We start from the raw sequence: 288358 nt of genomic DNA, 5'->3' as shown, positions 1-288358 counted from the left end.
CTGAAAGTTGGGAAAAGGAAAGTGCCTCAGTCGACGCTGTGACATTATATTGTCATCCTCTAAATGTCTCTATGGGGAGGTAACTCCTGGACATGCGAGACACCAGGCCTTCCTCCTCATGATGTCAAAAAACCCTCTGGGTTTCTGGCAGGCTGGCCCATGTCATCCTCGTTGCCTGAAGAGATGAGAGAATGTATTTGTAAAACAGACTGGCAAGGCACCATGAGTAAGGACACTCTGGTGTCTTCTCACCATAGCAGGACTTTGTCCTTGGCTATGAATGACAAGCACTGGCTGGGGGTGCTTTTCTGGAGAAGGAGCTGCTTCTAAATGTGTGTATGTACTTTTTCAGTGATGGATATTCCACCAAGAGTAACTGTCACCCGTTCCCATGGCGCCCGTTACAGCATGTGTTCACGTTCTTTTCATCTTGCCCTTTGGAGTGGCTCATTTTCTCCCTTCACAGGGAGCTCTCCTTGGGGGATCTACCCTCTCCCCTAGCACAGTGTGCATCTCCGCTACTTATTCTCTTCAATATCTTCCTTTGTAATGGGCTTACTTTGTTCCCGGATGTCCTTACCTCTCTGTGTGCTGGAACAAACCTCTCTCTCTCTCTCTCTCTCTCTCTCTCTCTCTCTCTCTCTCTCTCTCTCTCTCTGTGTGTGTGTGTGTGTGTGTGTGTGTTGCACTTCTCTGCCTCAAAGTCTGCAATAAGCCTGATACCTCCTCAGTGTGGAATATTTTCAGAATCACTGCATGATAGGGTCACATTGCTTTTCTTCCCCCTAACTGCCCAAAGAAGGTTCAAGAATAATCCATCAGAATGAAATAGTCAATGGTCCTTTCCAGGAGAAATCACAAAAAGATGAATCAGGAAAAACTGTGTCCAGGCAGAAAATGTCCCTCAGCCCCATCTCTGTCCTCCAAAGAACTGTACCATAGATGGGGATGTTATCAGGGCTCTCTGTCAAGTGGATCAGGGTTAGAGCATTTGCCTGCCATGCCTGGTTACCACCTGGTACCAAACAAAAGGAAAAATGACTTGAGGAAGGGTTATTGGCACTGGAGACGGCCAAAAGACCCCAGGTTGGAGGAGATGCATGGGGCCATGGCCAGAAGTCTGTGGGAGTTTTATCGAGCTAGACTAGAAAGGCCAGGATGCCAAGGCTTTGGGGTAAAGGTGACCACTGTGGAGTGTGTTAGTGACCCCTCAGGGTCAGCAACTTTATTAAAACCTTACCTGGTATCTCAGGGGACAGTGAGGTTTTGTGGTTCCAACAGAGGCACCCTAAGGAATTGATGTCTGAAAGTCAGGACAACCATGAGTCTTGGTCCTTACTTGCCACCTTGTTTGAAACAGGATCACTTGGCTGTCTACTGAGCACAGGCTACCTGGCCCACAGGCTCTTTTGTCTCTGCCTCCCTTCTTATCATGGGCATACTGGACTAAAGGCACATACTACTGCTTCATATAGGTTCTGGGGATCTGACCTGAGGTCCCCCCACTTGTATTGTGAGCTCTTTACCAACCGAGCCATCTCTGCAACACACTCTGGCTCTTCTTCGTCACCCTCAACTTTTCCGGGAGTCTTTTCTAATTGACTTGGGCACTCTCCAGAGAGTGGTCTCCTCTGGAGGGAGCTGGTCACAGTATGTCACCACAGTACCTAACTATGTATGTCAAAGAATGAACTGTGGGCCCCAGCATCCTCAGGGAAGTGTGCTCTCAAAAGGAAGAAAAGGCCTGAACTGGTCCTGAGCCAAGCTTCTTTGCAAAGGAGAGCTGCCCTCAGCGCCTTGTGTAATGCCCTGGTCTCTTCCACACCAAACCTTTCTAAAATGAAACTCTGTTGTTCGTTGGAGCTTTCCTGCATTATTTTGATACCAGCGATATTCTATCTGCAAGGAGACTTAATGAGAGTCCCAAGGGAACTCTGCCACAGCCCTGCTCGTCAGTCTCAACTTATCTTTCCCATCCGGCAGAGCCAAACTCGACTTCATTTGCTTATTTGTGGTTTGACTTATACTCCAGTTAACCTAAGAGTGAGCGATGGGGGAGGGGGCAGAGGGATGGTGTCATCAGCTTGGCCGCATGAACCTTCTGGACCCAGAAATGTTACCAAACTAAGTCATGATGTGGCGGTTTCTCTGCCATATTTAGGGAGATGTAGCTGCTTGTGTCAGCCTGGCCAGCTGATTGAAATCCAACAAGAACGTCATCCTGCAACTGTCTCATGGGGAGGTACGCCTGGGCATGCTGGACAGTAGGCTTGCTTCTTCGCTCAGTCATAAAACCTTCGAGGTTTCTGGCAGGCCTGTCCTTGTCTTCAATGCTTCAAGAGATCAGAAAAATGCTCGTGTAAGAGAGAATGGTATGCTCTGTGTTGGGCAACTATATTAGTGTGTGTTCTGTTGCTATCACAAAATGTTTGAGGGTACATAGTACATAAAGAAAAGAGGTTTATTCGGCATATAGTTTAGAGCTTGTTCAGAGGAATGGTGTCAATATCGGTGTTACCCTGGTGCAGGCCTCGTGGCAAAAAGTATCACAGTGGCAAAAAGCACACAAGAGGAAGTAGTCACGTGGCAAGACAGGAAGCAAGACTGATTCTGGAGGCAAGCTTATTCTTTTGATGTCTCATTCTAGTGAGAACTAGCCAGGGTCTTTCAGGAGCTCCTTTCCTTCTGGTGGTGGCACCCCACCTTCCAGGAGGCCCCACTTGTGCAAGGCCCCTTACCTCCTAGCCACAGCTCACTGGAGCCACATTTGTAGCATATGACCCCTGGGGACTCGCTAACCCATATCCATAACCCCAGCTGCTGTAGGAAAGGGTTCCCAGTTCTCTGTAGCTCACATGGTGTCTCCATCCCAGTGAACACTCGGGAGCTCTAGGTTTTTCTCTCTCTCTGGGAATCAGGAGCGGGTACCACATGCAGCTCCTCCAGCTCTTGGTCATTGGAGAGAGGGGAGGGAAGTCATAAGGGATGAATAGTCAGTTCAACACCAGCGCCGCTTCTGTGTGCAACTTACTGCCAAGAATTAGTCACATGGGTACCAAGTGCCTGGACAGCTTCTCTAGACCACAGAAAGGGACCAGTACTCTGACTGACCACACCACACCCTTTGTAGCCCTGGAATTTATGAATAAATTTTCGTTCATTTTGCTTCTCAAAAGGCAAGAGCAAGCCCTGTATTTCTAAACCACCTCCATTTGCTTAGAACAGTGCCAGGGAAAGACAGTGGCTTGTTCTTCACAGGCATGAATGCCAATACCAACCTGATCTATGGTAGGACAGACCACATGTCCCCTGGACCCATGGAGCCAATAAGCACCATCATGTGTTCCATTATCCTCTTTGCATATACCAATAAAGACATGATATATGTCTTTGATATAAATTCTAGACCCTAAGACTTCATTTTCTACAGCATCACCTCTGGGGTGGTTTGGCTAAGAATGGCCTCAGTAGGTTCATAGTTTGCCTAGTTGGTCCCCAGTTGGTGGAACTGTTTGGGAAGGATTAGAAGGTGTGGCCTTGTTGGAAGAGGTGTGTCACTGGGGGTGGGCTTTGAGGTATAGAACATGCTTGCCATTCCCAGACTGTCTCCATCTGTCTCTCTGTCTCTGTCTGTCTCTCCTCTCCTCCCTCTCTCTCTCTCCCTCCCTTTACCTCTCTCTACCTCCTGCCTTTGGATCCAGATGGGAGCTCTCAGCTGTTCCTGCCATCACACCCTTACTCCACCTTTATGGGCTCTAACCCTCTGAAACCATAAGCCCAATTAAAATGATTTCTTTTATAGGTTGCCTTGGTCACAGTGTTTTATCACAGCAATAGAAAAGTAACTAATACAACCTCCCTGAAGAACTATTAATAGCACTGTGATATGACTACGTCCAAAGCTATTGCTAAGAAACAATCAGAAGATCCCTTCTCTTTTGACAAGGCCCTTCTTCCTTACCGTACGGGAATGAATGCCAGGACTGTCTTGACAGTGCCTCCTCTGACTGCGTTTAAGCAAACTCTGTTCATTGACATAGCTGTGAGCAGCTGTACATCACTACCAGAAGGCATCCTGAGCCAAAGCCCCTGAGGGCAAAGAAGGCCACTGGGGCCTGTGACTCACTGAGGCCTTTCCTTCCCAGGTTCCCGTTCCCCATGGTGTTCAGCAGCTGTAGCAGGAAGGACCTGGAGGCTAGCCTGGAGAAGGGGATGGGGATGTGCCTCTTCAACCTGCCAGAGGTCAAGCAGGCCTTTGGGGGCCGGAAGTGTGGAAATGGCTACGTGGAAGAGGGCGAAGAGTGTGACTGTGGGGAACCAGAGGTAAGGGGACCCTCTCTGTGGTGCCTACTGCTGCCTCTGCCGGGGAGGAGGGGGAGCTCGGGCGAGCTCAGGCCGCAAAATGAACATGCTGGAAATGGGCGAAAGACTAGAGAGATAGCTCACTTGGTAAAGGGCTTGCCGTGCAGCTGGGAAAACCTGAGCCCTAAAAGCCCGCGTGGAAAAGCTGGGTGGGGTGCTGTGTACCTGCAGTCCCAGCACTGGAGAGGCAGAGCTGTGCAGATCCCAGAAACATACCAGCCAGTCAGCCTCATCCAATGGCTGAACCCTAGAAGTCCCAGTGAGAGACCTTAGCCGCCACTCCCCCCCCCCAAAAAAAAAGTGGTGAATTGGAGCAAGGATACTTGATGTTGATCTCTGGCCTACACACGCTTGGGGGAGGAGAGGGAGATAATGAGTTGGTAGTGTGGATGCTGCTATAATAGAGATCCTCTGGAAAAGTCCCATATGGCTACCTTGGACAAGCTCCCCATTGTGGGTGGCTTTCTGGAGCGTTAGCCATGTACAGAGTTGGCTGTATCTCTAGGTTTTAACAAGGGAGTGCATTCTCCTCTGTTGAAGGGTGCTTCCATTCTTAGGGTGTTGAGGATGAGAACAATAAAAGGCAGTTAGCTCAGAGTTTCTTGGAAAGCAAAGCCCTGGGAGTCTAGCTTTTGAGGGTTCCTAAATCCCAGGCCTTTCTCTTTGCAAAGCCTGCCGTGTACAGGAAGTGTGGATAAGCAGCATTGAGCTGAGCACTTTCTGTCTAGCTGAGATTGTTCTTCAGCCTCCTCTGTGTGCACTGCTGAGGCTCCAGAGGATCCAGCCGTTCAGCTTGTTAGTTCTCGGAAGCAACAAGTAAAAGCAGCCAGCATTTGCAACCAGCAGTAAGCTTATTGAACCCTGCTTTCCCACCAATCTCTGGGAAGTTTCTCATTTGTATAGGCCCAAGATAAAGCTGGTAAACATAAAACATGTAAGTCATTTTCCCCTCCCTGAATAGTCTTGCTAAAGAAAACAAAGAGAACACTACTACCTAGCGTGCGAGTCTAGCTTCTAAGGGCTCCTAAGTCCCGCTAGGCCCTAGGCTTGCATGGCAAGTGCCCCACACACAACTTGGAGGAGATGGTATTTGGAGTAAATCAAAGCCAAGGGTTTGCAGAGCAACTAGGATGGGGCTCCTTCCATGAGGACATATGCAAGCCAGCGTGGGAGACAGGTCTGAGGCAAGTCCATAGGTGGGCTTAACAATGGCTCAAGAAACCAGCATCTCAGAGGGCTCCTTGGGAATGCCGTGCCCAGGAAACGAAGAAAGCCGGGACAGGAAGCTGAAGCAGCTCATATATTCCTGTGCTCATCCCAGGAATAATAGAATCTTTATCATAGCCTGTCTCCAAGTCCCCAAGGAGGCTCTGTGCCAGCGGGAATGCTCCCACTCTCACAGGTTCTGAGAGAAAATGCACAGCACTTGGGGGTAGGGGTAATCAGATGGAGTGAGGAGAGACAGAAATAGTTTTGTGTCCTTGACAAACTCAGAACTTATCCATGATAATGGCCTTGTCCACAGCGGTGGTTAATTTTGCTCACAGTGAGCAGGGAGCAGTTGCCGGCTAGGAACAAGTCCTAATTATAGTCTTACCGAATGGCTTCAGGATTAGCAAAGGGAAAAGTGAAGCCATCCTGGGATAGCGTGTACAAAGGAGAAAAGTCCCTTGGAGGCCTTGTTAATTGCTTAAAGAAACAACCCAATTAGTTTAAATTACCCACATGTCTCAGGAGAGGCCATGTTGACTTAAGATGGTTTGTCTTTGATCTGAATGCCTTATAATTATTTATTAATGCAAGTAAATCGGATGGTTCTTCCTGGAATCATGAACGCTGGGATTTGGAATGACTCCACTGGCAGTTATTCGCCCCATCTGCCTTCATTAGCATCCGCCACTGTCGCTGTGCCCACAAGTGCCATCGCTGCCATGTTCATCCTCTCCCCGCCACCATCCCTACACTGCCATTCCTACCTCCAACATACCTGTACCACCACCCCGCTCACCATCGCTGCCACACCAGTGTCCCTACCAGCAGCATCACCATTGCTATCACTACATCCTGACCATCACCCAACATCCTCAGCATCCTCACCACCAGCACTGCCCCAGCATCCTCACCACCAGCACTGGCGTAACAGGGGATCCCTGCCTTCCTATTGCCAGCTACTCGCGCCATGCTCCTCCATCTCCACAGAAGAATCCCACAGCCATGGACAGGTGCTTGATCTCTCTCCAGGGACCTCACTACACTGTGGGGCAATGTTGATTGTGACAAACTCCTCATTAAGATAAAGCCAAAATCTGCTTGCATGTAGTCCCCAGCTTGGTATTTCTATGGTTAGGTTTCTCCTTTTTTCATAAAGGGGTTTCTTGGTATTTTAAGAAAACTCCCTTCTCCTCATCTGAAGCTCTTCCTCCCTAGAAATCTTCTAACATCATAGTGAACCTTTTGCCTCACTTGTGAGTGTCATATTAACGTATTTTTTTTATGTTTTAAGTCTAGGTTCAGATGTCAATTGCACCTAGCCATGTGTCCTAGTTTCGATCTCTTCCTGTGCTAAAACATTCTGACCAAAACTAACTTGGGAGGAAAGGATTTCCTCCGCTTACATTTCCAGGTCACACTTCATCATTGAAGGGAATCAGGGTAGGAACTCAAGCAAGAGAAACAGAAGCAGAAACCAGGGAGGAGCACCCTGTGGGCTTACCCTCAGGCCCATGCTCAGACAGCTTCCCTTTCCAGCCCAGAACTACCTGGAATGGGCACTATCCACAGTGAGCTGGACCTTCCTAAATCAACTCACAGTCAAGACAACCCCCTACAGACATGCCCAGTCTGATCTTGGAAATCCCTTGACTGAGTCTCCCTCCTCAGACAACCCCAGGCTGTGTTAGGCTTACAAGGACACCAAGCTTCTTTGCCCAAGACTTCCATTCAAACCTATTACCTGGGCTCTTTTTTCTGGTCCCCCGTACCCAGGTCCTGCAGACACTCCTTCTGTTGCTAATCACACCAAACGCAGGGAATGGCAGATCAGTGTGACATACACCAGCATGCAGCTAGAACAAGCCTGTGCTCCCTCACTGCCAGAAGCCCCATCGTATCTAGGAGAGTGCACTGTAGCTCACACTGACCAAGAATCTCCATCTGCTTCCCACAGCCCAAGAAAGGCTGTTTGGTCCTTGTACACGGTCTTCAATAGCTTTGTTATTCTTTTTATTTGGAGACCTGACATTCATTGGTTCTGTTGCTTCTCTGCTGACTACTAAAATAGTAAATGCACCAATAGGCAAGAAATTTGTCTCTTCTGTGAAATCCGGTAATACAGAAATAGATTTTAGAGAGTTAGGAATTGGTCTCTTCTGTAAAATACGGTAGTACATAAATAGAATTGAGGTAGTTAAAAAATTGTTTTTACCTTCTGGTAGAAGGTATTAAGGATTCCCTGATGACCTGCTCACCCTTCCAACTCACAAGGCTGGGAACGCTGCCCCATCCCATTGAGAGTCAAGAGGATACCAGTCCCTCGCACTTCTTTTAAACGTCATTATCTTTCTCACGTGATGGATCCCCTTTGAAGTCCTTCCACTTGGCTACCTTCCCATTGGGGCTGCTGCTTACATTACAAGTGATTTGAGGGGTGTCAGGAGGAGCCCTCACAAGTGTGTTAGACCCACATATCAGATGACTGCTTTAACTCGGCATTGCAAGGAAGTCTCCAGTTCAGCTCCTATAACATTCCGGAAGTCACTGAGACCACAGCAAGCCAAGCGGTGCTGCTGCACACCCGGGGGCACTGGTCCAAGATGCAATTAATGGGATCCTTAAGGGGGAAAACATTTCTAAACTTGTATAGAGCTGTAAGCCCATAAGCTGAAAACCCTCCCTGTCATGAAAGCCGCCGCACTGACTTCTGGTTGGCAGCTTTATCTTACTGTGTACATTACATGTCCCGGATGTTTACAAAGTCCTCAAGCGGATTTAAAATTTAACAACTTTGGAAGTATGCATGGTAGGAGCAAACGTAAACACTGCGTGAGAGATCGGTCGGTGGGGCTCCACAGTGGATGCTGAGCAGGTGTCTAGGGGCGCCCTACATCTTCCCAATTACTGGCAGATTAATTAATTACATCTATAAGACTGAGAAGAAATTCATTCATGAGAGATATTTTTCAGGAGTAACCTACTATACCATTAGACATGGACACGATTAGCTTCATGCTGGCTGGCAAGGTGTAAGTTTATTAGAATACATCAAAAATTAAAGAATGTTGAGGTCTTGTGCGGCATTAAGCATTCTGTGACATTTTCTTCTAAATCGCACAAATTCCAAGCTTCCAGGAAGCTCTAAAGTTCATGGGCTTCGGGGATTGGCTACACAAGTGGGTGCAGGCCTTCCGCTAAGACAGGCAAAGGGTGTTGATCCCTGTCTCTGTTAGAAAGCTGTGAGCTCACATGGTGCACTGTCTCTAAAGGAGTTGAATTTCTTCTTCACTTCTATTTCAGAAGGGATAAAACAGCTCAATTTGTGTGTGTTTTGGTCCCCTGAAAATGGGCAAGCTCAGGCCGGTGTGGTAGCACAATCCTCCAGTCCTCAGTTACTGGAGGAACACCCACCAAGGGTTGGGGCCAGCCTGTCTAAAAAGCAAGTACCATGCCAGCCAGGCCCACAAAGAAAGACCTTAGCTCCTAAAACAAGAAAGAAGGCTGAGTGAAGGGGCGTGGTTGATCGGCAGTTATGATTAACCAGGCTAGCTTTAATATATATATAATATTCAGCTTTAATAAAGAAAAGGGAACTTACAAATCCAAGGTTCCAGCGAGGAGCACAGGAAAACAAAGAGCAGGTGGGCCGCAGGCCCGCAAGATTTTCTAAGTAAATATTAGCCTAAGGAGGACACGCCTTACAAACAAGGTGATTGGCTGGGCTTCCCCTTCAGCTGAGGATATGGCCCAGTTGGTAAAGTTCTTGCCTTGCATCCATGAGTTCTTGGGCTTGATTTAAAAAAAATAGTATAAGAGAAAAGGAAGAAGAGAGAAAGGAGAAAAGAAGGCAGGGAGGGGGAGAGTGGCCAAAAAGGAAAGGGAGGGAAGGAGGGAGGGAGGAAGAGAGGAAGGGAAGAAGGGAGGAGGGAGGGAGGGAGGAAGGGAGGGGGGAGGAAGGGGAGGGGAAGGGAGGAGAGGGGAAGGGAGGGGAGGGGAATGGGGAAAGGGGGAAAAAAGTAAATGAAATGAGAACTCCTACCCCAGCACCCTTCAGCCTCACTGTGATGCCCATTCCTCTCCTCAGAATATCCTAGGCCGAGGACTTACCTTTGCTAAACAAGGGTTTACTCCTCACCCACCTGGTACACCACAGGGAACTGGCCTGAATGCTTTTCCTCTCGGTGCATCTGCATACTCCAAATCAGAAGTAGACCCCCCATTTTTTTAAACAAATACACCAAACAGGTGCTGTACCACTGAGCTGCACTCCTATCTCTCAGAAGGGTTCATGCTTGAAGAATAAGGGTCACATCCATGCATTGTTTTTTTGTTTTGTTTTGTTTTGTTTGTTTTTAATTTTGTTTTGCTTGGATTTTGTTTTGTTTTGTTCTTGAGACGGCATTTCTCTGCGTAGCTGTGGCTGTCCTGGAACTCACTCCGTAGACCAGGCTAGTCTCTCACTAACAGAGATCCCCGTCTTTCTCTCTGCCTCCCAAGTGCTGGGATTAAAGGCCTGTGCCACCACCACCCTGCCCATGCATGTATTTTTAAATAAGCAATTTCCAAGCCCTTTGATGATTCTGACACAGCTTACTGCAACATGCCCTGCAGGAAGAATTCCCAGGGAGCTGCTGACCTGAAGCACTCCCGACTCCCCAACCCTCCCCCCATGAAGGACTCTTGAGGGCTCCTGAATTCTCTCAGCAACAGCAGATGCCTTGGTTCACAAACACTTACCACTTTGCTCTTGGGCCAAGGAAAACAGGTCTGGGCCAGTTTTCACGATCTGAGCACCTTAGCCTTTGCTGTCATTTAGGGTGTGACGTTGGCATTCTGAGAGTCACTATTCCACATGACCCTTCAAACGGATCCCATTCCCCTCCTCAGGAATGTACCAATCGCTGCTGTAACGCCAGCACCTGCACTCTGAAGCCGGACGCTGTCTGCGCACATGGGCAGTGCTGCGAGGACTGCCAGGTGAGTCCAGCTTGGCCGGAGGTTTCTGTCTGGTGTGGGTGGCTCCAGTCTGATGCAAGGGGAGTAGTATGGTGAGCTGCTTTCCCCCAGATCGTCCTGGGAGGGAAGCTGCCCTTTCACCAGTTGGTACCATCTAGTAGTTCTTAGAACTTTCTGGTCTGGTAAAATGCACAGTTTAATTGCTAACTCTTGTGATAAATGGCCCGCAGGCTAAAAACTAACAGGACTGAGAAAACCAAGCTCAACCCTAATATTCCATTTATGCTTGTGGGCGCCCTAGCTCCATGAGAAAAGCAATGACAGGAGAGCCTAGCCTTCCCCCTGCCACTCAGCCTCATGACAGGTCCACCTGCCTGATGCTAGTGTCTGGCAGGTAGCAGAGAAGCCATTCTGCTGGCTCCTGGAATGTCTGCACCAACAGAAAGTGTGGACCACCCTGAACTGCCAGAGTGGCAACTGCCTGACTTGCTGTTTGTGCTGCTCTGACTGCTTTTGCTTTGGTGTTTCTACCATTCATCCTGTTTATTCAGAATGCATGTCTAATGGGGGAGGCCTGAGCATTAGAAGATTCCTAAGATGGGCGTTTATGTCTTGATACTTAAGCAGTTGATCTTGGCACAAGGATTGCAGGAAGCTCCGTGATCCACCCCACCCAAGCACATCATTTAGAAGTGGGTTATAATGATGTATGTGTGTCTGTGTATGAGTGTGTATATGAGTGTTTGTGTGTGTGCATGTGTGAGTGTGTGTATGCGTGCATGCATGTGTGTGCATGTGTATGTTGTATAAATATATGAGTGTGTGTATGCATGTGTGTGCGCATGTGTGACTGTATAAGTATGTGTATGTGAGAGCATGCATGAGTGTGTGTGTGTGTGTGTGTGTGTATCCCCTCCTGATGCTTACTAAGTTCTGGAAAATATTGTGAGAAGTACCCAGTACCCAGGTACCCAGTTACTAGTGCTGGAGAGTGCCGGGAAGGGGATGAACCTACACGGAATAAGGCTCAAGGAGGGAGGGATATGTGTGTACAACTGTCATCCACTTCTGTAGCTTTCCAGTAATCCCTTCCAAACTTCAGACTTTCTAGGAGTTGGTAGGTGATTCACCTTGTTGCCTTCGGGTGTATGCACGCCAAACAAACCCCGGACTTGGTGGCCTTGACTATGGAGCTCAGACAAGCTCCCCTGAACCTTAATTTCTTCAGTCTAAAAGATGAGCTGCTTGTCAGACAGAGGTCTAACAGCCCTCACTGATAGCTTCTGCCGCCACCTCCTGGTCCTTCTCCCCATCCTCCCCCTATCCTCCTGCCACTCCCCTTCAGTTTTCCCCATAGAGTGATAAAGGGGCCCTGGTTCTTTAACCGGATGACAGTATAACACTGTTACTGAGAGTCTGATCTTGCTGATTTTGCTACCTTGCCTAAAAATGCCTGAAGATGAGGATAAGGCATGTGATGGTGTCAACAGCCTGAGAAAAGGCTCACCTCTTCAACAAGAGCCTGAACAAGAGCCAGGCTGTCTACTCCTTGGGGAACCTGGTGTTACCTGCAGATCCCACATGAGCTCTTCTTGGTTGCCCACCCAGCCTTATAGTGCAAATGTGACCTGTACAAAACCATTTAAGGAGAACTCTCTGCCATCAAAGGGGAGGATGCTTGAAATCCCCACCTGTTTACACAACCATAGTAGGCAGCCTATTGCATTCTGCCCCAGGAGAGCTACTGAGGGTCATTTCCTCCTACTTGGTACATATGTCATAAGCCACCTTGTCATTTCAGCTGAAGCCTCCAGGAACTGCATGCAGACCCTCCAGCAATTCCTGTGACCTCCCAGAATTCTGTACAGGGACTGCCCCGCACTGCCCAGCCAATGTGTACCTTCATGATGGGCACCCGTGTCAGGGAGTGGATGGTTACTGCTACAATGGCATCTGTCAGACCCACGAGCAACAGTGTGTCACACTCTGGGGACCAGGTACGTGGCCTCTTCCAGTTCTGTAAGGGACACTGAAGACGTATGCTCTATGCGCATGAATCTGTATTCCTCCATGTAGGCCCCATTCTGCTCTGCAATGAGGTTCAAACTCTGAGACAGGAAGTCTGCTTCTGCAGGAGGCGTGGCCACGGTGACCCATAACTCTCACAGTGCACAGGCACTCCTGTGAGCAGATGCGGCCTTGATCTAAAGACCCATTAAGGTTCTAAAAATGCAGATTAAATCTTAGGGCCCTGCCTGTATATCTCTTCTGGGCTCCTCTCTGAAGTCAGATTCAGGGTCTCCTCGGGCAGCCTAGACACTTTTACTCCTTGAAAGCCTCACTACCCCAGACCTCACTACCAGGGGTTCTCGGTACCTAGGGACCTCACCCTACCCTGCAGGCCTCACTGTCCTAGGGGTTTATCACTCTAACCCTTATTACTAGGAGATCTTGCCACTCCGGGGAGGGCCTCATTACCTAGAAACCATTCTGGATCTACTTCATTTACAGCTCCCGGGATCCTGGCTAGGAATCCCACTGGAGATGTTTTCTGAGTGTATTACACTTCTTTCTTTCCATTGAGTTTGGCTGAGTCCTCACTCACAGCTAAGAGATGACCTCAGACCTGGCCAGAGGCCCCAGCGCCAGCAAGGCCGCTATGGTCAGCCAGACTCAGACCTCGAGCTAAGCCAGCTCTGGGGGAAACCAGAGACTCTCTATAAGGCTCTGGTTTCCAGAGGGATAAGGGGAGTCAACCAGGGCATAAAATGATGACCAAACACTGAAACCTGCTTTTAACTGCTGTGGGTACAACTTCCAAGCCTGGAGAGTTCTCAGTGCCCAGCAAAGATGCCCTTTCACTTGGCGCTTTCTGGGGAAGAAGAAAGTGTGGGCTGGTGGCTCCCATAAGCGGATGTACCCTGGACGGGTAGAATAAAGAGTCCTGAAACTCCCAGTCCTTCACACTTCCTCTTTCAAGTCTCAGTGCTGGCTCCCCCACCTGATACCCATGAGATTCTTAAGACATAGGTAGGATACCACTGTTACAGCAACACACACCAAGAGACATTTGTTATACACATGTCAAATGGCCATAGGACTCTGAATGAGTTAGAGAGTTCAGATACCTTGTAGCCAACCAAGGTCACTTTAGGACAGGGGTTTAGTGCAGCAGGCCTCAGACATCTCTGGTGGCCCTTCCGCTCTCCCAGTCCTTCTACAGGCAGGAAGCTCCCATAAAGTTACAGTGGCTCTTCTGCTGCTCCCTTTATGGGTATTGGCCTTGGCCCATGGAGTTTTTCAGTGCCCAGCTGTGCTATGAGACCTGGCCCCAGCTCCGGCATGAGCTCAGATGGTACAGCACAGCATTCCCCAAACCATTGTGCTGTGTGGCTCTGCTGGCTGTCATGGTGACCAAAGCAGGTATTTATCGGGGGGGGGGGGGGGGGGGAGTGGGAAGGAGGGGGAGACAGACAAATAAAGATTGAGATCCGTGAGATCTGATGTCAGTAAAGTACTAATCATGGGTACTGATTAGGGAAGCATGAGGACAAAGTCCTGATCCATTTTTACATAAGTCTATGTAAACAGCCAAGCAGGGCAGCACAAGCTTGTAATCCCAGCTCCAAGGACATAGAGACAGCAACTTACCCAGTCACCAAGCCCCTATAGGACAGAGAACCTGTCTCAAAAATGAGGTGGAGAAGTGACAGAGGGAGACAGCCAACGTTGACCTCTGCCATGAAATGCATATTCAAGGGGCGGGGCCGGGGAATGGGGACAGAGATGTGTGCTCACTAGACATGCAGAAGCCACTGACTGACAGATGGGCTTCTCAGAAGCAAGAGCATCCACCTTCTTGAAGGCTCCCCATCTTGGTAGCTGAAACTGAAGTCTGATAGCATTATAATCTGCATACTGTCCTGAAGAGGGGGCATTTCCCCCAAGAGCCCCCACACACACACTTAGTTCTTCTCTCTCCTGCCCACCTCCTCCCTGGTGCCTTTGCATGGGTGGAGTGGTTCTTTGCACAAGATGCTAAAATAATCAGGGTGTCCAGGTCTGGGGAACCAGCTCAGGCAGTGACTTCGCGGGTTTCAATGTGCCTCCACCAGACCTTTCTCAACCCAGATCCTAAAGGAACATCCTCAGCAGAGAGGGGACCTTCAAGGCCTCCGGCTGACTGAGACCATGACTTCTTTGCCACCCCTCACGTTACGTCATGGCCCTTTCCCTCCATACCAGTGAGACTGTCTGGCTTTCCAGTTGAAGACACTTTGAGAGTTTCCTGTGGTCAGGGCCTTAGTAATTCGTGACAGGAAACGTCACAGCTTCTGTTTCTGGAGAGCAGAGTCCTCAGATCCAGGTGATAGAAGGACATAGTACATTCAGAAATTTGGGGGGAGAATGTGGTCTCGCTGGCTTTTCCAGCTTTCCGAGGTTACCAGTGTTCTTGACTCCCCGCCCCTCCTCCGTCAAGGCCAGCCGTGCAGCTGTCTGTCCAGCTCCTCTGACCTCAGCTTCTGTGGTCTTCTGACTCTACCCCTCCTGTTTCCCTTGCAAGTACCCACATGACTGTATCAGGCCCACCCAGGTCTCCATCTTGACCTCTTCCAATCTCAAGATCTCTAAATGAATGTCTGCAAAGTCCCTTTTGTCCCGTAAGGTAACACACTGCTGGGGTCCAGGCTGGAGAGAATGGGCTGGTGTTGAACACTGAGGCTGAACCACTCTCTATTCCTTCAGAAAATTTCTGAACCTTCTTGGAGCTCAGCTGTGAAGTGGAATTAGTATCCCAACCCATGCACGTAACATCCTCGACTGTAGTCCACGCTCTAATCTGTCTAGTAGAATGCACGTATGAACAGTCCTGGTGCTTGACACCTGGTAAATCTAAACTTTACTCAGTGCAATGTGTGTTCTCCAGAGATGCTCAAGACTTTGTAGAAAGGCCTCTGGGAGGACAGGACAGTGGGCATGATGCAGTGGAGACAGGAGAGACCGCCCGGATTGAGGGTAGCGAGCAGCCAGGTTGAAGGAGTCTGAGAGATACTGCCCTGCAGTCATCATGCGGAAGAGGTAGTGTTTCTAGCATCCAGGATTGGGCAGAGGGCACAACGGGGTGGCAGGGCCAAGGCAGGAAGTGCAGCTAGTTCTGTCTGTGTAGAGCTGTGACTTGGACGGCAGCAGAGACTCTCATCTGTCATTCATTCTCTCATTTGTTAAGTATTTGCTGACGTCCTGCTGGGTAGGAGATGCTGACTCAAGAGCCTGCTTGTGCCAGAGGAATGCACCGCCTGTTCCCTGCATGCTTTTCTCAGGATGTGACTCCCTCTGTCCCATCCTCCCTACAACTACCACTAAGCCCTTACCCTGCCCTGGGTGGATGTAGCCCCAGGGGCAGAGGTGACTTCCTGGGCTGGGGCCCTGGCCAGCCAGATGTGCTGGGCTGAGAGCACTGGAGTGCTGCAGCAGTTGGTTCAAATGAACTTTCCATGATTCAGGAAGGAAGCCCTTGTCCAGGATGTATTTGCGGTGCCTCATCTTCCCACTCAACAGCAGGAGCCCAGATCTAGACCATGTTGTGTAAGGGTCATAGAAGACCTCCAGGGAGTGGGGTCACTCAGAACTCTAGGGCTCCTTGAGTCATTGCTTGGATGGCTGTGCCATTCGTACCCAGTGACCTGGCCAAGTTGTTGAGTCACATCGAATTCTCCGGTTACATCCAGGATGTCTGTTACTCATGCCTCAGAGCTGGCTATCCAAAGCTGACCGGATAAAGCCCTTCCTTCCAGCTAGCTATTCCCTTCTGAGATGGGCCTTTCTCAGTCCAGCATTAGATTCCAATAAAATCCTCCTGCTTCCAAGTCTCCCTAGAAATAAAGCCAGAGAAGATTCAAAGCATGTGCCTGCACCTCCTAAGTGGCAGTGGGACAAACTTTCAGAAGACATCTGTGGGGTTTGTTCATTTACTTGTTTTTTTTTTAAATCTAATTATTAGTAGTAGTATTGTTGAAGCTCTCCCTGTTGGCTGGGGAAGTTTTCTTTCCCGACCTGATTTTCTACCACATCTCGCGGTTAGTGTGTGCAAGTTGGGGCCAGGACTTGACATCAAGTGTCGTCCTCAGTCACTCCCCACCTTATTGTCTGAGACAGAGTCGCTCAAGAACCTGAACGCTGGCTTGGCTGGACTGGCAGTCAGGGAGTTCCAGGGATCCTCCTGTCTCGACTTTCCATTGCTGGGATCATAGGCATGTTCCGCCAGGCCAAGTTTTTTTCCCTGGGTGCTGAGGATCTGAACTCAGGTCCTCACACCAGAATAGCCAACACTTCACCCATTCAGCTGTCTATCTCCCTAGCTTGCTGTCTCAGGATTTTAGATGTTGGCATCCTAGACAGAATATTATCTGCAGTTCAAATGGGTATTGAGCTTCTTGTTCCAGTTCAGTCTTAATACTCAGGAAGCTTTTCCGTTGCCATGGCATGACCTTTATTCCTGCTAAAATACAGCTGGGGTTTTTCCTCAGGCTGAAGATTTCCTTTCAGCAGTGCTGTCTGCCAGAGCCACTAGCCTAGTGATGGAGAACATTAGACTGTTAACATCATAGGTATGTTACATGATCACCACAGGCCAAAAGCCACTGATTTTCCCTCGGAGGGGCCCCCAGACTTGCTGTTAGTGTCCATCTTGTCAGTCACCAGAGTCTACGGTCATTGATGTATGCCACATCAGCTGACCAGATAAGTTTTATGGGATCGTAAATATCCAGTGTTTATCTACAAGGCTGGTTTAAATGAGCCCGATTAACTTGAAATCCACTCAGGGTCTTGTATGTACTGATGGCCTACTGTAACTGACGGTTGCCGAGGGGAAGAAAGGATATTTTGCCAAGAGGCCTATTGCCGGGGAACCAGGAAAGCCTTGTTCCATCGTGTGAGAAGGAAATGATAGCATTTGTTCATTTGGGCTTCATTCCCTGGTAAAGGCAAAGGTGACTTGGAAAGGCAGATGCCACCTGCTTATGTCAGTGCCTGTGTCTGTGGGTTTAAGTGGCAGGAGTTGACAAAGAGAGAGGAGTGGACCGGCCCGGACTAGAGCAGCGTGTTTGCAGATGGAGATCATCTCAAGGAGAGGCTCAGAATGAGTAAACCTGGGGCTTCATTCAAGGCGCTGTCATCTTCACTTCCTTTTCACGGGACACCATGACACTGAGAACTTCCAGACCCGGTTACAAGTGTGAGCCACCGTGCTCAAAGCCAGAACTGGCGATTAAAATGCAGAGCAGTGTCAAGACTCCCTCCGAAAGGCTCAGCTTTATCTCCTGCCAGTGGCCAAGCACTGAGCGTTCCCTTATTAAGAACTCAAAGGCTTTAATTGATGTAGCACTGGAGCGATAAGAAAACTGTTGCCATTCTGTCCGCGGGAGAGATGCGCGGTCTCTCACCTTCGTGAAAACACACAGTGCAGAATTTTTAAGCGCAGCAACTTCAAGCCAGCATCCCTGCCTTTGCCATGCCTGCATCTCTGCCTTTGCCATGCCTTACGTGCCAAGACTTTTCAAATTCTTCACCATTCTGCCTCAGAGACAAGCACCAGCTGGCAGCTGGCATACCAAAGCCATGCTCAACACTAGCGTGTCACTCTCCTTACGGACTCAGTGAGAGGCTGAGAGTGTCAGCTCAGAAGGTTGTCTGTGATTTGGTTTCCTTTTTATCCCTTTCTCTTGTTGATGGATCCTTTGAATGTCAAGATGCATCCCAGTTAGAATCCCTCTGCCCCGCTTCTGAGTTTTCGGACTTGAACTTCACCTCTGAGAGAACAGCAATTTATCTTTCCTAAAAGCAAAGCCTCTGTCTTCATGCATGCAGCTTTATGTGGAGCAACATGACAGCATTTCATTTGATGCCAGGGAGCAGGTGAAAATCCACAGCTGCAGAAGAGAACCCTGGGGAGATGTGTCCACGGCCCTGGGTGCTTCATTTGCTGAGCACAAATGGCTGCCTCTGGGAGTGTTGGAGATAGGAGGCTGGCCCAATGGCCTTACGCTCATTTCTTCATGAATATCCTGCTCTTTGCAGTCAGTAGGCAATATATATGGTAAATACAAGGAAGATTCATGAGAGAAAGAGGAAAATGAACAAGGATTATGCCCAACCAGCTCCATGAAAAGGGAGAAACAGAAGAAGGCCCTGAGGGACCCAGCAGCCTTAGATCCATTTAGGCCAGCATTGACCCTACCATGTGAAATAGATTGCTCTGGCCAGAAAGGAGTCTTAAAGTCCATCCCTCTGGCATTGCATGTAAAAGTCAGCACTTCCCTGACCATGTAAATGGTGCTCCTATAAGAAAAACATAATGTTCCTGGAAGTAGGAGTTTAGTAGATACACGAGGCACAACCATCAAACAATCTCATGTCTTCTACGCTGCGACTTATTATCAATAAAGCAGATTTCACTTCAGATCATGGGGGAAACCCCTCTGCACTGGCTCTCCTACAGAAATTACTCCATGGGAGGGTGTGGCTGGTGAGCTGCACTAGAGGGAGCAATGCTAAGAAGTGCCCATGAGCTCTATCTGGGAACATATTGGTCCCAGAAACAGTCTTGCAAGTTGGAGGTAGTCAGATGAGACATGAGAACTGGACTAAGTTTCAACCGTTTATATCATTGTAAGTTTGATTCAACTTAATCTTTAGCCTTGAAATACCTGTTTCTTACAAGGGGTATTCCTTCACACCCCAAAGACTCTGTAGTAGGAAACATTAGACAATTGGATGAGGACCAGCATTTCATTCCTTCCTGCCCCACCCCCATCATTCAGTTGAAAGAGCAGCTTCAGGGTGTTGATGGGAACTGCCAGTCTGGGACTGCTGGAGGATGGAGAAGGGAAAACACCATTCTGTGCTCTCCACAGACAGGAACACAGAATAGGTACCGGGTGTGCTAGAGACCTGGTCTGGGCCATGGTCAGGTGCCTCTTGTCTCCCAGCTTACAGTAGCAGAGGAAGGCATGGCCCTGCCCCCTTCCACGTGACCGTTTCCTTTGCCTCATCACAAGTCTCTGCTAAGGTCATTGACAGAGATACTTCCTGGTTACCCATGTGTCAGCAGCAACCTGTGACACAGAGTCCCCTGCTCCTTCAGCACTTCCTGGTAGAGACACAAAGTTAATCTCAGAGGCCTGTATTGTTCAGGCTGCTGGGGAGAAAACTGTCTTGGCCAGATTTCTTGAAACTTGTTATCTTAGAAACTGACATCTCTTTACAAGTCATTTGGGAGGGGGTGGCATGTTTGTGTGTTCATATGCATGTTTTTGTGCATAAGGGCAAGATATCTCATGTCATCCCCAGTCTTTATTTTCTGAGATAAACTCTTGCTAAACCTGGAATTCAGCAGCTCAGTTAGACTGACTGGCCAGCAGATTGTAGGCATCCTCCTGTCTCTACCTCCTCAGCAATAAAATCATAGGTGCATATCTGGCTTTGTACAGGGATGCTGGGGATCTGAACCCAGCTCCTGAAAAGCACTTTACCAATCCAGCCCATCTATCCAGTCCCTCTTTAAACGTCATCTTTGGGGATTTCTTTTTTGTTTCTTAGGAATAGAAGGGTCATCAAAAAGGCATAAAACTACCTAGTGCCTCTCTGTAGTGTCTTCCAGTTGGAGGAAAATCCCTCTAGGCACGCACAGACTCTATGCAGATGTTGCCCAGATGGTCAGTATCTAAGAGGGAAGCAGGGAGCAGCCAGCATCATAGGCAATCAAGCTATTCTTCAGGAAAGGGCTGGTGGACACAGACTCTGTGGGAGAAAAGGGAGGTGATGCTACAGAGATGCTGTCTTTTCCTGCAACACAGCATTAGTTCTGGTTGGGGCTGGTGTACCTTAGCCAAGAGCTCCAGGAGACCTGTCTAAAATGCTTATTAGGAATAAAGAAAGGAACGTGCCAGGTATGGTGGCGCACACCTTTCATCCCAGCACCTGGGAGGCAGGGGCAGGTAGATCTGAGTTCAAAGGTAACCCAGTCTACATGATGAGTTCCAGGATGACCTACATAGTGAAACCCTGTTTCAAAACAAACAAACAAGCAAACAAAGAGGAAACAGACCGTCTGGCATGGGATGACTAGTCCAGAGGTCTAGAGCAGGCACAGCCCCATCTCACATGGAAAGAGGGTGACAATGGCGAGCTGTGTGCTTTTGCTATTGAACAAGGCAGCCATTTCTGCTAGGAGCTGATAAGGGAGCAGCACAGGTTAAAGAACAATGAGTATCGTTGCAGAGGAGGGAGGAAGCCCTGGCCTAGGACCAAATCTGATTGGAATGTAGATTGCATTGTCACCTTAGAATGCCAACAGAGACTCCCTGGATCTGGGAGCAAAGAATAGGGCAGGTCGGGACTTTGGGAAGTCACCTCCTAGTCATTGAAAGTGCTGTAAAGGGAAATGTCCAAACCAGATGCTGGAAGGGGAGGCAGGCCGAGAGCACATGGCCAGGCTCGGTTTGGCCTGCCCGGTTCTTCTGACGCCCTCACTGTCACCAACAGATACCTTTATGGCTGCCATATAAGAGCGCACCAAAGCTTTCTCCTGTAGCCCTCAATTCCTTGTTCTCTTTCCCTGGCAAGAAGAGGTGGTCTTAAGAGCGGTCACTCCTGGGCTCTCTATGACCCACAACCATCAGGGCATATCCTGCTGTGTACCATGACTATTGGCTCTGAGAACAGAGAACAATCTCCACAGAAATGACCGTTCCCTGAAGACGGTGCTTACTCTTGGAGCTCTCTAGGATGAAAACAAAAGATTTCTGCATCCCTCTCACTCTCCTCCCACCTTCCCACCCCCCCCCAGCACACACACACACACACACACACACACACACACACACACACACACACACTAGCCATCACTACTCCTTGGAGCCTGCCTAGCTTGTCTTTTCTCACCAGAATTGTGTGGGATATTGCTACAGAGAGTAGTTTCCCCTTGTCTGCAGCCAGCCGGCAAGCCAACTCCTTCCTGCTCCTGACCGGATCCGATTACACAGTCCAGCCTAATCTCTTGAGAGTCTGTGCATGCCTTGGGTCCCAAATCGAAGCCTACAGCACAACACAGAAAAATGAGTGGGCTGGGCCAGGAAAGGATGCCAGCTGTAGGTCCTCCAAGTTGGCAGCAGCCCCCTCCTGAGCCATCTGGGTACTGCATGCCACTTCTCCAAACATGGAATACCCCTCCCCTTAACCCCAAAGCCCAGTGCTGCTCAGAGGAAATCAGAAGCAGTGACGAGGAAGGTGCCCTTGTTCTTCTGTTCCAGGTGCTAAACCAGCCCCTGGCATCTGCTTCGAGAGAGTCAACTCCGCAGGGGATCCTTATGGCAACTGTGGCAAAGACTCCAGGAGCGCCTTCGTCAAATGCGAGATGAGGTATGAGGCCACATTCCCTGCAGCCGTGGCCTGAGCCCATACACATGGCAGAGGCTCCTCCACACCGCCCCTTTTCTGAGCTTGTGTATTCTTACCCTTCCAGAGATGCCAAGTGTGGAAAAATCCAGTGTCAAGGTGGCGCCAGTCGACCAGTCATTGGTACCAATGCCGTTTCCATAGAAACAAATATCCCACAGCAGGAAGGAGGTCGGATTCTGTGCCGGGGGACCCATGTGTACTTGGGCGATGACATGCCAGACCCAGGGCTTGTGCTTTCAGGAACAAAGTGTGCAGAAGGAAAAGTAAGAACCCCGTTCTCACTTGCATCCTAATGTAAGTCTGGAACACAGCCACGGAAGAGCCTGCTTAGGAACTGGGGGAGGAGACCAGTTGATCTTCCTAAAGCTCCTCAGAATATGATCTCTGGAATCCAACTCTTTGTACCTAAAAGAAAAAGTCAGTCACGCTGAGGACCCAGTCTGACCTTTGAGACACGAATTAGGGGACGTGGGGTTTGTCTTCTCCCTTTAGCAGAAAGGATTTCTTCCCCTGAGCTTCAGGGGGGACCTCCTGCCAGGAAGTGACCTCAGAAAGAAACACAGCAGTGGCGCATCTTGCTTTGGGGAAGTGGCAGAGCTCTTGGGGGCCTGTTCTCGCCTGGGCAAAGTGGGAAGTCAGCTGCATCTTCAGAGACTCTGCATAGAAAGGAGGAGCACAGAACGGGGGTCAGCTGAGAGACCGAAGGGGGTCCTTTGGGAGAACAGGGAGGAGAAAGGCTGAGATGCTTTTGGAGTTAAAAGCAAAACCAAAAATTTTAAAGGAAGAAAGCAGAATTTTTGAGTTCTGCCACACGGGTTTATATATGGGCATGTGTGCAGATCTGAGCGTGGGTGGCTGAGCACTGCTGACAGAGGCAACCACTTCCAACTAGCCAAGGCCATGCAGCAAACAGGAGCCTCTACAGTGACCAGATAAACAGGGCCCTGGGGAGCATCCCTGTGGATGCTCTGTGCCACTAGTGACCCCCAAAGCCCTACACAAAACTCATAAGAAAATCAGTTATAAGTTCTCACTTCCACTGAAACTACCTTAAATGACATTCGATATAAAAGAGCTCAGTCAATACTGTTCACATTGGACAAGTGTTGAATCCTACCCCGATAACCATGTCTGCAGTAAACAATCCAAGTTATTGTGCTCCATCCATGCTCACTAAAATGAGAGCTTTCTCTTTCATGTTATGTATGGAGGGTGTGCAAGCATGTGTTCATGTTTGTCTGTGACCTGGGGAAGCCAGAGGTCAACCTCTGGTCTCTTGTCTAGTGACATCCACTTGTTTTTTTTTTATAACAGTCTCTCACTGGAACCCAGGGATGCTAGTTAGGATGTCCAGCAAGCTCCAGAGATCCACCTTTCTCCACCAGCACACACTCCCGTGCTCGGTTTTCTGTTTTCGTTTTTGTTTTTACATGGGCTCTGGGGATTGAACTCAGGTCCTTAGGTTTGCACAGTAAATACGTTGCCAACAGATCTGTCAAGGCCCCTGCTTTCTCTGTTTCGTGTGCCTGTGTAAGGGAGGGGAGCAGAGGTATTGAGGCATGTGCTGTGTCTCCCACAGATCTGCCTCAATCGTCGATGTCAGAATGTCAGCGTCTTTGGGGTTCACAAGTGTACAATGCAGTGCCATGGCCGAGGGGTAAGTAGGATTTGCCACCTCCACTCAGCCAGCCCACAGCCAACTAATAAGTTTTCAGCTTTTCTGATGGATTTATTTTATGTGCATGAATGTTTTGCCTGTGTGCGTGCGTGCCTACAGAGGCCAGAGAGAGGTTCAGATTCCCCAGAACTAGAGTTACAAATTGCGAGCCACCATGTGATGCTAGGACCAAACCCAGGACCTCTGCAAGAGCATCAGGTGCTCTTAACCACTGAGCCATCTCTCCAGCCCCTCCTACATCTCTCCTGTAGCTTTTTAAAAGTTACAGTAGACAGTGAGCACCTCTTCAACATTTTCTTCCAGAGGCGTTTAACTGTCTCTGACCTTTACATAGCAGGAGAAATGTCACTTTCATTTAACAAAGAAAATCAGATTGAGAGGTAATTATCTTTTGAATTAACATTCTGTGATATAAAGAAAGAATTTTGTCATCTTCAAAGTAATTTCGAAGCTAACCTTGCTTCATGAAGGGCTCGCATTAGCATTTCAAGCAGAGCTGTCCCTCTTGCTCCCAACAGCCCAAATATGTCTCAACCAAGATCCTTGCAAAAGGGATTAAAATGAGGACATCAGATCTACCGAGCACGTGTTCTTGAATGCCCTTGCCATGGGTTTTGACTACCACATGCCGCTGAGTTCTGAGAGGCTTTAGGGAAGAAAAGGACTCTAATTGTTTAAAACGCAATTTAGTTTTCCTGATGCAGTTCATTTTTTCCCAATGGGATTATATTAATCTTGATTAGTTGCGCCAGTGGCTCATTTGTCCTCCTGGAGCTTTTCTACAGAAACCAGGCTCTAAATTGTATTTTTAGACTATCTAGACACTTGGGATTATGGCGGTCTTTGCAAAATCACCACCATGCTGTAACCATGACAGATTGCCGGGGCGCCTCAGACAGGCATGTTGATGTTCTGTTCAGCTGACTCAGTATCAAACGGAATCTCTTCATGTCTTCATTGGATTATAGATTCCTCTCTAATGGCAATAGATGAACAAGCCTGGCCCTTTTGTTTTAGCGACGATGCCAAGGCCAGTGTGATAGTGAGGATGTGTCCATAGTTACCTTGCTGGCTCAGAGAAAGTAGGGCAGAGGCCTCTCTCTGTGATACCTGTGGGGAATAGCCAGCTACGACTCTGTGTGGTAGTTAATCTCAACTGTGAACTTGGTGAGATCTAGTGTCACCTGGAAGATGGACCTATGGGCATGCCTGTGGAAGATTCTCTTCCTAGGTTAACTGAGGTGGAAAACCACGCCCAGTATGGGTAGCATCATTCCCTGGGCTAGGACTCTAGACTATATAAAAAGGAGAAAGTGAGCTGAGCACAGAACTCATGGCTCTCCAATTCTTGACTGTGCATGTGATGTGAGCACCTGTTTCAAGCTACTGTCTCCATGACTCCCATCCGTGATGCACTGGGACTGTGAGCCAAAATTAACTCTTTCTTCTTTAAGTTTATTATTTCAGGGTATTTTATTACAGCATCCAAAAGAAACTAAGACATTTTGTTACAGGTAGCTGACCCAATCCCTCTATTATGAGACCAGGCACACCACTAGTACCTCCAAGTAGGAAATCTGGACTGCAAATTCCTGCCTCAAGCTAAGATCACCCACACTAGGCAGGGTGTGAGTCTCATGGGTGGGTTGCCAGCTGTAGCACCTTTGCCAGGTATCGAGGATGTACCACAGACACTAGAGAGCTTTCTGTCCCACTTGCTCTCGACCAACCCAGGTTATGGTGGATATACAACCCTGCCATGTGAGCCTTGCCTCATCACTAAAACAAAAGAATTACATAAATCCATCCCTTAACAACCATTAGAAAGAACTCTGCAACTTGGTGGCCACAGGTGCTCTGCAAAAGAAAGAACCCTGATTAACAGGAGTGTCCTAGAAAATATCCCGCTTCCCACGGGCTCCGTTGACTGTTTGCCTCCACAGAGGAAGCAACTGGACAAGTGCCTGGATCCTTCACAGAAGCCAGTTAGAGCAGGGAACCATTACAAGCAAGACACAGACTGCAAATGTTTTGTTTGCCTTCAAATACTCAGGCATATTTGACCCCAGTGTTTTTATGCAGGCCCTGGAGTTGTTTACCAGTTCCACTGACTTCCACACAACAAGCGAGCCACCCAGAAATTCACTGCCTATAATTGACAGTGTTTAGGTGGAAGGGAAGTACAGATGCCAGACAGTCATCCGGGCTTGCAGTCCTTGATCTGGGTGGCTCTCCCCAGTCATCCTACCACTCACTGTCCTGCCCCTCCCTAATCTGCCAGGGGGACTTCTGTTCAGTGCTCCCATAGGCTTAGCTTACTTTTCGGAAAACAAGCCATGCAGGCTCCTGCACCTGAGACTGTAGCTCAGTGGTGGAGTGTTTCCCGACCTCATAAAGTGGGAGTGGCGAGGCACACCTAGAATCTCTCAGCACTCAGAAGGTGGAGGCAGGAGACTCAGAGAAATTCGAAGCCACTCTAGCTAGTTCAAAGCCACTCTAGTTCAAAGACAGCCTGGAATGCATGAGACCCTGTCGCAAAAAATAAAAAAATAGAAAAAATAAAAAAAGAAAATCTTCTGGTTTTCACACTCAAAATCAATTGGTTCATATCCAGTTTGGTGAGCTATGTAAACAGCAGTGGATCCAAGCAGAGGAACCACTGTGGGTGACCCTTGGCGAATAGATGAAGACTTCTGGGTCCTCCCACTGGAGCTCTGGTCTCCCATCCGGGACCAACAAGGGCAAAAGCACCCTCTCCTGCCATCTTCTTTGCAAGGAAGAGTTCCGCTGTCTTTGCCTATCATATATTGTAACGGGGAGCCAGGTAATGGCCACAAGGGGCTGAGAGAAAGAACGGGCATTTGGGGACAACAGTAGGCTCCCAGGAACATTGCCAGACCCCTGCACACTTCCATGGGCATCGGAAATAAGAGGTCCAGCTGTAGACCTACTTCCCCACCCCAGACTGCTGGATCCTCCCTGAGCCTCCCGGAGAAGACAGATTTATGCATCTTCTGATTCTGTGTCCCTAAGTGGGTTTCCCTAACCACCAAGAAGGGCAGCTCCATAGCTTTCCTGGGGAGACCAGGAAAGGGGAGCCGGCTCTCAACAGCAGCTCATGAGCACAGGCAGGCTGTGCCGTTCTCCTCTCCTGGGGCTCCAGTCCACTGGTGTGGTGATGTCCAGGGCTGAGTCTCTCAGTCTCACATTTACTGAGTCTACATATGTTGCTGAGGGGATCTGGCAGAGTACCCTGGTCTTCTGTGTCCTGACCCCTCTGGATGTTTTTCTCCACTTCTGCCCCAAAGGTGTGTAACAACAGGAAGAATTGCCACTGTGAGGCCCACTGGGCCCCTCCCTTCTGTGACAAGTTTGGTTTTGGAGGAAGCACAGATAGTGGGCCCATCCGGCAAGCAGGTGAGTGGAGCTGCGGCATCACTGGGAGGGGATGCTGAGCTGCTTAAGGCCTTGGGTACTGGGCAGGTATCCCCACAATAGGGACTCTGAGTGCCTCTGTCCCAGCCTGAACCTTTCAGGTTCTAAATGCTTTGACTCTCCCTTGGCCTTTCCTTTGGCCCTGGCTCCCCCTCAGTGCAGCTAAGGCATTGTGTTGGCCATTTTCTCTCCCTGTGGCACTCCCAGCTAAGGCAATGTCCACAGTGCACTACCAGATGCGTGTGAATGTCACTGTCATAGCAAAGGACTTTGTAAAGGGTTACTTTTGTGTGCTACCACCCCAGTGCATTTCAAAACTCTGAACAGAGGAGTGATAGCAGAGAGAGGGAGAGAGAGAGAGAGAGAGAGAGAGAGAGAGAGAGAGAGAGAGAGAGAGAGAGAGAGAGAGAGGAGAACAAATAAGAACAGCAGTTACTTCTTAATAAAGAGAATGGTCACCACCAGAGAGGGCTCAGCTGCTAAAGTGCTGGCCACTGTACTTCAGTGTGGATCCACAGAACCCACAGGAGAAGTTGAGCGTGATAGTGCATGTTTGTAATCTCAGCAAAAAGCAGAGATAAGAAAATCCCTGAGAGGGCTAAGGTTGGAGCCTAGTCAATCGGGTGTTTATCTAGCGTGCATGAGCCCCTAGCTCAGTGGGTCACGACCCTTTGGGTTTGAATGACCCTTTCATGCAGCTCACCTAAGAACATCTGCAATTCCTAGTGCTTGAACTGGCTCTTTGGAGCTCATTCCCTATGGAGGGATACCTTCCTCAGCCTAGATACAGTGGGAAGAGCCTTGGTCCTGCCTCAAATGATGTGACAGACTTTGTTGATTCTCTCTAAGGAGTAGATGGGAGTGGGAGGAGCAGGAGGAAGGGAGGGAGAGGGAACTGGAATTGGTATGTAAAATAAGATTGTTTTAAAAATAAAAAAGAACATCTGTAGATCAGATATTTACATTATGATTCATAACAATAGCAAATTACAGTTATGAAGCAATGAAAATAATTTTATGGCTGGGGGTCACCACAATATGAGGAACTGTAGTAAGGAGGTGTAGCCTTGGGAAGGTTGAGAACCACTGCTCTAAATTTAATCCCCAGTATGACATACCTGTCATCCTAGCAGTGGGAATATAGAGGAGGATCAGGAGTTCAAGGCTATCCTAGGCTACATAGCAAATCCCAGGCCATCTTGGACTCTATGAGACCCTGTCTCAGAAAAGAGTCATCTATAGAGTAGAGAGATTGCAAATACAGAGAACTGGCTGTGCCAAGGCCTAGGGACAGGGTGGAGTAGGACAGGATAACAGTCACAACTCCCAGGATACAGATTGGAGCAGAGTCATGATACTTCCTGGAACACTGGCTGGACAGCTCAGCAGATGACACTGCTATCTATGGAAACAGGCAACCCTGATGCCACTTAGGGTCTGGCAGGACTTTGATTGGATCACTTTAAGATGTAAAGTTGATGCAAGGGACTGAAAATTCCCTTTTGAGATTCTTGCTGGTCATTTTTTACTTAGATGAGGCAACAGAGTTTAGCTGAAGCTCAGGGCTGCTACTAAGCCTAGGAGGAATGCCAGTTGACAAGAGCCCAGCAACGGTGCCCTTCCAGTCATGCAGATGGCTGGAGAAAGACAGCACTGGGAGCCCCCATAGCACTCATTGGCTGAGGACAAAGTACAGAACAGGGTGGGTGCCAAGACATTGTGCCCAGAGCTGGGGCAGCTGCTACTTGGATTAGCAGTAGCTGAGCGCTGAAGGGAGACAGGAAGAGGGTAAATCTGGCTCCCCAGAAGTCTACAGGGACTGTTGAACACCTAGGGTATGCAACTCGACCTGAACATCCCTGGTCAACGTACAGACTAGCTAAGGGGTCCCTGTTCTCCAGGACTTCACCATTCTGATGAGCTTCCAAAGAAGCCTCCTGTGATTCCTAGCACCTCCTGGATTACCTCTGGCTATCTCTGCAGTCAGGAGGTAGCCTGATGGGTTACATGTTCTCCTACCCACGTGTGCTAAATAAAATGGCATCAAATTACAAAAGGAAAAAAAATACTATTTATTTTAAATCACAAACTAGCTTGAAATTTGCTATGTAGCCAAGGATAGCCTGGAGCTTCTAATCCTCCTGCCTCTACCTCCCAAGTGCTAGGGTCACAGGTGTGTGCACCATCACATCTGGTTTGTGGGGTTCTGGGGGTCAAACTTAGAGCTTCCTAAATGTTAGCTATACACTCTATGAACCGAGCTACGGGCCCAGCCTCAGCCCCAGAGGTAAAATTTCATAAAGAATGCATGGGCATTCTCCCGACAATAAGGAGCTTGCCCCCAAAGGCATTAGTAAGTCCTTAACGGACAGAAACCAAATCCAGGGTAACTTCATTTAGGGTGCTGTTTTTTTCTTTTCTCGTTCTGCAATTTGAGATGCCCCAAGATGAAGTCTCAATCAAGAATAGATAAAGGGGTGACAGATAAAAGTAAACTCCAACTGGAATGTGAAAGGAGCCTAGAATCAAGGATATGTGGGGAGAGGTCAAAGATGACCTTTGGGGAGCCCCCAATCCTGATAAGATGGTCCCCTGGTACTTTGTGTAGCTCCAGGGTCCACTCTGCCTAGGGAAACCTGTGTGGTCCTGCCAGGGTCCCACCTACCAGACCATGTCTCGGCACTAGCAAGTTCCACAGCTGTCACAGATGAATAATGGTGGCATAGACCAGAACTCCAGCACGACCTTTGAAGAGAGACTAATTTATTAGGATGTCGTTCAGGGATTTACGTGCACTGGTTCTGTTTGTTCCTTTAGAGCTTGCTCTGCCATAAATGTCACAGTGCGATGTCTTCTGTATTTTATTGGAACGGCCTCCTCCCCTGAGCCAAATGTGTTTTGTTTCAGATAACCAGGGCTTGACTGTAGGGATCCTGGTGAGCATCCTGTGTCTGCTGGCCGCTGGATTTGTGGTGTATCTCAAAAGGAAGACCTTGATGCGGCTGCTGTTTACACATAAGAAAACCACCATAGAAAAGCTGAGGTATGTCCTCTCAAGAAATGACAGCTTCTCTCTGCATCACCCTCAGCCAGGGAGGGAGGCAGATTTTTCTGGATAGTAACACTGGGTCTTTAGGTTGATTTGGTTTGTTTGGCTTTTGTAAATGTCTGCCAGGCCAGCTGTCTCTTTGACTCTCCCTTCAAACTATGTGCCGTCCATTACATAAATAAGAGGGGTGCTGGTGAATTCCACGGATGGGTCTGCTCTCATCTCTGCATTAGCATTTTTTACAAGGCATGCGGACCATGGAATGTGTTCCTCAGATGGCAGGGCTTCGGGCCCCAGTGTGCTGGGAGACGCTATTGCTGAAAGGCCAGCTTCATGAGAAACAGCCCCTATGCGCCCAAAGCTAAGTCTCTATGATCTTTGGCTAGCTAGCTTGATAGACCAGTGGCCGGAAAGCAGAGGTTAGCATTCATGTTCAACTCATAGGCATGTTAGAGCTTTTTTCCTCCTGCATGATTGGCCATGGAGAGAGGGAGGGAGAGAAAAAGAGAGAGAGAGAGAGAGAGAGAGAGAGAGAGAGAGGAGATAGATAGATAGATAGATATAGATAGATAGATAGATAGATAGATAGATAGATAGATAGATAGATAGAGATACACACACACATATCAGCAGGAACAGGATATGAGGAATTATAGCAAGAAGGTGGACAAGTCCTTACTTAGCAAATGTGGGGTTGCCTTGCAGGTGTGTGCACCCTTCTCGGACACCCAGTGGTTCTCAACTTGGCCAGGGTCACCCCACCCTTGGAAAAGGCCTGCTGATGAGCCGGCCACCACATCCCAACACCCCCAAGGTAGGTCATACAAGGACATGGTGTGCTGTAAAGGCACGGAGTTTTACAGAACAAGGTTGCCTGGGAAACCTGTGAAATGCTTAGTCAGCACACTTGGTTCAGCCATACCCCACTGCCCCTGCAATGGTCAGGGCCCAGAGGCAGGCCCCAGAGTAATCACCTGAGGTCCCTAAAAGGTTCTCACAATGTAGTGAGGAGCTGTGGGCCGGATTCCCGCCGCCCTGCTCCCTCATGCTTAGCTTTACACGCAAAATAACATCACACAAATTGTATTCTTTTAAATACTGCCTGGCCCATTATTTTCTGCCTCTTACTCACATCTTGATTAACCCATATCTAATAATCTGTGTAGCACCACAAAGTGGTGCCTTACCAGGTAGATTCTAGCGTATGTCCATCTTGGGCTGGAGCTTCATCGCGTCTGGCTTCTCTCTCTGAGGAGAGGCGTGGCATCTTACTGATCCTTCTACCTCACTTCCTCTTCCTGTTCTGTCTACTCCACCCACCTAAGGGGCAGTCTATCAAATGGGCCAGGCAGTTTCTTTATTAGCCAATGAAATCAACTCAAGAAGAAGACTCTCCCACATCATTTCCCCTTTTTCTGTTTAAACAATAAAAAGAAGGCTTTAACTTTAACATAGCAAAATTACATATAACAAAACAGTTAAAAAGCAAGAATTATAGTTACAATATTTATATCTACTTTATCTTTTATCATAACTAAGGAAAACTATAACTATCTATCCATTCTTCAACTCCATCAAAGACTCCAGAAGGATATAATATTACCTAGGTGAACAAGAAGTAAGCTACTTCCAAAACTCTAGAAATCACAGAGACATCTCGCTGCCTGGACAGTCACCCAAAGTTCCTCTGTACCGTTGGGGCATCCATCTTTGGCCTTCAGGCCCATAGTTTCCAGCAGACATTTCCATGATGCAGGAAATTCCAAAGGCAGTTCAGTCAGTATCTGCTGTGTCCTGCACAATGTCTCACAGACTCTTTCATGTATGAGGAACCCTGAAAGATCATCTCACCTTTAGGCAAGTTCAGCAGTCCTCTTTCTGTGGGTTCTTTGTGTCCAGTTTATGCCAACAGTCCAGGAAAGAGCAGTTTCTTGCCCAAGTGGCTATCAAACTCCATAAGGATCCTTTTTGATGCCCATCTTCCTCTTGAAGTAGATTGGTGCTGCCAGGAGCTGACGTGTCTCATTGTCATGAAAAGTCCTAAGTTATTAAGACATTTAAAATGCCATATTCTGTAGTCTTTGGAAGATATGAAGTATGCCTATCTAACTGAAATATATCTCTATATATCTAGAAAATCTAATAACATGACTACAAGCTTAACTATTATCAATGATTATCCATTAACAACCTATATTTCCTAATTATACATTACATTTTTAAATGAACTACACAATTACAATACCTTAATCAAGATCAGAAATACATATACATATAACAAATTGACCTTAAAATCCATACCATTGCAAATCATTTATCTCTATATCATATCCCCCTTTAAATGTAAAAGAACATTTATAAACAATATTTGGGAAAATGGGCGCAGTAATTTCTCTCCAAACTGCTTCCTGCTGAATGGGGGCGCTGTTATTTAGGTCTTTCATGGTGTAACCTGTGTGCTAGGTTCCTCTCAGTTGGCAGTTGAGTGAAGTAAATTTTTGAAGATGTTCACAGCAACCTTCAGGAGGGCGTGGTCTATCATACCATATTGGGATAGAAGCAATCCACATGGTCTCATTTTCTGTAAAAACAAAAGAAACTCCTTTCCAAAGCATCATGTCCTTAGATCCAAATTGTAAAGTCAAGGTATATTCAAAATATCTATTCTGGAATAGTTTAGCAGTATTTGTAAACAAATATCTTTTAGCAGCTGTTGCTCCTTCCTCAGCATTCAAACAATCCAAAGAGAACATAATAGTATACAGCATCAAGATTCTTTGTGTATTTTCCATCTTTGTACGGCTTTATTTTAACCTCTATTTCATTTATTTTTACTTTTATTTTTTTATTTTTTGACAAGTTCTCTGTATATCTTTGTCCTGGAATAACTCTATAGACCAGGCTGTCCTTGAACTCTCAGAGATCCACTTGCCTCTGCTTCCCAAGTGCTGGGATTAAAGGCGTATGCTACCACACCTTGAACTCACAGAGATCTGTCTGTCTCTGCCTCCAAGGCATTGGGATTAAAGGTGTGTGCTGCCACACCTTGAAGTCACAGAGGTCAATCTACCTCTGCCTCCCAAGTGTTGGGATTAAAGGTGTGTACCACCACAACAAACTACTTCCTTTTTTTTTTTCTTTTTCTTTTTTTTTTACATTTAAGAACTTTAACCTTTAGCCTGCATATATTTTTAACACAGTGTAAACCACTTAGACATTTTCTTTGACTTTGAATTATTCTTTTACTGTATATCTCTCTTTCTGACTACATGAGTCTTTACTTTACCAAGCAATATCAGTAGGACTAAAGCCGTGACTTTGGCGGCTAGATCCAGCCCATTCCTTAGCTTTCCAGCCTAATGGCAGAGGTACTTGCTAGAGCCATTCTTATTACCACAACTCTGTGGCGTTTCAAGGTCCATGCCAGCAAGCAAGCTGCAACAGTGTTAAACAACAATCAAAAGCTCCATAGTCAGGACTGCCTGCTTGAAAGAGTCAGAGTTTGCCCTAGCCGAATGGCCCAGAAAGCCATGTTAAAACAGCACAACATTTTTCCTGCTGTGGCTGAAAACCGAAAAGCACACATTCAGCGTTTCATCAACACTCTTTAATTGTTTTGTGGCAGGAACTCTTAAAAGGGCTGCAGGGTTTTGCAGCTAAAGCTGAGTCAGGAAGCCTCTCTTAGATGAGAGTGCTTGCTTGTCTCTAGCAAACAAAGCCAAACCTGAGAAATTGCTGCTACCGAGAAAACATGCTTTACTCTAGTCTTTCCCAAGCTTTCTGTGGATTCAGTTATCCATGTTGGGCGCCATTCTGTAGTGAGCTGTGGGCTGCATTCCCGCCACCCTGCTTTCGGCCTCCTGACTAGCTTATACCCTGAAATATCAACACACAAATTGTATTCTTTTAAATACTGCCTGGCCCATTATTTTCTGCCTCTTACTCACATCTTTATTAACCCATATCTAATAATCTGTGTAGCACCACAAAGTGGTGCCTTACCAGGTAGATTCTAGCGTATGTCCATCTTGGGCTGGAGCTTCATCGCGTCTGGCTTCTCTCTCTGAGGAGAGGCGTGGCATCTTACTGATCCTTCTACCTCACTTCCTCTTCCTGTTCTGTCTACTCCACCCACCTAAGGGGCAGTCTATCAAATGGGCCAGGCAGTTTCTTTATTAGCCAATGAAATCAACTCAAGAAGAAGACTCTCCCACATCATCACAAGGCAATCAATGTCCCAATATTGTGTTGTGTTTGGATGCAAACCAAGTCAATCTCTACAGTGACCTAGACCTGCCAGGCTCTCGGCAGCCACACTGGGAATGCAGCCAGAGCAGACTCCTGTTTCCAGGGGTCACCAGCTGTGCCTAGGTGAGTTTTCTGGCCTGGGTCTAAGTTCTACTGACCTAAGTGTTGCCCAAGACTGTGGAATCCATGCCTACTCCATTCTTTTAAAAAGCTATGTCCTTGTCCTTGGGTATCCAGTGGTTCCCCAATGCTTCAATGTTTTGCTTATCCACAAGAATTCTTAAATATTGAACTCCATTATGGTTTGGATGTGAGTTCAACACTGGCCCATGTGTTGCATACTTGGCCTCTGGGTGGTGATGCCATTTGGTGTGATGTGGGGGAAACTTTAGGAAGTCGACCCTCCTGAAAGGAGGTCAATCCCAAGGCAGGAAGAAAGGATTTGAAGGCTGTACTGGTCCCCTGTCACTTCCTCCCTTCCTTTATCTGTCCATCCAATGGTTCTGCACACACTGCTATCCTGCTGTTCTACATAAGGGCGTGGGGCCAGGCAACTGTGGACTGAACCTCTGAAGCCATTAATTAGCCTTACTAACCCTTCCTTCCAAGCCGCTCACCCAGGCACTCTGTCATAGCAAAACAATGGCCAACTGAGGCAAACTCAGACAGATGGAAACGGAACAAGACAGGTGCCACGAAATGAGAAATAATGGAAAAGAATATTATCACCAGTGCAGCAGGCAATATATTGTTTTACTTCTCTTGGTCTAAAAAGTAGAGGTTGGGCTTCTAAAAGGGAAGCCATCGCTCCCAGTAAATGTGCCTCCCTTCGTCTCCAAACCTGGAACCGCCAGCTACAAAGGTGTGTTTTATGGGGGCCAAAAGCAAGATCTAAACACTGGAAATGACCCAAAGGTCTATCAACAGGTGAAAGGATTAATAGTGGCATGTTACACAGTGGTTGCTACTCAGCAAGAAGAGAGTTAGCCACCGACTCGCATGACCTCGGGGGTAAAGCTCAAAGTAGCCATTCCAAGCCAGAGAACCCAGGCAGAAAAGGAGCACACACTCTACAGTGCAATTTCTATGCAACTTTAAAACATAAAAATGTATTTAGAATGATACAAAGAGGATGCCAAGGTCTGGGGGGTAAAGGGGGTACGGAGGCAAAAGTGTCAAGGAAGCTCTTCTGGGTGATAGAGACCTTGTCATAATTGCTATAATAGCCCCATGGGTATGAACATCAGTCAAGCCAGGCATAGGGGCCCATGCCTATAATCCCAGTACATGAAAAGCATCTTCGGTTCAAATCACATAAACATGGATGGGTTAAAAAAAAAAAAAGCTGAGTAAAGAAAAAAATCACTTAATTCAATTAACAGGGTATCAGTCATACCTCAGTAAAGTTATTTATAAAAAGAAAGAATATGGGGTGCCAGGTCATGCTGTGCCTGCTCTGGTCCTCCTTCCGAACATGAGGAAGATTGTCCAGAGATGAGCACCTCGCCTCCAGGGCAGATAGTTCACGCATTACCCTTAGCGTGTGTACACTGAGCCCATGCCTTCTTCATAATGTTTTCGTGATCCAGTCTGTGTCTTCATACTTGGTACTTCAGGTTATTTCATCTATTTGTTACTTAAACCAGCTTGAAGATTGATTGATTGAGGTAGAATCTTCTATTTAACAAACACTAGCTTCAAATTCTCAGTCCTCCTACATCAGCCTTCCAAATGCTACTGTCACCAGTTTGGTTCTTAATGTTTGCTTGTTTGTTTGTTTTAATCTATATAAAAATCATCTCTCCATTTCAGATATAGGGAATGCTTCCTTTAGAATTTTGAGGTATAAATAAATAAATACAGTCCTTCATATGGACACCACGGACTTCCCCTCCCCACTGGTCATAAACTAGTTAATGCTGTTCTTTCCTCAGGGAGTAAACTCCATCAGAACTGACTCTCTGCTTTGACCGTGCAGGACAGGCCGTCACTGCAAAGCCAGAAGATTGACATCAGCAGGCCCCTCAACACTCGAGCCATCCCTCATCCCCAGTCACCTCGGCGAGTGCTCCCACCTCTCCACCAGGCCCCACGTGCACCTAGCGGCCCTGCCAGGCCCCTGCCTGCCAATCCTGCACTCAGGCAGGCCCAGGTATGCCTCCCGTGCTGACGGGGTGGGATGCAGTTCAAATCCAGGCTCTGCTAGTTGCTAACATGTAAACTTGGACAAATTGTTTAACATACTGATTTATGAAATGGAATTCAGTTAATCAGATGGTTAACAGAGATAATCCACATACAATGCCTACAGTAATTTTTAAAGTATTCAGAATTGTTCCCATGCCCATGTAATTTATCATGTAAGCCAGGATTTAAACTTTTTCTACCATGAAGGCTTTTTACCTGGAGGAATTTTCACAGGACTCTGGGTATATAGGTAAGAAATTATAGGAAAATGTTAAAAATCTGTATTTTCTGTAATTAAGTCTTTGTTCTGGGGGAGCAGAGAACCTTCTATGTACAATGGAAGCATGGCAATTCCTAGCAGTCTTAAATCTGAACCGAGGTGTTCTTGGCAGTGTTTGTCGGTGGTGTATGGTGTGGTCGTTCGCATGTTCAAAACTGAGGCTGCAGTGAAGTCATGGGATGCGACACAGGCCAGCACTGCCAGACCACCACAGGTTCAGTGCGCATTTGGCTTTGAAATAGCTTCTGGTTGCTACATGTTGAGTTAATGGCACACAACTGAAGAAACTGGGATTTCAAGTAAAATATTTTGAGACTAGTAATGGGTACTGTTGGCAACTCAAATAATGAAACAGAATCATTTTTAAATGCTATTGTTATAGTTTCTTGTGGGATTATTTTTATATATGTATAATTACGCCTTTTGCATCATTGAGGTTATTCTCTGTGCACATAGCTTTACAGCCTGTGATTCTGCTGTAAAGTTGTTTCTATATATACCTTGGCATTGCAGAGCCTATAAAATGTTCTTTAAGTGGCAGTGTGCCTCTTGGATGTGGATTAGCTTCTGAAGGACCTGTGAGTTAGTTTGATGTGTTTGATTGCTGTGACTTTTGCTTTATAAACAGCTCTCTTTTGGAAGATCTAGACAGATGCATTTGGAGTTCCTTTAGGGAAGATTCAAGTGAAATATCAGATTGAAAACACAAATCTTCAAGTGGCCGGACAAAGTTAAATGTTTGGTTAGAGTATTGCATGTATTTAGGTTCCCATATTGATACCAGCGAGGTCATAATGAGAAAGACAAAGGTTGGTGTTTCAAAGCTTTGCTTATTTGATCTGTAAACTGCAACATCTCCTTTTTCTGTCTGTCCAGCAGTTCAGTCATCTCCTGAGAGGGGTACTGAAGTGTGCCTGAGCCGGCAGTTTCTGTTTCAATTTAAACATTTCTTAGTATTTGAGGTTCATTTATCCAAAGTGTTGTCTCCTCGGCATTTTGAAATTTGGGGCTGGGTGTTGTGTGGGATTTCCTTGGGCTTTTGTGGGAGGCTCAGCAGCACTGACCTCTCTCTCGATCGACAATTACACTTGTAATCAAGTTTTCATTATTGCTGTCTCCTGAGGGTCAAAATTGGCCTTGATGGGAAAAAAAACAGCTCTCTGAAAATGAATCCATCTTTATCCCAGTATTTGATTGCTTCAGGAGAAATGCAGAATTCCCAGCCTTTAGGTCTCACTGACCTCATTTTTAAATAATGGATGACTTAAAACCATGCCTTTGAAGCTAGAAAAATGCCTCAGAGGTTAAGAACACGTACTGTTTTTGCAGAGGACCCACATGACTTCTGCAGGCTTGCACATGGCGCACATACACTTGGACACATGTGTACATGTAAAATATTTTAGGTGGCCTCTATGGGCATCAAGAGCCACTTGGAATGGAATTTTTGCTTTCAGTCAAACAGACGTTTGTAAACCAATGAGAAGTTGATTATATGTGCTCATATATTGATCCTTTTAGCTCTTCCCCCTTCCTGATGTTCTATATCCCATCATTTCTTTTCTGCCTGAAGGACTTCCATTCGCTGTGTATCTTTTAAGCAAGCTTACTATTGTTGGCATATTACTAGCACCCCTGTGTCTAAGGGTATCTTTTTCATCCATGAAAGATAGCTTTGCTGGATGTAGAATTTTAGGTTGACTTTGATGTTGGGGCGGGGGGTCCTTCCATTCCATTTCATCTAGACTCTGCAGTGGTAAGAAATCCACCAAGAGTGCACAGTCTCTGGTCCAGGAAAGAAATATCACCAATCATTTATGGGGGGGTGGGTGGGAGTAGAGGTGGGAATCCTTTGGACTAAGCAGGAATAAAACCATATATAGTCAAAATAATTGGTTTTTTTAGACATTCTTCTTCCCAGGCTTATCCCTACAGAGGAGAGACTTTCTTGAGTTTCTTTTTATTTCTTTGGTGCCGTTTAGTTATTTCCAGATTGTATATACTTATTTCTTGTTGCTCCTTTTATACGTCCTGGCTGGGGCTCTAGTGTGCACATATGTGCATACAGAAGGAACCACCACTGGGTAGTTCCTTGAGTCTAGAGTTTACCAGGTAGTCTTTTTCTCTAAGTTTCAATTTATATCAATTTCTTGATGATCTTTTATACAAGTACTAAAAGGAATAAGGTAAGCTATGCTTATTCCATTTTGCCACAACCTCATTTCCCTTTTATTGCTGATAACAAACTATTTTATATCTAGCGGCTCTTTATAGGGAAAAAAGCTTTGACTCGCGGTTAATTTCTCTGTTCTAAAAACCTGTATCCTTGTCAGTTTCGCGCTCTAAACGTGTTACTGCACAAGTCCAGAACTGCCATGGCGAGCTCCTATCAGTAAGCTCCATGGCCTGGCTTTAGCAGTGTGCTCTGTGAATTATCTGCTGCTGTCCCTGGCTCTTTTTTATTTTTTTAACTTCACTGTTGAGTCGTCTTTGCTAATGTAAATAGAAATTTTTTAATAGAATTTCCGTACTTTATTGTCGTTCTAGCTTGACTTCTGGCAGAGCAGGAACTCTGGTTTTGAATACTGAATCGATGTAGCTTTCCTTTTGTGAACCTCTCATTCCTTGCATGCTCACAATGCCCTCTCCCACGCACCACCAGTTAGGATCCTGGTCTGGTGTCTTCGGTTGGTTTTGTGGATGGTGGACGGTTTTCTCTTCCATCTGTTTTTCTAACCTATCTCAGTTTATCCTGCTGGAAGGCAACAGGCACGTCCCGAACATGTCTGGGCTGTGGCCTTACTTGAGAATCTGACGGGAGCCATGAAGCCCAGGATATGCAGCCGTGTTCAGTGCCTTGCACACATCCCTCGGGTACTCCCAGGGCCTGGAAACATCCACCCAATGGGTTCCCTCACACTGAGGCTTCTTATTCCTCTCTCAGCGATGCCACTGCTGTACAATGCCAAGTGGGAATTAATAGGCCATGTGATCCAAAGAGACAGTGATTTTTCTCCCACAGCTATCGGTGCCCACAGAAGTGGCTCCTCTAGAGCAGCCACCCCCAAAGCCTTCTCTGTACGAACCTAAGGAAATCTTCCCCTTAGGCCACAAGTCACGTGGAGCTCCATGGTCTCACTCTGAGCTGTGTCTGTCTGGAGTCTTTCAGAGACACATGTCACAGATCTCTGTGTGGTTCCCCTCTCCTCACACACAGGTATCTGGAATCCATTCCAGGCAGGTGTGGGCAGTATCCAGAGATGACTCTTGCTTGGCAGCAAGAATGGAATCCACTGGCACATTGCAGTTCCGTGGGTGCCATCCCCCATGATAGGACCCAGATGTGCCTGCATGGCTAACTGGGCTTATGCTTGTCCAGATTTATCACAGAAACACTCCAGGGATGGGGCTACATCACGAGAGCTGCATCGGTTAACTTTGCATTTGACGAGTAAGCGTTGTCTTTCCAGAAAACCTGCCATCCTCCACAAACTCATTGTCTTGTCCACAAATGTGCCTCTTGGAATGCGGGCTTCTCATCCCATGCTCAGGCCTGGTGTGGGACCTTCTTGTACATACTGTGTGCACACGTGTGGCACACAGAGGACAACTTTCAGGGGCTAGCACTCTTTCCATCTTGCGTGAGACATGTGATTTTGACAGTAGGGCAAGTCTCTGTCTCCATCTTTTCATAGGCGTGCTAGGATTACAGATGTGCACCACCTCATCAGGATTTTGTATGTGAGTCCTAGGGATTCGAACTCAGATCCTTACATTTGAGGAGCAAGCACTTTGCCCACTGAGTCATCTCTATAGCCTTACAGTTGTGCCTGGTGTTACTTCTGGAGGAAGGAGAACAGAGAGAGAAAAGGTCCACGGCAGGGAGAATCCCTGGTCTCCCAAGACACCCTGCCATTCTCCCAATAAGCAGAGCCTCACCTGGGTGCCACTGGCACAGCACTTAACCCAAATTTGCTTTGCTAAATACCTGTTCCCATAGAATGGCATTTGAATGATGCCTGCTGATGCTGATCTAAGAATCCATTTCTCATTACTTCCTACATGTTCCAGAAAATCAGGTTATTTAAAGTCTTCTGAGCGAATTGTAGACATAAACTCAGGGCTGAGATTATGGTCCCAGGTGCGTTAGAGAAACAGGGACTCTTAAAAACTCAACCCATCATTTGGGGACGACTGATGTTTACTGCATCACGTTCCTTTCTTGAAAATGCTGCCACGTCCTGGTTTGTGCACCATGTACCTGCTGCAGAAACTTCAGCCAAACAGCAATGATGGGATTCACTTACATTGTGTGTGTGTGTCTGTCTGTCTGTCTACTCAAGTGTGCACGTTGTTTTGGTACAAGGAGCCTGTGCTTGTGCTTTTAATGGTTATAAAATCATTCAAACATACACTTACTGAGCACTGAATATATGGCAGGTACCACAGAGCTGAGTGCTTGGCAGGTGTTTCTGCCCCTCTTCCCCCCCACTGGGAGCTGAGAGAAGTTGCCATCATAAGCTCCAGTTTATGGAGGTAACAGAGCACAGTAAGGCTGCTTATTCCATGAGCAAGGAGATAGTGGAAGTGTCTTAGTTCTGGTTTCTGTTGCTGAGAAGAGATACCATGACCATGGCATCTCTTATAAAGGAAAAACATTTAATCAAGGTGACTTACATTTTCAGAGGTCTAGTCCATTATCATCATGGTGTGACATGGTGGCAGACATGGTGCTGGAGAAGGAGCTGAAGTCCTGTATCTTGACTCACAAGCAACAGGAAGTGGTCTGAGTGTCACACTGAGTGAAGCTTGAGCAAAGAAGACCTCAAAGCCCACACCCACAATGACATACTTCCTCCAACAAGACTATACCTACTCCAACAAAGCCACACGTCCTAATAATGCCACTCTCCATAAGCTTATAGGGGCCAATTACATCCAAACTACCACAGACAGGAAAGTCAAGGGCTCAAAGCCACCCACTCCACCTGCAGCATTAAGATGCCATCCACTGTCAGTAGATAACAGTGCACATTTTTGTTTAGACAGTTCCTAACCTGATGCCTCTTTCTGCAGAGCACCAGAGCTTTGCTTCACAGAGGCTGGGGGGAAAATGTCATCCCACTAAACCATGGTCCCACCACCCATGAAGCCAGGGCATCTGGTTTCCACCCAAAGGTGCTGACTTGATTTCTGGGTTACTCACTGTAGACAGGAATCAAAGCAGGACTTGGGTTTCCATAACAAGACTTGGGTTTTCTTAAGGGGCCAGATGCCTCCAGCCTCAGTCTCCTCCTTCCTTCTCCTTGAACTGTGTTTTGATTCAATAATATCTTACTCTTTTAGCTATCTGGTTCCTTTAGATAAAATGAATACTTCCCACTCTCCCTAATCAGTGAAGAAAGGGAGGTCACAGTGGCCCTGCCTGCCATGGTTCTGGCTATGGAAGATCCACTGGTATATCAGCTTTGGTCAGTTCCATGATGCCCACATCACTGTGGTGGGCTACAATCTTATCTATGGTCATAATGTCCACAACATTTTTAGCCAGGGACAGACTCACTCATTACAGTGAGATGTGTTAATGTCACCCTAGGACCGCAGTTGCGGCTCTGGCTTTCTGGGGTGATGGGCTCCAGTCTCCCTGCACAGAACTCCCAGATAGCAGGACATATTTACTATTGTAGACTATGTGCAAGCTGATAATAGGATGATGGTCAAGGCAACAGGGTCACATTTTGATTTTGTCATGTTTGTTTTCAAAGTTAAGAGGGGAGGGGAGAGGAGGGAGAGAGAGAACATTGCCATTCTGCAGTGCATTGCTATGCTATTGCTAGAACACAGGTGGGAAGCAGAGACCCAGGACCCCATGTGACAGGCAGGGTGGGACTTTTCTCTGCAACCCGAGGGAAAAAGAATGATCTTTGAATTTTGTTGAAAATACAGACTAAAGAAAAACGTACCAGTAAGAGCATCCTGGAGTTCCTTCTAAGTTCCTGCAAAGGTGGCTGCATTATACAGAGGCCTGACACCTCATAAGCAACCATCTAGACTAGACCCTCTCCTGACCGTGGCAAGGCGGGACAGATGGGGACCTTTGCTGTCCCCGGGGCTCACCAACTTTCCATCAGCATCTTGACTGTTTGGAGTTTTATCACAGGGATGAACATACCATTTGTCCTCAAAGCTGAGAACCATCTGAGAGGATGTGATGGCTCACAAGGCTATGAGCATAAATTGAGACTATCGTGGGAAAGCCATATTTATCTCCTAAGCTTCCATGATAAATCCAAATGCGTTAGAGCAGACTATAACATACACTTTACCTTTCCTTCCACACACCAATAAAACCCTGGTGTTATCTTTACTGTAGAGACTACTTTGTCATATTTAGCAGAAAAATTAGTATTGCTTTGTAAGGAATGATTTTACAACCTGAGTCTCCTTATGGTGAATGTGTGCTTTCGTTTTTACATTGCACACAGACATTGTGTTCGGTTTTCTGTTCTGTGATGAGAACTGGAGCTTGGTTTGCGTGTGGCCTTCATTACCCAGGGCTTGTTGCTAGGGTGAAATTCCTGTCAATCACGGCTGTCAAATGGCAGCCGCTCTTACTCTGGGTGAACACATGCCAGGCCCTGCGCTAAGAGCTTTACTCTGTCAGTCCTCATTCCAACCCCCGGGGGGGGGGGCCTGTTATTATCTCTGCACTTGTCCAAAAGCTAGGGCACACTGGCGTGAGCACAGCCAATGTGGCCCTTACACCTATCTAGGGGGGTTGTCTATATTCTAGCGCCTTCTCCTATTTCCTCTGATAAGATCTGATAAGAGACGTTACCTGTATGTCTGGCCCCTGTTCCGTGCTCTCTCCGAGTCCAATCTGTCTGTTGTTCATTCTTGGCACATCTCCCACACAGCTGTGCTTTGCTGACTTCTGTAGGAGCCCCGTCATGTTGCAGGGAGCTGTTGAATCTGGTATTGTAGCCTCTGAATCTGGTATTGTAGCCTCTGAGCTGTTGTCTGTAGCTCAGGAGATGTGATTTTAGTTCAAGCACTGTGAAAACATCATATACATTTGAAGTAACTTTTTTGTTTTTTTTTTTATTTTTTGAGTTTTTTCTCCACTCCCCTCCCATCATCCCTTCTCCCCTCTCCCATGACCCCCACACTCCCAATTTACTCAGGAGATCTTGTCTTTTCCTATACCCATGTAGTTTAGATTCATATATCTCTTTCTCCTCTTTGTTGTCTAGTTTTTCTGGGGTTGTGGCCTGTAGACTGGTTTTTCTTTGCTTTATGTTTAAAAGTCACTTATGAGTGAGTACATATTAGTCTGTGTCTGGGTTACCTCTCTCAATATGGTTTTTTTTTTTCTAAATCCATTTGCCTGCACATTTCAAGATGCCATTATTTTTTAACACTGTGTGGTACTCCATTGTATAAATCTACCACATTTTTCTATCCATTCTTTGGTTGAGGGGCATCTAGGTTGCTTCCAGATTCTGGCTATTATGAATAATGCTGTTATGAACACAGCTGAGCACATATCCTTGTGGAATGACTGAGCTTCCTTTGGTTATATACCTAACAGCAGTACTGCTGAGTCTTGGGGTAGATTGTTTCCTAATTTTCTGAGAAATTGCCATACTGGTTTTCAAAGCAGCTATACAAGTTTGCCCTCCCACCAGCAATGGCAGAGCAGTCACCTTACCCCACATCCTCTCCAGCATAAGCTGTCATCAGTGGTTTTGATCTTGGCCATTCTGACAGTGTAAGATGGAATCTCAGAGTTGTTTTCTCTGATGGCTAAGGATGCTGAGCATTTCCGTGTCTTTTAGTCCTTTGAGAATTCTTCTTAGGTCTGTACCCCATTTTTTCATTGGATTATTTGTTCTTTTGATGTCAAGTTTCTTGAGTTCTTTGTATATTCTGGATAACAGTCCTCTGTCTGATGTGGAGTTGGCTAAAAAAAAAAAATCTTTTCCCATTCTGTAGGCTGCCATTTTGTTTTGTTGACCATGTTCTTTGCTTTACAGAAGCTTCTGTTTCAGGAGGCCACATTTATTAATTTTTGCTCTAAGTGCTTGTGCTACTAGGGTTATATTAAGGAAGTGGTCTCCTGTGCCAATGCATTCAAATGTACTTCCCACTTTCTCTTCTATGAAGTTCAGCGTGGTTGGTTTTATGCTGAGTTCTTTGATCCATTTGGACTTGAGTTTTGTGCATGGAGACAGATATAAATCTATTTTCATTTTTCTACATGTTGATATCCAGTTATGCCAGCACCATTTGTTGAATATGCTTTCTTCTTTCCATTTTATATTTTTAGCTTCTTTGTCAAAAATCAAGTGTTTGCAGGTGTGTGGATTGATATCCAGGTCTTTGATTTGATTACATTGGTCCTCCTGTCTGTTTTTCTGCCAACACCAGGCTGTTCTCAGTACTGTAGCTCTGTAGTAGAGTTTGAAGTCAGGGATTGTGATGCCTCCAGAAGTTCTTTCATTGTACAGAATTGCTTTGGCTATCCTGAATTTTTTTGTTTTTCTATATGAAGTTGATTATTATTCTTTCAAGGTCTGTGAAGAATTTTGCTGTGATTTTGCTGGGCATTACATTGAATCTGTAGATTGCTTTTGATATGATTACCATTTTTACTATGTTAATTCGACCTACCCAAGAGCATGGGAGATCTTTCCATTTTCTGGTGTTGATGTTTGGAACCTGATGGACACATGATCTACCAAGTCCCAAGACAGTGCAAGTTTTGTGTGACTTTTAAGGTGTGTTTTGCTGTGTAGCCTCAATGCCTGAGACCACACGTGTGCCCCACCATGCCTCATCATACAAGTATATCGGCTCATTTAATGACCAGGACATCCTTTAAGGGATTCTAACTCTGATCCTCAGGGTCCTTTTTCTCTGCAATGATGGGGCCAAGAATGGAAAGTGTCATGCTAACCAGACCTATCCTGGACCCAGGAGAGTTTGTACAGTATTTTCTGACTGACGCTCGCCAGAGGCAGAGAGGAAGGTACCCCCAGGAGATGCCTCAAGGGGTCTTAGATTTCCATGAAGCATTAAAAGTTGCCACACGAATAACTGCTGGTATAATAATTATCCATGTCCTGGGAGAATCTTACATGTTCTTTTATTTAAGCCCCGTACCAGGGCTACAAGATAGGTTACTCCATTTTCCAGAGAGGTAGATTTGTGTGAGTCCCTTTGGATGTAACTCAATGTAGAAAAACCCTCAAGTTGTCGCTCTGACCCCTTGGCCAGAAGCCCCTCACTCCATAGTGTCCACACCGACCTTTACTTGTCCCCTAAGTCACTGCATGGCTCCTTTCTACAGATAATGCAACAAAAGTTGTACAAATTATAAAGCAGTCTATCTTTTTCAGATCCTGACCCCAGGAGGACGGCTGTCTTCTAAATCCTGTGCATCCCCAGTTTAGCTAGTCATTCATAAACTGGAGATTGTCTGAAATCATGGGTGGATTTATATCCATCCCCTAGGGGCACTGACAGAGAACCCTACCATCCACTGTACCCCTAAGAACTTGTGAGGTCAGATGACCCACACAGGAGTGTACCTACATGATTCTTTTAAATGTTACAGAAAATTCCACATAAAGGCTAAATACAGGCCCTACTTTATATATAGAAGGGTTATGGAAAAGAGATGAAGCCAGCACTGTGTAGCAATGTGCACTGCCTTCCAGGAGACTGCTGGGTCCGACCGGGGTCCAGTTCTGACCACAGAGTTGAGTCACCTGTGGTCGGTTTCTTGTCTGTTGCAGGGCACCCACAAACCCAGCCCTCCTCAGAAGCCTCTGCCTGCTGATCCATTGAGCAGGGCATCTCGGCTCACTAGTGCCTTGGTGAGGACCCCAGGGCAGAAAGAGCCTGGGTTCCGCCCAGCCCCAAACAGGTAGGTGTCCTCTAATGGTGGAGGGTAGCTAAAGTAACCACACTGGAGGTGTGGCAGGTTTCAGGTGTTAAGTCGTGTTTCCTGCTTGCCCCCAGCATGGGAAGGGTGGGAAATATGTGTAAAAGTAACCAGAAAGCAATCAATGCAAACTATACCTATGCATACCTAAACATCACCCCAGGGCTCTCAGCAATGGCTCACTTACTTGAGAGATCATAGCAGGACAAAGATGACCCAGGAAAGATGAGCTGCTGACACGGGCCCAGCCTGGTCTCCTACAGCACTAAGGAAAATGGTTTATCTGTATAAAGGCAGGACCTCCACCACCCTCACCAAGACTTGATCTGCCTACTCCAGGGGCTGAGACACTAGTTCGGGTTGAAAGATTATGGAGAGGTGATGCCTAAGCAGCTGCTCAATGGGGTCCTCCTGGGGGCTTCTCTACAGCTGAGTGACCTGTGCTGGCTCTCTCTGGCTGTGGTCATTTTCACCCCTCTTCCATAGGGGATGAGGCAGATGTAGCCTATTTACATGGGGAGAGGTAACCCCACGGCTGTATTGAAGCTGGCTCGTGCCTTTGCAACCTAGCCAATATTAAATATTAAAGTATATCAAGTTGCATTTAAAACAAGGGTAATGAATACTCAAAACATTGCTCCCAGATCCTTGCTGCTAAGGTTACTCACATCAGGAATCTCTATGGGGGAATCCATATGGCATGCTGGGTGCTGTTTCATCTTCCAGGTTTGCTGGGGACATTGACAACATGGAAATCAGCAAATGCTGCAGCTCAACCTCTTCCTCGGTGAAATTATTCCCTTGTGGGTCTTTTGTTGTTTTGTTTTTTCTTGGTTCTTGGGCTAAAACATGCTAGGCAAGCGCACTATAGCCCAGCATTCATCTCCCTAGTAGCCAGGTTGACATGAGCCGCTCGATCCTTCACCCTCCTTTGGGATGGGACCAGAGGAATGAGCTACCATGCCTGACTAGCAGATCATTAAACTCACAGCCCACTCTTCTGACTCATGTGCCCTCTAGCAGGCCATGAGCTCTCTGAGCACCAGAGAACCAGAGAAACTGTTAGCCAGGCTGCACACTTAGTAACTCCCATCTCTGCAGGGGAAGACACACGTCATTGATTCATTACGGCTCTTGGGAAGAATGTGTTGGCCTAGGAAAGAAATGGCTGCCTCGTAAATCTCAGAGATAATGCTGGTCAGAGGGTCAGGAGAACAGTCTAGCTCACCACTGTGGAAATGCAGAAAAAGTTGCATAGCTTTTGAGTTACTCTTTATATTTCACTAGATAAAACTACTGCATGCACATGATAAGCCTGACCAAGGGGCACTCCTTTTCAGAACATCCCAAGCAGCCCCCTGCCTCACCTCTACTGATGGCATCCCGGCTCCCCATCTCTTGAGCTGTGCCATGGGATCAAAGCGGCCACTAGGCATGTTGAAGCTGGTTCAAAACTGAAATAAAAGTGTAAATGTGTGCCAGATTTTGAACACTTAATTCTGCCCCCTTGATTCTCCCAGGTATTTATGCTGATTGTAAACTAAGATGATAATACAGCGAGAAAATTGAGCTCACCTGTGCCACTTGGTTGTTAGAAACATAGAATTTGAGGCCAGAGAGAACAGTTCAGTGGTTAAGAGCACTTGCTGTTCTTCCAGAGGACTGGAGTTCCGTTGCCAGTGCTCCCATTGGGTGACTCACAAGGATCTGTAACTGCTCCAGGGTATCAGAAGCGCCCTCTTCTGGCCTCCACAGGCACCTGCACTCACATGCAGAGACATTACAGATAAATAAATCTAAAAGGAAAAACTAGGGATTGTTTGAGCAATTCATGTCCATTTTTCTGCAAATGGTGCTAGTCTAGAATCAACTCATGGATGGGAGGCACAGCTCCAGAGAGGGGAGGTGGCCTGTCATAAATCACTAGGAGTTCTGCAGTGAGGTCCTTGGTGTGCTCTACACTCTCTCCCAAAAGCTAGCCTGGTCTCCAGTCTCAGGTGGAGATCGGTGGCTTCTAACCTGGGAGACCCACCAGTCTCCAAGAGCAGCCTCCCACCCAGCTTGTTGTGTCTATTGAACGGCTTCAGAGCTTCTAACTGCAGTTTTGTTTTCTCCTTTCCGGCTTGCTCTTGATTCAGACCTGCTCCCAAGCACCAAGTGCCCAGATCTTCCTACAATGCCTACATCAAGTGACAAGCAAGCAAGCCCAGACTGGTCCTCAACAGTGAAGACAGAAGTTTGCACTATCTTCAACTCCATCGGAGTGATTTTCCTACCAACTTTCAAGAATTCTCAAAGTGTTTAAAACGCCATTGTTTCCGGAACTTAGAGCTACTGCCGTCGGTGCTGTGCTGTGGTGCTTTGTGTCCTTGCTCAGGTACTTGTAAGTTATTAATTTATGCAAAGTGTCTATTACTGCGCAGGGCGCCGTAGCAGGCATTTGTACCATCACGGGGTTTTCTACGGAAGGCTCCTTGTGCTTTCATTCTTCTGGCGGACTTGAATTATCCTGCTTGATGGGATCCAAGACGAGATGTTTACTTTCTGTTTGAGGCCTTATTGGAAAACAGCTCCCCAGCTCCTCAAGGCTGTGCTACAGTACCAGACACACAGCTCAGGATACCCCAAGCGGAACCTGGAATGAGGTTTTTTTTTTAATTTTTTTTTTTTTTTTTTGGAATCCCTCTCTTGGACTGCAGCCAGGGCCTTAAGGGAAGGTCTTGGGCCCTACATACTGATAGGGCTTCGGGCTCTGTAGCTCTGCACCCTCAAGCTCTCAGACAGCTGGTAGGATCTGGTTCTGGCCAGCAGCTCTGGAGAAAACCTAGAGTACTAGCAGGAAGGCTGAGGGGTGGCCACACCAGGATAGAGACTGGAACCCTAGTCCAGGCAGACGGTTGACTTTGAGATGAGAGGCCATGAACACCTTTGGAGGGAAATGAAGTCTGTGATGCCGCCCAAGGCTTTGCTCCCAGAGCCAGCAGGAGCTTCTCTCTGGCTGCCCTTGTGCACAGTGCTGGCATGCATGGGCATGTTGTTTACATTGGGAACAGTGGTGTTTCTGCAAGAAAGCCACTGCGCAGGCACTGCAGACCTCTGTCTCCTGCCCCGTTTCGAGCTAAGCAAATTGCCACATTGCCTTCTTGACTGTAATACAATGACCCTGTGTTCTGACAGATAGAGGCGGCTTTCTATGGGACCATAAACATTTTCAGACGTGAGCCGGTAACCAGATCGAGTCGATCAACCCTGGAGATAAAAATCTCCTTTTTTTTACTGCGAGGCTCGACTTATTAAAAATTAGGCAGAATCCATATGCTTTCAAAAGTTATAACCACATCGTACAGCCATGTCTGCTAGCCTTATTAGTAGTCGCGGGACAAAGGACCCAAAGTCACCCATCTCTTCTCTTCAGGGCGTCCTAGCTTCTGCAACATAGCATCTCAGTCTTGCCCACACTGGGAACGTACCTGTTAACTCATCCTAGGATGACAGAGACATCAGTTCCCCAATGCCGAAGGCTCATGAAAGGCAGGCGCAGCCAGGAAACCTTCCATCTTTCATTCTTTCAATGCCTGGCTGGAAAGCCGCCTTCAGGAGCAGATCTTTAAGATGCTTCAAGCTAATGTTGTGAAAAATAGTTTTAAAAATGCAAGACAAATGCCAGAGGCCTTCACTGTGTCCTGGCGAGGTGTGGGATGACCGGCTTTCACATTAGAAGGTAATTGACATTGGTTCTGTAGCATCTGAGTATTTTAGGATCAGGCATCTTCGGAAGGGTAATATCAATGGTTGCCCTAGGTCTTGAAGCCGAAGGGAAAATACAGACTTAGAATTTTTTTGCTCTCCAGAATTCAAAACTGTCTTCAGCCTTGGGAAACACATGGCCTTGAAGACAGTGGATAAATAGATGCACATCACAGATGCACAAGAGAACTCTCATAGGCGGTCTCGCTTCATGGCACAGTGGCAGTTTTGCTGCTGCCGGGACACGTGCAGAATTTTTGCAGCTGATGTGAGGTTGGGTAGTTGTATTAAGTCCAAACTTACACAACTGGAAAAGTTCCAGAGCTGTGTGAGTGTGGTCACACTCAAAGGTTTAGCAGGAACAGGTGATGAGCCCACCCTTTGGGTGGAGTGAGAGGGGAGCTACAAACCCACATTTCTTCTGCCATTTCTGTACTTTGGTTTTGGGGTACCAGGGAGAGTTTGATTTAAAGGACGTTGGAACTACGCTCTCTTCTGCCATCTCCCCGGTGGCTACCAAGGGTGCCAGTGGTGCCCTCACAGCTGAGCGCTGCTGGCTGCTTGTTTTCTAGAGCCATGCATCCGTTTCTGCATAAGAACATAGTTAATCCTGATATTCCCTTACAGGATAGACAGTATTATTAAAAGAATACCTCTAAGATATAGTAGTTATCAAATAAAGCATATTTAGCAATAACCTCAATTTTAACAAAACTTAGGAACCAATAACCAGCATTGGGGTTTATTGAGAGGATAGTTTGTTTCTCCCTTTCTACAGCCTTTAAGTGACAGAGACCAAAATGAATACTCGCAGTTCGATTGCAGTCTGTCTTATGTTTAAACACACTGTACACATGATTAGTCGGTTGAGGTTTCTGAGACCATCCCTGAGAAAGTCCAGAAGAGTGGTCCAGTGCCCAGACATGAGGCATGGCCCGATGTCCTCATGTCCTTCCTGCACCAAGGTGATGTGACCCCGCTTTAGGCATTCCACTTAAGAGCTGGTCTCCTATAGTACCCCAAGTCTGTTTTTCCAGTCCGTGGGATCAGATGGAGAGCAACAATGCAGTTTTCCATTTCAAAATATGCATGCCGAGTTTGCGCTCTGTGTGAGCGTTTCCAGCTCACACATGTGGGATGACATCACAGAAACCACACAAGCAACAAATTAAATTCTACGGGAAGAAATACTCTTGACTGGTCTCTGAGGAGACGTTTTTATGCCTTCTTAACTTTATTAGGAATTCTCAGGCTGAAGCTATGGGTCATTGTTCTCCAGCAAATCAATACAACCCATCAATGCATTCCCTAGGAACTGCCAAAGCCTGGGCTGTGTCTGAGTGTTCTTAGGAGCCTGTGATCCCCATGGTGCTACAAAGAGGCTGGAGCTGGGCCAATGAGAAGGCCTGAGCATCCTCCTGCCTCTCCGCAGATGTTTACTGAGCACGCTGAGCCAGCGCCACCCTGACAACTGGGAGGACGGTGGCTGGGCGGCAGGGCGCCTGGCCACTCGCAGCTCTCTCCTCTGAGGCTTGCTTCATGTTTTAATTCTCTTAGATCAGGCCCTAGCCCAGGGACACTTAGTCTACAGATCCTCCCCCACTGTTCTCGGATGCCCTCGGTCATACACAAATGACCGAGACTAAGAGACACCAACAGTCCCAGAAGCACCCCCCCCCCAGAACCAAGAGCTGGGTGTTTTGAGCAGTATGGCAAAGTGGGTAAGGATACTGAGCGGCCATTTATCCTCTCGTCCACTCCTAGTTCCGCCACACAGCTCAGCAGTGGCTCCATCACACAACGTACCCAGGAAAACACAGGCACCAACTTGTCTTCCTCTCTTGCCAATCACAAGTGCCTTACTCTGGCCAGACCCCATGCCAAAGCCCCCCTCATCCGAGAGAGCCAAGTCTCTACTTCTGTCACCACTTCAAGATAAAGTGGCAACTGCTGCAGGGTGTGGCTACCCTTCAAGGTTCACCTACTAGACCGTCCAGTCCAGCCTTCTCCAGGGCCATAGCACAGAGCGCCCCCCCCCCCAGCACACACCAGCCTTGAATCTATCCCACAGCATATCAACCAGTGACCTCCCTCCTAATGCCTTGCTCTAATTAGAAGGTAGAGCTGACCATAGAAAATCAAGTTAGCACTGACTGCAAAATGCTGTTGCTGCAACTTGAATTTCCCCCTGGCATCTCTTCCTTTTCCACTCTAATGAAGTAAGCAAATCTCCCAGATCTGTGAGCCCCATACTCAGGACCACCGGGCAGTGGGGACCCTTGCAGGAGACATTTGTACAGATATGAACGGACCATTTCTGTGCCTTTTGTGGGGAACAACATACAAGTATACATTCCTCCCCCTCACACACACTTACATACTTACATTAGGGAAACAGCACTTTATTATCAAACCATTGCAAGCTTTTCTCATATGAGAGAAACTAGGAAAAGAAACACAGCATTATGAAATTGTTGGGATGCTCGATAATGGATAGAGATTGGCGGGAGGCCTAACACTCGTGATTTGGCCCCTGCAAGTTGAGAGCCCAGCCACCCACCTGCCTTTCTATACCTTCAAAGATCATGTTCTGTGTTATCTGTAATTCTCCAAGAAAGTAACATTTTAGTTCCTAATTTAGCACATTTAAATCGAGACAGATTCAGCATCACATGACTTCCTTACAAACAAGTCAAATGCTGGGTTATCTTCCTTGGCCTGTATGCTGGTACTTCCTAAGGCAGTGACTGGAAAACACACAAACACACAAATTTCGTGAGACTCCAAGGCAGAACTCTTGGAACTAACAGTCCTCCTATCAGGGCAACTTGGTAATGGTTGGAAAGCCAGCCATCGGAATATGGCAGCAATCAATGTAACTCTGACCGACCACAAGCTGTTTAGCTCCTTTCTGATTAATCTTACATCTCGGGTAACCGGCACAGTCATTCTGCAGGGCTTCATCCATTGATAGCGCTTTGATAAACTCATGTTTTCACCTTTGTATGTTACATGCGGTTATTTTTGTACGCATTTCTCATATGGGGGATCTACAAGTAAATACAGCCTACTAGTTCAGTAGAAAATGTCATTGTTAAGAATATTATACCCAATAAACAGTAAACAGATAAATGTTGCGTGTCTCATTTGTTATCGAGAATCTTGTGTAGAAAAATAGAGCTCTGTTTTCTTTCATTTACAAATGTAAGGGCATCTGGGCGCACTGTGCAAGCAGCTGAGGAGAGGTGTTGAAAGGCCAAGGTGCACATGCTGCCAATCCTGGGAAAAAAAGACGAGAACGCCTGTCAAAACATAACACGGGTGAGACAGTGGGGGAACCCAATGCCATTTTGAATAGTGTGAGGTCACAACCTATCCCAATAATTTTAAAAATTTATGTTACTTACTGAAAAGTTCAAAAAGTAAGCAATCATCTAAGTGTTAGCTTGTCAGCAAAGAACATCTAAATATGAGGGATATATGCTTACACATTTTTAAAATAGCGTCCAACTTCTTCATAAAACTGCAGAAAACAAAAGCATTTATCCTCTCCATATAGATATGCACATATATTCAAAAATTATAGCAAAAATAAAGGAATCTCTGTTCTTACCACTTAATCCAAGACAAAGCAAGTAGGTGACTGGCAAATCAAATTCACATACAGCAAACAGGCATTCTAAATGCACAGAATCTGACCTCTGCCCTAGTGCTGCTTAGGATCAAAAAATAAATCAACAAACAAGCAGAAAACAAAACAACTGTGTGTGTTAGGAATTCTGCAGCCAATCTAACACTGGGAATGGTGGGGCGTGTACTGTGGGCCGGCTCTCAAACTCCCAGAATTAGAAGCATTTACTTGCTGTCCTCGTTAAACTCTACTCCTGTGCCCTGTCTCTGGTAATTCAGAGGGTCCGAAAGGAACCCACGGAGGTGGTTAATGGGTGACCCCCCTGTGTCTTAGGATCCAGAAGGTTCAGTGAAAGAAACCCTTCTGACACTGGAACAAAAGCAGCCCCTCCGGGGAAAACTCAGAGGCACAAATACATAAATTACTAAACAAAAGAGTTGAGAATAAGTGGGCTTGATGTCTATAAAAGGAACAACAAAAGGCCTTGCATAAAAATAAATAATAACTTTGTAAAAAATAAAGCATGTAATTTAATGAGTTAGAAAAACAGAACCATGAGTTACTTGGGGGTGGGGGGGAATAAGCCGGCTGTAAACCACCTCCTAATCATCAGGCCAAATGAACAGCAAAGACTGTAGCCTTTGAGCATGCAGACCCAGCTGTCCACCAGAACCCAGTGTGACCATCTCAGGAATGTAAGCACAGTTCAGTAGTAAGGCCAGACAGTTGACAATGTCGCCAAGCTGGATGCTGGCCAGGAAGCATATGATATGTCCTCCTTCCATAGAGGGGCTGGTGAATGCCGTTTGCATCGGGCCCAGAGAGGACGGGAAGCTGGGTGGCAATGCTGATCACGAACAAAGCAGAAGATAAGCCCTTATACGAAAGGCAAAATGCCAATGCAGCATCGACAGCCAGGCTTATACACAGCCCACAGATCAATTCTCAGACGAATGCTCTGTGGCTCTGCAGAGAAATCCCCTGACAGCTGCTCACATCTATATCATGTAGAGGTGTTCTCTCTGTGGCTTCCCGAGTATGGACCCTTGGTTACCTTTCCATTGGTCTTCCCTACTATAAAAAAAAATGCACTCCTGTGAGGGCTTTAATAACTACCTTGCGAAAAGGCCAAGTGAACCAGCTTGTCCCCAGAGACCCAAAATGTATGTGGTACTGTTCGCTTTGCTGGTGTTTAAGCTTGGCCCAGCTAAAGCTTCCCACATTTCTCTCTTTGGGCTCCTAACCAATGGTCTTGGTGGTGGTTAACCCCTCTTTGTCTACAAACTATACGAGGTGCCTCAAAAATCTTGTTTGCTCTCCAAACTAAATGTAATATGCTACTCATTGGTGAAGCTGTCCGGCCCCCTGGGGGCTGGGTCTTTTGACCAAAGAGGTGAGTCCATACAAACCCATGAACTGATGGACCTGTCCTCCCAGCGCTGCTAACAGAATGGCACCATCTTCAGATATGTGTTTGTGAGCGTTGACGTGAGGCCAAGAGTCTAAGAGAAAACGCCTGGGTGCTTAGAAGGCACCCCACTGCGGGAGGCCACAGCAGCCTGGACTGCAGTGGGGCGGGAGAGATAATAAGAAACACATGAGAAGAAGGCCAGCAGGCCTGGAGCATCTTGAGGACAGTGGGGTGGGGGTACACAGGAGTGAGGACCTGTGTGCACATTTCTGTAGCACCAGCGCATAAATATTTGGTTTCGTGTCTAACTGCAAAGGCACGGGGTAAGAAAACATCCCTGTTCTATGGACGTCCAGTGACGAGACCACATATGCATGTGCTTAGGTAAAAAGATGTATTTCAATGTGGGAAGAGTTGCCTGTTACATAAAAGTCACTGTGAATCTTCAACTAAATAAATAAACGTCTCGGCCTCGGATACTCCGCACATCACATGGCCGGCCCAGCAGTCAGGGTTTGCTCCTGTGGGTCTCATAGACAGGTGACGCTCCTTCCCATCAGTGGACGGAGGACTTCCTTGGCATCTTTTTTTTCCTTTCTTCTAGTAAGGAGAGTACATTCTAGAAAAACCACATAAAACAGGTCTATGTCCTTCAAGGTTTGGGCGGGTTCTGTGAGTCTAAAAGCACTACAAAAAGTCAGCTTGGTTAGGCAGGAGGTTAGGCAGGAGGGAGGTCCTCACCTGTCTGTCAAAAACTCTGGCCATTTCTAGGACACCTTTGCCAAACTGGAAGGAAGCAGAACTTAGTTAATTGGGTTACAGATCAGAGTATGCGGTTCTCATGCATTTCTTTCTTCTCGGAGGACATTCTCCCAGTAAACATTACCTCGTTTTTCACACTTGCATCTGCCCCTTTGTCAAGAAGTAACTGGACTAGCTGTTCGTGGTTATTTAAGACAGCGACCTGGAAGCAGAGACGTGTGGTGAGGAGCGCTCCTCCCCTCCAGAACAAGTGCAGGTAGCGGGGGGGTAGGGGGACAGTCCACCTCCCAAGGCAGCCCAGGCTAGGCCACTGCCCACAGCAGCTCTGCTCTGGCCTGCATCCTGCTGACTGCTAAGCTGCAAACGGGGAAATGTTTCTTACCTCTGTCCACACTGAAATGAGACAGGACAGGACAGCCCAGGGCAGAAAAGCAGCAAGTTCATTGTTTAAACATGTCTACTTTGATTTCACAATGACCCTGGGAATTGGGGTTGATAGTCCTTAGCAATATTTGGGGGGTGGGGGGTAGTATAGTGTGGGGCATGGGAACAGTGCCTACTCAGAGGCTCAAGTAGAGCCCAGGATCCAGGAGTTTGAGGCCGACATGGGCAACATGATAAGTCCCACTTCAAATATGTAGAGGCCACAGTGACTTTCCCCTGCTTGTTAACCGTTAGGTAATACTATGCAGCCAAACCCAGGGCTCAGTTATAAACAGCTCAACTCTTAAGCCATGTCTGGTGATAACAAAAACTGACTCCCGGTAGAAGGGCGTACCATGAGAGGCGTCTTTCCATCTTTATCCTTCACGTTCACGTCAGCCCCAGCCTCGATGAGGAGCGAAGCGACCTTCTGGCTTCCCGTCATAGCAGAGACTCTCATGAGTGGCGTCCATCCTGAACCAGTGTCCACAACATCTACCTGTGTTGCCAAAGGGACACCTGCCTCAGTCCGATCACTTCCCTGTGGCACTGTTGGGCCGACACACAGAGGGTGTGCACTTTCCCAGGCTCCCTGGTTTTCTGGACCTGGGGTGAGGCAGCTGAATTCATGTCTGTGTTCAGGGAGGGGATGTGCTGAGTCTCATAGGGGGGGGTCCCCCTCTGCTGAGACAGCTCAAGAACTCCCTACTGGCACCTGTTCACTGTTAAAATGGAAACAAGACAGGCTAGGCAGGCACCCAACTACACCTCACACTGGGCCCCTGTGCTTTCCTTTGCTGTAGTTTTTAATTATTTTAAAAACTTAGCTTTATTTTCTAGGTTTGAGCATTTTGCCTGCATACCTGTGCATCGTGTGCCTACAGTGGCCATGGAGGCCAGGAGAGGGCATCAGAACCCCTGGAGCTGAGTTACAGTTGTGAGCCACCGTGCGTGCAGGTGCTGGGAATCAAACCCAGGTCTCCGGAAGAGCAGCCAAGTGCTCTTAACCACTGTGCCATCTCTCCAGCCCCTGACTATAATTTTACTAGTGTTCAGTTTCTTTTTCTGCTTTCTAAAATTGAGACAGGGTCTCACTATGTAGACCAGGCAGCCTCAAACTCACAGAAGTCCATCTGCCTCTCCACTGCTGGGATTAAAGCTGTGTGCCACCACACCTGGCTCGATAGTATTTTGTCATTTGCTATATGTGTCATAGTGCTTTAAATCTTGCCTAGAACCAAGACAGGGGTGACAAGAGTGTACGCCTTTGTACTTCACAAGCTTACAACTCGGGCAGAGAGACCAGATCCACCACACAAGCTGACCAAATGCATTCATGCCCAGTGCTATCTCCCAAACACGATGTGCCCAGAAGGAAGAGGGTCAATGTTCATAACCCAATTTATAATCAACTCTTTCAATTTAGTCTTCCAAAAAAATCATGTAGAATAAAAAGACATAGATGTCACCTCTCCAAATTCTAGGCTATCACCAAAATGGTGGTATGCACATGAATACACATGCAGAGAGAGAGAGAGAGAGAACACACTACAGAACCATTCCTCAAAGATGCAAAGGTGACCCACAGTTGAAGTGAACCATCAAAACCGAATAACCAACAAGAGGCCAGCAGGAAGCCCCGGGGACATCCAGTTGTTCAGATACATGAGTCTGATGGATCCTCTCTATCCTGCCACCTCTCTTCTTCATATAAATAGCCAACTTATGAGCCGCAAGCTCTGCTGTGTTTGAATAACAATACAATAAGAACCGCCTTGACAAGAGGCTTTAGAGTCTCCAAAGCACCTCACACACAGCCTGGCTGGCCTGGGGGCGGGGTATGGCTATGTGGTTTTAGTCCCAGTTTAGAAATGCTCAAACCTGCCTCGGGAGTCCAGTACCTTTCCCCAGGTCACACAGCACAGCAAATGCATTAATGTTTCCCCATCAAGGGAAACATGTCACCCTCAGCGTGAAATCCTTACACCTGGGAAGGGGGTGGTAACCCTGCCTGACTCTCAGTCTTGCCCATGGTCTTCAGAAACTCCAGGTAAGCCATCTGCCAACAACATGGAGGCTGGGCTGCCTTCAGCCCATCCCCACTAGCCAGCTGTAGAGAGATGTCTACAGGGGACCCATTTGTGCTGGCCTGTCCTCCTGGGCTACAGAAGGTGGAATTTGACCCAGATGGCTGGGTTGTACACTTGAAGCCCAGAACATCCACACTTCAAAAGTCCAGAATTTAAATGTTTATATCAGAGAACCCGACTGCCTGAGAACCCTTTTCCTTTCCCAGAAGACATCAGCTTTTCTTCATTACAGACACAGTAAACCACACAGGGTCATGGTGGCCGCCACTGCCTCATAGACCTCTCTCACTGAGACCAGCCTTCTAAGACTTCTGACATTTTGCAAACGTCCCTCAAGCATAAATAAACGGGGTATGCGGTAAAATGGAATTATCTTCATGACTGGGACTTTTTTTCCTTCAAAGTAAATTATTTCCTTGAGAGCAATGGCAGGGACCCAGTGAGACCCGAGGCAGAAGCCCTGCTTTCCCTCACTCACCCCAGAGATGAACTAGATACATCTACCGACATCTTCTGGGAAATGAGACTTTCCCAGACGTGAGGTTCCAGGTCATAGACTCAACTTCCCAGGACCACGACCTGCCAATCACACCCAACACCAACCTCTGGCCTCCACATGTACACATATGTACATAGCCATACAAACATGTATATACATCATACATCACACATATGCAGATAGAGAGATTCCAAGAATAAAAACAACCTCGCTTTGAAAGCTACTAGAAGCAGCTAGACCTGTGGACATCTCTACATCTCCGGCATGTAGCAGGTGCTCAGATACCTCAGATCATGTGCCTCTGTGACCAACAGATACCAGCAATTACTGAAGGGGCAGAGCTACAGCACAGATACATCCGGCCAGCTGTGAGCTCCACCCACTTCTCCTGGCCTCCATGATGAGATGAAGTCTGGTTGTAGTCTCAGATCCCCAGGGATCCTCCAAGACCTTTCAAGCTCCTGAGTCAGAGACCCCTCTCAGACTTTTCTCAGAGCAAGTGACTAAGGCCTGCCTGCCTCTTCAAGACCCCAGAGGAGACTTTCAAATTCTTACTAGTATGGTATGAATGGTAATGTGAATGTAGTTGGCCCCCTTAATTTCCTAGGGAGTGGCACTATTAGGAGGTCTGGCTTTGTTGGAGTGGGTACGGTCTTGTTGGAGGAAACGAGTTACTGTGGAGAGCATGCTTTGAGCTTTCCTATGCTCAGGATACTGCTCAGAAGGCAGTCAACTTCCTGTTCCCTCCATGATGGTAGGACTTTCAGCTACACCAGTACTACATCTGCCTGCAGGTCGTCATGTCCCCCCCCCACCCTGATGATAATGGAATGAACCTCTGAAACTGTAAGCAAGCACCCTCAATGAAATGTTTTCCTTGTAAGAGTTGCCATGGTCATGGTGTCCCTTCAGAGCACCAGAACCCTCAGACGGCATGGTCAACAAGGAAGCGGGAAGGCCGTACCTCACAGCCGTCCTTTATCATCCAGTCAATGACGGGGCAGTGGCCTCCATCTGCAGCCCAGTGCAGAGCCGTGCAGCCTCCAAGGTCTCTGGCATCCCAAGACGCTCCATGTCTTCGGAGGTATTTCACAACATCCAGGTGGCCCGCGTAGCAAGCAAGCATGAGACTGCAGTGTGCAGAAAAGGAGAATCTGCTACAGGTGCCACCACTGACCTTGAGTCCACATTTTGTCCACCCAGAGTAAATTTAAAAAACCATCAATTGAGAAAAAAAACTGTGTGCTTTATCCACACAAAATGTAAACGTGCCCTGATAGATAAAATTTAGTGAATCCATTCAATTTTTTGTAAAAATAAAAAAATCCATTTTGCCATAGATAAAATGTGATTAAATCCATGGAGTGTTGAGTCAGTCACAAAAGGGAAATTAAGTCTGCAATATGAAAAAGCTTCCAACAATTTGAACAATAAAAGATGCTAGGCATCAAAAGTCATAGCATATGATCCATTTACACGAAACATCCGGGAGAGCCTAAGGAGGAAGACCACAACAGGCTGGTAGCTGTTTGGGTTAAGCAGGGGAAATATACTTGCTATACTTCATGAAACTGACCCCCAGGGTGGCCGTGATGGGTGAACAATTACATGAATGTCTTTTAAAGCTCTACGTTCTATGGAATTTGGATTGCACCTTTAAAAAAATTAGTACTGGAGCAAGATGATCCAGAAGGTAAAGCATGCATATTGATCTGAGTTCAGTCCAGAGGCCACACTGTAAAAAGAGAGAACAGACTCCTACACGCTGTCCTCTAGCGCCCGCATGAGTACCATGGCACATGAGCACTAATACGCACATGCAAACACATACAAAACAAAAGTGTTTTGAAAATGAATAGTTACAATTTAGTATAAATTATTAGATTTTAAAATATCCAAAAAAACAGATTATATTCAAACAGAAATAATGAAGGATCGTGGTTCATGCTGTCAGCAATCATTATTAAACCAATTCCTTGGTCTAAAACAGGAAGTTCACTCACTGTCGTTCTCCTCCAGCTGCTGGGGGCGTCCTCCTTGTAAGAGTCTGACAACTAACATGGAATTCTTTTGTGCACCTCCTAATCAGATAGCTGTATGGGCAGAGACCACTCCTGGATGCTGGATGTTAGTAGAGATTGATGCAGTCACGTCATACAAACGTATTATCCTATAGATTAGTTTTCTAGTTGCCATGAGGAAATGTAACTTTGCAGAGATCTAGCTACCACCACTGCCACCAGAATCAAGCTTGGAATCGCCACCTCTGGCACGTTCCACCACAGCTGTGACCTAAACAACACAAGCTCTCAACGTTCCTGCCCAAGATGGCACCCTGTGTTCAGTCAAACCTTTATAACCTTAGCATGAAAATACCTTTGCCGAAAATATAGAGTTAGGTGAGCAAGCTAGATGCCACCCTTCCACTGGGAGGTGACAGAGGCAAGCCCAGAACTCAGGCAGTCAGCTTCAGACGTCAGTTAGGAGAGACACAGGAAGGAGGGGAATGGAAGAGAGAATGAAGGGGGGGAGAGGAGAGAGAGGGATAAAATGAAGGGAGAAAGAGGGGAGAGGGGAGAGAAAATGAGAAGGGGCATCAAGATGGAGGGGACAGCCGATGGAGGGAGAGGACTTGACAGAGAACAGGTTCTCAACAAAGAAAATGAAACCACAGAGGCAGAACCAGCAGGCACAATGTGGGAGCAAGGCTGAATCGTGATCTCGCCACCAAGAGTGACATCTGGAGGACAAGTGGGAGCCTGGGTGTCCGTGACACTAGGGGGTTGGGGAGAAGGACCCCAAGTGTGCTGTGATGGCAGGCATGCCTCCAGGAGCGCACAGCTGAAGGTGACTGAAGCACACACGTGGGAGGGGGTTTCTACAAATAGAGGCACATGTCAGCCCTGCCAAGCTGCTGTGGGACAACCTTTACACTGTAAATACCTACTACTTCCATTGGTTAATAAAGAGCCGACTGGCCTATAGCTGAGCAGGAGAGACTGGGTGGGAGGGCCAGACTAGGAGGACACTGGGAAAAAGAAGGACAGAGTCAGAGGAGACACCATGAGACAGAGCAAGCAGGATGGGATGTACCTACAGGTGGTAAATGAGTCTCGGGGCAGCACGTAGATTAGTAGAAATGGGTTACGTTACAAGAGCTAGCTAAAAACGAGCCTCAGCTATCAGCTGAGCATTTATAATTAATATTAAGTCCATGTGTGGTTACTTGAAGTGCAGCTGCTTGGACAGAGCTAGGTAGAAGGGTCCACCAACACCAAGACTCAGTGGAGAATGGGCAGGGGTTTTCTGTGTTATAGTCTTCCACATTTTCTAAATGTTTGAAAATGATATAAATAGTTGAAAAATAAAATGGAAGATCATCTCAGTAGAAAAAGGTAGTCCCTAGAGGACCACAAAAGGACACTGGGACTATTCAAATCCTTGATCGTTCTAAGAAAGATGCCCTGACTATAAAACTTTAATTGCACTTCTGAGCATTCTCTGGGTGTAGAAGTCCTAGAATCAAATCAGTGTGTGAGTGGCCATGGCCTTTCTGAGCTTTGTATTAGCACATATTCATTGCCCTTTCCTTCCCCTCCACCTCCTGCCAGCCACCCCCTCTCCAGTCTCCTTTCTACTTTTACATTATGTGTGTGTGTGCATGTGTGTATGTGTGTGTGCAAGTGTGAATCATTTGTTTGTGAGTGTGTATATATATGTGTGTGTGTATGTATGTATATACATATATATATATATATATCAGATTGTGTGTGTCTAAATCATTGTGTATATGTGGATCTCAGATTGTGAGTGTATGTGTTTTCTCACTTAAAATGGAAGGAAGTGGATGCTCAAATTTTCACCTATACCCAGTATACCCAGTATAGGCTAGACCCTAGCCCTCAGGACCTGGCCCATGTATATTCCCGAATTGTATGCATCATGACATGTTTTAGCAACTCCATCTGGAAATGTCCAATTTACTCCACCTTTATTAATTATTATTACCAAATGCATATGTTCTAACTGCAGTCTGTGTGAGTTGCTGGGCAGAGGGAGCTGTCCCTGGCTGAGGATGTTCATGGACAGACTCTGTTCCCTGCACGCTGCTCAGTGTTCACTCACACAGCCCTAGCTATACAGCTTCTCCTTCCCACTTTTGACCTTGCGCATTATAAAGTCAGATGACTAAATCCCTACTTCCTCGTGGTATTTTATGACTCTTTATATTTAATTTTCTATTCATTTGACATATGTTTTGATGCTTGCTGGAAGGCCAAGATCTTATTTTCTTTCTCTGGTGCCTTCTCCATCTGTCTGTGGCACCTCGACCATCATACATTAAGTTCTGCCTGTCCTGTCTCTCCTCTTCCAATCTTTACACAGTCCCCACCTCTCTAATTAGTTTAATTCTTAAGGCATTTTAATAGCTGTCCTCACAGTCTCTGAAAAAGTTTTAGTATCTATTACCATCCATTTGTTCACTCAGATGAATTACAATCATTTTAACGGGTTCCCAAGAATAATTCCATTTGAGGCTACATTCAATCTATATGCTAATTTGAGAAAAATAGAAAATGGTGCCATATTGTTGCCATTCTGAAGTGTGGTGTAGATCCCAATTGTTCGCATCTCTGGATCCCTCAGTATAGTTCTGGAGCTGTGTATTTTTTTTTATCAGGCTTCTTGCCTTCGGGGACTTATTCTACTCTACTGTGTTTAGATATAAATGAGTTAGTACCTTTTTAAAACAGAGTCTCATCATATAGCCCTGGATGGCCTGAGACTCACAGAGGTCCCCCTGCCTCTGTCCCCTGAGTGCTGAGATTAAAGGTGTGCGCCAGTACACCTAGTATGTTTTTAGCCATCTTATGACTTCCATGTCAGGAAACCTTCTTAGTAAGTTTCAGGTCTTCGCTAGTTGTTTCTCTTGGATTCTGCAGTCCAGGAGGAATCACACCTCTTACCCCCTGTATCTTCCAAAATACTGTCCAATCATGAAACAGAATATAAGGTGCATTAGCTGAGAGCTGTTTCACACATGCCGATATTAACCCATTCATTGCCTGCGATAACCCATGGGTTACATAAGGAAGGTTGCTATCCGGGGTGATATATTGTGTCCTTGAAGGACTAGGGTTTGATACCACACTGTCTGTGCTCTTCACTGCACTCCCACCCCAGCTCTCTGCAAACTCAGAAGGAATTTACCATTGCTAAGGAATGACCAATTTGTATGGTGATAGGCAGGACTGTATACACCTGTCATCCGGGCTCCTCCAGAGGCTGAGGCAGAAGTATGAGTTCCACACCAGCATGGACAACACAGTGATACTGTAGAGGTTCTAAAGAAAATGGACCCCAAAGGGAGTGGCACTATTAGAGGGTGTGGCCTTGTTGGAGGAAGTGTGTCACTGTGGGGGCGGGCTCTGAGGTCTCTTGCTCAAGCTTCCCTCAGTGTGAGTTCGTCTACTTCCTGTTGCCTGAGTCAAGATGTAGCACTCTCAGCTCCAGCACCATGTCTGTCTGCATGCCACCATGCTCCCTGTCATGATGATAAATGGACTGGACCTCTGAAACTGTAAGTGAGCGGCCCCAATTAAATGCTTTCTTATGCCACCCCAACTAAATATTTTCTTTATAAGAGTTGACTTGGTCATGGTGTCTCTTCACAGCAATAAAAACCCAAACTAAGAGACCAACTAATCCTTCACCACAAAAAATAACAAATAATAAATGTTGGCACTTCCTGCTACTTCTGTGTCAGGCACCCTCCAAAGGCTGAGGGTCTGTTGTGGTATATATACACACACAGGATTTCTGTGCTAGCACTCTCTGCTTTATTTCCCTTGAGACGGGTCTTTCACTGACCCTGGAGCTAGGCTAGCGGCCAATAATCCCCAGTAGTCTTCCTGCCTCCACATGTCCCAGTCACAGTACTGGGATTATGGATGCACACAGCCATCCTGGCATTTTACATGGGTGCTAGGAATTCCCTGAGCCATCTGTCTGGCCATAAAATACATTTTTAAATGATGCATTGTCTTAGTTAGGGTTTCTATTGTTGCAATGAAACACTATGACCAAAAAGTAAATAGGGGAGGAAAGGGTTTATTTGGCTTGCACTTCTGCATTGTAGTACAGTAGAAAGCCAGAACCGGAACCCAAATGGGACAGGAGCCTGGAGACAGGAGCTGATGCAGAGGTCATGGAGTAGTGCTGCTTACTGGCTTGCTCCATCTGGCCTACTCAGCCCCCTTTCTTATAGAACCCAGGACCACCAGTCCAGGGACAGCACCACCCACAAAGGGCTAGGCCCACATCAACTACTAATTAAGAAAATGTCCCATAGGCTTGCTTGCCTGCAGCCCTATCTTATGGAGGCATTTTCTTAATTGAGGTTCCCTCCTCTCAGAGGACTTTAACTTTAAAGCTATCCAGCATATGTACATTCATTGTACATAGTGTTTGGTCATAAGGACAGTTTCTCTCAAGTAGACCACACACTCCAACTCATACCATCCACCCTCCTCCTTTTCCTCCCATCTGCCCCTGCCTGGTCCTGCTTCTGTTTTCATGTAATTCATACATAAATGACCATGCATCTATATAAACTCTAGAATCCACAAAGAACATCAAAATCTGGCTTATTTCACATAATCTGATGATGCCTGGCTGTATCATTTCCAAGAAGATGTCACCACATTGTGCTTTAGGGCTGAATAAAACTCTACTGTGGGTGTACACCTTTCTCCCTACATCCTTCTGCTGACAGACACCTAGGCCGATTCTAACAAGGCACTGAGTTGCACCCAAGGTCTCCCTTCACCTTGATTTCTAAGGAAAGATGTTAGGTTAGAAACCTCCTATAGGGATTTCCTTACCCTCCTAAATATGTTTCTGACTGTGAAGAAGTGTGTTATAAATATAAATACCTAAAAACATGCAAAGGACCTGCTGCCATTTTTGTCCAGGAGTGGGGTTGAACCCAGGGATTTGTACTCTAGGCAACAATGAGCTGTACCCCAGCCCTGCTCATATGTTCTCAGTAATGCCGATGCTCTCTGCAGCTTCCAGCTTGTCTTTGCTGTGGAAACTCAGAGCTTAGGTCCGACACAGGCAAACCTGAAGCAAGAGCCTCTATGGAGCAAACACGTGAACACATTTTTTTCATGCTTTACCTGGATGCTATTCATTTTCAATTTTCCACTTCTTGGGTGGATTCTGGTGGCTTTGAGGTTCTCTAAAAAGCATACATTCCAACACAATTACCAAATCTATTATGAGACACAAAGCACCATCTTCTTTTCATTTTCAAACACCCTCTCTCTAACCATTATTTCTCTTCCCAGTGTCCAATTTTATTTCTCTTTTCTTTGATGTACAAGACATCAGTTTATAATGCAGATTTTTGTTAAGAGGTATCCCATACATTTTTGCAACATGAAAATATTATCATTAATCCCTTTCTAGCTCTTTCAATTCCTGCCTGTTTTCTACTTTCCTTAAAATGTTTCCTTTGTAAACTGGAAGTGTTTTTTTTTTTTCCCCCAGAACTCTTCAGCCAATTGATGGCTTAGTTCCAGACTGGTTTAAGAGTCACTCAGAGAATAATTTAAAAATTATATCTCAATGTTATCTTTCACTGAACCAGAATGGAACAGATGGTCTCTCTGGCTTTAGAAAACCATATTTGAGCTTGTGGAGATCGCTCGGTGGGTAAAGTGTTTGCACTCAGGTGAAAAGCCCAGTATGCCAGCATGCACCTCTAACTCATCACTGGTGGTAGAAGCAGAGACAGGAAGCTCCCTGGAACTTGCAGACTGGCAACCAGACCAGCTGAGTCCACCAGCTAGCTGTCAATGGGAGACCTTGCCTCAGAAAGCAAGGTAGTTGCCTCCTGATAACACCTTCAGTTAACGCAGGCCCCACGAGCTTTTACAATCACACCCATAGAAATGTGCACCCACACACATGTACACTGACACATGCATGTACATACACACAGACAGACACACATACACACAATATTATGGCGTATGATCAGAGTGTATTCAGGCAGTGCCTATGCCTTTGACCTGTGAACATCATGTGCCCTGCGGGCATCCTGAGGACACCATGTACCCTGCGAGCACCCTGAGAACACCATGTACCCTGCGGGCAACCTGAGGACACCATGTACCCTGAGGGCATCCTGAGGACACCATGTACCCTGTGGGCATCCTGAGGACCCCATGTACCCTGTGGGCATCCTGAGCAAAGGTGGTGTTGTTTGACCCATGTACTAAAGCATGGTGCCTGGCATGTAGCCATCATCAAATAAACATTGGATGTGCTAAAATAGTTCAATCTAGTCGCTACAACAGCTGGTATTGAAGTACTTCAAAGTATTCCTTCATCTGTCCATGAACACCAAGCTCTCCCTCAGCCACTTCCTATAAGACTAATGGTTCTCAACCTGTGGGTTGTGATCCCTTTTGGGGTTGAATGACCATTTCAGAGGGGTCACATATCAGACATCCTGCATATCAGATATCCTGCATATCAGATATTTACATTATGATTCATAACAGTAGCAAAATTACAGCTATGAGGCAGCAATGAAATAATTCTATGGTTGGAGGTCACCACAGCATGAGGTACTAAAGGGTCACAGCATCAGGAAGGTTGAGACCCACCCCCTGTAACACCCCCAGCTGGTGTGACGGAAACCACGTTTTGCAGTGGTATCTCTGATGCCAACTTTGGCTGCTGCTTTACAAACACCTGGGCTTCTTGGGCAGCAGAGGAAGCTGGAATGTAACAAGAGCCCCCAAGAAAGGAGCCATGTGCCTGGCCAGAGCTGGTGGTACTGTTTCTACAGCTATGCATTACTGACCTGGAGGAGGTTGGGCAGGTCATTATCTGATGAACGAGACCACAGATGAACAAGCCAGCTTTTGTTATCCCATCTTCCCAGTGGGACCCACCCACCTCTCAGGGCTTTCACAATAAACTGGACAAAACGTGTAAGGCAAAACAAACAAACAAACCAAGAACAGTCTAATAACACAGCACAACTATGCCGGCTCTCGGAGTCACCCCACGTCCCCTACCTGTCCTTGCCACTCCCGTTCTTCAGATTCACATCTGTGCCATTGGAAACTAGGATCTTCACAAGCCTGAGCGGAACCAAGTTGAAAGTAGTGAGATAAATAGCTTCTGGGACTTGGAGCCCATGGCAACCCAATGAAACTTAGTAATTTGACATTCAGGGCATCCTTACCACACCTTCCTCTCTACCCATTCTGAAGACAGGAAGTTCTGTTAAACGGGAAGCCCAGTGATTCCCACTAAAAATAGGGTCCCAGCCTGCAGCCAATCACTCATCATACCCAACCCTGCCCTCATGGCACAAATAGTTCATGTCATCTGAAGGGCCATTTTTAATATAGGGTCAAACAGAAACACTTAATGAGAACACATTTCTAGTGTCGCTCAGTTGGCATTGTTGCAAGTAAAAGAGAAATATGATTGACAGATAAGATGTTAGTACTTACAGCCATCCCTGCGGGACAGAAAATGGCAACAGCAAGGGGAAGTCCATTCCCAAAATGCCCTCATCCACTTTGTTTAAAGAAATTCAAATTCCATTCTTGACTGTTCCCAAGACGTATACAATACATGGTGTGAGACTAAATACAGACGAGTCTGTGTGCTGCCGAACCCAACACAAGCACCTGGATGGAAGCCATTCCAGGGGAGCGTTTGGGGAGGGAAAAGGAGCTACCATCAAATGCTGGCTACAACCTACAGGGACAGGGAGAAGCCGTACCTGGTATAGCCTTTCTGAGCAGCAACCATGAGGGCAGTAAAGCCAAACTTGTTGGGCACATCCACCTTTACATGGCTTAAGGAAAAGAGAGAGGAAGTTTGTCATTCACAACAGAGATACCTGAAGTTAACAACACCCACAGGGGCTGAAATGGCTCATTTTACCAAAACCATCAGTTGCTCTTGGGCCTTTAAGTTTTTGTTGTGTTACAATGCCCTAATAGCTTTAAAGGTTCAATTTTTCATGAAAAACATTGTTATTTTATTTGGAACAGGTGCTTCCTCCAACTCAAAACCATCGTGCCTTTCCATGGAATCATCTGTGACCAGCAAAGCCTCTTGGCGTGAGCTGGGAACAGCGTGGCACCAATGCTCCGTTCCACCATAGAAGCAGGTATGGCCAGGGCCTGGGTTTTTCCCTTGGCTCCCCACTCTCCTACCGGCTATGTACTGATGCTGCCCAGGGAAGAATGCCTATCTTGTGTTGCCAGTCAAGGAGCTTGGCATTCTGTGGAACCTTCTCATCAACTTACCAAGTCCCAGTTCAGAAACCACTGCCTTCTCAGGTGCACAAAACCATGCTACAGAAGACTCTAAATTGCGTCTACACAGGGGTGGGGGATGGGGGTGGGGAATGGGGGTGGGGGGACCCTCAAACATCGCTCCTGTGGCAGCCGTGCCCCTCCCCTTCTTTCTAGAGTCCTTCCAACCTTCTGGTCTCCAGGACAGCTGTCTGCTGATTCCCAGAATCACCTGGTATTACATGTGGGCATTTCAGACTGACCTGTACTCAATGCTGGGCCGAGAGCCAAAGGATAATACTTGCAGCTGGGGCCAAAGCGTGATGCCCCAACCTGTCATTTCCTTTGATAGTTTTCATTAAAAAAAAAAAATCACCAACTGCATCACTCACAGGGGTCTAAGACTCTTTATTAGCTAGGCCTCCCTACCTCATACCAGCCACCTGAGGTCAGTGTGGGAGGTGCTTTCGAAGGCGCTAGAGAATCTGTCTAGACAAACAAACTAAAGTTGTGCCATGTGTGCCTGTGCCTGGCACTGGAAGAAAGGCCAGAACACCCGGCTGTGCTCTCTCACCCTCCTTCCAGGATTCGAAGCAGGAGATCTTCATCATTCACGTTAACAGCGCGATGGAAGTGCTCGCTGCTTATGGGCTCCCCTAGAGAAAGCAGACAGACAGCCTTCACCCAGAATGCAGGGGTGGGAAGTTCGACCCCACTCTGTCTCCCATGGCCTTGGGTAGATGTTCACCTTCGCTTCCAAGAAGGCATGGAGTTGTCCCTGTCAGTACAGCTCACATTTCCCACTGAACTGCACTTTTACTAACAAAGACCTGTTTTTTCCATGGTAAGAGAAACTTCACAGACTGACCCAAAGACCTGGGACATTTTCAAATCATAAGGTGCTTCTTCGTGAGTGCTGCCATCAGAATAATCCTTCCTAACATGTCCCGTGACCAAGGAAACCCCAGTAACTGTCACAAAGTGCTGCTTTCTTTTACAGAAGTGGCTAAACTAGTTCAACAAGGGCAACTGCTTTAGCTCCGCATGTTGGGAGAGCAGTTGGGCTTCATACCCACAGTAAAGTGGGGAGCATTGAGAAACCCCTTAAAGGGAAATGGTGGGGATGAGCCTAAGGAGACAAAAAGATTAGCGGGAAACTGAGAGGGGCAGTGGCTGGCAGGGGAACATGGATGTCAACTCTGAGGGGGAAAGGGGGCAGCAAATCAACAGGCTCAGTTTCAATATGACTGGCCACTGGAAGAAATTCTCTTCCAACTGCTAGTCTATGGCTTCACTCCTTCTGCATCCCATGCCTTTCAAATCAGCATGGCAGAACTCAAAGGTGCATAAGTGATGCAGTGGTAACATGTCTAGTACAGCTCTCTCGTCCCCTCACAGCCTACCAGATCCAGCACCCCCTCCCATGCTTGTGATGCCTGCTTGGCTTCAGTTTGTAGCTCCTGATCTAAGTTATACCACTGGGTGGTTGATCAATAGCGCCATAGGGGTCTCCGATAAAATGGGATAAATGGGTTTCCACACACTTTTCTCATTAATATTACCACCAATTTCACAGTTACTATTCTAAACTGTAAAGAAAACTAGCAAGTCCTTTCCCATCACACAGCTCTGAGCCCAGACTCCCTCCTGAGAAGTCTGCCCCCAGCCCTCCTGCAGAACCAGCTGGCAGCCCTTTTCCTGTTCACGGCTCTCTAGGACATCAGATCTCAGGCAGTGGAGACCTCACTAAGTGACAGACATTCAAAGTGACCAAGTGACCGGGGTGGGGTGTGTGGGGGGTGATGAAAACTGGGAGCAGTGGGTCAGATTGGCCACAGCTGGCTCCTTCTCTCTTTTTAGGTAAAAATCAATTGATATCAACTTAAATTGCTTTGACACCACTGTCTTCTAAAGTTTACCAATCTCTAAAAGATTTGTTCAGTCATGTTAAGACATCTTTTTCATTATTTCGCACATCTTTAGACCAAAGGCTTCATTCAAATCCAGGTATTGTGCAAAGCTTTCAAAGCCAGGGCCTGGCCAGCCCAGGGATCTCACCAAAGGGACTTTATTCTCCCAAGGACATTTGACACATCTGTTGTCACAGCCTGGGAGATGCTACGGGCACCTAGCAGGGCAGGGTCAGGGATGCCCACAGGGCAGCTGCCACCACTCGAGGCCTAGCCGTATTCAGACAGTCAGCAGTGTCATGCGTGAGGATCTCAGCTGCATTGAAGTGGCTCTTCCACAGACCTCTGTGTGACCTCTACACTTCGGGGGAATTAACTAAACAGGACCTTGCCCTCCCTCCTTTCCTTCCTAAAGGGAGAGGCAGTTTGCCTATAAGAAACCTATTATCTACAAAAGAACCCTTTTGTGTCTGTGTCTCAAGATCCAGCTGCCACAAAAGCAAGTTACCGAGTCATGCGTGGGAGTGTCGGAAGTCATCTGGTCTCTACTGAACTTTTCCATGTGAAGAGCATTCTAAATTACACTTACTAATAAGGACTCCACATTCTTCCTAAATTCTCCTCCGGGTTACAAAATCAGGGCTGAGCAATACAAAGCTGTCCAGGTCATTGGTTAGGAGACGGCAGCATCAGAGCTTATAGTCAAGTCTCACCTGGGGCCGTAACTTAATAGGCATTGAGGTATCTGACTGATTCATAGTTACGTTTCTATTCTTACTATGTTTTAAAATATAGAATCTAAAATAAATGTAATACCCCCTGCCCTTCCCAACAAGTGTCAAATAAACATGGATGCCTAAAAGCTTCAGGGAATGTGGACTTGTGATATTCAGAGCAAGGTCTGGAAGCATCTGTAGCAGTCCCCATCTCTGCACTGGCTACCTGTACTCAGCCTCACTGCGCTCCCCCTTCACTGCACTGTCTTACTGTGCTCCCACCTCATTGCACTCACTGGCTCCCACCTCACTGCACTCACTGGCTCCCACCTCACTGCACTCACTGGCTCCCACCTCACTGCGCTCCCCCTTCTCTGCACTGTCTTACTGTGCTCCCACCTCATTGCACTCACTGGCTCCCACCTCACTGCGCTCCCACCTCACTGCACTCACTGGCTCTCACCTCACTGCACTCTGTCTTAATGTGCTCCCATCTCACTGTGCTCCCACCTCGCTGCACTCTGTCTTACTGCGCTCCCACCTCACTGCGCTCACTGCACTCCCACCTCACTGCACTCCAACCTCACTATACAGCATAGGACGGTCTTCTGATGGAGGCACTTCCTACCACATCCAGGAAGTGCTGCTGTATGAAAATATAGGAAAACAAGACAAGCTCATTTCATGCTTATGAGCTTGAGGGCTATGTGCAGCAAAGATGTCTAGGCTTTATGACACAGCTAAAATAAATGTGCTGTCTATACCACTTCTACTTGGGATCCTCGGTGCTTCATATGGGATTCTGTGAACAAAGGGACCACCTCACAGAGACAGAGGAAAGCAGCATACTTGCTCATACATCTCACTTGCTGAGTCTTGGAAAAAACAAAAAACACTGGTCATTTATGAGAGTCCTTCTCAATGATAGCTCAGTACTCCTCAGCTACCAAGATGCTGTCCCAGGAAAGACAAAGAAAAACCGAGAATCCCACTGGAACCAGGTGGATCAGTCCAGGAAACCCTATTAACATGGACTGGTGGCATGCCTAGGGGGGGTAAAGACACTTGCTACACACAAGCCTGGGAATCTGAATGCCATGCCAGATCTCATGGGAAGGTGGACAGAGAGAATCAACTTCACAAAGCTGTCCTCTGACCTACACATACACACACGTGAGCGTGCTAACACTCGTGCACATACACACAATATTGAAAAAGATTTTACAAAGGAAACCTGTGAGCAAGAACTTCACAAGACACAATGAAAAGGCCCTGACTGCCACTTCCACTTCCACTGTGGGCAGGAGGCACGGAGAACAGAGAGGAAATTCCAGGGTGAACAACATGTCCCACCCTTCCAAGCACGAGCCCTTCAAGACTCTGCAGGCCTGGCCCAGGAGAATGGCCTCAGTATGTGCAACTGAATAGAGAACAGGCCGGCCTTGGGGGGTCCGACACCACGGCGCTCGCTCTGGGTGCCATGCCTGCAGGCATCATATCGAGAGTGCTCCGGGGTGCCCATCTGGGCTGGACAGGATGCCGTGCACTCAGCGGATACTGGAGGGGATGGGCAGGGTGGACTTTGAGGAGCCGTGTCACTCTCAATGGGGTCATCTAGCTGCAGAAGAGACCCCAAGACGAACATGGCCATAACACCTTCCTCGGTGGAACTCGGGCCTTTATTAAAAAATGTGAATAAATCATGAACTCATTGGAGAAGATATTTGCCAATTAACAAGTAGCAGCTGTTTTTCTTTCTTTTTAAGGGTCTGACTGATTAAAATTGCATGCTTCATTTAAGCAAGAGCCTCGTGTACTTTACCTGGGAAGAAAAAAAAAGGCTGAGCATCCTTTATTCGAACAAAGTGCAGGCTTTTGTGATTCATTAAAATGCTCTCAAACTAAATGCAAATTATAAGCCCACAGAAGCATTTTTGCTTGCTCTGTATAATATGAGCATTCTCGATTCTCTGTTGAGCATCTTCAGGCTTCTTAAGAGAGCCCCGCACTGAATATTAGAATAAAATAAGGGAAGAACCATCAATCAGCAGAGCCAGAGGCCTGCCTCCACCAAAGACACCAGTCTCTCCACAGAGCATAGTGCCATGAGGCTAGCAGAGAAACAGTCAAGGGCACTCTTTGAGAGTGCTATCGTGTGAGCATGGGTATGTGGGTATACACACATGCGCATGTACACACACACTTTTGTGCATGTACACACATACACACAGTCACTACAGGCTTGCCCCTGTCCCTTGAGAGGTCTTATATAATTTCCTATACAAGTCATATAAGGGCAAAATCATAGGCCAGATATCTAGAGTTGCCTCTCTGAAGTCAGCTGGACAAGAAGCACACTTAGCCAGAAGCAGGTCCCTCCTCAGCTGATCTGCAGGGTCAGGCCAATCTCTCTACCTTCTTAAAATAAAGACAGAAGCCCTTCCCTGACTTAGATGTGTTGTTCAGGGGACAGCAGGTCACCTGCAGCCCACCACAGCAAGCTGCCAAGCCAGCTGTGTGCACCTCTCCAGCTAGGGTTAGGTGGGCTGGTCCAGTCGGTGAGAAATGGATCTGTTCCCAACACACGAGAGTGAGCAAACAGACAAAAGCCAGTGTGCTTCTCTGTGCATCTGCCTCTGCCACTGCATCTTAATTAATCATCCACCCACCCAGCCCCACATATGAGAGATGGTTGGTCCTTTACCCTCCATCCAGGAGCCTACGATAGTAGTGGGAGGATAAGGGCAGGCAAATATGTTAAACAGGACAGAAGAAATGCTGAACCTGCCTCAAGGTGGGGCCAGCAGAAGTATGTGCAGGGAAGAAGCCTGCACACGAAATGAGCCCTGTGTAGTGGGCAGACCAGGGGACTGGGTACTCTGTGAGAACTGAGAGGGGAGTGGTGGCTGTGGGAGGTGGGGACCGCAGGAGAAAGTCAGAAGGAAGTGCAGAGGCTGCCTGGAGAGAGCGTCCTGCCTGTGGCCCCAGGAGTTCTTTCAAAGACAGGCTCTATGTTTGTATTTCCCATGCCTATTGCTCCCTGACCTTGCCTTTCTGTGTTCCAAGTATGTTCTCTCTCTCTCTCTCTCTCTCTCTCTCTCTCTCTCTCCCTCCCTCCCTCCCTCCCTCCCTTCCCTCCCTACCTCTCTCCCTCCCTCCTTCTGCCTTCTTTTCTTCTTCCTGGGCTCCAGGAATAAATATTACTTTCAGTATCACCAGATTAAGGAGCAGGCCCTCTTACCTGACCTTCAGAATTGCCTACTGCATGCCTCCTATGAAATTACCCTGTGTCATGACTAACTAAGCATCTCTTAGGACCACAGGTGAAGACCCCGCCTCTCAGCTTTAACTAACTCTGTTCAGTGTCTGTTCATCCAGAGTCAGAGGCAGACCCCTCTTGCCATCCTTGCAACCAAAGGCACAGTAAGGTAGTTCATTATCTAAATCACCTTCATTCATGAGGCCATAATGGCAAATCGCAGAACATATGCAGACAAGGCAAGAGTCACACTAGATACAACTGAAAACTAGCATTACATGGGAAAAGATTTTCTTTGTACAACCCTCCCCCCTCCAAACAAAATCTCACCTTCACTTTCAATGAAAGGTTATGAATACATGTGAAACTTTCCATCCTCAAACATATTTTTAAATGTTTTAGAATATCGGTCTCAGGAAATGACAAAAAGCCAGGACGAGGCCAAAGTAGTCCCCGCCAACCTCTGTGGCTGGGGAAGCATTGATCGAGATTCTCTTCAGTCTCAGTACCCAGGGAGCCAGAAATCTGTGACCAAACAGGACACATACAGGCACAGAAGCAGACAGGAGACACCTGTGGAAGAAGCAATGCTCCATCCTTCCCTGCCAGCCCACTCCTAAGAAAGGTTAACTTCCACCCTGTGCCCAATGCCCATGAACAGGACAATCCTGGTACCAAGTCAGCTCTCCCAGTTTTGAAAACATAGCTGGTATTCTTCATGGCAGGCTGTAAAGTGGCCCAGGCAACCAACCAAGCCATCATAGAGCTTACAATTGGAGTTCTCTCTGTTTCTGGTGAGGTCCGGGAGAACACAGACTCCTTTTCCCTCTAAATTGCTTATGGGTTTCCTATCTCTAAGAAGGGAGCGTGGAGCATGCGTGTACTCACTGGTTGTAGCCACCGAGACGACTGGGCTATACTCATATTCTCCAGAGGGGCTGGTGACCTTCAGTCGGAATCTGTACAGTGTCCTTGGTTCTAGACCTTCAACCACATGCTTTGTCGAATAGCCCCTGGACAGAAGGAGACAAACATGGATGCCCCTGACCACCTCGGCCTTGCCCTGGTTTTATGTCATTTCCTGAGACTAATATCTTAAAACGCTTAAAGCTATGTGTGTCTGACATAGCCATGTTTGAGGGTGGAATGTCTTATATTTATTTATACCCTTTCACTGACCGTGCAGGTGAGATTTTGTTTGGGGGGCGGGTTGCACAAAGAAAATCTTTTCACATGTAAAGCTAGCTTTCAGCCGTATGTAGAGTAGCCTTTGCCTTGCCCGCATGCACTTAAGCATGCACTTAAGCAGCATTTTCCAATAGCAGGTAACAACAGAAGGAAGCAACTTTTGAATGCTGTCAGTTTCCAGTATAGATACTACCCTGCTTTATTGAATTCACTGACAGAAGTGTACATGTCACAGGTGGTGCCCTCTGTGCCTTTGTGCCATGTACACTCTTAGCCCCACAGGGCCAAGCCAAGTGTTGTGCAGCAATTTCCCTCCCAATTAAAGCATTCCATCCAGGAAGAGATGGGGAAAACTCATGAGACTCTGGAAGCAATCAACTCACAAGTCTTAGCAAGTTCCTGAAACCAATAAGATTCAGAAGGCCAGAGGAAGGATTCTCACACCAGCCTGGATTTAAGAGAAAAGGAACTTTCATACGACCTGAGTAGAGATTCTCGGACCTGTGGAGCTGCCTTAAATTTTTTAGAGTTTCAGAATTCCAGCTTTTGTCAGTCAGCATCTTTCATACAGCTGCCCTTGAGTCCTCCATGTTTCTGTAGCTAACCTCTCACCCATCCTCCCAGAAAAAAAAACAAATAAATAAAAATAAATAAACAATAATTCCCTGGGTTCACCAAGTTGAACTTTGATAAAACTGCTTGCTTCGTGTCACTGGTTTGCTATCTAGAATAAGCAAACATTTGCTTATATTCCCCCCACTGAAAAACGTTTCACACAGTGCTTGGGGCACAATGGCACGCACATGTGTTCTTCATAGAAATAGTCTGCTAGCAGAGATCTTTATTGGGTTTTGAGTGGATCCCGAGTATCCCACTCTCAATTCTGTCTCTAAGTGTGTCTTTCCTTGTGGTGCAAAGTCTTGACCTTGGATGAGGCCAGCACTACTTCCAGCTCTGCTCTCTTCCCTTCCGTGCACATCCCCAGAACTCCATGCCAGCCTAGCTCGCCGTCATTTCCTCTCATTGCTCTCTCATCCCTCAGCGTGGCTTCTGCAGAGGCCAACGCCATACATTACGATTCTCAAATGAACTGTTCGAGGATGTTTACCTAAATATTTACATACAAGTTCTGTTCCATGAACTCAAACTTATCCCATGCCCATTTCTTGCAAGGTGTTGGGCCAGGCAGCCTAGGATGATCTCAAGACGGAGATGATCAGCCAGTGTGCAGCAGGCCCTCTCTCCTACAGTCATCATCGTGGCTGACAGAAGCTCGCCTGAAAAGATGGCTCCAGAGAAGGGGTGGCAGCATGATGAGGTGCACCTGTCACTCACAAGGTCTCACTTGCTCAGCCCCAGGGCCCACTGGGAAATCAGTCTCTTCTCCAAAGTGTGGCATGAAAGGGGTAGCTACAGAGCAGAGCCACTCCTGTCCCTGAATAGGGGAGTAACCTCCACCCTTCCATCTCCTTCCCACCCAGAGTCTGAAGCCTTCTGGCTTCCCCCTGAAGGTATTCCCCTGCATGAGCAATGGTGGGTGGGAGAAGAGAGAAGCTGCCTGGTGTCCTGCAAGACAGGTCTCTCTGACTTCCACAACAAGGTGTGTCAGAATGAAATGTAGGGTCCAAAGGGCGCCAGCCTCAAGATAAAGGCCTTGTGCGCCTCGAGCAGAGTGAGGCTGAGAGGCCTCGGGTCTAGGCCACCTAGGGAAAGATGCCTCCGTGAGATCTAGCAACAGCACCCAGCTCCGAGCTTCCTAAACCCTTTCCCTTTGGGGTCTATCCAAACCTGAGATTCCAGGAGAAATCAGAAACTTGTACCACGAAGTCACTTCAGGTGACAAAATCCAACAGAAGCAAGAAAATAAGCTGTGCATTGCATCTGACATCAGGCCCTGTGCTCTGATCTTTGCTGGCAAATTCAGCCCTGCTTTGGTGTCTTTTTATTTGTGAGGCCATTTTTCTTCACTCAAAAGAAAGTTTATATTCAGGAAGGCCAGCCCGTCCATTAATACAGAAACACAGGCAAAGGTCTAATCCTGTACCCTGCGATGGGAGGGCAGGTGGCGGGAGGGGAGCTGGGCAGTGCTGAGGTTGGGTATTGTGAAGCCTGTAGCTTCTGTACTGATGCCATGGGGAACTGGCCATATAAAAAGCTCTAATTCCCTGTTGTCGAGGGGCCACACAGTAAGATGGAACTTACCACTGGACAGTGGTAGGCAGTGATAGAGAGAAAAAAAGCCTAGGCAGCATCCTGCTTGCCAACCTCCGGCCAGCAGAAACACCATACGTGGAGCAGAAGCTAGTGCCGTCACAGGCCAGCAGGAAGACAGGCAGACAGACAGACCCACGGTTGGTTATACAGCAGTATAATAAAGAAATGGTTCTGATGGCATTAAGAAAAACATTTAAATAAGAAAGCAGATGTGTAAGAAATATAAATATACTTATCACAATGTGAGATCTCTAAGCCCGGCAGTATAAATGCCCTGAAATACTACATGGGCTGAAAATTATAGTATGGAAAATAAGAACTAGACTGGAACAGATTATTCTTATGAGGAAGTGGACTGCATTGCTAAGCGAGCATCCTCACTACAGTTTGGGTAGGGTTGTCCTGTAAGGTACAGGGGTGTGTGTGTGTGTGTGTGTGTGTGTAAGCATATGTGTGGTACAGTTTGCTCACAGCTGCCTTATTAGCGCTCATTTCTGAGCACAAACTTTCTCCAGTATAGGGAGTTAGCACCCTATCGTGTTTTTATCCATTCCCTTGTCCTATATTAATGAGCGCCATGGCACTGGGGTCAGATAGAAACTCCCCATGTTACCACATGGTAAATGAGACATATAAGTAAGCATGTACAGTAGTGTGTCAGGGGAGTAAGTCCTGAGGAGGAAAACACAGGATAAGCTCGGGGTCTGGGACAGGAGGAAGGACCCTTCACTGAGGAGAGGGGCTTAGGCAGGACCTGAAACAAGTGTGGGATACTGACGGTGACTTTCAGAGCAGTGTCCTATGGGAAAGCGCGTGGAGGAGAGGAGTGGGCAGGTAGGGAGTATTGGAGAGGCTGACAAGACAGTAAGAGGCAACCGTGTGGCTCATCAAGAGAACACTGGTTTTTACTGGAAAGACGTTGGGGGAAGCGAAGGAGGTTGTTAAGCCAGGCCAGGCAGGATCTGTATGGTTCACGAGGGCTGCTGTGGCTGCCTGCGATGAGGCCGTGGGAAGGCAAGGCCATAGGCAGCGGACAGGGCCAATTAGGAAGCGCGTGCATAATTGAGGTGGGAGATAGCAGAACAGTGTGTGGACTGGTTGGATATAAGATGCTTTCAGTGGTAGATTTAAGCCATTTGCTAGTAGAGCCAGGTACACGCCTATGGCCCCAGTTGCTTGGGAGGCTGAGACACAAAGATCGCTTGAGCCCAGGATCCTGGGATCAGTCTAGAGAGAATTGCAAGGTTTCATCTCAAAAAAAAAAAAAAAAAAACCAAAACAGAACACCTTAAAAATCGCCAGGGGCTGGGCGGCAGTGGTGCACACCTTTAATCTCAGCACTCAGGAAAGCAGAGACAGGTGGATCTCTGTGAGTTCAAGGCCAGCCTGGTCTGCAGAGTGAGTTCCAGGACAGCCACAGCTACTCAGAGAAACCCTGTCTCAAACAAGCAAACAAACCAGAACAAAAGAAAAATTTGTCAGGGGCACTAGACCTCCCACCCGAGGGGTGTGAGTGTGTGTGTGTAGACTTGCATGTGTGCACATGCTTACACACACACACACACACACACAATTTCAAAAGGAAACTACCTTCACAGCGGACCAGGTGTCATGATTAAATAACACTCAGGGAGTCAGCATCCAAGGATCATGCCGAGCTTCGTCCTCCATGCAAAGAAGACCCACTTGAGACATGAAAATGAGAGTAAAAAGAACACCAGCCTTCAGGGGAGGAGAGGAGAAGGCAGCAAGGGGGCTCGCCTCACTGGCAGATGTCTCAGCCGTGCAGGTCCTGGGGCACATCTGCAAACCAGACAGAAAGTGGAGTGGAATAGAGGGAGACCCACAGAGCTGGGTAACTGTACTTCCGAGAACTATAAGGAAAGCCCAAGCCAAAGACCGCTCCAGTGATGCAAGACAACCTGGCGATGGACCAGAGCCAAACTGCCCAGGCAAGAGGAAATGGCCAAGTCCACCAGCCCAATGCGCACTACATAACCATTCCTATTCCCGTGAGCAAGGCCTTCGCTGGTCTTCATAACTGGAGACGGAGCAGGGAGTTGGCAAGTGAGGTTGGGACTCCTGCAGTCCAAGCCTGCCACCTAGTGCTCAGGCACAGGTGCGCAGTTTTCCAAGGGACAAAACTTTCACCAAGGCCCTTGGAACCAGGGTCTGCAGGAGATGCCACCAGCTCAGGAAGGCAGGCCATCATCAAAGACTGTTCTCTGACCTGAAAGCAGCCATATTTCCAGGGCCAAGGTGAATTGTACAGACACCGCATGGGGTTAGAGGCTAGTGTACGTGGCTGCTGTCTCTAAACGAAGCCTGGGCACTTGGCGAAAGAGAGAGGGAAGAGAGGGGAGGGAGGGAGGGAGAGAGAGGAGAGAGGGAGGGAGGGAGAGAGAGGAGGGAGGGAGGGAGGGAGGGAGGAAGGGAGGGAGGGAACAGCAGGTCAACAGGTAGCAGCAGAGAGGAACATAGCCAGAACAGCTCTGGCCAAGCACAAGTTGAATAAATAGAGGGTTCTTTCTCTTCCTCCATAAAAATACTTAAAATAGAATTGAGACTGAGGAAGATGGCTCAATAGTTTTTTTTTTTTAAGCACTTGTCATAAAAGCATTAGGGCCCGAGTTCTGATCCTAGTACCTATATTTAAAAGCTAGTCAGCTGGGCAGTGTTGACACATGCCTTTAATCCCAGCACGTGGGATACAGATGCAGGTGGAACTCAGTAAGTTCGAAGCCAGCCTGGTCTATAAAGTAAGTTCCAGGACAGCCAGGACTGTTACACGGAGAAACCTTGTCTCAAAACAAACAAACAAACAAAAAAGGCCTGGAACCCCAGCACTGGGTTGGAGAGAAACAGGAGGATGAGGATCATTGGGGCTAGCTGACCAACCAGCCTAGCAGGAGGCCATGGGAGCAGGGGGAGGGCAAACTAGGTTCCATAAAAGAACTTGTCTCAGTGGAATAGGGGAGAGAATTAAAGAGCGGGACATGCAACGTATTCATCTGACCTCCATGGGTACATATAACTGCATATGCATGCATGCACCACACACACACACACATACGTATGTGCGCGTACACACAATACATTTTATATTACATATGTATGCTTTTTTTCATAGTACGTGTAATATCTTGGGATTGTGATAGATATTTTTTGGTCAATATGACATAAGCTAAGTCATTTGGAAAGAGGGTACCTAGGTAGAGAAAATGTCCCCACCAGCTTGGCCAATGGACAAAACTATGGGGGGGGCTTTCCCTAATTAATGATTGATATGGGAGGGCACAGCCCGCTGTGCCAGTGCTGGGAAGTGGTCCTGGGAGTGAAGAAAACAAGCGAGGCAAATCCTGGGGAGGAAGCCAGGCAGCAGCATCCTCCATGACCTCTGCATCAGCTCCTGCCTCCAGGTTCTGCTCTGACTTCCCTCAACGTATGGAAATAAATAAATAAATAAATAAGCAAGCAAGCTGCAATAAACCCTTTACTCATCAAGTTGCTTATGGTCACAGTGTAGATTGCAATAGAAACCTAACTGAACAGGGATTCAGGCTCCAAAATGATTTTTATATGGTAATTATATTTCAGATAATACTATTTTTTGCTTGCACACAGAAAAATGCTTCTCAACCATCAGGCTATTACCACTTAGGTAATAACAAAGAGTGGGGTGGAGGGACAGCGACACTAGGAGAGGAGAGGAGGGAAGGGGGCAGGGGTGCGGCACAAGATCCGAAGTTACCAAGGGCATCATCACCATCCCCCACATCAGCACTGGGCACAGTGCCCCTGGAGGAAGGGGCAGACAGGCTGCATCATTGCCAGCCTGCTGCCTGTGACTCACTGCAGCACTGTGTGTACCAGGGCACCAGGGAAAGGTGGGAAGGGGCCACAGGCTCTTCTGTGTTAAACCATGTACCTACTGTAAAGGCTAAGACTCACGCTTGCATCTCTTTCTGGTATTCCTAAGTCACAGAAAGAAGTGACTTTATTTGGCAACGGGCTAAGCAGCCAGAGGACGTTAAGGAAAAGGTGACTGGAAGGCAACTCTAGGATTCGTTCCCACAGCGCTGGTTTGCGGGAAATCACAGCTCTGTGGGGGCCTGAGCAGCCAGCAGTGGTCTAGGAGCTGGGACTGAGTGCTGCACAAGGAGGAAATCTCACCCATCTCCCATTCTGCCTAGATGGGGGTGGGAGGCAGAAAAGAACAAGCCGCCTGTGGGAAATCCCCAGCACAGTGCTGGCTTCCAAGATGCCTGAATGAGGATTTGCAGTAAGGCGGTTGGTGGGGCAGGTGGGCTGGCAAGGTCTGTGGCCTTTAGAGAGGAGGAAGAATGGAGGAGGGATTCATATTCTGGGAAGGATCCAGCCAGATGAAGTCAGACGAAAATGCCAGGGAAACTATAACGAGAAAGGTCCTGATATGGGGACAAGCCTCGCTTCCTCGAGGCCAAAATGGAGGCTATTTTAGGTGAAGAGAGTTGGAAAGGGAACAACGGTGTCACGAGAGATTAGAACAGTCGGCTGACACGGACCAGAAGTGCTTCATCTTGCATCCATTAACAGAACCCGACGGGAACCACCGCTATGACATCCAAGTATTTTTTCTTCCTGTCTCTACATTTTAGACATAGGTGATATACACCAGCATACTCCAGGAGTCAAAGAAGCTCTCAGAGTTCAGTCCAAAGTTCCCCACTAATGCTCATTTACCAAAAGTTCCGGGACTCATTCTTTGACTTCAGAGGAGCCGGTGGCTTCTTAGCCACTGGGTAACCATTTTACCGGGAGGAAAGCAAGCCGCAATGCGAGCAGTTGTGTCTGCACCTACGTGTAAATGACACCATAATTGTGCATCTTGGGGTCTTCCTCTTCTATGGAGAACCTAGGCCACTGCTCCTGAGGTCCTTGCCGTTTCTCTTTCTTTTCCAGATCCCAGTACAGTTCGATGCTGTGATGAGTCACTTTGCCCACAACAGGGGGATGCGGCTTTAAGGATGGCACGGTTTCTGGAAAGATAAATATGGGATTTCAGGGCCCTGTTTCCAGAAGGAAAAGAGTCAGTGGGTCACAGATGCCTGCTGACTTAAATGTTTCTCACACACTGAACACTCAAATAAAGGTGACACTTGAGAAGCCAAAGGGTTACAGAATTCAGCAGGCAATGGGTTCCCTGACACTTCTGAAGAGGACCACACTGGTCACTGATACTGGACCTCACCATGACCCTGCTGGAAAGCAGGTTACTCTGGCACAGCAATTAGCTAACTCTTTTAAGAAGGAATGAAACTCAGTATGGTACTACCATGTTTCAGGGAAATGGTTCACAGATAAAGCCAAGAGATGCTATATCTGCTTTGAACATTTATTTATAACAGACCACAAAGGCTTGACATCTATTCTGTATGGTTATCTCTATTTAAAACAAGAAAAGGCTAGTCATAACCCAGGTAAAAGATGAGCTGTGTGCCAGACAGAAGAAACAAATAACCAACAGGATGTGGAACAAACGTTCCCACAACCCTGCGTTCACAGAGGTCAGCAGGAATGAGCTCTCACTCCATGTCTGACCAGACATGGAAGAGACTTTGTTACTATCACAAGCGACACGACACTACCGGGAGAAGACACTCTGTCATTGGCTGGGGTAAAGTAGAAACAGAAGCCTTACCAGAAGGCACTATGAAAGTACATGGTAAAACTAAGAATTGGCCACGAAAGATGTAGTTTCGCCAGGCGGTGGTGGCACACGCCTTTAATCCCAGCACTTGGGAGGCAGAGGCAGGCGGATCTCTGAATTCGAGGCTAACCTAATCTACAAAGTGAGTTCCAGGACAGCCAGGGCTACACAGAGAAACCCTGACTCAGAAAGTAAAAAAAAAAAAAAAAAAAAAAAAAAAAGTAAAAGAAATACTGAGTTTAAGAGATAATGAGTCCAACAGGCCATATCCTAGCACGCAATTGTTGTTTTGAGGGGTTGTTTTGATGTGCCCTGTTGTTTATTGCTTCTTTTATCTCCCTACTATACTTTGAGTCTCTTTAGCGTTCACATTTCTGGGTCCAGTCTTAAGCACCTTTGTGCCTTGTAAATATTGAGCGCATCCCTGCTCAGTTACTCCAAAAGACATGGTTTTGTATTTTTCTTAGTCAACATTCTACACAGCTGGCCAGCTGCTCTTTCAACACCACACACCTCCTGCAGTGTGGCCCCGCTAAAGAAGACAGACCTTCTGTAGTCTTGCCCACCCTAGGACAGCAGGTGACATGGCCAACAATGTCCTCTGTACAGTATGAAGAGGGGTCATATTTGAAAGACAGGGACAAGGACAGCCTGCAGGCTCCTACTTCTTACCTTATTTTCCAAATATTTAGAGACGGCATGACAAACTGACTCAAGGTGGACTAAGTATGTACTCTGAAACTATCAATGTGTTTTGGAACAATTAAGTAACAAGTAAAAGTATAAGTTATGATGTCCCAGGCCGGGCAGTTGTGGCACACGCCTTTGATCCCAGCACTCGGGAGGCTGAGGCAGACAGATCTCTGTGAGTTTGAGGTCAGCCTGGTCTATAGAGTAAGTCCCAGAACAGTCTCCAAAGCTACACAGATAAACCCTGTATGGAGAAAATTATGATGTCCCTCAGGCAATGGCATGGTTCACAGCATGACAGGGAACTAGTTCTACACATCAACACAGATGAATCTCAGAATGGATAATGAGGAAACTGATTCCCAGGGGATGTTATTAGATAATAATGATGCTGTTAGACCATCATTCGAAACTCACAACAAGCAGTGGTAGCAGTGGGCACAACGCTATGTAGTCCAAGTTAGACCAACCAAGAGAGGGGCTGGAGAGATGGCTCAGCACTGACAGCACCAGCTGCTCTTCCAGAGGACCTGGATTTGATTCCTAGCACCACGTGATGCCTCAACCTTCTGTAACTCCAGTCCCTGGAGGATCTGATGTCATCTTCTGGCCTCTTTGGGTACTGCACAAACATGGTTCAGAGCTACATGCAAGCAAAACACACCCACAAAATAATATTTTTTTAACTGAGAGAAGTGGGTCCATCACCTCAGATATACTAGAAGAGACAGAGGCAAGAGACAGACAGGAAGTGGTCTCCCTGAACTACTTGTGAAATTTGTTAATGAAAAGAACTTAGGATGTATAGAGTAAGATAGTGACATATCGAATCAACTATATGGTGTTTTGGGGGGCATTACTGTCTGTAATACTTTGGATGGGCTTAAAATATTCGTTTTAGGGGAAAGACAAGCTAGAAGCATGGTTCTCACTGACCTTGTGGGCCTCTTGCATTCTGCAGAGAACACAGATCCAAATCATAATACAATGAGTCTACCTGGGAGGAGCCGAGGGGCCACACTGGTCTGCCAGTTGAGGCCACTGCCCTCAGTTCTGGTCCTGTGCATGTGACTGGTGACGGTAGTGACTCCGGTAGTCACAGTGTGATGCCTCTGCTGAGCACTTCACTTGCCTTTCAAAACCTGTGAAGCCAGGGTGCAGCAGTGGCCAGCCATACCAGAATCCCCCAACATAACTAAAGGTCAACTCCAATTTCCAGTCCAAAGACATCTGACCTAGAATCCACTAGAGTAAAAACAGATCAATAATTCTAACTTAACCTTACATCTCAAAAGGAAAAAGGAGATGGTGGGTGGTGGGTGGTGGATCCGTAGGAGGGAAGCTGTTTCCATATCCTCTATTGATTCTCGAAGCCCATGCTCACTGGGCAATGGTAGACACAAATGATGAGAAACCTCCCTCTCCCTGACCAGCGAGGCTTAGCAAGCATCCCCCAGAAGAGAGGAGTGTGCTCCATAGACGCTGCAAAGTCCAGACAGGAGCCGAGTAGTTGGGGCATGAATAGAAGTCTGGGGGCAGAGGAGAGTTGAGGTTTATACAAGAGAAATGGTGGTATAAAACCGTTGTTTTACCCAGGCAATCTAGAGGAAGGTGGCAGGTTGTCTAGTCCTCGCAATGTTATGCCAAGGCGGGTATGCTTTCCCCGTGGTGACCACAGTGGTGTTAACTATGCATGGTGGCACATACCTGTGACCTCAGCACTGAAGTGGAGGATCATTAGTTTCAACTGAGCCTGGAATTCATAGCCAGAACCTGTTCTGCAAACCTCCATGGGAAAAAAAAAATAGGGCTGGAAAGATGGCTCAGTGGTCAAGAGTGATAACTGCTCTCAGAGGAGCCAGCTCTGCTCTCAGCACTCATGGCACGCAATTCACAGACTGTAACAGCAGCTCCAGGAGACCTGATGCCCTCTTCTGGTCCTGGACAGCGCTGGCAATTATGGGCACAAACCTACACACACACACACACACACACACACACACTTAAAAATACACACATCAGCCAGGAGTTCCATCATAATATATGATATATATTTATTCTCTCTCTCTCTCCCTCCATCCCTCCCTTTCTTCACGCTTCCCTCTCCCTCTCTCATACACATGCACATACACAAACACATACACATGCATTTTAGATGCTTGTATTAGAATTGTAAAACATTAATTGGTCAGAGTGCAGTATCACTGCAGCAGAGAGCCATGACTCGAGCCTTGGTCAGCACTGACAGAAGCCGCCGGCCCAGCAATAGCAGCAAGCTTCTTTGGTTTGCCCTAGAAACTACTGCAAGTGGTTTATGCCTGCAATTCACTTAACCTTTGCCAAATGTATTCATATGGTTTAAAGGCTTTTTATTATCTCCATCATAAGCAATCTGCCTCTGTGGCGCCACACACAAGGGGCATACACCCACACGGATACACACATACACATAACTAAATATCATAAAAACAAATAACAAAACAATTTACCAGCCACAACCATAGGCCACGATGCTCTATTTTTATAGAGAAAATGTGGTGTCAGATCTTTGCAGGGCTGCTTTTGCTTGTTTCTCATTTGATAACTAGACTTCATCCCGAAATCTTATCTCACAAATTTAGGCTGAAAGTTTAACTTTTCTAAGGTTTCCAAACAAAGATAAAAACAGACACACTCAATTCTTCATGGTTTTTTATGTAATTGGTAGGATTATCCAGCTTTACTTAAAAGTTTTCAAAAAGTAAAAAGATGGAAAACAAACTTCAGCCCTCCACAGGACAATCGTAACTGATGTATTAGTCTATGCACCATAAAAGCTTTCTGGAATAAAATCCCCCTGAAAACACGACAAAGAAAACAACTTTATGCCTCTGGTGCCATCGGCCAAGTGATAAAGAGTGGGTGTGAAATTGTGACGGTTCCGCTCACTGTCACCACCCAGGCCCTGGGACCACTGAGCAGAGCCCGCCAGACCTCACTCCGAGGCCACCAGAAGCCAGCGATAGAAGCCGTTACTTCCAAGCCATAGGCCCTGGTGCAGGAAAGGAGGGCTTCAGCAAACCCAGTCCATAGCTAGGCCTTCACCTCCTGCGGTTTAAAAGGGATTGCTAGAGTGTCGTGACCAGAAACGTGCCACCCAGGAGAGAAGATAAACATGCAAGTTTATCAGGCCCCACAGGGTCCTCGTGACCATCTGCTGGCCACAGTTCAATGCTACAGTGAGTGTTGAGTGTCTGAACTTTGAAATTAATATTTATGATTAGGACCACCAAAAGAGAGGATACTACAAAGATAAAAAAAAAAAAAAACAAGTGAGCCTTTTGACACGTGAATATATACACCATAAAGCACTTAACTCCTCCCCAGAAAACACACCTGACTATACGCTAGAGCCAGATTTCACCAGCAGGGGGCATCTGTGACTTGGCCTCTGGGGGCAAATGGTCCATCAGGATGATAGTACACTGAGGGAAGCTTACAGGGACAGAAGGACAATTCCCTATGGCTTTGGGAAATTTTCCCCATGTAACTACAGCAACTGTCAATCAGAAACATATTCAAAATCAGCATGCTACTGTGGGGGGGGGGGAGCCACAGGTTGGATTTTTTAAAATTTATTGGATTTATTCACGTTAATTTTCATGTGAGCATTTTGCCTGTATGTATGTATATGCACCATGTGTGTGCTAGGTAACTGTGGAAGCTGGACAAGGGCATCGGATCCCCTAGGACTAGAGTTATAGATGCTTATCAACCACCACGTAGGTGACTGATAATCAAACCCAGGCCCTCTGCGAGTGCAACAAATGCTCTTAACCACGGAGTCATAGCTCCAGCCCTAAGATTAGGCCTTGTAAACATCAAAAATGGATGGATGGCCGAAGCACATGCCTTTAATCCATTCACTTGGGAGGTAGAGGCAGGCAGATCTCAGTGAGTTCAAGGCCAGCCTGGTCTACAAAATGAGTTCCAGGACAGTCAAGGCTACATAGAGAAACCCTGCCTGGAAAAGCCAACTATGTATGTGTATGCGTATGTTTGTACGTATGTACGTACGTACATATGTATGTATGTGTGTGTGTGTGTGTGTGTGTGTGTGTGTGTGTGTATATATATCAAAAATGTTTGCAGGAGTACTTATTGGAGGATGAAACTGTAACTCGGATATCAAAACAGTCACATGGTGATAATGGTTTCTCCTTTCTGTTAAAAAATGAGACAGAGGCCGGGTGGTGGTGGCGCACGCCTTTAATCCCAGCACTCGGGAGGCAGAGGCAGGTGGATCTCAGAGTTCGAGGCCAGCCTGGTCTACAAGAGCTAGTTCCAGGACAGGCTCTAGAAACTACAGGGAAACCCTGTCTCGAAAAACAAACAAACAAACAAACAAAAAAAAAAAGACAGAGTTAAAGTAAGATTGATTCCACCAAGCCTAGCACCAGGCTTGACGGAGTGGCTTTCTGAAAGGAACTACCGTTCCTGGTAGACAGTGGGGAAGCTTTTCTGCCAGCACAGCAGCGTCCTCGGGCAGCGTGCACACCATTGACCTGATGTGTCTAATCTGCACTGGTTTTCATCTCCAGGTACCCTTGGCTTTTTTTTTTTTTTTTAAGACAAAGACTTTCTACATACCACTTGCTGTCCTGGAACTCCCTACGTAGACCAGGCTAGCCTTGAATTCACAGAGATCCATCTGCCTCTGCCTCCCAAGTGCTGGAATTAGAAGTGTGCGCCACCACTCCAGGTGCCTGCAGCTTTTAACGTTGAGAAACGGTGCTTCCTCTGCGGAGCCCACACGGGTCCCCACCAGGAGCACGGACGTGAATAAGGACGCCACCTCTGTCTTCCTCACTGTCCCGCCGCTGTGATAGACACCATGACCAGGCAACTTACAGGGGACCTGACTTACTTGAGCTTAAGGCTCCAGAGAGGTACAAGCCCATCATGGAAGAAAAGCTTGGCATCCAGAACAAGAAGCTCAGAGCTAACGCCCTCAACCACGAGCATGAAGCAGAGAGAGAAAACGCGACAGTGTGAGACTTTCATCTCGAAGCCTTCCTCCAGTGACACACTTCCTCTAACAAGGCCAGCCTCCTGAAACAGTGCTACCAAGTGTGGACCAAGTGCTCAGGTGCCTGAGACAATGGGGGGATATTTTCATTCAATGTATTATAGCCTCCCTTTCAGACTTAATGTAAAGAAAAAAATAACAGAATTTTTTTTTAAATTGCTTAAGTTTACATTGAAAAAATAAATAAATAACAAACGCACTGAAAAGTTCCTGAAGTTTACATAAGGCTTCACAGAACTACGTGGCTAATGTTTTTGCTACACAGAAACTCTACTTGGAATTCCGCAGGAGGACCGGGTCATTGGCAAAGTCAGAAACTGAGCTCCAAGAGCACCTACTTTCCTTACTGCTGCCCACGCTGACTGCAAGCACAGGCCACGCAGGACGCTCCGTCACAGCGTCTGACCTGCTGGAAACTTGGCCATCTTGATTCACCTGCGGCTAGAGTACCAGGATCAAAGAGGGAACACAGCTCGTTCAAGGCTACACACCTGGCGTGTGGGGAGCCGAGCTTTCAAGTCAGGTCCCTAATCCCGAAGTCCATGTTCCCTCCCAGGCCTGAGATTCGCCACTTTCCTGTGAGACGAACAGGGAATGGCTCTGGTAAAGTCATCTCTGAAATAGAGGACACAGCGTGTCACTGAAGTCCAGTTCAGACTGAGAAGCGGTTTCACTAGTAGCAGCAGGAAACTGTCTCAGTGCGAATGACTGGTTTGCATCTATCCTTGGGGAAGGAGCAACTGAGGACCTTGTCAAGAGCTCTCCACAAGAGGGGTGACAGCCAGACGCCACTGGCCTTCCTGATGGTCAGCAGTTGGCACAGCACGATCCAAACAGTGTGTTTCACACTGAGGCACTTATTACTAAAAGTGGAACTTCCCAACGGCAAGGAGGAAGAAGGCCAGGCTAGAGCAGTGCCAACAGTGTGAACTGGAAAATCTCTTGGGAAAGGGACTTGAAGCTGCACAAGGCTCCTGTTCTCCTCAGCCCACAATCTCACCCCGGTGAGAGCCCCAACGTGTGCAGGGGGGGGGGGGCATAGCCGCGCTGCTTTGAGGGAGGGGACTGAAAACTAAGTGGCCACCATGAGTTATGAAAGATCTGTACCCTCAAATACTATGTAGCCATTAAGATAAAGTTACAATTCATTTATTCTAAAAATAACTGGGAGGTTGAGTTGCCAAGCGCTACAAAACAATATTTACAGAATGATACAACGTACATAAAGTTAGATTTTCACATCTGCAAAGGGTGTGGAGATGGTTCAATAGGTAAAGGTTGCTTGCTGCCAAGTCGGACTGCCAGGGTTGAGTCCCAAGATGCAGTGCTGGAAGGAGGGACTGACTCCCAAAATTTGTCTCTGATCTCCACACGTGCCATGGCTTATGTGTATACAAAACACACACACAATCAATGTAATTTTAAAATTAAAATAGAATCTCTATCAGGGAAAAAAAAAAAGGAACAGAAGACCAGAAAAGGTGATTTAAATAGCAACCCTCAATCTTTTTAAACCACATGCCACTCCTGCGGCAGCATGTGAACACTTTATGTACGTGGTGTGATTTACTTACAGAAAAATAGGGTACTGGGTGCATTGAGGAGTCAATACCTCACTCTGCCTTATGCACATGCCCTAGATGGGTAAACGGGCAAACCATACTCGCAGAGACTTCAAGTGTTCTTGTCAAGATCAGACTCAGAAACCCAGGACGGCTGCCTGTCTCAGGTTGTATTTCAGCAACACCCTTACCCAGGTGGAGGTCAGGCCCCTGAGGACAGTGCACAGGGATCCCTCCCTCTCCCGCACTGCTCAGTGCCTGCTTGCTTTCAGCTCATCTGATAGGAGGCTCTGTTTCACATGTGCTTGCACTTAATTGAACCATGACAGACAAGCAGAGTTCAAACCCACACTAAGAAACACCACATTTTATCAGGCACGATCAGACTTCATCACCTGTGGATCGTGTGTTTATAACGCCTCAGTAGTTAGGAAAATTACACGCCAGCTAACTTCCAGTGTGCACGGCATGATGGCACAGGCCTGTAATCGTAGCACTCAGGAGGCAGGGGCATTGCTTTGAGTGTGAGGCTAGCCTTAACTGTATATTGAATGCCAGGGCAGTCATGTACCCCCCCCCAAAAAAAAAAAACCATGCAGACACTCCCAATTTCCCTATCATGAGAATTCAAAGAATCAGGTGAACATATCACGCAGTTCATGTGAGTCATCCCCAAGAAATGACAATGGTCTCCTTGGCTGTGCCTAATCAGCTGTCTTCAAAAGAACTTGTCACAAACAATTTATTGAGTAACAGAAATTGGTCACACAATGGGAACCTCTATAATTCACACAAATAAAATGGAGTAGTGTATACTGACCCAAAATCTTCTAAACTGTAGTTTTGTACTTCAGTAACTGTGATTGTGTCAGTAGCCACTGTCTGCCGTTTTCCTTCTGTGCCCTCCATCACAAATTCTCTGTCCTTCTGCTTCAAAAAAAAAAAAAAAAAAAAAACTAAAAAACTTAAGCCAAGCAGTGCATCCCACACTTGAGAGGTAGATAGGTGGATCTCCAAGTTTGAAACTGGCCTGGTGTACAGAGCAAGTTCCAGGGCAGCCAGGGCTACACAGAAAGAAACCCTGTCTTGAAAAACAAAATTAGGTGGGGGGGGGGGGGGGGGGGGGGGGGAGGAGCATCCTGTGCTGTAGCACATGTGTAGAGGCGAGAACAACCTCCACCTAGTTGAAGCCGTCTCTCTTGTTTCTGGGGCTTCACTCCAGGCTGGCTGACCTACGGGCTTCGGGCTAAATCTCCTGTCTAGGCCTCCCATCTGGACAAAGGCATGCTGGGACTGCAGACTCATGCCGCTGCTTCTGGCTATTTACACGGGTTGTGGAGACTGAACTCAGGTTGTGGCGGGCACTTTTGTCAGCTGAGCCGTCTCTCCGGTCCTCAGTTTCTTTTTCATGTCATGATGTGGTGGGCCTCTGCTAAGTACAGTCGGCTCCAGCATTCATGGAGTCTGTGGTCCTGGGGAGACACAAACCTTAAGCAGACTCCTGCCTGTCAAAAGTTATCACAAAAAAAAAAAAACTGTGATCACTGACGTGTGAGGAAAAAGTCTAAGGTGCCGGCGGATATGTGAGTTCACCCTCAAGAACAAAACCAAGAGAGAGCACTGAAAAACACCAGGACGTGAATGAGGGCCATTCTTTCATTTCCGTTGCCAGTGATGTGCTCTGAAAACTTGCCCAAAGAAGATTAAACCTAAAAACAAATCCCACTGTTGTACCAGTGAGAGAATGATCCAGACAACAGAGAGTGCTCTGAAGAACTATTCAGCCATCATCACCATCACCACCATCACCAGGTTGGATTAACATCAACCTCCAAAGTCACTAGAGACTCTAGAGTGGAGATTCTCAGCCTTCCTAATTCTGTGACCCTTTGCTACAGCTCCTCATGTTGTGGTGACCCCCAACCATAAAATTATTTTCATTGCTGCTTCATAACTCTAATTTTGCTCCTGTTGTGAACCGTAATGTAAATATCTGCTTTGTAGGGTGTCTGAGACCCACAGGTTGAGAAGTGCTGCTCTAGCGGACTAAGAACTGCATTTGTAACAGCCTGCATCGTTTCCCTGCCTCTTCCAAATGGGCGAAGTGCAACCACCCCTGCTTCCGACAGCTTGCTACAACCATTTCCAAATAAAAACTAAAAAAAATAGAGGGTTGGGCGATGCTACCACCTGAGAACAAATTCTATAGCTGTATGATGATCTCCCCAAGCACACTCATTCTAAGCAGGTCACGGGATATATGCAGAAAAATAAACAACTGTTCGCAGCCAGTACAGAAAGAACCGAGACCACAAATCAGGCGTCAGTCGTCAGCAGTGCCCACTGTTCTTTGCATCTATCAGAACAGTGTCCCGCGTGAGCCATCCCCCACCCCTGCGGGGCAGTGTTGCCACAGCTATCTGCTGCTTGACTCCAGGCATGTCTTCCACAGTCAAGATTCGTGTCCACACCCTTTGTGGCAGGCAGTAACCAAACCTGCTCTGCAAACAGACCTCAAAGGCAGCCACTAGATCATTCCAGAAAGCCCCCCCCCCCCCCCGCCTGTGTAGAATGCCGTTGGAAGACAGATTTACTCTCCTTCTCCGCGCGGGTTACAAGTGTACAGCTTTGATCTCAGCTTGGGCATGAATAAATCTTTTTTAATCTTCCCAGCAGGTATTGCTTCCCTTTCCCACCCACTCCAAACTCCATCCTCAACCCCTCCCCCTGCTTCTCTCATGTTACATCCTCTCCTCTCCATCTAAATCTTCTTAAAATGTGTAGGGCACTTCTACTTGGGATCCTCTTGGAATCGGTAATTTTGTCTGCACTGCACGCTCTCTGCAGTACAGAATCACACGTCCCTTTCCAAGCTCAAATGGCAGAGTAATCTTACGAATGTAAGCTGGCACATGAGGCAGTGAGATACAACCTTGCTCAACTAGGACGGTCGCTGCTACCAGGCAGTGAGCAGAGCCCTAGAAAGCAGGCTTTGCTGTCTTTCTTTTTAAAAAACAAAATCAGATATTCAGAATTAGGAACTTTAAAAATAGTTCCTTCTTATTCAGCACTTTTTTTCACCCAAAATGCTAATACTTATATCTTCCTTTCAGTTATAAAAATATTTCCTACTCGTTGATTTAAAAAAAATATTAAACAGATGCTGGGGCAGTGGTGGCACATGCCTTTAATCCCAGTGTTTGGAAGGCAGAAACAGGTGAATCTCTGTGAGTTCGAGGCCAGCCTGGTCTACAGAGTGAGTTCCAGGACAGGCTCCAAAGCTACAGAGAAACCCTGTCTTGAAAAAAAACAAAAAACCACAAAACAACAACAACAACAAAACAAGCAATTCAGTTTGTGTCATCTTTGTTTTTGAGACAAGGTCTTGCTATAGCACAGGTTGGTCTTGAACCTGTAATCCTCCCGCCTCTGCCTCCTGAGTGTTAGGATGACAGGCATAAAATTATGACAAGAAATAAGAGTTTGATCACATCTGCTCACATGCCCACCCAGAGATGGCCACCAGCAATAATTTGGGGGAAATCCATTCAAGACTTAATAGTATGGGCGACATTTCCCAATGAGGCACTACTTTGTAACTTGTCTTTTTATTTAGTGGACTATGAATGTATACTTTATATAATGAGCCAAGCGACTTCAACTCTTTAAACTCTCCATGCAGTCATTTATTATAGACAAAACTTCAGCCAAAGTCATGCACTTCACTTCTGCATAGCCACACAACTATGGTGCCGAATGTTTTATGACCTGGAAGCACAGCTCAGCTTTGGTGCAGAGTTTTCATCTGGGCACATATTGCCAGCTGCATGAAAAGACCTCTCTGTTTGTAAGCAAACAGGAACAGGACTGGTCTTCGGCTGCCAGGTACAAGAGCTAGCGATGCACCCACATATGAGCATAAGAACAGGTAGTCGAGAATGACCAGAGTGTTCGCAGTGGTGTAACCAATGGTAAGGTGTTCATCCTTCTGTAAATAACCACTTACCCATGCTCCTGTAAGCAACCCTGCTAAAACTTCACTGGGTGTTGTGAGTGGCTGTGCTCTGAGCCAAGTAACAGCTATCTTGGGGCATTTGCCTGCATCCTTTGCAAAAGGATCACGGGATCATCACAGCTAGGCTGTTGACTGCTCACATCCCATCTCTGCAGGGGCAGAGAGGGTCATGTGACACTCACCTGAGTATGCAGCTGCCCCCCTCTCCTCCTGTATTCAGTTCCGCCTTAATTGCACACGGCCTCGAGGGGGGGCTAGAGTAAATAGATGGGGGGGATCTGAAAGGGGGCTCTATCTAGACAGCTACAGGAAAGCCCTCATCCCTACTGAGTAAAGGCTTTCCAGGTTTGGCTTTTGGGGTGAGGAACACTCACACCCCTGTAAGTAACACTTCACCTATGTTCTGTAAAGAAACTTAACAAACTTTTGCTTATTGATTAGTTTAATTAATTTTTAATTCATTAAATTAGTTTGCTTAATTGGTTTTAATTAACTAATTAAGTTTATCATTCTTCCAGAGTGACCTTTGGAGAAAAAACATGCCTCTCTCGGTTGTTGAGACCTTAGAAGAAGAGGTAGAAGTCACTTATATCTTCCCTGGAGAAGGAATTTCAGCAACCCTGGGTCACAAAAAATAAAAATAAAGACATGGAAGTAGAATGGAGTCAAGTTTAGATGAGGACCAGTAAATGTATGAGAAGAACAAGAGGGGATAATGAAAGGTAAGATCAAAATATAACATCAGCATGTATGTGCTGTTGTAGTAAGCCTGCTATTATATATCTAATTAATACATACTAATAGAAACAAAGAACTGGGGCCGGAGAGATGGCTCAGCGGTTAAGAGCACTGACTCTTCTTCCAGAAGTCCTGAGTTCAATTCCCAGCAACCACATGGTGGCTCACAGCCATCTGTAATGAGATCTAGTGCCCTCTTCTGGGGTGCAGGTGGCCATGCAGGCAAATAAATCTTTAAAAAAAAAAATAAAAAGAAAGAAAGAACTGGCTGATCCATGCAGTATTGTTAGTAACATAGAGATAGAGCAGAAATTCCTCCAAGAGAAGAATGGTAACATCAAGTGCACTCACGTCATAGCGTACTGCACGGTCTGGACACAGCATCGTGCTTGGGGCAGAACCCTCCCTTCAAGCCATTGCTGACTACACAAAATGTACAAGAACCACCCAGGAACAGCCCGCCCTTTCCTTCTCCTTACATCCTCCTCTGCCAAATATAAATATACCGTAGCTCGAGAGACCAGCTCTCAACGCTACATCCAGGATTCGAGGAGAAAGTCCACAGCGCAGCAAAACTGAACCTACAGTTTTTCTATTTGAGGGGAAAGGAATAAATTCACACACGTGCTGTCTAAGTCATGGTCTTTATTCTTCTGTCTAACCTTCTGCGATAGCTCTAATTCCGCCTCTACAGCTTTAATTCTATCTAAGTTATAATTCCTATTCACTTCTAAATCCTTCTAAGTTCTAATTATTTTCTCCTTCTCTGTTTTACACACACACACATATGTTTTATATATATATATATATATATATATATTACATGACGCTTTTTGCAATAATAAAAAGTTACAAATTACCTCTGAAGCCATAACAGAATCCTTGAGTAAATGATAAGGGGCCGAGCCATTTACCATGGCAATGCAAGGTTTGAAGGTTCCTGGTGTAAGACAGTGACCAGAGCCCAGGACACAGTGCCCAGTGAGACAAGCTGAAGAGAGATCTGCACAGAGAATCAGGTCTTTATCAGCCAGACTTTAGCACATGAAGAATAGGCATAGTCTATTTGGAGGAATATTATTTTAAGGTGTGTGACTTTTGTTTATGCTGCATTTGTTTAACTCTGTGAAGCTGTGATTCTTTGCCTGTGTAAAACACCTGATGATCCTAAAAAAGAACTGAACGGCCAGCAGCGAGGCAGGAGCAAGGGTGGGTGAGGCTGGCAGGCAGAGAGGATAAATAAAAGGAGAAACAAGGAATGAAGGGAGGAGCAACGAGAGAACAAGGGGCAGAAGATGTCAGGTGCCAACCACCCAGCCACGGAGTAAGAAGGAAAGTAAGATATGCAGCTAAGAAAGATAAAAACCCCAGAGGGAAAAGGTAGACAATATAAGAAAAGCTGGCAAGAAACAAGCGAAGGCAGGACATTCATAACTAAGAATAAACCTCCATGTGTGATTTATTTGGGAGCTGGATGGTGGGCCCCCCAAAAATGTCAAAAAGAGAAAAACATCATACAACAAGTCTTAGGTTGCTTTGTGTTAATGACCTTGGCTAGACACCTGTGACTTTGTCCCTGTGCGTCTCTGTAAAGTTGTTAACTTATGATCCATTTACAGAAACACTTAGTCTATTTTGAACTTACTCTGAGGTGGAAATGAGCTGATTGTGTGGGGAGAAATTGTTGTTTTCTATGTTAGTTCGAGTTAAAGGAACAAAACAGGCTTTTAAGTGTCTTACAGTCCTTGTGGGACAATAAAATATGATATACTAGGATATGAAGTATATCCGAGTATTTTTTCTATAGATCAAAATTATACAGCTTAACAAGAAGTCATATTCCTGACCATCCATGGATATATGTGCCCATAAGACTGAGAAGCAATTATGAGATTACATATACATATCACCTGAGATTACACGCTACAGTGCAGGTATTGGAGAGACACCTTAGCTGCTTTTGCATATGTGAAATTACAAACAGGAGCAACAGTTTCCAGAGTCAGTGGTCCTGTTAGCCTTGCCTGAATGGGATTCTCCATCAGAAAATTATTCCTCTCCTGGGTTGACATCTGAACACTTAGTTGCCACCTGCTGTATACTCCTACAGACACCGACATAAACAATGTGAGCAGAGCTCAGATCTGGAACTGGAAAGCACAGGAACTGATGTCTCTGCATACAGAGGCCATCGTAGGAACACTAACAAGATGGGAATTATAGAACATGTAGAGACAGAGATAGCCCAGTGTATGAGGATAAGGTGGGGTACCACTTCCATGAGACGGTAGCCATGCTGTGAGGATGCCAGGCTTGGCAAGCAGCAAGAATCAGCTTGTCCCCAACAGAAGTGTCTGGGAGATGTAAAAGTGGCCCTGCTTCATGGGTTCTCCTGTCTGTAGAGGAGGAAGTGTGTGCTGACTGAAGGAGACAGTGTCAGCCACGTAGATCGTGAGCAGAGACTAACACAGCAGATAAGGCAAGCAACCATGCAGCCAGGATACAGACCAAGAAATGGGGAGGGACCATGCAGCCAGGATACAGACCAAGAAATGGGGAGGGAGATAATTATGTATCTGAAGAGTTTACTCAGGATACAAAATAACACCTGAAAAATGGAAAACAGAGAATATGAACAGCATGAGAAGAGCGAGCCAGATACAGAGCCAGGCAGGAAAAATGAAAAAAAAATGCAAGGAAGACAGGGTTTTAAAGGAAAGTGCATCATAGCTAATTAAGACACGAATATTGTCTTGTTTCTTGCATGCGTCCAGGGATGGACCTGACTAGGGGTATCAAGAGAATGAAGAAAAGACAGAAGAGGAGAAAAACCCACCCAGACTAGGTTCTCTGATGGAGAAGCCGCAGCATCCTGGAAGTCAGCATGTTCATTACATAGAGTTGAACAGAGAGGCGGGTTGTTGCATACAGCTGGACAAGAAGGTGTGACTATTACAGGCAGACCAATAAGGAGGTGGGGTTTTGGTATACAACTGGATCAAGGACACAGGTTTGGTTAATCTCAATAGGAGCGGTCTCCCAGGGAGCAGGGGATTCTGGTCACAAATATCTGAGGAGAGAAAGCTAAGGTGGTGGAGAGATGCACTGCTGTAGGCCCGGGTCTACCCCTGCTCCTGGGGTTCATCTTGAGGACAGTATCTGGTCAGCCAGCTGAAACATTCTGTTTGGTTTTGTGCTCCCTCTGCCCCCACTCCTGGTGATTAGCTGTAGGGCATTGTTTACTCCATCTTGGATATGGCAATTTCCCACCTGCCTGGGGGGATCTCCTTGTGCAGCAGCTAGGTATATAAGGATTTCCTCAAAGTTGAATAAACGGCATTCGGCTGATCTCCTTTCAAATGACCCAGGTCTCTTTGTATGTTCTTTCGATCTCCAGGCCCTTGCCCGGCTCACATAGGGTACAGTGGTACGCGAACTGTACCAAGAGGGTAACACAGAATCGGGTGTTACACACTGCGCATGAACCAGCAACATCCACAGGGAGACCAGCAGGGAAGCTTTTGCCATGCCTCTGAGATTTCAGGTGGGCACGAGCTTTACCATCTTCTCGTGGGTTTTAGACTGTGAAGTCCTTGTCATGGCCGTGCCCACTGTCAACCACACATATTCACTTGGGGGTCTCCCCTGCTCCCACAGAATATTAATACATAACCCTAGGAAGTAAAGCCTGCCCAGACATGTCAAAATGAGGCAGAAGAGTATCAGAGGCAAGGATAGGATCCCTTAGCAACTAGAGAGGACACAGACAACACCAACAGAAGGATGTCAGGAGGACACCAAGATTCCCAACGACAGCAATGGAAACCTGAGCACAGTGCAATAACACCTCCAAAGAAAAGGAAATAGCTGGCAGCCTACAAGTGTAAACTCTGCAAGAACCCCCTTCAGAAACAAGAAGGAAGTGATTAAAAAGTGCAAAACACATTTGCTGAAAGACCTATCCCAAATCTACAACAAAGTTCTTTAAAACTCAGCAGTAACACAATGGCCTAACTAAGAAGACCCAAATAGACAGCTCAGCAAAGAGAGACAAGGGTGACAAATTAATATATGTAAAGGGCACCATAGCACAGCATCTGGAGGCTGCAAATGACACGGATGTGATACCACAATACAGTTTCAATGGCTAAAAGGGACATTCGCCCACAGCTGAAGGGGATGTAAAGGTCATTAGAGGTCAGCCTGGTGACTCTTACAGACCTAAACAGTCTCACCACCCCAAGATCCAGCAACCGTGGACTAGGGAACTGCCTGGCTGGTTTAAGAATTCATATCCTCACCAGTCATGGGTAATTGGAGAGGTTATAGTATGAATTCCCTCCCATTATAAGGCCTTCTTTACTGAATTCAGTTTCAGTTCCTGAATTTGCAAGGCATGAACAAGACCAGCACAAGGACACTGCCTGCCGACACACCAGTAAGGACGGAGGACCACATGGTCCCACCTCTAGAGAACCAGCTACAGATGCTCAGGAGCTGCTGAGAGAGCAGGAAGGAGTTTCTTCCAGGGAAGAAGTCCCACATAGGTTGTCCAATCCCAAGTGGTCAGCCCAGGAGACATGCACATCCAAGCAACACCAAACAGATTTAATAGGTTATATAAACGTGTGTGTGTGTGTGTGTGTGTGTGTCAATAATAAAGAGCATGAACTGGTATGGGGAAGGGGCATGGGAGGAGCTGGCAAGAAGGAGGGGTGACAGAGATGGGGTGCTCCTGTATGAAGTCCAAAGAAACAAAATAATTTTTAGAAATAAAGGCCTTCTCAGGTAAAAGAATGCTGAAGGACTCACAACCAGGACTCAACCACAACCATCGCGGGAAGAAGCAACAGAGAAGAAACAACATTTGCACTCAAAAAACACAGACTGGATAGGAAGAGGGCCAGACTATAAAGCCTCAAGACCAAACCCCAGAGACCCCTTCCTCCAGCAAGGCTCCACCTCTGAAAGGTGCCGCAAGTCAGGAGCTAAATGTCCAAACCTGAGCCCATGAGGACACTTCACATTCAAACCACTACACTTCCGGGGAAACATAATAACAACATGTTGTGAGGTCAATAGGATAAGAAGAAACAAGACGTAAAACAGCCATACAGGACAGGCAGAGGAGGGTCTAACTGTTAAAGGTCCCTTTGCATAATGCTGAAATAGTAGGTTAACCTATCAACCTATCCGTTTTCAACCCTGGAGCAACCGCTAGTGGGGAGAGTCACAGCAAGCTTCAAGTGTGTCTCCTCAGGACCCACGGCCTCAGCGACTCCACATGTTCCGTTAATTAAAACCGTCTTCCCTCCAGTTCGGGCAATTTCCTAAAGAGCCTCGGCAAGTGCACTGGCGAATAAGCACACTTAGATCACCAGCTAGTTCACTTTCATCTTTAGGAAGCCTTGACTTTAAATCTGTGTAAACTTGCCTGGCTATAACTTTATGATGAACTCCTTTATCCATCTGTAAACACATACGATAAATGCATTGCCCTTCGTGCATTTCTGCCATATTTTCTGCAAATCCAACTAAACCTTTGGTCCAAAGTTGAGAGAGAGAGAGAGAGAGAAAGAGAGAGAGAGAGAGAGAGAGAGAGAGAGAGAGAGAGAGAGAGAGAGATCCAACTTGATCTGAATGGGAAAGTGGTAAAAGTCAGAATTATTCATGCTCACAGAGCACCGTAAATCTGCCTCCCTGGCCCACCTTCTGGAATGGTGAAACCTACATTATATATGGACCCTGGCAGGCAGGGGATATCGCCAATAAATCATATTTTCTTTACAGTCTTCAGGAAAATCTCCGGTTCTTGCTTTTCTAAAGTGAAATGCTCAATAAACTTCACTTTGAATCCACTTTCAAATACTTTCAGGCCTCGCCTTGGCTGTTCCCTGCTTTGCTCCCAAAAAGGCAGCGTAAAGCTCCTGGGCTGAGCTTGGAGAGCTGACAGTCTGGGTAAAATGTTTGTCCTTGCTCCATAAAGCACACGCCTCTGAGGCAAGAGAGAGCAACAGTTATCTTAAGCCCTTTCCTTCCTTCCCCTTTCAACTGTAATTGGATGGGAATTGGGGCTCCTGCCACTCCGTCCTCCCCCCGCCCCCCGCAGGATCCCAAGCCATTTTCCCCACAGAGGAAACTTTCGGTCCCTTTCATACCTGCTCCATCTCAACCCTGGACCTGAGACCACCTCCCATCCTGGCCTTAGAACATACAGTTTTTTTTTTTTTTTTTTACTATAACTTGGCAGAACTTGATTTGTTTTTTAGGTAAATACCAGTGGACATGAAGACAACTGAGTTTATGCTAAAAACATCATTAAAAACCAAAATGCAAATTTGAGTATTTCAAGTATTTTCACCATAATAGACACAAAGAAAACAAAGTAATTTTTGTGGATGCTGTGGGCTTTGAAGCTCTAAGTAAATGTTCTTGTATTTGTTTTAGTGTTTTCTTTGTTTGGAGATTTTTTTTCCTTTTTATTTATTTATTTTACATACTGGCCACAGTTTCCCTTCCCTCCTCTTCTCCCATCCCCTCCCTCACCCTCAATCCACCCTTCCTCTGTTTCTGTTCAGAAAGAGGCAGGCCTACCACGGGTATCGACAAAGAATGGCATATCAAGTTGTGGTTAAGACTGAGCACTGCCCCTGTATTAAGCCTGAGCAAGGCAACACAGTATGGGGAATAGGTCCCCAAGAGCCACCAAAGCATCAGGGACAGTCCCTGCTATCATTGTTAGGAGTCCCACAAGCAGACCAAGCTACACAACTGTTACATATAGGTAGAGGGCTTAGGTCAGTCCCATGCAGGCTCTCTGGTTGTTGATTCAGACTCTGAGTTTCTATGAGCCAGATTAGTTGTTTCTTTTGGTTTTCCTGTGATGTCCTTGACCCCTCCGGCTCCTACAATCCTTCCTCCCTCTCTTCAGCTTGGCCCAGTGTTTGGCTGTGGGTCTGTACCACCCGCCTGTACTATGCGACAATTCAGAACTCTTCCTGTATTGTGGGGCCTGCACTACAGGACCATTCACGAGCCTCAGGCAAGGGCCTGGAGATTTAAACACACAGAGACACACAGACAGAGAGACACGGGTCATCCTTGAAACAGGAATGCCCCCTTTATTGTGTCCAGGGGCAGCTTATATAGTGCTCCGGCCAAGCCCCAGCTCTCGGGATCTTTCAGCTGCAGACCCATCAGTCTGCCATCAAGGTCTCGTGCTCAGAGCAGCTGCAGGCTGTCTCAGAGCAGAGGAAAACAAGTTGTTTACAAAAATTCAGGATCTGGGGGTTCACAGCTCCCAACAGGGTCTCTGTATCTGTTTCCATCAATTACTAGATGAAGGGTCTCTGATGACAACTGGGGTGGTCACCAATCTCATCACAGGAGACGGCCAGTTCAGGCTATGGATTCACTATTGCTAGGAGTCTTAGCTAGGGCCATCTTTGGAGATTCATGGGAGTTTCCCTTACATCAGGTTTCTACCTGACCCTAAAATACACCCCTCTTTCCAGTCATCTCTTTCTGTACTCTCCTCCTCCATCCACACTCCCAACCTGATCCCTCAAGTTCCCATCCCTTCCCATCCAGGCCATCTTCTATTTCACCTTCTCAGGGAGATCCATACCCCCTTGGCCCTTCTTTTTACCTAGCCTCTCTGGGTCTATGGATTGTAGCATGGTTATCCTTTACTGTACAGTTAATATCCACTTATGAGTATGTACCATGTTTGCCTTTCTGGGTCTGGGTCACCTCACTCAGGAGGGTTTTTTTCCATCCATTTGCCTACAAATTTCATGAAGTCATTGTTTTTAACAGCTGAGTAGTCTCCATTGTGTAAATGTTCCACATTTTAGTTATCCATTCTTCGGTTGAGAGGCACCTAGGTTGTTTCCAGGTTCTGGCTATTACGAATAATGCTGCTATGAACATAGTTGAGCAAATGTCCACACATGGGATCTCTAGGGTCCCATATCCTCCTCCTCGACATTAGAAGCTATTGTTATTGCTCCTTACTACTCTCAAGAACTTTATATTAAGACCCAATTACTGAAGGTACCCATAAAGTTGACTCATAGGACATAAATAAAACAAGCTTTCTCCCTGCTGGCTAGCTTTCCTAGTGCTGGAAGGTACTATGCATACTACTAGAGGGGAAAATTAATCAAACATCTGACCAAACTGTGATGCTGTAGTCTACAATAACAACTGGCCTGACAAGATAAATATACTGGTACAATAGTGGCACAGATGTCATGGGCATAACCAACTACTTTCTTATTGGATTTAAAGAAACACATACTTTGTACTGCTAACTGGGACAAAAACTCCATGGCTCACTAAATCAAGGGCCCTAGGAGAGAAGCTAACATTGCTATTCTGTTACAATGACAAAGTAATAAACTGACCCTTAAGTTTTTATCTTTATGCCCATACATCAGTGCATCTCTCAACCCTCATCATAGGAGCTTCTTTTTCAATAGATGGTGATTAATACTGGTCAACATGCAGAGAATAAAAGAATGTGGGGTACTCATTCACAAATGGAACATCTATATCATTCACACCCTCTCCCTCCAATGTTCAGGGATCATAGAGAAAGAGGAAGCAGAAATACCATAAGGGCCAGAAGCAGTGGGTGTCTGCCCAGTATCTGCTGGACATGATGGCGTCACTGCAAACATGAACTCACAGCAGCTGTGACTGCATGCTGAAGACCTACACAAGGCCAATCAAACCAAAATACCGGCAGACTGGAGAGGGACTCACAAAGTCCTAACCCATAGCTGAGAAGCTATTCACAACTGATGGCCGCTGAGAAGGGAAAGTAAGTTTTCTTCAGGGATGTGACCCCTGAAAAGTTCACTGTACACTACAGGCTACACTAAGGGCACTCGGAGGATTCTAAAAAGAGGAAAAGAGCACATGCAGTTGGGAGAGAGTTGGGGAGGGACTTGGGAAAGCATCGGAGGGGAAAGAACAGTGATCGACTTGATTAAAATACATTGCTTACATGTATGAAATTCTCAATTAAACAAAAGGATATGGCTGGGAAGGGTCACAGGTCTTAGGGAAATTGTACTACTGAGGCTATGCTGAATGAACATGTCAAAATGTCTCAATATTTACATCTATATACTAGTGCTGCTCTCAGCCTAGGCCAGAGAAGCTTCACTTTACAAAGGCTGACAGTTGAAGCAGAAACTCATAAACAAAGTGCTGAGAAAAAGTTACTGCCAAGCACTAAATGAGGCATTAATATCATCCCTCCAAACCCCAGGAAGCATCACAGAAGAGAGAGATCAGAACAGCTGCAAGAGCCAGAGGGTGGAGATACAATCCACAGGAAGAGGGCGGAGATACAATCCACAGGAAGAGGGGGAGAGTAGGTATGGATGTCTGCACAGACCTACATCAAATCAAACAAGCCATCATGAGGACGGTAAGGCAACTGGCCTACTGGGAAGAAGAGAGTCAGCAGAGTAGGTGAGGGATGAGAGAGGGTAATGGAATGCAGATGAGCATAAGATATTTTACACATGTGAAACCATTACACTCCCTTTTTAAAAGAAAAAAATCCTAGAATCGTTTTTATTATTGTGAAGAGATACCACCATCGGTGCCCACTGAAACAAACTTTCCATGTGTCAGAAAAACACTCAAACAGGATTGCACTTCTGAAAACATCACACTTTTTTTTGCAGGAAATCGCACATGATAAAATTTGTCAAATTCCCTGGGTTTGTAGGACACAGACACAGAGAATAACTCCAAACAGATCAGTCTGCAGTGGTGGTTTGATGATTTGTGCACACCGTATCCGAGGCATCTTGTCCCCACAAAGGCTGACAGTTCCAGATAAAAAAGCATGCAAAATTGCTACCAGCACCGCAAAGCAGCCTGGAAACAGACTGCTGTGACAGACTCCTCCACAGACCCCACAGCGCTCACGTTCAAAGGGCGGCTGGATGGCAGACCTGCGGGGCTCTGTAGAAGCAGCAGCACGTTCTACAAGGGCTGGCATTGCTCTCAAGAGAGCCTTCACTTCAGATGAATGGTCTGTATTTTCCTACAGCTACTAATCACTACAAAATTCAAGACCAATGGAAACTAAGTATCACTGAAATTAAGAAAGGCAATTGAAGGAATAAAAATGGGCAGGAGCCACAAAATATCAAAAATTCTGTGAAATGATAGACCCCAAAAGCTGGTGGTTGAAAGGCAGGCAGAACTGTTTCAGAAGAAATAAGGACAGCCAGGAGGACATATGATATGATTATGACAACAGAGGAGATGAGCGAGACAGGCTCTGAATATTCCCCCAACAGGAAACGGAGCTGTCCAAAGGAAAAATACAATTTTTATAGCAATGACCATATTTTAATGATCGTGTTGACTTAGTGTCCCCTGGCTGGTCACCATGAGGAACTCAGAGATGCTGTGAATACACACATTTCACTCCCAAATCAGGGCTCCAGTTTACAAATATGTCAAACAGAATACACAAAAGGTTTGTTTAAAATGCTTCAAAAAAAGATATTGTGAGACAAACTTAAATATTCTGTCTGTAAAAACGAGCATGTTTTTATTATTTAAAACAATGTATGTTAGCTTATCATACTAGATCCTATGAGAGCAGGGACATGGCGCAGCAGTTAAGACAGCCGACTGCCCACACATATAAGGACTGAAGTTCAGACCCTAGCACCAATACAAGTTGGGTGTGATCCCACACATGCCTCTATTCCTAGCACTGAGGAGGTAAAAACAACAGGATTACTAAGGTTTGCTTGCTGCTAGGCTAGCAGAAAAAGAAATGTCAGCTCCAGGTTCAGCAAGAGACCCTACCTCAAAGGAGTAAGGTAGTGCTCATATACACACATAGAGCCTGCACATGTGCATGCACACACACACATGCACACATGCACACACATATGTACACATATTCACACACATACACACATGAACATATTAAAAGCTCTCAAAAATCAAAAGAAGAATTGCAATGATGCTTGGTGGTTAAGAGCATTTACTGCTCTTCCAGAGAACCCCGGTTCATTTCCCAGCACCCACATGGCAGCTTACAGCCATTCATAACCCTAATTCTAGGGGATCTGATGCTTTCTTCTGGCCTCTGCAGCCACTAAGCCTGCACATGGTGCACACACATGCATGCAAGCAAAAACATCCATAAATATAAATTATAAAATAAGTTTAAAATTTTTTCTTCCTTGATTTTTTCATTTCATGTGTATGAGTGTTTTGCCTGCATGTATGTCTGTGTACCACACACATGCAGTACCTGTGGAGGCCATAAGCAGACATCAGATCCCCTGGAACTGAAGTTACAGAGGGCTGTGAGCCACCAAATGGGTGCTAGGAATCCAACCCAAGTTCTCTGGAAGAGTATCCAATGTTCATAATTCCTGAGCCATCTTTCTAGCCCCAAAATACATTTTTAAAAATCATAGGACATCACATGATGTTATGTTCGCTTGGATTGCACATAAGTGAATTAAAATTTACCTTAACATTGACTTGAGTGACAGACAAGAATGAGCAAAGAGCACTATTCCTTGGATAGTACGAAGAGCCTTTAGGTAGCAGGAGGTCTTTAGTTATAAAGGTCACAATGGGAAAGTGTTACTACATCTGGCATATGCAGGACTTGGATTCCATCCCCACCACACAAAAATAATACTAGGTAATAATTCAGCATTGTTTCAGGCAACAGAAATCTGAGGGATTCAGGCTAAATACTTATTGGCTCAATTTGTACGTGGTGCCTGGAAGACTATCAAGACAGAAAGACAAACATGGGGGCTGGGGAGGTGGCCCAGCAGTTATGACCACATACTGCTCTTGGAGAAGACCCCGGGGTTCAGTTCCCAGCACCCACATCAGAGACCTCACAATTATCTGTGACTCCAGATCCAGGGATCTGATGCCCTCTTCTGGTCCCCATAGGCACTGCACTCAGTTGTACAAACCCACAAACAGGCAGACTTCTGTATTTTGAATTTTTTTCAGACAAATATGATTTATTTATACAAGTCAGCTCATGGAGATTAACTAAAATAAGTAAAAACTGTACACAATTAAGTGAGAAATCAAGTGAGTAAATGAACTAAAAAGCAGATAATACTATTGCTGCCAATTCTACACTAGCGAATTGCTTCACAGATGTTGTCTGCTGCCCTGAGGTAGGAAATCGATTTGCTACATAGAGAACAAAGCTTTTGTTTTCATCAAAGTTCATCTGAAGTTACAGCACACAGTACAATAATCCAAATGTGACCTGATGTTGTTCATAGGAGTAACTTCCAGATAGCCATGGCTGTCTTGCACGTTCTCCATGGCTTGTGACACAGCATAAAACATTAGCAAGTCCTTAATACACGTCATGCTGCTGCTCAGCCAATCATGGGAATGGAGAGCTCCCTTCTTGGTCCTCAATGCTGTCAACTAGTCAGGATTGCGAGTTACACACTGCTCTTGGCTCTCTGTTTACATTAAATATATAATTGGATTTCTTTTTAAGAGTCCAAGGACAGCGAGACAATTCCCATCTAAAGTGCAAGATAATGGAAAGTCTTCTCATTGCACTCTGTCTGACCCTGAGCCGTCACTGTCTCTGTATGGTTTCAGTGTGGCTTCGCCCCCAAAAGTTATTCAATGCCTGTTAGCAGCTTTCCTCATTCTTTACCCCCCGACCCTTTTTGTAGCCAAAACTCTACTTTCTGTCTCTTATCAATTTGCCTCTTTGGGTATTTCCTATAAACAGTATCGTACAGCATACATCAAACATTTATCACAGTTTGAAAATTATTTAAACTGTGTGTGTGTGTGTGTGTGTGTGTGTGTGTGTTCAGGAGTGGGTATGTGCATGCGAATGAAGTTACCCACAGAGGCCAGAAGAGGGTTTTGGATCCTCCTGAGCTGGATTTACAAGCATGTGTCATCTGCCCTGGATGCTGGGAACTGAACCTGGCTCCCTAGAAGAGCAGTGAGTGCTCTGATCACCTGAGCCATCTCTCCAGCCTCGCAACATGCGATCTTCAGCACCAGCTTTACCTTTTAAAAAAACTTGGTGAATCTGGTTTCTGCTGCAGTTTTAAGTCATAGAAAGTGTGTGTGTGTGTGTGTGTGTGTGTGTCAGAAGAGGGCATTGGACCTGCTGCAGCTGGAGCTCCAGGTGGCTGTAAACTGCCCAGTGTGGTTGCTAGGACCTGAACTCAGGTCCCGTCCAAGAGCATTTCATACTCTTAACTACTGAGCCATCTCTCAAACCCCGATATTTAAAAATTTTTTAAACCAAAAAGGTTAAATGTTTTAAACATTTTAATTTTAATTAAATTTTAATTGCAACCTAATTTCAGGCTAGTGCATATTTTTTGATCTCAGATTCCTGCATTAGATAGACAAGAAATACTTCTATGTACTCATTCAGTAAAACAGACAGCGGTTGGACTCTTAAATCAAAGTGACTTAAATGAACAATAAAGCTAACAGAAATTATTTTAACACCACAGGGCAAACCATAAGATAATTTCCAGAACTAAAAACAGTAATTACAGAGATAAATGAGCAGGTCCTTAGATTATTTGGCAATTTAATTAATGAAAAGTGTGTGTCATATGACGACATGGGGAAGATACTAAGCTTGGTTGAATTCCCATAACTCACTCACTCCAAGGCAAAATGAAGTTCCTGCCACTGTTATGGAGACACTGATAACCTTGTGGGGAATAAGTGTCCTTGATGTAGTGAGAGTTGTGCTTCAACCAGAAAAAAACACCAAGATGACCTGGAGTCCTTCTGTTGAAGAAGAAGGAAGCCATGGAAATTCCAGCCAATGTCAGGGGAATCCTCAAAACGTGCATGACATCACCTATAAGAGCTGCAAAGTTGAACGTTTTTTAAAGCAGGGGCCAGAGCAGGGGCCAACGCAGGGGTCAGCGAATTAGGACATTTGCTTTGCGAGTGTGAAGATCTGGGTTGATTCCAACTCTCTGTCAAAAGCCAGGCATGGCCACATGTGTGCCTGTACCCAAGCACTCTAGGGGACAGAGATGGGAGGCTTGATGGGCACTTGCTGGTGACTAGCCTCACTCCGGGTTCAATGGGAGGACCCTGTCTCAAGAAACACGACAGAGGATAGAAGACCCTAACTCCTCCTCTGCCCTGCACCCGCATACAAACAGGAGCACACACTGCACACTTCCTTCCAGTCTGCTCTCCGCTTGGTGCTTTGTGGCTGAAGATGTGATCTCTCAACTCCTGCCCTAGCTTCCTGCCGCCATGCCTCTCCTGCCATTGTGGAATTCACTGCTGGATCCAAAATAAACTCTTCCTTCTATAGGCTGATTTTAGGCTTGGTGGGTTGTTTTTTTTAATCATAGCATGAAAAGTAACATGGGGGGAATGGCAACTTCCTACAGTCAAATGAAATCAGATTTGAGAGGTACAGCAAAGACAGAGCTAAGATGAATGTCAGTGGCTATGAGTGCCTGCATTTAAAAGCTCAGAAAGACCTCAACACGACCTAACCGTGCATACTAGAAGGGCTAGGGGAAATAAAAGCAAACCAAACCCCACATTAGTAGAATGAAAGAAAAAAAGATCAGTGCCAAAAGGTAAAAGAGTAAAAAAAAAAAAAAAAAATGAAAGATCAATAAAAACAAATGAGTCTTTGAACAAATAAACAAGATCAGTAAACCCTTAGGACTAGCAAATAAAAATAGAAAATTCAAATTAATAAAATTTTAGATGAGAGGGTAATATTAAAATAACATTAATATTAAAATAATAAATAGCACTGAAATTCATAGGATCATTAGGGGATATTTTGTAAGACTATATTTCAATAAATTGGAAAACCTAGAAATGGATATATTTCTAGACTCATGACCAAAACTGAACCAAGATTATATTTTTTTAAAAAAAACTAGCATATCTGTAATAAACAATGAGACTGAAGCAGAAATAAAGTCTCCCAACAATTTTTTGAAGCCCAGCATTAGAAGAATTCAGTGTTGAATTTTATCAGATCTTTATTAAAAAAATTCTAATGTTCCTCAAATTATTTTGTAAAATAGAAAGAGATGCTACCAAACTCTCTTTATGGATCTGATACTACCCTAATACCAAAACCGAATAGGGTCACAACAAAAAAGAAAACTATAAACCAATTCCCCTGATGGACATGGATATTAAAAATCCATCATAGGTCCCAGGGCTGGGGTGGCGCACACCTTTAATCCCAGCACTTGGGAGGCAGAGGCAGGCAGATGTCTGTGAGTTTAAGGCCAGCCTGATCTACAGAGCAAGTTCCAGAACAGCCAGGACTGTTACACAGAGAAACCCTGCCTCAAAAAAAATAAATAAATAAATAAATCCAGCCAGGCAGTGGTGGCACACGCCTTTAATCCCAGAACTCAGGAAGCAGAGGCAGGTGCATCTCTGTGAATTCTAGGCCAGCCTGGTCTACAAAGCTAGTTCCAGGACAGGCTCCAAAGCTACAGAGAAACCCGGTCTCGATAAAAACAAAACAAAACAAAAAACAACAAATAATCCATCTTAGGTTCATATGCTGTAATAAGATTATTTTCACGCTAGGAATGCAAGGAAGGCTTACACATGCAAATCAATGAATGCTACATACCACACAAACAGAACCAAAGACAAAAATCACATGATCATATTCACAGGGTTTATAAAGCCTTTGACAAAATCAGCATCCCTCCGACAAGAGCATCAGAGCAACTAGGAACAGAAGATAGCCCTCAATGTAATAAAGGCCGTATGCAGCAAGCTAACTCAGCACTACCTGAATGGTGAACATTGAAATCATTTCCCATCAAATCAGGACTAGGACAAGAGTGTCCAGTCTCATCTCTTAGTCAGCGCAACGCACGAAATCTTAGGTAGAGCAGTGAGGCAGGAGAAAGCAATGAAAGGAAGGAAAATAGGATGGAGAAATGGGGCCATTCCTCTCTGCAGCTGGTGTTACTCCATCTAAGACCTGACACGCTTCAATCCAATAAACGCTTTCAGTAAAGAAGCAGGGTATAAAACAGACACATAAAAATCAGTAGAAAAAAAGTGAGAAAAATTATCCCGTTCACAATAATCTCAAAGATCCAGGCAGGGGTGGTGCATACCTTTAATCCCAGTACTCCGGAGACAGAGTCAGGTGGATCTGAGTTCGAGGCCAGTCTGATGTATAAGAGTGAGTTCCAAGACGGCCAGAGCTACTCAGAGGAAAAACCCTGTCTCAGAAAACAATTTAAAAAAAAAAACCATCACCAAAAACAAAAACAAACAAATTGAAACTACAATAACCTCAAAGGAAAAACAATACCAAGGCACAAACTTAATTACAGATTCTAAAGACCTCCACAGTGAAAGCCACACGGCATTGAGGAAACTGTGAAAGACCCTAGAAGTTGGAAAGACTTCCCATATTCACAGACAAACATAAATGCTACTGTGGAAACAGCCGTGCTACCTATGAAAAGTGAGCTACAAACTCAGTGAAGGCCTTCAAAGTTCCAGTGACAGTGTCCACAAAAAGCCAAAACAATCCAAAACTTCATATGAAAACACAAAAGACCCCAAAGCGCCCAAGAAATCCTGCTCAGGAAAGAGGGAATTCTGAAGTGTTGTGTGGCCGTTTCCCCTATATGTGACAGTCTCTCCTGGAGGAAAGAGGAAGGACGGCAACTCGCAAAGCTAAGACACCTCCAGGATTCACAAGGACCTTTCCTGAGGCTGCAGAAGCAACAGCTGCCAGGAGAAACAAGGTTCCTCAGTGGCATAGCCGCCTACAAGTGACACAGAGACCCAGCATGTGGTGCCATGTGTAAGTGGGGCTCTTTAGTGATGCAGCTGCCTGAGTCACCCATCCTCTTGTGGGCAACCGACGTCACTCATACCCCTGTAAGTGACCCCCGTGACCGCAGTGGCTCACTAGATAGAAAGATTTCTTTGGTCTTTTGTTGCCTTCTGTTCACATAACACAGCAGAATCATAATTTACTCAAACTGCACTGTAGGATTAAACAACACACAGTGACAACACACAACACACACACAGAAAAAAGCTATAATGTCCTTCCTTAATGCGTAAACTAACCAGACTAAAACAAAACCGTAACAATGAAAGCTCCAGAGTGCTGCCATAAAAACAGACCAAAGACTATCATGGCTTGAATCTGAAATGTCCCCCCACAGGATCGTGTTTTGGGCATATGCCCCCATTTTGGTGGCAGTATGAGGAGTTGTAGAACTTTTAAGAGATGAGGTCTGGCCGGGCGGTGGTGGCGCACGCCTTTAATCCCAGCACTCGGGAGGCAGAGGCAGGCGGATCTCTGTGAGTTCGAGACCAGCCTGGTCTACAAGAGCTAGTTCCAGGACAGGCTCCAAAGCCACAGAGAAACCCTGTCTCGAAAAACCAAAAAAAAAAAAAAAAAAAAAGAGAGATGAGGTCTGGCCTGGCAGTGGTGGCGCACACCTTTAATCCCAGCACTCAGGAGGCAGAGGCAGGAGGATCTCTGTGAGTTTGAGGCCAGCCTGGTCTACAGCATGAGTTCAGGATAGCCAGGACTGTTTCAAGACAGAGAAACCCTGTCCTGAAAAACAGAGAGAGAGAGAGGAGAGAGAGGAGAGAGAGGAGAGAGAGGAGAGAGAGGAGAGAGAGGAGAGAGAGGAGAGAGAGGAGAGAGAGGAGAGAGAGGAGAGAGAGAGGAGAGAGAGAGAGAGAAAGAAGAGAGAGGAGAGGGGAGAGGGGAGAGGAGGAGGAGGAGGAGGAGGAGACCTGGCTGACAGAGGTCACTTGGGGAAGGACTTTGAAAGTTGTGGCCCAGCCCCTGGTTGTGACTTCACTGTTTGCTTCCTGGTCCACTGTGAATACCATACCACACACCTCCCCGCCATGATGGATGGTACTCTGAAACCATGAACCAAGATAAATTGTTTCTCCCTAGGATACCCAGTCACTGCAACTGCAAGCAGAAAAGCATCTAATATGCAGGACATATAGGATATGGGATCCAGAAAGAGGCCCCATACTTATATCTAGTTTCTTGGCAAAGGAGCCAAAAAACATACATGAAGTAAAAGAGTTTCTTCAACAGGAAGAGCTCAAGAAATTGGATACCCATGTGCAGAAGAACAAAATCTCTATCTCTTACCTGTTCAAAAGAATCAACTTAAAATGAATGAAAGACCTTCGTAAAAGACCCAAAACCATGAAACCACTATAGAAAAAAAAAAAAAAGATTTGGAAACACTTCCAAATCTAGGCATAGGGAGGGAATTTCTGAATAAGACTTGGAAAATCTCAAATGTTCACAAAATGGGTGGCATGAGTTAAAGTATTCTGCACAGCAGAAAAAACAGCAGAGGGGAGAGGGAGACTGCAAAGAGGAGGGGAGGATGCAGGCAGCCTGCAGGAGGGGAGGATGCAGGCAGCCTGCAGGAGGGGAGGATGCAGGCAGCCTGCAGGAGGGGAGGATGCAGGCAGCCTGCAGGAGGGGAGGATGCAGGCAGCCTGCAGGAGGGGAGGATGCAGGCAGCCTGCAGGAGGGGAGGACAGGCAGCCTGCAGGAGGGGAGGACAGGCAGCCTGCAGGAGGGGAGGGTAATAGGCAGCCACAGAAATGGAGGACATATTTACCAGCAATTTATCTTACAGGAATTTAATATGTAAAATAAATAATTAAGAAATTAAACACTAAAAGGATATAAACCCAATCAATAATCAGACAAACGAACTGAATAAACACTTTTCAAATGAAGTGCAAATGCCTAATTAATAGCACAAAAAAGGATTTCTACATCCTCAGCCATCAGGAAAATGAAAATCAAAACTGCTTTGAGATTCTCATCTCAGTCAGAATGGTTGTCAAACCAAACACCAGTGACAGAAGGACGGGCAGAGTACAGAAGAGCCTCTTTACATTTTTGACACAAGGTGAGCTAATCCAGCCACAGTGGAAAGAAACCAGGATGAGGGCTCCTCAAAAACTTAAAAATGGAATTCTTGATGATCCAGCTCATCTACTTATGGTTGGACACAGAGAGCAACTCTAGGGCAGTGGTTCTCAACCTATGGGTCAAGACCCCTTTGAGGTCAAACAACCCTTTCACGGGGGTCACATATCAGATACTTACATTACGATCCGTGACAGTAGCAAAATCACAGTTATGAAGCAGTAAGGAAAATAATTTTAAGGTTGTCACCACAACATGAGGGACTATATTAAAGAGTGGCAGCATCAGAAAGGTTGAGAACCACTGGTCTGGAGAGAGGGCACCTCTGCATTTGCGGCTGCCCTCCTCACATCAGCTAAGCTACACAGTCACCCTGGGTGTCCATTGAGTGACAAAGTGGTAAATGACATGCGGTGTATGTACAAAATGGAGCTTTCATCAGCTACCATTTGTGGGGAAATGTAACTGGAGATTATTGTGCAAGACACAGAAAGACAAATACATTTTCTCTTACATGTGGACGAAGTGGGGGCTATGAGGGTGCAGAAAAGGAAATAGAGAAGGAGGCAGGAAAGTCTAACAAAGGGAGACACTGGCAACTTAGATGCAGTGTGGGACTGTCACAATGGATGTCACAGCTCCCCAGGATGATATGTACTGAAAAGTCAAAGACTAAACTACTTATTAACTTCCACATCCAGCTTTAGCATATTTTATATTCTTTTCCTTAAAGAATGTTTCCCTCTCCAAACTCAGACTAGTTGGGATTTTCAGCTTATCTACATTAAAAATGATTTTAGAGTTTTGATTAAAAAAATAAATAAAAAATAAATAAAAATTAAAAAGTAGAGTTTTGATTAAATATTAATAAATTCAAGGAGAGCTGGCCTCTTTCTGAGGAGAGATTATTCTAGAAGCAACCATGGTTTTTTATTTGTCCATATCTCCTTTTGAGACTGCCAGTATCTTTCAAAGTTGTTTTTATACTCATTTTGCCCATTTTCCCTAAGATTTCTCTCTAATTCTCTGTCTGGGGCAGGTGACAGGGTTCTTTCTGACCTTTGTTTTCAGGAGATTACCTGAAAGTTACTTTTTATTTATTAGTAATTTACTGTTTCTTCACCATTGTCGTGCCGTGTTGGCATCACAAGCACCTGCAGCACAGATACGTGATAAAGCTACAGCCGGCACGCGTGCACTGTAAACTGGCCTCCAGGACACCAGCAGGTAGAGCTATTCCCCTTCACCTACAGCTAACACTGCCATGTTGCTTTGTGTGTGTGTGTGTGTGTGTGTGTGTGTGTGTGTGTGTGTGTAAACACGTGTGTCCATGTGTGGAGGCTGAGAGAACGCAGTGTGTTCTGCTGTCTTCTCCACCTCATCCTTGTGAGACAGAGCCTCTTCCTAAACCTGGGCCTTGTTATTTTAGGCCAGGCTGCCTGAGTCGGGAGAGAGGGAACCATCTACACCAGTTCTCCTGCCTCTGAGCCTCCCACCGTCCTCAAAGCTGGAGGTAAAAGCTCATGGCCACATGCATTTTATATGGACACTGAACCCAGTACACAGCAAACGTGTGACCCATTGAGTTCTATGGGTGATTGTGTGTAAAAACCTACACCATTTGGTTTTTCTGGGAAACAATAACTATTGCACTAGACTCCATTGTCTAGACTTGTTATCTCATTACACGTCAAGCTACTGATGTGTATAAAGTTGGAAATAAGCAGGTGTGGTTGTTTTTCATTGTGTGAAAGACAATCTGACCTGTGATTTCCCCAACTTATAGTATGGCAAATATCATCTACTCTCACTGGAAACCATAGCTTAGATTTTACATCTTGATATTTCAGGTTAAACGTATGCTACATGATACACCCCCTGTGTAGGGCAACAGAGACACACAGCTGTCAGCCAACCTTTAGTTACCAGGGAATCATCCCAAACTCCATTCTAGGCCATGCTACTAAGCCCTGTTGGTCAACAGGTTAGGAGCAAGAAACACTGAATGGCCTGGGCTGCTACCAAGCCAAGGAGTGCCCATCACACATTCCATCACGTGAGTCTCCCATTACTCAGTCATTCTCCTGATAATCAACAGACAGCTTTGCTAGGTCTTTGGTTATAGAAGGGGCAGCTCTGAACATCCTCAGCCTTGTAGGATCCAGACACAACAGTTATACTTGGATCTATACTGATGGTCTAAAAGGACACAAATGCTCAACTTTCTGTGCTAATGTTGAATCACTTCTCGAAGCAATTACACTAATTTACACTTTCCTAGAAGTAAACAGTAACCCCTAATTCACTGTGACAAGCCCTTTTAAGTACTGCCAATCATGAATAAGTAAAAAGCTATTCAATTGTGTACTAAATATGTAACTCCCTGTTTACTAAAGAGTTTATGTGCCTTCCTGTGATTTTTTTTACTTGGCAACAAACTGTCCTCCAAACAATATTTATTAGCTCATATTGTAACCCAGTTGAGTTTGGATTTTGTTATTTTTATGGGTGTGATTGTTTTGCCTTCATGTATGTGCACTGTGTACATGCAGTGCCTGTGGAAACCATAAGAGGGTGGAAATAAAGATAGATATGGCAGTGAGCTACCTACCATGTGAGTGCTGGGAACCAAACTGAGGTCCTCTGCCAAGAGTAGCCAATGGTGCTCTTCACCTCTGACCCACGTGTCCAGCCCTTTGTTTTGAAATTTGAGTTCTGGAAGTCCTTTAATTGTTCTGAATCCAACCTTTTGTCAGCTATGTAACAAAGGTGGAACTTCTACAGGATTGGTGATTACTTCCTTATCTGCTGTTTACCATTGTGAAAAAGTTTCCACCTATTTGTAGAGGCCCAAAAATGTGATCCTATTTCACCTTGTCTGAAGGTCAGAGAGTTTGAGGTTGCTCAAAGTTGTTAACAATAACTGTGACTACACACCCTGACCTAGGGTGTGGTTACTTGGTGTTTTGAACATCAAGATGGCCCATACAGGTAGATCCACTCCACCCTGACCAAAGGTCAAAGAATTCAACCACATTTCTGCTCCTTCTTTTGAAATAGGAGGTTTGACCTAGGGAGTGGGTACCTTCAGGATATTTGGTCTAGGGTTCACTGCCTAAACAAGAGAATGTTTTTCTCATGAATTGATGGCTTGATGTCTCAAAGCAAATAACTGTTCTGGTTGTCCTTTGTATCATGTTAAAGCATCTTTTGCCTTCTCCCCCCTTTCATATTGGGGTATAAAAGTGTATGGAAAATTAAATACAGGTGAACTCAGGACTTAGTATGCAGGAGGCACTGAGTGGCCCTCCTAAGACTATTCTATGTCTTTGTGATTCTTTCATCTTTGTTCCTCCTAATACTCTACTCATGCCCCTATCCTGGAATGTTTGAACCCACTGTGGTGAGGAGCCTGGCAGAAGTCACCCCAAAAAGGTGGCTCATTACGCCTACTCCAATGTTAGAGATAAATTTTTCTATATCCTTCTGATAAAAAAATGTTTGTCTGTTCATGTTCATAATCCACTTGAAATTGACTGTTATGTTTGGAATAAGAGAGACCCAGTTTCCGAAGTGTTTTCATGCCTATTGACACCATTGGCCACTATTGACACTGGAGTCATTTTACACGTGTATCTTAGCTGGGGAGAACCAGTCTAACTACTTAGGAACTTTCAAGACTTTTGCAATGTCTTTAAATGAAGTCATTTGTTCATGATACAGGATTTATATGCATTTTGTTATATTTTTCCTATGTTCCTTCTGGTTTTATATATACTTTTAAAATTTAAAATTGTTGAATAAAAAGCATTGTTCTCTTAATAGTATGTTGTAAGTATAAAATGCATTATTTAATGTTTGCCTGCTAACTTTCTGGAAGGACTATTGTTGTAATATAAATCTGCTGACCTTCCCTGTCACCTGGGTACCCATCCCTTTAAGAGACAAGCCCCGCCCACTCCTCTCCATCTCTTTCTCTGTCCTTCTGAAGAGGCAGTCTCTGCCTCTCCCTTCCCCTCTTTCTCTTTCCCTGTCCTTCCTCCTCTTTCTCCCCCCTATAACCTCTTACTCTTATACCCTTCCCAAAACCCACTAAACAAACTCTATACCCAACCTCTTTCTGCATGGCAGATCTGTCTGTCTCCCATCCTCCAGGGGACCTGCCAGGGTTGTGCCATCACATAAATCAAAACAACTATGACAATATCTTCCTAGTCATTTGCTCCCAGTTTCTGTAGAGCATGATCATCCTCCACGTTTCCTGTAAACAGTTGTTAAGAGCTGAGAAACAGGCAATAGGGTCACCCTTTCCAGCCTTCAGCCTGTGTTCATCTAACCCTAGGATGCTCCCACACTATGGCCACTGAGGGGTCTTTATTTTTTAACTGGGGCATACTATTTTATACCAAGTCGAGGATCCTATTTGCGGTTATCTAAAAGTTAATAATCACATTTCAGTGCTAATTCTCAGCACATCATTTCTGTTTCTAATGAAACGATCAAACAGTGCTTCTCCTTGTAATCTTTGCATGCACGTATGCATGGGCATATGTAAAGGATGAGCTGACATCAGGCATCTTTCTCTATTGTTCTCCACTTGGTCTTTGAGGCAGGGTCTCTCCCTGAGCCTAGAGCCTACCAACTGGCAAGACTGAGAAGACAGCAGGGCCTTGCAATCTTCATCTTTGCCTCACAGTACTGGGGTCACGGGCACATTCTGTCATGACCAGCTGTTTCTATGGGTGCTGGGGTCCAATTCAGGTCCTCAGGCTTGCACAGCAAACGCTTTGCCCTTGAGCTGTCTCCCAGGCCTATTTTCATTCTTTTGCTGTTGTTTTTGAAATGTTCTCATTACATATCTCCGTCTGTTCTGGAACTCACTATGTAGACCAGGCTGGTCTCAGACCCACAGAGATCCACCTACCTCTCCCTCCCAAGTGCAGGTATGAAAGGTGTGTGCCACCACATCCTGTTCTCTATTTTCCTTTCTAATGTGGTAACATTTATACATTTTTCTAGTATTTGTCTCTTTATGTCTCTTCAGTAGTAAAAGCCTAAAATGTTTAAAAACATTTTCAAGTCTATCTGTAGGCTTGAAATATTTGAGGGAAATTTTCAGGGCATTTCAGGTATCTAGAATGGCAGCTAATTTCCATATTTGTTTATGCTAAGGATACTAACTGATTTTCATGCTTTTGAAATGGTCTCATTATGTACCTCTGTCTGTTCTGGAACTCACTATGTAGTTTCAAAAGGGGTATTATATCAAATACCTTGGTTTTAGGATCAGAAGGATGTTAATTTTTACTGGAAATAGAATGCTATCAGTTAACTACATATTTACATCATCACCAAACAATGAAAAACATAACTTCTACTAGTAAATTTTATTTCAATTTTTTTTCTCATCTATTTTGGCTACTACCATCCAAATATTAAAAGTAAATGGCAGCAAGAATAATTTTCTGAGGCTGTCTTTACTGAAAATACTTCAAGACACGGCTCTGCCAGTCAAGATGCTGACATTCAGAACTAAATTTGTGATTGCCATGTGGGAGAAGCAGCTGTGCACTCCTACTTCGTTTAAAAAGTGTGTTAAACTGGAAAGGATTCTGACTTTTATCAAATGCCATCTCACTATTCTTGTTTCGATTTGATCCTGTGGATTGTATCTCCAGCTCTTCTCTTAGGGAACCATCAATGACACAACAGTAAATCTGGATCCTAGCATTAAGTCACACGGGGATTGGATGTCACACTAGACAGCTAATGTGACTAGAATGCCCTGGAAGGTTCCCCATGGCAGTATCTCAAAGATTTCAAGCCTACATATGATCTTTCTAACATGTGGTCTTCTTAAATTTTGTGAGATGGTACATTTGCTTTATCTTCTCAGTATATATGTGTATGGTTTGCTTATCATCAAATCATTTCCATGAAAATGCAAGGTCAGAGCTTCTCCACCTTCATCAGTGTCTATCTCCAGAGGACGGGCTCCCTACAAACTGATCCCATCACAGCAGCAAAGCTGCCCTGACTTGATGCTACTTCCTGTTCATCTTTCCCCCAGCTGTCCTGCTTATGTTCTGGTTGGCTAAGGTTTTGTTTTATTTTGTTTTTTTTTTCTTTTTTTAATTCATCACAGATTCAATGAAGAATCCCAAATCACTTATTAGCTGCCCTGTCTCTTCAGACCATGTATTGTGAACAGCCCCCACTTTTCTTGTCTTTTGCGACCTTCACATTCTAAGAGTTTAGGTAAGTTGTTTCAGACTGGGTCGCAATTTAAGCTTATCTGCCTGCATATTCAAGTTTTGTTCATGTTTTAGCAAGGAGAAAATGCAGATGTATACTACACGTTGCCTTACATCAGTTGCATAAATGCCAACATGATCATCAGCAATGTTGACTTTAATTGCTTGGTTATAGCAGAATTAACTAGGTTTCTGTATTATGGTAGCCCCTGGGACCCTGCAAAGTGGGCGCCCATGTCTTCTTGGCGCCACAGAGATTTCTAACAGGTTCTTAATTTTCTGCTGGACTTTGATAATTCTAAACTCTATGTGTTCTCCAGGCCCAGTAGTAAATCATGCAGCTCACCAAGCCTACTTTTCTTTTGCTGGAAAATACGGTTAGACACTAAGATCTCTCAATGGGCTAGTTCATTCCTGCTGGGGAGTCCTTGTTATCCAGATGTTCAATCATCCAGCGGGCTCGTGCATCCTCTGCTGCAGAATGTTTGCTGTTATTTGAAGCCAGCGTAGAGACGCTGTCTTCTTTCCTCATTTCGATACCTTTCTTCTAACCTGGCAGTCATTTCCAGCAGCCCTGGCATTTTCTCAAATGCCCAGCCTCAGAATACATACAAGCTAGTATCCAAGTCACTGGTGTCTGAGAAATTTTCAGTATGCCTTTGCACTCTGCCTTCAGCCCTCTTCCCAGTGGTGATTAGTGTGTTGGGCCTCACAGCAGGCAGGGAGTTGTTTGATTTTGCTCTCTTGAGAAAATATACCTAATATAGACAACAGGGGTCCCTATCTATGCTCTTCCAGCTTGGTCCAATTATATAATGTGTCATGGAAAAAACATTCCTTATTTCATGGGTTTATTAATATTAGTTTCTTATTTTCCTATATAGTTGTGTGCTATAGACTGTGAAAATATCCTTTGGTTTATTCGACAAGAGTCCTATGTATGGGAAAAGGATCTTAAAGTTCATGTGTGAAAGGGATCTATAAGAAGTTGTGAAGATGACTCAGAGGTTAAGAGTACTTTTGATTTTTCAGAGGACCCAGGTTAAATCCCCAGTACCCACATGGTAGTTTCAAAACTGTAGCTCCATTTCCAGTAAATTGATGCCCCTCTTCTAGTCTCCATGGGTACTAGGCACATACGTGGTACACAGACATACATGCAGGCAAAACACCCACACACATAAAATAAATCAATAAGGTTGAAGGAGAGAACCATGACCACACAAAGTTGTTCTCTAACCCCCATATGCATGACCCCCAGCACATCCCAGGCACACACACACACAATAAATTAAATTAAAAGCAATACAAATTAAAACACAATGAGGTATGACTAAACAGGTACTGGAAAGTCTAAATTAAAAGGACAGAAATACCAACAATGGTACACATCTATTTATAAGCCCAGCACTTGGGAAGTACAGGCAGAAGATGAGGGGTTCAAGGTCACTCTCTGGTACACAGTAAGTCTGAAACCAGCCTGGACTACATAAGACCCTGCCTCAAAAAACAAATAGCAATGGATCAAAACACCAAGTACGCACTGTGATGGAGAAAGACACAGAACTCACACACACACTTCTGATGAAGGTGTGCAGTGCAATTGTAAACAACTCTTAAACTCCCTAGCCATGCACACTGCAGACATCAACAGCTGCACTTTTAGGAACTTATTCGGTGGGAATGCACACATATGGCCAGCAAGAGACATTTCTACTGGAAGAAGGCAGCAGCCATCAGAGGCCCGCTCTGGACACTACCCAGATGTGCACAGAGAGTGGAATCCTGGTCTGTTCCCACAGTGGAATTGGCGATGAGAGAGAAGATCTTCAATCGTGTACAACAGTGGAAATGGATTGCACCAACACAGTGCGGGGGAGAAGCCGCGTCTGTAAGAGAACCTGTCACGTGGATCTGCTTACACAACAATCAGAGGCAGGCTACTAAAGCACGCTGTTGGAGATGAGCGCTGGCTGTTCTTGCCAGGTGGAGGTGGACTCTGAAGGGAACACGAGGAGGCTTCTGAGGTTGATCTTTGTAAACTCCAGCAAGCCACCCACAAAGTGCACACTTTTTTCTGTGTATATAGTTTACTTCTACAAAAAGCATGCTTTAAATTTCAGTTGTGGGAAAGAAGCGCAGAACCACAATTCAAGCGAACACCTAAAGACAAGTGGAAGAACACGCATGGAAGCCAAAATGACTGGTTTAGATCTTAAAACGTTGAGCTATTCGCGCAAAATTACAGGCTTCTGGATCTGGTGCTTGGGATTCATGATGAACGTGTGCATCCCATTCTGACATCTCTGCTGACCTTACTTAACACGGCAGTGTTTCTATCTGTTAGGAAGGGTGAAAGTGGTCAGCCAGGAAAATGGTGCCTGTGCCCCAGGGTGTGAGAACCTCTCAAGCACGCTCCTGACAAGACTTGCAAACCTCCTGCCCTCTGGTGGCCCACGGTAACTAGAGAGAGGCAGGTCTTACATAATACCACTAGAAAATTATGTAAGAAGTCAAACAATTGCGGGCTGAAGAAAAAAGTTTACTAACTAGACTACTGGGAAAACAAACTTACCTTTCCATCCTAATCCTAAAATGTTATTACAAAGTGTTATGTAAAATGCCATGACTAGCAGCCAAATATGTGTTCAAAAAAAGTTAAAATGTATCGGGCGATCAGAAGATGTTATTTTATTTTGTGACATTTGTGGTATTTTGTTGGTTTTATATTTTAATTAGTTGTGCTTCTCATCATCCTAAATAAACAATTACCCTCATAATCAATTTTGTGTCTGTGGTTCACACTCTTCTTTAAAAAAAAAATTATTACTTCATAATCAAAAACCTCATTCTACTCCTGAAGGAGATTTAAAGTTCATTTATGTCTTTGATTTTTCTTTTTCTTTTTTTTTAAGCATGTTAAATACAATCTGACAGGGCACATTCCATGCAGGTTGGCATATGATCTCTACACTACCATGCAACTCAGAAGAAACTAAGAGGCAAAGTTAACTTAAGAAGTCTCGAAAAAAAAAAGAAAAGAAAAAGAAGAAGCTCAGCTGGCTATTAGTCCTTCTTCTGGTGGGCATCAAGAGATGTTGGGCTTAGTGCTAAGCAGTAGGATCCCATGGTGACCACGGACACAGCCCCCGGCCTTTCCTGAAGCTCCTCAAGATAGAGTTAGGGATCCAATGAGCACTCAGTAACAAACTACAGCGAAGGCTGAAGAAAGCAGGGTCACTCAGCAAAGGAATGGGTCCTGGAGGAGCAAGGCCCCATGGCGGGTGTCTCTGCCACAAAAGGAGTCTCCAACCAAACAAGGAGAGACGCTCTGTCACATCCCCTGGCAGACAGAACCAGGGATGCAGACAGCTGTGTCTGAATCCAGCCAGGCTCCAACTCTTGAGCAGATCTGGAAGCCGAGCCAACATCATGCCAACTCAACCAGGCCTAGGCAACACATCTACAGAAGAGGAGCCAAGCTTTCCAAGCCGCGACAACTGGCAGTTCCAAAAACAGCTGTTGTCACTGGTGACTGAGAGGGGAACTGTGAAGACAGATGGAGATAGAGCCCTGGTTGAGTCGCATCCCAGCTACCTTTGTGATTCCCCTTCTGTATTTAAAGGAAGGCTAAAGGTACCTAGGAGAGGAAGGAAGGAGGGAGGGAGTGGAACAATAAACTGTGAAGTGCCTGCTCAAAGCTGAGGACCCAGGTTTACATAAACAAATAGAGCCATTCTCCTGGCCCTCTTTCATCTCCCCCAGTCTGTTCTGCTCCTTCCTCAAGGCCCTGACGCCATCCTTTATTCATTCAGAACAGGAATTCTGCCCTAACTCAGTCCAGAGGAATAGCCAGACATCCGAAGTTGCCACTTGCTAGACCAACACTGCCACCTACTGGCCAAAATGGACTCCCTTAGAGCCTGGCTCATCTCGACCCTCATAGGGCTGGCTGGTAGATGCTCCCCAAAACAGGTAGAATTATAACAGCATCTGTCTAGGAATAGATTTGTGTGTGTTAAGCTGCAAGGAAAAGCCGCATAGTCAAACAAAGTACTTTTCAATTATGAAACCAGTTTTCCTGCTGCAGAAAAGATGCCCTTTAGTGAAGAGATAAACAGACTGAAACCTTAAACTCAGGCAGGACCTGAACTTTCCAACCGTACCTCATCCTATCACAACATTATCCAACTCCTCCCTCGAACTATAGTCATGTTCAGAGCAGAAGCTCTGTTTTATCGTGCTTGTTTCTAGAACCAAAATCCAGACAAATCAACCACTGGATCAGTGTAGAGATCCAGAACCACACCCTGCACACATGGTGTGTGGTTCGCAATAAGAAACAGTGGACACCAGTAAGGGAGGTCACTTTACTCACTGGTAAGTCAATTCAATGATGCTACCTTTAAATTTTACTTTATTTCTTAGACAAATTCTAGATAAAAAGTAAAATGTCTTAGAGAAGGCAAAAAATGCAAAAAAAAAACTTTACTCATAAAACAAAACACTGATAAACTATACTGTGTAAAATTAAAACTCTGTAGAGACAGGATTTTATGTTGTAGCCCTGGCTAGCCTGGAACTCACTACATAGACCAGGTTGGCCTTGAACTCGCAGAGATCCAACTCCTTCTCCTACCAACAGCTGGGACTAAAGGCACACGCCACCAAAAGAAACCTTAAGAATGAAAATAGACCGGCGAGATGGCTCAGAGGTTAAGAACACTGGCTGCTTTTCTAGAAGACCTGCGTTCAGTTCCTAGCACCCACATGGTGGCTCACAACCAACTATAGCTACAATCCCAAGAGACCTGATACCATCTATTGGCCTCCACGGACATTATACATACATACTGCACAAACATACATGCAGGCAAAACATTCATACACATAAAATTAAATGTTAATTTTTTGGGGGGGGGGTTCAAGACTGGGTTTCTCTGTGTAACCCTGGCTGTCCTGGAACTAGCTCTTATATAGACCAGGCTGGCCTTGAACTCACAGAGCTCTGCCAGCCTCTGTCTCCCAAGTGCTGGGATTAAAGGCATGCACCACCACATCTGGCTTAAATGTTAAATTTTTAAAAAAAAAACAATAAGCCGGGCGGTGGTGGCGCACGCCTTTAATCCCAGCACTCAGGAGGCAGAGGCAGGCGGATCTCTGAGTTCGAGGCCAGCCTGGTCTACAAGCTAGTTCCAGGACAAGCTCTAGAAACTACAGGGAAACCCTGTCTCGAAAAACCAAAAAAAAAAAAAAAAAAAAAAAAAAAAAACCAATAAAAAGATGTGCCACCAAATAGAAGAACCAAAGAACTTTGACCTAGAGCAAGTTTAAGAATGATTAGAAGCCAATGATAATCTAATGATAGGTAACACAATAAAAAAGGCAAGAAATAAGAGCAATCCCTTCCCCAAGAAATATAATCAAAGGGCTGGCATTAAAACATATACAGAAACATGTTTGCCTTAATTAGGCATTAGGAAATTATAAACATTAGGAGACACCACTGCACACCTGCCAGAATGACTACAGCTTTTGAGAAGCTGACGTCATGGGAAGGAAACAACTGGAATATCACTCATAGCTGCTGCAGACTCTGACAGAACTGAGAGGCTGTGCTAAGAGCAGAAACAGCTTTATAACCTGCATCACTCATGAGTCCATGGAAGCACACGTGTGTGCACCAAAAACACATGTCTGTACCAAAAACACATGTCTGTAGAAGCATTGCTTACAGCAGAGCTAAACAAGAGTGACCCAATCCAAATGTATGTCAAAAGCAGGACAGTCCACACTGTGGAACATCAGTGAAATGTAACCCCCGACACGGAACACAAAGTAGAGCCCAGGAGCAGAGCTATGGCCACAGCGCACATGCCCAGTGTAGAGAAAGAGGCCAGGCACACAGAGGAAGGGTGGCAGGAGAACAGGAATTCATCTAGGGCTAAGAAGTTGGGGTAAGAGCAGGCTCGGTGGCACACGCCTTTAATCCCTGCACTCAGGAAGCAAAGGCTGGTGATCTCTGAGTTTGAGGCCAGCCTGGTCTACATAGTGGGTACCAGGACAGCCAGGGCTAAAGAGTGAGATGCTGTCTTGACTCTTGGTTTTCTGTCAGTGACCTGGCCTATCAGTCACAGTTCACCATCATATAGCCCTGTTTCTTTTGGAACATCACATGAAGTCGCCCACAAAGAACTTTTTCCTGTTTTACTTTAAATCACTCTGCTTGCCTCTGTCGCCGCCTGTGTTCCTGCCTCCACTGGAACACCTCCTAAGGGCTGTCATTCCTAAAACCCTAAAATAAGATGATTGTATGGTTTCATAGCTTGAACTGGGACCCAGAATCCGGCACTAAACAAAGCATAGGCCACTTTAATAGAGAAAAATCTATTCCTTGGAGGATAATCCCAAGGAAGACATAAATGGGGCAATAAACTGATAATTTTAAATTGACCTTTAATGGCTGTCTTAGAGTTACTAATGCTGTGAAGAGACACCATGACCATGGCAACTCTTACAAGGAAAACATTTCATTGGGGTGGCTCACTTATAGCTTCAGAGGTTCAGTTCCTTATCATTATGGTGGGGAGCACGGTAGCATGCATGCAGACATGGTGCTGACTGTATCTTGATATACAGGTCACAGGAAGACAACTCAAACACTGGATGGATGGCATCTCGAGCATAGGAAACCTGAGAGCCCACCCCCACAGTGACACACTTCCTTCACCAAGGTCATACCCACTCCAACAAAGCCACACTTCCTAACAGTGCTACTCCCTATGAAATTACGGGGGCCAGTTACATTCAAACTATCACATTCCACTCCCTGGCCCCCATAAGCCTGTAACAGTATCATAATGCAAAATTGATTTAGTCCAACTTCAAAGTCCAAATGTCCCCATGGGCTATCACAGTCTCAACAAAGTTTTAAAATCCAAAGGTCAAAGTCTCTTCTGAGATTCATGCAATCTCTTAACTGTAATCACATATAAAAATCAAAATCAAAAAGTGGATCACAGCTGGGCAGTGGTGGCGCACGCCTTTAATCCCAGTACTCGGGAGGCAGAAGCAGGCGGATCTCTGTGAGTTCGAGACCAGCCTGGTCTACAAGAGCTAGCTCCAGGACAGGCTCCAAAGCTACAGAGAAACCCTGTCTCAAAAAACAAAAACAAACAAACAAAAAAGAGCTAGTAAATACTGGGCCAAAACATGACCAAAAACCAGCTAGGCAAACTCCTAACTCTGCATCTCCATGTCTGATATCAAATGCTTTTCAGATCTCCAACTCTTTTCAGCTTTGTTGACTGCAACACACATCTCTCTCTCCGGCTGGTTCCACTCCGTTAGCAGCTCTCCTCAGCAGGTGTCCCGTAGCTCTGGCATCTCCAACTCTTTGGGTTCTCCAAGGCGACTCAGGCTTCAACTTCACAGCTTCACAAAATGGCCTCACTGGGCCTCCCTCCATTCAGGGACACCCCTGGACATGTGCCTGGCCTCAGCAGCTTTCTTTAAGCACAGAGGTAAATTCACAATCCATTTCTTCCATCCTTAAACCTAAAGCCAAACCATGTGGCCAAGGCTGCCAAATCCTGCTGCTTGCTGGGCCTGGAACATGGCCCCTCATTCAGTTAAATCTTCACGGCTTTTTATCCTTCCCTGTCTAGGCTTTGCTGTCCCGAAACCGGATCTCTAGACCAGGCTGGCCTCGAACTCAGAGATCCTCCAGCCTCTGCCTCCCGAGTGCTGGGATTAAAGGTGTGCGCCACCACACCTGGCTCTAAGCTTTTCTTTAGTTTCTTTGCACAAATTTAGAAACTTAGCTGGGTGGGCTCTTACCCGCAGTCACGCTCCCTTTGTTCCATTTCTCAATCCATTTTTCTCCTTGAACACAGGCTTTAGTTTCATTTCCCTTTTTCTCCTCAGAATTTACATGTGTAATTTACCCTGCTCAGCTGCTCCTTCTCATTATAAATCTTCATCAGAGTTACCACCAATATCCCCAAGACAGATTCTATACCAGGCTGTTTTGAGCTTTGTGCCAATAGAATTAATCCAAAAACTCTTCACTTTAGCCTTAAGTAGACTCTTCAGACAAGGGCAAAAATCAACCACTTTCTTCACGAGACCAGTCTCTGGGTCACATACTAACAATCTCCTCTGAACCTCATGATCTCCACAGTGCCTCAAATCACATTCAACACCACCGCCTCTAGTATGGCCCACATTAAGCAGCACTTAAAGCATTTCACTGCTTTCTGAGCCCAAAATACCAAAGTTGAAATCCCTCCAAACATGGTCAAGCCTGTCACAGCAATACCTCAGGCCCTGGTAGCAGCTTCTGTCTCAGGGGTTTTATTGCTGTGAAGAGACACCATGACCACTGTAACTCCTATGTAAAAAATTAACTGGAGTATTGGAGTGGTTCCCTTATAGATCCAGAGGTTTGGTCCATTATCACCATGATGAGAAGCATGATGGTGTGCAGGCAGACGTGGTGTTGCCTACATCTTGGCTTGCAGGGAACAGGAAGCTGATTAACACACTGGGCAGTATCCTGAGCATAGGAAACCTCAAAACTCACCCCCATAGTGACACACTTCCTCCAACAAGGTCATACTCACTCCAAGAAAGCCACACCTCCTAATAATGCTACTTCCTATGAGATTCTGGGGGCCAATTACATTCAAACTACCACAAGGACCTTAACAATCCTAAGGGAAATCCCTCAATCTATAAAAACTGATAAATCAACTCTAAAATCTGTTAAAAGACCAAGAAAGGCCAAGATCAAGAGAGAGAAAGCAAGGATATGTGATAGAAAGTTTGACTAGTGAATGAGACAGGTAAAAGGCCAGCAGAATTATTATAGACTCCTCAAAACCCTAAAGCACCACAAGGAATAGCTGTATGCGTATGCAAGCACCCCTAGAGGTATTTTGTATATTTACACAATTTTTAATATACTGGATGTTGACTTTTAAATAGTGTAAATTCAGATGAAGGAAGAAAGGAGGAAGAGGGAGGGAGGGAGGGAGGGAGGAAGAAAGGAGGAAAAGGGAGAGAGGGAGGGAGGGAGGGAGGGAGGAAGGGAGGGAGGAAGAATTCTATCCCTCTAAGTATAAGCCTCACCTATTTCCAGTGCTGAGTGGGCTAACAGATTGGAGTTCTGGGTCCTGGCAACAGTGTCTGCATATGATGCACCTGCCCAGGGAACAGATCTCAGAGCCCTCTCCATTTGGACTGTTGTTAAAGACTGAGCCCAGCCCTGACACATTCTCTATTTATGGTTATTGTTTCTAGCAATGTGTCAACTCTACCCATATATCACAGAGAGGCAGGGATGTTTACATGGCCTCCTGCCAGAAGCAATCACCCTAGCTGCTTGCACATTGCTAGACGACTCCTGGAGAAGGCTTACAAGGTTGTGTTTTGGTTTGGTTTTGAGAATGAGAGCTGCTGCATCTCCCAGGCTGGCCTTGAACTTACACTCCCACAGCCTCCACCTCCTGAATACTGGCATTATAGGTGTGTTACCACAGTTAGCTTGAGATTTTAAACAAGAAAAACATTTTCAGCAAAAAAGAAAAAGAAAAAAAAAAACCTCCCTACCTAATAAAGTCAGTGAAGTGTGCCAAGCTGCATAAATTTACTTGGACACCTTGTAAAAATGGCTGGAAGGGAACATTTAGTCCAACATCACATCAAACTTGTCAGGTGGAACTAACATGTTGTCACGGTTCTGAACTCAAAGGCCAGTAACCACTGAGTCTGCTCTCTAGCAAAAGTTCAGGGGGAAAAAAAAGGCAAAGCCAAAAATGGTTTCCCCTGCAGCCCCATCACCCTCTTCACTAGAGCTCGGGGCTGTGCGTTACATTGACGGCGCTCCTCAGCAAAGGACTAAACCAACAGAATGAGTCAAAACTGTTAACAAAGGCACAGAGTCGGGCAGGAGGCAGGAATTCTCTCCTGAGGCAAATCTTCCCCCTTATTACACAGATCTCAACACTTTGTGCCAGTATTGACTATAGCAGTAGGAAATTGTACTCTTATTGTAACCTTGTAGTAATGTAACAATAAGTATGTTACTGCTCACACGCCTGAAATCTCAGCACTCAGGACTGGAGGCAGAAGGATCAGAAGTTCAAGGTTATCCATGGCTACATAGTGAGTTCAAGGCCAACCTGAGCTACATGAAACCCCATCTTAACAAATAAATTTTAAATAAAATAGTAAGTTTAGTCAGTCTTTTAAATTCCAGAATTTCTGATTATTACAATCACAAATAAGGGTTCTGGGGATGAGCGCTCCCATAAGAATGGGTACTATTTTGGAAGTAAAAACCACCTCGCGTTGGGGTCAGTTAAAAAGCTAGCTCAGGGACTGGAGAGATGGCTCAGGGATTAAGAGCACTGACTGCTTTTGCAGAGACCCCTAGTTCTGTGGCCAGTACCCAGACATGGTGGATTATAGCCATCTATAACTCCAGTTCCAGGGTATCTGATGCCCTCCTCCTGGCCTCTGCAGGGACTAGGCACACACATGGTACACAGACATACACACAGGCAAAACACATAAAATATTTTTTTAAATGGTTCGTTGGTTGGGAGCACGGGGGTGGGGGTAAGGTGGGGATAAGGGGAGATGAGGGAGAAAAAGGAGAAAGAGAGGATGGGGAGAGCTTGAGGGAATAGGATGGTTGGGATGGAGGAGGAGGGGATATGGGAGCAGGGAAGTATATATCTTAATTACGGGAGCCATTTTAGGGTTGGCAAGAGACTTGACTCTAGAGGGGTTCCCAGGTATCCAAGGAGATGTCCCCAGCTTGTTCCTTGGGCAGCAGAGGAAAGGGTGCCTGAACTGGCCTTGTCCTATAGCCACACTGATGATTATCTTGCATATCACCATAGAACCTTCATCTGGTGATGGATGGAGATAGAGACAGAGACCCACACTGGAGCACTGGACTGAGCTCCCAAGGTCCTAATGAGGAGCAGAAGGAGGGAGAACATGAGCAAGGAAGTCAGGACCACGAGGGTTGTGTTCACCCACTGAGACAATAGGACAAATCTAATGAGAGATCACCAAGGCCAGTTGGAATGGGACTGATGGAGCATGTGATCAAACCGGACTCTTTGAATGTGGCTGACGGGGGAGGCTGACTGAGAAGCCAAGGTCAATGGCGCTGGGCTTTGATTCTACTGCATGGACAGGCTCTGTGGAAGCCTTGTCAGTTTGGATGCTCACCTTCCTGGATCTGGGGGGAATTGGGAGGACCTTGGACTTCCCATAGTGTAGGGAACCCTGACTGCTCTTTGGCCTTGAGAGGGAGGGAGTGGGGGGTGTGGGTGGACAGGAGGGGAGGGGAGGGAAGTGGGAGGAGGAAGGGAGATGGAAATTTTTAATAAAAAAAAAGGTTCGTTATCTTAGAAATGAGCATGAAAGAGAAAATTATCAAACCCAATGAGAATGGTTTCCTGAAGCCGTTGTGGTTGGTGCAGGTCACACCCATGTCCCCTCAGACTCATGGACCATCTTTGAGTCCTGGCTCCTGAGTAGCAGAGTGGCCCCTTTCCTCCAGGGCAGGTGAATCTACAGGGCTCCCTTTGGCTCAACCACAGTGATTCCTTCCCTTCATCCCCGGCAGCCCTTCTCCCCATCCCCAGCTGGGTCAAAGGGGCCTGAGTTAAAGGAACCTCTCACCTCCTGGAGCATGGGCGTACTTTAAATGCTTCCCTGGGCTGAGGACAGTTAGTTCTTGTGAAGACGTCCTGTACCAACGTGTAGTCTTCTTCCAGAGACTGGGATTTAAAGCTTAATTCTCAAAATCTCCGTTTCACCCCAAGTGTGGAAATTCCTTCCCTGTTTCCCTCTTCACCTCTCGTATAAGTAGACTCGCTGGTCCAGGCATCTTGAGTATTCTCCATTAAAACCCCGTTCTTTTATTTTTCTCAGACTCTACTCCAGAATTTCTTTTAACATTAGGAGGATATGGAGAGGACTAGACACTATGAAGACCCATGTCGTGATCACCTGTGATGCTCCCCACGCCTCAGTTTCCCACGAGCTAGGCATGCTTTCTTTGCAAGAATGCACAGCAAGGACTGGTCGGTGCTTCATGAGTCTAAGGGTTCAACTGACATTAAAATGTTCACCATGAGTGCCGAGGAGATGGCTCAGACATAGCGCTTACAGTTCAGATGTTGAGGACCAGAGATCAAATTCCCAGAACTGACTTAACAGACAACATTCCTGGGACAGGATGGGAGGAGACCGGAGTGTGTGCTCGGAAACTCAAGGAGCAAGCTCACCTGGCATTTCAGTGGAAACAAGAGAGCCTGCCTCCAACAAGGGGAAGTAAAGATCAGCACCAAGGTGGTCTTCTGATGGTCACACACACTGTGGCACCTGCTGCCCACACTCAATACACACAGACACACACACACACACACACTATATGTGCATGCACAAAGAATTTCTTTCAATTTTACCATGGACACATAAGATTAACTGTCCTGCCATCGAGGGCAAGCATGGCCACCACCACGCTCTACAACTTTGTCACACCCAACTAAAACTCTATACTGACAGTCCAAATGGGAGCAATGGGTAGGAGCACTTGTTGCCTTCATTTAGGAGCCTGAGTTCACATCAACAACACCTGTAAGAAGTCAAGCATGGTGGGTGTGCATGTACTGTGAACAGGGAGGAGACAGGAGGATGGCTGGGGCTTCCTAGTTGCCAGCATAAGCTCCAGGTTCAATGGGAGACCCTAGCTTAAAGAAATAAGGTAAAACCTGAGGCACATACAACTTAAAAGTCAAACTGGCTACAGAATGTCCAAAAGGGGACCAAGAATCCTTTTCTGGGCCTGAGAGATTCAATGACAAGAGAAAGTTTACTGCACATATACCACGTAGGGAACTGTTAGCAGAGGGACATTTTCCAGAATCTAGCAACACCCTACAAGATTTGAGAAATGCCATACAAACCAGCTTTTCCTCTTGACCTTGACACACTGATGGGCTTGGCAGTCACCTTTCAGTCACACCCATTTCTAACTCCACAGTTGCAGCCATATTGCTCATTGCCCCTCAAGAAGCAGCAAGCTGCCTGCCTCCAGTATCTCACAAGCCTCTCTGAAATGCTGGTTCACTCTGCCTCAGCCTGCATTTCCTGGTTTGCAATTCTCTTCTACAACCAAATGAAAAGTCTGTTGCTTATATCCAAGCTCACTGATATTTCTTGGATACCAGGATCTACTAACTAGTTTAGTGTGACTAAGTGAGACTAGACAGAAAGATGGGGGAGAGGGGAACAGGGGGGCAAAGAAAGGGGAAAGAAGCCCTTTGGGAATCTGGCCAAAATCTAGAAACTTTAACAAATAAAACCAAATCACCTACAGAGCTAGTGCTTACTTTCCTAAAGACTTCTTGACTAAGATGTTAAAACACGTCTGCGGCCAGTGTCTGACCTTGGCCTAACCCCATTAGCTCATCCACCAGCCCAAACAATGCACCTGAGAAAACCATGGCATGGGTGTTTCGTCTGCATGAATGACTATGCACCATACACATGCCTGGTGCCCAGGGAGCCAGAAGAGGCTATCAGATCCCCTGGAACTGGGGTTATAACCAATTTTGGGCCACAGTGTGAGTGGTGGGAATCGAACATGGATCCACTGAATCATCTCCCCAGCCCCTAGTTTCTTTTGTTTTTGTTTTTTCAAGACAGGGTTTCTCTGTATAGTTCTGGCTTACCTGGAACTTGCTCTGTAGACCAGGCTGGCCTCACAGAGCTCTACCCACCTCTGCCTTGTGAGTGCTGGGATTAAAGGCGCAGGCACATGCCACCACCACCCATCCCCTAGTTTCATTTTTAAAAGGAAATTTCTTTAAGAACAAGTAAACTACCCAGTGTTGTGGCCGCACCTTTAATCACCTATGACTTTGAGGCCAGTCTGGTCTATGTAGTATGTTCTAGGCCACCCAGGACCCTGTCTCAAAACAAAATGACAAAAGAACCAAACCAGGTAAACCAGTTCACATTTAATGACACTTGGTGAGCTTCATTTTTAAACTCCACTTAATCTTCATTCTAGACAAGGTTGTGAAAAATAAAACTATACTCTGCTTAATCGTTAAGTCTCATTGCTAATCACCTCCTCTGGACAGTGTGACCTTAAAAGCCACCAGGTCGTGTATGCTGCCATTGCAAAGACACCCAGGTACAAATCTCTTGAGAAGCCCATACCCATGTCTTTGGTGTGTGCTGTTTCCTAGTGGCCTCTACATGCCTCCGCTTCTGCATGAGTATGTCCCAAATCTCGTGTCTATGTAATGAAGTAAGCTGGCCTCACTGAGTCTTGTTCCGAAATTCCCTGTCAGAGGATTTGATGTCACAACTGGGTTCAGGTCCCTGAGGAGGAAGCAGGGAGCATCTCACACAGCTCGTGGTTGTTCTGGGCTGCAGCTCCCCACACCAGCATTGATACCTCATCTCCTACATGGTAAGAAAAACATCTCCTTCTTTACCCCTCCAAAAGCCCCAGACTCCTCAGACAAAGTGCGAAACAACAAGGGAACCGTGCAAAGGTGTTTGTAACATCAGTCTTTGTAACGTAATGAAGGCCTACATCAGTAAAGCCAGGTTTCTGTTGTTGAAACGGGCTTGCTTAGCTCAGGATGGCCTTGAACTCACCATAGAAATGAGGTTGGCTTTGGCTCCTGATGCCCTGCCTCAGTTTTCTGAGTTCTGGGGTTGTGGAAGCAGAGTGTTTTATACTAGACTTGATGAAGAGTGGAGAGCTATATAAAATATGATAAGACAAAGTGCAGTGTACTACACACAGTGTGGTCTTACAGTATGATAAGCTAGGAGCCGCAAGACCTACTCCATAGCCTTGTAGGAGGGAACCTCTCACGGGGAAGAGGTGGCAGGAAGCTAAGATTGTCTTCTGACATTTCTTAAGTTTCTTCCATACATACATCATATACCATGGAGGGGAGGCACATTTAGAGGGGACACATTTAGAGGGTGCACATTTGGAGGATAACTTTGGAGGTAAAACTTTTGGAAGGGAAACATTTGGAGGTAGCACATCTTAGCCTCCATTATCACAGAGTGTGTGTACTTTAATTGGCTTACTTCACTTTGCATCTTTAAAGGTTCATCCATCCTACTACTTGGGAGGTAGAGGCAGGCAGATCTCTATTTGAGGTGAGTATGGTCTACAGAGCAAGTTCTAGGAAGCCAAGGTTATAAAATGAGACCCTGTCTCAAAACAAATATGTATAAAAAAATAAAGGTTCATCCATTTTACAGCATGCATCAGAATTGTCTTCCTTTTCAAAGCTGCATGATGCTCCACTGTGTATATCACATTTTGTCTATAATTTGTGAATGGTCAGTTGGGTCACTTTCCACTTTGGGACTGTCAGGAATGTCCCATGCTTTCACAACATATCTTTACACCAGTATACATAAACAATCAAAAGAGCGTGGCCCAGGCCCTCATAGAAGGCTCTGTCCGTGAGCCATGAAAAATGTTCTCTTTGTAAAATGACTTCCTCCTTCACCTGAGTGGTGGGGACAGGGTCAGAACCTGCTCTCCACAGATGGAAATCCTGTTGGAGAATTCCCGTTCGCTTTTCCTATCACCCAGAAGAGTGGATTAGGGCAGTGAAGCAGATTGTGATTAAAGAAACAAACGGAGGTTGTAGCAATTGCCACACATTAACACACAGAGTGATCTAGAAACGCCCATGGATTACACAGCGCAGGGTAGACCTACGCATCCCTTCACTATGGGCCACTCCGTGTTTTTTGGCTCACACTGTCTGGCTTCCAACCAGCCTCTCATGTGCTCCACTTGTTAAGAGTTTAGGACCACTGGCAACACACGTGTGTGGTTCAAGCACAGACTTTAACTGGCTCCACTCACGGCCCTTCTCGCCTGCATTAGTCTCAAGTTTATCTCCACATTCTGATTCACAGCTGGGCCTGTTCGCTGGATTTCCCTTTGGAGGGTTAAGAACACCTTCCTGACTGGTTCATTAATAACTTGAATATTATTTTACATCTGTATGACAGCCATCATCTTATCAATGTTCAAAAAACTTCCCTTTAACAAAAGCTAATCACACCCATACATGAGTTGATCCCTTGTTTCTCCACGAGGCCTGTGGAGCAGCAGCCTGGCCAGCCCTGGGATGCTCTTTAGAAAACAGGACTGCTAGCCAGACACTGGAGTTAAATAAAGCCGGTTAGTACAGGCTAGTACATATCCAGCTAACCTCCGGTGTGGGGAAACCAGATCTACCCGTCTACCCAGCCTTTCCTGCAAGAGAGGACACATGCCCCACATATCACACACACCACCTGTGCTGTCATGATGGCCACCACGCTGTGAAAGATGGTAGGTCTGTCTTATACACCCCCAAACACTCGTGCTGTCCGGCTTCCTGGCATTCAGCTGACTGGCTCAGATCTGCGTCCTCTTTGTTCCCTTCTGGATCCTGTTTGTACTAAGTGTTTTGCTGAAGCATGAAGAGTCATCATAGGCCAGGCCCAATGGCAGGCACCATTCACACAGCTAGGATCACCGCAGGAATGCCATAGTGTAGGTAGGTCTCTCATAAGCCGCCAATTTTACCAAAGCAGGAACTGACAGGCAGGAAGCCAAGCTTCCCAATTTCTGTGCCCCTCCGTGACTTATCAACTGTGCTGTTGGCATCATTGCGATGCAATGGTGAATCTGTTTTTATCTAAAATTCACTCAGAGTAACCAGATGCCGGCTGAAGGTAGCAGAGCCAAGAGTGTCATCAGCAGAGACCCATTTACAGAAAAGAGCTGGGCCAGCCAGCCTGACTCACACTGACATTATCTGGGATCAAATGGCCATCTGACGGGCAGCAAGCCTTTGAACATGCCCAGATCTTTGTAGAGTTTAGGTGTCAGACAGAATGAGCAACCTTTGAAACAGACATTCATAATCAAGAAAAAGTAGCAAGTCACTGACGCAGCTCTGGAATCATGTCGGTCAACACAACCATTTGGGCCTGCCTATACGGGCCCTCTTCCCTTTCCAAGAATCAAACAAACTGTAACTGGGCTTGTTGTCAAGGGATCACTGTCTTCTATTCCTAAAACACACACTTCATTACATTTTGTCCTTTCTGGACCTTTGGCGGTTCTGAGGGACAGAGCTGAAGGTGGGTGGCTGACCTCCCAAGTTTTGTGACTACAGACATGTGCCATTTCACTTAAAGCTCTTAGAAGCTTTTGAGGGTGTGGTAGTTTGAATGTAATTGGCCCCCATAATCTTGTAGGGAGTGGCACTGTTAAGGAGGTGTGGCTTTGTTGGAGTGGGTTTGGCTTTGTTGGAGGAAGTGTATCACTCTGGGGGCGGGCTCTGAGGTTCCCTATGCCCAGTGTCTCAGCTGAACTCCTGTTTTCCTGCTAGATATAGGGCTCTCAGCTGCTACTCCAGCACCACGTCTGCCTGCATGCCACCATGCTCCCCACTATGATAGTGGGCTGAACCCCTGAAACTATAAGTGAGCCACCCCAATTAAATGTTTTCTTTTGTCTCTTGGTATCTCTTCACAGCAATTAAAAAAAAAAAAACCCTAACACAGTGGGGTTCAAATAGCTGGCTAATACTGGTCCACACTGAAGTCAGCAGCTGTTAAATAGATGAAACATATCAACCAAGAGCACAAGTAGTATGGAGAGAGACAGTTAATACAGCACCAAAATAAATAGACAGACAGACAGACAAGCAAATGAATAAGCAGTGCCAGTTGCGGTGGCACAGGCCTTTAATCTCAACACCCACATAGTGAGACCATCTTTAAAAAGAACAAAAAAGATTATGTTAGCGAGTTGGCAATAAGATTATGTTAGCGAGTTGGTCCCCAAACTAAAGCAAGGAGGTGGCAGTCTGGATTCATTGCTCCTTTTCCACTGGAAGCAGGTGTTAGTTCTTTAAAATGACAGAACAAACAAGTGTTTTCCTAGTGTGCAAATAATTTTCACCGGTGGCATCCAAAAGCCTAGGTTCCACTGACCTCCATGAGAAAGATTTCTGATACCCAAGGTTAGGGGAGTGGGTGCTGGGGGGTGAAGGTAGAGCAGGATGTTGTGTGATTGCTGATTCTAAATCAGCGCCCACCATGACCAGGACACTGACAGCAGCCATGTTCAGTCTCTGACTGATGTAGCATTTGGGTCGAAAACAAAGGAAACATTTTCATAAACGGAACTTGATAGAGAGTGTTTGATATCTTGTCCACTAGCATAGATGCCCTGGGGACAGTGTCTCCTCCTCTTATCTCGGAGGTCCTGCAGTGTGAGGCGAGGGAGGGGAACAAAGACGAATGCTCTGGACAAAGGCAGAAACAAGGACCCACTCCTGACTCGGAAAGGAAGGCCAAACAAGTGACACATGAGAAAGTTAATTATAACTTAGGATTTCTTTTTCACTGTCAAAAATGACAAAATCCAAAGAACCCACTATGTTCGACTGGCTGTGGGGAAAGGAGAGCTCATGCTGGTCACTGCTGGGGATGACAGCGTTTGTAACCCCTGTGAGCCATTGTGAGAGTTTGGATGCCCATGTCCTCCAAAGGCCCGGGTGTTCCCCAGCACGGGAACACAGTTTAGGAGGTGGGGCCTGTGAAGAAACTGTGGGACCCCAGGCCTTCCCTCTTCCTCTGAAAAAAGTTAGCTCCACCCAGCACTCCCTGCTGTTGCCATCTTGGGCCCCATAAGGACCCAAAGCAATGGCTCTGCTCCATCCTAAATGGAGTTTCCAGAACAGAAACAGGTAACCCTCTTCTTCCGAATTAATGCAGGGTGGCTTATAGGACGGAACGCTGATTCAAGAAGAGCGATTTGGGGACTGGAGAGATGGCTCAGTGCTTTAGAGAACCTGGTGAGGACCCAGGTTCAGTTCGCAGCACCCAGAGTGATCACAACCATCACTAACTCCAGTTCCAGGGGATCCGATGCCCTCTTCTGACCTCTGTGGGCACCACCTACAAATGTGCTGCACAGAAAGACAAACATGCAGGCAAAATTTTCATGCATAGACCTAAAGCAAGTTTTTTAAAAAGAACAATTTATCAAATACAAAACTAGCTTTAACCACTTCATGCTTAGACTTAAACTCAAGCTTAAACACAAGCATCAGACTCTAAAGTCTGCTACCATCAGTTTTGAAGTAAAATGGCCACGCTGGTCTCCCACTGCCACTGTAACCACAAACAACAACAGAGACACTTCATCTTACAGTTCTGAGGTCACAAAGCCAAAACGCATCTCAGAGGTTCACGTTGAAGGTTGGCTCCTCCGGCAGGCCCTCTTCTGTATCTCTTTGGGGTGCCCCAGACTCCCTGACTCTGACCCTTACATCACGCCAACCTCTGCCCGCGTTCTCGATGAGTGCTCTGGCGAGGCCTGGCCTTCTGCTCCCCGCTAATAAGGACACGTGATTGACCACACGAGGCCTACCTGGACAGCAGAGCGCAAACGCTCCATGTGCCCATCCTTAGCCACGAAACCTCCTTCAGCTGCAGCTGACACACAGCAGGATTTCAGGGCCTTAGGCTGGGGATGTCTTTGGCTCAGTAGCAAATCACTAGAAGTGGGTCCCCACCAGTAGTGGACTGGGTAAATAAATTAAGATAAACAGAATACCATCATTCTTCCAATTATGAGAAAACTCATGAGCTAAAAGAAAGCTCTTCAAAATGCAGTAGTCACTGGAAAGAGCCAGGCAAAGGCCAGGGAAAGAGATGCACCAAATCTGCTTCTACTCCTGATAGTATTAAAGTGTACCCGGCTAGAAAGGAATGGGTGGGAAGGAAGTGGGGACATTGCCAAATGACTTTTCATTAAATGCTCCATAACTCTTTTGTTTCTGAAACTTGTAACTGTAGCACTTATCCAAAAAGTGAGACAAGATCTAAAAGGGGGGGGGGAGTCCACAAGGAAAGACCAGGACAGATGGAGATTCAAGGGCAGGTGGAACCAAGCTAGCTGGTGTGGGCTCTCAACAGAAAGTGGCTAGGACTACAGCATAATGCTGGACACTCGCCAACATGCAAGAGGCTGCGCCCCAAACCAAAAACCATACTAGATCATACGGGATTCCAGTGCTATGTAACCAATTACCATAAAACAGCAGTTCACCCCCTAAACAGTCACCATCAAATGAGCTCTGGGAGACAGATACCCAAAAGGAAATACGGTGAAAGACTTGAGTGGGCACTTCGTGTAGATACATTTAAGTAGCCTATAAAAATACATTTAAAAACTTAATAGCATTAGTTAATGTGGAAAGTATAATGAGGCACATCTGATTTGAGGAGAAGAAGGGGCGGAGCAGACATCAGCAAGCATGGAGAACAGCCGGGCTCTGAGGCCCTGCTGGCGCAGTGCTTAGCTGCACATGTAGGAGCTATCAGAGGGGCATGCACCTGGACGAACTCTGCCACTTGGCCGGGCATTCTGCTCCTGGGCATGCGCCAACAGAAATTCACATGTGTAGGGAAAAGGGAACCTTAATTCAAGGTTGGTGGGATTGCAAACTGGTCCAGGCACTCCAGAAATCAGTGTGGAGAATTCTCAAAAAGCTCAAACTAAATCACCAAATGACCAAGCTATACCCCTCCTTGGCATCTGCCCAGAGGACTCAACATCCTACTCCACAGATACTTGCTCAGTCACAATCGCTGCTGCTCTGTTCACAATAGTTAGGAAATGGAAGCAAACAAACAAAAAATGTCCTTCACCCCATGACTGGGTGATGAAAATGTGGCACATATACACTATGGAATATTATTCAGCTGTAGAGAAAAATGAAATCATGAAATTTGCAGGTAAATGGATGGAACTAGAAAAGATCATACCGAGTGAGGTATCCCAAACCTAGAAAGTCAAGGGTGACATGTTCTCTTCCACCGTTGGCTCCTAGCTCCAAGTCATCAGGTGTGAGTGCATAGTTTGTAATAACTACAGAAATCAGGAAAACAAAGAGGACCGTTGCTGGGGCAGGGGGAGCAATAGACAGGGAAATAACGGGGTACAAATGATCTGACTAGGGAATGGGAAAAGGGGTGGAGGAGGGAGGTGAACACGGAATAAGGACAGGGGTGGAGGAGGGTAAAATAAGAGTAAGGATGCCTGGAAAAGTCATAAGAAACCATACCATCAATTGTCTACCTAAGAAACTATAATGCACATAAGTCTATATATACATACATAGTTTAAGTGGAATTTCCCCATTTGGGCCAACCATGCTCCCTCCAAGAGCCAAAGATCACCTAACAAAAATCCCAGTACCAGACATGAGAAACCCTCTTTTGAGTTGGTCTCCTTTGTTCAAGAGACTCCCATAGCAGCACAGGCTTCTGCTAATGTTCTTGGTTGATGATCCCCACCCCCAGCCCCGTGGTGGAACTAAGTCCCTAATGAGGAAGATACCATGCACTTTAGACACTGGGCCCAGGGGCTCCTGAGCTGGAGCTGATTTGAAAGCTTCCTCCCTGAGGACTAGCTCTCGTGGTACCAGAAGGCATCATGCAAACCTCCAAAAGAGGAAGGTAGCCAACTGTCCTGCCCAGCTATGGCACCTATAAACCACCACGATAAGCAGGGGCCCATAACCCTAAAGGTACGGTTGAGCTTACCTTTGTAAGCTTAGAGATCACAGGGCGTATTAGCTTTCTGTTGCTGTGATAAACACTACAACCAAAGCAGCTTGGGGGGGGAGAAAGAATTTATTATTCAAATCACTTCCACATCACAGTCTCACACGGAAGGAAGTCGGGGCAGGACCCTGGAGGCAGGAACTGAGGCAGAGGCCATGGAGGAGCCTGCTTACTGCCTTGCTCAGCCTGCTTTCTTATACCATCCAGGGCCACCTGCCCCAGGTGGCACTACCCACAGTGGGTTGGGTCATTTACCAAAAACATGCCTGCAGACTTCCCACAGGCCAATCTGATAGAGGAAATTCTTCAAGTAGCGGTCCCTCTTCCCACCGGGCTCTAAATTGGGTTAGGCTGACAAAAAGCTAGTGCTGTGATCAGTTTTCAGTTTCCACCGAACAGGGTTTGTAGGATTTGTGTATTCTGTTGTACACACATGCTTCAATGAGAAAGAAACAGTTAGCAGGGCAGTGGTGGAACATGCCTTTGATCCCAGCACTTGGAAGGCAGAGACTCAGAGAAGGCATATCACTGAATTTGAGGCCAGGTTGGTCTAGGACAGCCAGCGCTACAAAGAGAAGCCCTGCCTCAAACAGACAGACAGATAAAAATAAACACTGACTCCTAGGGAGGAACAATACACTCAGAGAGCAACACTCTTTCCTGTAATATTAACTGGGGGGGGGGGGCTCATCCCAGCCCCCAGCATCCGTCTTTGGAAGTCCCCTCCCCTGGGAGTGTCCTTGGTCTAGACCCTACCTCCAGGAAAGCCCACTGACCCCTCCCCAGGGAGGGTCAGGACCACTCCCACAGGCCACTTAGGCTGCTGCCCAGAAAAGGGTTTCCCGTGGTCTCCCCTGCTCTCTCTTTCTCGCCATGTTTTCCCGGCCACCCGGGAGCGCTGCTTTAATGGTGGGCATCTTTTATTCGGTCTAATTTGGTTTGATTGGGATTACTTGCATCTGCAGAGAGGCTCATTTTAAGATTATTTCTAACATTTCCAACAAGGGCTGAGTCCGTTCACCAGAGAACTTGTGTTATCCCAAATAAGCGAATCAATCAGGCTCTCTCTCACTGACCCCATCTGTGAAGTCATCTCATTGTTTTGTCTGCTTCTCACGGTTCTGGGCATGGAATCAAGTGTTCTACCCTTTAGCTTCACCACCAGTCTGTAAGGGCATTTTAAAAAGTTTTTACAGACGGGCAGTGGTGGTGCACGCCTTTAATCTCAGCACTCAGGAGGCAGAGGCAGGCGGATCTCTGTGAGTTCGAGGCCAACTTGGTCTACAAGAGCTAGTTCCAGGACAGGCTCCAAAGCTACAGAGAAACCCTGTCTCAAAAAAAAAGTTTTTATACATTTATATTATCTGTGGGGGAGGAGTGTTGCACACATACACACAGAGGCAAGAGAACAACTTTGGAGAGCAGGTTCTCTCCTGCTACACATGGGTTCCGGAAACTGGACTCAGGTTGTCAGGCTTGGTGACAAGCACCTTTACCTGCTAAGCCATCTTGCCAGCCCCTATAAGCTCACCTCGTCTTATTGTCAGTTGTTTTTAGTTCAAGGGATGGAATCTGGGGCTTCCTTCATGCAAAGCAAGTGTCTTCTACCTCTGGGCAACACTGGCCAGTCTATACAGTCATTTCTGAGACTAGGTTTCTGAGGCTGATTTTTCCCTATACTTTCATTTACTAACACTAACGTGACTAGAAGAATTCAAGAGTCAGGTAAGTGAAGGTGCTGGGCTGGGGATGTAGTTCAGCTAACAGTGTGCTTGCACAAACCCATAAACTGGACATGGTGGCGTAGACCTGCCATCTTAGCACTGGAGAAAAAGAAACAGGAGGATCAGAAGTTCAAGGTCATCCTCGGCTGTGTACAGATTTCAAGGCCAGTCAGACATCCGTGAGGCCTTGCCTCAAAGAAGAAAGTGTCCCTGTCTCAAGGAGGTTTCTCATGGAAGAAACAGTCTGACTGATCACAGCACGGTAGAGAGACAGATCAAGGTCAGGGGTTAAGGGAGGATAAGCTGCTGTACAAAGTTTCTAAGAAATGGTGGCGTGCATTTCTTAACATTTTTTAAAAATTTTTTAACATTTATTTCTTTTTATTTTTTGTATGTTTTGCTTGCATTTATGAACATACACTATATGTATGCAGGAGCCTATAGAGGCCAGAAGAGGGCGCTGTGCGGATCCCCTGGAATTAGACTTACTAGGCAGTTGTGAGCCACCGTGTGCTTAGTACTGAACTAGGTCCTCTGCGAGAACCATCTCTGGAGCCCCAGGAGAGTTTGTAAAGGACCAACAGTTATGTGTATGGATGGAGAGAAGCCAGGAAGATGGGAAGAGTAAGGAAGATTTCTGGATGACCTATAAGGGGTCAGGAACACAGATAAAAGAATGGGTACCTAAATCTTGATAATGGCATGCCTCTTGTCTTTCAAGAAAAGTCCCCAAGATGGCCCGCAAGGTCCCAGAGATTCTGACTTCTCGGCCACACATCCACCCAACCTGCGCTGGGCCTTGTTTACTGAGTGAGTTCTTGCACCTGAATTCACTGAGTCATACAGGGCTTCCTTGGACGCTTCTGGAAAGCACGGGCCCCTCCTTGAATCTGGTTGGCTGCTTGGAGGGAGACAAGCTGTAACAGTGTTTCCCTGGCCCAGCAAGGCCAAGAACAAGCAGATTAGCAGGAAGCAGAAGCTGTCTGGGGACAAGCTGGGTGCACCCAAGTTCCTGGGGACACAGCTTCAACCACAGAGCCTTCTGTGGCTGACGGGGCATCATCTCAGGTCAGGATTGCCTTCATTTTCTGTATTCTGGTTGGGATTTTAAAAGAGAACCTTTACACGTGTTTCTTTAAAATTGCTTTTTAAAAAGTTCTTAATTTGATTAATATAAGCATTTACTTCTTAATAAGGTTTGAACTGTAACCTAATTGAAATAATTGATATTCTTTAGGGACTAAGATTATTAAGAAAAAAATCACCACACAGATTCGTGAAAGGATTCCTGTAGTCAAGTAAAAAGTGACTTTTAAATCCCCATCAACCGACCTCCCCGACGATGAATGATTGCAAGTAGTTCATGCATTAGCTGGGGTTTTGTTAGGTCCTTGATCCAGAGAAGATGACTTATTTCCTTGATCATACCAGATAAAATGAGACTCTCAAAACAGCCATTTAGGTTAGGAAGGGAAGTGGAATTCGCCAGGTATTTGTAACCAACCTGACATTTAAAAGCGCCTGACTTAATGAACTTTGCCCAAGAGGGACTTGAAGTTTACGGGAGCACAGCCCCTCCTGCTGGAGATAAAACAGCTCTCTTGTAAATGCAGCACCCTCGGGGAAATAAAACCAGGCAATGTCATCCATTCCAGGAATGTTTGTTTAAGGACCTTGGGACAGGACAGAGCGATAAAGGACAGGAACGGGATCCTGCCCTCTTTAGCCTATTCGACGTGCTAGAAGATTTTCTAATTAACAAAACAATTAAATTGTGATTATTGTTATGAAAAGTTCAGAGACAGGAATAGCATTGGAGAGATGGCATCTCTACATCAGGCAGTCTGAGAAGGAGTGGATGGGGGGGTGTAAGCAAAGACTGGAAGGATATGAGGGCACCTCCCCGCTGGAGCAGGAATAGGAGGGAGCAGTGCTCTTGGAGGCTCAAAGGCATCTAGTGTGTTGGGAAGAACCGAACAGACAAAATGTGATGTGTGAGGGGCACCTGGTCCAGAGTAAGAACTTTAGGAGGCTTTGGGGGGGAAGAGAGTTAGTTTACACTGCAGAAATCAGTAGACCATACAATAACGGTTATTCGAGGTACTGATGGCAGCAGGAGGGTAAGGGAGGGGGCACATCCTGGATATACTTGGAGGAGGAATAAACTTACATGCTGGTGACAAGGGCATGTATGAGGGTTGGTGTGGGACCAAGAATCTAAGATGACTCCAACTTCGGGCTGGAGTGAGTAGGAGTTGGTAGAGACAGTGGACAAACAGGTTTGGAGAGAGGAGCCACTGGGAGTTCCCCTTAGTAAGTGCAGCCATTTGTGTCTGTCTGGAGCTGCTTCTTTGTGGCTTTGAGACAGGGTCTCCTCTATCCTTGGCAGGCCTTGAACTCACCACCTCAGCCCAATGACCCTGAGCTTCTGATCCTCCTGCCTCTACCACCTGAGTGTCGGGATTTCAGCCTATGTTACTCTCCTGGCTTTTGTAGCCTGGATGCATTATATATGTTTATGTATATGTATAGGAATAGAAACTATATATGTAGATATAATTATGTAAATTTTCTTCTCATGTAATATGTGTGTGTGTGTGTGTGTGTGGTGTGTACATACTTTACAGGAAAAGAAAAAAATATATACATGAAAAGGAAAGGAACCAGCCAGTGTGTTGCCCACCTAACACACAATCAGAGCACAGTATTTGTAATTGGCCCAGGGTGTGTAGGGAGTGAAAGCAGGAGGGGGGGGCTTATCTTCATTTGATAAGCAAATTCAGTTTTTTCATCTGATAATTATGCACAGATTATATTTAGATTGTGGGTTTCTTTAGGTTTGTCTGCTTATTCTTATGCCAAAAACACCTAAATTCATCCTGGTGTTAGATATCAGAGAAGGGATGGTACCGGTGAAATTAATGGATATTTTGTTTGTGTTTTTTTTTATTTATTTAGTTAGTTATTTATTGTCCTTTGTTTAGGGACAAGGTCTCACTATCTAGCCTGGCCTCACCTGGATCATCCACCTGCCTCAGTGCCACCCCACCCCCCCCACCCAGTGCTGGGATCAAAAGCACAAACACAACACTCAGTTAAATTTTTTTTTAAGGAAAAAATAAACAAGATGTACATTCCCTGTGTGATTTTTAACGCAGGTTATCTTCCTAATAGTGAAGTTAGTTTACAAATAAAATAATTAGAGGTAAATATGCAAGCCAAGCCTCTAAGCTGTCCTGAGCAGCCCAAGGTCATGAGCTGATTTCATTTGTCCTTTCCCTGGGGAATCATTTCTTGGCTCATTGCCTTGCTGTTGTTCTGTAGCACAGCAGAAGGCCCCACCATCCCTTGCTTAGCGCCTGAGTTTAAGCCAGCTGGGGGGTCTGAGAGGTTTGTGTTTATTGGATTTTAATGACGCGGCTAACAGGGATCATTACTAAAAGTAATAGGAAGCTAAGATTGTGGAAAAGGAATGATTGGACTGACAGGTTATTCCTTAGCGCTGCTCTTAGATATCCAACTAATTCTTTGAAGTAATTAAGAAGGATCCTCCCTCGTAATCAACTTACTACTCCTGTGCTATTGCAACCCCTCAGTAGTGGAAGGAATAGTGTATACACCGGACTTCGAACGTGCTCCATAATCCCAGCCTAACAACTCCATGTGGCTATAACTCCATTGATGGTATGATTGAAATTATTTATAGTTAGTACTGGTTAGTATCATATCTGTCAGGCTTCTGCTACCTCTGAAAGATCTGAAAGAATCAGCTATTTTCTGTCTTGGATGAGATCTGGTTGGATACAAATATTGACAGTAAAAGAGACCATAGAGATTAGACCAGTCCTTTTAAATATAAACTGACCGTGGTTCACACTTATCCAAAATGGTGTTTATTAGATTGTGAAAGATTTCCTAAGGTGGTGTGATTTCTGAATTATGTAAAATTAATACAAATTCATTTTAGTATGTGTGAAAAGAGGTAAATCTTATCATTATATGTACATAAGTGACTTGGTATATATTTTCTACTTTAAATCTAACGGGATGGGGAGCATACATTAAGTCATGGATGTATTAACTGTATTAGCCAGTGTAGTGGCACGTCTTTGGTTTCAGCACTTGGGAGGCTGAAGCAGGTAGATCTTGGTGAGCTCAAGGCCAGCCTGGTCTACATATTGACTTCCAGGCGAGCCAGGACTACATAGTGAGAGCCTGTCTCATATTTGAAAAGTACTCTTTGGTGTGTCTATGTGTATGGTGCATATGTGAGTGTGTGTATTTGTATGTGTGGACGCATGCATGTGTCCATGGATGCCCAGGGTTGATGTTGGAAATCTTCAATTATTTTTCACCCTTATTCATTGAGGCAGGGGTTCTCAGTCAAGCCCAGAGCTCGCCCAAACAGCTAGTCACCTTGCTGTGACTTCCCTCTCAGGCTGGGATTACAGGTCAGCTGCCATGGCCACCCAGCATTTATGTGGGTTCTGAGGATTGGAACTCAGATACTCAGACTTGCAAGGCAAGCATTTTAACTGCCAAGATACCACCCTAACTCCAGATGTAATAAAAATATCTTATTCAGCTTTCAAAGCCTCCCTGAGCTTGTTCCTGTTGTGTTTTTTAGGTTCTGTTTTCTCACTGCCCAGATAACTTTGTCTCTTCTTGTTGACTATATTTTAATTAATATTTTTGCTCTGCTCTAGATGTTTCTTCCCCCAAGTTTAGGGCCTATGTACTAGGGAAATCTCCATGGGAACCACCTCTTTTTTCTTTTTCTTTCTTTTTCTTTTTCTTGACAGGGTCTCTCTGTATAACAGTCCTAGCTGTCCTGGAACTCGCCACCTCTCCTTATTAACCAGGTCATTGTGCTAGCCAACGACTTCATACTTTCTCCTGGAAGCCTCTGTCTATCTTTCCTTCCCCAGTTTCAGACTCTGGGAGGTTTCAGTAGCTCCTGAGGGGGTCTCTGGGATAATGCAACTCAGGTGCCCCAAACAGACCCTGTGCTGTGTGTTTAATCCCCACACAGGGCTGTGACACAGTAAGAACCAGGAAAGAGAACAGCTAAAGGCGTAGAGCACTGGAGATTCTGAAGCCTGCAGCGGGCACCTCTAAAGAGTAATGCAAGCTTATAGAAATAGAGCTGCTGTCTCTAGGAGATGCTTCACAGCTAAGGATGTAGCTAAGATGGCAGAGGGCTTGTCTATAAACCACCAAATCGATATTCCATCAGAGCACCACATGGGGTGGCCAAGGCTTATAACCTCAGCATTCTGAAGGAACAGAAATTCAAGGTTATCTTTGGTTACATAGTGAATATGAGGCCAGCCTGGTGTACGTGAGACTGCCAAACACAGACACACAGACACACACACACACATCACTTGGATCATTTCTCTCTGAAAAGATCACACAGCTTGATCGATATCAGTGACCCTGGTTCAATCTGATATTTGATATGAGACTAAAACTCCTAGCATTGCTGTATGCTCATATTTTTTTCCAGCGGGTTTGATAGAATGCACATTCCAGTGAGTTTTAAACACAAATGATACTGTATAAAAATCCTATCAATCCAAGCAACGATGACTCCTATCTTGGACACTTTCTGTTTAGCAAGTAAAAGAAAGGGGAGAAAGTCTTTAAATTTTTCTTGTTATTAAGAAATGATTTTTTTAAGCCGGATGCTGGTGGCACATGCCTTTAATCCCAGCACTCAAAAAGCAGAGGCAGGCGGATCTCTGTGAGTTCGAGACCAGCCTGGTCTACAGAGTGAGTTCCAGCACAGGCTCCAAAGCTGCACAGAGAAACTCTGTCTTAATTTTTTAAAAAAAAGATCTTTTTAAAATGCCATAATTTCCCCCTTGGAACATGGATTTGGTCCAAGTATTTTATTTTATTTTGAAATTATGCAAAAAAGACAACTTGATATATTTTTGGTATTGAACAAAATCCTATAAAGGTTTAAGTTCTTTCAAGTCTCCCTGTCAAACAGTGTGCTTGTTTAAAGAACAAAGGAGGCAATAAAATAGTTTGGGTGGGGAGGAGGAAAGGAGCACCTAGGACAAAGTCCCTGGAAAGGTTGGGAAAAAACAACCAAAGACAGGAGAGTTCCAGCACCTCTCAGTTCTAGCAACCATACACCACACAGCCTTGGCCATATATCAAACAGATACAACATTATAGTCCATCATGGAGCTCATGCCTTTGATCCTAGCACTCCATAAATAGAGGCAGGTGGCCCTGTGAATCTGAGGCCAGACTGGTGTATACAGTGGGTTCCAAGCTAGCCAGAGAGATATGGTGAGACCCTGTTTCAAACAAAACAAAATGGAAAAAAAAAGTCGTAACCCCCCACTTTCAGAATGTCACCAGTTGGGAGGCTGGGTCAAGAAGCCTGCAGCAATTTCAAGGTCAGCCTGGGCTGCCTGTGCACGAGACAAGCAAGACATGGAATATTAAAAAAAGAAAGGGGGGAACTTGGACGATGACTCCATGCATACAATGCTTGCAGAAAGTATGAGAGCCCAGAACCTATATAAAAAGTCAACTGTGGTGGTGTGGTTTGTAATTCCAGCCATAGGGGAGCTGGAGACAGGAGCACCTCTGGGGTTCTAGCAAGCCATTTTGACTAGAACTCTAGACCCCTGAGACACCCTGCCGCATAAGCCAAGGTGGGAGCCTAAAGAGACAGTTCAGTTGTCACAAACACTGACTGTTCTTCCAGGGGACCCACATTCAATTCCCAGCACCCACATGGCTGCTCAGAACCGGCTGTAACTCCAGTTCAAGGAGATCTGGTTCCTTCTTCTGGTCTCTGTAGGCAAAAGGCTCGCAAGCGGTGCAGTGACTTCCGTGTAGGTATAACACCTGAACACACTAGAATAAAATTTAAAAGCCAAGGTGGATGGCATTTAAGAAATGACACCTGAGCTTGGCCTCCACGCAAACGTGCACTTACTTGTGCGTACACCTGTATGGCACCTGCGCACACCCCGTGCACAAGCACACAGATAAACAACCAAGAACAGGGAGATTTAAAAAAAAAGCATAAATGATGAATGTTATGTATCTTACGCTGGGAGGACGCACATGATTTATATATACCCCAGACTTTGGAGGTAAGGTCGAGAGGAGGCAAGATCGTATAAATCCAAGGCCCAGCCTCCTTGCAGGTTCATTAAGACTCAGAAAGCACTATTCACCATTAGTGAGCCCACTATTCATGAGGACATCAGCAGTGCCCTATGGAATCTGCGGAATCTTCTGGCTCCAGGTTCGAGACCTAGCCCGGCGGGCTCACCTCTGCCCGCATCCCAGACCCCAGCCCGTCGCTTACTGTGGGGCTCCATGGTCAGCTGCTCCCGGGGCCCCTCGGGCCGAGCCCTGGCGGCGCCGCCCTCCTAACGCCTGTCCTCCGTGGCGGGCGTCGCTAGGGTTGCCCTGACAACCGCGGACGGGGCCGGGCGGGGCCCGGCGGACGGCGAGAGGGAGGGACCAAAAAGTGACGTGGAAACGCGGAGCCGCGCTCGGGCGGGAGCGGCGTAGGGGGTCGGGGCTGGGGACTTCGGCTGCTCCGACGGAGCCGTGTCCCGAGCTTGGGAAGCCGCCGTCAGCTTCTGTCGGGACCACGCGAGCGTCGGCCGAGCTTGGGAAGCTCCTGCCCTGTCTCCGTTCGGCCTCGGTGGCCGCCGCTGCAGGTAACGGCAGGGCAGGCGGCGGGGGAGCTGGGAGGCCGCGCACCTGTTGCAGCCCCGCCCGACCCCGCACAGCTGAGGGTGAGGGCGCCCCAGCTCGGGAGGGAGGACCGCAGCTGAGCTCCTCTGGACCCGGGAGGGTCTGAGACCGGATGCTCCCGAGACTCCCGAATGGGAGTCAGAATAGATCCTGCTCCAGCTGGAGGACCCAGCCTTCGCATCGCAGTAACCCCAACTAGAATCGGGGCTTCCCTGCACCTGGCGTCGGCCCAGATTGGGGTCTAGATGACCCCGGAACGCCCGGGTGAGAATCAGGATAGAACCTGCTCCCGGCTGGAGGTCCCGGCCTTTGCAAGGCTGTACCCTCTCCCCAGGGTGAGGGTCCATTGCGCCAGGATGTTACCCAGGTCATGGCCTCGAGATACACCCAGTGAGGACGTCCGCTTGTTTGGGGAGACAGAACCAGGCCTTTGCATGGCAGCTCCCTTCCAGGATAGGTTCTCCAGCACCAGGATGTCGCCCCAGGTCAAGGCCAGGACGACCCTAGGACTCCTGGGTTTGGGTGCCCTCTACTCCGCCTGAAGGATTCGCCCTTTGCATCGCTTGTTCCAGAGTGGGGTGTCCGACCGCATTGGCCTAGGTGAGGGTGGGACTGTTGTGAGTGTGAAAGCAGCTCCTGCCTCGGTAGTAGGCCAAGCCTGTCTCCTGAAACCTTGGGCTGTTCCTCCCCCACTCCTGCTCCGTCATCTCTACTGTCAGCTATCACATTTCAGGCCGTGGGCCCCCGCGTGGGATTCTGCTGACTCGTTTAGGTGTAGGGGTGTGTATGTGTGATACAATCCTCCCTTTTTTTGGAGGGGGTGGGGAATCTCGAATCAGCCAAACTGTTTAGGACACTGGTTTCAAAGACGCTAAACTAGGTTTTGCTTTAGGTGTGAAAATCACGAAGGAGTTACCCTGTATGCTATAAAATTTTCAGACCACCCCCAGAGAGTGTCATTGGTTAAGGAGGAAAAAAAAAAGAAGCCGGAAGGAAGGAAGAAAAATGGAGAAGAGATAAGGAGGAGAATGAGAACGTGCAGAGGGGCAGAGGGAAATTGTAGGATTGATTTAGCATTCAGGTCTGGAGATTAAAGCCCCTCCATCAATTCCTACTGCTGCGTAGACAATACTAGAGGAAAATGGAAGGCCCAGCCACATTGGGGTCATATAAGTGATTACTCATCTTTGCCAAAGGAGAGATTTCTACTCTGTGGGTGTCAAGGACCCAGGGGAGAATTACTTTCCCCTAAGGGAATCATTCAAAGCCTCGTTGAACCTGCGAAGCATCTGTTCTGTGATGGAAATGGATGTTTATTATAGTCTACCAGATTAGGCTCCCCACTCTGGCTCTATGAGGGTGATTGTCAGAGCAAGGAGGCTTCTGTGTGGCTGTTGACAAGCAGTGTGATGTATGCAGAACTGCTACTACCTAAGCTAAAATACCAAACTGAGACGTTGAGCTTGCAAGTAAATGTATCATGAGACATTTCCCATAATGTTCCTGCAACTTAGAGAAGGAGGAGCCAGAGTGTTGCAGGAGTTCTAGTTTTTCTTAATAATAAAACCCTGGAGCCAGATAGCAGGGTACATGCTGAAAGATCAGAGAGACAAAGGAGCAAGCCACAGCCAACTCTTACCTATCTAACTTGTCAGCCACAAAAGGGCTGAGCTCCTGTCTCCTCCCACCTTATAGTCATCTTTCCACCCCGCCATATCCCTGCCTGTCTGTCTGTCCAGACCTCCAGACCTCTATGGTTAACTGGTGGCTAGCTGTGCTATCTGATCTTCACACAAGCTTTATTTGTTAGAGCACAAACAAATTATCACCACACCAGGGTAAGATTCTGGGTGCTTCTGTACACAGTATTTCCCAAACTCTGGTTCTCCTACACAAAATCAGAACGAGGCTTTCTCATCCAAGACACAGTTATGCCTGTCAGTAATGCAATTGCAAATGTCACAAACAAACCTGGCGTTACTGACATACACAAGAGGTGTAAAGTTAAACTGTCTAAAACAGTAGGCTGGATATTAGGGAGGGAGTGCTTTCTTTTTTTTAAAAAAAAAAAAAAAAGAGTGACAGATCTCCATGCTGAGGTGATGAATACTAAATGTAGTGACTGCGTGTGGATCTGAAGAGTGGAAAGGAGAAAATAGGAATTGATGGAATACCTTGTCGTGGTTTAGAAGAGACCTGATCCTTGAAGTCTCACTCAGTACATAAAGCAAGATTTTAGGGGCTGCCGTGCCTATGAAAGAAACAACTGGCTAGGGGGTAGGAGTGGGGAGGGACATATCCGTCACTCCCCTTGTTGCACCCAGCACAGTGCACTTGCCCAGTGGATGAGAAGAACTTCTGTGTAGGAATGTGTTTTACCCTCAGAGAAGATGCTCATGGTCAGAAACTGTTAATGGGTTAGGACTTGGAAATGAAAGATAAAGTTTTTATTGACACTGTTTTTTCCTACTGATAACGTCTATTTCCTTTGGCTGCTGTGTTCAGTGTATTATTGGTGGTCAAAGGAGAAACAAAAGGGCATGGTGTGGGAGGTTTTGCTTTGTTTTTAAGTTTCCAAGTTTCTTTGTGCACAGAGCGGTGACATCACTACTAAGCTGCCTGTAACTTAAAGTAGCAAAGCAGAGCAGCCTTAGCCTGGGATAACAAGGTAGCCAGCAGACATCAAAAGTGCAGCCATAGCCGGGCATGCGGCATTTAATCCCAGCACTCAGGAGGCAGAGGCAGGCGGATCTCTGTGAGTTCGAGACCAGCCTGGTCTACAAGAGCTAGTTCCAGGACAAGCTCCAAAGCTACAGAGAAACCCTGTCTTGAAAAACCAAAAAAAAAAAAAAAAAGTGCAGCCATTTCTTTTTCTCTGACCTCTTGGCCACTCTCAGAATGAAAAGTAAAAACAACTCAGTCATAGGTTAGCTTAATTTAGCACAAATAGGACAGCCAAAATCATATCACTTGAGCATGTGGGTTCTGTCCTCTTCCCCCACTGTCATAACTGGGAGAAGGGTTATATTTTTGCTTTGAAGAGATTTTGGTTTTTATTTTTGTTAGCATGGTCCCTCTCTGCTACTTTCTGAATTCATTCAGGAGCTCAGTCAAAGGTAGACTACAGCCTGATTTTCCATGTCTATTTTGTGTTGGCCCCAAACCTGTTAGCAACTGTACTCGACTATCGGACTCCCCTGAATCCTGCCGCTCCGCCTTTCCTCATCCGTGGTGTGATTGCGCTCCAGGGTCTGGCTGTTTCTTGCTTTCCAGCACTTCTTCCAGGAGGAGGTCCGTGCCCACTGAATGAACGTCTCTCCCACTGAAGGAAGTCGCCAATGGAGCTCTTGGCTCCAAAACTACGCTTTCTTCTAATAGTTATCTCTCTTTTGTTTTTTGGATCTTGACCCTCCGATTAAGCTTTGTTTTCTTTTATATAAACCCACAGCATGCTGCTTCCGTAGTCCCTTTAGTACAGAGTGGACTTTGGTTGTGTCCCGAATGGGATGGCAACAGAGAGGACAGCTTCCAGTCTTTTTACGAGTCTTAATTTCTAAGTACACCTCTTTGGGAAAGCTGGGAGCTGCTGGCTGCTCATTATGATGGCAATTTGTCTAATAATTTAGTAAGAATCAGAATAAATGATGTGTAATTGTAGGGACAGGGAATTTAACTCTGTTGATAGGATACTTCATGTGAACTAAGCCTTGGGTTCAGTTCCCACCCAGTATAAACTAAATGTGGTGTCCCACAACTGTCACCTCAGCACTGGTGAGGTAAAGGAAGAGGACCAGAAGTTCAGAGCCATTCTTGGTGACATGATGAGTTCAAGGCCAGCCTAGGCTACGTGAGACCCTGTTTCAAATAATCATAGTGAAGTGTTAATAGATAACGAATATTGATATCTTCCATATTGTAAAAGAGCCCCCCTCTCCAGACAGGGTTTCTCTGTGTAACAGCCTTGGCTGTCCTGGAACTCATTTTGTAGACCAGGCTGGCCTCAAACTCCCAAGTGCTGGCATTGAAGGTGTGTGCCACCATGCCCAGTGTAAAAGAAAATTTTAACTTGGGAAATTTTAAATGGAAAAGGCAATGTTGGCATAGGGCAAACATTTATTGAACAGCTATAGTGTGCCACCCTAACATAGTTTCCCATAAATGGAGACAAGGGAATGCCCAGGTGTGTGGTTGTGAGGGCAAGAGGGCTCCCCCATCGGAGGGTAACTTGGGCGCAGACAAAAGGCAGCAGTACGCAAGTGGGGCGGTAGTTGTTGCTGACTGAATATGCACAACCGCATACATAGAAGAGAGGGAAGTGAAGCCAGAGAGGTGCTGGGGGAGGTTACAGAGAGCCCTTACTTCAGGATTGGATTTTTCTTTAAAGGTAATAAAAATTGTGGGTGAGTGACATGATCCATTTTGCATATGGAAAGGACCAAAGATTAGTGAGAGTCAAAATTCGAGACAAAAAAGCAATGGGGGGGCCCATTTGTTTTTGTTTGAGGTATGGAGAGAAGATGACTAGGAGTGGGTGTTGGTTACTGTGGTGCCAGCGTCATGGGGGAGGGGGCAGCCACTGGAAGGAGCAGACTTGGATGTCTTGGTAACACCCACAAGGCTACTTCCCATGTCTGATGTTGGGAGTAAGGTGGGCTCTCCAGCTGTTTGTTGAAATCTAGAGCACAAAAGAAGGAAGCAAGCTTTGTAAAGAGTATGATGGGGCTGGATAGGTGGCTCAGAGGTTAAGAGCACTGGTTGTTCTTCCAGAGGACCTGAGTTCAATTCCCAGCAACCACATGGTAGCTCACAACCATCTGTAATGAGGCAAACATTTAGACTGAACACTGTATAAATAAATAAACAGAACAGAATAAAATATAGAATATGATGAACGGGCCTGCCAGTGGTGGCACTTGGGAGGCAGAAGCAGGGGGATCTCCAAGTTCGAGTTCTACAGAGCAAGTTCAAGACAGCCAGGGCTACTCAGAGCAACCCCAAGGGCGGGGGAGGATATGACTAATGGACTGTGTGCTGAGTTCAGGTTGAAACATGAGCACATGCTTGTGCTGCCCGGAAGCAGGAGTTGGATGTGTGTATCTGTAACTAGAAAAGCCTGCAAAGAAGCCAGGAAACTGCCCAGGCGTTCGGAACCATTTTCTCATAGTGTCTTTAGTAAGGAGAGGGATCCAGGACCTGAGGCACATGGGTTTTCAGTGGAGGAGGGCAGCAGTGAGAGACCCTCACAGTCTAAGAAAAGGGTGGCCAGAAAGGTAAGATGACCTGTAAGAAGGGCCCTGAGGAGTGCAGGTCTGGCCATTCCCTGAAATCCTTGTGCCTTCCACCCCACCCTGCCCCTGGTCGTTATTTAAACGAGTGCAGAGTGGCTGCAGTTTGTCAACAAGAAAAGCAAGCTGCTTGGCATTTATAGGGCTCAAGGTCTCTGTTATTCATGAAAACTGTAACTTCTCAAGTTGGCGCTAATGATGCCCCAGGTAGGTGGTAGGGTGCCGTACTTGGATGTTTGCTCTATTTCTTCATTGCTTGAAAATAATAATAATAATAATAATAATAAAAGAGTATAATAGAACATGGTGGCAAATAACTAATTATAACACTCATGTGCTTGAGGCAGGAGGTAGAGGATAGCCTGGGCTACATAGCGAACCCCTGTCTTCTAAATAAGTAAATGAATGAATTAAAAAGTTTAATAAGATGGCTAAAAGTTCATTTTATAAATTTCAGAGGTAAAATAAATGTCATATTTCTCGGGTAGACTGACGGCGGTACATTCCTTAGATCTTAACTGTACCAGGTCCTACCCACTCACTCAGAAGTAAGCTAGATTAGTTTTTTTAGTGTGTTATATTGATTCTGGTTTAAGGAGGAGCCCTTAAGCTATTATACAATCAAAAATGATTAAAAATTAATATTGGAAAGCATCTAGTAGTCTGGTTGTGAGGATTTCTAGCAAGACACTTCACTGTGGGGAGTTTGATATAAGAACATTAAGAAGTCTTTCTGCCCATGTGCCATGGCACACATCTTTAATGCCCGCACAGGGGAAGCAGAGGCAGGGGATCTCTGTGAGTTTGAAGCCAGCCTAGTCTATGTAGTGAGTTCCAGGACAGCCAGGGATATGTAGAGAGATTCTTTATCTCAAAAAAAAAAAACAAAAAAAACAAAAAAAAAAACCAAAACAAAAAAAAAGGCTAAATCTAAAAAATATTTAAGTTATAACGTATGGCTCTTGAAATTTCACTGTAGAGCAGTGAGGTGACTAAATTTTTTAATTAATTGTGCAGTTGATTATTCAAGCTGCATTTGATATGGGGCAATGTTGAGTAAAGATTTAATGGTTTTCTAGGTGCTTTTCCAAAGGCTGATGGTTTTTTTTTACATAATTTTATGTTTATGGGTGTTTGCCTGCATGTATGTCCGGGTGCCTCATGTGCCAAATGCCAAAAGATGGCATTAGATCCCTCTGGAACAAGGGTTTAAAATGGTTGTGAGCATCCATGTAAGTGCTGGGAATTGAACCTAAGTCCTCTGGAAGAACAGCCAGTGTCCTTAACCACTGAGCCATCAGTCTCAAAGATGATCAGTTTTATTTGTTTGCTTAAACTCGATGTCAATGCTTTTGAAGTCTAGAAGAAGACTTTAAACATAAATTTTGAATTTTGACTATGTCTTTCCCAGAGAGATTCTAAGTGGCTCCTAGAAACCAAGTATAACATTTGGAGAAGGCTGGCCCTATGAAAACATGGACAGAGAAAGACAGAGCCTTGCTGTGCAGCCCAGGCCAGCCTGAACTTCTAGTTTGCCTCAGCTTTGGGCACTGGAACTGTAGGCCTGTGACACCGCTCCCAGCCGTCTGAAAACCTCACGAACGTGACCCCATTGTGTCAATGGAAATGTTCTGTAGCTGAGAAAGTACTTGTGTTAAGTATTTGACTTGTAGCCCCGTGAGGGCAACAAAAACCATGGCTTTCAAATACATAAACAGGATTTACAAACAAACATCATTCTATTTGCATTTACTATGCATGTATATCTGTGTGTGTATGCATGTATGCAATGCAGTATACCGCAGCATACACTTGTGGAAGTCCCTGCCAACTTTCAGGATTCTGTCCCCTGTTCTCAGATCATCAGGCGTGGAAAAGGAGTATCTCTCCTCACCCTTTTAAAAGCACTATCTGACGTCTGCGCGGAGTAAAGCATTTCTTCACCCTGCACTGATACAATATGAACTCATTTTCTTTTCTTTTTTTTTTTTTTTTTTTGTGACAGTCTTACTGTGTAGTTCTGGCTCTCCTGGAACTTACTGTGTAGATCAGGTTGACCTCAAACTCACAAAGATCTGCCTGCTTCTGCCACCCGAGTGCTGGAAGTAAAAGGATGGGCTACTTGACCCAGCCAAGCCCCGGTTCTTTAAGGAAATTGGGAAGTAGAGTGGTTACTTAGCTCAGCAGGCACCATATACTAATCCAGCATCACCTGGGGCCAGACTGCCTTACTTCTCACATCTGCTGTATCATGGCCAAGATGCTAAAAGCAAGATAAATTAACCAAGCCTGTCTGAAGGCTTAAACTTCCTCATTTGAAAAAAAAAAAAATGGGACTGATAAAGTGAACCCTCACGGGTTCTTAAAGGTTTAAATGAAATAGAAATAATTCATATAAAGTGCTTAAGTGCTGAACAGCATCTGGCATCCAGTAAACATGCTAATCAGCAGACTCCTCCTCCTCCTCCTCCTTCATCCAACTCCAGGAGGGTGTGACACCATATTCTCCAGCTGTGGTCTGCAGACCGGTGCTGGCCCCCAGCCTTCCGGTCATGTGAGGAGAGGGGTAGGTATCTGGACTTCTTCAGTAGCAAGAAGTAGCAAGGCCACAGTGGGAGAGGCAGTGAGTTCTCTACACTCCGATACCAGCTTCTTGGCTTGCCACAGGGCAGCACTTTGCATAAAAGTGCCACGACCTCATTCTCCAAAGACTCAGATGGCCTTTTATCTCTCGCCTGCAGTCCTCATTCCTTCTCTTTCCTGAACATGAGCATTGTGGGTTGTAAATACATTGATTGTTGCTTCAGCAAATGCTTACTGATCACGCTGCCCATGCACATACACCCCTGGGTCTGTTTTCTAGGGGTTGCAAAGGTAACGCTGAAAGCTCCTCTGAGCTCCAGCAAGAGGAGATGGGAAGTGTAGGAGTTGTTTCGGCACACAGTCGGTGTTTGCAGTGACCCCTCGGCATGCCTCAGATTGCTGTGCCTTCCTCCTGTTGAGTCTTCATTGTTAAAAACTGGTGTTTGACTTGCTGATTAGAATTTCACAGGGGAAAATAAAATCAAACAAATTTTGGCTTGTAACGACAATATTTCCTAATTTTGAACTCCCCTTCTGTCACTTATGCTATGTATTTGTGCAGAGTGACACACTCAGCACTTCATAATTTAAAATCAGGGCCTGGAGAGATGGCTCTAAGGTTAAGAACTGGCTGCTCTTCCAGAGGTCCTGAGTTCAATTCCCAGCAGCCACATGGTGACTCACAACCATCCATAGTGAGAGCTGGTGCCGCCTTCTGGCCTGCAGGCAGAGCAGTGTATATCTAGTAGATAAATAAATGAATAGGTAAATGAATAAATAAAAATAATTCTAAAATCAGAATGTCAGTTAACCTTAAAAAGCACCGAAGAGGCCTCATGTCCTGCAGGGTTTCCAGCGGAGATTCACTCTTTGTATAAAAATAAACAAGCATGATAGCCTCATTAGTATGCAGATTTGCCTTTGACATACTGTGTGTATGCCAAAGAATTGTTTCAAAAGTGAATTTATGATTTATGATCAGTGAATGTTTGATTTATGTATTGCTTTTACGTACGCGTATAACAAGGATCACATCAGAGTCTGAGGTTATAAAGGATGATGAGCAGAAAACACTAAGAAGCCCGGTGTCTAATCATTTGCTGTTATGTGCAGACACATGAATCATGAATGATTTACTGCTATATAGATGTCGAGGGAACGTCGGAGAGATTAATATTCTGGAGGGCTTTTGCATTGGCTACATACAAAGTTGGGCATCATATAAAAGAGTAACTTAAAGAGGCGAGATATTTTATTCTGTAAACCCAATCTTGGGACCAATCGATCCCTCAGACCTATTAGAAAATAATATTAAAGTTTTTTGTCAAGAAATTCTCCTTAGCAGGGGGCTGGAGAGGTGGCTCAGTGGTTAAGAGCTCTTCCCGAGGACTCGGGTTCAACTCCCAGCATCCACATGTTGCTTCACAGCCATTCACAACTTCAGTTGTATGGAATCCAGCTCCCTCCAGGGCACAAGGCACGCACATGGTGGATAAACATACATTAAACAAAAACCCATACACATAACATAAATATAGAAAAAGAGACAGTTCCTTAGTTTGTAGTAATCCTTAGGGTTTTGTTGTTGCCTGAATTGTGTTTACTGGTTCCTCCCGCTTGGTGCTCCGGCGCACAGCCACGCCCATTGTACCCTGTGCCTTAACTTAGCCTCTTCCTGGCTGCCCCAGAGCTGGATCTCACAGGCTGCTTTAACAAAACCAAAGGCAGGTGATGAAAAGGTAGACAGGGTTAAAGAAAATGGTGTACTATCAAACTTAAGATGAAAATTGCAAGGAAAAACAGAGAACTCTAAAAAAGTTGGTCAAGAGTGTCCCAGTTACCCGCATGTGAGCAGCCTCTGCACCAGTGTGCAGGCCTCTCCTGCTGTGGCTCCCCCTCGCTGTTGAAATCACCCGCCCGGGTTTGCCTCTCTCCTGCATGGACCAGCCTTGCTTTCCTTCTTTTAGTTGCTTGGCAATAAGATGAAGGGTATTCATATGTCATGAACAAAGAATTTCTATTTCGACACCCCCTCAGCTTTGGCTGGGCTGGAGCCCCGGGAGAGAAGCCAGCCTGTATGTTCACACCATCCCAGCATGGCCACCATGCATCAGGCCAAGTGTTGGCCGAATGAGTGAGGAAACCTGAAAATGTAGATGCTGAGAATGAGACTGATTGAACTGTTAGAGGAGCATCAAATGTTTTAAAGGCGTAAAATTCCTGCAGACCACAACCCGGATCCTTATTTATTCAGGAACAGTTTGTAATTGAGGTTCCAGATCATAGGGGTTAGCAGTGAAGGACTGAGGCCGAGCTCTGGCAAAAGTCCCAGTGAATTCATGGGTGGCTGGGTAACTCCCTGGTCTGTGAGGCTGTTGCCTGCTCACTGCCAGCCACAGAGGTCTGTGATGTGCTGGAGCAAGGGTAATGCCTGCTGGCTTTTGAATCTCAGGGCAGCCTTCTCGTTTCCAACAGTAGCTCCTGACGAGACCAAGGCAAACCCAACTCTGAATGCTGGACTGGTTAAATCTAAGCACAAGTACATGCTTTTAAGTTTATGAATTTGCCCACTTGCCCACTCCTCCTTTCTAGGGGTAGCAAGGGTGTATAGCATGTCATTGCTGAAGAGGACAAAAGTATCACCATAGTGACTTCTTAATGAGGGGATTAGACATTATTCAGCAATGCTAAGGGGTCTGGAACTCTGAACAGGGATATTGCAAGAAGCAGCCACAGGACATAGGATAGCCTTCAGGGAGGCCAGGGTTGGGCTTCAAGGGTGCAGTGGTCACAGATCCCGGGCATGATGGCCTAAGGAAAAAAAAGGAATAGAATTCTGAGAAATTGTTACGGACTTGTTGACTGACTTTGTTCGGGGATCTTGGTAATAGCTCTGAAGTGTTGGCATCATTCATCCAGTCAGCAGATAGCTATTGAGTGGCTCTTTTGTGCCAGGCCCCGTTACAGACGCAGCGAACAGAGCTGACCCAGAGCTCCGCTTCATGGAGCGTACCTTCTGGTGCGCAGCTCCGGCGCCAGAGGCACATATGGTGAAAGGCTGTGATCTTACAGAAAGGAGGTGACCAGGGAACCCTCTACTGAGCTGGCGCTTGGCAAACCTCTGCAAAATGAAGGAGTGAGGCACCAGTTGTCTGAGGAACATTTCAGACCCAGAAGAACAAGGACAGGGACACAGGAAAGGAGCCTGTCCAGGGCTCAGGAAGACTGAGACAGCTGAGGGAGATGGGGCAGAGTGGCCCAGGCCTCTATCAAACACAGCTTCCGGAGGTGACCGATACTGTGTCTGGGCTTAGGAGGTGCTCATCTTCAGTCTTGGATCTCTGAGGTTTTGTTTTTCTCCCTCTGACTACTGCAGAGAAAGGTTTAGACTGAACCCACCCACACAGCCCGGGATAGCTCAGCGCCCTAGGTCCTTGGTTACAGCTGCCGGGTCCCTTTTCCTTTGTTATGCAAAGTACATGCTCACGAATTTCAGGGATCAGGCACCTGATACTGGCCTTTTGAGACCTGGAGAGTTGTCTTGTAGGCTGCTCCCCTCCCTATATCTGCTGGTATCTGGTGTCCCTTTATGAGTTAAGGTAAAAATATTATACAGGGGCTGTCGAGCTCAGTGGGAAAAAGCATGGTTGTTCACCTCCCACATCTGTTGAAGGATCAAATAGAGGATCTGAGATTAAAAAAACAAAACAAACAAACAAAAAAACCCAAGGGGGTCTGGCAGTGTGGCCCAGTGGTTGAGTACTTCTCTTGTATTCATAAAGCTCCTGGCTTTAATCCCTAGCCCTGGGAGAGAGATCCAAGGAAAACTTCAAATACTTTGAGCACCTGAGGAGTTAACTGAGATGCAGCCATACAACATGGCTCTGAGGCCGTGTTGGGAGCTCAGTTTCAGACATGCAAAGTTTGAAGTACTTCTTCAGTGTCCACGTGGGAAACGACGAGAAGATGTTTGAATACACGAGACTGGAGTCCAGGGAGGCAGGGCGTGCGGGTATAAAGATGGAGGCTAGAGAACACTGCCCTGTTATCGAGGGAAGAGGGCCAGGGACTGTGTGGGGAGAGATGCAGACACAGAAGACTGCAGCTAAGGAACATGGAACGTTGAAACAAGCTACCCCAGGAGAGAGCAAACCTGCATGCTCTCAGCCTCTGACCCTGCTCTTCTGTAGTTCTAGAATTATCTCACCAGACCTCATACGTATAAATAACTATACGTATAAATAACTAAGGCATGGCCTTTTCTCATCTCAGCTTTTGATTTTTGCTCACTAAGGCTGTTACATGCATATGTATTTGTGTGTGTGTCTGTGTGTTTGTGTGGATACCCAATCACAAGTGTTTCAAAGGGCAGCCCTGAAAAGCTACGGCCTACAGTGTGTATGTAGGATAAGTCTGAAAAGGTCACTTTCACATTCCAATCTCTTATAGTAAAATGTTTATTCTGATTCTGATAATAGTTTTAGTTGAATTTTATTTGAGTGACATATATTTGCCTGGCTGTTCTCCATTCTTCCCCCTCCCTCCATGTCTGTTTCCCTCCGTCCCTCCCTCCCTTTCTTCCTTCTGAGTACCTTATATCCCAGACTGGCCTAACATTCACCAAGTAGCCAAGGATGACCTTGAACTTGTGATTCTCCTTCCTCCACCTCTCCAGGGCTAGGATTATAGATGCCCACTTTATACAGTGCCTGGGCATGAACTGGGGACTTGGCATGCTAGGTAAGCACTCTGTCACCTGAGCTAGAACCCTACCTTCCATGTTCTTTTTCTTCCCCATGTTAATTTGCTAATGCAGGCCATGGATCACGTATCTTTTTAATTACTACTAGGGAAAAAATAGATTTGCATAGCTTAGCACAGATGCAGGCCGAATGAAGGCAGGTATCAGAACGTCACTGAGCCTTAAATTCAGCCACTCCTCTGTCCAAGACAAGCCACACCATCACAAGAATCACTCTGACTTCTCCAGAGTCTGAGAATTTAATGGCTTGGCTCCTCAAACTTACCAGTTTACACTGAAGCCCTTTGTGGGCCCAAGCTTTCCAAATGTTTTTCAAACAAGCCTGTCTGGTTTCTAAGGGCTGGGGAGGATGGCCTCGCCGGGTGAGTGTGTGGGTGACAGGGTGGCTTGGGTACTGAATCACTGAGACAAGCCGGGCTCCAGGGCAACAGTCTGGCTTTGAATTTTCTCTACTCAAGGGAGCATGGGGATGACGCTCTGCCGTGGTAGCTTACAATAGCAATGACCCTGAGTTTGGGGGGTAGGGGGAAGTGTTAAACTGTGGATACATGTTATCTCAAGGCTGCAAGGCGTTGGCCAGGTGCAGCATCACCTCCTAAAATTCCTTAGGTTGAGCAGGCTACTGAGGGGATTGCTCAGGGATGGGGGCTCAGGCAGGTTGGAGGATTTCCTGACTGTTGGCTTCTGTGGCCTGAGCATCCCAGAGAGATAGCCAGCTCCAAAGGGAATGGTTCCCAGCGTGGGAACCTTGGGGGACTCAGCATCACTTTGCTGCGTTCCTTTCTCACGGCGTGGCCTCATTCCATTGGCACAGTGGTCATCTCTTGTTCCACCATAACTGCGAAGTGGGGTGAACACATATTGTATAGCAGAGTGTCTAGGTGAGCCTTAGGTCTAAAAGAGCATGCTCAGATGTGTCTATTCCCTGAGGGTTTGTAGTGGTCACTCCTTTGGTCATGTTCAAACACCAGTTTTTAAGGGGGTAAGAAATAGTTTATCCAAAGCCAAGAGTGAGTAGCAAACCAGGAACAACAGACTTAGGTTGCCCTGAATGATGTGTTCCTCAGAACAAAAGAAAGTCAGGTAAGTGCATTTACCAAACACGTGGGTGACGACATCTCTCCATTCCATCTCTCCAAATCATGAAGTTCTAATTATCAGCCTTCAGGATCTTCAACACGCATGTGGCCCATACTTTGTGAGCTACTGATTACACTCAAGGGTGTGCCATAAATTAACAGGAATGTATTCAGTAAAGATGATAGCTGTGTTATACTTATTCATTTTATTTTATTTTAATTAAAAAAAATTTACATAAGTGTTTGTCTCCATGTATGTTTATGTATGCAGTATCCAAGGAGGCCAGAGGAGGGCATCAGAACCCCTGGAACTGAAGTTAGAGATGGTTGTTAGCTACCGTGTGGGTGCTAGAAATCAATCCCAGGTCCTCTGAAAGATAGCCAGTGCTTTTAGCTGCTGAGCTATCTCTCCAGTCTCTTACGCTTCCTCAAAAAGTAAACTTGGTAAGAAATAGCCCCTAAGGCAATCAGGGATGTGGTATAATAGCAGCTTAACTTAAAATATTACATGGGTGAATGAGAACTCTGACATGTAATTCTAATTAGAGCAAAAGAAAATGTGAGCCTAAGACTGAACCTTAGCTTCTTCAGCAGGGCCTGCCTCCTAGACCTGCTGATGTCAGAGTTTGCCTGCCAGGTGGCTCAAGCTGCCATGTTTCCTGCAGCTGTCTGGGGTGTCATCTCACGGTGTGGGCACTGTGAAGGGTCCTGAAGAGAGTCCACACTGAACTTTTGTGTTTGCGTTATGCAATATTGTGATTCTGTTTTAGTTGGGAAGCAGGATGCAGTTTTCAGAACCCTACTGAGACAGAGGCAGAAAGTCCCGCGTCCCCCACCCAATTATCCTCTGCCCTGTGTGTGTGCCCAGTGCCTGGTGCCCAGCAGATCCTTCTTGAGTGACTGCTCCCAGGTACCTGCTGGCGCAGAGCCGCAGGAGGCTAGCTCTGGAGGCAGTGGTTCCGGTAGCACAGACCTGAAAAGGAGTAAGGGCAAGGTTACCGTTGGTCCTGCATTGCGACTGGTTCTTTTGAACTTGAGTTTTCCATGCTTGTTTGTTTGTTTTGTTTTAAATTTCCACCTGGCTGATATGAGAAGGGACTTTCCCTAACATCACCAATTATTTATTTCCCCCATTAAATCTCTAGTAATTGGAGGAAGAGAAACGATGTCTGTCTTGACGTGTAATGAATGTTCTTGGTGTAAATCTTACCTTTCCATAGGTAAACTCTCTTTGTTTAGATTAGAAGTTATGTTTTTTTTATTATTTTGGCTCTGGCCTGTTAGGCTTCACACCCAGCAATCTCCAGAAATATTCTGGAGCCTTCTAATTTAATTAAACAAAGGCCTTCTTAGCAAAAGATGGAAAAAGAGAATAAATTCTCTTTCCTCACTGTCGTTTCTAAACAGGCATGAGCAGGCCTTTGCTCCCAAGGCATGCTGGGTAGTAGACTTTCTGGTAGTCGGTGTTTGGGGACCTCTCTCCAGACCCGCAGCACTCTCCCCTTTATAAAGTCCGTGCCTCTTTGTAGGGGGATTAGGTGACCACGTGACTGATTAGCCTCACAATTCCGACCAGCCTCCCTGTTGCTTTCCTTTCACAGCCAGAGCAACGCGGAGGCCTGAACAGAGGTCAGGGAAAGAGCACCGGGCTCAGGGAGGCTCATTTTCCAAAGCCGCGGAACCACTGTGAAAGCCAGCCTGAATTCTTCCCGGTGGGAAGCGGGCAGCAGCCAGGACAGACAGTAACCACTCCACAGAAAAGGCTGACTGTTTGCTTGGAGTGTGTTTGTGTTTTCTGTTTTTAGCTTCTTATTTGTTACCAGATTTTACACTCATCTCCCATGTGTTTGTTTTTCAGCATGGTTTATTGAAAGCCATGTAACAGACCAAGAGCCTTGAAGTGACCCGGCGCAGAGGGTAACCCAGCAACGAGGGACACGGGTTTGAGGAATTAACTTGCTGAAGTCCCGAGCTGGGTCTGGGAGCCTGGCTGAGTGTGTGAGTGGGCCTCAAGTCCTGGCTGCCATGGGCTGCTGACGGGGGAATTGGAATGTGACCGGCCTGAGCTTGCTGCGGGAAGAAATGGATGAAGAGGAACTGGAGCATCCGAACTCCTCCCTCGAAAAACGCTATTTTCCCGAGTCCCTAGACTCCAGTGATGGGGACGAGGAAGGGGTCCTGGCCTGCGAGGATCTGGAGCTGAACCCTTTTGACGGCTTGCCGTATTCATCACGATATTATAAACTGTTGAAAGAGAGAGAAGAACTTCCAATATGGAAAGAAAAGTACTCCTTCATGGAGTGCCTGCTGCAAAACCAGGTTGTGGTCGTGTCAGGAGACACCAAGTGTGGCAAGAGCTCTCAGGTGAGGAGCCGCCAGCAAGGCCTGTGGCCTTGAGGTTTCGCGTGTGTAAAATGTTGCAAGCAGACAAAAAGAGCATTAGCAGCCTGGGTGCTGTATACCAGCGTTGGTTATTACGCAACGGAAACCGTGTGGAGTGTGCCTAGATTATCCCGGAATAAGAATTCAGATGATCTCATTTGTAGATGAGGTCTTAGAAGATGAAGTAGGTGTTAAAGCCCTCCAGGTTTCAGAGGATTATCCTTAATGTTTGCTTGTGTGCCAGTGGGTATAATCAGATGCCCGACTCTTCTTGCTTTTTCCTCCTTTAAAGGTTTTTCGATTATTTTAATTTTATGTTTATGAGTGTTTGGCCAATGAGAGTCTGTGCACCATGTGTGTGCCAGGTACCCAAGGACACCAGAAGAGGGTGCCAGATCCCCTAGAACTAGAATTAAAGACAATTGTAAGCCATCATGTGAGTGCTTCAAACTAAACCCAGGCCCTCTGAAGAACAGCCTGCTGTTCTTAACTGCGGAGCAATCTCTCAGCCTGTGTGGCTTTTCTTACATATGAAGCTGGCTGAGCTCAGAAACCAAATGCACAGTGAATCATTTTCCTCTTATATTTTGTTTATTAATGTTGGAAAAAAGTTCTCGTGTAACCCAGGCTGGCCTTGAATACCTGATTCTCCTGCTTCTACCTGACAGTGCTGGGATCATGAGTATGTGCAACAGTAGAAATCCTCATTTGCTTTGCAGGTAGAAATACCGGAATGGCCAAATGGTACCGAGGTCTGGGCCTATGGAGAGAGGAAAGGGTTAAGGCTGTTAGAGGACAGTAGCAGCTGGGGGTGTGGCTTGGTTTTGCAGCACTTGACAAAAATGTCTGAACCCCAGATTCGATTTCTAGCGTGCTCAAATGATAAAATTTCGGAATGCAGATGTTTTCAATGTCAGTGTGAGCCAAGGAGGATTTGTGAATTGGGCAGAATCAGTGCTTTGTTGTGAGGATAACTGTGTTGAGGGGTGGGTCCCGACCTCCAAAGAGACAGTTACTGAATACTTCCTGTCACTTTGTTGTGTTTGAACTTCAACTTCTGACTCAAGAGAGGTTGGTGTTTTACATTGTAGATTCTTATAATGAGACCCTTAGAATAGACCACAGAGATTATCTGATAGAAGGCGCAGTGGTTTTTCAGAGGACAGACCTGTGGCCTGGAAGCCTTTGGCAGTGTGCTGGCTCGGGTGGCAGAGTCTCCTAGGCTGATTGAAGAGAACACTCAGACGGCGGCTGCCTCTTCCAGGTCACCTTCTCTGTACTGCGGAGAGAGGAGGGCTGGGTTCAGATCTGGCTTTTTGCTTCCAGTTGCAAGAGCTTCTTTTAAATGGCTTTTTATTCACTCTGGTGACTTATTTTTATTTCAATTTACTTTGTTACAAGAACTAAATGAAATCTTTTCTGGGTTTTGTGGACACATGGATTTTTTTTATTTTAAAATTTATCTTTTTCAAATCTTGTTTTTATGTTTATTGTGTTTACTTCAGATTCATAAAGTTTCAGAAATAGTACAGATGTTTTCCACAGCTGTCTCCAGAGTCTCCAGAGATATTGTCTTACCATTTTGAATCAGCATCCCCCCACTCCCACACATGAACACACACGTTTTTGTTACAAAATTTTTAAAGATTTAGTGTGTGTGTGTGTGAGAGAGAGAGAGAGAGAGAGAGAGAGAGAGAGAGAGAGAGAGAGAGAGAGAGAGGCAGAGAGGCAGAGACAGAGACTCTATGTAGTCCTGGCTGTCCTCACTCGCTATGAAGACCATGCAGACCTGAACTCACAGATCCATCTGTCTCTGCCTCTTGAGTACTGGAATTAAAGTTGTGCACTACTATGCCTGGTGATTTATTTTTATTAGTGTGTGTGTGTGTGTGTCTGAGTGAAGATGTGCCGTGTGTGTGCCCTCGGAGGCCAAAAGAGAGCTGAAGTTCTAGGTGGTTGCAAGCTGCCCTGTGTGAGTGTGGGAAGCTCTGATTCTGTGGAAGCAGCAAGCTGTCTTTACCCCTGAGCCATCGCTCTGGCCCCTATTCTGGCGCCTTTTAAGAATAAATTGAGGCATGATGGCACACGTGTTTAATCCCAGCATTTAGGAGGCAGAGGCAGATGGTTCTCTCAGTTTGAGGCAAGCCTGGTCTATATAGTGAGTTCCAAGACAGCCAAGGATATATAGACAGACCATGTCTAAAAGAAAGCATAAAAGTTCGCAATGCCAGGCATGGTGCATGCCTATAATCTAAGTACTTGAAAGGCTCAGGGAGGAGGATGAGCAGTTACAGGCCAGCATGGGCTACAGAACAAGACTCTGTCGAAGGAAGGGAGGCGGCATGAGGTCCTCTTCTCACAATAACAACATAAGCATCAGAAAGAGAGTATAACGCTGATGTCTTGCTTTTTCCTGTTTCCTGGATATTTATATTTACTAGCTGGGATGTCATAAAAACATGAAATCATCCTCCAACCAGATGGAATCCAGAATTATGCTGTATCTCATTGTCATTTAAAACTAATCTAAAACAGCTTCTCCTCGGTCCTTCAGGACTTTGGCATTTTCAGGGCACAGTGAGTTCTGTCGACTTCGATGGTGACTGAGGTGTCCTCAGGTTAGTCCAAGCTCTGCCTGTGGCAGGACAGGATGGTTGCAGGTAGCTCCCTGGGAGTGCTGCACTGGTGCTTCCTGAGCATGCTGTCTGAGGCAGGCTGCTGCTGTGAGCTCTTGAAGAGGTGGCACCTGCTGGCTCTCAGCTGTCAAGTTGTTGTTTCTCCTTATGGTTTCATAGACTGTGTGGAGTATGCAGCTTGTCACATATGAGCCCACAGTGCCAGCCTGCTTTACTGTGGGATAGTCACCTTGCACTGTTGGCAGCCTAGCAGTGGTCCCCCTGTAATTCTGAGATGCCTGGTGACAGCTAGCAGTGGCCCTAATTCTGCCTTTGCGTTGCCTGCATGACATTCTTGAAGAGTCAGCTCTTGATTTCTTACTTTATTGTTTTGTCTTTGAGACAGAGTCTCTCTATGAAGTCCTGGCTGCCCTGGAACTTGATATGTAGATCAGACTGGCCTCAAACTCACAGAAATCTTCCTGCTTCCCAGTGGTTGGGATTAAAGACAAGTACCATCATGCCCAGGCATACTAGTTAAAAATGTTTATATTATTTTTGTTTTTTCTTTGAGACTAGGTCTTGTTCTGTAGCCCATGCTAACCTTAAACTTTCCCAATAATCCTCCTGTCTCAACCTCTGAAATGCTGGGGTTGTGGGTGTGAGCTACCACACCTGGTTAGCTGTCTATTCTTAGTACTTTATTTATTTCACTCTTTATGTTAGCATAGACCCATTTCTCCTCTGTGGAGAAATGTCACTCACTAATAAACCTGTTGTGTTGCTCAGTTTGTCCCAGTGTGGCCAGTTAGAGCACCTCAGAGCGACTCCTGTCCTTGTCATTCACCTGCCTCGTTCTGGAGTACTTTATTGCTCGCACAGTAAGCTGTCCCAGGCTCCTGTAGCAATTCTCTGTGCCAGCCTAGGAAATGGCCATTCTTCTTAGGGATCCCTGGTTTCTTTAGCAGATAACTGCATTTGGAAACTGAGAGCTGGGCAGCAGATGTGCCTGTTGCCGTTGGCTTCTTGTGTTTCTACCTCTTCCTACTGGGAAGGAAGTATGATTTCCCCGTGTCCTGCCAGTTCTTCTGCCTGCCTAGCTCCATGTTTCGTCCCACCTCTGTCTTCCTGTTTGTTTCTCCCTCTTTGCACTTCTGTGTATTTCCGTTTGTTCACCTTTTAAATTTATCTGCCTATGTCAGGGTGCATTTATACCACTGACCTCTAAGAGCAGCTCAGCTCTGGTCTCTCTGTAGCCTCCCCACTTTCCGTAGCACCCTTCTCTCGGCAGCACAGCCCCCATTACTTCCGTCTCCGTCTCCCTGTTCGGTCTCACCAGACTTGTCATCTCAGACTTGCTGCCCCACATCTTTCTTTAGAATTTGTGATTACTAAGAGCAAGAATCACTATATATGCTGTAAATGTTGTCACAGTTGTTATATATAACTAGGCATGTGGTTTCTTTTGCCGCTTTGAAGATTAGTTTCTTTGAGATAGCACCTCAAAGTAACCCTGTGTAGCCAGCCAAGAATGACCTTGATCTTCCCCTCCAGCCTCCACCTCCTGAGGGTTGGGACAGCACCGGTTTTAACTTCTTAATCATTTTAGTTAGCTGTGGTTTTGTTCTGTTGAGGACGGAGGCAATGCCTTTCTGGTTTAGAGAAGCCAGATTGTATACAAATAGAAATGGGTCTATTCATTTGTTTTTGTTTTTGTTTTTTAAGTTCTGAAAGTAGCTTCTTTTGTTTCCAAGACTCTTTTCTTATTCCCCACAGTTTTAAGTCTTTCAAAGAAAAGCCTATATTTAGGGCCAAAGTCCCTCAGACACATTCTCTTTCTGCCACTGACGTCAGCAGGGCTGTGTAGCAACTGCCCTAGGGAAGAGAAAGACAGTTTGCTTTCGTTCCTTGGAGGAGACTTTTCTGTCACTGTTCGGTGAAGCATTTCTAGAGCTACCGACTGTGTCTCCTCCAGCTTTTGCCCTAATCTCCCAAGAGTCAGGTGGGTCAGTGACATTAAGCACAAAACAGCTAAGATTTCGTTTAAGACACTGGTGGCATCAGATGTCTCTTGTCTCTGCTGGGCATCTTTGTCCACAGTTCTCTACAGATAGGTTTGACCTACACTCACCCAAAGCCAAATATGCAGGGATGCAGGATTCGAAACTCACCAGCACCCTCCATGGTAAAGTGCTCTGACTTAGTGGTTGACGTAGGGTGGAGCTGCTTTGGGAGTCAGCTCCTGGCCCCTCTGCACAGGTCCTGTGGGACAGATTCCTATCTTCACGTGGATTACTGCTGTCCTTAGGATCCTTTCTCCTTGGGAGGTCTGCACTTATCTTGATCTTTGAGGCTCTCTATAATTGGTGTCCCTGGGATTCTAGAAGATGTGAAAGAGGAGTCACCTGCACAGGCTAAAGATATCCGCAAGGGCTTGGGAACCTGGGCGCCAGGAAGTGTTCTGTCTAACAAAGGCTTTCTTCCTTCGTTTTCCCGTGTTGATGAGGAGCTGTCTGGAGCTGTGGACCGAAAGGGCAGTCGGCCCCACACCAGCACTGCTCTTATGGATGTTGTCTGGCCATCTTGGCGGTGATGAGGCCATGCCCACTGCTGTGCTCTAGATTCTGATCTGTATTTGGCTGATAGAGTCTCATAGGAAATCTGTGTAGCTGACCTTAAGTCTCCCAGAATCCCATAGCCTGAGCTCTTTTGTGTGTGCTATGCTGTCAAGCATGGGGACTGGAACATTTTTGCTTCACCTCTTGAATTTGCACCCATAACAGAAGTCCACAAAACCCATGGAATTGGGGTTAGCTACCTACCTTGTTGCCCTCATGGCAGGAGATAGACTACCATGACCCTGTTTCTGCCCCAGGAGTCCTTGAAACAGGGGAGGCTATGGGCAGAGGAGATGCACGCTGCATTGTACTTTTACACAGTGGGCATGTCTGACAGGGTTTGTTGTTGTTGTTGTTGTTGTTGTTATAAACTGATTAGCCCATTAGCTCAGGCAAGTCTGACAGTTCTTAAAAACCAGTCTTAGAAAATGGATTGAGTTGAGAAAATATGGTGATTTGATAGCTGGTTCTGAGTGACTGATCCCCAGCTGGTGAGAATTTCTAGACTGAGTACATGAACTCCAGACGAGGTGCCTTGTGCATGGGGTCTTGTCTTTCCTGTGGTCAAGGAGCAGTTTCCTATTTTTTTTCCCACTGTACTGCACAGCTTTCCCAAGCGCTTGCTGTCGTTGTTGTCACACAGTGGCTGTGGAAAGATGTAGCTCTCTGCATGCCTGTGACCCCCACAGATCCAACTGGGCTCCTAGCCTGCCTGCAGTAGGCTGATGGGGGAAGATCTTCCAAAGAGAAACCGTAGCAAAGACCGAGCCCTTTCTGTCCAGTGGGTGATTGTTGGATGACTGGAGTAAGGGTCCTCTCAGGACTATGAAAAGCCCCTGCCAGGATGAGCCTTGCCAGGAGGAATGACAGATTCAAGCAAGGAACCTTAACTACAGAAGTCGGCAGTGTTTCCCACAGCCCACACAGCGCCCCAAGGCTTTCCCGGGGAGAGCTCCTTCTGCCCCTTCAAGTTTCTGAGTGCCCAGATTTGTGGCTCTTTCTGACTCCTACCTTTTCAGCAGTACTTGACATTTGCCAACGGCTTAGACTTCAGAATGCTCCTGGTTCACCTAGAGCAGTGGTTCTCAACCTTCCTAGTGCTGCAACCCTTGAATACAGCTCCTCATGTTGTGGTGACCCCCCCCCCCCATCCGTAAAATTGTTTTCATTCCTACTTCATAACTGTAATTTTGCTACTGTTATGAATCGTGATATAAAGATCTGCGTTTTCCAGTGGCCTTAGGAAGCCCCTGTGAGAGGGTCATTCCACCCCCAAAGGAGGCACGATCTTTGATCTAGAGCCTTGCGGGCAAGGGAAGGAATTCTAACGCCAGGACCCCTCCCTTTTCTGTTCAGAGAGAGAGGTTTACTATTATCATATGCATATATAATGGACATGTCTTCCCGACTCTGTAATTAGTTGTGGTTTCTGCTCAGCTGTGAAACTTGGTTACTAAGTAAACATTTCTCTTCTGAGCCAGTAAGAGTGTCCTTCCTCCACTGGGTGTTTTATCTGACCTGCGGAAGGCTCCTTCCCAGTTCCAACGCTGTGGCCTCCTGAGGGTCCATCAGCTCTGAAACTCCAGGACCACCCTCCCCGCCTCAGGATCCTAGCTTGCTTTTCAGTGGCCATTGGGAGCCACATCTTACGTCTTCTGGACATCAGTCACCATGACAGTGACCATCTTCCTGGCTTCCCTCCCTGCTCATGCCCGGCTCCCACGCTACTCCGAAGCTTCATTCATGCATCTTACTTTCCTTGCTCAGTGTTAATTACTTTTCCTTGTTCGTGTTAATTACACATTACCCCAGGGTTTTAATGAGGAATCATGGACTGTCTGTTTCTTTCCTGAGCATCCTAAGTTTATTAGGGGTTCTGCCGTTGTCCTTTGTGATAAGTGTCCTCGGTTTAGTGCCTTGGGCTTACTCTCCAGCCTGGGCTCCTTCACTTTCTCCATTATGATTTTCTTTTACATTCCAGCACCATACCTGCCCCCACATCCCCACTGCCTCTGAGCCCTGAGAGAGCAGAGACCCATCTTCTTGGTCACCAGAGTCTCACATGTGTTAGCCCCACTGTGTGTCGGCTCCTTTTTTGAATATTAAGCCACAAGTGTGGATTTTTCAGTCTGTTGGTAGACAAAAGATTAGAAATGTTATTTTATTCCGCTTGCATAAGAGTCCTGTTGGAGGTCTTGGCTGGCAAGAGAAGTCAGGTCTAAAGGGAAGGCTTTGACAAGGATGAGAATGATCTGTTAGGTGTATTAGTTACCTTCCTGTGCTGTGACAAAACACCTGATCAGTGCAGTTTAAGGAGGGAAGGGTGGTGGCACACACCTTTAATCCCAGCAGGCAGGAAGATGTGGCAGGAGCTTGAGGCAGTGGCTCATATTGTATCCATCGCCAGGGAGAAGAGAGATACTGATATCAATGACAGTTCATATCCTTTTTCTTTTTTAAAAAATGTATATGTACAGGTGTGCAGACATTGTGGAGACCAGAAGTCAACATCAGATATCTCCCTCAATTACTCTACACCTTAATTTTTTAAGAAGGGTCTCCCAGTGAGCCTGGAGCTTGCTGGTTCAGCCAGACCAGCCAGTGAGCTCTAGGGATCTGCCTGTCTCTGCCTCTGCAGCTGGGATTACAGAGGAGAGCTTTTTCACATCAGGGCTGGGCGTGAACTCAGGGCTCACGCATACACAGTAAGCATGTTGTCCATGTAATCCAAAGTGCACTATGCCCCCCCTTTTCTTTTTATTCAGTTCAGGACCCCAGACTATAGGGTGATAGTCTACACACAGTTAGCTCTTCCCTCCTCAGCTAAACCTGACAGATGTGCCTCTGGATGACTTTAATCCTATCAAGATAACCATGAAGGTTTTAACCATCACACCAAGGAATGAAGGAAACAGAATTTTATGTGAATTTCTATTTAGGGCAGTGATTCTGAAACTGCCCCACATAGGCTATTTAGGATCTTAGAGGCTTTTAATATTTCTGGAAAATACAAGAAATCGGTTTGCTCCGTTAAGGAATGTTAGCTGATAACTGGGATAACTTGCTGACCGTGATGACTGAGGGTATCTGTGGTGGGGGCGAGGAGCCTGTGGCTCAGTGATGATAAGTACCCCCTACCCCACCCCTACCCCTCACCACTACCACCACCCACCTCCCCATTGTCCTGGTCCTGGTCAGCACAGCAGGGTCTAATTTACTTAGGCAGGGACAGCAGTGCCCTGGAGAAGATGAAAGAGCTCTCAGAGGAGGTCAGTCTCCTCCCGTTCAACTCATTGTTTCATAGGTAAAGAATCCAATGCCGCCATCTGTGAACTAGCACTAAACAGCCAACCTGGGACTGCCTGGATGCGTGGTTGGCTGTTTCCTGAGGGACCAGGGACGCCTTGATTTTGGTTTCCTCGCTGCAGCAATCCTAAACTTTGTTTCACAGAGTAAAATAGCAGTGACTAAATGGCTGATGGTTTTCAGCCTGCTGACAGGGCCACCCCTCAATGCGGAAGGACTGCCTTGTGCATCTAGTTGTGGCAGATAGGTGCTCGTTTTGGAATTACACCTCCAAGTTACAGTGAGAAATAAAGTCTAAGACTCCCGCAATGAGTCTCTGGAGCAGCCTCTAGATAATTTAAAATGTCAATAGACTTTTACTACCCAGATCAGTTTACTACCTTAGACTGGTTTTATTAAGGCGTGTACCACAAAGCATAATTTTATCAATAGCACCTTAAGATTATAGTGTACAGAACGAATTTGGTACCTTCTACTACAATTCTTGCACACACTAACTTGATTAAAACTCAGTTGATTCATAGCACATTTTTTTAATTTTTAAAATTTACTTATTTTTATGTGTGTGTTGTCTGCATGCATGCATGCATGTCTGATGCTCATGAAGGTCTGAAGAGGGCACCATATCCCCTGGAACTGGAGCTACAGACAGCTGTGAGCCACTGTAGAGGTGCTGGGAATCCAACCCAGGTCCTCCAGAAGAGCAGCCAGTGCTTCTAACTACTAAACCATCTCTCTACCTATGTAACACATTTTAGATAAAAAAGGATTTTGAAAAGAAAATGGCTGAAGAGCAGCTTTGCTTGAAATGGACTCTAGGCAAGCTGGATTGATTATTAATTACATTCAAATAATAAATTAGCAGAATAACCAGGCAGTGGTGATACTGTGGTGTATACTTATACACCACATAAGTTTCATAAGTGGTGTCCTAGCACTTGGGAGTCAGAGACAGGCGGATCTCTGTGAGTTTGAGGCCAGCATGGTCTATGAGAGTTAGTTCCAGTATATACTCCAAAGCTACAGAGAAACCCTGTCTTAGAAAAACAAACAAACAAAAAGTTTAGCTTCCATTAGTAGAACTATGTTAAGCAAGCTCATTTGGATATTGTTATTGTTTAAATTTAAATGTAAATGCTTTAATTTGGGGTTGCATTTCTCATTTAAATGCTACTTAATATTATGTTCTTTAAAACATAATAGCTAACACCAGAAGTTGTATTTTTGATGGGACCTTCTTACTACCTGAAAAAATAATTTGCGTCTGCATAAGTCACAATTGGTGTAAACTGGGGCTGGAGAGCCTGCTCACCAGGTAAGAATTCTTGCCACACTTGCAAGAGGACCTGGGTTATGTTCCCAGCAACATCTGTAACTCTAGTTCTCAAAGATCCAGCGCCCTCTTCTGGTCTCTATGGGCACTGCATGCGTGTGGTACCACATACATGAGCCAAATACTTATACACATAAAACAAAAAAAATCCCTAAAAGAAATTAAGGGGCATTTTTTTTCTTGTCCTAAATTGACTTCTAAAATCAGGGAGTCAAAACTTCCTGGTTTCCGATTTCCTGGAAACACCTGCATACTCTTCATTTACTAGTGAGTGATTAGAGTACAGGGCGATCTATCGCTCAGCGCTGGTAATTAAGCTCTGTGAGAAAGAGCAGCTCCTCTGTGTTTTGACTTTGTCTTTCCTAGCAGGGGCTGACCCGGTGTCGTTTTTTTTCCCTGTCAAAGGTTCCTCAGTGGTGCGCTGAATACTGCCTTTCCATCCACTACCAGCACGGGGGCGTGATATGCACACAGGTCCACAAACAGACGGCGGTGCAGCTGGCCCTGCGGGTCGCCGACGAAATGGATGTTAATATCGGTCACGAAGTTGGCTATGTAATTCCGTTTGAAAACTGCTGCACCGGTGAAACGATCCTGAGGTTCGTATGTCGCCGCCGCGTCGTCTCCCACTAGGCGCCCCTTCGAGGGTTTGGTTTCTGCGGTCCTCACGGAACATTGCCCTTGCCATCCACACGCCAAGCACCCACGGTGTAATAACTGCCCTCTCCAGCCTGACCCACACCTGTTGTTTTCCCTCCCTGCTCTCCTCAGTTGTCATTGTCTAAACTTCCGTGATTACAGTCCTCGGGAAAATTACAGCTTGTTAGTTTCACCTGAGACCTTCCATCTTGTACTTAGAGATGTGCCTCCTGGTGGGTCCTTCACCACTGGCCGTGCCACGTGGTCGGCCACGTGGCCCCCTGTGGCTCTGCATGATACCTATGTTTCCACACCTCTGTGCCTTCTCCTGGCTCTTCTGGGATTGGCCAGTCCTTCTTAGTCCTCAGGACTCTGTGCCTGACCTTGTAGAGGTAGGCATTAGAGGCTCTTGGTGGGCTTCTGTGACACCCACCCTCAGCCTCCACATGGCCTTTGCGATCTGGTTTTTTAGCTATACTTGGAAGTCTTAGGGGTTCCAAGGCACCTTCTCTGAGCTGCAATTAGTTGTGTTATAAGATGTTTGTGCTTAGCTTTTTTTTTTTTTTTTTTTTAACAAAGTCTTCCAAGGGCTTGATAAAGTAGAAAAGAGAAATGCAAAAGGGAAAGTATGAAGTGGGAGAACTGGAACCATAACTGCTTAGGGCCAAGGGTTCCCTGCCAGTTGTATCGCACCCTCATAGACAACGACAGTCAGTGCCTGTGTCTGCCCCCGCGCTTGCAGGGAGTGGTCAAAGCTTCTTGCAGCCAGAGGCGAAAGCTCAATGGACTTCAGGTGCCCTGGACGCGGTCTTCCCCTGAGCTCAAGAGATCAGAATACACTGGTCTCAGGGCCAGCATGTCTCCATATCCATAACCCATTCGTGTGGCATGCCAGTGGGTGGCACTCCTCTTGAGCAGTGCTGCTGCAGAATAACAGGGCAGGGGAGGCTTTCTGCACACTGCTGTCCAGTGTCTGATATGCTTGCCCCATAGAGGAGTCCACTAACTTGATGGTGGGAGGAGGGAGTACTGTCCTGGCCCAATCTTAGAGGCCATCCAGAAGGCCACCAAGTGTCACGCCATAGGGGATGTTTAGGCCAGCAACGCCTTGACTTACATAAAGTTCTTGAAGCTATTACCTTTGTAAAAATTAACAACAAACAAAGTCATTGGATGTGTTCATTTTCATTCATTTATGCCCCAACAATGCTTAAATACGCATGGGCAGCCTGTTTATGGCGGTTCTCCAGTTGTTCCTATCCTGGGCAGTCCTAGATGCTTGTGCTACTGTCGTACCCAGGGTTCCACAGTCTTCCTTTAAGCTGTCTAGCCAGCATTTTTTGGGCCTTCTTTGCCTTATCCCCTACATTGGATGTATATGGGTTTATAAATTACTAGATACAGGGCACATACAGAAGAAAGATACCCCTTCCCTGTCTCTTAGGAACTTACAAGCTAGTTGAAGACTGGTTAAACAGGGTGAAAGAAACAGCAGGAAGGATGAAGAGTGCTTAAGCTTAGCATTTTCTTCACTATTTTTGGCTTAGGAGGGGTGTTGAGAAAAATCTCACTATGTAGCCAAGGCTGGCCCGAAGCTCTTAGTCCCCCAAGTCTAGGAACTAGATGTGTGGACCACCACACTGCTTTTCTGTCTCACTCCTTTTTATGAATTATCTGTTCTAATTGAATAATGGCTCCAACTAAATTCTACAGTCATGGTTCGTGTTTTTATGTCTTTAATGCCATCTAGACTTAGAAAGCCTTTAGAAAGAACTCTTAGATGTAAGTTTTTATGTTAATGAATATGGAATTATAGTTTTTAATTATTGAGAAAGTCACAAAGGTACATATCTGTGAACACTGTAAGAGTGTAGCAGAGAATCCCTTTAGATATCTGCTATGTTTGGGCTTGGTTCCCATGGGATTGTTTTAACCACTGGATTCTGTACGGTAGAGGAAGGAGTGAGTTTCTGTGTTCACGTGTTTACTTTCTGAGTGGGAGCCCTGGGGTTGGGTAAGCCATGGCTCATGTGGATGGAATGTTCTGGCTACTGCAGGCTCTGCTCTGCCGCCACTGGGCCGCCTGTCCTTTCCTTACTGCATCCTCACTGTAAGGCCTTGTTAGCAGGACACGACACAGGGCTTCCCTTCCATGATGCTCCTCCTAAACCAGCGGGGGCTGAGCCTCAGGGCGGCCCAAGGAGGCTGCATGGCTTTACAGCCGGTGTCTCCTGCTTTCTGTAGGGGACTCTGTGTAAGTTCCCTCCCAGAGCTGTCTGTATTCTGTCTCCTAATCCATAACACCGATGGCTGTTCAGGGGGTGTTGTAAATGGCCGAATAGATAGGACTGGAGCATAGTGTAGGTGGTGGCTATTTTATGATTATAATCAAATTTGTAGTTATATCTTAAGAATCATTACCAGAACCAGTTCATTCATTTTCCTAGCAAGGTATGCTAGCTATGATTCTGAGTGCCCTCAGATTGAATGGCGATCAAAACCAGAATTTTTTTTTTTTTTAATTTGGATTTTCGAGATAGGGTTTCTCTGTGTAACAGTCCTAGCTGTCCTGGAACTAGCTCTTGTAGATCTGGCTGTCCTTGAACTCACAGAGATCCACCTGCCTCTGCCTCCCGAGTGCTGGGATTAAAGGCGTGCGCCACCACACAGACGTTTCTTAATGATGTTGAGCCAGGGCCTTGCAGATGGTGGGCAAGTGCTCTACCTCCAGGCTACTGGGCCAGCCCTTCAGTCGGGAGCTTTAAAGTTACTTATTAATTAGAGAAGCTAGTGATCTAGATTCAGTCTTATCTTGTTTTCTTTGTAACCCCACTGGTCATATCATAGATACCTGGTAAAGATCACTTCCTTCCTGTTCTTTTTTTAATACTATAAAAAATTAGTTCTTTAAGCTTTCTTCTGGACTTTCCAGACAGTAGACACCTGAATACCACATACCTGAAATTGCTTTCTTTGCTGTGAGCAAAAGTCTCCTGTGTACTGGGTCTCCTGAGTCTCTTGTGCAGCAGGTGTCCTGTGCAGCGGGTCTCGGGTCTCCTGTGTAGTGGGTCTCCTGTGTAACGAGTCTCCTGTGTAGCGGGTCTCCTGTGCAGCAGGTCTCCTGTGCAGCAGGTCTCCTGTGCAGCAGGTCTCGGGTCTCCTGTGAAGCTGGTCTCCTATGGAATGGGTCTCCTGTGGAGTGGGTCTTGGGTCTCCTGTGGAACAGGTCTCGGGTCTCCTGTGAAGCTGGTCTCCCGTGGAGCGGGTCTCCTGTGTGTGGGTCTTCTGTGCAGCTGGTCTCCTGTGCAGTGGGTCTCGGGTCTCCTGTGTGTGGGTCTCCTGTGCAGCAGCTGTGGATCTTAAACCTGTGCAGTTTTCAGAACTGAAAAGCTTCTAATTTTCATCAGGGACAAACTTGGTATAAAACATTCCATTAGGTACAAATATGAATACAACTTCTTAATGTTATTCTTAATATGTTAGTCTTGGGAATTTAAGGTGCAGGCTGTTACATTACCTAGAACACTGATAGCATATCTGTGTAGTTATTATGACAATATTTTTAAAGCATTGTTCACATGGAATCATTAATGTGAAAACAAGAAATGAGTCTTGCCAAGCTTGGTGGTGCACACCTTTAATCCCAGAACTCAAGAGCAGCGGCAGGTGGATCTGAGGCCAGGATAGTGAGCTCCAGGCCAGCTGGTACACACACACACACACACACACACACACACACACACAGAGAGAGAGAGAGAGAGAGAGACAGAGAGAGAGAGAGACAGAGAGAGAGAGAGACAGAGAGAGAGAGAGACAGAGAGAGAGCTTTGAGTTGTAGGGGAAAGGCCGAAGCTTTGTGAGTCCTAAGTTTTGAGTCATGCTGAGTCTAGCAGAGTTTTAAATAGGTCGCCGTCTTCTCCCTTTATAATCAAGCCTGGGTCTAGTTACATAGCTCATATACCTCCTCCTTTTATGGGAAACATAGCTTTGAGGAAACTGAATGCCGGCTAGGTGGTTGCTCAGCTGAGTTTTGCTGAAAAGGAACAAGATTGTATTTGTGACCTGAAAGGCGCATACATAAACACAGTCTGCTTGAAAACGGGCAAATGTAGCTTACATTATTGTGTCCTAACTCACCTCTGCCCAAGGTGGCTGGGAAGCTAGATTTTGATGCATTTGTCTGCATCTTGCATAGAATACAATAATACTGTACTCAGGAAAACCCCAGTCTTAGGCTAGGTCATTTCTCATTAGGCACATCCACAGTTTGTTACTGCTTGTCTGGTGACACTCAGGCTGAGTCTGCATGAACAGAAAGGCGGACGGTAAACCCACCTACACCAGTGCCACAAAGCGGGGCGGGGTGGGACAGGGCAGGGGTGTGTGTTTTAGGGAGTCCCTCACATGGTCTTCATGAGAATTCTCCGACATGTCTTCCTTGTAGGTACTGTACTGACGATATGCTGCAGAGAGAAATGATGTCTAACCCTTTCCTGGGTAGCTACGGGGTCATCATCTTGGACGACATCCAGGAGAGAAGCATGGCGACCGATGTGCTGCTTGGACTTCTTAAGAATGTGTTGCTTGCAAGACCCGAACTGAAGCTCATAATTAACTGCTCGCCTCTCCTCCTCAGCAAACTCAGTTCCTACTACGGAAACGTGCCTCTAGTAGAAGTGAAAAGTAAGCACCCCGTGGAGGTTGTGTACCTCAGCGGGGCTGAGAAAGATTCCTTCGAGTCAATTTTGCGCCTTATCTTTGAAATCCACCGCTCAGGCGAGAAGGGCGATGTCGTAGTTTTCCTGGCCTGTGAACAAGTAAGTTAAGCGGTGTTCCGACCCAGCCGAGTGCTGTTGTACGGTATTTCCTTTGGGAAGCTTTTAATCTCCAACTCCTTGCTTCCGTTGTATTTCACTGTGTAAGCATTCCCTCCACATCTCATTCTACACACAAACTGCAGCACAGACAAGGTAAACAAAACCTATGCTGAAGCCGGGCAGTGGTGGTGCACGCCTTTAATCCCAGCACTCAGGAGGCAGAGGCAGGCGCATCTCTGTGAGTTCGAGACCAGCCTGGTCTACACAGAGTGAGTTCCAGGCTCCAAAGCTACACAGAGAGACCCTGTCTCGAAAAACCAAAACCAAACCAAACCAAACAAAACTAAAAAAAAAAAAAAACCAAAACCAAAACAAACAAAAAAACCAAAACAAAACAAAAAATCTATGCTGAAAGCATTGCCATATCTCTCACTCAGTTCTGAGAAGAGAGTTGGCATGTAAACAATCTTTCTCTGTCCTGCCAGCCGGCTCCCAAACAACCACACAAAGACTTATTATTAATTTTAAAAGCTTGGCCAATAGCTTAGCTTTCTACTAGAGCTAACCAGCCCTTATAACTTAATTTAAGCCATTTCTGTTCATCTTAATGCTGCCATGTGGCTCATGGCTGTTACCTCAGCTCCTACATGTCCTCCTTCCTCTATGTCTGACTGACCACTCCACCCTCTTCCCAGCATTCTTGCTGCCTCAAAAATCCCGCCTAGCTATTGGCCGTTCAGCTTTTTATTAAACCAGTCCAACTGACACATCTTCACAGTGTCCAAAAAGATTATTCCACAGCAGTGGCGTCTTGAGGAGTTCTGAGAAATGATCCTCCTAGCCAGCTCCCTCCACTGGGACCCAGCTTGATGGAAGCTTCTCAGCGTATAGATGCTCCACTCTGGTCTTCTCCCATGGAGACAGAGTGGACACAGTAGGGCTTCATCCTCAGCATCACCTGAAGTAGACGATTCTTCTCAAAGCCTAGCATCCTGTTCTACCCCAGCCGCTCCAGTATTCCCATCCTCACAGTATGGGGCAGGCATGCAGTGTTTCTAGTGATTAACGGGGACCAGAAAGTGTTTGATACAGGTTGAGCTACCAAGGGGTGAGCCCCTGCTTTGGTGTGGATCTTCCCTGGGTAACTTGGAGGTATGACCACAACTCAGGCTCAGAACTAAAGGAGCCTGGGGCCGTTCTTGAGACTTAAACTTTATCTGTTTCCTTAGAGTAATTGGAGTCTCATCTGCATAAGGACATTTATCAGATATTTGTGTCTATGACACATATCCTCTTGAATACTAATCCTCTATGACAATGATTTATTCTATCCTCATGCCCCAATTATATGATTTAGAATGTTTAAGAATGTTTTCTTACTTTGCCCTTGGCAAAGTAATAAAATAATTAAGGGCAGAGAGAGCCTGAGGAAGGGAACAACAGTAAAGTCAGGAATCTAAAACACTGGAGAATTGAAACTGCCAGATGGAGACCAACAGGATAAGCAGTCATCTTTGAGGTTAAAATCAGAAATTTCACTGGGCGGTGATGGGAGAGGCATTTGGAGCTCTGTGAGTTCAAGACCAGTCTGGTCTACAAGACTCTATTTCAAAAAATGAAAAAAAAAAAAAAAAACTCAGAAATTTCAAAACAGAGCCAAGTGCAGGCTCTCCAGGCCGAAGCATGAGATCAGAGAATAAGAAGGTGGAAGCCAGCCTTGGCTTGAAACTGTGTCTCAAAAAAGACACGAATATATATGCATATATATATTCATTCTCTTTTTTGACAATGTGTGTGTGTATGTATGTATGTATAACAACTAGTTAATTTAAAAAAGGAAAGAGGGAGGGAGAGAGGGAGGAGAGAGAGAGAGAGAGAGAGAGAGAGAGAGAGAGAGAGAGAGAGAGAGAGAGAGAGAGAGAGAGAGAGAAAACACCCCAAATGAGCGCTTTGGAAACTTAAGATCAAAATGGATTTGGGGTAGAGGTTGTCTTAGAATATTTGACTCTTAAAAAATGTAGTGGAACCTGTCTGTCAGTGACTTGTTGACCTTTAAACTGGTGAGCTGTAGCAGTCCATGGCACTTAGAAAGTGTCCTTCCTGTTGAGAAGCACTAGCCATGCAGACATGACGCGACGCCTTCTGCCATGGAAGGGATGGCCATGAAAACCACAGGGAGCTTTCACCCTCCTGGGCCCAGAGGGGGATGTGCTGCTGCAGCGGCCTGGCCGGGCAGCTGCTCTGTCCTTGCTGCCCCGACTCCTGCTGGCTCCTGCAGACTGGCCAGGAAGCCAGCTTTGTCTCCAGTTCCACATCTCCTTCCCTTCTACTGCCTTCCTAGCTGTACCCAGAATTGCTGCTGGGCCTTCCTCTTCAGTGCTCTTGTCTTAAAAATCCTTGTTCCGAGCTGTTGCTTAAAACCTGCTGTGGGGGCTGAAGTGATGGCTTGGTGGTTAAGAGCACTGTCTGCTCTTCCAAAGGTCCTGAGTTCAATTCTCAGCAACCATATGGTGGGTGGCTCACAACCATCTGTAATGAGATCTGACCTCTTCTGGCCTGCGGGCATGCACACAGGCAGAACACTGTATACTAAATAAATAAGCAAATCTTAAAAACAAAAAAACAACTGTGGTCCTTCAGTACCATATAAAACAAACATAGGTGACCGAGAGCCATGTCCTAAGAAATTGAATTCAAACTGCAGGCGTGTCCACTGACTGTTTGGTTTTAGGAGTCAGCTGTGTGCTCTTGCTAGGTTTGTCACTTATGCTCCAGCTGCTGACTCAGCCCCACACCTGCTGTGAACTGATCCTCATAATACTCAGGCTTCCCTGTGACTCAGTACCTGCCAGACTGAGACCCCTGGCTGCTTCCGGCCATTGAGTTCATAGTGTGTGGTCACTGTAAAGACCAGCAGGCAGGCGCGCAAGGGTTGGAGTTTCCTGGGAAATGGTCTACATGGCTTCAGACTTCTTAAGTCTCAAAGCCTAGGTAGATGTTTAATACTCTCTTTCAGTGGGTGGCGTGGACTCCACAGTGTTGCAAACAGCCACAGCAAAGTTCTGCAAACTCTACCAAGAGAATAAACTGAGCATGGTGGGGCACACCTTTAATCCCCAGCACTAGAGAGGCAGGGACAGCGTCTCCGTGCTGGTCACGTAGTGAGCTCCAGGATAGCCAGGTCTGTGATGAATGCTTGAAGCACCAGATGCATATTCCAGCATTGCATTTTGTAATTTTTGAAGATTATGGCCTTATATGTAGTATGTCAGCTGTGCTCGGGTGGGAACTGTACATAGAATCCATTTCTATCACCTCTGCCTTTTCCTGCTATTTCCTTCATTTCTCCTTTAGCAATGGTGTGTGTGCCTCTATCTGTGTGCACACTCTCAGATGTGTGTCCAAAATTCAACATAAGAAAATTTTACCAACCAGAAGCAGGCAGATGATTTCTGAGAGCTCCAGGTCAGCTAGAGTTACATGATGAGACCCTGTCTCAAAAACAAAACAAAAATCAACTTAGTAGCCGGGCGGTGGTGGCGCACGCCTTTAATCCCAGCACTCGGGAGGCAGAGGCAGGCTGATCTCTGAGTTCGAGGCCAGCCTGGTCTACAAGAGCTAGATCCAGGACAGGCTCTAGAAACTACAGGGAAACCCTGTCTCGAAAAACAAAAAACAACAACAAAAAAAAATCAACTTAGTTACCAGATGGTAAAAAATTGCTCTTAAGTGAGCTTCCAGAGCTGAATCTCCTTTTCTGTATTCTCTGTTGAGAGTTAGTGACGTCTGCCTGAAGCTGGGGGGATGTGGGCGTCCCCACTGAGGTTGTCTAAGAAAATGTGTGTGGTAAAATGAAGTGAGCGACCTGGATTGTTCATTTCTTCTTTTAGACAGGAAGCCAACAACTTCTCAATCGTCCTGCCCCCATCTCTCAAGCATCAACAAGAAATAGTTTGCTCTTATTATTCAAATTAACAAATTCTTCCTTATTTAGGATGTAAAGAGTTGTGTGGTTTGTCTAGTTTGTTTAAAAACAAAAAGATTTTGTCCAAGTAAGTGGTGTATTGCTGGAGAGGGCAGCGAGAACAGGCCTCCTGGGAGCAGCTCACCCCAGCTCCCAGAGGCCTCTTATCCCTCTTTAAGGCAGATCTATACTCCAAAGCCCTTGAGGTGACGAGAGCCACTCTACAAATGATGTAGAAAGGAGAGCATCATGGGCTAGAGACAGGGAGAAGGGAACAGAGCCTTAAAAACTGCCGAAGTCACAGGAAACTGGCTTTGAACTCTTTGACTCTGGTCAGCTAGGTGAGCTTCCCATATGGTGGCTTGCTTTACACTTTCAAAGACAGACATTTGGCCAGCATGGTGGTGAATGCCTTTAATCCCAGCACCAGAGAGGCAGAGGCAGAGGCAAGAGGATCTCTGAGTTCAAGGCCAGCCTGGTGTACAGAGTGAGTTCCAGGACAGCACAACCCTGTCTTAAAAACAAAACAACATACACACACACACACACACACACACAGAGAGAGAGAGAGAGAGAGAGAGAGAGAGAGAGAGAGAGAGAGAGAGAGAGAGAGAGAGAGAGAGAGAGAGAGAGAGAGAAGACAGAAATTCTGAAACTATAAAAGGACTCAGACTTAAGTTACATCTGTTTTCAAAAACTAGTTGGGATTTGAGAAATATCCAAACTAAAACACTTTACCTTCAGGCACTGCTGTTTGCTTGTCAGTAATTTCATGGCAGGTGGTTTCTATTCCTCCCCAGTGTGTTTGATGTGTATTTGAGCAGACTGTTCTAAATGCCTATAAATGCAAGGACTGCTTCCTGCACGTCTTATGGCTTTCCTGCCACCACTTTGAAGTACACGTAGGCCAAATGATTTCTAAGGTGGCCCAGGTGAGGATTTGTATAAACCTTTATGTTTTATTTTAGTTTTTTTGAGGTGAAGTTTCACACTATAGCCCACACAGCAGTCCTCCTGCCTCAGCCCACTGAGCCTTGGGAATACAGGCACGAGCCAGCACACCTGGCTGGTACACTTTCCTTTATAGGAAATCCAGATGACGTTAAGCAATGTTTAGCTCCACTGGCTCAAGGAACAGTGAGACACCCCCACTAATGTGAAGGGGAGTTTGATTTTTCCGCTCACGGTAGTGTATCTGAGAAATGGCATCAAGCTGGAAAAATATAGAACGAAGGCCTAGAGGCAGGTAGGACATTTCCTGAGAGGAAGCCATTCTGAACTAAAAGCAATGAAATTGTGTACAAATCACATTTAACTTGCCCAAAGAAAGATTATATCCCCTTTCTTCATTTAAGGCAACAGCATAAATGTTTCTTTTCCTGTGTGCATTATTACCTAAAACATCACTGAATTCTGTGATATTTCTGTACTGAAGTATTGTTCTTTATCCTCATGGATGTTTATTTTTTTTTTCACTATAGGATATTGAAAAAACCTATGAAATTGTGTGTCAGGAAGGTTCCAACTTAAACCCAGACCTGGGCGAGCTGGTGGTCATTCCTTTGTATCCCAAGGAGAAATGCAACCTGTTCAGGCCGGTGGATGAAACTGAGAAAAGATGCCAAGTAGACCAGAGAAGGGTGGTGCTGACCACCAGCTGTGGGGAATCTCTGATCTGGAGCCACACGGTCAAATTTGTTATCGACGTCGGTGTGGAGAGAAGACAGGTGACTGCCATGCTAGGGACTAGGGTTGGCCAGCCATCACCAGCACCCACTTGGGTTCCCGCTACACACCAGTGGCCAGAAAATGAGGGTGCACGGTGACCCAAGGTTTTCTTTATTTGGTCAGACGTGCACAGAGTGGTTGCAGCCACCAGTTAAAGTCCTGGCTGTGTCTCATTAGCATATTGGTATTCTTGAAGAAATCAATTGCAGTACAGAGGTTTGAGGAAAGGCCAAATGTTAGCATAAAGGTCTTGGTTCCCGTCTACCTGCCTGCTCATCTCTTTTCTCCCACCCTTCCTTTCCTTCTTCCTTTGAACTGGGGATTAAACCCAGGGCCTCCCACATGCTAGCCCAGTGCCCAGCCCCTTGTGTCTTTAGGTAATCTCCTGGCATAGTACATTGTTTGGCTCCTGAAGCTTCTCTGGTGCACCATGTGTGATTACCTGTTTATCAGCATAATTAGCATATTACTTCAGGGAAATTAGCTTCAAGTGAATTGACTAACTTTTGCAAATACTGACTAATTGGACAAAATTTTTTAAATCTAAATATTTTAGAAAATAAATTATTTGGGGCTGGAGAGATGGCTCAGTGATTAAGAGAATTGCCTGCTCTTCCAAAGGTCCTGAGTTCAATTCCCAGCAACCACATGGTGGCTCACAACCATCTGTAATGAGGTCTGGTGCCCTCTTCTGACCTTCAGGCATACATGCAGAAAGAATATTGTATACATAATAAATAAATATTTTTAAAAAAGGAAAAAGAAAATAAATGATTGCCAGTCATGATGGTAATGGCATACACCTTTAGTTCCAGCACTTGGGAGGCAAGGGCAGGCAGAGCTCTGTGAGTCCAGGGCAGCCAGGCTGTTACACAGAGAAACCCTGTCTCAAGGAAGAAAGAAGGAGCAAAAGAAAGAAAATAAATTATTAAAACTGGGAGGTGGGGGCTGGAGAGATGGCTCAGAGGTTAAGAGCACTGCCTACTCTTCCAAAAGTCCTGAGTTCAATTCCCAGCAACCACATGATGGCTCACAACCATCCAAAATGAGGTCTGGTGCCATCTTCTGGCCTGCAAGCATACAGAATGCTGTACACAGAACAAATAAATCTTAAAAAAACAAACTGGGAGGTGATGGTGCATGCCTTTTATCCCAGCAACTTGGGATGCAGAGGTTGGCAGGTCTCTGTGAGTTTGAGACAAGCCTGGTCTACAGAGTGAGTTCCAGAAAAGCCAGGGCTACACAGAGAAACCCTGTCTCAAAAAACAAACAAACAAATAAACAAAATAATTTAAAGATAAATAAATTATAAATGAAATAGCTTCATACAAAGTATGTTTATTAACTTTTGAGACAGAGAGGAAACTACCAGATTTTGTCCCTTGAGAAAACTGCACTTCCTGAATGTCCTTGTTTGTTGTGACACCTTGGTGTCCCAGCAGAGGCTCTTGCCAGCCACATAGCCTAGCTGGCCTTGAACTTAAGATTCCCTCTCAACCTCCGGGTTCTGGGATCCTAGTTGCACACCGCCACGCCTGACTCATTAGAGTCGGTCTTCATCATTCCTAGAGCACAGGCTGTCACTTGCCCTTTCAAAGCACACGCATGGGTAGCTATTACGTCTGTGTGGCGTTTGTAGTAGGTACACTCCCCAGAAAATCCCAGGGTGTGTCATAAAAGTGAGCCCACTGAGGTAACACTCCGTCTGAACAAAACATCAAGGCATTACAGCCCTGTTGATTGGAAACCCTCTTTCGTGTGGCATTGGTGGGGAGGGTATGCCCACACATCAGCAGTTCAGTACTGTGGCAGGTGACACTGAGGTCCCATAGTTCCAGAGATGCAGTGGACACAGGCAGCTAATAGATCCATATGTCAAGGCCCTCGCAGTTCCCATCTCAAGGTGATTGGCAGACACCAAAGGAAAGAGCCTGACAGCATTTCTGTGGTGGCGTACTGCGGGGCAGGCACCTTGGAAAGAGGTGGGTGGCCGCTCCTGCGTTTCCAGGAGCTAACATGCTGTGTTTCTATTAAAGGTATACAACCCCCGAATCAGAGCCAACTCCCTCGTCCTGCAGCCCATCAGCCAAAGCCAAGCGGAGACCCGCAAGCAGCTTCTTGGGTCTTCTCCCTCAGGTAGTGTGGTAGGCACAGGAGCAAGCAGTGTGAAGTCCTTCCGAGATGTATGTCACAGCAACACTGAAGCCATTTCCCTTGACTTCTTTTAGGAAAACTTTTCTGTCTGTACACTGAAGAATTTGCCTCCAAAGACATGAGGCCGCTTAAGCCAGCAGAAATGCAGGAAGCCAACCTGACCAGCATGGTGCTCTTCATGAAGAGAGTAGACATCGCGGGCTTGGGCCGCTGTGACTTCATGAGTAGGCCAGGTAACTTTACATTCAGGTTTTCTTCTTATTCCTGCTACTTCTTCTGTGGAACCCGAGAGCATGTGGTTCCCGTCAGTGTAAGCCACGTGGGGTGTGGTCACTGCTGATACCTTCTCACCATCACAGGCAGGAGCTCTCTAAAGAAGGTATGTGTGGTGTGGTGTGGTGTGGTGTGGTGTGGTGTGTGGTGTGGCAAGGGCTATCTTGGTTAGGGTTACTTTTGCTGTGCTGAGACACTATGACCAAAAGCAGGTTGGGGAGGAAAGGCTTTATTTATGTGGCTTATGCTTCCAGATTGCTGTTCATCATTGGAGGAAGTCAGGACAGGGACTCAACCAGCACAGAAATCTGGAGGCAGAAGCTGATGCAGAGGCCATGGGTGCTGCTTACTGACTTGCTCAGCCTGCTTGCTTGCTTCCTTCTTTCCTTCCTTCCTTTCTTTCTTTTGTTCGTGGTTTTTTTTTTTTTTTTTTTTTTTTTTTTTTTTTTTTTTTTTTTTTTTTTTTTTTTTTTTTTTTTTTTTTGAGACAAGGCCTCTCTGTAGCAATCCTGGCTGCCCTGGAACTAGCTCTATAGACCAGGCTGGCCTCAAACTCATAGAAATCCACCTGCTTCTGCCTCCTGAGTGCTGGAATTAAAGGCATACACAACTGCTACCTGGCCAGCATGCTTTCTTATAGACTCAGGACCACCAACCCAGGGATGGCACCACAATGGACTAGACCTCCCCACATCAATCATTAATTAATAAAATGTCTTACAGGCCAACCTAAAAGCCGATCTTATATAAGCATTTTCTTAATTCATGTTCTCTCCTCTCAGATAACTCTGGCTTGTGCCAAATTGACATAAGACTAGCCAGCACAAGGGCCAAAGATTAGCGTCTGGTATTTTCCTGTGTCACTCTTTTTTTATTTATTTATTTATTTATTTATTTATTTATACATGCATACATACAATATTCTGTCTACATGTATGCCTGCAGGCCAGAAGAGGGCACCAGACCTCATTACAGGTGGTTGTGAGCCACCATGTGGTTGCTGGGAATTGAACTCAGGACCTTTGGAAGAGCAGGCAATGCTCCTAACCGCTGAGCCATCTCTCCAGCGCCCCCCTGTGTCACTCTTTAAGTTCATGTTTGAGACAGGGTCTGTCATTGAACCTGAGGCTCACTGAGTGGCCTGACTAGCTGGCCAGTATGCACGTGGCTGGGATTCTTCTACCTCTACCCCTGCTACCAGTTCCTGAGACTGTAGCTGTGCACCACGAGCCTTGTGCCTTTTCCCCAGCCCAGAGAATAGCTTATCTTCCAGACAGTGGAGTCAGAAGGACTGGCAAGAGCAGCAGATATAGAGAGGGATGGGGGGCAAGATGAGCAGAAGGTAAACAATGCGTTCCTGGAGGGGCCTGGTGTCCTCCTTGTGAATTACAGTAGCACTCAGATGTCACTCCTTTGCAATTTAGGTCAAACATCCAAGAGAGGTAAGGTTCCTGAAGCAAGACTGATCCTAGTCGGAGCAGTTTCCTCCAGGGGTCGATTGAGCCCGCTGGCCCTGACTTTCTTCTTGTCCCCAGACTACTGAAGTGCTGAGGGAAAGGCCAGTGAAGCACGGGCCAAGCAGCTGCTACCTGAGTGACAGCCACTGTGCCCAAAGCAGAGCGATATTACATGCTCAAAAGAAAGTCAGCTTGTGGTTTTCTCTGTACCCTGAGTTGACTTATCCTCCATGTGGCAGGAAGAGGCTAAATCCCTCTAGTGTGTGGGAGGTGGTGGCAGCTGTACTTACCTTTTTTTCTTTTTTCTTTCTTTTTTTATGGTGTTTTAAGACAGGGTTTCTCTGTAGCTTTTGGAGTTCTCTCTGCAGAACAGGCTGTCCTCGAACACAGAGATCTGCCTGTCGCTGCCTCCCATGCGCTGGGATTAAAGGCTTATGCCACCACTGCCCAGCTAGCTATACATGTCTTAACCTTTCTTGGTGGTTTTTCAAGACAGTGTTTCTCTGTATAACCCTAACTGTCATGGATCTCAATTCAGTAGACTAGGTGGGCCTCAAGCTCAGAAACTAACCTGCTTCTGCCTCCAGAGTTCTGGGATTAAGGCGAACACCACCACTACTTGGCTAAACCCACCTAAGCTGTCCATGTCAACCACCAGCTGGTGAGGAAGGTCCGCCAGCACCCGCTGTCTGCATGTCATATCTGTTTAGACCCTCACCTGTTCTCTGAAAGCTCAGTCGCTTGTATGTGTTTACTGGTGTGTTGAATCACTTATGACAATAGCCCGGTGACCGGACACTGTTATTCGCTCTACTTTATAGATGAGAAGCCAAGTCACTAGACACAAGGCAACGCACAGAAACGGGCAGGTGGCATCTGCCCTGACAGTGGCCAGTGCCTCAGTCTGCTGCTGTTTCCTACCGAAAAGTCCTGGGGTTTCCTCTTTTCCTAGGTGCTCTTTGTCCAAGGCTCCTTGCCGAGCATGGGCAGCAGGTGCCTATAAATGAGTCGAGCACAGTGAGGGGGCTTCCCCATTTCCCCTCCCACCGTGCTCCTGAAAGTGATGGGGACCTGGTGCCATAGCCAGGGAGACACTGGCTGTCAGAGCAGGGTCCTGCTCCTGTAACCTGCTTTGTTCTGTGACTTGAAACGTAGCTTCCACAAAGCAGGCAAATGTCTGGATCATCATATAAAGGGCTCTAACTTAAAAAGTAAAGCTTCTTAGTTTTTGCTTGTATCTTTGTGAAAATAGCTTCCCCCCCCCACACACACACACTTTTGGCCAGTAGTTAAAATTTTTTGTCATGCTTATCTAAGAAGTAAATGGCAGTCTGCCTGTGATGTCTGTGTCCTTGGTCACATTTTGCAAGACAGAGAAGTCAGCAAGCGGACATCAAGGTAGGATATTTAAAGTGGGAGCTATGTGACCCAGGCTTGTCCGAGTGCTTTCCTTCACTCTGTCCTGGCCGTAAGGAGGACATCTAGGGGTGAGAGTGTCGCCACTTCCTTCTTTCTACCCGATGGCCTCTGAACTTAAGATGGGGCGGCTACAGGAATCCTTCCCGAAGCGCCCTCCACAGAAGTTCTTTCACCCTTTTATTGTTTTTACATTTTAATGTTGCTAGAGATTGAAGCCAGAGTCCGAGCATGCTCTGAGAGTGCTGTACCACTGAGCCACAGTTCAGACCAGACTTTCCTGTTTCATGATGGTAGGGATGGGCAAGGACCCTACCCCTAACTACAGCATGCATTTCACCTGTGAACATGGCCGTCCGGCTCGATGGCTCAAGAGAGGAGGGGAGAAGAAAAACCAGGCTTGCTCAAGGTTCTGAAGAAATCAGACATCAGAGATACCTAAAATTAGGCTGGACTGTGAACTGCTTTGTGATGGGATCCCTGCGCGCATTCTCTCTCTCTCTTTCTCCCTCTCTCTGCTGGGATCCCTGCTCTCTGTGTGGCTCCTGGGTGCTGCTTACTTCACGAGGCTTCAAACTGATAACTGGGAACAAAGGGGTCAGAGTCACCATTTATTTTTGGCTCCTGGTAATACACACACAACTGTCTTCTGCTGTGCTTGGGGAAATGTGGCTGTGCATCAACTCTGGCTCATCATTTTGGAAAAAAAAAATAGAAGATGCGTGTAGGCAGTGCATTGAATTCAACTTAGAATTGAAATGTTTGAGCACTGCAAACTCTGCCCTTTTCAGGATCTGTGAACCGTGTGGAAATGGACTTGGCATGACTAGGTTACCGGCAGCTAAGTGAGTTCCCTCGGCATGGACCTCTCTTTTGAAAAACTAAATCAAGGATTTTTTTTCTCTTCTTGGCTGCCTGAGGATAGACCTCCATGAAAGTGTCACAGCCGCTGTTGACCTGGGTCAGGAAGCTCGGGACCAGCTGAGTGCCTCAGCAGAAACAGATGGCTGAGACTTATTGTCCCTGGAAGGCAAAGGTGCCAAGGCAAGGATTTGCCAAATATCATCTCTGTAGTCATAATCAAAACTTGTTTTACTAGTAGCAGATAAAACTGGTTTGGGGATGACCAGGATTTCTGTGATTTTGAAAAACAAACAAACAAACAAACAAAACCAAAAACTGAGAGCCAGGCATGGTGGTATAGACCTGTGATCCCAATATTTGTGAAGTGGAAATGGAGGCAAGAGAGTTGTATGTTCGAGGTCAGCCTGGGCTACATGAAACCCTGTCTCAAAAAAAAAAAAAAAAAAAAGGAACAAAAGAAAAAAAAGAGAATAATAACCATATCCAACTTAGTTCTAGCTTGGCATATAGGGCAAGGTAAGGGAGAGCCTGGAGAAAACACAAGGTGAAGGCAGGGCTGGACTCAGAAGAGGGATCCAGCTCTGGCCCCACCAGGGCTTGGGTACACATTTTTCACTAGACATTCCGGTTCCCGAGTCAGTGAACCCAGATCTTCTGACATCACAGTCACACACCCAGAGATGTTAGTGAGGAAGCCCGCAGGTCTGCAAAGCACTGTAATCTGAGTCTCCTTTGAAACCCAGATTGGTCTTAACATGCCACAGTCTATGCCTGGGAGAGCGAGAGAAAGCCACCTGCTAGCTTGGCTCGGTGATCACCCCGGCTGCACGTGGAGCTCTGACTAGGGAAGGGCTCCTTTCTGCAGGCAGGATACCTGCTGCATGTTGCCTCCAGAACAGTCCAGAGCTAAGAAACCGTACAACCACTGTACCTGTGAAGGCCACAGCTAGGATGCATTCATTTGTGGCAGCCAGAGGACAACTTGCGCCAGTTCTCTCTTTCCACCGAGTGGGTTCTGGGGTGGAGTACGGGCTATCAGGCTTGTGCTGCAGGTGTTTCCCCCCACTGACTGCTAGGTGCCGCACAGACACTACTGTCTGTGCAAAGGCCACACAGAGTTTATCACCATCTTCAGAGAAGGGGGGCAGGTGCCAAGAGGACTATGTCAAGAACAGTTCCCAAGACGAAACCCATTGCAACACCTTGGAAGGTGTTGAAAATATATAGGGGGAGGGATGTTAAAGGCACAGAATGGAAATAGTGGGTTTTTTGTTTTTTGTTTTGTTTTCAAGACAGGGTTTCTCTGTAGCCTTGGAGCCTTTCTTGGAACTAGTTCTTGTAGACCAGGCTGGCCTCAAACTCACAGAGATCCTCCCGAGTGCTGGGATTAAAGGCAATCAAAGTAACTGCTTCAAGGGTAAGGTCAGCTACTTCATATATTTTTATCCCTTATATAAGTGACCGGGGTTCGGCAAATGCTTGGTATTGCAGGTGTGAGACACTCCTTACTGAGCTCAAAATCCCAAGGCTGCCTGCCCTGGACTGCAGAAGGCAGTTTGCATGGGTGTGCAAACAGACAATGAGTCACAGTGATAAGATGGTGGCACCACGGTGCCCTGAGTCGGGCTCCTCAATCCCAGTAAGACTACTGGCCTTGGCCTTTTGGAGTTGCTGACAAGAGCATGCCTACTCCCTCACAGAACCCATACTGCTGCTCATCCAGCCCCTCCCACAGAGGGACTTGATCCTTTTTACAGTCACCAGCTGCCTAGTCAAGACCTGCCCCACTGATTGGTGGAAGGAGAAGCCAGGCACATGCAGGAGTTTGGGATTCCTTCTGGGTAGAGTGAATGCTTGGAACAGTGAGGAAATGTGATTGTAGTCCCTCAGATAAGTGTGAGTGACCGCGGGAAGGGAAGCCTGTGAGCTTGCCGTGACACTCCACAGAAAGCAGAGCTGTCATGGACAGGAATGTCTAAGAAGAAGGCTGCTTTGCTCTTCTTGAAGCTACCTTTAGAATAAAGCAGTCTTGTTCTACTTGCTCTATTCTTGTGGCCTCGCTCTGACCATTCATTTACTGTCTGCCGTGATTTGCATTCAGGGAACACTGCTGATGAAAAACCCGTCTAGGCATTCTACTCTAAATGTCCTTTTATGGGCAGCACCGGGGAGATGTCTCAGAATGCAGTATAGCAAGTGCTGTTGGGTTAGGTGTTAGAGCCCCTCACGTGTGCCATCCGTGAGCATTAACCCGTTCCTCCTTTATGATAAATGCACGAGAAAAGCTTTGCACGAGGCCCAGGAGCACAGTCCTGAAGTCATTTCTGTCCTTCTGTTAACTGTGAGCAGCCAACTTGACTTCAGGATGTTAAAATGAGTAGTCAGGGCTCTTTGGAACAGCCTGTCTGTCGAGCCTTGTGCTCGTGCGGAGTCGTCGTGGGGCCTGTAGCCCATCACACAGCTTTGCTGTGTCCAGGTGCTCCCTGGTGAGGCCGGTGTTCCCAGTCCTTCCTTCAGCTGCTGCCGGCCCCTCTGTAGCACATCAGCAGTCCCTTTGGGACCCACAGCTCTGATGGAAGTCTTGGACTACTCTAAGTAGTCTGTTTCCTTCCTGGCACTGCAAACTCTCAAGGTTCTATGTTCACCAGTGTGGTCAGGCCCAGAGTCCCCAGGGATAAAGAGAAGGCCATTCTGCTTCGTATTAAATTTTGATGGTGAGTGCCAGGTGGTGCTAGTGCACACCTTTAATCCTAGCACTCATGAGGCAGAGGCAGGCGGATCTCTGAGTTCGAGGCCAGCCTGGTCAATAGAGTAAGTTCCAGGACAGGCTCCAAAGCTACAGAAAAACCCTGTCTCAAAAAAACTAAAAAACAAAACAAAAAAATTTTTTGATGGTGAAAAAGAAAAATCAGAAACAAAAAGTGACTGACTTCACTGCCCCTCTGTAGTGGGGGCTGTCACCTTCAACAGAGCTCCCTGTGATGGCTCCTTATCACCCTGTCTGTTCCTGGTTCTTTCCCCCACCCCAACAAGGCTGCAGGGCAGCACTGGTGTATCCCAAACCACACTAGTGGTTTCTTAAAGCTTTCCTGGCCTCTTGACCTTAGTGGGAATCTGATCAAATCAGAGCTTGTGAGCAGTGAGCACTGAGTTTCTCAGTGGGCCTAAAATTTTGACAGTTACCTTCAGTGGTCAAAGTGTAAAAAGCAAATAAGTGATTATTTTTTCCTGTCAGTCACCTAAAAACTCCCTGGCATAGGCAGGTTCAGTTGCTTCTTGGGTGCCTATGGTTGGGCCTATATGGGTGCCCTCTCCCACATACCACATACATGCCAGTACTAAGACTGACGGAAGGCAGCCAGTGGCTCTCTTAAATCCTTTGGTTTTAGGTAGCACAGCAGGAGTTGGCTTCCCCTTATAGCCTTTATTTGGACACCAGATAGCAGAGAGGTGGAAAAGCATATTTAATATGACTTGATTCCACAAAGTCAGATCCTCAATGGACTTCTTTGTGGAAGCTGAGCAGATATAACACACACAGTACTGGTGCCCGTGTAATCTAAGTTGGAAAGAAATGAGGGACAGGGAAAGTCAGTTTGTTTGCGGTAACCTTGTGTGTCTGTGTCTGGTATGTTTTCTGTGGCTTCTCGGCTGCTGTCTTTTTTCTGCTGTTCTCCTTGTTGTACCTGTTTACTGGATTCTAGACCACACGTTTTTGCCTTCTTGAGCAATGAATATTTTTGTCTTCCCTTAAGTGTGCTCAGGGCTGTCTTCGTAGACTAGTGTCGGGGCTGCTTACAGTCAGTATTCTGAGCCTGCAGAAGGCTCTCTGGCTGGTTGGCTAGTGGGAGCAGGCTCTGCTCTGGGTGCTATGTGAGCACCAGATATGTTTCTTCCAGTCACACCAATTGGAGCATTGCTGTCTGGTCCGGAGAGGTCTCAGATCTCCAGGGTCATCTTTGACCCGTCAGGACTGTATTAAATCCAAGAAGTCCCTTCCTGTCCTCTGCACAGCAGCCTGCCACTCTGTCAGGGCCCTTATGTAGACAGCCGTAAGACTCACCTGTCAGCCCCTCAGAATCTACTGACTTAGTGTCTGGCCAGTTCTTGCTTCACAGGTTTTGTTGCTTGGTTGTTTGTTTATACAAGAATGAAAAATCGGGCTGGAGCGATGACTCAGAGGTTAAGAGCATTGCCTGCTCTTCCAAAGGTCCTGAGTTCAATTCCCAGCAACCACATGGTGGCTCACAACCATCTGTAATGGGGTCTGGTGCCCTCTTCTGGCCTGCAGGCATATACACAGACAGAATATTGTATACATAATAAATAAATAAATAAATGAAAAATCCCTACCTGCTGTTCCATCTCAGTTGTGCAAAATATATTCCTTTTTTTTCTTTTTTTCTCTTTCCTAGCCCCAGAAAGCCTGATGCAAGCACTGGAAGATTTAGATTACCTGGCAGCCCTGGACAATGATGGGAATCTTTCCGAGTTTGGAATCATCATGTCCGAGTTTCCTCTGGATCCACAGCTCTCAAAGTCTATCTTAGCATCCTGTGAATTTGACTGTGTAGATGAAATGTTAACCATTGCCGCCATGGTAACAGGTATTCCTTAATGACCCTTCTTTTGTACCACGAATCCACACCAAGTATATAGATTTAAACGGAGTATGCAGCAGGGACATGGTTGGTCCATCTAACTTTGCAGATGATAGTAAAGTGGGTTTTTGTTTGTTTCTTTTTATTTTTGAGACAGGGTTTCTCCATGTAGTCCTGACTGTCCTGGAACTCACTCTGTAAACCAAGCTGGCCTTGAACACATAGATCCACCTGCCTCTATCTCCCAAGAGCTGGGATTAAAGGCATGTGCCACCACGGCCCTGCAGTAAAGTGTTTTAACAGACTATAAAGGGGAGATTTTTTTAATTACCTAAATGTAAAAATTCAAAAAGTCATGCCTGGCTTCTTGCCAACAGGACTAGTATAGTGCAAACAACAAACAACCACGAGACAGCGCTTCCCAAATAACCATGTGGCTTTGTTTCCTGCCAGCTTCAATGATACTGGCTCCTATATTTTCAGTCTTTGACAGCAGCACAGACTAAATGCTGCACTGCTTCGGAATGTAGTCCTAATCCTGTGTCTGGCTCGCGGGGCCCCTTGACACCCTGCCTCCACTGTATGAGTAGGGCACTAACTGCCGTTGGCAGAGCAACATGCACAAAAGGGAAAAAGAATTAAGACAACTCCCTCTCAATTTCTTTGGCTTCCAAACAAACAAGAATATTAAGAACAATGTATTGATTCAGAGAACCAAGATAGGAGTGGGTTCATAGACAGGGGTCCTGCCTCTGGGCACACTGGGCCAAGATGAAGTTGTCCTCTGTGTTGCTAACTGTGACCTCTTGCATCTTAAAGCTCCCAGTTGCTTCTTGCATGTGCCTCAAGGTGCTGAGGAGGCTGCTGAGACTTGCTGGAAAACGTTCTTGCACCCTGAAGGTGATCACTTTACGCTCATCAATGTCTACAGGGCCTACCAAGACACAGCTCTGAACTCTACCAATGAGCGTACGTAAACATGATACCCAGAAACCACTTTCCCGTTCCTTCCCCCTTCCCCAGTTGAGGCTTAGATATTTGAATTGTTGTCTGTAGCCTTCCTTCTGATAGTCCCACCAGCCGCTCGGACACCTAGCATGTCACAGCACAGGTCTAGATTTGGGGAGCTTTAGTCCTCTGGGCAGCCAGCTCAGAAGCAGCAAGCCTGAAGCACAGTAACAGAGACAGAGGGTATGGGGCTGGAGGGGGGGGGGGGGGGGGGGGGCAGACATCCCTGGTACCCTCCTTGTCCCTGAGCTACAGTGGTTATCATAGTGTCACAGGAGAGGGCCCGCTGCAGGGGGAGCTGGCACAACTTCTTCCAGGACAAGGGACAGAGGATTCCCCACGGGAGATTCTTCTGCTTCCTACAGACCAGCCTCTACTTCCTTTGCTCCAGGAGATGGTGTAAAAAAATACTTGAAATGTGGAAAAGTCTTGAGCTCTGTTTGCAAGGCAGTAGGACCCTATCAGGAGCAGAGATTGTGTTTCTAGAGTGGACTAGAGGGACAGTGATCGGCTTTTGAGAACCTGGCTGGGTGATGGTGTCTGACCAAGTATGTACTCCTGCCACTCTGAGTGGGACAAGTGGACAGGACAGGGTAGCTGAGGGTCTGCTGTCCACTGGGCCAAGGCCATCTGCAGTCTTCAGTCAAGACGCAGTTGCAGGTGCCAAGAAAGTACCTTGAAACACAACCAGATTAGTACATTTGGATCAAAAGAAAGCTGCACCCAGGGTAGACAAGGAACTAACATGACATAATGAACTCCCAGGTTAGCCTGGTAGGGCCTTACCGAATGAAGTATGGGTCTAGCTCTGGGTCTCCAGCAGTACACATCTGTACAGAGAAGGAAGTGCAGATGCTGATACAATCCCCTGTGCTTCCCTCCCTGTGAGCAGCCACGGGCTGGGAAACATGCTTTTGACACTCCAGTACACTGGGCTCACAGCAGCTCAGCAGCTGCTACGGGTGTGGCCGATCCCACAGCCACTGGACAGCCTTACCCTAGCTGTTTTCCTACCACTCCCTCACCTGACCTTCGGTAGCGCTTAAAGACTAACACGTCATTTCTGAGTGGCCTTCTGTTCTCCCTCTAGACTGTGTGGAGACGTGGTGTCATGATTACTTCCTCAACTGTTCTGCTCTCAGGACGGCAGATGTTATCCGAGCAGAACTCTTAGAAATTATTAAACGGATCGAGCTTCCCTATACAGAGCCTGCCTTTGGCTCCAAGGAAAACAGTCTGAACATCAAGAAATCGCTGCTCTCTGGATACTTTATGCAGGTAAGCAGGAGTGGAGCAGCCTTGGTACGTGTGGCACGAATTCCACATACATAGGAGATCCAGGCGGCAATCTCCTTACAGTGATCGTTTTATTGACCTTAACTTTTAAATAACACTAAAAAGAAGTCAATTTAAGATTTGGTATTTAAGCATACTTCTCAAGCCAGAGTATTGTATGTTAATTTTGTCCTAGGAGACCGATCTTCCCTAGGGAGGGAAGACTCCACAGCTCCTCTTTCCCTTTTACAGAGAGCTGTATGCCCAGCAAGTTAAAGTACTGCCTCAGTTTCTCTCATGTCCACTGAGAGGCAAAGTAATGTCCATGACAGAGGTGTAGGAATGTTCTCCACATCAGACTGGGCCACAGTGTACCCCAGTGAGCAGTTTTAATGGAGAGATAGATGACATTTCAGTATAGCTCTCTTCATCTGTGAGGAAACGTAGGTTATCTACATAAGAGGTATGGTAAAGATGAGCGGAGCTAAACACTAGGCATAAAGCCTTGGTAGCATGGACAGTTGATGGCAGAGCTGGTGGCATGCTATGTTCTATTTCATGACCCAAACATTTGCAGTCACACTGCTTCAGCGGCTGCCCTGAAGTGCTGAAGCTAACTGTTGTCACTGTGACTTATTTTCTATGATCTAAAAACAGGAAACATGGGTGACAGATTTCAATTTTATTCTGTATAAAATTTTTCAACTAATGTGTTTGTGTTTCGATTCCCCTTTTCTTTGACCCTGCCTTTTAGATTGCTCGGGATGTTGATGGTTCAGGTAACTACTTAATGCTCACACACAAGCAGGTTGCGCAGCTGCATCCACTGTCAAGCTACTCCATCACCAAGAAGATGCCCGAGTGGGTCCTCTTCCATCAGTTCAGCATAGCCGAGAACAACTACATCAGCGTCGCCTCAGCAGTCTCGCCCGGGCTGTGAGTCACTCAGGAGGGAGGGCTTGCTAAAGCACTGGCTGGAACTGGGGTCGGGGGTGACTCAGAGGAGGAGGAAGAATGGTGAGGTTGAAGAGACAGGCAGTTCCCAGAGGGTTTGTAGGCCACAGAGGGTTTAGATGTTATCCTTAGCACAGCAACTGGTGTTTGAAACAAGAGGAAGGCCTCTATATGCTATAAAGATCTCTGTGTAACTGGTAAGTGGAGAAACACTGAGAACAGTCTCAGAGATGACTCCAGACTTAGTCTAAAGGTGCCTCATAATGTTCAAGGTCACAGAGGTGGATTTGGAGGAGAACTATGAGGTTAAGAAGCAAAGACGCTCTCTCTGGTGCCTACCCAAAGCTCTCTCCAATCATACGCTCTGATCCCTCTCATGATAACGGCCCCGTACTAGGGAAGGAACATTCAGAAGTGCAGTGAGACTGACTGCACGAAAACCAGAGTGCATATTATGTACACAGGCAGAACAGGGTACCACATCTTCAGATACAGGCAGAACAGGGTACCACATCTTCAGATACCAGCTCCATGTATTCTCTGGGGCTGGGGCAGACCCACACACACCTGACATCTGCCTGCCAGTCCCCAGCTCTCATCATTGTTTGTTTTAAATGAACAGGTTTATGCAGCTGGTCCCACAGTACTACTTCAGCAACCTGCCTCCTAGTGAAAGCAAGGACATCCTGCAGCAAGCCTCAAGCCACCTACCCACCACAGCTGTGAAGGACCAGGATGGGTGTGATAAGTGCCCTGATGCTGCGGAGCAGAGATGCTCGATCCAGTGACCTCTCCAAGACAGAGTGCAATAAGGACACCAGGGGAGGCTGGCAGTGGGCTGCTGGAGCCGGGACGGTCCTGGCCAGTACCACTTCAAATGATTTTAAAATAAAAAAATAGTTTTTATTAAGTTCTTAAAATTACTGTTCCATCTTTTTCTTATTGGAAGTTTTTAACCAATCATTCATAATTTGACCAGAACTTAAAATAAAAATGTAAATGTGTCACAGACACATGGAACAGAAGCCTACTTTTTGTAGAGGACTTGACTGAATAAAATAATGAGTTTTTTCAGTATCTCCCCAATGGTTTCTTGGTAATTATACATAAACAAGTCCTTCACTGTCCGGGGGAAATGGACTAGACAGATAGATGGTCTTTCAGCTGTTCCATGACCTCACTCATCCTGTCATCCGGGATCACCATCACCGTTCGCAAGGGCTTCATTGGCACGTCATCAAAGGACCATCTGCCTCCCAGACAAGTGTCGCTCTCCCCCTGCACCGAGTAGCTGAACTTCAGGATTGCCTTCTGCAGCAAAAGAGGAGACAAGGAAAATGTAGGCAACTCAAAGGCAGAGCTCATTTAACCCAAAATAAAGAATACTGTCCGGTATATGTGCTGTAAGAAAAACAGTGGAGCCGGGCGGTGGTGGCGAGCCTCTAATCCCAGCCTTCAGGAGGCGGGGCAGGCGGATCTCTGTCGAGTTGCTGAATTCAGTCCAGCCTGGTGTAAGCAGTGAGCTCCAGGACAGGCTCCAAAGCTACACACACACACACACACACACACACACACACACACACACACACACACACAAAACCCCATCTCAAAACAAACAAACAAAAAAACGGGAAGGAAGTAGTTCTGAATAAAGTAAGTTCAAATGGACACTCTGTGGGGAAAAACTATGAGACAGCAAACAAATTTCAACTCACAGGAGCCCATGGATTAAGACGTGCCATTTCCAAGGCAGCCAGTGATAGAGGTGACACTGTTTCTAATTCCAGAGTCACTTTTCTTGATCACTTGAGTGTTACTATTGTGACAGGTAAGTGAAATTGAGAACAGTCCTCAGATGCTGACCTTCATGTGCCTGGCAGCTTCCTGCGCTTGGGGACACTGTCAGCATGGTGTTTGCATAGCCAGACCACGTTGAAATCCCACACAGAACTCTTGAAATTGTTTTCATTTGTAAAAAGCATATCTTTGCTTGTTTTTCTCCTGTACGTGGTACATGCATATAAGCATGTGGGTATGTGTGTGAGTAAAGGCCAAACGACATCAGGTGTCCTCATCAGTCGACCCTACTGCCTTGAGATAGAGCGCACCGCTGAGCAGGAAGCTGACCAGCAAGCGCTCAGGATTCTCCCATCTCTGTGCATGTCCCGTTTTTTCACATGGGTATTAGGGATTCGAACCCAGGTCCTCACGCTACGACTGACTCTTCCCTAGCCCATTTTTGCTATTTACTTCTTGTAAAACAAAGGCAGAGCTGAATTTCTACTGCTTCCATTAGTGGGGAGAGCTCAAAGAATGAGTATTCTAGCTTTGCAAGTCTGATCCCTGGAATCCACCTGCACAACTGGATGCAGAGGTGTGTCTGTAACCCTAAAACCCTTGGGAGGCAAAGGCCTGTCAGCACAGCAGCTGCAATGAGACCCTACCTCAGCAAGGTGGAAGATGACCTCCACAAGCATGCCATGGCACACATGCATCTGCACTAACACAGTTACTACACACGCACACAAATATATATAAAATTGTGTTAACATCCAATTAGAGAAAATGTTACCCCTAAGAGATTAAATTTCAAGATTTCTGAAGAGGGCTGTGTGAGAAAGAATATAAGAATACTGTCTGGGATTTGGCTGCCCACCAAGGTATGAGCCATCAATATAGAAAGTGCTAGAGATTCCCAGTGGGATGCTATCCAGGTCTGAGGGCACAGAACAGCCGTGATCACCTTCACTCATCCACATCTGCAAACGAGTAACTTGGAACTGAAACATGCCAATGTGGCTTGAACATCACACTGTGAACATGCTCTAAGTGCCTAATTGGTCCCAGTCAGTAACCAGCCCACCCCCACCACCTACACACTATATAATGGGAGGCCTTTGTGTGTGCAAGATGTACCAGACAGTGGGTTAGCCATAGAGAAAAGCGGGGAGGAAGGACTTTGGCACAAATCTCATGGATAAGTCTTATTTTCAAGGAAATTCTACTGATAGCTAACATAAATGAAGCAGGCCATCCTTACCTCATAGAAAAACTCTTCCTCTGCATTTGCGAACATCAAGGCTTCCTGCTGAAGACCACCCTGCTTCTTTTTGGAACCGGATTTTCCTGCTTCCACAAATGTCTTACTAATCAGCAGATAGAAGTAGCACTTCCCGCATGGCTTATTGGTTCTTTGCGCGTCCGCTAATTCTTTCCTACGAGACATCCATACACACATTGGTTACTGCTGGGTTAAATCTGTCTAGAGCCCAGAGGAAACCAACACAGCACCTTCTCTGGACTCTGCTGAACACGGGCTGGACATTTTCACTTATGCTATTGGCTATTCTTAAGAATGTGCTAACACTGGTTTTTGCAGTAAACAGTGAAGAATTTGAGTTCAGAAAGACACACACCCACTAACTCACGATCTCAGAGTCCCTCAAAATCACTGTTGTGTACAAATTTAAAAATGAATAATCTTCATTCTTTAAACAATCAGTATTTAGCTGCACACAGGCACTGCGGATGGCACTATGCACATGACTACACGGGCTCCATCGCGAGTCTAGGACTGGCTTCGACACTGCAGAAACTGCAGATATGGATAGCCTAAATTCTAGGATAATCTGTGAAATGGCAATGAGGTTTTCTTTCCTTCCAAGACTGACCGGCCACCTTTAAGCAAAACTAATTAAATCCAGAACAATCCACTTCAGCTCCAACACAGTCAGCAGAAAGCAGATCATGCCCATGAGACCAGGTAAGCAGGAGCCTCAGCCGCTTACAGAAACCAAAGATACAGAAAAACCATTTAGGGCACAGGAGCAGTCTGAGCTGCAGCTTAGGGGGCAGTGGGGAGAGTTGGGGCATATGGACAAAGGGAGAAGGTGCTATGTGGGAGACCATCCCTGGGCTAGGATACTGTCTACCATTTAACCCTGTGGGTGGTACAATCCTTAGTTCACTTAATTGTCTAAATGTTGTTCAAATGTTCTCAACTTGAAGCTCCTGCATTAAAACAACAGAAGAGCAAGAAGACTTAAGTATTCCTTAAGGTTGTGGTTTCACTAGTCCAAACAGAAGTTAGGAATTTGACTCTGGTTTTGCTAGTATTTGTTCAATGTTTTGTTGAAATCACAGGAGTCTGTGAAAGTAGAAACTGTCAGTCAAATGTAAAAGGTCTTCATCAACTTTTCTCCCATGTGAATATTTGAAAATATTAAAATTACTGTCATCAGTCATCAAACCTGTTCCAGGGGCTGGATGCTAGAAATGGATGCCCTCGCGCACTATTCCACTCCCCTCTCTTGGCGCCTCACAAGCCAGGCTGGACTGTGTGACAACCTACACATGTTCCATACAGGTGCCACTTCTGAATCCACGGGGGTGAAAACTGACTGAGGCCCAGAGTCTCTTACTGGAGCTGCTGGTGCATCGGCAGCGCAATCTGTGGAGGGACGTTAATGAATCTTTCACTGAGCAGAAAGCCCACAGGCTTGCTGGTGTCGTTCAAAAGCTTGTCCAGCTGCTCAACCACGCTCTGCTCACAGTTCTTCTCACAGAAGCTCAGAACCAACTCTTTAATTTGTTCAGCACACTGCGTGCCCTAGAAAGTAAAGAGAAGGCTTTGATTTTTACCTCACAAGTAGAGGGTTTCCTCCCACTGCCTTTAGAAGCCGGTGTTTCTTCAGTATTGACTGCTGAAGAACTCCCCAAAAGTAACTACACCTAATTACCATCCCGTGACTGGTGGCAGATCATGCTTGTAACTAACACTCATACGGGAATAGCAGTCCTACTCCAGCTCAGAAACAGCTGGAGAGTAACTGGAAAGTTCCTTTGAAAACAGGCCGACTGTGGGCTGCACCTTTTCCAGAGAATAAACAGCTGGCATGGGTTTCATTAGAACTTATTATTGTGTCAATCGAGAGAGATGATGAACGCAAGCGCATGCTAAGGGCCCACGCGCAATTCTGGAAGCTGCTGACCAAAGTCTCCGTATCCACTACACTAGGAGCAAAGAGACACCGCAGAGACCCTGCCAACAGATCCCGTGTCAGCACCAGCATCTGCACACCAGGGACTAGAATGTTTGATGACTGCCAGCAGGAGCAGTCAGCTTTAAGCTGGGGACAAATCACTCCAAACAATGCCACACCGAAAAAGGGACAGAGCAAGAGTACATACCCAGATATCATATTATGCCACAGAAGACTCCATCTTGACCAAAGATTCAAGACTTCAAGTGCCACCCAGTAAAACTAACCTTTCTTTCGGTTAAATTTAAAAGGCTTATGAAGCCGAAGATCTCATCTTCATCCACTTCATCACTGCTGTCTTCTGAAACATCCGTCTGCTGTTTTAGAAGGAATGAGTACTTGAATTTTACATTATTTGGCTGGGAAGGAGTTTAACACTAATTTTTCATTTTTCAAAACCAAAGCTCGTTTTCCTGCTGTCAGCTCCCAAAGCACCACGTCCTGAATGCTGTGTGGCGGCGTTCACACCACCTCACCTCCAGCCCATGCTGTGTGGCGGCATTCACACCACCTCACCTCCAGCCCATGCTGTGTGGCGGTGTTCACACCACCTCACCTCCAGCCCATGCTGTGTGGCGGTGTTCACACCACCTCACCTCTAGCCCATGCTGTGTGGTGGCATTCACACCACCTCACCTCCAGCCCATGCTGTGTGGAGGCGTTCACACCACCTCACCTCCAGCCCATGCTGTGTGGTGGCATTCACACCACCTCACCTCCAGCCCATGCTGCGTGGCGGTGTTCACACCACCTCACCTCCAGCCCATGCTGTGTGGCGGTGTTCACACCACCTCACCTCCAGCCCGTGCTGCGTGGCGGCGTTCACACTTCACCTCCAGCCCATGCTGTGTGGTGGCATTCACACCACCTCACCTCCAGCCCATGCTGCGTGGTGGCGTTCACACTTCACCTCCAGCCCATGCTGTGTGGTGGCATTCACACCACCTCACCTCCAGCCCATGCTGTGTGGTGGCATTCACACTTCACCTCCAGCCCGATCTGCTCTTCCTTTCCATTCTAGGTGACCTCATCCTGCTCTGCATTTTTTTTTTAAACTAAAGATTCTTTGGGGTTTCTTTTCTTTTTTTGATTTGTTTCTTCAAGGCAAGGTTTCTCTGTGTAACCCTAGCTGTCCTGGAACTCACTCTGTAGACCAGGCTGGCAATGAACTCACAGAGATTTGCCTGCCTCTGCCTCCCAATTGCTGGGATTAAAGGCGTGGGCCACTACCGCCCAGCTGGCAAAATGTCTCAAGTTCAACAAAACTAGATGACACAAATGGCAAACGAGATGGTCATTCACGCACCAGTCCTAGTCCACCAGGTTCTCTATCGGACAATTTTCCTGTACTTCAGTGGCCCCCAGCAACTGTGCCAGGACCCATGCAGTGATGCTCTGACTCTAGAGCCAACTCTGTACACAGAATAGGACCCATGCAGTAATGTTCCGACTCCAGAGCCTCCTCTGCACACAGAACACAAAGCAGGAAGGAACTGAGATGAATCTGACTTCTATCCAAATGGCAGGTCCACAGGCCAAACAGATGTCTGCTGCAATTCTAAGCTGCAGAGGAGTTATTGTAACACAGCAACAGGAAACGAGAAGGACTCCAGCTGACAAAGAACAGAGTCAAGTCCATGCTGGCACCTCATTTCCTGGGCTCTATCTCTCTACTAGACAATTCCTTCCTTACACACTACTTCTTGCTTTCCCCCTTCCCGTGGCAGCCATTCCTAACAGTTCTCTAATGTTTCTGTCACTTATTTTGCTGAGACAAGCACAGCTGGCATTACCAGGTGCCTGTCCTCTGCCTTCCTCTGACAACCCAACTGCATCTGATTTCAATGACAGACATATGCTGAAAACTCAAGACTCTAGCTGCTGCTGCTGCTCAGGACCTCACATACACACCCAAGCACCCCAAACTCAAAGTGTACAAACCCCATGATGCAGCCATCCCCTCAACCTTTCTTCTATGTTTGCTAACCTCATTGCTCTAGCAGGAACTTGTGCGTCATCCTTGACTATTCTGTCACTCAGAACCGAGTACACTAAACCATATCGTATTTCACCTCCCAGGTATCTTCTAAGTCAGCCCCCTTCTTCCCTCCCCATCGCTGATGCCAGGAGTCCAGCATGTAACATCCCTGCACCACAGCAGTGGCCTCTGGGCAGTCCTCGCTAGTCCTTCTTTCAGCTGGAGCCAAAGAGGACGAAGTCCCCATAGTATCAATCGCCCCACTTACCTTAATCACGCTCCCAATGTGGTTCTGCTGAATCAAGAGATCCGTTAGCTCTGCAGTGTTCACGGGAGCTTTTAGGAAAAGCTTAAAGGAGAAAAAAAAATTTCAAATTAAGATCAAAGCACAATTTCTAGTAACACGTTGATTCTGTTATCTAAACAAAATCAATAAAATGTAATGACCTGATCGAGATAGCTGAGAAAAGTAACCCCAGCAAGAAAACAAAAATCCAGAGTCAAAGAAATTTCAGAAAAGACACAGCCAACAGTGATCAGCAAACAGACATGGAGGGAAGATAAACACAGGCCATGTTATTGGAGGTAAAGGGAGAGTACAGGCAGCAGTGTGGACTCTGGGCACTAGCAGGTGCAGTTATGTGGCTATCTTATAAGGACGGATGCCCTGCTTCTGAGCTGGTGATGCTATGTGAGGCTGGCCTCGGGCCCTAATTACCCTGTTTCCCTGCCATGGTGGACAGCATCTCCTCTGAAGTGTAAACCAAACGCTTCCTCCCTAGTTTGGATGTGAACTATAAGAGAGGGACTAGCGGTGTCTCAGGCAGTAAGCATTCCAGGACATGGCAAACTTGAACACAGTAACCAGGGGCGGGGCAGAGCGAAGGGGCTCAAAGAGTCATTCACCCTAGAAAGGAGAGAGCAGAAGACAGGCGTGGGGATTCTGGAAAGACCGTACCTGTTGCAGTAATTTCTTAATTCCTCCATAATCGTTATCTGAGATGGAGTAAGCTTCAAATTCAATATTCACTTCCTGTAAATAGAACATCACAGGTTTAGAAATGATGCAGGTAGCATTTCCATTTTGCAAATTTTTCTTTTCCCTCAGTTTCCATTCTTTTAGGGCTCCTCTCTACCTGCAGAAACCGCCTCAGGGAGGTGGGGTGGAGAAAACATGACATGTTAGTCTAATGTGGCGGTGCAAACCAGCAACTCGGGAGATAGAGGAAGGACGATCAATACTCTGAGACCAGCCCAGGCTACATAGCAAGACATTGTTTCAAACCAGGGAAGGGAGGGAGGGAAGGTTACCTAAATAACTATCAATGCCAGGCTTCGACACAAGCAAGCCTAAAACCAGGAGGGTGCTACAAGTCTGCAATGCCAACCGGCAGGTTCGGGGGAGGGGCGGAAGAACATCTCAATTTTGAGGTTATCCTGGTCTTCACAGGAAGACTCATTCTCAAACAAAAAAGTTTAAAAAAAAAAAAAAGGTAAATACTTCCAAGCTTGCCACCTGTACAGATCACAAAGGCTGTTCATGCCATTTCCTCATGTGAAGCAAAGCCTGAGGGAACAAAACACAGTGATAAATGTGTCCTCCAGATAAAGCGGTCAGGCAGTCACAAAGAAGGAATCAAATGATTCTTCACCTGGCTTCAAAAAGCACCTGTAAAGACAAGCTCACTTCAAGTCTACAGAATTACCGAAGTTTAATTTGCCCATAGATGTGAAGCTGTACTTTGTTCACTTAGCAAACATTTACCAAGTAACAGCGGATACCAAGCACTTGAGAAGAAATGGTGAAGCCACGCCTTGTGGCACAGGTCTGTGATCTCAGCACTCGGGAGGGTGAAGCGGGGAGATGGGGAGTTCAAGGTAAGGTTGGGTTACTGCGTGAATTCAAGGCCAACAAGTGACGTAGCAAGACCACGCCTCTAAGTAAATAAATACAGAGGCGACGAACCAGTGAGCAAAGCAGATGTGAATGAATGCTGCTGTGGAGCAGATGCAGGAGACAGAAAACAAGTCTCAAGTTGCAACTGTATGTGCCATTCAAAAGGCAGAGGGCAGGCCGCAGAGAGAGTCAGCAGGCAAAGGCACTGCTAAGCCCGACTACATCAGTCCCTGGACTAAAAGGGTGGAGACAGAACTGGGTGCTGCAAATTGTCTTCTGACTTCCACACCTGCATCGTGGCATAGGAGTGTGTGTATGCGCGCGCACACACGGGGAGAGGGGGTCATAAATGAATTTGTAAAAGAAGATAGGGATGATGGTAAGGTAGCTCAGGGGTAAAGGCACTGCCACCGAGCCTGACGACCAGAGTTTCTTCCTAGTGATCCACATGGTAGAGTGAGACAACCAACTCCTACAGCACCCTCTGACATTTACACACGAGGCTATGGCACATACACATACAAATAAATGTAACTGAATATATATGTATATATATATGTATATATATATATATATATATTTTTTTTTTTAAAGATACACTGTGCTGTTATAGCTTAAAACTAGGAAATCAGAAAGTCAAGAAAAGCTTGCTTTAAAAAGTGACATGAACTGAGAATAGGGGAGGAGGTTTCCTGGCATGGGGAACAGCAATACAAGCCCCTAAGGTGAATTGAAGAGGTTAGAAGAAGGCACATGTCCCCAGCCCCCTAACTTCTTCAGTAAGCAGCTAGCAACAGAATTCAAGAGAAAAAGCCAGCTACCTCCGTCTGTCCTTGAAGTTAGGCTCTACAGGACCAGAACTATGCGTGTTCCTTTATTCCTGATACACCACTGTTTTTTTTAAAAAAATGATTTGAGCTGGGTGGCGGTGGCACAGGCCTTTAATCCCAGCACTTGGGAGGCAGAAGTAGGTGGATCTCTGTTCTAGGCCAGCCTGGTCTAGAGAGGGAGTGCTAGGACAGGATCCAAAAAGCTACACAGAGAAACCCTGTCTCAAAAAACAAAAACAACAACAACAAAAAAAAGATTTGAGATTGATTCTGATCTTCCAAGATAATTTTCATAGTCTTTTACATCAGAGAAATTAATTGTGGGTGAATAAATGTATCAGAAAATGAAAGCCTTCTTCAATTAAAGAAAAACCCACTAAGGATTTCAACATGGAGACCTGCCCTAAAAGCTCTCTATCAATTTCTTCTGTCGGGCTGGAGGGGATGGCTCAGCAATTAAGAGCACTGGCTGCTCTTCCAGAGGACCCAGGTTCGATTCTCAGCATCTACATGGAGGCCCTCAACCATATGTAACTCCAACCCCAAGGGATCCGATGCCTTGTATGGCCTCTGTGGGCACAGCATGCATGTGGTACATGTATATGCAGGCAAAACACACACACACACACACAAAAGGAATTTAAAGGCATATGTGAGGGGCAAAGCTACTGACTCCTAAGGTCCGAGTGAGAAAGCCTTTCCTAGCCTTAGCGTCGTACACCTGTTCTCAAAGCACACACACAAACTGAAGGATCCCTGCCCCTCCCCCACTCCCGTTGTTTCTTTTCTCCTCCACATAACTATATATACACATTTCCCCTTAACTTGCTCCGTCCGTGGTCTCACTTGTAAAACGGTGATAATTCCTAAATTCATGGCGCTGATATGAGAACTAAATGAGTTAATACAGAAGGCAGACCCTGGGGGGTATGTTTAATACTGTTATTATTTTCACTGTCAATTTCTAGAGGGTAAATTACTGAGCCAGGAGTTAGAGGCACTTTAAATTTTGATAAATCCTGTCAGATTACCCGCCAAAGAGAGCGCACAGATTTATACTCCCACCAACAGAGTGTGCAAGTGCTTACATTGATACACTATTATTCTTTCTCTTGGCATTCTTTCCGTTTCTATGATAAACAGCTCGACCAAAAGCAACCCGGGAAGGAAAGGGTTTCTTTTATCTTACACTTCCAGGTAATTGTTCCTCATGGCGGGAAGTTAGGACAGGAGCTCAAGGCCCGAAACTGAAGAAGAGACCACTGTTTACACGCGTGTTTATACCACCCAAGACCATCTCACAGTGGGCCGGACTCTCCCACGTCAATCATTAATTAAGCAAATACCCACAGACAAGCACACAGGTCACTTGTGGTGGAGGCAATCCCTCCTCTGAGGTTCCCTTCTCCCACAGTTTATAATTACAGTACACACGTTTTTAGTCATTGGCAGTCAATGCTATAGATTTTCCATGTTAATTAAAACAGCACAAGTGTGTGTGTGGTGGGGGGAGGGTGGTTGCGGGCTCAAGGCGGGTGGTGGATAACTCAGCCGGGAAGAACTTCAGGGAATAAAGTGTAGAAAACCCTGAAGTAAGAACGTGCCACGTCCGGTTCAGCTCCTGAATCACAGCGACGGGAAATCACAACTCCCCACAACCACTGTCACTTCCCCACAGCTTCGGTTGCCTGAATGTTTTTTCCCCACTCAGATCTATGAATCTACACCAAAAATATGGTCACGTGTGCCTCACCTCGTCCACGATCTCGTCTTCATCCTCTTCTTCCTCACTGTCTTCTTCGTCTTCATCGTCTTCTTCCTCATCTTCCACCTCATCCTCTTCTTCCTCCTCGTGGTGGCCCTGTGCTCCCAGCCGCTGAACCCCGTTTCCCACCGCTCGCTTCTTTGCTCTGGAAGCCATGACGCCGGCCACACTGCGCCTGCGCAAGTCCCGCCCCGTCCCTTCCGGACTCTCTCTTGCCGGACTAGAGGTAGACAGGACCAAGAAGTTCGCCGGGGAGTCGGTGTGACATAGAGAGCGACGCGGATGAGTCCCACAGGACTAATCTTCCGGTTTGTCCTCCTCACTGGGGTCATGGTCAGACCTCCTCTTCTTCCCTGCATCCTCTCACCCTCCTCATTCGCTCCGGGTCTCCCCCTTGTGTGCAGTGGTTTGGCCCATCCTTCTGCGTCCCTTCCGCCGGCGCCTGGAGGCCAGTGCGCGTGCACAGCCAGATGTGGGCGGGTGCCCCACGCGCCTGAGGTACGAGCGCGCGGACAGCTGGCTGCGGGGTGAGGGGCGGCTCCTGGTTGTCTGTGCTTAGCAACCTCGGCTGGGACGGCGAGGTTCCTGCCCCGCTGCGTGCAGCTTGGTCCTGCCTCTTAGCCCGCGAGGTGGGTGTCGGGCCCAGGACCCGACTGGGACTCAGGCCCGTGGACGTGCACGCAGGCCCTAGCAATCCGTGACACCGCGGGGCAGGGACCCAGTGCAGCTGCCAACTAGGGGTTGACCGGCACTGGTGGAGTCCACTGATCCTGGCAGGGGCCAATCCTGCGCCATCTCTGTAACAAAGTTCTAAGAAGACAAGAGGTCTTTTGCTGCCACGGGCCAACGGTGGCTTTAAAAGACTTGTTTGGTAAGAACAAAACAGAAAGAAAAAGATTGCGGCAAGGTAGCGAATGTACCCTTTCTCTGCCACCACTTGTGGCTAAATGAATTAATGGCCCAACGTTTCAGAGTTCAACAGATTTTTGCAAGGAATATCCTGACGGTTAAAACTTGTATCAAATAAATCAGATCTACGGTCAGGGTTATTACACAGTCGGCCGACTTGCAGCTCCTTGTAAAGGTTATCGAGAAAGATCATTAGGGAAAAACATTAGCTTCCTGGCAAGAAGCTCTGCGGTTCTCCCTTTTTCTCTGTAAAATAACGGCAGCATATGAGCATATGTTTGACTCCCAAACCAGAGTGAGCTACCCCTAAGGAAGCCTTTGCCAGAGAAATTCAGGGACTGTGAATAACCCCAGTGGTCCTTCAGGATACCAAGGTTCCCATTAACCCTGAGTCCCCATGATGGTAGTTTGTGAGATTCAGGTGTCCTGGGTGTTTTGTGTCTGCCGGGCTATATCGTGGACAATAATGACACCAGGACGCCACCTCTGATAGAGTTGACTTAAAATGACTGCCTTGGGCTTTGTAACTGTCCAAAACCATGTTCCTTTAGTGAATACCTATCACAAGGTTAATAATTGAAAAGAATTTAAAGCGTACTCATAGAACTGCACAGAAACTCAAGAACAATTTCCCCAAGTCTTCTTGGTTTTTTCATTATGGTAAAATAGGCATAACAAAGTTTAACACTTAAGCACATAGCTGTTGGCCTAAGTTTATCCATACTGTTTCATAGCCATCACCACTATTAAACAACAGTTCCCCAGGTTCAGGATGTGAGATGACTTAGTGGGGAAAATGCCTGATGTGCCTGCAATTCCCAGCACCCACATACTGCAGCTGTAACCCCAGTACTGGGATGATGGGTAGGATGGAGACAGGTGGATCCAGGACTCACTGGCCAACTAATCAGTGAGCCTATGGCTCAAGAGAGACCGGTTCTCAAAAAATGAGCTTACGGAGCAGAAGAATGATAGAAGACAGCATTTATCATCAACAGGTACACAGGCACAGGCAGAAAAAACAAACAAACAAGCCGGGCGGTGGTGGCGGCACATGCCTTTAATCCCAGCACTCGGGAGGCAGAGGCAGGTGGATCTCTGAGTTCGAGACCAGCCTGGTCTACAAGAGCTAGTTCCAGGACAGGCTCTAGAAACTACAGGGAAACCCTGTCTCGAAAAACCAAAAAAAAAAAGAAAAAGAAAAAACAAACAAACAACAGCTCCCCAGTATCATTTTCTGCAGCCCCTGGATTGCTTCACAAGATGGAAAAAGGGAAAGGCTCTCTCAGATCGATCAGCCCCTAATCTGGAGCCTGTGGTCAGGGCATGCATTAGAGTAGCACCTGTAACTAGGTGGCCTCCCCGCCCATTGACAACGACAACCTCTGGCTCCCTCATTCCTCCTTAGCACGAGATTTGCCTTAAAGGCCAGCTGGTAGCCAGTGGTTAGGTGGACGAGCCCTGGGTTTCAGATCCGGCTTCTGGTTCTATCTCTATCATTTATTCTGCTGACTTTGGCAGAATAAGAGCCATGGTTTCCCTTCCTGTAAAATGAGGATAATAGTGGCTTTGCAGGCTTCAGTGAGGATTGTAAATGCTTAGTCCACTATGACAATTTGACTGTCGGTTTGACTGGGCTGTGAGATGCCCGAATAACTGCTCTTCTGCGTGTCCAGTGCTCAGCAAGTTTTGTGAACAGGCATTCTCTGAGAAAAGGGTTTGCTGAACTGTGTGTGTGTGCTAGCCAGAAAGGACCAGGGCCCAGGACATATTCCGTAATTACCAGCAGCAAGACAGCCAAGAGCACGTTTATGACGAAAAAGTGAGAAAGGAAAGCAAATCGTGTACATGGAACTAGCAATGCTTATGAGCATTAGGGGTAGCACAGTGAAGTCAGACACGGGAACATTTGTGCGTGGAGGGCAGTCTGTAATAAGCGCTTGCCGCTTTTGGAGTCCAGGTTGGAGTTAGTCCAAAGACTTTATGGGTAAATTGGAGCTGGTGGCCTTTCAGACACTGGCTTTTTTGAAATTTTCCTCCTTAGCGTTGTTTGTTCACGCTGTAGAAAAATACCTTAAATTCATTCAGCATCTTTGGAACTGGGGGAATGACTGCATTTCATTGAAGAGATAGGAAACTCACTCCTAGGAATAAAGCCATTCACTGGCTTAAAAGAATCCAAAGCTTCCCTTGACCTTTATTCTTAAGCCAAATCTGTTCTTTCGTGGCGACGCCTTGGATTCCCTATGACACCTAACATTTCTTATTACTGTCATTCAGGTGGTAGTCAGGGGTCAAATCCAGGACCAGGTGCTTGCTCAGCAGAGCACTGACTGTTCCTCTGGCCTCTGCTGTTGTCATTCAGATTTCAGCTCAGATGTCACCTCCCTAGAACAGTCTTCCTGGTACCCGATAAGGTAACCCTTACAACTATCAAAACCCTAGTTACTACTGCATCACCTCACAGCATGTGTTGTGTTAGTACCTGGAATCATACACGCAACCTCAGGTAGATCCTGTAGACCTGACTCATGAGGCTTCCAGGCCCAGGGCATTAGGCTGCACTGCTGAACAACAAACTAGAAAGACAGGTGAGAGGCTGACTTTGGTTTTGTCTTGTTTTGTTTTTTATTTATTTATTTATTTATTTTGGTTTTTCAAAACAGGGTTTCTCTGTAGCTTTGGAGCCTGTCCTGGAACTAGCTCTTGTAGACCAGGCTGGTCTCGAACTCACAGAGATCCGCCTGCCTCTGCCTCCCGAGTGCTGGGATTAAAGGCGTGCGCCACCACCGCCCGGCTTGTTTTGTTTTTTAAAGCATTACTAAAATGTCCTCTGTAGAACTGTGGGCCTGTATGCTAGAACCTGGGACCATGGGACCATGGCAGGGATGTAGCTGGTTGTAGAACACTGCAAGGCCACAGGATTACCTGTTATCCACGGCATCATGTTTTGGCTTTCTTATTTATCTATCTATCTATCTATCTATCTATCTATCTATCTATCTATCTATCTATGTTTTTCGAGATAGAGTTTCTTTGTGAAACAGTCCTGGCTTGTTTTGACTTTTTTTTAAGATTTATTTATTATGTATACAGTGTTCTGCCAGCATGTATGCCTGCAGGCCAGACAAGGGCACCAGATTTCATTACAGATGATTGTGAGCCACCAAGTGGTTGCTGTGAATTGGACTGAGGCTCTTTACCAGAGGAGGTAGTGCTCTTAATCACTGAGCGTGTGCCACTACATCCCGCTTGGAATGAAATTGTTTATGCTGATGTTCGTGCATGGGTTTGACTCTTGTATTTATTCCTAGAAGTAAAATTATAGGAAGAGAAGGTATGAATTATGTAAGATGGTACATGTTGATAAATTGTTTCCAGGTTGATAGATTACCTTGGGAAACTTGGTAATATTTAATAAATATGTCTTGAGATGTGGAAAAGTCACTATAACTGAAGGACTTATTAGTTTATTTATTTTGAAAAGGAAATCATTTCTTATTTATTTACCTCCTCAAAATTAAGGCACTCATTTCTCTATCGGCTGCCAGAGTCTGCTTGTCACTTGACTTCACTAATGGCTCTCACTTGCCTTTCCAGGCAGTATCAACTGCTAACACACTCTCCTGTGGCCTTATCAGCGACAGGGGTCTTGAGAAAGACCACACCCAGTTAGCTACACACAGGCGATTGAGGATTGCCTCATTCTTGTCTGTCCTCTGTCCCCTTCCCGCATTGCCTAGGAACAGTCTTTGAGATCTAATTAAGATTGGTTTCCTTGCTCTGTCCCAGTGTCTCTATAAGGACTGCCAAGGACAATGAAGGTTCTCTTATTGAAAGATGCCAAGGATGATGACAGTGGCCAGGATCCATATATCCAGGTAAGGGGCTGAGCCTTATTCCTTGGCCTCTCAACTAGAACGTCCTTGTTAATGGAGGTGGGGTTAGGATGCTAAACTCAGCGAGCTTGATGCATAGCTAACGTGCTGCCATGTTTCCTTATTTTCAGATAACAGTTAATGTGATTTCATGACCTTTCCTCATTTTCAAGACAGCCCTGGCCAACCAAAAATGACTTCCTTTCATTTACAGGAACTGGGATTGTACGGACTGGAAGCTACGCTAATTCCCGTTCTGTCATTTGAGTTTTTGTCTCTTCCCAGTTTGTCAGAAAAGGTAAGAGCCCCTTGCTAGGGCTTGCCCTCTGTAGAAACCTTGTCAGTCCAAGCCACAAGGGTGTTAGCCTCATTTTACCACTAGACATGAACGCAAGGGCAGGACACACTCACCTGGGTTCTGGAGACTCCCCATTAACTTCTCCCCCTGCGCCTCTATCTGCTTTGTCAGGAAGCTGTGGGCCGTGGAGATAGGGCCCCACCAGCATGTCTTTCAGAGTTAAGGCCCTTTTAGTCCATCACTGGCCTGTGCACAGAAGACTCGGCAGATGTTTCCAATTTCAGAGCAAGCTCTGGTGTAGCAACTAAGCCAGGCACCTAGCCAGTAAGGAGGGCCAAATCCAAGCCCAAGGCTTCTGCCCACCACTTTGCTGTACTCAGTACTTGAGAGATACTGCAGGAGCCAGGCAGTGAAGCCTCCAAATGTTTCAGATTGATGGTGGCCTGAGGGTATGCTGAGTGTGGACAATGCATGTTCAGTACCCAGTAATGCCAAAAAAATAAGATGCGGTACGGACACCTTGAGTAAAGTCAGTGTCCGCAGCAGCTCAGTGCCTGGCTCAGAAGAAGTGTCAGCAAAGTATTATGTTTGAAGCCCAGGCTTCAGCTGGGTTTTACCTCCTTGGTAGTCTAGCTGTGTTATGGATCCAGATCAAGTTTGCCCTCCTGCCTGCATCTTACTCCACTGACCCATCCCATGCTGGGTCAGGTTGCCCCTCTGTTGTGCTCATCTCCTGGGTTACAGTTGTGTGTCTCTGCCCAAGGAGGAGCTTAAGGGAAGGGCCGTGACAATGAAGTGGCTTACCAGAAGCCCAGAGTGGCTCCAGGCCCGCAGTCAGCACTAGACAAGTGTCAGGTGGGTGGAGGGGTATCAGGATAGGACTAGATAGTTGCCCACCTCTTTGCGGACACACTTGGGCTCGGGCTCATAGTTCCTCAAGAAGCTGAGACTAAGCCAGCGTCTGTTGGTCTTGGTGCAGCTGTCTCATCCTGAAGGCTTTGGAGGACTCATTTTCACCAGTCCCAGGGCGGTGGAAGCAGTGAAGCTGTGTCTGGAGAAGGACAATAAAACTGCAGGTGAGGGCGGGCCTGCTCTGGAGCCACCAGACTCCGACTCTCGTTTCTGTTCAGAGACACTGCAGTCCAGAGGTAGCTACATGCCCAGCAGAACCGAGGGTCTGGGCATGCTGGCTTACAGGTGTCCCCAGTCCCCACACAGCCAGGACTGAGAGGGTACTCTCACTTGCCATTTGTTTATTTGTTTTATTTTATCATTTTTACTATTATTTACTTACTTCTTTATTGAGTACATGCTATGATTATGTGTGTAGAGATCAGAGGACAGTCCACAGGAGCTGCTTCTCTCCTCCACCCCATGGGTCCCAGGGATCAGACTCAGATCGTCAGATTGATGGCGATCGTCTTTACGCATTGCACTGTATCTCATGAGCTCCTCAGTTGCCTTTTAAATGTTCACTTATATATTGTGCCAATTTCTTCCTCTGAAAGAGTAAAGTGATAGTTTATTCAAGTGGGGAAATGCTTCATGGCCCTGCTATAACCTTCTCGACATGGCCGTTCCTTGTTCTCCATTACAGCAGTATGTAGTGACCCAACCCATTTCCTGACACCCAGGCTCCAGACTGAGTGCTAAATGTAGTCTGGAGGCATGCACAGTCCTGTGACCTACCTCGCGTACAATCAAAACACAGGCATGGGGAGTTCTTCCAGTGGGGGAAGCAGTTGGGAGATGGTGACTGCTGGGGCTTTGGAATTCTGTAGTCATGCAGCCATTCTGGCCACTGTGAGCTCCTTGACCTCTCTTCCCCTTGGTGACCTGGCCTTGGAGTAAACTCCATAATACCCAAACCATGGGTTTACTCTCCTCACCAGCTGGAACATGTCATATGTCTGCTCTCTGACAGTCTCTTGAGCCACAGATTTTTGATGAACACTGCATAGTCTGGGTCCCATAGAGGAGCATCCAGGACATTTTCAGGGGCAGAGTGTTAGTGAGGGAACGGGGCTGGTGGTGGTGTTACTGTTGTCTCCTTGCACAAGTAGCTGGCTTGCTTTGGAGACTGAGTGCTCAGACTTCTGCTAAAGTGAAGGCTGGGGCCTTAGAGTGAAGAAACCACCTTAACAATATCCAGATGGCTACTTTGTATGTGGAGCTCACCCGTAATTCCGTGTTTCGCAGACTGGGAAAAGTCTCTGAAAAGCAGGTGGAATGCCAAGTCTGTGTATGTGGTTGGAAGTGCCACCGCTTCTCTAGGTAAGGAGTCGTGGGAAGATGAAGGTTCGAATCCTAGGTGGGATGGGTGAGATTTCATACTCAAACCAGGTACAGCCTGGAACCTGTGAACTGCTTATTTCTGGAATTTTCCATTTAGTATTTTCAGGCCATAGTTGGCCAGCAGTAGCTGAAGTGGAGGGAAATGAAATGGCAAAGCAGGGATAAAGGGGGCCACACATGCCTCCTGTGTTAAGGGCCAGCCTTATTAAATCCTCCTGTCTCAGTTCAGTTCCTGGGGGGTTCAGGTTTCTTGGCTCACTTGTCCCTGGTAGCGTGGGTCAGCAGTGCAGTGCAGGGACAGCTTTGGTCCTGAAGAGAGTTTACGCTTGCAGGAGGCTTTTTCCTCAGTCATAGTACATCCTAATGCTCCCGGAGTGAAAAGCTGATGGTGTCCGTTGAAGCTGTCATTGGTGACCACGTAGGCACCAGTTGTATGGCTCCTAAACGCAATACCCACCATACACCTTTCCTCTGGAAGTCATGTGTTCCTCTGTGCAGGAAGCAACGCTGAGTGGGGGGCCCTGCCTTTGTCCACATCCTCTGTCTGGAGAAGGCAAGGAGCCTTCACTGTGCTTCTTGTTCTCTTCAAGGAGAGCTTTGTTGGATATGGTGGCAAATGCCTTTAATCTCACCCACCACCCCAAAGGCAGGGTTGGAGGCCAGACTAGCCTCTAGGACTACATTGAGAGAGTGGCTGGAATAGCATCCTCCCTAAGTTACCTGTGTCCATAGCGATATGGGTCCTTGTTGGTTGTTGTGAAACGTTTTCTCTGCGCCCTCCATTCTGGTCTGGCCATGTCAGCCCATTATCATTTTCTGGAAGGGAGCTGCTCACATCTCCCTAATGAAATGAGGGCCTTTTAAAGAGATGCTTGCAAAACTTAGTGGTCCCAAATGCTCACCGTCTCCTGACTGATAAGCAGATGCCAACAGTTGACCTCATTATCACATAAGCCGAAGACAGGCCTACAAGGCCCTTGTTTTTGGATCATGTAGATAAACTAAGTGGCGTTCAAAGAAGCTAGTTAAGACAAAGACCCTGTTTAGAGAAGGTGTGTCCAGGGCACCCTCATCTCGGAAAGGATAGCTGCGGTCTTTCTCCTTGGCTCCCAGAGGACACTTCTCTGTGAGTGGGAAAACACTGCCTGTCCATTTGTGCTTTAAAAGGGTTTCAGTAACTGGCAAAGAATTCACCTCTTCATCATTTTCCAGTGAACAAAATCGGCCTGGATGCAGAAGGAGCACACAGTGGCAATGCGGAGAAGCTTGCTGAATATATTTGCTCCAGTAAGTGAAGACCACCTCACTTGAAATCCACCCTCCCCCACAAGACATGCTCCCAAGCAGAGAACTGGCTCCCATAAAGCTGTCTTTGGTCAGCACGTGGACCAGCCCTAGGGCTGTGTGGATTTAGGTAGTGATTTGCCTTAAGCTAAGTGTGGGGTTTTAGGATCTGAAGAATACAGAGGGGGATTTGGGGTGAGGACAGGAGGATTGAGAATGCCCTCCTCTATGCTGTCTCCTCTCTTCGCTGTGTGTCTAATCCAGCTGTAGACACAGGTCCTTGCAGCTGTGTGTCTAATCCAGCTGTAGACACAGGTCCTTGCAGCTGTGTCACCCAGCCACACGGACTGAAGTAGGATCCTCTTGCTCTGTCAGCAGAGGGAATCCAGACCTGCTCTCAAGGTCAGCCAGCTGGGTGTTTACAGTTTGGCAGGCAGGTCTCTGTTGGAGATCTCAGACTCTGTAGTGGGAACAGGGGAACATCTGGGGAAAATGTAAACCCTGGTCTTGGCTCTAACCGTGTCTGTAATGTGCTGACCCCTCTGAGGAACTGCTTTGGGGTCTGCTGGTCTGGGAGAAGGGCAGGATGGAGTGCTAACATAGCTTTGGTTTTCCTCAAAGGTTGTAGGAGCTCGGCATCTTCTTTTCCCCTTAGTGTATTATCGGGGTGAAGAGAGGACTGTAAGTCTTTTTATGGCTTCTCAAACAGTGACAGACACTGACAAAACAAAACAAAAATCCAAACAAACTCTGCTGACTGTGACTTCTCAAAGTGTTATTGGCTTATGTGATCTATAAGGTTCTCATGCCATAAGCTACTCCCATTGCTGGAAGGTCTCTAGCTTTTACATTTTAGTGTTCCTCTGGAAGCTGCTCCTAAAATCCTGAACTTTGGACTAGGGCTCCCTAGATCCAGACAGACCCTGGGCAGAGCGACCTGCCGAGTTCAGCAGCAATCAGGGAGTGGCAGAGGCCCTTTCTAAGCTGCTGATTCTCTACCCCTTTCAGTATGGAAACAGACATCTGCCTTGGTAGCTTTGACTGTTGACTTGACCTAGACTAGAGTGACCTGAAGAATCTCAATTGAGAAATTATCCAGATCAGACTGGACTGTAGACATGTCTTTAGAGTATTGATAATTGACGTAGGAGGGTCCAGCCCACTGTAGGCAGCACCATTCCTGACCATTCTGGGCAAGTGGCCCTGGGTTGCACAAAAAAGCTATCTAGGCCTAACTAAACCTGTGAGCAATTTGGCAAGGAGCTTTCCTCTACAGTCAGTTTTTTTGCTTCAAGTTCCTGCTCTTCCTTCCCTAAGTGATGGACTATAAACCTGTCAGCAGAAATAAACCCCTTCCTCCCTAAGTTGTTTTGCTCAGTGTTTATCGTAGCCATGGAAATGAATCTAGGGCTTCTTTCTATTTAAATTGTTTAACTGATACAAAAAAATTATACATATTAATGGCATATCAGTTTCTTTTAAAAACAATTTCGAAACCAGGGGTATAGTTGAGTGTCAGAGTACTTCCCTGGTATGCATGAGGTCCTGGGTTCATTCCTAGCACCAAAAATATAAATTAGTATTTAACTGCCTTTCTGGTAATTAAATGCTCAGCATTAACACTGAAAACTAGCATTAACAAGTGCTCAGTGTGCCAGTATTCACAGCCTACATGGCAGGTCTTCGCCAGACAAGCCCATGTCCTCAGGAAGCCCGGCACCACTGTAGCCCACCCTTAGGGATAAATGATGAAACTTGATTCCTATGCTTCCAACCCAGCTAGGAATAACAGTATGAAGAAATAAATGGCAAGGGAGATTCAAGAATCATCTAGAAGCTCCTTCCATGCCTTTGGAGCAAGGCTTGCTGGAAAGTTGAACTGTTTTGGTTTCCCATAGATGCTCTACAAGGAGCTTTAGTCCCTAGCTTCCTGCACCTTCAGGCCACAACCCTCACATAAAGACACAGGAGAGCCGCCTGGGCTCGGGTGGCAAGCACTACACCTGAGGGTGTCTTTAAAACTGTGTGCTCTGGAGGTCCCTGCAGCACTTCACTGGAGAGAGAACTCAGCAGGCAGCTGTGATCTATATTAATCATTTCCCAAACCATGTGTTCGTCTATGTTGGTACCAATATTTACAGAGCGGTTTAAATAAAACGTCCACCAGCCCCTCACTGTTGCTTGTACTTCAAACACAGTGGCTCTTTGCTTAATTTTCCCTCTTAGGTTCTTCATGAACCCTTGAAGGCCAACACGGTACAGCGATTGCCCATCCTAGTGACAGGTGCTGGAACTGAGATCTTACAGCAAAGCTGAGCCTGGGGCGCCCCGCTTTGCCCTCCTGGGAGTTGCTTTGTGCAGCGTCCCCCTTGGGGATTTTACAAGTTTTCCAGTGTCTGGTGCTATGTTCACAGGGTTGTCTTTAGCACTACCTCTTCCTTTGAGATTTTACTGGCTCTTACAATGTCTTGTTGTGTGTTCACAGGGCCATCTTCAGCACTGCCTCTTCTCTTTCCCTGTGGAACTATCAAAGGAGATACCCTTCCGAAAATGCTCAAGGACAAAGGTGACTACGATGAGCTTATAGCATCCCCGGAGATGAATGTTTTGAGGCCCAGGAAGAATACGTGACCATATACAGACAGAACTGGGTTGCAGTTGGGTCTCCTGGCACAACTGTGGGATTCATGGAGCAGCTTGGATCAGAGCTGTGTGGACAAACTCACACAAACATGAGAGCCAAAGGCATCTGTGGGTAATGATGAAGGCTGTGGTTTCTGGGCCTTTCTCTGCTAACTCAGCCTTCCCGACTGTGGATTGATTCCACAGTGCTCTGCAGGCCACAGAGCACATGCAGGGTCTTTTGCCCCCTTGCTGAGCTTTCCATTTCTGAGGAGGAGTTGGTGCTCAGAGGCATGTTGACAGTCCCCATCAGCTACACTAGGGTGCAGAGGCCCCATCCCATTCTCAGTATGATGACGCCTATCTCCTGGTTTTGACTGTGCACAGGGATCCCCATGGAAACCATGCATGTCTATCAGACAATTCCACACCCTGGGATCCAGGAGAACCTGGAGAGCTACTATGAAAATCAGGTATGTAGAGTTTCAAGGGAGAGCAAGTCCTGGAAAGGGCAGGCCCCATGGGAGGAGCATGAGTTGGGGATATGAGTTTGCAGTTGATTCTCCTTTGGGTGCTATCACTCCCAGCTATATGACTGAGAAAGTGGCTTTTCTGCAGCTCCATTTATGTGTCTGTGATATGGGAATAGACCCATGCAGTGAAAGTCTTATAAAGATTAAAGAAGATAATTCATACAAAGCTGCTTATGTAACAGCTACCATATACAAAGGCCTGGAATACACAGTGGTCTTGTTATTGCCTCTGTTCTCCATTCCTTGGGGCAGAGGCTTGGCCCACACTGGGAAGAACTCACTGTGGAGTCTGAATTTGGATTGGGAGACCTGGGGCAGGAGAGTGGAGAGTGCTTCTTACATTAATGGCTAGCTCCATCATTTCCATCCAGAAGTCATATCCCTTTGCCCTCCTGGAACAGCTTCTGCAAATCATGCCTGTTCTGGGGGTTCTAATTGGACAATCCAGCACAGAGAAACCATGCAGGCTGGCTAGTTGTCTGCTCTGTCCCTAGTGGGTAGAAGTTGATAGAAGCCAACAAGAAGCCTGTTAATTCCATGAGGGCTGTTTAACCCCAGGGGCTGGAGGTGTCTCCACTACTGATGCTGAGCTTCAGAGTCAGTGCCTTCTGGCCAGACCGACTGAGGGCCAAGCAGAGCACTCAGTCAGTGGGAATTGTAGCCTCTCCTACCTCAGCCTACTTTATAAACAAATCCTTCCAGCTCTGCCGCGGTGGGCTGAGAATGGCACAGAGCCCGAGAGTATACCAATGCAGAGCCCCTGGCACAGAGCCCGAGAGTGTACCCATGCAGAGCCCCTGGCACAGAGCCTGAGAGTGTACCCATGCAGAGCCCCTGTGGGGTCTGGGGCTGGAAGGATTGAGTTGATGAGCTGAGGAATGCGTCTAGGGGCAAAGCTAGCTCTCATCTTCTCATTTCCCCTAGGGTGTCCCAGCCAGCATCACATTTTTCAGCCCCTCCGGCCTTAAGTACAGCCTGGAGTATATTCAGGAGTTATCTGGTGGCAGCTTTGATCAGATTAAGGTATGGTACTCTATGGACTTCAGCCTTTTGCTCTTTATCCTGGAATTTGCATGTTGAGTCAGACCCCTGTGAAGTGCCTGGAGCGTCTGTGACTTCTTCACTGGTGCTCTGCGTACATTGCTGGTCTCCTCTGGGAGGATCTTACTCTAATTTGTGGATATTAGCCCCAAGTTTTTTGTCCTATATAGCCAACTGTCTGGCTTTCCCTGCCCCTACATGGCATTGTCCTTGATAAGTCAAGGACTCAAGTGAGGCCCTTCTGGCAGGATTTGATGTATGTGTTGTACCTTCCATGCCTCAATTGAAATGGTTTTCTAGTCTAGAAACATCTATCTTTCTTGTTAAAGGATTCCCATTCACACACTCAGGGATTGTATTTGTTATGAGTCTAAGTAGCATCACTCTTAGGGCCTTTGACCCTACAGAGACCGAGGAGAAGGTACAGAGTGTGGCCTAGAACCCAGGGACAGTAGGTCCCATCCCCCCCACCCCCCCCCCCCCCGAGCTCACTTCAGTCAGGTGACTCCAGCACTTGGGCTTATCACAGCTGCATCTCACAGGTGTGTCCCACCTGGACTCAGACTGTTTGCTCAGTTTCAAGGTGGAACATTAGGTGCAGAGCAGCTGAGCCCTGTCTTAGTTCACACAGCCGAAAAGGACGACGCCATGGTTAGAGCCCTGGAAGATACGTGCCAGGCCGTGGGCTGTGGTGATACATAGCCATGGTCCTAGCAATTGCTGGGCAGTGGTCAAAGTTCTTGAAGTCATAGCTTGTGCTAGTCTGGTTGTGGGATCCAGCAGGATGGGGGTGACTGTCCTCTTTACCAGGGAAACCCTCCTTACAGGCTTCAACACCTTGCCAGCATCATATAGCACATTACTAGAAGGCCAACTTCTATGAGGGGTTACTAGGGGAGGAAGGCAGCACCTGAGTCCTGTAGCAGAATTGAAGAGAAAGGTCTATGTGCGCTCAGCATGGTCACTGGTTAGCAACGGTGCCAGTGCTGCTCACATGTCTCTGTGGACGTGGTGGATGAGTCACCAGGTAACCGTGACGTGCCTGAGCAGCTCACTGATGGGAACATGCCTCAGAACTCACCTGGGCTGACCATGCTGGTCTACCTTAATAAGAACTCATACCACGAAAACCTTACTCTGTCCCCGTCCTAAGCAAACCCAAGTTAGAGCAGAATAGACACTCGGAATTCCAACTCAGGGCTTTGCTGCCAGTACTGTCTAGACTCATGGAGCAGCTGGGGCATGGCGAAGGTGCCCATCTTAAATCTGTCCCATTCCTTTCTTCAACCCACGGGTTCTTGGCATCCCCAGTCATCATACTGCCGCTGTTCAGTGCGCACACACCAGTACTGACAGATGCCGCTGTTCAGTGCACACACACCAGTACTGACAGATGCCGCTGTTCAGTGCACACACACCAGTACTGACAGATGCCGCTGGGGCTTTGGGCTCTGCAGCTGCCAGGAAAGAAAGGGTTTCCGGGATAACATGGATCGCAACAACTGTGGGTTATTCCAGAGCCAGAAAGTCTATTAATGGGAGTCTTCCTTCATCACAGGGACTGTGCTGGCCCACATGGGTACTGTTGAGGTTGACAGAGGGAAGAGTCCTGAGATCCATGCATTGGGTGGTTTGGCATTCTTGTTTCAGCTCTGCCCCAGATTTGCACAGTGGCCTTCCTTCCTCTGTAGGAGTGTGTGTGAGACCCAGTGTTTATACAGTGCTATTTAAAGTGCAGGGGTTCACAGAAAGCTAAGGGGTCACTTATGACCTGTGCTTACTGCTTAGGGATGACTCACATGGCAGAGCACTGAGAACTTTACGGCACCCGCCACCAAATGAAAGCCACTGTATTTTCTTTTTTGTTCCTGTCTTCTGTGTGACCACATGGCCTGTGAGGTGGCCATCTGTGCACCTAGAAGTCACACATATGTCAGTGAGCATATGCCTGTGCCCAGCAGTGAACAAGTAGTTCACCCTGACCACCTCATGTAACCCCTAGCAGCCCAGTGGACAGCCTGGTTGGAGATAAGAGGGTGGGGGCAGAGGGAGTAGATGCCGGGATTTGAACCCTGGCCTTCCAGTTTATGACTGTTCTGTGTTCCTGGGGATCCAGACCCAACTTGGTACCCCATGCTCCCCAGCTGCTCCCACCCAGAGCCCCTGAAATTGAAGCAGAGCTGTCTGCAGTTGGAGCCCCTGAGGAAGATGGTGTCTACCCCAGGCTTCATCCCCACACACCCAGTCCCAGGGACATATGCACTCGTAGCAGGAGATGATAGTGAGATCCTGACTGAAGGGCTTGTGCGGGCTCTGAAGCCAGCTTCAGATTAGGTGGCACTGTTGTTTATATGAAACATCACACAGGAATGGCGTCCTAACAGAAAGTCTGTCCAGATGACGCCTGTGCACGGCCCTTGCTGTGGTGCTGAAGCTGTGTCTCTTGTGTCTTGCCTCCTTGCAGTTTGTAGCCATTGGCCCCAGTACAACTCGTGCTATGGCTGCCCAGGGCCTGCCTGTGAGCTGCACAGCAGAGAGTCCCACCCCACAAGCCCTGGCTGCAGGCATCAGGAAAGTGCTGCAGCCAGACAGCTGCTGCTGAAGCTATGCCGGGCCAGCTCCTTCCTCGTGCACAGTACAGCTTGTGCTGCCTCTAGGATAGAGCCCCGAATCAGGGCTCTGGAGAAGCTGCTGTCTGCATACACTGTCTTCGTGGAGTCCATGTTGGAACCCAGGCCAGGTGTAACTGGTCATTGGACCTTGGGGAGCTTCCTGAGCCTAGAAAAAAGGACGTGAAATCATCCACCTGGTTACTTGTGCGTGCAGCCCACTTTCCTTTTTAATTATCTTTTGTATGTATATGGGGGGGTCTTGTCTGTATCTATGTTTCTATGCCATGTGCATGCCTAGTGCCTGCAGAAGCAAGGAGAGGGTGTCAGATCCCCGAGAACTGGAGTTAGAGACAGCTGTGCATCCCCATGGGGGTACTGGGAATTGAACCCAGATCCTCTTAGAGAACAAGTGCTTTCAATCACTGATCCATCACTCCAGCCCAATATTATCATGTGTGGTTCTTGGTGCAAAGCTGTGTTCGGGGGCAACATACATGGTCTTTCTCTGATGCTGACCTGGTTAAGAATGATAAATTGCTATTTGTGAAATGTTTATTCATTATACAAAAACAAAACAAAACAAACGACTGAGCCAAGCATGGTAGCACATCCATCATCCGAGCATTCAAGGGAATGGAGATGGAGACAACACAGCCATGCACTTAAGGCCAGCCAGGCCTATATATAGTGAGGTGCCATCTCAAAAATCCAAATAAAAATAAACAAGACCTAAAGTTGTGACTTTTGCTGTGGATAATTATGCTTCAAATATGAAGATTTTTCTCCTGAAATATAACTGCAGCATATCCATCAGGCTAACTGTCTTTGGAGAGGTAGAGGAAAGAAGAGGAAGAGAAGATAGAAATGTAGCACCCCGCAGAAAGAGGTTCTGGAAAATCTGTCCCCAAACTTTATTTCTTATTTTATTTATTTATTTATTTAATTTTAAATGTTTGTTTGTTTGTTTATTATGTATACAATATTCTGTCTGTGTGTATGCCTGCAAGCCAGAAGAGGGCACCCGATCTCATTACAGATGGTTGTGAACCACCATGTGGTTGCTGGGAATTGAATTCAGGGCCTTTGGAAGAGCAGGCAGTGCTCTTAACCTCTGGGCCATCTCTCCAGCCCCCAAACTTTATTTCTTCTAGGCCAGTGGTTCTCACATGTGAGTTGTGACCCTTCAGAGGGGCCACTTAACAGACATCCTGCCTATCATATATTTACATTGATTCATAACAGCAGCAAAATTATAGTTTTCAAGTAGTAATGAGAATAATTTTATGGTTGGGGTCACCTCCACATGAGAAACTGTATTAAAGGGTTGCAGCCTTAGGAAGGTTGAGAACCACTGAACTAGGCAGTCCTGGCCTAGATTTGAGCTGCATTAAGAAAACCAGCCTGTGGGCTAGTGGTAGGGAAGATGGCTTGCTCAGGCAGAGCTGTCTTCATGGAAGGCAGGTTAGAAGGCATCTTCCATGAGGGCACACCCTGCCCAGCCTGATGCCATGTGTTTTACACATAGGGTCCGATCCTCAGAGCACCCTGAAATCCCTCCTATCATCACCGCAGTAGAGGAGGAAGGGTGTGGGAATGATTTACAGTGTGTCCCTCAAACTTTGGTGTGGTAGGATCTTGGTCCTCAGAACCTCATGGAATCTTTAAAAGGTTGGGCATAGGCCTGGCAAATTGGTTCAGAGACTCAGTGAGGTAAAGGCCTTGGTGCCAACCCTTATAGCTGAGCTCAGTCTTGGGAAGGAGAGAACTGATTCCCACAGGTTGTCCTCTGACCCCAACACATGCCGTGGTTCTCTATAAATAAATAAACAAACAAATGTTAAATTTTTTAAAACGGTCTCATGCCAGAGAGGTGCCTCCATGGCTATGAGCGTGTACTTACCACTCTTCCAGTTCATTTCCCAGCACCCACATCAAGTAGCTCCCAACTCCTGTAACCCCAGCTCCAGGAATCCAGCTTCCTCTTCTGGCTGTCACAGGCATCTGCACTCACGCAGACACTCCCTCTCCGCACACATACACGTAATCTTTAGAAGAAAATAAATCTTAAAAGAGACGGGGCCTTATAGGAAACCAAGTCACTGGAGTGTGCTCTGGGAAGGGAATTGGGGAGCTGTGGCCTCCGGCTCCTGACTTCAATGTGACCCTTATTCCTAAACATGCTCCTGTCGTTGCTGCTGGCCTCGAGCCCACACAACTAACGTGGAGGGGAAAGTTTACAAGGGTTTGAGTGCCGTTTGGACTTTCAGGTCACACTGCGAAGAGCTTCATACACGGACCAAGGTGCCGCAACAAAGGTGCGGTGGTGAGCATGGGATCGAACCTAGCGCAGACTTTCTGACTTGAGAGTCACATTTCACTGTTAACTTTCTCAGGGAGCCCTTTACTGTGGAGGACGCCCATTGCGGGGAGAACAGGCACCACAGTGAGTGCTAAGGGCGTTGGCAGCACCTTCGTGTGCAGCCTTAGGTGTCCTGAAAGCATTGTGTCATACGTGCAGGAGCTTCCGGGCCAGGAATGCACTGAGTGACTGCCCCTTTCTAGCAGGTGCTATCGGATTACAGTGTCATCTGGCCGTGCAAGGGACAGGGAACTTAAGCCACAGCAGACTGGCCCTGTGGAGCTGGATGCAGCAGAAGAGGAGCCCTAGGCACAGGCTGCCATATCAGCAGTGCCAGCAGGTCTTGATAGTTGTTTCTAGGCCTGCCATGCAAGCCTGGCAACCCGAGTTCAGTTCTTGAAACACATAATGGTGACAGAAGCGACCCCCGGAGTTGTCCTCTGACCTTCACACGCACACCCACACACCAAGCACATATTAGGAAAGTTCGCTTCATTTCTGTACTTTTGGCTAAGACAAAGCTGTGAGGAACAGAACTCTAAAATGACATATGATTAAAATCTCCATAGGAAACCCTTGTTTGATGGGATACTGTACCACGGGATCATGTTTCCTTTCAGTATGCTCAATAAACAGATTTCTGTTTTCATTCAAAAAAAGATTTATTTTTTATTTTGTGTTCATTGGTGTTTTGCCTGCATGTATGTCTGTGTGAGGGTGTCAGATCCCCTGGAACTGGACTTACAGACAGCTGTGTACTGCCATGTGAGTGCTGGGAACTGAACCCAGGTCTTCTAGAAGAGCAGCCAGTACTCTTGACCACTGAGCCATCTCTCCAGCGTTTTCAAGGCTGGAGGCTTTGATCTGGTGGTCACAGCTGCACACAGTGCAGGAGTCACCTGTGAACCTCCTCTGACAGTGGTCACCGTAAAGCAGAATGTAGTGGAAGGACAAGTACATCATCTCCAAAGGAAAACAGGCTAGAGGATGCGGGATCTTCAGAAGTGAGCCTCTCAGGGCTCTGGAATAGGCCGAACACCTGACAAAGAGAAGCTGGACTCCCATGGCAGGCGCAGAAGTGATGGAGGAGGGAGAGAAAGCAACCAAGCAGAGTTTAGAAAGTGGAAGAGATGGAGTGAAAGGGGCTCCACTGTTCCTGGGGAAGCTGAAGGAGAGACAAACACTGACGGCAGCAGGACAGGAGGGTCCTCACCATCTTGGGGGAGGCATTTACAGAATGTTGTCTCCAAACTATAAATGCCTCATATATGGTCTTCTATCTCTGGTGCCAAATGGCCCTGGTCATAGCAAGGCTTCAAGAGGGGCAAGGCAGGCTTGGGTGCAGGTGGGGACCTGTGCATGGCCTTTGACATGAGCTTCCAGACTCAGCTCTAGACTCCAGAGTTGTCTCTTACTCCCTCAGGTTGTGTATGTTGTAGGCCTCAGTGGTTCTAGTTTCTCCTCACAGACTCACTCACCATGGACTGGGACTCCACAGTAAGTACCTGTGTTCAGAAACACTCAGGTACCCAGGGCTCCCATGGAGTTGTTAGACACATACATACACTTCTCGGTAGACATAAATGTATGTGTCTGCAAAAATATTCACCATGGCCCTGCCCCACCACAGGAGCTTGGTCTCCCTTTCTTGCACTGGTTTTAAGTTTTACTTTTCTATATGCTGATTAGACATTATATTTTTAATTATATTATTTATTTACTATTTATTTGGGCAGCAAGCAGTGAGTATGCTCATGGAGGTCAGAGAGCAACTTGCAGCAATCGGCTCTCTTCTACCATGTGGGGCCAGGGATTGAACTTAGGACATCAGGTTTGGCAGCAGTTGCCTTTATCTGCTGAGCCATCTTGCTACCCTAGACATACTTTCTTCTCCATAAAGAAAAACAACCAGCAAGAAGAAAAATGGCAACAAAGTCTAAAAACAAATTAGCATGCCTTAAGCCCCAGACCACCCAGAAAAAAAAAGCTACTGGAATAGGAGCAAACTGAGGGTTATGGTCTGAAACCTGCAGGCCTAGTCCTAAAAGGCATGTTGTAGGGCTCAGGCAGGGCCTTCATAGCAGCACAGGTGCATGCATCCTGCACTTCTCCCTCAATTCATTTAGGAGCAAACTCGACCAGGAAAGTCAATACAGGAGAGCAATCCACAGGCTCACTTCTCCAAAGTACCATACCCCAAGAGCAGAGGAAGCAGAGTTCTCATGCCCATGAGAAAAGGAGCCCTGGGGTCTTCAAAGGCAGCTCACCAGGACCACAGAAGCAGCTTCCTAGCAGGCACACTTAAGAGCTGGGTGAAGAATGCCCACTTGCTTATAAAAGGGTCCCACCATGTTCTGCTCCTTCAGAAGAGAGACGGGGATGCAGCAAGGTAGGACCAGAGAATCCCAGTGGGACCATGCTTGCTGCCTCTGCCTTGCGTCTGACACTGCTGCTCTGGCTGGTTGCACCCCAACCCACCCGGCCTGAGAGACTCTTCCACAGCCGGGACCGTTCGGACCTGGAGCCATCTCCTCTGAGCCAGGCCAAGCCCATTGCTGACCTCCATGCTGCTCAGGTAAGAGGAGACCACAGAGCAGCAGCATCTGTGTGCACAGGCAGTATATACCACACACACACACACACACACACACACACACACACACACATGCACACATGCACATGTAGACATCAGAGCATAATATGGAAGGACGGCTGTGCAGAGGCAGAGAGCCTGCCTAACCTGGTGTCGTCTTTGTGGAGTTGGGAATGACACCTGGGGCCTTGCACAAGCCAGGCAAGCACCTCTACCTCCGAGCTGCACCTAGCTCCCTCTGGTGTTAATCCCAGCAGCATGGGCATCTAGGCAAGATCAGCTCTGTGCTCTAAATGTCGGGCGAGACATTCAAATGCGAGCGTGCGGTGCTTCCAGGCACTCTGCTGAAGGCATCCCTTGGTTGACACCTGCCAGCCCCGGCATACAAAGAACAGTTCCAGCAAAGATTGCCTATACTGTGCTATTGAGTGGCATCCAATGATACAAGAAGACCAGGGCTTCCTTTCACGGGAATCATGGGTTGGTGTGGCCTTGAGCAGGTCCCCTGCCCCTCGACCACCCTTGCAGTCTGGTGGTTACCAAGCTCCACAGACAGATGATCAAAATCCCCCCCCCCCCAAACTCCTGGCTCCAGGGTGCCCCGAGGGTGGAGGGCAGTGAGAAGGGATGATGGGCCAAGCTTGCCTCAGATGCCAAGGGACACCCCTGCTGCCCCCGCCTTCCCTGTCCTTGCGGGTTAGAAGCCCCCCAGACTCTCAGAATGATTCTTGCCCAATGCCTGGAGTTGGGGAGTTTCTTCTTCCTGGGCAGGCCTCCCTCTCAGCTCCTTAGCCCACAGTGTGCACCCACCTCCAGCCCTGACCTCTTACCTTTGACCTCTTCCCTCCCAGTCCTATTACCTGGCCTGCTTCAACCCTGCTTCTCCATAGGCCATGCGGCATCATGGTAGGCCCTGGATGATGTCCTCTATCTCTAACTCCACTTTCTATATCCCCATGTCCCTCCCTACCCCCATAGCACAGGAAAAATGTTGGCAACCCTGTGAATTTAGGGCTTTTCTTTCCCACAGAGATTCCTGTTGAAATATGGCTGGTCAGAGGTGCTTAGTTCAAAGGAGTCACCAGGGGTCCCTATGGGCTCCACCTTGGCTCAAGCTGTGCGAAGATTCCAGAAGGCAAACAGACTGCCAGCCAGCGGGGAACTAGATTCACCTACACTGGCAGCTATGAACAGGCCACGCTGTGGCATTCCCGACACAAGGCTGCCACCTCAGGCTGCTCTGCCAACCCCGCCAACCCCTTTGGGTCTCCGGCCCAGGGCCCGTCAAAAGCGCTTCCTTCAAATGCTGCTGCCCAAGCCAGGTGGGCAACATGAGGGCACTTTAGACACTGGGCCCAGGAGGGCCTTCTCCAGGAAGACGCTGACCTGGAGGCTGGTCGGGGATGCCTACAGCAGTCAACTCTCTGTGGAAGAACAGAGATATATTTTTAGACTGGCCTTCAGGATGTGGAGCGAGGTGACACCACTGAACTTCAGGGAGGACCTCACTGCCCCTGGCTCTATGGTGGACATAAAGCTGGGTTTTGGGAGAGGTAAGGGATGCGGAGGTGGTATCTCTTCCCGTCTATTCTTCAGGCAGTCTTTGATTCTTCCACCAAAGCCCCATGCTCAGTATCAGGCCCATGGCAACCTAGGCCAATCACAACTTGATTGCCTTGTCACCCAGAGTGGTGTGATCCCAACTCATACCTTCTGGGCTTCTTCAGTGACGACACCTAAGAGGGTAGAACCTACTACTCTTGGTAGATTCTCAAGTCTTCTTAGCTGTTGGGGTTCACTTGCCTGGAGCACATCCCAGCCCATCACCCACCCATTCTCCTGGTCACAGCCTACTTGACCTGTGTGAAGACACATAAAAGCTCTCCCTTCTTGCTGGCAGACTTGACAAATACCCTGACATCCACAGTCCATCTATGAACTAGAGGTGTTCCCATCCACCTTGCTGCTCTCTCTTTTTCTCTCTCTCTAGAATACACAAGACATGGTTTGTGATAGAAGTATAGATTTAAGAGATGTTGACCTTGAGGTCCCCACCTCCAATGTTGTCTGCTGTCTCCTCCATCAGCACTACCATCACACACACACACACAGACACACACACAGACAAACACACACACACACAGCAGTTAGTATCAAGATGTTTCTAGTCTTTTTTGCTATTTTTGTTTTTTTCAAGACAGGGTCTCTCTGTGTAGCCCTGGCTGTCTGAAACTTGCTTGGAGACCATGCTGGCCTCAGAAACCAGAAATCCACCTGCCTCTGTCTCCTGAGTGCTGGGATTAAAGGTGTGACCACCACACCCAGCTTGTTTCTAGTCTATAGCCACACTGTTCACAGTCAGTAGCTTGGTTTCTTCCATGGACCTCACTAGCTCCTGGAGACTCAGGTGCTGTCAAAAAGGGACTTAAGATGGGCACTTTCATTCACTGCTACCCACCCTTCTCCCCACATCAGGCCGGCACCTGGGCTGTCCGAGAGTGTTTGACGGGAGTGGACAGGAGTTTGCACACGCCTGGCACCTGGGTGAGATCCACTTTGACGATGATGAGCACTTCACCCCTCTCTCCAGCGACACGGGCATCAGCCTTCTCAAAGTAAGAGGCTCCAGCTGCTCTGCTGGGAAGGCAAAGCGCCTAGCACAAGTTCAGAAACCCAGCTTTTCTTTGGTGTGTACATAACCTTCTAGAAGTCTCCGATGGTGGTTCCCCAGTCCTCACCCTGTTTTCCTCCTAAGAAGGCACAACTCTGCAAGGGCATAGGCCAGGCCTCTGTAATTTAGTGACTGAACCCTGCATCATCAAAGACTCAGGTTTGGTCCCACACCTGTGGTTTGTGTTCCCCTCCTAGGTAGCTGTCCATGAAATTGGCCATGTCCTTGGATTGCCTCACACCTACAGAGTAGGATCCATAATGCAACCAAACTACACTCCCCAGGAGCCTGCATTTGAGCTGGACTGGTCAGACAGAAAAGCAATTCAAAGACTATATGGTAAGCTGGGCCTAGGGTGGATCCATCTGAGGGCACTGAGGAGGCTAAAGCCAGTAGGCTTATTCACTTGGAGGCTGGTTCCTAAACAGCACAGGTTGCATGAAGAGCTGCCCTCAAACCCCATCTGCAGGCTCTTAAAGTGACCACAGTAGACCACAGGCAGCCACAGGTGAAGCGCAACAATCTCTTTTGTGCCGCCTTCTCTCCCAGCTCTTCACACATTAGTGAGGACAGAGGACATCACAGCTTTTAGACAGGTAGAGCCCCCATGCCTCAGCATCGCAGAGCAGCTGTGTGGTTGCAGAGCCACTGTAAGAAGCTGTGATTCCAGACAGCAGCTTCATCACAAACCAGGCACCCATGGCTATTCGATACAAACCCGGTGGGGCAGAGAGGTGGCTCAGCAGTTCAGAGTGCCTTCCAGAGGTTTAATTCTCAGCACCTGCATCTGGAGGCTCACAACTACCTGCAATTTCAGCTCCAGGGATCCAACACCTCTGTCCCCCATACACATACATATAACTAAAAATTTAAAGTCTTAAAGAAAAGAAACTGGTTGGTGACAGCAGATGCCCAAGACAGGGAGAGCATTTCCATTCCTAGGCCCTCACAGAGCCCATTTCAGGTCAGTTCTCATGTGCTTCCATTCTTGACACCCAAAGCCTGTTGCAGCCACGTCAATTTCCGCCAGTGGAAACACGGCAGTTTGTGTGTCTTGAACCAAATCTCTTTCCTCTCAAGAAATCAGATGGACCAACAAGAGGCATGGGCCAGCTGTGCTAGGGTAGCTATAGAACTGCATCCCGACTGAGTCTAGGAACCCTGTGAGTGGCTTTCTAAAACTCAGCTACTCAAAGCTCAATCTCTATGGTGCTACTTTAAGATATTCCAACAGGAAGTGCTGACCATATAGTCATCTCATCCCAATTATGAATGCTGGTGTTTGCAGTGACAAGTGGCTGGAAGTTTTTTTTCCTCTTCAGGTTCATGTGAAGGATCATTTGATACAGTGTTTGACTGGATTCGCAAGGAGAAGAACCAATATGGTGAGGTGAGGGTGAGGTTCAACACCTACTTCTTCCGCAATAGCTGGTACTGGCTCTATGAAAACCGCAACAACAGGACTCGCTACGGGGACCCTCTCCAAATCCTCACTGGCTGGCGTGGAATCCCCGTGCAAAGCATAGATGCCTTTGTCCATGTCTGGTCATGGGGAAGAGATGAGCGGTATTTTTTTAAAGGTAACAATGCTTCAGGCCTGGCTCTATTCCTCTTACTCAACTTGCATTCAGGATGTTTCCAGCATTTACCAAAATTTCATTGTAATGTCTCCTGTTTGAAATTAGACAGACTGCAGGCTCAGGGTGGGCTTGTATCTTCTCATCTTAGGAAGGTCCCTAAATCACCAAATGAGTAAACTTGGCTAGGTTCCTCTAACATGGAAAAGAATGGTGTCTTATGGTTTCTACTGCTGTGAAAAGACACCATGACCATGACAACTATTACCAAAGAAAATATTTAATTGGGTGGCTTACAGTTTCAGATGGTTAGGCTATTATCATCATGATGGGACATGGTGGCATGCAGGCATATACAGTGCTGGAGAAGGAGCCAAGAGCTCTACATCTTGATCCACAGGCATCAGGAAGTGAACTCTACCACACTGAGCAGATTGAGCAATGAAGACCTCAAAGCCCACCCCCAAAGTGACACACTTCCTCCAAGTGTCCTACCCACCCCAACAAAGCCATCCCTCCTAATAGTGCCACTCCTTTGGGAGACATTTTCTTTCAGACCACCACAAATGGTCTGTAAATTAAGACTAGAGATATCCCATGATGTTTGTGGGCTTTCACTGTGAGAGGCAACTAGCATTCTAACACAGCAGTGATGGGGCAGGACAAACATTACTGGGGTCAAACTGAGAAGTCATGTGAGGCCTAAGGAGATGGTTGAGTGAGAAAGCCTTCTTTTTCTGGAATCATGGCAGAGTATCATACAGAGCTGACTTGAGTCCTATCGGCAGCTGCCCTTTGGAATGATATGAAGTAAAGGGGCATGCCAGTTTGTCCTAGGATGGTGGGTGAAGTCTTACTTGGGTGGAGTTCAGGAGTCCCAGCTTGTATTTCTGGCCCATGCCATGATCTGGTATTAATATACCACACTGACAGTTTTGGGTTGGCTCTCAGGAAACCAATATTGGAGATATGACAGTGAGAATGACCAGGCACACACAGAAGATGAAGAAGGAAGGAGCTACCCCAAACTGATTTCAGAAGGCTTCCCCGGCATCCCCAGCCCCTTGGACACTGCCTTTTATGAGCGGAGGCAGCAGTTAATTTACTTCTTCAAGGAGTCTCTAGTAAGTATCACTGCATCTCAAGTCCTTAGTTAAAAGATGTGCTTATCACTTCAGACCTACGCAACAATGGCAGATCACCAGATGGGAAAATACTTAGAACTAATGTCTACAGAATTCAGTGCAATTCAGAACTATCAAGATCCTTCTGTAAGTTAAGTTCAATGTCAGTTATCCTCAGAAAAGCGTTTGTCTGCTTTACTTTGCAGGTATTTGCATTTGATGTCAACCAAAACCAAGTACTTAATTCTTATCCAAAGAAGATGAGCCAAGTGTTTCCAGCAGTAATGCCACAAAACCATCCATTCAGAAACATTGACTCAGCTTACTACTCCTATGCACACGGCTCTGTCTTCTTTCTCAAGGGCAACTCATACTGGAAAGCAGTGAGTGACAAGGACAAACAGCACAGCCCTCAGCTTCCTCTGAATGGCCTATTTCCAAAAAAACCTATTTCAGAGAAGTGGTTTGATGTTTGTGATGTTCATACCTCTACACTGAACATGTAACAAGAACAGGAAAATCAAGACAGTGCTAGGACTCAGAACAGCTCTAAGAGAAAAAGTCAGATTTCTTTGCAAAGAAAACAAACCAGATTCTTAGTAGCTAAAGCAAATATGGCTTCCCAGGTTAAAACTGAATAGGAAAGTATTACCTGAACCTTAAAAATAGATTTAAGGATCAGCTACTTGGGGGGAAAATATCTTTTAGACAAATCAAATAATTTACCCTAGAGAATCCACATCTTTTCTTTCAACTCTGCATGACCTCTGCCATCCCAATAGTGTCACTAGCGGTCATGGCATTTTGAGGTACAGAAATGACCTTTACAGCACTTAAACTGAAGACTGGTCTAGGCTAGGGCACAGAAATGAAATTAACTATACTCCAAAACATGTCACAATGATATGTTTAACATTTGACATGAATCAAAGGTTCCCGGTGTGTTTAGTCTTATCTGGCTGGCACAATAAATAGTCCTACATGTCTGTACCCTGCAGTGGTCTCCTGCTGCCAAATGAATCATGTCTGTGCACATGGCCTCATCCCAAGTGCTTGTGGCTCTGCAGAGCATGGCCTTTCTGGCGCACCCTAATGAGTTTAGTGGTCTTCTCTTCCTGCAAAGCAGTGAACAATTAACTGTTTATGTCCTGTAGGCCAGACCACGCCCCAACAAGGCTCTGAAAGCTAGCTGGGTAACTGTAATTTTCCTAATCTAGGATAGGCATTATCCTTTAACTTCCACACAACAGGGATTATGAACACCTTTAGTCTCCACCATCAGCACTGGCAACACACACACACACACACACACACACACACACACAAATTAGTATTGAGATGCTTTTAGTGTTTTTTTCTTTTTTTCCTAAGACAGAGGTTTCTCTGTGCCCTAGTTGTCCTGGAACTCATTCTAGAGACCAGGCTGGCCTGCTGGCCTCAAACTCAATCACTTGCCTCTGCCTCCCAAGTGTGAGTGCTGGGATTAAAGGTGTACACCACTACCTGGCTGGCTTATGATTTAACACACAAAGCTACTGTCATATAATGATGGTATCTGAACAATGAAATTAACTGAACAAGGTTCAGAAACCTGAGTGGTCAGGCCACAGAGTCTTTTAAAGGAACAGTTAAAACACATGCACTTCAGGAAACTTTAATTTAAACCAACGTAAGTAATTACAACACATTTGAGAAGGATCTTCTATTTCTCCTGCAGAAATTTTCATGTTATTGCTATGACAAAGGGAAAGAGCCAAAATTTCTATTTCCTTGATTAAAAACCATTTTCCATCTATCTGAAGGCTTCGGCTAAGGAGAGGAGCTAGGAGATGAGCAGTCCTAACACCCTAGCTCATCTCTAGGGAAGCAGAGAGAGATCCTGCTGAGTTCATCTGCTCCAGAGGTGCTATGCTCAGTGGAAGCAGCCAGGTCTCTCCTGTAGAGGAAGGGCTGTGTGTTACTGTGTGCACTCTCTCTGCAGGGGTAAAAAACACAGTAGTCCTGAAATGGGGCCGGTGAGTTGATTTAAAAGCTTTACAATTTCACCAGAACTTTAAGGGTTCTGGTGATTAATTCTCATAAACAGATGAAAATTTGCTTCCAAGGACAATGCAAACCAAACAAGGAACTAGACAAATGGCGAGAGAATCTGCCTTGCTGCAATGGAGGCCAGCTCAAGTGAGAGAAACCCACAGATGCAAGTGTGCCTGGTATGGGAGGGGCCGCACAGTGGCTGGACATCCGAGTGCACCCAAGCAAAAGTCTGCTTGATTTACATGCTGCACGCTTCCTTCAAACTGTTAGTGACAGCCCTGTATGCGATTGGCTTTGGGAACAGGAGAGTATGAACGCATGCAAGTGGCTGAAATCCCCAGAGCAGCAGAGCACAAGCAGGATGTCCCAGGAGCATGAATGGTGGCAAATCTTTGCCTTAAACATCATTATCTATGATGTACTTCATAAAGTTTTGCTATCACATTCAAATCAAATCACAGCAATGTGAAGAATGCAAGTGGGAAATACCAAGATATGTTAAATAAATAGCTTATTTATTGAAAATAGTTCTCTTACCTTATTCACAGTTTCAAGTTTAGAATGAAAAAGTGATAGTACCTATACTTTACCAATGTCACAGAAAGTCAAAGAAGCGAGTCCTTTCAGAACATGCACTGACTGGAGACCTGCACAATTATCAAGTTTTGAAAAATCCTGTACCACAGCTTAGAAAGTGTACACTTTCTGTACAGTTTACAAGGAAATGCTGATGTGCTGAGTTTCTACTAGCCACTGGAACCCTTAAAATCACGTGGATAAAAGTTTTCTTGGCCAAAGTAACATTTTATCCAAAATAATCTTATCTTCCACGCAGTGGTTTAACAGACTTCAAGACTACCTGCAAGTGTAATTGTGTCATAGGACGTCTGGTATCTGAGGAATCACATACTTTTCTAGGAAACACACTGGGAATATTTTGGTTCTATTTTGGCTTTTCACCTTCAAAGAAGCTGCCAAAAACCATCCCACATCCTCTGCCTGCTGTGGGAAACGAGTCTCCACTATTCAAAGGGCATTCCCTCATATTTAATAGACTCAGCACCGAGTGGACAGAACAGCTCCGGGTTGGGAAGGCACTGACAGAGTCCTCAGGTACAGCTATGGGTCAGGGGGCAGCACTGCTATTTGACATGCTGCTCCCAGATGCAAGCTGCTCCAGCAAACAGATGACAACTTCAATTCTTTCCAGCAGAGTTGAGCTTCTGTTGGCAGTTGCTCTCAAAAGCTGGGAGTAAATCTGCTTGTTGGTTTGGAGGACTGTATCTTCTTCGGTGTTACTGCTACAGTGAAAAATAGACAGGTGTACAGATCATGCTTTTTCTTAACCTCTTGCCACCCACTGAACTAAAGTCACTTCTCACAGGCTCCACCATGTCTAACAAATCTTCCTCTTAAGAGAATTAGCTGATTTACCTTATCTACCATTTTACTCAACTACTTAATGTATTTGTCTAAGGACCGTTCATGACGTTATTAATTTGTTCTTTGTACTACAAGAGAGGGTTCATGATCCTCAGAGGCTATTTTACCTTTTAGAGCTCTTCATCTCAAATCCTAAAGCCTCCAAAATGTCAAGAAGCCGCACTCTGCTACAGCAGCAAATACTAAAAGCACGTTATAAGAACAGCTCAATTCTTAAAATTCTCTGCAACTTAATAAACAAAATGTGTACTTTGCCCAACAGCACCTACACGGTTGCCATACCATGAAGCACACTCAATAGGCTGAAAATGAAATTTTTCAGTAAGAAAATTAATCTTAAATTTTTTTCTTGGATCTCACTGTAATTACTGAGACCCAAAGTTAAACTTTGCAATTATTAAACCCATTTTCTTATGTTTGCCTCAAGCAAAGGGGAAGAAACAGCAGTCAAAATAAAACAAACTAGGGCTGGAGATGGCTCAGTGGTTAAGAGCTTTGCCTGTTCTTCCAAAGGTCCTGAGTTCAATTCCCAGCAACCACATGTGCTCACAACCATCTGTGATGAGATTTGTTTCCCTCTTCTGGCCTGCAGGGATACGTGCAGGCAGAACATAATAAATAAATCTTAAAAAATTATAAAAAAAATAAAATAAAACGAACTAATAACATCTATCAGTTACATTCTGACCTCCTTTACTCTGAAAGGGGATAACCAGGTCTGCGTTTTTCAAATTTAATAAGATTATTAGCTGTCCCCATGCATGAGTGAAGCACAACCGAGCCGCTGACTCAGCGACCGTGCGCTCTGCCTCAAGCCTGCCACAGCAGCACGCTTCTTCTGCTTAATAAACCTGAAAATACAAATTGGCACAAAGGACATAAAGCCTGCATGAAAACTTAAATTTCTTTCAACAGCTGGGTGTGATGGTGCATGCATTTAACCCCAGCATTTGAGAAGTAGGGGCAGGCGTATCTCTGAGTTTGAGGTCAGCCTGGTCTACAGAGTTAAGTTTTGGACAGCCAGGGCTACACAGAGAAACCGTCTTGAATAACCAAAATAAATAAATAAACAAAGTAATTTTTTCTCTTCAACATTAATAACCTGATCAGAAATAAAACTTACTTAGGTCATACATAAGACTACTGTGATAAAAAACATAATAAAAGGCTTAAATTATTAACTGTCAGCCAATCACTCAAGCCACTGATTTGTAAAATCACTGAATTAACTCACATGATATATTGTAATATATAGATTAGATTGTAATGATCAGATTATATATACTGCCACCTTGTGGACACAACAGCAAATCTTAAAAAAACTACCTGTAGTTAGTTTTTAGGCAATGAAAGCCAAGAGTCCCTTCTCCATATGTATTATTTACTCTACTTTCTGGTTCTTCAAAAATATGAACACATGTGCTAAACTGTAGTGAACATAGCAAACACCTTGCTGCATACTTGAGACTTCCTCTAATCAAAGCTCCTCTTAGGTGAGGGGACGTTACTCAGAAGCGAAGAATCTAAGATTGAGGTGCGACCAAACAACTACATCTTGGCTCCTCTGGTCCGCCCTTCCCACACTACCTTCCACAGACCTACCTCACCCTTAGTGCACCCTCATCCCAGTCAGGGGGACCCTCTAATATTCTCAGTGGATCCTAAAACCCAAACCCAGGTACCCTGAACCCCATATATAGTATATTTTCCCCCACATGATAAACTGAAATTATATTAGACATAATCAAGGATTAGCAATATTACCATAAGATCTTGGCAACCCATAGCACATACCTCTTTTTCTTTTAATTAATCAATTAATTTGGTTTTTCAAAAAATAAAAATAAAAAAGGGTTTCTCTGTTCCTGAGTGCTGGGATTAAAGGGGTACACCACCACCGCCCAGCTGTTTCCTTTCTTTACTGAGAACTTTTAGCCCCTTTCTCTTAAAGCTGACACATTCATACTGTCAGTATCAAGTACTAAAGCACAATGATCATCAAGCAGGCTACTAAATGACTAACAGGTAGACTAATAGTGTGTATGGTATGGATACGCTGGACAAAGGAATGATTTATATACAGCCTGAGACAGCATGCACTTTACCAAGCGATGCAGAATGGCACATGACACTTACAAACTGCTTACTTCTGCAATTTTCCATTTAATATCTTGAACTAGTGTTAACTGCAGCTAACTAAAACCTCAGATGTGCAACTTTATATGGGCATCTACTGTTGTTAGAACTTGGATCCTGAGGGATACAGAAGATTGCTGTGGCAAGAGGAAATTCTCAACTGTAGCTCTGTTCAAGATATAAAAATGAACTCAACTATCAGATAAAACTTTTCAGACAGACCAAACAAGACTTCACCATCCTAACAGATGAGCAGTTTTCAAAACTTCTGCACAAATAACAGCACATGGCAATAAACGGACACCAGAAAGCAGGGCAGAGATGATAGTGAGGGGCTATCTCATGGGGGCTTGACAAGACTACTGTGAATGAGAGGCACTGAGAAAAAACTCAGACACTGCACAAGATCAGCTTTCTTAATGTCAGCAAGAAGCATTTATGAAGTGATAGGCAGTTTGGTGTCATAGTTGTGAAACTTTTGGAATGTTGAATGTTGTCAAAGTTCACAACACTGAGTCACACTGTGTATAAATTAAAACATAAGACAAACATTACTTGTATCCCAAGATAAAATGGTAAGACAGACTTAACTAGTAACAATGATGTATGTGGGTACATTTTCTTTATTTTGATCTATTTTTCATGTTTTGTAATATGGGCTAGACTACTCTTATGTCTGTATATCATGCTCCTGATGTAGTACTTGATACTCAATTTCAAGTTAATGACGTCAAAAGAACAGCTCTCTAGTGGAGCAGCACACTGCACATATCAGCAGAGGAACCCGGGAATACTCTGGCTGTGCCCATCACTCTTCTTCGCTACTCCCTAATATCACAGCCTCAGAGGCTCTAAAGATTCTACCACATACCTTGAAAGGTGCAACTGTCCTCAGTATCTGTATCTTAGCCCTGAATTCACATCAAAGACATGTTTATAAGTGTTATTATAAACAATTTAGAGTTGTCATTCCAGGGTTATTTGTCTCTCCAATGTTGTATTTACCCTATGAATATATGGTAGGCACCTAACAACAAATAGTTCTTAAAATTTTGTATTTTCCATACACAATGGAAAAAATACAACCTACCTATTTCTTTACATCAGTAGAGGGAACTCATGTTCTTTTCGCAGGTGAGATATTAGCAAAGAAGGTTCAATACTTATGTAATTTACCTCATTTTCCTTTTAGATGATGACAGCAGTTTGATGGACTGAAGGAGAAGGAATGACAGACGAGACTCAAATATACTAAGGAGTTTGATCACTTCTTCTCGATTAAGATTAGGTGAAGAATCAGCAGCCGGTGTAGCTTCATCATTCTTAGGCTAAAGACAGCAGAGTTATTTCACCTAAGCTGCCCTTCTCCCGTTTTATATACTACGATGGCAAAATTGTCCCTTCAATCCAGCAGACTATGGAATCACAAACAGGAAGCAGATTCAAGAGCACTCTGACAAAGATACAATAAACTCCCCACACCTAAGAAGCGCTAACAAAGGAAATGAATCCTGCATGGAAATTTTATGATTTCCCAACACTGACTGGTTGCTACAGAAGCAACATGAAAATGGATACCACCTAATTAGGACCCACTAGGGTTGGAAAAGTAAGAGGCGGGAGGAGTAGTGGGGCGCACTCTGCAGAAATGCTGAACTATGCTGTGGAGCCTGGGGAGCAAATGCTCCTGGGCAGTCCACTAGGACTGAGAGCACAGGCTTTCCTGCTCTTGGAAAGCAAAGGCAGCCACATCCAAACCACAAAAATAACCTTAAGAGGCTTTGTAACTTGCTAATAGGTCCCTTGGTAACTATGGCTCATTGACAATCATTCTTAAAAAACTTTCAAAATATATATAAAAAATATGCATTAAAGTAGGTTAGTAATACTATCATGAGGCTCCTGTGCAGTGTGTGGCTGTGAGCTGATGGACTTGATACATGGGCACAGGAGAAAGTAACTGGACTTACTGGGCCCTACCCATGTCAATGCTGCCTCTGGAGAGCACACCAGGTTAACTAGAATAAACTAAAGTTCCCAGGGATTGAGTAAGTGGGTGGGGGAGCTGCCGTGTGGCTGCAAAATAAATTATCTCATTTTCTCTTGGTGGTGCGAGCTGTATTTCTGCATCAACACTGGGCTAGTTCTCCCAAGTATAAGTTGTTACAAAGAAGCGACTTCATATTCTTCCCATTATGCATGTGGCCTGTTCTCTTTTCATTTCACCATGCTCAACATGGTTTGGGAACGTTTACCAGGACAATGGTGCCATGCTACTTAGATTCTCAAATGTGGATCACAGTCATGGGTCAATAAACTTCTTTATAACAACTAACCCAGACTCTAGTATTTTGTTATAATACACAAATAGACTGAGACTTTTAACCAACTAGTAATGTACTTTTATGCAGTAATATGCATATATACATACATTCATAAGTATGTGCCATATGCCTCTTACATACACCATAAACATAAAAGTTTTCTCCAGTTACCTGATCACATTCCTCCACAAGCTCCTTCTGGATGAGCTGGAATGCATGCTCAGTTCTCACCATGATATCAAGCGCCCCAGATAATGTTTTTAACTTTCCAACATTGCTATTCTGACCTAAAATAAACACAAATAATCATTCCTAGACTACAAACCTATGAAGCCATCTAGTGTTATTGACTTCCAAGTACTACAAAGGCAGCTTATGACAATCCTAACAAATCAAAAGATAAATTGTTTACTAATTTTTCTTTTAGAGAAAAAAATACTAAGCCTAGCCAAAGTACTATGCTACAATAATACCTTTAACTTTTTTTTTTTAATGAAGGCCCAGTGTGGGCCTTGATTGAGCTTTTTTTAAAAAAATTTATTTATTTATCATGTATACAATATTCTGTCTGTGTATATGCAAGTAGGCCAGAAGAGGGCACCAGATCTCATTACAGATGGTTGTGAGCCACCATGTAGTTGCTGGGAATTGAACCTTTGGAAGAGCAGGCAATGCTCTTAACCTCTGAGCCATCTCTCCAGCCCCTACCTTTAACTTTTGAATGTAGTTGTAGTAATGTTCCTTCACCTCAGCATTTGGCTCTATATGATGAGCACACCAATCTCTCTGGAATAGTGGCCAGTATCTAAAAGTATTAGGTTATAGGGACCAACAGACAAGAAGAGCCTGTGGTTCAGAAGTCATTCCACTATTCAGTTATGTGAAGTTGGCTGAGTCAATTTAATATTGGTTGTCCTACTGGAAAGTACTACACTTTCTGTTCAAAGGTAGGTCCAGTGAGTATTATACTCTTCCAGTCACTGCAAGGCACCTCTACTCCTGTTCTCTGTTCACATTCAGTGTGTGTATAGTACAGTGCTGTAAGCAAAGGGTTAAGCTCCACAGAAAGGTCTGGCCATTCTCTGTGGCTCCCTCGGCCATCTATCCTCAGTATGGTGAATATTACATAAGTGTCTCTATCTACTTGAGGGGCTTGAGCTACACTGGGCAGTCTAACAGTGTGGTTTCTATGGAGTTTCTGGGCTGCAGGGTGACTGCTTATCTTCCAGAAAGGCTGGAGGCTTAGTATAACCATGCACCCAAATCCCAGTATGTACTCTGGACTCCACAGTTACACGTCATTGCTGAGATGAGGCGGGGTCAGCACTACCTGTAAGTGCATCAAGAGGACAATGAGGAGCTTTATTTCTGGGGCATTCCTGACCACTTCCTTGGTTGATTTGATAGCTTTTCAGTGAGTTTTTTGGGTCCTTTTACAAACTGCCAAACCCTACAGATGATGTCAGAGCCCTCAAGTATGCAGCTAGCATCAGAGAATTCCCCACCTGCTAATGGCCACCTTCTTCTATTAAAGTGTAATCTAAAACTACTAAAATAGCCTGTTACCTGAAGTCAATGAATATGTCAGTGTAGATATGGCACCTTCAGGACAGGAAGCAGACATAAAAAAGGTATAAAAGCCCCAAACACTAGGGTAAACTAAGATGAAGTGTTATTAATGACAGCACTTACTAATGTGCCTTACAAAACCTACAAATTGGGCTAACCACCCTCTGGCCCTGCCTTATACCTCCAACTATATTTTTAGGATATTTATAGTATTAGAGTGGTTTGAAACTTTTTATTGCATCTATTTATTGTATGTGTGTGTTGGCAGGGGTTGGGGGAAGGGGACACATATGTCATGACATGTTTGGAGGCCAGATGATTAGACAACTTGCAGGTCCCAGGGATGGAATGGTAGCAAGTACCTTTACCTACTGAACTATCTCACTTGCTCTAAAATGTTTTCTAAAGGCAATTAACTACAACAATCATCTTAGATTGCATCTCCAGTATCTATTCTTTTATAAAAATGCATGGGAATCCTGAAGAATTTAAATATGTCAGAATACTGCAAGATGCAAGTGAAAAGTTACCCAGAGACTACCCTGAGTACACTGCTCAGTCCCAGAGCCAATTCCATACATCTACCATGCATACACACTGGCAGAAAATAAAAATTGAATATAATATTTTTAGAAATGGTAATAAATTCATTTCTAAATAGAACCACAGGGAAATAGTTTGCCTATCCTCCAAGGGTTTATGGCCTATACGCCCAGGTAGTAAACCTGTAGTTTCTTAAGCCCTTCTCAAGGGCTCTATCTCACATAAACTAAGTCACACAATTTAAAGTACCACTGACATCTCTAACCAGACAGTTTTAGGCTAGAACAGTTCAGATCTTCTCTCCCTATTTTAGAGTATATGTATAGTTTTTATAGACTGAGCTTCCTTAATTCCAAAATCAGATATCTGGAATGCTCCAAAATCAAAAACTTAAAAGCTTAAATTTATAACATTAAAAAAAAAAAAGATGAAATAAGATGAGTTGCTATTCTTTAAACAATAGTTTTCTTACCATATAAGAGATATTTCTCAAAAGCTACCACTATGGGCAAGGGGAGACCGAGACAAAACTTGAGGGAACCCTGGGAGCATTAAGAAGTCACAACGTTCACTTAATCTCTGCTGTGAAGATGATACAATGAAGGCCTCACCTTTCACCATTTTCTACACAGCAGTATCCATTCCAGCCACAATCAAAGCTGCCAAGTGTCAGTTCAATGTTTATAGGGAGCAAGTGAGAACTATGGTTCGTTCACATGCTGCTACTTCTCCACCCAAGATTTCCATACTGTTTCAATCTTAAAGTCTCTATTCACTTCGTAAAATGCATTTCAGAAAGTGTAGCAACTTCTCTCAGTGGCTACAAAGGGTCTAACACCAGGCAAATTAACAGGAAAACGGTCTTGCTTATATCCAAGAGCCACACACAGCTTAGCCTCCCTCTAGGACAATCCAGAAAACAGCCACCATGTATCTGAGAAGTCAGACTTACTGGTCATCTGAAATTCTGCAAACGCCACCCTTTCTAGCTGCACTCTAAGCAGTTCACAGGGAGCATCTTTGAGAAGCTGAAAGAGCTTCGCAGCTTTGCCGTAATGGAGATCTGCCAGCACTCGATGTTGCTTCCTAAGGTGCTCATCACCAACCTATAAACAAAAACATACCAAAAAGTAAAATAAAAATCCCAAGCCTCTGCCTGTATCACTAACTGTTCTCATCTTTTATTTCTTACAGCTTTATAAACTTTAAGCTAATTTAGAATAACCACGTACATCTGCCATGGAGATAATGAAGCGAGGCAGGAGACTGAGAGGAGAAAATAAGTTCTCAGTAAGCCAGCTACACAGTGAGCTCTGGGCCAGTCTGAACGGCAGAGTGCATTTCTGTCTCGAAAAACTCGGTAAAAAATGAACTCATTTTTTAGTAAGGGGCTCCACACGTCAGTGTGGATGAGTCTCAGAGACAAGACATTCAGTGACAGGCAGTGATCCATGGGAGAGAAAAGGCAGTACAACTCCTTCCCTCAAGTTCATAACACAGCAAAAACAAAAACAAGGCTCCAAGTACTCTCTCATTCCCTTATCCCCAGGCACAGCGGGTATTCCTTCTTGTTCTTTAAACTGCATCTATGCTCCACTGATATTTTCCAGATGTTTTCATATGCACACTCCATTTTACAAAGATGGGAGAACTATATTTTAAGGTTTATTTTTATTTTTTTACTTGTTTTTAAATTTATTTTTATTATGTATATGGCATTCTGCCTGCATGTATCTCTGCAGGCCAGAAGAGGGCAACACATCTCAGTATAGATGGTTGTGAGCCACCATATGGTTGCTGGGAATTGAACTCAGGACCTTTGGAAGAACAAGCAAAGCTCTTACCCACTGAGCCATCTCTCCAGCCCTTAAGGTTTATTTTTAAATGCTTACTTTTGAGTATATGTGGAAGAGGAGTATGTGCACACGAGTACAGGTGCCTGCAGAGGCCAAAGGCATTGGATTTTCCTGGATCTGAAGTTACAAGTGGTTATAAGTTGCCTGATGTGGGTTTTAAGAATCAAACTTAAGTTCTCTGAAAGGGTAGCAAACACTTTTAATTGCTGACTCTCTCCCTCTAGCCTTGAGAACAGAACTATACATAGTCTAACTACATTTAAATAAATACTAAGTAACATACTCAGGAAATGATTTCCACACTAAGACCCAATCAATTATAGTAAAGTACATGGTTCAGATGCAAAGGAAAAAACACTGACCCTCTATGTTTTTTAAAAATAGTTATATTAGCTGATAGGAAAAGGTGGGTTTTAAAATATTTTTATACACAAAGCATGAAAAGGGAAGGGGAATACTTTTAGAGATAGCATCGAATGTAATCTGGGATGAGCACACCTGGTTTCTCAGACAGCTGTGGTACATGGAAGCCAGCCTGTGATGGATGGTCGCAGCTCGGTACTGACAGAGGGGCTGCCGAGCAGTCGCAGAGTCAACATCGCAGTGTTTCAGGGACTTCATCATAGCTTCGCTCACTTCTTTCTCAATCTGTTTAGGTATTTCAATGGGGACAAGAGAGAAGGTAAGTTTATAATCATGTAAGAACTTTCATATTAAATACTGCTTGCTGCCAGGGGTGATGGCACATGCCTTTAATCCTAGCACTTGAGAGGAGGTGGCAGAGGCGGGATGATCTCTGTGAGTTCCAGGCCAGTCTGGTCTACAAAGCGAGTTCTAAGACAGCCAGAGCTGTTACACAGAGAAACTCTGTCTTGAAAAATTAATAAATAATAAATATTGCCTACTAAAGAAAAGATGACTGATGTACAATATTAAATAAAGGAGTAAGAAATGCTGGCTTAAATTTAAAAATCCAGAAATCTTATCACCTGCTCCTGAGCTTTTCTGGACAACGGAGCATAATCTTGCTGTAAAGTTGCCATGGTAAAGTATGTAGTGGACAATTCCCAGTTCACAGAATCCCAAACAACTGGATGCATGTCTCTCGTACCCAATGACCTCAGAGCTTTCAAATAGTAATCGACAGCCTGTGAAGAGGGAAAGGAGAAATTAGGACTCTGGTAAAAATGTGCAAAGAACACAGTGAAATGAAACATGCTTCAGACCACTTGGACATCAATTTAATCTAGGAGAATTAACAAAAGGATGGTATCATCAAGAAGGGAGAAGAGAAGCAGTCCAAGTATTTTAGCAGACTGCTGTCTCTGAAACAGACAGAATTCCACTACAGGGCCTGTCCTTGGTGCTGCCTTCTGTCACAGGCTGCTGAAGGAGGATGTACTTTATTTTTTTTTCACTCCGAAGGAAAGTCTGTATAACTAGTAAACTATAAAAACCATTTTACTGTAAAAATTAATTTGCTCACCCTCATCTTGAAATACCTAACCACAGTATTCTTACAACAGTCACACTAAACCTCTTCACCCAGTGATACTTGCTACATTTCAGGTGTTTGTTAACTGTTGCATATGCACAATTTTTTTTTTAAAAGTCACTTCCATTTTAAAATGTACTATGCCAGGAACATTTTTCATGAGTGTTTAAAGTTTCTAAACAGCTAATAATTTAAGTGCTCATGCTTTTTTATAATGTTTGATTTTATTTATTTACTGTGTGGACACATGCATGTTTTAAACTCAAAGATAACCTGTGGAAGATGGTTCTCTCCTTTGACCACATGAGTTTTGGGGTCTGAACTCAGGTCATCAGGCTTGGTGTCAAGTGCCCTTACCTCCAGATCCACACAGGTTCCTTTCTTGTACTCTTTCTAACATTGTAGGAAATTGTGGTAAATAAACTCAGCCCCTCCCCCTGCTAGGTAGCCTACAATCCTCCTGCCTCAGTAAACTAGGTGTTGGGGTTACATGAGTGCAGCAAGTGGCTCAGAGTTATTCCTTAGACTGATTTTTTTTTTACTTGTTTTTATGTCTGCTGCACGTATGTGGGTACACGGAAGGCCAGGAGAGAGCACTGGATCCTCTGAAGTTGGAGTGGGGCAGCTCACAACTGCCCGACATGGGACTTAAACTCTGGTCCTCTGGGAAGAATATCAAGCATTTTCAATTGCTGAGCCGTCTCTTCAGTGCCAGGTTCAATTTGTTTGTTTGTTTGTTGTTTGAGACAGGGTTTCTCTGTAGCTTTGGAGCCTGTCCTGGAACTAGCTCTTGTAGCCCAGGCTGGCCTCGAACTTAGAGATCCATCTGCCTCTGCCCCCTGAGTGCTGGGATTAAAGGCATGCGCCACTAACGCCCAGCAACAGGTTCAATTTTTAAATGTAATATCAACTAAAATTTCTAGATTTTAAAAAACATTTAAAATATTTTTAAAAACCATTTAAAAGGTTACTTGCCCGTTTTCATATTCAAGTTTCTTTTAACTTTTCTTCACACCTTAAAGGGTGTACTCACCTGTGATGTGTCTGATCATTACTGTAAGACTTGCTTCCACTTCTACTCTCTGATGCACATTTCTATCTCCCATACTGGACAGCACACACAGTCCTCACCTGTATCTTCTGGTACCTTCCCAGTTTCACTCTCTCCATGCCAATCTTCGGTACACTCAACATTTACTTCAGTTGCATCAACACCACTTACTAAAGCATCTTTCCTAGTAATTCCATATGCCATCCTCGGTACTGACACCTTACTGCTCCTAGGAGCTGCCCACTCCTTTGCCATCACAATGTCGTGCTCTCATTTAGTTTACTCAGTGAAGAAAAAGTCAAGTTTAGAAGGATGACAGTGAGTAGGTGAGGCCCAACGTGAAGGCCTTACCTTGCTGTAATACAAGCCCTCTTCTGGAGAGAATTCCCGTTTGAACTCATCCTCTGCACCACAGTGCGCCTGTGCACAGACCCGCATGAGTCTTCCTGTGTTGCACAGCAGAAGGGCAGCATTTGTAGCATCGTCAATCGACTCAAAGTTGTGAATCCCCTTTTCAAAACAAGAAAAGCTTTTTTTCCATAATTGTTGCTCTGCAGCAGACACAGATTTGCTCACTTCACAAAGAAAGAAAGAAAACAATTGCATAAGCAGACATCAGTGTGACCAATGGGGTCAACTGCAGCCCTCTCTCTGATGCCTGTCACATGAGTCACTTGGGTGAAGCACTGACTTCCACTAGCTTACAATGTGACTATACTTAGAGTCAGGTCTTTGAAGAAGTGATTAAGGCTAAGTGAAGTCTTTAAGAGTGAGGTACTGATCCAGTATGACTGATCCCTGTAAGAAGGGAAAAAGACAGCAAAGCTCTAACAGAGAAAGGGCCTCATGAGAACACAGTCGGAAGGTGGCTATCTGAAAGCCAAGAGAAGAACCTTGACCTTGCGTCTTCAGTCACCACCTCAGGTACTGAGCAACCCCAGCAAACTACTCATTTATTCACAGTCACTCTCAATACTGGCTGAGATTAAAACCAACCAAGACACCTGAGCAAAGCACGTTATTAGAAAGTGTTAAACACAATCATAGTTCTATGGAGTTTTAAGAGGCTAACTATACCCTACTGATGCTCTCCCACTGACAGATTCCAGATGTCCCTTAAGCACTCAGGTCTCTGTCCTGGCTGGTTTTGTGTGTCAACCTGACACAAGCTAGAGTCGACAGAAAGGAAGGGGTCTCGGTTGAAGGAATGCGTCCATGAGATGCAGCAGTAAAGCATTTTCTCATTTAGTGATCAAGGTGGGCTGCTGGTCCTGGATTCTATAAGGAAGCAGTCTGAGCAAGTCATGAGGAACAAGTCAGTAAGCAGCTCTACTCCATGGCCTCTGTATCAGCTCCTGCCTCCAAGTTCTAGCCCTGTTTGAGTTCCTGTCCTGACTTCCTTCAGTGATTAACAGCAATGTTGAAGTGTAAGTCAAATAAAATAAACCCTTTCCTACCAACTTGCTTTTTGATAATGGTGTTGGTGTTAATAGAAACCTAAGACAGCCTCCCACTAACAATGACCTCTTTAGAGCACTGTTTTTTTTTAAAAAAAATTTATTCAACTTTTTTTAAAATTTTATTTTATGTGCATTGATGTGAAGGTATCAGATACCCTGGGACTAAAGTTACAGACAGTTATAAGTTGTCATGTAAGGGTGCTGGGAATTGAACCCACGTCCTCCGGAAGAGCAACCAGTACTCTTAACCGCTGAGCCATCTCTCCAGCCCCCTGGAGCACTATTTGTAACTCCCAGGCCAAGTGTAGTTCACAACTGAGCAAGCAAAGAGATGTGATCAGTTTATCTGTGGCCCTCAGTTACAGCTTGGCCCTTCCTAACCCTTTTCTCACAGCACCTAGCCTTTCCACAAACAGCCCCTCTAGTGGCTACAATTAACACCCTATGGGGATGCTTCTCAATCTGGGTAGCACGAAGCCATTACAGCTCAGCACATTTATAATCAACTACCTCCATTAGATCTTTCTACATTCACTGACGTCACAAACCAATCCAGTGCAGCCTGAACCTCTACCAACTGCTTCCTTAATTCATATGTGACCTCCTGCTGCTCCTGTGGACTTTTTGTCTCAGGCTCCTGTGCCCTGCACAGTCTCCAGAGCCTTCCCTTCCTCATACTTGCACCAGAGGTTCTTCTAAGGGACTACCGACCCAACTGTATCGTCTTTCCCAAACTCTTCAAATCCTCCACAACTGGGGCAGTTTCCACTTCCACTGCATTGCAAGTAACCTTTACCACATTTCCCAGCGATCTGCATTATCACAGATTTCCAAGTGGAAGAAGGGCCAGATGCACATCCAATACAGAACCTGGCACATAGCTGGCTGTTCAAGCTGTTTCTGAATTGACCAGTCTCAAGTATAGAAGTTAGAATGAAGATACTGGGAAGAATGAACCCCAAAGGGGAAATAATGTTTTCTCTAATTTTATTTCTTAAGATTCTGAGAAGAAAACATTGTAGTCACACCCCCTCAGGTGCCAGTTCTTTGCTCCACCCACAAACAGTACGACAGGGATCAAAGAGGACAGAGACACTTACCTACTCGCTCACCCTGCAGTGCAGCAGCCTGATTCATGTAAAACACACCGATTTCATTTCTAATGTTGCCCATTCTCTTCAACACTTGTACATAGTGTTCAGGATTCTGACTTTTTAAGTCACTAAATTGCAAGATTTCATTAGCAGCCTCATAACATTTACAACTAACTGAAAGTTGACTTTCTAAGTCTGTAGAGAGATCTGTTGCCCATGCAAATCCTTAAAAGAAAAAGAAAAAGCAGGTCATGTTATGAGCCCTTTCTCCTTAATACCTATGGTATCTGACATTTTAAGTCAAAAAGAAAGAAGTGCAATATAGTATACATTTCATCAATACAACAAAAACCTTAAATGTCATAGTAAAAATGTCTATTAATAAAATGGTATTTTCCCAGAACACTCATGTTTGATTAAAAACGTAATTTTCTGTCTATAAATACCAAATATTTCTTACCATTCAGATTTTCCCATGATACATCTGTCTAGTATTCTGTGCTAGCTGTAATACAGACCCAAGACTGACACTTACACCACAGTGCATTGTGTTCACATGGATGCTGTGAGCTGAGCTGTTCCTGTGGTTAAATCACTATCTCCCTTTAGAACAGATGATATAAGCATATGGCTATGAGGTAACTTTCTCTTAGCTACTGGGCTCATCTAGAGTGTACTTAACCCACTTTATGCTCAATTTTAAAACTTGAAAATGATATAAAATAGTTAACCAAAAAGCACTTTTGGAGCATACTTAAATAGGCATGAGGGAGCAGATAATTCCACTGTGACCAAGGGAGGTGTCTGCATACCCTGGCAGCTGGACTCTCTGTGAAGACTATGGAGGATCTCCTGGTCTTCTTTTGTTTGGTAATTAAACTCCTCAAGGTGTGCTGCTCTGTTATTTGCGTTCTGGGCCAGCATGAGTTGGATGTCACCGCAGAGTGTCAAATATTGAGAAAGAAACAGCAGTACTTCAGAAAGCATGTTGGTGCAGAGGCAGCAGTAAGTATCTATTTGAACAATGGTGAGAAGGAGAGCCACAAAGACGTTAGAATTGATACTCATGGCAGACATGAAGAGACTGTCATCAGCTAAAGCTCTGTGCTTGACTGTCACTGTCCACATCAGGTGACACAGGGCTTTGAACACTTTACACCAAGGAGATGTTACAACACTGTGCAAAAAAAAAAAAAAAAAAAGACATGCTAGAAGGTGTTGCTTTAAAATTAAATTTTTAAGAAGAAAAGTGAAGGTTCACTATCAATAAGATGTCTCCCTCCCTCCAAGGCCTTCTGGACATACTCAGGGTATCTTACCATGACTCTGCAGAGCTAGCTTAATGTATCGCAATGCTCTTCCATACTTCTGAAGACTCATGGCAGCATCGGACAAAATATAGTAGGCCTTCGATGACTTAAGAATCAGCTGAAGTTTCATTTTATGTTGCCAAGAACCAGGGGTCATTCCAGACTGCCCGGAACAATTGCCCTTCTGAAGGGAGCCCACTGCAATAGGGAGAAACATCACATTCTGTCTGAATCTAAGTTAATAATCTGCCAGTTGAAATCCTCCCGACTCGGGCACTACTGGCAGGCCGAGACTGGTGACACTATGCTTTCCTACTTATGGCAGCAGAGAAAGCAGCAGTGCCACAGCACTCGTGTGCTTCTAAGGTCTTCAGCTTAGAAGACCGTGCTGTCGGTCACTGCCACTTTCAATTCCCAAGTGACACTTGCCAGCTGTCGCCAATTTCTGCATCAAACTACCGAACAACATACATTGTAAAGTAGTCTTAACCTCAGACATCAGACCAGTTTCTCTATGCCTCTGAGCTCACATGCTGTTTTGCAGTATTCTTCCCAGTCAACACCCATCAGCCAAAGCCACTTCCTACCTGTTGCCTCCAAAGATGCTTGCTTTCCCTTACTCCCCACTGCACTTTACATTTTCTCTATCGAGAACACTGAAGCTGCTAGATATGACTCACACCTAACTCTAGCACTCAGGAGTCTAAGTTTGAGGCCAGCTTGGGATAGAGAATGGTGACCCCAACACTAACAAAACCACAACACAAAATAAAACCCACAGCAGTCGAGCCAGTCCTATTACCTTCTATACATGATCATTTTACTCAAACACTTATCATATTTTATATACATGATCATTTATACATACTATACATGATCACTTTTATACCAACCATACTACCAGACACAGAAATAGTGACATAAAGTTAAAGGACTACATTGTTAACACACAGTGCACCAGAATACTCAAGTCTAACTATGCTGATAAGATAAAAATATGGTGGAACAAAGAACACCCCCAGCCCATAGCTTAACTTTTCTTTTTTGTTTTTTGAGATCATTTTTTTATTAATGCCACAAATACTTTTTCAAGCTATTTGCTGCTATGTACTATGATGGCCTGGGCTGGGCCTGTATCTTTCTCCTCTGCTGCCATAGCATTCTTTGTGTACAAGGCACTGTGAGGAGATCAGAGAACAATGAAGGTCTTGCTCACATACACAAGCTGTGTATGTTCAGAGCTGTTTAACACAGGAGAAGAAGAATAAACCTGGGTTTAGGGCACACTCATAAGACACACTGGTGACAAGGACAGCAGACTGGACAATGGAAGTGTGAGCAAGATTGATACCCTTTTCTTCCTTCCTTATTCTCTTTTCTTGGGAGTCTCATTCTGTAGCCTAAGCTGGCCCTGAACTTGCAGCAATCTTGCCTCAGCCTCCCAAGTGACTACAATGGGGTCATCAAACCTGCATTGGAGTAGGGTTTCTCAATAGGAGAAAGGGACAAGAAGAGCTATTTTAGACAGCAACAATAAAGTCTCGGTGCGGTTCTCCGTGAATGCAGGATGAGCCTGGCATATAAGAAGCACCACATAAGTACTAGAGAAAGAAATCTGTCCCCTCTACCCTTGTTATTTCTACATTTTTTTTTTACTTCAAATAAACAAGACTTTCAAATTATTAAAAAAAATACCCAAACCTGGAACCAGGGGGATGGAGGTATGATGGTTCAGCAGTTAGGACCACTGGCTACTCTTCCAAAAGACCTGGGCTCTATCCCCCACACCCATAAGGGTGGCTCACACCATCTGTAACTCCAGTTATTGAGAATCCAGTGCCCTCTTCTGGCCTCTGTGGGCACTACATGCATGTGATGCACTGACACACATACCCGTAAAGCACCCATACAACTCAAGTAACTAAACAAAAAACCCAAACTGAAACTACTTAACAGTGTAAGTAGAAAGGGAAATATAACTTATTTTAAAAACAAGATTTTTATTTCAAGTCCATATGGTCTTTGTGAGGGGTGAGAGGCTTTCTAGACATTTTAAAAGCTATTTCTAGCCATAAACAATGGCATAATAGCAGCCATCTCTTGTAGGTGCTCATCATGTATCCAGCTCTAAGCACATTATCTTTTTTCTTTTGAGACAGGGTTCCTTGATGTAATAGCCCTGGCTGTCCTGGAACTTGCTTTGTAGACCAGGCTAGCCTCAAACTCTGAGTTCTGCCTGCTTTTGCCTCTTCTGGCATGTGCCACCAATATTAGTAACTTATATCTTCTAGAGCCTCTAAAGAAGCAGCTGTCAATGTTTGCAGTTCGAGAAAGAAGAGGCAGCACAACTGAGTAAACAAGGTATCCTCCGGAGCCAAAGGTCTGGTTTTTAATTCGTTGCTTTTGAACTACCCCATACATTTACCAAGGCAGCAACTCTTTAAAGACCTGTTGGGCAGGCTTCCCAAGGCTAACAGGGAGAGGCGGGTCCCTTAGAAAACTAGAAAAGTCCACAGAATCTCAAAACTATCTTTCAAGAAAAGGCTACCCCAGCTTTCCACTTCCCTGGCTTCCTTCTTCTCAAGTCATTCCAGTAAGCGCCAACAGGAGCCGTCTTCATCACAGGACAGCAGCTACTCTGCCGAAGACACTATCTGCAAAGCAGCCAACTCACTTTTGTCCAGGAATAAGGCCATCTGCTTCTCCAGCCCCTCTGGACCACCCCTTGTGGATTCATCTTCATATTTTAAGGGGATAGGAGTGCTGGGGTCAGCTGCTGGAAGGTCACTTTCTTTTTTGATGCTGCTATCTACAGATTTTAAACCCTTTAAAAAATAAAAACATACACACACTTTTATTCCCTTCTTAAAAAGAAAACCATATTCCATTTACCAATAGTAAAAGAAAACCTAAATACGCAGCAGAATTTCTATCTCAGAGACTTAGAACTACATGCAACCTGACGGGAGAAAACTGATGAAATTTTCACTTAGTTGAAGAAGATAAAACCAGAGCAGGGCATCATTCAGAACATTTAAACACCAACAAACACGTGCTACTTGCAAATAAGCAGACTGCTGATCAATGAGGAGAGGAGCAAACCTAGACTTACCTCCAGCACATAGCTAAGGACGAGTCGGCAGCGCTCTTCCGTGTCGTGGCAAACAGGAAATGCACAACTGGGCTTCAGAGACAAACATTGACAAGTTACCAGCATGTTACTATTAAAGCAAACCAGCTGACTCATTTCCCCAAAATTATTCAAACTCTGCAGAGCAGGAACTTAGAACATGCTTTGTATTAAGGTTGGCAACATAGGTATCTGATGTGAATGTTATTGGTACTGTTTCTAATCATGTTCAACAAAAGACCTTCTAGCATCGGCGAGGACCAACACTTAAAATTCTAAAAAGACTTCTATTTAGTAAGAAAGTTCAAGAGTAGTAATGCTTTAGATAAACACACACCGAAGCAGTAGGTCGGCTTACTTCCGTCAGCACAGAGAGCAGCACTGTCAGTAACACCATCATCTGATAGTAGGTTAACAAGTACCATCCATCAGCCAAGCCTTTTCTTTAACTGATCCGCTTAATTAAAGAACAGAACCAAGAAACAGCTTCCAACTACACTAAGTGACATTAAACGCAAGGGCATTTCATCTGGCTAACTCCTGGGAGGCTTCAATCACCAGCTTTCACAGAAAACCCCACTCAGAAGACTGAGGGTTTGTCAGAGGGCAGAGTGGGTAAGTGGAGAATTAGGAACCCAGGAGCCCACACTCTGCCAGGTCATGCATCACAGGCCAGGAAAAGCTAAGGCATGTTCCCATGAAGATGACTGAAATCTTTGTGTGCCTCAGACACTGGCATAGAACATTTTTTGTAAAATCAGAGGATGTTATTACCTCATGCCACCCTTAAATCATCCAACTGTCCCGGTAGTCCACGACGTTGTGATAGTGCAGTTTCCCCAACACACAGAAATGCAATTAACTACTGACTTAACTAGAGATATGGGGCTCAAGCTGAATGTGAACTGAGATTTAGATATACAGTTCCCATCTCAACGGTAATCTCCAAGCTTAAATAAAAAGATTACCTATAAACATGAGTGTATTTCAGTTCAGTGAGCATCCAGAGGTCTTATGGGCTGACCTGTACCTAAACATCGGGAGGTAGTATATAGGCAAGTTCACTGTTGCCAACAGATGGATGGTAGGACGCCAAGAGACAGACCTAAAGAGGATGAGTTGTTAAGGTCCACTTGGCCCCAACAACAGCAAAGACCACAGGAACAAGCACTTTCTTCTGTAACACATGGGTAATTCACCAGTCTTCTCTACACGGGGACCACAGTGCCATTCCCTTCTCAATTCTGCTTCTATGCTCACCCAACAAGCTGTACTCACCAGCAACTCAAATGCTAGACAGAAATGCCCTGGTAAAGAGAGGACAATGCTATGCACTTATCACAGGAAAGGAAAACCCCTACATAAAAAGTGAAATACAGTTGCCTGGCTAAGCACATTTGCTCATCATGGCCTTACATAATGCGGGTCAGTTATCCCAGGTAATTTTACTCTCGTGTGGTTCCTAAATTCAAGTTATAAAGTTATAATGCCATGTTTTGCAAGGCTAGCAACATAAATACAAACAAAGCATGCTTACTCTGATTTGGTGAATTGACTTGTATTTTTCTGGTACTGACAGTTCTCCAACAGACTTAATTATAGCCACTGCCTTGTTATCATCTGCCGGGTCAGAACTGGTGCTGTATGTGCCATTTTCATCACTATCGGGCATCTCTTCTTCCTCTTCACTGTAGCTTTCATCAGAATTCTCATTTAAAGGGGAGTCTGAACTTTCTTCTTTTTTAGGTTCATCCAACTGGAAAAGCTCTGAAAGCATGTAGTTGGCTGAAGCAATAATCTTACAAAAAAAGAAAGAAAGAAATAGATGTGAAGACTGAAGCTGCCTCACCACACTAAAAGTCTTAGGGGGAAGTCTAAAGAAAAGTTGTTTTCACCACGGGTACTTCACAAAGGATAGTTCCCAATTCAAAGCTACAATATCCTAGTTGTGCTCTGTGAAACCCAGAAGGACTGTTTCGTTCTCTTTAGAAATTCGTGTACTCTGAGCTCTCCTACTCAACTGGAGACAAGCTTTCATGTGTAAAGCATCTTAAGTAGAACACTAGCAAATTCCATCTCATCCCAAGTGAAAACCAGAGTGTCTCTTTATAAGCTGTGACTGTTTAACCTTTGCCGGACAACTGTTACCATATAATCTGTGGCTATAAGGGAGAAACTCAAGATATGCAAAAGGGAATATCTGAGTATGGAGCGTGAGCCTCCCTTACTCTTAACAAATGATGACATCTCGCTTCTGTAATAAATCCTTTTAAAGACCAAATTGTGAGAAAGCAGAGAAAAAAATGCATACTCTACTAGGATTATGAGCTGTCCAAAAGGAACGTTAACAGGAGCCACATGGAATTTTAAATCTTCCAGTAGTTGTACTGAAGATGTGAAATCTAATAAACAATTTAACACATTTAATTACATATCTACCAAATGTTCAACACACAACTTTCTCTCTTAAACTTCAGTATGCATTTTACACTGACAGATGCCTCAATTCAGAATTAGCACATCCATATTGTTCAGCTCCATGCAGTTAGAGGTACACAGTACAGAGAAACAATGTGACTAGGTTCCACCCCAACATTGCTCTATCAGAATGCCAATAATGGTTTACTCATCAGGCATGACAATCTTACTTGAGGATGTCTGCTTTTGTCCAGCAACTTAACACAGTTGAGAAGCAATGTTCTAATAGTCCCATAGTGTTTTTTGTTTTGATTTTTCTTCATCATCATGTTACAAGCAACCCTGAAAGAAAAGCATGTCAGCTTCACTATCCATTTAAGCTTCTCCTGCAGGACTGGAGGTTCATCCTGTTGAAGGATAACAGAATGACTGATACAAAGACACACCCAATGCTGCATCTTGACCACCTGCCACAACTGAGCTTTCACAGCAAAGATGAGCATTATTTGGTATAATGTGCCTGTGTGTATTTCTTCGCCCCATACGCTCCAACCCCCAAGCCAGCCCCATGCTAAGATGTATTCTTTTTCACTATGCAAACCTTTAAAAGTACTTAGAAGCCATGGCTTGGATAGTGAGACTACTCCTTATCTTAAACTTTAGTTTTCAGACAGGGTCTTGTTATGTAGCCCAGGTGGGCCTTGAACTGCTGATGCTTCTCCCTCAGCCTCCCAAGTACCACAAGCTGTGCTGATGTGTCTGTTCTACAAGCACTCACTTGTATAAGAGGATGGCCACTGGCATTGTGAACGGGTTCTGGTACTTGTCTTCAGTTTCTTCACACAGAGTCGTGAGGTCATAGAGCTTCACAATATCACTGCCGCTAGCTGAAAAGGAAAACAATCCACCTCAAGTTACAGCCGTCACCCAAATCACTACCATCCATTCAAGCACTAACTTACCTTTAAAGAGCCAGTAGGTATGGCCTTCTTTAGTACAATTAGATTTTAGAAATGACAAAATATTTTGTGCAATGTCTTTTATGACTTTAGTGGAAAAATTAGAGTTTTCCAAATTGGGGATTTCTTCTGTCTTTATCATTTCATATTTCTGTAAAGCACAAATCAAAGGCAGTTTAGAAAACCCTGAGGGAGTAGCTACTTACTATTAAAAACAAATACGTAAGTCTCAAGTAGAAACCTATGTAGCACATGATTTAAATCAGTGTTTTTCAATCTTTTCCTTTTTCAAATGGCAAAGAGAGCTGAGGGCCTTCCTTTGCCCATAAGGAGAATTACTAGTGTCATTCTCCAAGAATGACTTCTTATCTACAGACTCAGGCAAGGCACTGTCTAATTTCTTTTCTACCACAGCACAGACAGAACACTTCTCCACTTAATGTTTGCAGTAGGAAGATAAATGAAGGTGGACTTTATCTAGCAAACTTGAAAAAACAAAAAGAAACATATCTCTGGCCCTTTTCTTTCTTCAGACACAAGCATCTCCAGATGTTTCCCTGGGCCTGCAGATTTTTCCTTTGCAGAGATGAAGCACAGGGGGCAGAAACGGCAAGAGGAGGAAAGGTTGTATGGATACTACTACTGCTATTTCTTGCACTGCCGGGGATAATGCTAAGGAACCTTACATCTTAGGCAAGTACTCCACTATTCTGAACTAAACCCCGTCAACTACTACTACCTTTAAAGTACCCCCATGTTTTTCCAGTTTGTATCTATCTATCTATCTATCTATCTATCTATCTATCTATCTATCTATCTATCTATCTATCATCTATCTATCTATCTATGACTAGATATTCCTATCAAACAAGGTTGTGTCTCATCCTCTTACACTCATCTATAGTCCTCAATATGGTTTTCTCCCCCTCCAGCACTTCACACTGAGCTATCCCCCTCAATTTTACTTGTGTGTGGGAACTCCAATGCGTGGCTTTAATAGAGTTCTTGGTAAGAAAACCAATCAGCACCTATCCAGATCAAGTGCCAAATTTTTTCCAGTCCCAGCATCCCTAACAAGTGCACCTTGAAAATACTGATTAGACATTTCTATGATTTCCTCATTCTGAAACAAATCAATATCCCATGTCAGTGAACTGTACCGCTACCCTAGACCTGAGAGTCCCTCTATTCCATCCCCATCACTAACGCTTTCCCCTTTCTCCCCTACGCCTGCTGTGAACACCTCATTACAGTTGTCACTGTCATTTTTGGTTCATGGCCTAACAGTGGTTCCCCACCAAGGCTGCAAATTAGAATTGTGCACAAAGCTTTTTTTTTTTTTTGGAGGGGGGATTTGGAGACAGGGTTTCACTATAGCTTTGGTGCTCGTCCTGGAACTAGCTCTTGTAGACCAGGCTGGCCTTGAACTCAGAGATCCATCTGCCTCTGCCTCCCAAGTGCTGGAATTAAAGGCGTGCGCCACCGCCGCCTAGCTTTCAAAGCTTATTGAAAAGAAAGTTGGTTCACAGGTACTAGTCCTAGAAACACTTGCATCCAAACACATACAGCTGTTTAAAAATCCTTAGGTGACCTTGACATACAGCCCTGGTTGGACTATGATGATGGAAGGCACAGCATTCGCCAGATGTAATTATTACTGTGACAATTCCTAAAGTTTTGTATAAACCAAGCAGATGCTTACATAACAAAGAAATGTGTCCATTGTACACTCTGAGTAAATCACCGTGGAGTGATATTTATGATCTTCCCAAAAATTACTTGTAATAACACTCCTGAAACATCTAAAATTCTGCTCTTACCAACTTAACCATGAAAACACTGAAATTCAGTTTATTCATACACAGGTATCTTCCTTGCCAAAGACACTCCTTAATATTCAGGGCCCTAAAAACTGTGGTGAAGTTCTCTCTGCACCAATCTACATCTGAGGGATAGCAGAGTCACTCTGTGTCTTACCTGTACAATCCCATTTACGTGGAAGCACATCACAAGCTCTGGTACATTGCAGATCAAGTTGTCCAACCAATAGTCAATTCCAGTTAAAACATTAATTGGTTTGTTGTTATCCCTGAAAATAGACATTTCCAATGTTATCTGGCTTAATTAAAACACCCCATAATCAATCATCTTAGATGTGTTTTCCCATTTAAAAACCTTACTCTATCCTCCCTAGATGGAAACTGTCATATATATTCTTTCTGATGGGAAGATCCAGACATACATAGTTCAATAGGCACATTATGCCTAAAATCCTTCCAAAACCTTTGATTTTCTAACACACACTACTAGGCTCTCAGTGCAAACAGAAGGCAGTATGATGACATGGCTGTGAGCTCCCTATGTGCCTCACACATCCCAAAGAAACAAACACACGAAAACACACCAGTCAGAACTGACACTGGCTAATGTGCATGGAGCATTAAGAAAATGTTCACAACTATGTGAGAGGAAGTTGGCTAACCATCTCAAGCAATTAAATCAACTCTTGTATTTTGACTGGTTGTAGACTCAAACGTAAGACTAGGCCAGTTCCTCAGATGTCTGGCCTGGACTTTCAATCAGAATCAGAATGAACAGTTGTTTTCGGGGCTGTCAGCATCTGCTGGCAGTGCTTCCTTTCTTACTGTGGCAATTTCCATTGATAGTAGGAAAAAATGAGAAAGAGGAGGCCAACCCAAGAGTCAGAGGAGAGCTTATCTAAAGAAAAGTACAAGGGACATAAGGTGGTTTACCTGAGACGTAAGCTAACTGCTGGATATCTACCACCACCAAATATAGGCATGTTAGAACCAACCAGCATATGGATATCTTCAAAAGTCCACAGGATATTCCGGACGAAATCATTTTTAAGACCCTTTAATTTAAAATAGGAAAGATTATAATAACAAGAGATTCACAGTTTTCCCCCCATGATCCAAAGAAACACTAGGAAAGGAGAAGAGGCAAAGGAGGCAAAGAAGACAAAGTCAGTTCCCAAGAGCTGTAAGACAGAGAGATGTTTACAAAGCAACTCTGAGGACCAAGTGGAGTTATTCCTTATCAGTTCCAACTGAGACTAGTTTTAAGTGACGGAGTGGACTGGAGAGTAGTCGTCTCAGTGGGCACATGGAAAGCATACCTGACTGTTCTCCCCGTCATTGAACAAAGTAGTAAGGTTTTGCTCTTTGGGTGCTGAGGCCACATGGCCCACTATGCATGAGGGCTCAACAGGCTCCCTGCCCTGTGGAAAGTGCAAGATAAGGAGTGACTGTGCTGCCAACACTTCTTAAAGTTGACCTATGCTTAGAGTATCACCCACCAACCAGAACACAAACCCCAATCTACCTGTGTGAATTAGCCAGTGCAATGAATGCACGGTGCTCATCACTCATGGGGTGTGGCTTGCTTTAGCTCTGATTTCCCACAGATGGTGCAAGCTAATCATATTCGTATCTTAAATGAGATGGATTAAAGATCTTTCAAGAACTTAGTTTTCATTTTTTGGTTTTTGCAAGTCTGATGTCTGATTACCACTTTCTGGCAGCCTAGGACATCTCTACAAAACTGAAACACCTAGCACCCCAGTCAGAGTTTAAAACGCTCTTGAAACCAACAGTCTCCAGTTGAGCATGTCCTATGTAAGCTTCACAGAATCTTAAACCCCAAAGACCAAGAGAAAACTTTCCCATCAGCACGAAAAACCAGTTGCCTGCCATACACTTGCTTTTGAAAATTCATGTCTATTGAACATCATTCCTACTACTGTCCTAAAAAACAAATAAACAAAACAACAAAAGACAGAACAAAACAAAAATATCAACCAAAACTCAAATGTTTTAAATGGTATTACAACAGAAAAATATCTACCTTCCTCTCTATATAATCCAGTGTTTTCCCATTTATTTAACTTATTGAAACTTTTTCTTTTTTTGAGACAGGGCCTCTCTGTAGCTCTGTCTGTCCTGAGTGCTGGGATTAAAGATCTATGCCACTATAACCAGCATTTCTGCTCTTCAGAGTCTGGAAGACACTCAAGAAAACACCTAGGTATTGGGTAAACACAGCACATTATCCATTTTGCAGTCATTAGGCAGCTGTCACCAGGAAACACTATTTTAAACCTTGCTGAACTCACAAAACTGTCTTATTCTACTGAATTATGTGTAAGTCTACAGAGGTATGTACATGTGAGTGCAAGTCCCCAAGAGGACAGAGGACAATGGCTCCCCGAGAGTTAGAGTTAAAACAGTTATGAGAAGCCAAATTTGGGTTCTGGGGACAGAACTCAGATCCTCCATGAGAGCAGTGTGTATTTAACCTACCAAGCCACTATTTTAGCCACTGTAAAATAGTTTAAAAAAATCCTTTAGTTGCATATAGCCACATGTAATAAAACATGCAAAGTAATGAATACAGAATGATATGCCCCTCCTTCTTGATGAAATCACTAAGTACCTCCTTCCTTTTATGTTTTCTCTTTGGGGGAAAAAAACCCTTAAATTTATTTATGTACTTTTATGGAATGTCTTCTCTACTTTAAAATCCCTACAACTAAAATCAAGTTAGTTAATTTTTTATAAAAATCAAGTTAAGCGTGTGTTAATTTTTTATAACTCTATAATGTGTAAAGACTGAACCAATCTGGTTGAATCATGCTCAGTGCATGAAAATACACAGCAAGACAAAAAAACATTATTTACCAAGTTAAAAGCTCTACTTTTACTTCTTTGGGCTTTTTAGTGTATTTCCCTAAAAATAGAATGCCACAATTTAACATCTATATAGTTATTTCATTCTATGGTATACTCAGTAAGTTAAAAATAAATAACTAGGGGCTGGAGAGATGGCTCAGTGGTTTAGATTACTGATTGCTCTTCCAGAGGACCCTAGCTCAATTCCCAGGATGAACATGGCAGTTTGTAACTGCCAGTAACTCCAATTCCAGGGGATCCAATACCCTCTTATGGCCTCTGTAGGTACCAGGCACACACATGGTGCTCATTCATAGAGGCAGGCAAACACTCATGCACATAAAAACCTCAAAAAACGAGTAAGTAAATAAATAAGGAAGCACCAGCTCCCGTAGTGTAATGGTTCACATTCTGGGCTCTGAACCAGCGATCTAAGTTTGTATCTCGGTGGAACCTCGAGAAGAGGCCCAATATAAACAGGCTGCCCATGCATGCTTCAGCATTGTCGGGGGATATGTTTCACATAAATAAATAAGAAAGCAAGGACATGAAAGGAAGACAACAGTCTATTCTTTCTTCCTTTCCAAAATCTTCACATAACAATTTGGGGTCAATGTCAGGAACCTCATTTTAGATAAATCAATTTAAATTATAGGCATACCTATTATCTAAACACGGCAGGTACTTCCTTATAAATTTAGAGTTAAAAATACATTCAACAGTGCTCAATTTTTAAGATACAATAATCAGCAGGCTACTTTAAAATATTTCGGGCTACTTAATAACAATTATTGAACCATTCATGTTAACTCCCATAAATTCTATTGTGGGAAACTAAGTGTTTTTTTATGAGATGAAGTTGATAAAATACTCCTCACCCTATTCACCACCTGTTATTTTGTAAGGTTGTTTTCCTAAGTGACTTCAGAGAATCATCATTCAAGGACTTACAAACCTGACTGGAAGCACTGGGATCTTCAGACACTGAAGAAGGCATTTCAAAGGGAGCAGGCCAGGAAGCCCCTTCAGACTCATGTGATTGATCAGAACTTGATGATTCTTGCTGTTCTGCAGGAGATGGGACAGGCTGAGCAGCTCCATCACCATTGATGCTGGTCAAATCAGAAACAGAGCAAAACAAAAAAAAAAAAGTCACCACATTTATGTTAACAGTCTACCCATTTGTATGAACTAGATTCTATGACCAAGTATACATCCTGCCTATAAGAAATACAATAAAATAAATGTTAACAAAACCACAGAAGCAAAACTTGAACTGCTAATTTTACCCTCTTCATACTTAGTAAATTTTAGGCCAGAATCTCATTTCCTTAAGATAAAAATAAATAGAGGTCAAGTACCTGTAGTATAAGAACTTGGAAAGAATAGCCTTCTGATACCAATGCTCTTTGCTTTTCTTCTTCCTCTGCCACTTCTGATCGATCAGTCTTTGATAAAACTCTTTCAACCACGTCCAGTCACCAGTCTGAATAACATGAGACATTACTGAACAAATATGCATATATGTAATATGTGGAAATGTGTTGAAGGCTCAGCACACAGTCAGTGGTGCTCCTAGGACCTCTAAGAGGGAGAGCTTAATAGAAGGAAGTTAGGCCACTGGAGGTGTGGCCTTGAAGAGGATACTGGGACCCTGGTCCCTTCTTTCTTTCTTTGCTTCTTGGTCACCACGAGGGAAGCAGACTCTCACCCCAGACTCAAAACAATGGTGCTGTGGTAGGGTGGAACCTCTGAACCCACAGGCAGGAGATAGTCTTTAGTTATTAATTTCTGAATACTGTTACATAAGCATGTACCTATAAAACACTTCCATCTTCCTGCACCCAATTCACATCCCTCCTAAGCTCACATCTTTCTCCTCTAAGCCAGGCCTAGGAAGAAATTCTTTCCTGTAGTACCTTCTTAGCTGCTTGAAGTAGCACCTACTTTTACACTTTATTCAAAATATCTATGTATTACTCAACAATTAAACTAAAAAGTAATAGCTCTCTCTCTCTCTCTCTCACACACACACACACACACAAAAACCCAAAAAACTCAAAAAACACTAGGTTCTTTTCTAAGAGAAAACTACCTCTACTGTCAATCTTATCTCCTGTAACTTACTTTCCTTTATCAAAGCACTGAAGAAGCTAGGACTGGGGGGCAGGTCTGTCACCCCAGCTACTGGGGAGGCTGAAGTAGGTGATCTGCAAGTTTAAGACTTGTGTGAACTACAAAGTGAGTTGGAGCCAGCCTTGCTAATTAGCAAGACCCTGTCTGGGGAGAAGGGTGCTTGTGGCAAACACTACTCTAGCAAGCATGAAACCCTAGGTTCAAACAAAACAACACCGTGTTTTTAAATATTTAAAGAATATTCTTTAAAAAGCAGTATAAATTGGTAGAAACATCAACTACTTGTAACCAGTTCATGAAAAATAAGTGTAAACATGGAAGCAGGCCCTGAAAAGCAAAAACTTTCCTCAATGCCTAGGGGAAATCTGTTACCAATAGTCTGAGAAGCTGGAAACTGGTTAATATAACCAGTTATATTCATAGGAATAACGCTCTTTAACATTGTTTGCATTTTTGCCGGGCGGTGGTGGCGCACACCTTTAATCCCAGCACTCGGGAGGCAGAGGCAGACGGATCTCTGTGAGTTCAAGGCCAGCCTGGTCTACAAGAGCTAGTTCCAGGACAGGCTCCAAAGCCACAGAGAAACTCTGTCTCGAAAAACCAAAAAAAAAAAAAAAAGTGGCAAACATTGTTTGCATTTTTGACAGCCTTGTTTCCTTCCAGAGTATGCCTACAACACACTTTAAAAGATTCCTCAAAATTTCAACTAGTTCCTTTAATTTTACAGATTTAACAACTACTTTTTTTTTGATTGATGCCATCCTTTCTCTCGTCTTTTTTCCTGGTTTTAAAAATGAATAAAAGAGAGGACTGGTGAGATAGCTCAATGGTTAAGAGCACAGACTAATCTTCCAGAAGACCTAGGTGCTGGATTACCAGCACCCAAATAGTGGCTCACAAACATTTGTCACTCTAGTTACAGAGGATCAGACCTCCCTGGGTACCAGGCTTGCATGTGAATCACAAAAGTGCACATGCACCTAAAAAAAAAAAAAAATATATATATATATATATATATATAAAAATAAATACATATATATATATAAATACATATATATATATATATATTTCTTCTCTGTTCTTTTCTTTCCCTCCCTCCCTTCTTTTTAAAAGACAGGGTCTTGCCGGGCGGTAGGGGTGCACGCCTTTAATCCCAGCACACGAGAGGCAGAAGCAGACGGATCTCTGTGAGTTTGAGGCCAGCCTGGTCTACAAGAGCTAGTTCCAGGACAAGCTCCAAAGCCACAGAGAAACCCTGCCTCGAAAAATCAAAAAAAAAAAAAAAAAAAAAAATGATAGGGTCTTCCTAGCCCCAGCTGTCTTGGAACTCTCTACATAGGCCAGGCTGGCCTTGAAATCAGAGATCCCCACCTGTCTCTGCATCCTCAGTCCTGGGGTTAAAGGCATGTGCCATCATCACCCGGTACTGTTTTTAAATCTTTAATGAAACCTTTTATTTTTTTATTGCTGAATTTATAGCTATAATTAAAATTTAGCATTTTTTTAAAAAAAATGTGCATGTGTATGTACGTATGTGTGTTTGATGTGCATGCATGCAGTTCTGTTACAGAGGCCAAATGAGGTTATCAGGTGTCCTGCTATATCATTATCTGCCTTATTCTTCACTGTACCCCAAACTTGTTTTTTGTCATTCTCCACCCCGTCACTGCCCAGTGAGCAAGCCCCAGCGATTTCATCTCCAATTTTCCACAGAAATGGGGGTTACAGAACTGCATTACTATGTTCAGCGTTTTATACAAATTCTGGGACTTTGACTCAGCAAGTGCTCATAGCCCTACTCTGGCATTTCTTTAAAACAGAGTCATACTTTCAGTGCTCCTGAGCTAGAAAGAGAAATGCTTCTCTAAATGATTCTTGCATAAATTAATTACCTGAGATGACCTCATGAAGAGTTCTTGAATATCCAGCTCATCTAGTAAGAGGGTCCTTCCTATGCGATGGACAGCCATGCTTACATGGGACTTGCTGTAAGGAATCTTCAGGAGCTTTTTTATGTTCTTAAAAAAAAGTTTAGAAAGTCTCTTTTAGTATGACCCAGAATCTTTTGGATTGTTAAATTCATTTAACTTGAAGCTTAGTAAGCCTTATTTCCTCAAGGTTACATAAACTAGACTTGACAAGAGAACCACAATGATATGGAAGACAGATCTTTATAAACTCTTGAGAGTTTATACACTGTCAATGTAAGTGACAGCCCAACACTTACTTTCACAACAGAATTCCTTTTTATAGGAGTAAGTGGGGGCCTGTGGTCACACTGTTGTACCGACCAACAGAAAAAGAGTTACTAATCAAAGATCAATGGCTACTAGAATATTATTTTTAATTCTTAACTGGTAGGATATGAAGAATAACTCCAAACATAGTATGTTTCAATTATTACTATTAAAATACAACCAACACTATTCATATTTGTATCACTGTCACTGTTTTTAGAATTCTGTCCTCTTAAAAAGGAGATAAAAAGTTAGTATTTTAAAAACAAACATAGGTATTAATAACCAGTTAACTTTGCCTTATTGAATTATAGATAGCAAGTCTGTAAAACAAAACATGGTATAATGCCCCCACCCCATGCCACCTAACACTGCATATCCCCAAAGTTACACTTGATAACAACACTCACTTCTGAGTCAGAGACCACATCCACATCATTTCCCACTGAGTCAATGAAGTCATACGCCATCCCGAAACTATGGAAGGAAGGGGTCACAGGTTGAAAGCCGAACAGAGTGTCAAGCTGCACTGCTTCTGGAACACACACAGCTACATCTCACACTTGGAAATCAAGGTGCCTAGTACTTCCTTCTCAGATGTACATAAAATAAGGCACACCTTAAAAATACACCCACTTCATAAAACAGTAAGAACTATGAAAAGCAATTAATATTATCATAAACCCCAAAATTCTCCAATGTAAAATGGTTCAAGACTTTATTCTTTTTACATGTGGAGAAGAAAAACAAAGAAATATATATTATGATTTTGTGCTTCTAGGAGTATATTATACCAATAAAAAAAAACTGTACCTAAAATAAATTCATCCATAAAGAGAAAATGAAAAACTGGTGCGCACCCAACTCATTCCAAGTCATCACATGCAGGTCATGTATTTTATTTACAAGCTTGAAAAGCAGCTGATGTCACCATTTCCCATTAGTAAGTGACAGAGTCAGGACATTTATTTAGTGCATATGTTTATATGATTTTCCATCTATTCTAGGTAAGTAGGTTAACCATGATTCGTCATGTGCAAATAGTTAATAGTGTCTATCTTAAAAAATGGTTGTAAAAGATACAGGTGAAGCCGGGGGGTGGTGGCGCACGCCTTTAATCCCAGCACTCGGGAGGCAGAGGCAGGCGGATCTCTGAGTTCGAGGCCAGCCTGGTCTACAAGAGCTAGTTCCAGGACAGGTTCTAGAAACTACAGGGAAACCCTGTCTCGAAAAACCAAAAAAAAAAAAAAAAAAAAAAAAAAAAAAAACAGGTGAAAAAACAATCCAGCATAGTATTTACATAGTATTTATATAGTCAACATAACTATTTAAATCAACTCACCACATTTAATATAATTTAGTCATTTTTAAAATAACAGAAATATATGGTTATTTCCAGACTTTTTATCAGATCAAAAAAGCTACAAATAAATAACTCGTGAACACAGCTTTTACCCTATGAGGCATCAGGATAATTTCTAAACTATTAGCTCATAGGGTATTAATATTTGTGGTTCTTGCTATGTAAATTGAATGAAATATTTTTAAGTCCAATAATTCAGGGGAAGAAAAAGAACACACAGTAAATGGCCTACAAGAATGTGGACACTAGCTAAGGCCAAAGGATACTCTCAACTTTAAATACAATTAGTAGAATTTCCTGTGTGGGTCAAGGGTGTAGGGTACCTAGCATGTGGGGTTTTTAACCTCAGGCTTTCTCAAATGCTACATTACCATTTAATAAAAACTCCAAACGGCAAGCTAAGCAGTGGCTTAGCTCTTGCTCCTCACCTGCCACTCTATTTGCACATGTTCAAAGCATATACAAATGGCTAAGACAGCTTATCAGTAGTCAACATGCACCTTTGTTAAATCATGCTGCAGACTTGATGAAAGCATATACCTGCTATCTTCCTATTGTAACATGGATTTGAATGACAGCTCTAATTTTTTATTAAAAATATCTGAGCGAGGGGGCTGGAGAGATGGCTCAGAGGTTAAGAGCACTGACTGCTCTTCCAGAGGTCCCCCGAGTTCAATTCCCAGCAACCACATAGTGGCTCACAACCATCTGTAATGAGATCTGGTGCCCTCTTCTGTCCTGCAAGTATACATGCAAGCAGAACACTGTATATGTAATAAATAAATAAATCTTTAAAAAAAATCTGAGCGAAGGGAGGTGAGCTGAGAAAAATGTATAGCTCAATAAAAATCAATAAAATTTAAAAAATGATTAAAAAATAAAAATATAAAAAAAAATCTGAGCAAGTTAATGTGCATCTCCAATTGAACTGGAAAGCAGCTTTAAGTGGGGGTTGAAAGGGAGGGAAAGAAACGACAGCGATTAAAATTTACCTCGAAAATGGCTTGCTTTTCTTACTGTTGCCAAGAATGGTAGTTCCTGCTGGCCCGAGTTTGGCACTCTCTCGTAACCAGTTGGCAGGTGGGAGTTTCAAGTCTGTTTTTTCTTCGAGACGTGCAAATGCTGTTCGAGGAGGGGCAGAAGAATATTTCACCACAGCTCGGCTTTTCACTTCATTGCCTCCAAGAAATAAAGCTGATCCCTAATTAACATATGGAACGGAGCTTTAATGAATACTGCTAGGAATGACAATCGCACCTTCATAAAAATAGAGCAAGAACCCACCAAAGCAGGCGTCACGAGGAGCCTATGCTGCATGTCAGCTGCGGCACTTAATAAACTCAAGCTTAAATTATGCTTACCTAGCTCTTTTCCATCAAACTTAAAAAGGATCAATTAAGAAGTGGATACAGGCCAACCAGACGGCTTTTTAAAATACTGGGCATAGCAGCTGCCCAGCACTGTGGAGGCAGACACAGAAGGGTCACTACGAGGTCTAAAGCCAGCCCCACCGGTCTGTACAACCAGTTCGACACCAGCCACGACTACCCAGTACGTTGAGTCACATAAAGTGTAGCATCAGAAACCAAGTGCGCTCAGCTGGGTCCTGCTGACTGCCCACAAAATGAGCAAGACCTCTGTACGGCTTTAACAGAATAGTTTAACTTAGCATACATCAATTAACAAAGTCATTCGTGGGAAGATACTGGGTCGTGTCTGTTTTAGTAAACATGCAGCGATTGCTTTGTAAGCTCGCCCTAACATGCATTTCAAATCAACTCCATAGTCCTCGCTGCATGCCCACAGTCTGGATTCACTAATCTAGAGCCGCCCCTTTAGGCTTGACAAAGACTCTGCGCCTTTTAAGAATCAGTTAAGATTTCGGTGAGGCCCTCCCTGGCGCTGTCCCTCTTCCCCCGCTCGGAGGGAACCAGTCCTAGCCATCAATGACCCCCGAGTGGGGAACCAGGTGTGCTTTGCATTGGATGCCTTGCAAGCAAACACCTGCACGGCCGACGACAGGCACACCCGGCGACTCCTTCCGTACTAGAGGTGTCAAGGAGCCGTGGAAGAAAGCTCCAGAAGCCCCATGATTTCCCTTCCAGGCCCGGCGGGTCCTGGCAGGTCGTGCCCCGCCGAAGACTCACCTGTGCAGAAGGTTCCTCGGACTCCGCCTGGGACAGGAGGCTGAGCCCTCCTCGGGTAGCCGCCCCGGGAGGCGAAGCCTCGGCTCCTGCTTCCTTAGGGTCCCCCATCATTTCCGTCCCGGGGGAGACGACCAGACGCGCGAGCCCGGGAGTCGGAGACAGGAACGCGGGCCCAGAGACGCAGGAGAAGCGCAGAGCGAGAGACTCGGGCGCTCAGCAGTTCGCACTTCCGGCGGCTGACAGGAAAGGCTCGAGGTGACGCGATTAAATCTCGCGAGATTTACTCCAAAGGTCCAGCGAGCCTCCGGCTCTAGCTCCTCCTCCGCGGCGGGTCCGGAGCTGCTACGCTCCGGCGCCTCTCACGCACTCGGGCGTCTACTTCTCGCGATATCCGACGCCCGGGCTCCTCCCCCTCGCTTGCGCTGGCCTTTGTTGGCAAACAGTTATTAGGATTTGAGTCAAAGTCGCGGTGGTTGGGGAGGGGATGTGCCGCTTAGGGGTTCGCGTGCTCAAAGCCAAAGCAGCAGTCCACAGCCGGTCCGCGCTCTCAGGGCTTTTCCGAGTTCCACACGCGCAGGGACCACCTGTGGGTCAGCACCTTCAGATCAGAGGGGCTGGAGGGCCAAGATCCCGCGTTTCTCCCTGAAGCCGCTCCAGTGCTCTGAACAGCAAGGAGAGAAAAGTCGCCAGCCTGTTTCGTAGTTTTCTAGGCAGCGTCCCTTGCAGCCCTGGCTGGTCTCGAACTCGCTGTGTAGCCAAGGGTGACCTTGAACTCCGTGTAGGCTAGGCAAGCACTCTGAGCTACATTTCCAACTCTGCACCAAATATCAGACAAACTCTGCCACATTCCCCATAAAATAAAGTTTTGAGGTTAAAAAGGTTTCGTTTGCAAAAGGTATTAAGTTTTTGAAATTTTTTTTGTTTGTTTTATGTGTATGAGTATTTTGCCTGGACATTTGTGTATTGGGTGTATGTAGTGACCACAGAAGCCAGAAGATGGCATCAGATCTCAAGGAACTGGCAATTGCCCTATGTCGGTGCTGAGTACTGGATAGGGGTCCTGTGCTAGAGCAGAAAGAGCTCCTAATTGCTGAGCCATCTCTCCAGCCCTAAGGTATTATGGTTGTTTTTGTGTGTTTGTTTGTTTGTTGTTTGAATGTTTTGACCTTTGCAGTTCATTGGTCCTGCCAGGTTATAACTTTAGGCTCTGAGAACCCAGTAACCGCTTCTTTAGGAGTCCTTGTAGTCAGCGGATGCAGACTGCGAAGTGTTTTCAAGTTAACCAAGACATTTTTATGAATTAACGTTTCGATAAATGTTTTGCTTTAAAGCATGACTTATGGTTTCTAAAAAAAAATACTTTGTATTTTATAGCCAGTTACTGTTGTTGCTGCAAGTATTTCTTGTTTATTACATTACAAGGGCTAGCAAGCTCAGCAGGTAAAGGCCTTGCCTGCCAACCAAGCCTGATGCCCCGAGTTCCAGCTCATTCCTGGAAACCATGGTAGAAGAGAAAGTTGCTTCCGGAAAGTTCCCTTCTGCCCCATCACATGTCCTGTGGCATGAACACACAGGCACATACACGATAATAGTATAAGGTTTGAATAAAACTTAATAAACATGTTGGGTACATGATAAACCTCGTGCATCCATTAACTCATTTTCCAAGAATATTTTAAAAAAATCTAAATTACACACCATAATGTTAAATGATAATCAAATATTTTAAAAGTAATATGATTCCAATTTTAAAAAATACATGTTTCTTCTGTGTCTCTAAATGAACAGATCTATGTAAGAAGAAACAATTCCACATTTATTCTTTGAAGTTTTCTTTATTTTCTTAATTATTTTTCTTTCTGGCTGTTTTATTAATTTTATTAACCCTTTTTACAAATATAAGTTAGCTTCTGATAATCTTACAGTTTTGCCATTTATAGTATAATGTTGTATCAGTAAGAAAGGATATACTGAGGTGGTGGTAATTTTTTCCTTGGGACTCAAATATTGCATTCAAATATTTGTCTAGAAAAGTAAGCATTTGGACCCTTTTTGATATTTACTAGGAAAATGCTAGTATATCCTGCAAAAAAAAAAAGTCAGAAATAAATGAAGCAGAACTGAGAACTGGACATACAGAAGAAAAAGCTGACAAAAATAAGGGGATCATGGGAGCTCAGGACTCAGTCAGGGCAATCAGGCTTCCCAGGCCTTATGGAGGGAGGGCCGGCCTGGAGCTGGGTCTCTCAAAGCCACACACAGGCAGGGACTAATTTAGTTGGGAGAGGAGAGTGGTCCCCGAGGCCTGGAGAAACCAGGCACATCTGGGTTGCATAAAGTTTATACATTCCTCTAACTCCAAGAGCTTTTTTCCCCCATAATCAAACACATGCTGCAGGCTTTTAAAAGTTATTATCATTGCCTCTAATGTAACTGATTGAAATCCAGTGTTATGAGAAAACAGACGACTCCTCGCATAACTCACATGTTAAGACATGAATTTGTGCTCTTGTTTGTGCTATGCCAGGCTTAACCTGATTTATGTCCCCTCAGGATGGCCTTTATCAACCATGCCTCCCTGGGAAGTCGTGTCGGCTTAGGGCTCTCATGTTTCCTGCCCTAGAGCCGGACGCCCTCTCTGCTTAGGACACACATGTTGAATGGATGACTGACTTACACTGTGCCACCCAACAGCTTGCTCCAAAGCTCCAAGTTGTTGGTGCTTTTCTTCTGCTAGAATACCTTTCTCGGAGTTGTCTAGTTTTTTCCTGTTCAACTTCTAGATTAATCTCGGGTATCCATGTAAGTCCTCCCAAATACTTCCTACACACTCTTCAAACACACACACACACACACACACACACGCACGCACGCACGCACGCACGCGCACACACACACTTTTTTGTTCCCTTACGCCGGTATAGCTTTATCCTGCACTTGTCACGTTAGAAGAAAATGTTTCTGTCTGCCTCCCTTGCTGCCTGTGAGCTCAAAGGCAGGTACCTTGTCTGATCACCTCGGTTTCACCAACAGCAGGCTCTACCTGCAGACGGAGCTGTTTCAGCCCTTAGGCAATGTAGAGAAAATTGACTCGTGCTGTCAGACTTTTAAAATGCTTTCCAAAATGTTGGGAACATAAAAACAATGTTGTTCACTCAAAAATATTTTAACACTCAAAATCCAGGCTAAAAATACGAAGTAGCTCCTACATAGTGTAGTGCCAATGTCATCAAGGATTGAAGTTAGTGCTGATGCACAGCTTGTACCCCAAGGATTGAAGTTAGTGCTGATGCACAGCTTGTACCCCAAGGACTGAAATTAGTACCAGTGCACAGTTTGCCAATCTGAAATGGTTTTGTAAGTCAGACCATTTTAGACTGCAAAATTTCCCTCAGCATTCAGGGAAATCCTAGTCAGTCATAAATTGATCTAGTTAATGGATGTAGTAGCATATGCTTTTAATTCCAGCACTCTGGAGGCAGAGGCAGGCAGACCTCTGAGTTTGAGGTCAACCTCAGATATGTAGTGATTTCTGGGTTGACCAGAGATACATGGTTAGACCCAGCCTCAAAAATATAAAAATGTTTGTATGTAGTTACCTGCAGCACTCAGTATTTTTTATCTTGTTTTGAAAAAATAAATTAACATAGCCCCAAATGTATCCCATTAAACACTAGGTTTTCTTTCTTTTTTTTTTTTTTACATTTGTTTTATTTTTATACGTTTGAGTGTTTTACCCACATGTATGTGTGCCATGTGTATGTCTGGTGCCCTTAGAGGACAGAAGTAGGTGTTGGATCCCCTGGAACTGGAGGTACAGATGACTGTGAGCAGCCGTGAGGATACTGAGAACTGAACCCCAGTCCACTGTAAGAGCAACACGTGCTCTTAACCAGCGAGCCATCTCTCCAGACTCCTGTTGAACACGAGATACTATTCAAATGTTATAATAAATTTGCTATTGCATACTAGAACCCTCTTTTAGATAGTCATCAGTGGTCATTCACTTACTAAAGGTCCAGAGAAGTCCTGCAGCAAAGACAATACTAAATTATTTTAGAAGTAAGCTTGTTGGACCTCTCTCTCTCTCTCTCTCTCTCTCTCTCTCTCTCTCTCTCTCTCCTCTCTCTCTGGACAAGGATGATTTGTTTATTTATTTATTTTGATTTATTTTGGAGGTTAACCATTTATCCTGATACCTGCTACTGTTTCAAGACCACATCTCAGGATAGTGACCTTCAGTTTTCATTGTTGTTATGCTCCAACCCCAGGCTGGCCTAGGGTGGTTTCTCAGGACTGTTCTCCCTTTGCCCCTCTCCCTTCAGTCTGAGACGATGGGCTCTTGAGTTTTTCTATGGTTCTTTTGGTGTTCTCCATCATCAACACAGGCCTTAGTCTGTAGTAATTCTGTGGTTCCTAGATTCTTTCCAGTCAAAGGTCCATTGCCTTGATGCCACCGATGCCTGCAGGATGCTCTCATATCTCATAGACAGAAGTGCCATCTTTATGAACTGCTCATCCAGTGTTTTTTTTTTTTTTTTACACAAAACTTTTATAGTAAGAACTGTGTGAAAGGTGGGTATGATTGGGAAAGCTACTGAGTTTAATGGAGAATTCAGAGCACTCAGAGTCTCCCTGCAGCTGCTCGAGTGGAGGATGCTGATCTCTGAGAAGTTTACACTTGGACAGTGTTTGGGAATGTGGTCCTCAGCTTTGTACCCTGTCCCCACTGACCTAGGGTCTTACATGTACCCACCCCACTAATTTCCTTGGTGAACATAGGAATGCCATGATCTTTCTGACTCCTGGCTGTGGTCAGAGCTAGAAGTGGGATTTGAGATGATCTGAGGCCATCTCTTTCTTTGTGTGTGTGTGGGGGCGGGGGGGGGGGTAGGGCAGACTCATTTATTTAACAACAGGGAAAAACTTACATACCCTCCCAGCACCCAGGTGGATTGCCATTGCCATTGCATGGTTGCCCCTCATTGGCTAGGTACAATCAGGACCTCTGACAGCGCCTGTTGCTAGGTCCTAATACATCTTAAAGTAATATTCTACAACAGACAGGAGGGATATATCTCAACATAGTGGAGGCCGTTCGTACCCATTCAGCTGTTACCAGAACATGAGATGGGAAAGCTTCTTCCCTATGACCTAGAAGAACACACGGATGCCCACGGTCACGACTTTCAGTCAACAGGCTTTTTGGAGTCTTAGCCAGGGTAACAAGGCAAAAACAAGCAACAAAGGGGATCTGAGTTAGAAAAGAAAATAAATTGTCATTGTTGGCAGATGACATGATTTTAGACATATAAACCCCTGAAAAGTCCACCAAAATATACTATGACAGTGTCAATTGGATTTCAGTCTCTAGGACAAATACTGGAGTCAGTCACCTGAAGAGGGAGCTGTGGCTGTGTTGACTCCTGGCTTCAGCGGTTTCTCTTTGGGCTATTGTGAGTCAGAATATGGACAGGAGCTGCTCATGTTATGGTGATGGGGAGACAAAGATCAACGAAGGGTCAGGGTCCCAATAACCCCCTCACGGGCCATCTCCAAAGGCCCGACTCCCTCGCACCAGGCCATGCCCTAAGACTTCCAACATCTCAACCAAAGCACCACAATCTGTTGTCCAAACTTTTCACACCAAGGGGACACTTAAGATCCAAACCACAACAAGAATTAATAAATGAATCTAGCAAAGTTGTAGTTTGCAAAGCCAACTCACATATATCTGTAGTGTTTCTGTATGCCAAGGGTAAATTAGTTGAAATAGAAACCAAAAGATTAATATAATTTATAACAGCTCCCCCAAATACCTGGGACAAAATTTAGCTAAAGAAGTGAAAATTTATACAATGAAAAGTATAAAATAGCGATGAAGAAAAATTTAAGAGGACAGAAAAATGTGGAAAAACTTCTTCTATGTGTAAGATGACCATAAGTGATACTGTTAAAATATTTGCACAACCTAAAGTAATTTGCAGAAAATACAATTTTCATTAAGACACAATGACATTATTAAAATGTATAGAAAAATGCTAAAGTTCACATGGAACTACAAAGGAACTAGTCAAAAAGAACAAAGAAGGGTGCTGATTTGTCCTACCTGATTTCAAGACACTGTAAAGCTGTCGCAATCAAACAGTGTGGGACTGACATAAAAAGAAACACAGAGACCCATGGAATAAAACCAACAGCCTAGACATAAAGCTATGCATATAGAACTGACTGATTTTGGGAGAATGCTAATAACATAACATGTCCTGGAGAAAGGACAGTCTTTCAAGTCTGTGTTTCTTCTACATGTAGAAGAATGAAGTTTGACTCCCATATTTCACTAGCTTAAAAAAAAACCAACTCAAAATGGATTACAAACTTAAACAAAAGGCATGAAACTAACCAAACCCTGAAAGAAAACAGGAGAAATGATTCAAAGTATTAATGAGTAACTGTTTCTTTAAAATATTTTTAAATTTATGTCTGTGTGATGATATTAGATTCCTGGAACTAATTTTAGATCTCCTGGAACAGTTGTGAGCTGTGGTGTGGGTGCTGAGAATGGAACCTGGGTCCTCTGGAAGAGCATCCAGTGCTCTTAACCGCTGCATCTCTTTCTTTTTAAAGAGAGTGGCATGGTCCAGAAAGGCAAACAGAATTGATTCATTGAAAGGCATATAATATTCACTAAAAGCAAAGCTGGGCAAGTACTCAGGTCTACTACTCAGGTAGCCTTTTAAAAAGTCATACTGCTAATGAAGAGCAGTAGAGTGTCTTTTTTTATGTTTCTTAGGATCGTATACAGCCTAAGCTGGCCTGGAAATCATGATCCTCTTGTCTCAGTTAGAACTTCAATTTGTTCCATAATCACTGGCTAAGCAGCAGACTTTCAGAGCACCAGTTTTGAAATCCGTGTCTCCAGGTTAGTCTAAGAACGCTACCTATTTTATGGGATTGCTAGTTCCAGAACATGTTGGCCTATAGACCATACCTTAGGATAGTGACCTTCAGAGGCTGTTCCCAGTTGCATGAAGAACCAGAGCATTTTTTTAAATAAATGCATGCCCTTCCTTGGGTCATGGTCAGCTGGGGTATCAATCAAAGGAGACTCCGTATGCAATGAAAGCAAATGACTCCCAAGTAACAGTGTTTATGAGGATTGTTTGCTAGGCAAATATAGGACACTAAGGTCAAAATGAATTTCAGATGAACACTAAAGAAATATGTAGAGTAAGACTATTCCAAATATTTATTGTAAATATACCTTATACATACATTTGACTTCTGCTAGTCCAAGTCGTCTTGATCCAGGACCAAAGCTGTTGGCTCCTTAAAGCCTTTGCTCAGTGGTAAACACATCTGCAGTTCACTTCATTTTAACAACAACAACAACAACAACAACGGCAATAACAAAAATCCCGCATGATCAACTGTGGTATTAGTGAGGTAGGGAAGAACGAGGCTTCCCCAAAGAAGGACATGGGTTATCAGTGACCACTACACAGTATACCACAAGTAAACGCCATCTGATGTCACTAATGAGGTTAAACGGTGACAAAACCAGGCCTTTCAGAGATCTTTTTTGAAGTTGTATAATGGGGGAAGGAATGACCTTGAGGTGGCTCATATTACACACTGAGGTCACAGGTCCTCAGTGACAAAACATTAATGAGACTTGTCAAGCTTGAAAATGAGTTACTTTTTCTTTTTTTTTTCAGAGTGTTCCACATTTTCTCATCTAGCCTGTGATGACAAGCAGCTGTCATTAGGATGCTACTGGGAGAAAGTTTCACAAAAACCAAAGATTTTTTTTCCTGTCCCTTCAAGATAAAGGTGATGTTTGAGCAATGAGTGAGAGAGCCCATTTTGCTTACAGAAGGTTTCAAACCACTGAGGGAGCATTTCTGAAGATACACATTTGGAAATCTTTGCAACTTTCTGTGACTATGTTGCTCAAATTGATGCCCACAACTTACGGAAGCTGGTATCTGGCTGGGGGAGGGGATTTCTGAATGACCAAAGTGCTTCCTGTGAAGGGTAAGGACCCAAATTCAGAGACCTAGAGCCTACATAAAGCCTTTAATCCCAGCACTGGGGAGGCAGAGGCAGACAGATCTCTGTGAGTTCGAGGCCAACCTGGTCTACAAAGTGAGTTTCAGGACAGGCAGAGTTGTTACACAGAGAAACCCTGTCTCCAAAAACAAACTAATTAACCAAAAAGGAATGAACACTTAAATCAGGTGGTGGGGATGTGCACTTTTAATCTCCGCACTCTGGAAGGCAGAGGCAGGTGGATCTCTGAGTTTGAGACCAGCCTGGTCTGCACAGAGAACCCTGTCTGGAGACAGACAGAGATGCTGGGACCCTCTGCCTGTAATCCCGTGCATAAGAAGAAGAGGTGGAATCCTCGATGCAGGTTGGAGCGAGATTAGGCAAAATGCCTAACTCTGGGCGCATCCAGAAACCCTGCCCCAATGCGTAAGGTAAAGAGCAATCAAGGAGTGCCACATAATGTCAACCTTGGACATCCACATGTATGCTCACACACGTGTACATGTACATGCACACACATGCATAATCAAAAAAGAAAAGGAAAAGATGAAGAAAAGCAAACTGCATACTTAGTGACAGTGGATGTTCTCAGCACAGAGCAGCTCTGGCTTAGGTAGGCCAGATGCTAAGGTAAAAGGGTCTACAAGATCACAGAGGCAGCCAGCCCATATACCCCTTTGTCACACTGATGACATTTTTTTTGGGGGGGGGGAATATATATATCCCCATAACTTATTGTGTTTTTCGATACCACTAGTTGACCAACTCGGATCACCTAGCCTAATCTTGTCAACCCACCTGTTTACCCCATAATGCTTGCAAGATCCTCCCTTAGTCAGCCAGCCAGCAGGTCTTCCCCCATCCTGTTACACATCATGGTTTTAAGTTTATCCTATGACAACAGTCTGGCAGCCTTTCTTCTTGATGTATGACAAAACACATTGCATGTGAAATAACCAAGTTAGTCCTTGCTCCTGGGTAACTTCTCCATAAGAAGGGCAGCTGGCTTCCAAAGAAGATGGAAATGCAGCCAGCAAACTTCATTCAAAACCCTCATGTGATTTGTGGCTACAACAGAAAGTACAGACTGATACAGTAATGCCTGAGGCCATTTAATTCTTTTAAGTCTGTCCAATTATCTTTTAAGATAGATTAAATGGGTCAGCCATCTAAAATGAAGTTTTAAAATAAACAACTGGGGACGGAGAATGATTCAGGGGGTAAGAGCGCTTGGTGTGCAACATGAGGACCTGGGTTTGGGTCTCAGGAAGTCAGGCCTGCATGTGCTTGACTGGAAC

The 288358-nt window shown here is 45.6% G+C and overlaps 7 protein-coding genes across 9 annotated transcripts in view; 4 read left to right on the top strand and 3 right to left on the bottom strand.

Annotated features, from left to right (window-relative positions):
- Adam12 (ADAM metallopeptidase domain 12) overlaps positions 1 to 51135 on the top strand; it is a 224963-nt gene extending 173828 nt beyond the window's left edge. Inside the window, exons 11-23 of the mRNA XM_042054216.1 lie at positions 4146 to 4323; positions 10462 to 10551; positions 12332 to 12527; positions 21843 to 21951; positions 22055 to 22253; positions 23570 to 23647; positions 26977 to 27085; positions 30011 to 30146; positions 30858 to 30966; positions 36379 to 36552; positions 46668 to 46798; positions 47543 to 47603; positions 51019 to 51135. Of these exons, the coding sequence (XP_041910150.1) occupies positions 4146 to 4323; positions 10462 to 10551; positions 12332 to 12527; positions 21843 to 21951; positions 22055 to 22253; positions 23570 to 23647; positions 26977 to 27085; positions 30011 to 30146; positions 30858 to 30966; positions 36379 to 36552; positions 46668 to 46798; positions 47543 to 47603; positions 51019 to 51135 (1687 nt within the window). The remainder of the gene's footprint in view (positions 1 to 4145; positions 4324 to 10461; positions 10552 to 12331; positions 12528 to 21842; positions 21952 to 22054; positions 22254 to 23569; positions 23648 to 26976; positions 27086 to 30010; positions 30147 to 30857; positions 30967 to 36378; positions 36553 to 46667; positions 46799 to 47542; positions 47604 to 51018) is intronic.
- A 5026-nt stretch (positions 51136 to 56161) lies between these two features.
- Fank1 (fibronectin type III and ankyrin repeat domains 1) lies at positions 56162 to 84022 on the bottom strand (the record flags this gene model as incomplete). Its single annotated transcript, XM_038349368.2, has 10 exons — positions 56162 to 56224; positions 56347 to 56391; positions 56492 to 56569; positions 57146 to 57289; positions 60344 to 60509; positions 68475 to 68540; positions 69194 to 69268; positions 70288 to 70369; positions 76487 to 76611; positions 83841 to 84022. Coding segments are annotated over 10 exons (1026 nt in total), but the record flags the coding sequence as incomplete, so codon positions are not given.
- Positions 84023 to 152969: 68947 nt separating this feature from the next.
- Positions 152970 to 205381, top strand: Dhx32 (DEAH-box helicase 32 (putative)). The gene is made up of 12 exons (XM_038341891.1): positions 152970 to 153154; positions 168759 to 169264; positions 179560 to 179753; positions 184238 to 184610; positions 190056 to 190301; positions 192339 to 192438; positions 192531 to 192689; positions 200882 to 201073; positions 201887 to 202036; positions 203166 to 203353; positions 204105 to 204286; positions 204927 to 205381. The coding sequence occupies exons 2-12, from the start codon at positions 168983 to 168985 to the stop codon at positions 205090 to 205092; spliced, it is 2232 nt and encodes a 743-aa protein (XP_038197819.1). The 5' UTR covers positions 152970 to 153154; positions 168759 to 168982; the 3' UTR covers positions 205093 to 205381.
- Positions 205183 to 215997, bottom strand: LOC119822508 (BRCA2 and CDKN1A interacting protein). The gene is made up of 7 exons (XM_038341905.1): positions 215805 to 215997; positions 212283 to 212357; positions 211593 to 211673; positions 209574 to 209663; positions 208726 to 208913; positions 207345 to 207519; positions 205183 to 205615 (listed from the first exon to the last, which is right to left on the bottom strand). Exons 1-7 carry the CDS (start codon positions 215970 to 215972, stop codon positions 205445 to 205447), a joined length of 948 nt encoding a protein of 315 aa, XP_038197833.1. The 5' UTR covers positions 215973 to 215997; the 3' UTR covers positions 205183 to 205444.
- A 54-nt stretch (positions 215998 to 216051) lies between these two features.
- Uros (uroporphyrinogen III synthase) lies at positions 216052 to 232022 on the top strand. 2 transcript variants are annotated; one of them, XM_038331686.1, is made up of 10 exons: positions 216052 to 216314; positions 220518 to 220606; positions 220818 to 220901; positions 221881 to 221977; positions 223101 to 223175; positions 224409 to 224483; positions 226966 to 227046; positions 227490 to 227575; positions 228560 to 228658; positions 231141 to 232022. In XM_038331686.1, exons 2-10 carry the CDS (start codon positions 220544 to 220546, stop codon positions 231276 to 231278), a joined length of 798 nt encoding a protein of 265 aa, XP_038187614.1. In that variant the 5' UTR covers positions 216052 to 216314; positions 220518 to 220543; the 3' UTR covers positions 231279 to 232022. The 2 variants fall into 2 exon arrangements, with proteins under 2 accessions (XP_038187614.1, XP_038187623.1); XM_038331695.1 differs by lacking the exon at positions 216052 to 216314 and adding an exon at positions 216321 to 216687.
- Positions 232023 to 236063: 4041 nt separating this feature from the next.
- Positions 236064 to 242118, top strand: Mmp21 (matrix metallopeptidase 21). The gene is made up of 7 exons (XM_038317642.1): positions 236064 to 236222; positions 237271 to 237793; positions 238716 to 238855; positions 239109 to 239250; positions 240234 to 240491; positions 241440 to 241612; positions 241819 to 242118. Exons 1-7 carry the CDS (start codon positions 236064 to 236066, stop codon positions 242116 to 242118), a joined length of 1695 nt encoding a protein of 564 aa, XP_038173570.1.
- Positions 242119 to 244140: 2022 nt separating this feature from the next.
- Edrf1 (erythroid differentiation regulatory factor 1) lies at positions 244141 to 279236 on the bottom strand. 2 transcript variants are annotated; one of them, XM_038335624.1, is made up of 25 exons: positions 279009 to 279236; positions 277854 to 278062; positions 275909 to 275975; positions 275154 to 275279; positions 272487 to 272611; positions 272081 to 272237; positions 269574 to 269675; positions 269188 to 269309; positions 268412 to 268523; positions 266438 to 266585; positions 266254 to 266362; positions 265706 to 265817; positions 264595 to 264855; positions 263040 to 263111; positions 262602 to 262752; positions 259937 to 260125; positions 259430 to 259630; positions 258624 to 258842; positions 256415 to 256638; positions 254507 to 254665; positions 254016 to 254165; positions 252614 to 252767; positions 249721 to 249836; positions 248402 to 248553; positions 244141 to 244947 (listed from the first exon to the last, which is right to left on the bottom strand). In XM_038335624.1, exons 1-25 carry the CDS (start codon positions 279117 to 279119, stop codon positions 244773 to 244775), a joined length of 3723 nt encoding a protein of 1240 aa, XP_038191552.1. In that variant the 5' UTR covers positions 279120 to 279236; the 3' UTR covers positions 244141 to 244772. The 2 variants fall into 2 exon arrangements, with proteins under 2 accessions (XP_038191552.1, XP_038191553.1); XM_038335625.1 differs by lacking the exon at positions 279009 to 279236 and having other exon boundaries at positions 275909 to 276033; positions 277854 to 277954.
- Between the last annotated feature and the right edge of the window lie 9122 nt (positions 279237 to 288358).

Source organism: Arvicola amphibius, chromosome 1 (assembly GCF_903992535.2).
Source record: "Arvicola amphibius chromosome 1, mArvAmp1.2, whole genome shotgun sequence".
Classification (NCBI taxonomy): domain Eukaryota; kingdom Metazoa; phylum Chordata; class Mammalia; order Rodentia; family Cricetidae; genus Arvicola; species Arvicola amphibius.
This window is presented reverse-complemented; position numbering and strand designations above follow the sequence as displayed.

What these genes read in the sequence shown, in the direction of transcription:
- Mmp21 (XM_038317642.1), top strand. Translation starts at nt 236,064, where the DNA reads ATGCTTGCTGCCTCTGCCTTGCGTCTGACACTGCTGCTCTGGCTGGTT. An exon ending in TGAGCGGTATTTTTTTAAAG is followed by an intron (nt 240,492 to 241,439) that starts GTAACAATGCTT and finishes GTTGGCTCTCAG; the next exon opens with GAAACCAATATTGGAGATAT. An exon ending in ACTTCTTCAAGGAGTCTCTA is followed by an intron (nt 241,613 to 241,818) that starts GTAAGTATCACT and finishes TTTACTTTGCAG; the next exon opens with GTATTTGCATTTGATGTCAA.
- LOC119822508 (XM_038341905.1), bottom strand. Translation starts at nt 215,972, where the DNA reads ATGGCTTCCAGAGCAAAGAAGCGAGCGGTGGGAAACGGGGTTCAGCGG. An exon ending in ACATTGGGAGCGTGATTAAG is followed by an intron (nt 209,664 to 211,592) that starts GTAAGTGGGGCG and finishes CTTCTAAAACAG; the next exon opens with CAGACGGATGTTTCAGAAGA. An exon ending in TAAATTTAACCGAAAGAAAG is followed by an intron (nt 208,914 to 209,573) that starts GTTAGTTTTACT and finishes TTTACTTTCTAG; the next exon opens with GGCACGCAGTGTGCTGAACA.
- Dhx32 (XM_038341891.1), top strand. Translation starts at nt 168,983, where the DNA reads ATGGATGAAGAGGAACTGGAGCATCCGAACTCCTCCCTCGAAAAACGC. An exon ending in AGTGTGGCAAGAGCTCTCAG is followed by an intron (nt 169,265 to 179,559) that starts GTGAGGAGCCGC and finishes TCCCTGTCAAAG; the next exon opens with GTTCCTCAGTGGTGCGCTGA. An exon ending in TCTCTGGATACTTTATGCAG is followed by an intron (nt 203,354 to 204,104) that starts GTAAGCAGGAGT and finishes CCTGCCTTTTAG; the next exon opens with ATTGCTCGGGATGTTGATGG.
- Edrf1 (XM_038335624.1), bottom strand. Translation starts at nt 279,119, where the DNA reads ATGATGGGGGACCCTAAGGAAGCAGGAGCCGAGGCTTCGCCTCCCGGG. An exon ending in ATCCCAGTGCTTCCAGTCAG is followed by an intron (nt 269,676 to 272,080) that starts GTTTGTAAGTCC and finishes CACTTTCCACAG; the next exon opens with GGCAGGGAGCCTGTTGAGCC. An exon ending in ACAAAAGCAGACATCCTCAA is followed by an intron (nt 264,856 to 265,705) that starts GTAAGATTGTCA and finishes TTTTTTTGTAAG; the next exon opens with ATTATTGCTTCAGCCAACTA.
- Uros (XM_038331686.1), top strand. Translation starts at nt 220,544, where the DNA reads ATGAAGGTTCTCTTATTGAAAGATGCCAAGGATGATGACAGTGGCCAG. An exon ending in GCCAGGATCCATATATCCAG is followed by an intron (nt 220,607 to 220,817) that starts GTAAGGGGCTGA and finishes TTTCATTTACAG; the next exon opens with GAACTGGGATTGTACGGACT. An exon ending in TGCTGAATATATTTGCTCCA is followed by an intron (nt 224,484 to 226,965) that starts GTAAGTGAAGAC and finishes GTGTGTTCACAG; the next exon opens with GGCCATCTTCAGCACTGCCT.